This window comes from Muntiacus reevesi, chromosome 6 (genome assembly GCF_963930625.1).
Source record: "Muntiacus reevesi chromosome 6, mMunRee1.1, whole genome shotgun sequence".
Classification (NCBI taxonomy): Eukaryota; Metazoa; Chordata; class Mammalia; order Artiodactyla; family Cervidae; genus Muntiacus; species Muntiacus reevesi.
This window is the reverse complement of record NC_089254.1, coordinates 105,954,109-106,238,309: the sequence shown is the minus strand read 5'-3', so window position 1 is coordinate 106,238,309 and position 284,201 is coordinate 105,954,109. Positions and strand designations below refer to the sequence as shown.

Sequence of the window (284,201 nt, the reverse complement as noted above, 5' to 3'; positions counted from 1 at the left end):
GCGTCTCACAAAAAAAAGCACCCAACCCCCTGGCTCCCCGGGAACCCCGGCTGCACAGAGCCCGGTCACATGAACTCCGGGCTTTTTTTTTTCTTTGGTGTGACGGGCTTCTAAGATCCCTTTGTGAAGCGCAGGTTTTTGAAAAGGGAACGACCCGGGTTCTGGGTTTGAGAGGAGCCGGGGGGGACCCGGCGGGAGGAAGGCTGTCGGAGCCAATCAAGCCGCCTCCAGACCCCAGCACGTCGCCTCTCGGCCGCGCGCGGTTATTTCTCCTCCGCTCTCCCGCCTCCGGGTCTCGCCCTAGGGTGGCCGGCGAGGCGAGGACCCCAGGTGAGAGGCCGGGGGGCGGGGGGGCGGCCCACGGGGGTCGGGGAGGCGGGAGGCCCGAGCGGTTCGGCCCGGGCGGCACGACGGGCTGGCCCCGGGGCTCAGGGCGTGTCCGTCGCCGCCCCGGCTGCTCGCTCGACACTGTTCGCTCCTACCGGCTGTAGATGGAGCTGTCTGGGTTCCTGCAGCCTCCGACGAGCCTCGGAGTGTTTCTCTTTAAACGGCCTGAGAGGGACATGCCTCCCAGGATGCAGTTTGTATCAACATGGCAGCTGCTGTGCAGCTCCCCTGCTGAAGAGGCGCCGGGACGGCAGCGCAGCTCGCAGCCCGGGGCCGGGGCCGGAGCCGGGGGGTCGCAGCCGCGGCCGCTGAGGGGCCGCGCGCGCGCGGGCCGGTGCTGAGGGCCGGGGCCCAGCTCGCGGCCGGGGCGCAGCCCGCCGGGGCCACCCGCACCGCCGCGCGCCCCGCTCCGACGCCGCCGCCGGGCTCGGCCGCTCCGTCCCCGCCCGCCCCGAGCAGGCCGGGCCCGACGGCCGCGAGAGCCCAGGCGGGGAAGGCCAGGCCGGGCGGGCGCCGCCTGCGGAGAGACCGGGGGGTGGGGTGGGGGGGCCGGCCTGCGTGGGGCCGCGCGGCGGCGGCGGCGGCGGCGGCGGCGACTCCGGCTCCGGGCCGGACAGCGCAGGGCCATGGCCGAGGCGGCCCCGGCTCCGGCGAGGGCAGCCCGCGCTCGCACGGACGCGCGGACTCGGGGCCCTGGGGACGGCCTGCGCGTCCCGGGCTCGGCGGCCCGGCCTGGGGTCTCGGTAAGGGACGGAAGCGCCGCGACGTGGGGGCGGGGGGCCTGGAGGGCTCGCGCGCCCCTGCTCGGGAAGGCGGGGGGCTGGGGGGGCGGCTGCGGGCGGGGAGCCGGGCCCGGGAGCCGGCGGCCGTCCGGGCGCGCCTGCGGGGACGCCCGGGGCCTGGCACGCACGCGGGCCCGGAGGCGGGCGCCGGGGCGGCGCGCCTCGTTCCCTGCGGAGCCGGCGCCGCGTCCGTCGGGGTTGCCGCCGCACGTTTTCCGCAGAGCTCGGCCCCGCCGAGCCTTCCGCGGCCGGAGCGCGGCGCTGACGCGGCTCTCCCCATTTCGCAGAGCGGAGACACTGAGGCACGGACATCTGGCAGCGACCGGCCCTGCCTGCCCCCAAGGTCACGTAGCGAGTCATCCGTGGCTCGGCGCCCGCGTCCGCAGAAATACCTGCCTCCGGGCCGCCGCGGGCCTGGACGGGGAGGGGGGCGGCCCTGGCGGCGGCCTCCTCTGGGGCGGGGGCCTGGGCCGCCGCGCTGGAGCCGCGGCCCGTCGGGGTCGGGGGAAGGTGATGGCCGGGTGGGAGGCCGGGCAGCGCCCAGCCGAGCGTCTCGGGCGTGGGGAGCAGGTGACCCTCGGGCTCGGGCGCCTCGGCCTCCAGCCTCTCTGCGTCCGGAGGCCGGGTCGAACTCTGGGTATCCGGACGGTTGGGGTCTGGGCAAGCGAGCTACGAAGGGTTTGGGGGTTGGTGTGCCCCTATCAGGGGGCCGTTCTTAAAAATCAGTCTCAGAGCTCCCCGCCGACCTGCTCTTTAAAATGCAGTAGTCGTGCTGGGAGGAGGATTGCTGCATGGGAGGCAGAGCCCTGAGCCTCAGTTTCCTGTTGGGTACAGGAAGGGGTCGGGATATAGGGCTTTCTGAAGAGCCTCAGGACTTAAAATAATAATGATAACAATAAAAGCAACGCTATGAAAAAACAAAATGGTTGTTAAGCGCCTAGGTCTCCAGGACCCTTGAATAGTATATAATTCTGAGTGAACCACATTGGGTCATAGGAGACAATGGCATGGCTTTATAAGTCAAGAGAGGTATGATGAATTTTTCTGCTAATGAATGAATCCTGGAGACCCCATCCGCTTAGGACACATGGGGTAGGGAGGGTGGGTTAACTCCTAAGAACCAGAGGAATTCTCTCCCTGTCCCCAGCAGTTTGAGAATGTAAGCTTATTAATCTTACATATCGTATTTACAGCTCCATTCCTCCGTTTGGCCATTTCTTTCTGCTTAGTGTAATATCAAGCCACAAGTTTACTGGGATTGATGAAAATAGAGCCAGGGGCTTTTATTTGGGGGCGGTGGAGGGGATGCTCTCCTGTGGCCCCTCATGGCTCTACAAGTGCTCAGAATCCGGAAATGGATAGAGACACTGTAATAATAGAGAGCAAAGAACTGGTATTTTCCTTTGAGCTCTGATTAGACTGCTTAGTAAAGATGCCTTGCTCTAATGGCTTTATATACTGTCCTGGAGCTTTTCTTCATTGTTTCCAGTTAAACCCCTGGATCACGCCTGGGAGACTCACTTGGCCCCTGGGGATTTTCCCTTCTTCCTACTAGTTGTAGGCAAATACCCTAATCCCTTTGTGAGGATAGGGCCATACCTGTACCTATTGTGTTGCATTAGGCTCATCACTTTCCCTGTGTCTGAGATTCCTATCCCAGATGGTTGTCTGGTCGCGCCCTCGCCTGTGAAGAGTTGAGAGGTGGCTTAGTTGTTGATGAGCCTTCAGATTCAGGGGTCTGTGATGCCCTTGAGAGTGCTTGCTGAGTTTTGGGTATGTGCTCATGTGTGTTTTTGAGAGGGAGAATCCATAGTTTTCATGAGCTTTTTGAAGGGGTCTCTGACCCCACCATTAAATCAGAATGTCCATGGGCAGGGCCTTCCCACAGGTCTTTGTTTAATCTCCAAGCCTTCGAATTTTAGAGTTAAAAAGGATTCAAAACACACACTGACCAGCTGTCTCAGTTGGTACGTGAGGCCCAGAGGCGACCTACAGCGTAGGCTGAAACGCAGACTTTGGAGCCAGACGGCTGTGTGACCTTGGGCTGGTTCCTTAGCCTCTCCAAACCTCCACGCCTTCCTGTGCTAAGTGTGGATAAGAATTCTAAGGGTCCCTGTTTATAGGGTTTTGTGAAGAGTAAATTAGATAAACCCTGTAAAACACAGTTCATGGCACATAATAAAGGCCAAATAACTGTCAGCTTTTACCTGACGAATTAGCCCTCACATCTGGTTCCCTGCAAAGCTGCTGGATTGTACTACCTCAGAAACCTTTGGCCTGAACAAGGTCTTGAATCTTCAGAACTTGTCTTAAAAGCCTGATGCTGTCTCAGTTAAGCTACACATAAATGAATGAATGAACAAATGAAAGAAAGCATTAGAAGGTATAAATAGGTTTAGATGAATCATCTTTGATAGATGATTCAAAGAACTTCATTATTAACTCTATATTTTTTCCTGCTTTATACCGTACAGTCCATGGAATTCTCCAGGCCAGAATACTGGAGTCAGTAGCCTTTCCATTCTCCAGGGGATCTTCCCAACCCAGGGATCAAATCCAGGTCTCCCACGTTGTGGGCAGATTCTTTACCAGCTAAGCTGCACGGGAAGCTCAAGAATACTGGAGTGGGTAGCCTATCCCTTCTCCAGGGGATCTTCCCAACCCAGGGATCGAACCGGGGTCTCCTGCATTGCAGGCGGATTCTTTACCAACTGAGCTATTAGGGAACCCCCCCTCATTACTAACTCTAGTAACATTTTGTAACCCTGTCATTTATACTTTTCATTCAGCAGACATGTGTTGAGCACATACTGTATTTCAGATTGGACACCAGGGATATGCTAATTTTCAAATGAAGAAAAAAGGAATTTCAGTTACTTTAAAGATAACTTCTATCTGGCACATAATAACTGGCCATTCAGCAGATTCATTGAAAGAAGAGTATGCTTGACAAACATAGATAAAGAAGAAATTCTTTTCAGTTCCAATAAACATATTGATTGTCTGGATAGATAGAAACAGCGCTGGTCACTCAGAAGACCTTGGTTTCACCTCTATGATGATACAGGCTTTCCTTGAACATGGACATAGCAAGGCAGGGAATGGGGAAAGTGTGAATAATTGAAACCCCCTTCAAGTAATTGAAGGAGTCGGTCTTTATTTTGGCTCCAGTCCCCACCAACCATGACACAGGTCATGGAACTGGCTGACTTCAGCTCTGTTTCCCATCCTGCCAGGCCTCCATTTTTCCTCCATCCCACCTCATGAACCATGGGGAGGACCCCAACAACCAGGATCCACCTACCGCTGGGGACCCTCTGCCCGGGAACCTTGGCTCTGAATTGCCATGCCCACCACACCTGTGTCAGTGTCTCTCTTCTCTGCATGTCACAGGAGCCAGCCCGTGTGCCCAGTAGCCCATTCAGCCTCTCCAGCAGGGGCTGGGTCTGCAGAACGTGTCTCAAAGGCAAACTTGTACTGTATCAACTCTCTGAGAAATGTTATTAAGTCAACAATTCAGCTTTTATCAAAAAGTCTGGGAAGCTTTAGGTAATTGTGTGTCCTTACTGTTGGTCAAAACAAGGAAAAGAACATGGGTACCACTACTGCCTGATGATACAAATAGAAGTGGTGGGGCTGGATGTTCACCTTCGAGGTAAGTTCCTCTGTAGAACCAGCCCCACCTTGCTGGCAGTCTTCGGCTAGCCCGGCATTGATAAGATTCTGCTCTATTGCTTTTCAGAGCTTTACTCTATATTTAGTGCTCATTGCTTGAAAAACTCAGTGAGGTAGCAGGTGGGTGAGATATTATGACCCTGTCTAATGACTGAGGACTCTGAGAACAGAAGACGAATAGCCAGGCCAGGGCGACCCAGGCAGCGTTGGTATAGACGGGGCTGAAAACCGAGTGTTCCAGCTCAAGGCCAGTAAACTTTCTCCTCTCCCACACCTCTACTCATGAGATGACTCCTGCACAGTGTATGTTGTGAAAAGGGAGATGGCTCTATGGAAGCAGAGGTGGTGTTACCATCTTTTATTTGTTGTTAATAGTTGTATCATTCACACGTAGATCAGCGTGAGGGTCTCAAGAAGAGACTCATGTCCATGGAGCGTATCATATTGTTACAAAGCCCGAAGCCCCTTTAATGTGGGTGTTTATCTTTGGACTTTATTTGCCTGCTGGAGAGTCTTGGCCTTCAATGCTGTCCTTTCTCTCCTTGAACACAGGTCCAGCAGTTGGACATGGAGACCCAGCACTCCTCCCCTCTGTCATTCGCCAACGTCCTGCAGGAAGAAACTTCACGTCAGGCCCCAGCCGGACTCCCTCGAGAAACTCTCTTCCAATCCCACGTGCTTCCCCCCAAAGAACTCCCTTCTTTGTCTCCCGCTGTCTCCCGGCAAGGCTGCCTACCCCAGACTCCCGGCGCCCCCAGGCAAGAGACTTCTGGCCGAATGCCGCCGGTGCTCCAGAAGGGACCCTCACTCCTGTACCCTGGCGCTTCCGAGCAAGACACTCGGATCCAGGGCCCCCTGACTTCCCCAGAAGAGCCCCCGTATCCGCCCCCCGCCACTGCGGAACAAGAGATGTCCCTTCTCTCCCACTCCGCCCACCATCAAGAAGCCCCGCTCCACTCCCCCGAAGTTCCTGAGAGAGACCCCCTGACCCTGTCCCCCACCGTGCCCGAGACTGACATGGACCCACTGCTCCAGAGCCCGGTTTCCCAAAAGGACACCCCCTTCCAGATCTCTGCTGCGGCCCAGAAGGACACCCCACTCCCAACGGCGGAGATCACCCGCTTGGCCGTGTGGGCTGCCGTCCAAGCGGTGGAGAGGAAACTGGAGGCCCAAGCCATGCGGCTCCTGACCCTGGAGGGCCGGACCGGCACGAACGAGAAGAAGATCGCTGACTGTGAGAAGACGGCCGTGGAGTTCGCCAACCACCTGGAGAGCAAGTGGGTCGTGCTGGGGACCCTGCTCCAGGAGTACGGGCTGCTGCAGAGACGGCTGGAGAACATGGAGAACCTACTGAAGAACAGAAACTTCTGGATCCTGCGGCTGCCCCCCGGCAGCAATGGAGAAGTTCCCAAGGTAACTTTATCCCAGCCTGGGCTCTCCAAGGAGTGACCGGGACTGGCATGGATTTTAGGAATTTAGTATCAAAGAAAAGGAAAGCTGTGGGTAAGAAGGAAAAGAATCTGATGATGTCTGGTCCCCAACTCCACTAAGAACAGGACACACCCAGACCAAATGAATTCCTCCTGTTGCTGAAAAGCATAGGTTATAGATCAGAGAGACGTCCTAGTGATGGGAGTGTCAGGGTAAGAGGAAGTTCAGTCGTGACATCTGGGGATGAAAGGCACATTGAAGGCCAAGTGGTTGAGCCGTGGACAAGTGTGGACCTGTGTGGTTTCTTGGCGGGGTGGAAGGAGGACTCAGTGAAATGTTACAGGGCCCTGTCTTGTGCAACATTTGTATCAGTTAACTTATAAGTCATGTTAATGCCAGTAAAAATGTGCTTTTCAGAGATGTCCTAAAACACCAGAGGACAGTTAGGTTTTAATATTGTTTCCCAGAGGAGAGCACTTGAACATGGACTGGTTTTCTTTCTGTTTTTTTTGTTTGTTTGTTTGTTTGCTTGTTTTATGCTACTGTCTCTTTGCACAACCTCAGGGCAGGGCCGGGGTGGGGACCGGGAAAGATGCATGAACCCTGTTGTCTAGGCCAGCGCTTTGCAGGTCATGTTATGTACATGAATCACCTGGAACTGTGTGTCTTAGTCGCTCAGTTGTGTCCAGCTCTTTACGACCCCATGGACTGTGGCCTCCTCTGTCCATGGGATTCTCCAGGCAAGAATACTGGAGTGGGTTGCCATTCCCTTCTCCAGGGGATCTTCCCCAGCCAGGGATCGAACCCAGGTCTCCTGCATTGCAGGCAGATTCTTTGCCATCTGAGCCACCAGGGTAAGTGGCTGAATCACCTAGGGATCTTACTAAATGCTGAATCTGAATCAGTGGGCCTGGAGTGGGGCCCGAGAGTCTGCATTTCCAGCATGTTCCCCGGCGGTGCCATTGCTGCTGGCCTGCAGACCACGCTTTACAGCAGCAGGGATTGTCCTCTTAGAGGAGAAGGGGACCAGACAGCCCCAGGCCCTGACTCTCTCGGGCCAGGACAGTGGCTGAAGCCTCTTGATTTCTAGAGAGGTCCCTGGTGAAAACCCACAGCTGGACCTTTTCTGCTCCAGGCCTGAGAGTTTTGACCCAGGCCCAGGGGGCGGGAGCCGTTCTCAGCTTTGGGATCCGGCAGCCCAGGCCCTGTGTTGCCTTCCAGTGGGTCCACGCTGAGCCTGTTGTGTGATTTCAGGTCCCTGTGACGTTCGACGATGTGGCCGTCCATTTCTCGGAGCAGGAGTGGGGGAACCTGTCCGAGTGGCAGAAGGAGCTGTACAAGAATGTGATGCGCGGCAACTACGAGTCTCTGGTTTCCATGGGTAAGAAGACGGCTGTCTGCCCGCGGCTTCCTGCCGGCCTGCTAGGGGCTCGTTAGGAAGCTCTGGGGCCTCTGAGCGCCCAGAAATCATTTTCAAGAGCACAACAAACAGGAACAGGCACCCGTATACCCACATGCACCGATGCAGCACAGATGAGCACAGTTTGTAAACAGAGACAACGGTCTATGGAGAAGCCACAGGGGTCGGGGGACAACCTTGAACGTCAGTGGTGTGTGTATATACATATATATAAAACTTAAACTTAGTTTGCCCAGCAGACCCTTACTGAACAGAGTGTGAGGTGCCTTGTGAGAAGTGCACCTAAGCAGCACCCCTTTCCCACGCGAGAGTTAGGACAGGTGTCAGCCTGAACACTGCCACTGACAGAGCTCTCGTCCCCGTTGTGCAGAGAAGAGCTGTGACCCCGGGGGTTAAAGGAACATCCTAGGTCCCCACCGGGCGGTCACAGTGTCACCGAGATCTCTCCTCCCCCCAAATCTGTATATTCTTGTTATCTTTGTTAATGAGAGTATTTGAGGATGAATACTTAGGAAGATAAGCTTTAGTATTATGTGTATCCTTTTCTCTGGTGTGGGGAACTCTTTGGACACACACCCACACACGCACACACACAAAATTAGAAAAACATTAAATGTGCTGTTGCATAGAAAATTTGATCCTTGCTGGAACTGTTACTTTTATCCATCTATCTCTCTCCATGGGATACCTTTTTTTTTTCCCCTTTTCTTTTTAAAGTATATGCATAATTGTGCGAATGCAACACTTTAGGTTTGTATGATAATGAGCAGCCCCACCCTCGAGTCAGTGCTGCTCCCCTGAGGGAGCCACTGTGGACCCTGGGGCCTATACTGTTTCCCATCGTTTTGTGCACTCGTGCACGTGTGGTTTGTGGTTTGCACAAATGGGATCCCTCACTTACTTTACCAGCAGTAGCCAGAGGCAGCTCCTGTGTCAGTCCACAGGCCTGCGTGAAGGGCAGTGCGGTGTTCCTGGTGGACCGTTGTGCTGGTGATATTGAACTATTGACGAGCGCAGCCCGAGCCTGCGCTCGCTGCTGCAGACGGCTGCAGTCAGGATCTCTCTGGGTTTGTGCACTTCCGCGAGTATTTCTACAGGGTGGATTCCAGGAGGTGGGTTTGCCGAGGAAAGACGGTGCTCATGTACAGTGTCACGGGCATTTCTGTGGGCCATCCCCAGGGCTGTGTGTGTTCACATAGCAGTGTGACAGCGCCATCTCCACACCCTTAGCCCAACAGAGCTTCTCCTATTGTAAAGGTTTGTCTTTTCTGACAGACAAAAAATGCTACTGACTTGTATCGGTATGGGAACTTGTGCATCTTTTTATGTGTTTATGAATTACCTGTTTCTACCTGTGATATTTTTATTTCCGTAACCATAGAGACTATATATATATAAAATTGTGGATGTTAACCCTTGGCCTTATATTTTACAAATGTATGTGAGATACTATTTTCTTCGAGTTCCGTCATCTTTTGACTTTATTTTCGAAGAATTTGAAACTTTTTGTAATGTGAAAAAACCCATCAGTGTTTTGTTTCATGACCTCTAGATTGTGTTAAGATTAGTTTTTTCATTTATAAAATTTTAAGTATCTTCTGCCTTTGTCATGAAAATCTGAGCAGGCATTGGCCACCTGTGAGCCACAGATGACTGAGGGCCAGTTCCCATCAGTCATCAAGTGGCGCCCCATTGCTGGTCCCACTGGGAGGACCTGAGATGGGTTCAACACACACACACACACACACACACACACACGTACATACATGCACATGTGCACACTCAGCATGCCCTGAGGAGAAGGGCTGGAAACTTGGCCCTTCCCTTTGCAGCATTGCCAGCCTCAAGTAGGGCAGCTGCGCCTGGTGTCACATGCACACAGGTGACAGTTTGTAGCATCCAGTGCGACCTCACCCCATAGAATATCTTCTTTTCTTCCTCCTGCCCAGACTATGCAATTTCCAAACCAGACCTCATGTCACAGATGGAACGAGGGGAGAGGCCGGCCATGCAGGAGCAGGAGGACTCTGAGGAGGGCGAGGCGCCTGCCGATCCCAGTGCTGGTGAGTAGCTGCAGGCGACCGAGGCCTTGGCGCCCGGGAGGCCTGGCATGGGGTGTGTGGCCCACAGGAGACCCCGGCGGGCTGTATCAGCAGGCCAGTGCAGGAGGGCGGCCCAGAGGCCCTGGGGCCTCCGGGTCACCAGCGGCCCCGGTGGCGGAACTAGAAACACCGTGGTCTCGGGGGGCTTTTGACCTGACCGAGCGTCACCTCGCTCTCTGCGGGAAACAAAACCAGAACTGACAGAAAGGCGTTCCCTTGTCAGGATGCTGACGCTGGTGCAGCCTCGAGCTCCCCAGAGAAGGGCCACGTCCCTGGGCCTGCGGCCGGTGAGTGGAGGGACTTGACCTGAAGGTCCTCCAGTGTGCGGGCGGGTCCAGACGAAGCGGCAAGGCGGCGGCAGCAGGGAGGTGCAGGCAGGACCGCCATGGGCTTGGGAGCAGAGCCGGCGTCAGGCTGCCCACCCCGGAGCCCCGGCCTTGCTGCATCCTCGCTGTGTGGTTTTAGTTGCTTAGTCTTCTGGAGGTCTACTTTCTCATCTGTGAAACGGGACGGGTGCTGAGAGCCAGGGCCCAGCGTGCTGACCCGCAGGGGCCAGCGGCCTGGGACGCCAGGCACTGTCTGTGTGCATGGGGAGCGGTTCCTTACACAGAGGTCACTCAGAAGCCCCCACACTGGCACCGCGGTGTTCTCAGGGTACAGGTGGTTTCGGAGCCCCTTCTTCAGCATTGCTTTTGGACTTGCGTCACTCACCCAAAGGTCTTCTGTGGGGGCAGTCCTTGTCCTTTGTAGCCAAGCGTCATTGGTGATCCTGTCTTTTGCAAAAGGAGGATAATCTGGCTGAAGAGCCAACTGGGGTCAAAAGCTGGGTCTCGTATGAAGGAATGTCATTGGCGCTGGGAACAGGAGGAGGTGGCCACGTGGAGTAAGAGTGGAAGTAATTTCAGGAAGAGGCAGGACCCCAAGGGAAAATAAATGCTGGCATGTTTCAGAGAAACCCTAAAGCATCAATACTTTAGAGATTTGCCTAGAGTTTTAAATGGAGGGAAGGGGCTGGTCCTGAGTTCATTCTGGCAAGCAGAAAGATGGATTTAAAAGTAGATGAGGTGAGAGAGGGGGTTGGGGACAGGGTGTGACACTTGTTTGGAGGAAAATAAGTCTGGATGTCAAAGGTTTGAGTGGCTGCATCCAAAAGCAGTGTCACTGCGAATGGAGAGATGCAAAAGAAGAGAAATCAGAAAGAGGGCTTGGGAGGCAGGAAACCAGAGGGGAGAGGCGGTCTGTGGTAAAGATCCTAGAACCCGCTGATGTCTCCGTGGGGCTTTGTAGTTCGGGTGCTGCCTCTGCCATCTTCTTAGACGTGCTAGGACAGAAACATGGATCCTGTCCGCTGGCGGCCTGTTCACACTCTCATCACAGGTGGGCCTCCCACCAAGTAGGGCTGGAATCAAGAGCAAATAACCTCAACCAGCTCGGCCCCAGGCGGGGTTGGTTCTGGCACAAGTGTGTCCGAGCCGGAGCGTCTGTGGGCAGCGGTGGCCTCACAGAGGCTGCCTTGTGCAGCTGGAATGTGCCATTTGTTCCACTAACCGTGGAGCCCGACGGGAGCAGAGGACAGGAATGGAGCAGGAAGCACTGCCCACAGGGCACCCCTGTGTGTGGGGCTCTGACCCCGGGGCCGCAGGCTTGGCCTCTGAGTTCAGTTATCAGAACCCCAAACATGCCAGCAGTCACCTCTTATTCGCGTGTCCTCTCCCTGGGAAGGGCGGCCACAGGCCAGCCCTGGGCCAGACCTGCAAGTGTGATACCAAGGGGAAACAGCTAGAAGATTGAGAACTTTCATGGTTCTAAGTACACCGAACATCACCATCCTATGAATTGGTTGAGTAAATGCAGTCCATAAACTGTCATTTATGGTTCAGATTCCTAAGGGCAAGGAGGCCTGAAGGCGACTCAGATATTGGCCCTCCTCAAACTCCCCTGAGCCGGGGCTCCTGTTCACAGCCCTGTAGGGGTGAATGGGGGCTGGGGGAGCCGGAGACCCCTGTCATCTGACAGATTAGCGGAGTGAAGCAAACACACCGGAAGCCATGGCTGAAATCTGGGTTCTCATAGATTTGTCCATATCTTCAGCCTTTTTACAAAGCAGTTTGATATTTTTTGGACTAAAATATGTTTTAAATATTTAAAATATTCATTTACTTAACCTGATAATTTCTTTTCTGAGAGTCTAGAGCCTAGAAAAAATCCAAAAATATGGATTAAGATATACAAATATCGGGACTTCCATGGCGGACCAGTGCTTAAGACTTTGCCTTCTGATTTCAGGGAGTGTGGGTTTGACCCCAGTTGGGGAGCTAAGATTCCCACATGCCTCGCAGCCAAAAACCAAGACCTAAAAGAGAAGCAGTATTGTAACAAATTCAATGAAGACTTTTAAAATAGTCCACGTGAAAAAAATCTTTTAAAAATAAGGCTGAACAAATATATTACACCACGATAGAGTGTCACAGAGCCCCTGAAATCATATGTGAAGCGTTTTTGCACCATATTTTCACTTGTCTGTTTATTGTTTAGTTCATCCAATACTTTTTGTACCACGTACTATGTCAAGAAAATGGTTTTAACAACCTAAACACCCCATGTATATAAAAATACATATTGGCTACTATGGCAGCGCCGTGCAGACAGACTCCAGGGCTCTGGGAACCACGGTGGCGAAAACCTTACTGAGCCTGGCTGGTTGGCAGAAGCCTCAGAGGAGGTGGGATTTTTAGTGGAAACACAAGTGGGAGTTCCTGGAGGAGAACTCCTCATGGGGAAGGAGGACTGGAAGGCAGGAGGCGCTCTCCGTGGGCTGGGTAGATCTGGTCTAAGCCAGGGACAGACATGGATGTCTGTGAAGGGTGGCTGGTAGATGTTGAATACGAGAACAGGGGGTCCTGAGGATGACTCCCAGGTCCTGACAAGAGTGAGGGGGTAGGACAGTGGGAGGCTCTGACCCAGAGAAAAGACAGGAACACGTTAGGTGTGAGATCTCAGGACGTGTCCAGGAGCTGGTGCTGAGTGTGGAGACCGGAGCTCCCAGCAGAGACCTGAGCTAGAGATGGACCTGGGGGCCTCAGTAGCATGGATGAGATCATCTTCCCAGCCTGGACAGGGGAAGAGGAGGAGCACAGGCTGTGCCCCCAGAGCCCTGACTTTCAGAGCGATTTGGAATATCCGGGTGGGGCCCAGGTGTTAGTATTTTTTAAAACAATGCCAAGGTGATTCTCATGTGCAGCCCAAGGTGGAAAACCATTGTTGTAGGGTTTGGGAAAAGAAGAAGAAACCAAAGGAATCACAGGAAATAGGAGGAGTGGCCTGAAAGGTAGTAAGAAATTAGGATAGTGCGTTGATGTTCAAGAAGAGTGTTTCCCCAGGGAGGGAGCAGGGTGAACAGTATTGATGCTGCACTGTGGTTTAGTAAGGCAAAGACTTTCTTCCTTACTTACTTATGGGCTTCCCTGATAGCTCAGTAAAGAATCTGCTACCCGCTCCAGTATTCCTGGGCTTTCCTGGTGGCTCAGCTGGTGAAGAATCTGCCTGCAATTCGGGAGACCTGGGTTCAATACCTGGGTTGGGAAGATCCCCTGGGGGAGGGAGAGGCTACCCACTCCAGTGTTCTGGCCTGGAGAATTCCATGGACTGTATAGGCCATGGGGCCGCAAAGAGTCATACATGACTGAGCGACTTTCACTTTCAAGGCACAGACTGCCAAGTGTCCGCTGGATTTGCACATTAGCAACATCAGTGGTCTTAGCAAGAGAAGCACTGGTGGTGTGGCCAGGGTGGACGCCTGTAGAGTGGACTGAAGAGTGGACAGATGATGAGGAAGTGGAGGTCATCCCAGTGTAGCTGTGAGTGCAGAGCAGAAACGCTGATGGGGTGGGTGGGGTAAGGAGCCTTGTTTGCTTAAGATGAGGATTGCCGAAGCCTGTTTGAAGCCAGTTGATATGAGACGTGGATATAGAAATGGATAATGTAGTGAGTTCCCTGGAGGTCCAGTGGTTAGGACTCTGCTTTCACTGCTGAGGGTCCAGATTTGATCCCTGCTGGGGGAATCAAGATCCCAGCAGCCGGGTGGCAAGGCCAAAAAAAAAAGGAGCGGATAATGTAAATGCAGTAGGAAGTCAGTGACGTCCACAAAAGATAGGGGAAAAACTGGGTGGAAATATAAACCAAATCATATTTTACTATGCTTTCTAGAATTTTCTAAAATGAGCGTATATTACTTCTTATTCACTAAGAATAATTAAAAAAAAAAAATCACATGAAGAAAGACTCCAAGTTAAAGGTGGCAGATTGAACATGTGCTTACTCCCACCTCCCCCCCTCCCCAAAACAAGAGTGAAGGGACTTTCAAAAGGAATTGGCGAGGAGACGGCAGCAGCTGAGTTTTGGAAGGCTGAGAGCAGATGGCTGAGCGGTCACTGATTTAGAAAGCTGAATCCAAAACTGGTGTCAAGGAAGCTGGGAGGAAACCCAATCTGCAGTCCACCCAACCCTGCTCAAGACCCGGCAACTAGCAGCACCAGAGATACCAGCTAGCTTTGGAAATGGGGGTGAAGGTAAGGCTACAAGCAGAGCACCAGTCAAACATCTTACGAGGCCAGTAAACACTGCCACTTCCCTCGATGGCCTCACCCCACCCTGACGGGTGACCAAAGCTTATTCTCTGAAGACAAAAGCATTTCTGGACGTGGACATCAGGTACAATTGAGAGGATGAGTACCGTGTTGAAAACAAGGGAATGAGTGAAGCTTACAGACAGATCTTGACATCTCCAGCTTTCTTCCCTAACCTGACTCCCAAAATTATGCTTGCATCCACGTTTAACCCTCAGGGCAGGGTAATAGGAAACTCTTATCTGGAGACTCTCAGGGCCAGCCCAAAAGATTTCCCAGTGAAATGACCTAGCCAAACCATCCTGCTGGGAAACCATGCCCTACCTGGATACACCAGACTTGCAATTCACTTTTGAGTACTCGACTTTTAATATAAATGGATAACTGAGAACCAAGCTTATTTTCTTGGGCTTCAAAATCACTGCAGATGGTGACTGCAGCCATGAAATTAAAAGACACTTGCTCCTTGGAAGAAAAGTTGTGACCAACCTAGACAGCATATTAAAAAGCAGAGACATTACTTTGCCACCAAAGGTCCGTCTAATCAAAGCTGTGGTTTTTCCAGTAGTCATGTATGGATGTTAGAGTTGGTCTATAAAGAAAGCTGAGTGCCGAAGAACTGATGCTTTTGAACTAGGGATGTTGGAGAAGACTCTTGAGAGTCCCTTGAACTGCAAGGAGATCCAACCAGTCCATCCTAAAGGAAATCAGTCCTGAATATTCATTGGAAGGACTGAAGCTGAAGCTGAAACTTAATATTTTGGCCACCTGATGGAAAGAGCTAGCTCATTGGAAAAGACCCTGATGCTGGGAAAGATTGAAGGCAGGAAGAAAAGGGGATGACAGAGGATGAGATGGTTGGATGGTATCACCAACTCTAGGGACATGAGTTTGAGCAAGCTCTGGGAGTTGGTGATGGACAGGGGAGCCTGGCTTGCTGAGGTTCATGGTGTCACAAAGAGTTGAACACAACTGAGTGATTGAACTGAATGAACGAGCAGTGTTTAATAAAATTGAGTATATGACCCAGAAAAATAGAACAAGACAACAGAAAAGAAAATAGAGAATAAGAAAATCAAAAGATGGAAGTTCACCATCCCGATAATAGAAAAATCAGAAAAAAAGTGTTCTTGCTTGGGAAATCCCATGGACAGAGGAGCCTGGCGGGCTCCATGGGGTTGCCAGAGTCGGACACAACTGAGCGACTAAACACCAATAAGCAAAAGAAAAGAAAACTACCTCCGGGGAAATCGAGAAGTGTTTACAGGCATAGAAAAGTACTTATAAGTGTGCTACATGATTCAATTTTAAATAGCATTTACATAATCCAATAATAAAAACACCCATTATTAATCCAACCAGAATCACAAACTGGGAAGAATCAGGGATTTGGACAAGATGTGGATGGATGAGGAAGAGATGGTCCTCACCTCCAGCTTTAGGAAGTCAGTAGATGATACTTAAAACTGAAAACGCAAAGAGTAGCAGTGTCATTATGTTACAGAGAGGTATGAAGGTAAATGACAAAAGAATCAGCTAGAAGGATGGGAAGTGACTGCCTCTGGGAGCAAGTTGAAGGATGGTGGGGAGATGTTTAAAAGTGAATTTTTAAGAACTCTTCAACCCTCTGACCTATGTGCATATATAAACTTTTTAAAGATGATTTTAAAAATTAATATACCAAAGTTTAAAAAGTCTAACAGAAAGTGTACCCATGAGAAGGTTGGAAAGCCCGTGTCAGCCATCATTTCTGTGCTTTGAGCTCGTAGAGAAAGTTAATGTGGCAATGCTGGTTTTCACTTTCCAATGAAATTCTGAAGTTGCATCAACATAATTCAAAAAGAGAAAAAGCTGAAAGAGTGAAAGTTTCCATAATTCTCTCAAGAGTCAACAGCTCAGGACTTCCCTGGAGGTCCAGTGGTTAGGACTCCGCACTTTCGCTGCAGAGGGCCCAGGTTCGATCCCTGATTGGGGAACTAAGATCCTATAAGCTGCACAGCACAGCCAAAGGAAAAAAAAGAGCGGCTTATTCCTTTCAACTTATGTGCATGTATTCAAACACATATACACAGAGCCTTAATAATGTAATAAATGCTTTCTCGTTAAAAAAAGTTTTTTTCAGACAGCATAGAAGTACATTGTTTAGCAACTTGCTTTTTCCAAAAATATATCTTTGATGTCTTTATTTGAAAATTACAAAATGTAAATAATTAAATGTTTAACTGTCTCCCAGAATAACATTATACCCACTTCATTAATAATTAAATGTGTTCACGACATTTAATACCTTTGAAAACAATTTGTAACAGAGATTTTTCCCATCTCAGAAGAGTTCTTATGAAGAAATGTAGTTACAAGATTAAAAACCAATGACAAATTAAATATTTCTTATCACCAAACAATATCAAGGCAAATCTACAAATTTTTTTTCCAAAAAATTTACACCTAAAGGTTATAGTTGATTACACATTATACTAAAGATTATAGTATTGTGCATATCCAATATGTTTGGTGTAACTGACCAGGTAGCTTCTGGAAGGAATCTTGGAAGTCCCAGAGGGTCTCGGAGTAGCCTGTTCCTCAGCTCAACGTTGTTTATAGAAAGGAAGAAAGAGGGGGCAAGGGAGGGGAAAAAACTGTTTTTTTTCCCCTAATCCTAGTATGATTTCATTATTTATGTCTAAAGTTTTATTCATGCATAATTTATTTGAGGTGAGATATGTGAAGATTTTTCTAGTCAGGAAGCCAGTTGTCTCCACTCCAGTTACCTAATCCCTTTCCCGTGGTTTGAAATGCTACCTTTGGTCATAAACTATGTTCCCACAATGTATTTGTCTTTGATTAATTTTTTTTAAATGGGAGAACAGATTACCGCTTATGAATGCAGTCTGGTTGTTGGTTGTCAGTACTGTTTCAAAAGTTGTTCGGTGCGGAGAGGACTTTTCAGTGGGAAACACTGGCTTCTCTGCTGCCCAGAAAGTAGGGGAGAGGCACAAAAATGTGTACCTGCTGCCCATTTCAAGGGGAAAAGAATTAGATGCCATAGAGGAGCAGACAACAGCTTGGGTTCAGAGAGGATCGCAGTCATGATGGGCTGAGAGCAGCCTAGGATGTGTGATGGAATGGGGGTCTTAAAGGAGGACATGAAAGAGGAGAGTGATTAAAGGAGGACATGAAAGAGGAGAGTGAAAAAGCTGGCTTAAAACTCACCATTCAAAAAACGAAGATCATGGCATCTGGTCCCATCACTTCATGGCTAACAGAAGGGGAAAAACTGGAAGTAGTGATAGACTTTGTTTTTGGGGGCTCCAAAATCACTGTGGTTGGTGACTGCAGCCATGAAATTAAGAGACGCTTGCTCCTTGGAAGAAAAGCTATGACCAACCTAGACAGCATAAAAAGCAGAGACATCACTTTGCCGACAAAAGTTCACATACTCAAAGCTATGGTTTCTCCAGCAGTCACGTACAGATGTGAGAATTGGACCATAAAGAAAGCTGAGCACCAAACAATTGATGCTTTCAAATTGTGGTGCTGTAGAAGACTCAAGAGAGTCCCTTAGACTGCAAGGAGATCAAACCAGTCAATCTTAAAGGAAATCAACTCTGAATATTCATTGAAAGGACTGATGCTGAAGCTGAAGCTCCAGGACTTTGGCCACCTGATGTGAAGAACTGACTCACTGGAAGAGACCTGATGCTGTGATAGATTGAGGGCAGGAGGAGAAGGGGACAACAGAGGATGAGACGGTTGGATGGCATTACTCAATGGACATGAGTCTGAGTAAACTCCGGGAGATAGTGGTGGACAGAGGAGTCTGGCATGCTGCAGTTCATGGTGTCGCAAAGAGTCAGACATGACTTAGTGACTGAACAACAAAGGGATGGGAAGACTTTGTGGTCTTTAGGCTGGAACACCCATGCTCAGGGGGTACAAGTGGCTTTCTCAGAAGGGACAACACAGAGGGCTTTTCAGGTCCCGTTTCCAAGTCTTCATTCATCTGTTCTCATTCATAAAACGCATCAGCGAGGGCGCTGGAGCTTGTGGACCCAGTAGTGCTGTTCCTTAGCTCCCGGCTCTCCCACTATTGAAAATAAAGAACAGGCCCCTCCTGCCTATCTTGCCTTACTATGGAGTGTTTCTCTGAGGTATAAAACGCCCTTGGGGTCATGAAACAAAGACACAGGCCAGACTCTTGTGGGTACGGGGACCAGAAGTGCATGGCTCAGGGGCCTGGATGGTGAATTCATTTGGAAGTCAGATATTTGGAATACCTGGCTTTCAACAAAATAGAAAGAGAACCTAATTAAGTTGTCAGCTAATAGGTCATTAAAAACAGTTTTTGATGATATGTTAACCGTGTGCTTTTACAGCATTGTAATTCAGAAGTTCACAGAATAGAGGGATGATTCCATAACAAAGCTCCCGCCAGCCCATCTCCAGATCTATGCAAATGAGCTCTCCCAATGGTTATATTTATAAAAATGAAAAGTAGGAATAGAATTTATTCTGAACTCTGTCTCCTTCAAGAGATAAGAATATTCACTCTCAGATAACTGAACTAATTGGGGAAAAAGTCCCTATCCATCTTTGTAAGAGATTCACTTCCTCCAGGTTTTTGGTTTCCCATCTTGAATAATTATTTTTCATTCCACAATAGTAATAACTAAGGATGACTTAAGCCAGGCAGAAAAGTAACTCTTAGAGCCCTGTGGTTATTAGAAATGAAAGCAAAATTAATCTTTCCATTTGCATGCACATTTCTGTGGCAGAGTGGTAGATGAGGTGATCAGTAAAAGGCATCTGAGCACAAAAATATGTTCTATTAGGATAAAATTCTGTGGGTAAAGTGGGAATGGAAATAGAAGTCCAAGGTGAAAAGGAATGATATTAAAATTTCAAGTATCAAAGAAGAACTTGTTCATGTATTTTTTAAGTGAATAATGGTGGGTTTTAAATTGCCAGGGTTCTAAGATTCCATTGGCAACGTTAAATGGCAATGGAAGAGTTTATTTTAAAATATCAATATTTACAATACTCCAGAAATTACATCTTTTGCAGCGATTGAAGCATTCTATGTATTTATTCAGGAAGGTGCAAACGAGTACCTGGTTTTAAAAAATTATCTTAGGGAGGAGGCAAGCAAAATATTTCCAGGAGTTTCTGAAGTCAGGGAAGATACTTTTCTGATGCTGGAGCCGGTGTGATGTAGTAGAGAGCCCAGAGGAGGGGAGGCCAGAGAGGGGACACAGGAGGCCAGGCTATGACGTCAAGCTGGAGCAGGAGGAAGCCAGGGTGTGAGTGTGGATGACTTACCTTTTTTGTAAGACAGAGAGTACGATGAAGATACCTCTGGTGGCTCAGCTCAGAGGGAAAGTAGGCACGGGCTGCGTGGAAGGCTGTCGGACTGGCTCCTACGCAGTGCACTCCCACCGTTTGGGACTTAATTAGTCCACTGATCAGATAGGATTTAAAGGATTGCCAGGCATCAGAAAGAACCCAGCCTTAGGCCATGTGGCATCAGTTGCTAGTATGATTAGCGGTCTGCTTTCTTGGTGATGTGGTCCACTTTGTTCGGGCGGGACAAGTGAACGTGTCAAAGAAAGGACAATGAGGAGCTTCATCCACTGGGGTCCTGGTCCCATTTCTTTTTTCCGCAGCACTTACACCTTGTAACATACCATCTAGTTTTTAATTATGTTTATTGCCTTATGTGAGATGTAGGCAGGCAGGGAGCTCCGTTTTCTTCCCTCATATGTTCCACCATTGGAACGCACATGGCACGTAGTTGGTGCTCAGTAAATAGCTATGGGATAAATGTTCAAAAAATAAATATGTTCATGCATTGCATGTTTACAGTTTCCCTAATTAACAAAGTGATTTGAGGGGATTTATGCTGGCATAGCTCTATCCATAAGCAAGAAAATAAAGTTGAGCCCCTACCTCACACTGTACACAGATGAGGTAAATTTCAGGTGGAATAAAGAGCTAAAGGTAAAACATAAAATGATAAGGACCTGGGAATAAAATCCGGGAGACCAGGTGAACCACCTAGGGCCAGAGGAGACCTGCTCAACTCTCATAAAATAGAAAACCCACAAGCCATAAAAAGGACAAGGGACATAACTGACAAAATGAAAACTTTAGGAAAGTTTTATGATAAAAGGTAACACAAAGGCAAAGACAAATGATGAATCTGGGGGAAATATTTGAAATGCCAGTAAGAGAAATGGGTTCTCTTTAATACAGGAATCAAAGGTCTCTGACCGAGTGACAGAACACAGTTCACACAGAATCCACTCTCAAAGACCAAGAAATGACACTCACATTACCCTCATTAGGGAAGTAAAGTATTAGTAAGTTATCACTTTATACCCGTCCAACCGAGGAAAATTGAAAAGAGCAGTGATGTCTTTTGCCGGCAGGGACGTGGGGAATGTGCTGGTAGAGATGTGAATTGTCACAGCCCTGTGGATAAGCAGGCTGATGACATCTGTCAGAATCGAAAATATTTTTAATTTTTGACCCTGCAGTCCCACTCCCGCCACTCTCCTAAAAATAAAAGCACTCCTTTCGGTTAGAGATATAAATAAACACATGTTTATGGCAGTGCTGTTCACCAGGGCAAAAGCCTAGGAGCAAAAAGTGAATGTTGTCAATAAGGAAATGATTGAACACATTGGCATATGATCCTCACTGTGGAATATTCTCGGCTTTTAAAAGGATGCATTAGCCTACAGAAATTGCTGTGAAGGGATTTCTACAGGATGTTTGAGTGAGAAAAGGAACCTAGAGGATTATGTGTAAGGCAGTTTTATTTTTTGCAACCAATGGCTAGAAAAGAAACATGAATGTAAACATGCTATGATAAATCATTCAATAAGCATAGAGAAAAGTGTGAAGTCCGTTATGGGAGTTACCTGAGACGCTCATACTTGTCAAGTGGGGAGCAAGGGGAAGGGGAGGCAAATTAAAAGGGGAAAAATACTGCACTGAAAACCAGAAATGTGTGCTATAATCCCATTTATGTAAAGTGATGCCTGTGTGTAACAATATTTGAAATTAGCCTACAACAGACATACAAGCAGATTAAAAAAAAAAATGTCAGGGCCATGTGTGTAATCAGATGCTATTTAACTAAAAACAACTCTGCGGCCCTCTCTTGTGCCTATAAATGGAGGCTGGGAGAGGGGACTGGGGGTGGGGGGGGCTCTGGTCTGTTGATGTAGGACACCTGGCGAGGACTTGAAAGGGTGTGCAAATGACCAGATGACTATTGTCATTGTTTAGTCATTAAGTCATGTCCAACTCTCTGAGATTTCATGGACTGTAGCCCGCCAGGCTCCTCTGTCCATGGGATTTCCCAGGCAAGAATACTGGAGGTGGGTAGCCATTTCCTCCTCCAGGGGATCTTCCCCACCCAGGGATCAAACCCGGATCTCCAGCATCGCAGCCGAATTCTTTATCACTAAGCCACCTGGGAAGCCCAACCACATGATTAGCCTTGTCTTTATTAACTTGGTTGAGGTGGAAAGAGAGAGATGCTGTTGGCTTTGTTCTGGCCTAACCTGGGAAAAGGAATTGGGGTCTCTTTTTAAAAGAAAGCATGACTATTTTATTATAAAATTACAAGGGGTCGTGGAAACAAATTGCCTCTATTTTAACTTGACTCCAGTTTATATTCAAGGCTACACGGTGTCCAGAAAATTCTATGCCTACTCACCGCCAACTCGGGATATTTCTTCAGGGTCTCTAAAATAAGACTTTTTGAAAATATAAATTCTAGGGCTGCAAAAACCTGAGCAGGTGGAATGAACATGTTCTGGATTCTTTTGTCCTCTCCCGCCCCCACCCGCCCGCCTTCTCAGCTCATGATGGGATCGTGATTAAGATTGAGGTGCAGACCAACGACGAAGGCTCAGAGAGCCTGGAGACTCCGGAGCCCCTAATGGGCCAGGTGGAGGAGCACGGCTTCCAGGACTCGGAGCTGGGGGACCCGTGCGGTGAGCAGCCAGACCTGGACATGCAGGAGCCGGAAAACCCGCTGGAAGCATCCACAGAGGGCTCGGGCGAGTTCAGCGAGCTCAAGCAGATGCTGGTGCAGCAGAGGAACTGTGCGGGTGAGTGGGGGGAGCTGGTGTCATCAGGCCCACGGAGGGGCAGGGTGGGGGTTCTTGCATGGGGGAAGCCGAGGTCTCCTTCAGAGAGGTCGTGTGACCCCGAGAGCTCAACAGTTGTGACCGAACCAAGCAGGGCCTTAGGTCCAGGCCCCCTGCCCCGGGATTTAAAAGCATCCATCCCTGGGCAAGGAAAGAGGGTGTTGCAGCCAAAGACCAGGTCAGACGAGGACCTCCGGGGATGGCAGAGATCATCTCTCCGGCCCCTCCCTCGGCAGGCCGAGAAGGTCACACACTGGTGGCAAGGCGAGAACTTCCGTCTCCTGATATGTCTGTCCTTGGTCATCCCTGTCACACTAGAAGCCTCAACTGGTTTGAAGATTTCCATCTTGGATCGCACATCTTTGCAAACGGCTGAGACCGTGCTGTCTTTTTCTGGCGGAATCTAGGCCTCGTTTCTGTTTAATCTCAAAGCCTCCAGGTCACCAGTCTGCACACCCTTGCTCCCTGTGAGGACGTGTGCTCTCAGGAGCGCTGCCAGGATGGCTTCTGTGATGCTGACCCGTCCATGCAGGCCTGAGAAAAGCCCCTGTGATCCTCATGGTGTATTTTTTAAATACGCTATTAGACTTAGCTATTGTTTTACTCGGGAATTGTACAGCTATTTGCATCAATGAAATGAACCTGAACTTTTCTTGAATCATCATTAAGATACTAGACTTATCAAAGTCTAGTATACTAGGAGTCATTAGCCATCATATCAGTTAATGTTTATATGGAGAAATGATGATTTAAATATTTTTCACTTTATTTTATTGCCTTGCAGTTTGTCTTTTTGCACACAATAATAAAACATCATGGACATTGTTCTTGGTCAAACGATGTGGATCTAACTCTTTATTTTTAAATAATTGCATGATAGTCAAGAAACCTTTTTAACATACCACGTTGTCCTTCATTAGAGAATAGTGAGAGACACAAGGCAAATTGTGAGGCTCCCTTGCACTGACTGCCCTGTGAACATTTCTGTTAATTTTATTAGTACCACTTAGTAATATTCTAAGATTCTTTGTGGGATTTCAAGTCCTGAATTTTAGGCCCAACCGTTTCATTCTTATTTTGTTGAGAAAATACAACTTTGAAACCCAAGGAGAGTTCCGATATTCCAAGGCCCATATTTCCCTTCTGCCTTTCATAAACAACCCTATTTTCAGGATCAACACCAGAGCAATGAGTTGCCAACCTCCGAAGCTGCTTCCTCCTTCCTGATCTTTTAAGCATCGTGTTCCAGGGATGTTCTGGGTCACTTCCTGCTGAGCGTCCTGACTGGACTGAGGCAGCATTGTCTTATGCCGGGGAGGCCTGAGCTGGAACTCGGCACACCTGTGTTCTAATTTTAACACTGCCACTTACAGGGTGCAGAGGAGTAGCCAGAAGTGCTGTGGCCTAGTGGTCACTGACAGACTTACAAGACTTTGGCCAGCTCACGAGCACTGCCAGCTTCAGTTTCCCTGTCAGTTGAGGGGACAGACTAGCTGGTCCTTCAGTTTCAAGTGCTGAAGAGGTCTCAGTTTATTTACTTTATTTGGAAATGTGACTTGACAGCCACAAGCTTGGAAGCCCCATGTTTGTGAGACAGGGATAATTCTTGCTTGATTTCTCCTGTAATAGGATATTGGGAACATGAGAGAGCGTAGGTGCAAAGTGGTGTGAAAAAGTTCAGTTGTTTGCTCCTAAGAATTCCACAAGTGTCAGACTGTCTCATCTTCCACCTCACAGGTAGACTCGAAAGTGAATGCCTTTCTCATGGCACACAAAGTTGGCCACTAAGAATAGAGCTCCCCAATTCAGTGTTTAGAGAGGGCCAGGTAAGAGCAAGGCGCTTGAGAAAATTCACACAGATGCTGGCAGGCTCTCGGACTTCTGTTCTCCAGGAACCCTGTAAAACAGACAACCTCTTAGGCTAGCGGGCAGAGGCCCAAGAGGAGGACAGCAACCATTTGGGGTGTTCACGGAACACTTGGCCCAGACCCCAGCCAGCTCCAGGGTCAGGACTGGTGGAGTCCGCCGGCAGTGAGCCATCCACCCATGTAGGTGAGGTGCTACCTCAGGAGGCACCCCCACGCCTGCTGTGGGCTCACGAGGGCTTGAGGGATACAGGTTCGGAAGGTCAAGGAAGGTTTTCAGGGGGAGACAGGATTGGGGCTGGGTGTTAAGCAATGGGCAGGATTTGGAGACCTCCCAGGAGAGGGGATTTCTTGGGGGGGGGGGGGGCAGTGAAGGCACCTGAGGAGCAATCTCCAGGTGGGTTCCGGAAAGGCGGCCAGCGAGGCAGAGCCGAATTCAGGTAGAGGGGAAGAGGTTGCGAACTTGATGAGTCAGGACCCTTTGGACACGCGTGGTGGAAACCCGACCCTCAAGTGGCTTAAATAAGACAGGGGTGTTGATGGGCTTGGAGAGTCATAGGTCCCGAGGGTGCCAACCTCTGGCTCCCTGGACCCGGGCGCCTCCAGGACGGCTCCGCGTGCGGGTTCCTTCTTACCTGCGAGTCCCTACCCGCTAGAGGTGCCAGGCGATGGGCACACGCAGCGCCGGCATCCCACCATGAGGACCCCGTCGTCCCCGCTTCCTCCGCAGAAAATTCCAAGACAGGGCTCCGACCCGCCTGTTTGGGGCCTGGTCAGACGAGCCCGAACGGGCCCTTTGCTGAGCTAAGCCCCGCGGCTAGCCCGGGTTCCCTGGGCCGCTGGGAGCAGGCAGGCAGGTGCGAAGGCCTCGGGGCCGACGGTGCGCACGCGGTGTGTGTGTGGGCGAAGGGGCTGCCTCAGCCGGGTCAGGGGCGCCAGGCGACACCTAACGGCGTCTTGTCTCTCTCCCCCCATCCCCCGGAGCAGAGGGGATCGTGATCAAGACCGAGGAGCAGGAGGAGGAGGAGGAAGACGAGGAGGACGACGAGCTGCCGCAGCACCTGCAGTCCCTCGGGCAGCTGTCCGGGAGGTACGAGGCCGGCCTGTACCCGACGCCGCTGCCGGGGGAGCTGTCCCCCGAGGGCGAGGAGAGCCCCCCGCCGCTGCAGCTGGGGAACCCGGCGGTGAAGCGGCTGGCGCCCCCATCGCACGGAGAGCGGCACCCGGGCGAGAACCGGGGCTCGGGCAGCCAGCAGCAGCGGAACCGGCGCGGCGAGCGGCCCTTCACGTGCATGGAGTGCGGGAAGAGCTTCCGGCTGAAGATCAACCTCATCATCCACCAGCGCAACCACATCAAGGAGGGCCCGTACGAGTGCGCCGAGTGCGAAGTCAGCTTCCGCCACAAGCAGCAGCTAACGCTGCACCAGCGCATCCACCGCGTCCGCGGCGGCTACGCTTCGCCCGAGCGCGGCCCCGGCTTCGCCCCCAAGCACGCGCTCAAGCCGCGCCCCAAGTCGCCCAGCTCCGGCGGTGGCGGCGGCGGCCCCAAACCCTATAAGTGCCCCGAGTGCGACAGCAGCTTCAGCCACAAGTCCAGCCTCACCAAGCACCAGATCACGCACACGGGCGAGCGGCCCTACACGTGCCCCGAGTGCAAGAAGAGCTTCCGCCTGCACATCAGCCTGGTCATCCACCAGCGCGTGCACGCGGGCAAGCACGAGGTCTCCTTCATCTGCAGCCTGTGCGGCAAGAGCTTCAGCCGCCCCTCGCACCTGCTGCGCCACCAGCGGACTCACACGGGCGAGCGGCCCTTCAAGTGCCCCGAGTGCGAGAAGAGCTTCAGCGAGAAGTCTAAGCTCACCAACCACTGCCGCGTGCACTCGCGCGAGCGGCCGCACGCCTGCCCCGAGTGCGGCAAGAGCTTCATCCGCAAGCACCACCTGCTGGAGCACCGGCGCATCCACACGGGCGAGCGGCCCTACCACTGCGCCGAGTGCGGCAAGCGCTTCACGCAGAAGCACCACCTGCTGGAGCACCAGCGCGCGCACACGGGCGAGCGGCCCTACCCCTGCACGCACTGCGCCAAGTGCTTCCGCTACAAGCAGTCGCTCAAGTACCACCTGCGGACCCATACGGGCGAGTGAGCGCGGCCCGGCCCCCCGCCCGGCCCGAGACCAGCAGGCGGGCACGGGGCGCCCCCAGCCCTTTTGCCGTGAGCCCTCCCCCACCCCCTCTCCCTTCGTCCCTCCTCCCCACCCCCGGACGCGGGGCGGCTGCGTCTCCCCCGGGGGGCCCCAGTGGCGGGGGGAGAGCGCGGACCTGGGGAACCCCCTTCGGGCTGTTCATTTCCTTGACAATAAAATGGATGAAACCAATCAGCACGGGGGGCGTGATTTGGCCGCCGGCCACTCGGAGGGGCGGGGCAGGGCCACTTAGTTGGGGATAGAACTTTATAATGACATTTTGGATACTGTGGTTCTATTTGATAATAATAATTTTTAAAAGACGAGCGTTTCCTGTTTGCCGTTTTTGTTTGGTCGTAAAAGGGGAGGGGTTGAGGAGGTGGCCGAGGGGCCAGTGTCAGAGGACAGGTTCGGTTGAGTCCTTTTCTGTGCCGCTTCCTCCTATTGGGTGGCCCAGGGGGCGCGGAGAGGCAGGCCTGACACGTGAATGAGCCGACTGGAGGCTGGAGCCCCCAGCGCACACCATCCGCGTCAGAGGACAGTGGGGCGCAGGTGGGAGGCAGGGAGAGGGGACAGGTTTAGAAGAGACTAGAAGACCGACAGCAAAGCTGGACGCCACCCTCGGGACCAGGCAGCCCTCCTGCCTGGCTGGAAACGCAGCTGGTGGAGGTGTGGCTGTGGCCCGGGGCTGAGGGGGGGTGTGGGTAAGGGAAGGGGTGCAGAGGTTCCTGTTGCCAATTTGGGAAAACCACAAAAGGCACCAATCAGAGCACTTCTCATGCGTCTGTTGCATCACAGTTACTCTCCTTGGACTTGTTAAAGGCGCCAGTGCACCCTCATTGAGCTAGGTATTGATTCCAATCGTCCTCCAGTGGGGCTCAGAAAGATCGCCCTGGCCCACAGGGCGATCTACTCTCACTCTGCTCCTGAGTTTGGCAGGGTTCAGGCCATTTGAAGGGACAGTTCACAGAGGCAGGCAGAGTGCCCGGCTCAGCGATGGAACCTGGGGAGGCCAGACTTCTGAAGGCAGAGAGCCTGAGAGCCAAGAGTTGCTGAAGGTAGAGGACTGAGTCTTGAGTCTGGAAGCGGAGAGCAGAGGATGAGATGCTCTTACAGGGCGTTCAGAAAGGGGAAGGCAAAGGTGCTACATGGTTGACTTTGAAGGGGCCGTGTGTGTGCGCGCTGTTGTGTCCGACTCCGACTCCATGGACTGTCGCCTACCAGGCTCCTCTGTCTGTGGAATTCTCTAGGCCAGAACACTGGAGTGGGTTGCCATTTCCTACTCCAGGGGATCTTCCCGACCCAGAGATCAAACCCACGTCTCTTGTGTCTCCTGCCTTGGCAGGTGGGTTCTTTACCACTGGGGGTCATCAACACCCTCCTTTATAAAGATGCATGAAGTAAGGCACGAGAGAGGGGACGTGACGGCCCAAGAGCGCAGACTCGAAAGGATATGATATGTTTGTTTCCACTGAAATTTTCTAAAAGGATGAGAGGACATCAGGGCCAGCAGTCAGAGGCAGGGCAGAGGCCCCGGGCTGGCGTGAAGGGCTGGAGAGGCGGCCAGTCGGGCCCTGACCTGCAGAACCAGCTGGAGAGTAGAGTAGATTCAGTCCGGGATCAAGCCGTTAGGTTTGTGTGCAGGAAACACGTGTCAAGCCCGTCATAAATGCACGGCCGTCTCGGGAGGGGGCAGCTTAGACACAGCGCAGCTCCTCTGTGTGCAGAGGTGGGATCCAGACTGGAGGATTTCACAGATTTGAGTCAGGAGAAAGGCCTTCCAGCCGTGGGTATTCTCGGTGGCTGAAGCGTGGAAAGTGGGCCCAGCAGAATCAGGGATCAGCTGATGAAATCTGTGAACTGGAGAAAGAGCTTGTGGAGAGAAAACGGGGCCAAACGGGCTGGCTGGGGCTAGACAGGACTGCGGAGGGAGTCTTGGATCTGAGACTGGAGAGTGTGGAGTTTGAACTTGATCTTGTAGGAGATGCCATTGCCGACTGCTGAGCAGGAGAGAGACAGGGGCAAGTGGGTATCAGGGGGCTGCTGCGATGGGGATGGGGATGATCCGGAGTCAGACCTGAGGGGGAGCCAGCGGGTGGTCAGAGGATGGGTCCGCGGACGATCTGCTGCCGGGGGTGAGCGGCATGACAGAGGAAACAGGGATGTTTGACACCTTGAAGAGCTGTGAGCAGAGGTGTTCTGGAGAGGTTTGGTAGAAGGCCCCTGCTGCTCAAAATCTTTACTAGTCTTGGAATTTGAGACCTGGAGGGTGCCTGGGCTGTTCAGACCTGATCGGGAGACCCCCTCCCCTTCCTTGGCTCTAACCCCCTCCTCATGCCCATTCCTCCTCGCAGCCCAGCACCCTGTGACCAGTCCAATGACCTGGACTCCAGTCCAGTGCAGTCCAGTGACCTGGACTCCAGGTCCCCCCCTTTTCCCAACTCCTGGACACCCCTGTGATCCCCGCTCTCCATCTGCCCAACAGCAGCCACAGACCAGCATCAGAGGGGTCACTATAAGTAGAGATGGACCCTGGAGTTGAATAGATGTGGATTTAAACATGATAGCTGTGTCACCTTGAACAAGCTAATTAACTGACCATGTCCTCACCTGTGAACGGGACAATAAAGCATTGTTCCGAGGCTTAATAACAATAAATATGTAGCAATGATGCTGGCACATCCCAAGGTCTGAATGAAAGTCTGCTAATTTCAGATTCGTTTATGGCTGTGAAAGTCAGTCCTGTCAGATTCTTTGTGACCCAAAGACTATGTAGCCCTCCAGGCTCCTCTGTTCATGGAATTCTCCAGTCAAGAATACTGGAGTGGGTTAGCCTTTCCCTTCTCCAGGGGAGATCTTGAGATCTTCCCAACCCAGGGATCGAACCCAGGTCTCCCGCATTGCACGCATTGCAGGCCGAGTCTTTACCATCTGAGCCACCAGGGAAACTAATGATAGCTTAATTTTAGTAAAAGCAGAAGTCTGGGCAGGTAGTGAGGTGATGTTGTGTCCTAAAAGAATGAATCTCTGAGAAAGGCAATTTCCCCACCAGCCAGAAAAAGAAAATTACTTTGATGGAAGGACTTTCAAGTTAAATCACACAGACAACTGCACATAGTCTTGAAGTGGGAGTAGACAGGGGTTTAAACTCACATCTCAGCCACACGCCAGCATCTGCAGTGGGTAGTACCCACCTTCCTGGGTAGTGGCACCCTCATGGCCCTTCCCCAGGGCCCTTAACTTATTAGAAAGCCAGACTCAAACTCCTGAACTGTCAGTTGCCATTGGCCCCGCAGGGTTGTGTGCCCAAGAGAATAACTGCCATTTATCAAAGTCCTTTCACTGTTGAAGGTTACACGTACCTTCGAAGGCCTTATAGCTCAGATGTGTGCACCACATGCTCATTTTATAAGTGAAGCCCATTTTATAAGTTTGAGGCCCAGAGAGGTTCAGTTGGCCCAGAATCACACAGCAATCACGGTGGCAGAGCCAAGACTTGAACTCAAGCCGTCTTGGCACCAAAGCCCAAGTGTTCGGCCAAATAACCTGAATGGTTATTGACAAAAGAGAAGTCGGAGCCTCTCTTTTCAAAATTACCCCCATTTTACCCTCAGATTTAAAAATTTAAGGTACAATCAGGGGAATACGTATACCGAGCAGAATTTTAGTCCGTGCCGAACGTTTGCCAAAATCACGAACATAGCAAGAGAGTAAGAAAAGAAAAGAATCTTAGGGGCCAGAAAGGCCTTGGGGTCAGGGAGCCACTGTCTGCGGCTGCGGAACGGTGGTCGCTGCCTGCTCACCCGGGAGGGGCGGCGAGCCGGCGGCAGCGGCGCTGGCATCACGCGGACCCGCAGTTGGTAGACACCCCTTGTGTGCGGAGCATTGTGCGCGCGCCATGGAGAAACACAAAAGGATTAGGAAAGCCTGCGCTGCCTTGACAGCACTCGGAACCCACCGGAGACTGCGGCCTGATTCTCCTCTGGGGCCTGTGAAGGCTGACGGAGACCTTTAGGCCGCTGTCGGGGGCAGGAAGGGCCACGCCGCCATCTCTCCCCTGACCCTCCTTCCAGGCAGGGCAGCTGGAACGAGCCAGGTGTCTGTGGGGACCTCTCTGGGGGCGGTGTTGTGGCGGCTCCTCAGATTAAGGGATCAAGGACGGAGGCCTCCAGGCCCTCCTGTTGCCACGGCAACAGTGAGTCAGGCCGAGGCCTCTCCTCGGGCTTTCTGGAAAGCGTTTTCAGCTGCTGAAGCCTCTTACTGTTTTCGCCGGGCGTCGTGGGGACTGCTAGATGTAGATTTGCAATCAGTTCTGCACTCACTACTTCTCGTTGGGTTCCTTGAAATGGGTGTTTTTAGTCAAAACACCAACTAGCCTTCTATTTCTGCTTTCTACCAAAGGTAACTCCAGGCTAAAATAATTTTTAAAGCAAGAAAAGACAGGAAGGAAGAAGGAAGGGAGACAAGGAAGGAAGGAAGGAGAGGGAAGGCGGGAGGGCAGGAGAAAAAATAAAAGCAAAACAGTGAGTTAAATCAAGGGCGAAGCTAGTAAGGGGCGTGCCGTGAAAACTTCCAGTCAGAAACCAGACCTAGCCTTGAGTTTACTAGGCATTAATAGTAGTTATCAGTATGATTCACTGGGTCCTACCACGTTCCTGGCACTGTGCTAAGTAAATGCTTTCATTTTCTCTTTTGACATCGTGTGAAATCAAGATGCATAGTCCCTCTTACAGTTGACGTTCACGGAGGTGAAGCGATCATCGCAGGGTCACATGGTCAGAATTTAAACGTAGGGTGGGTGCTGCGAACTGCTGTTGTAGCCTGCCTCCCAGTTTCGTCTTCCTGGATCCTTAATACAGAAGGCGAAACGGTCCTTTTTCTCGAACTGCAGCTCTGAGTCTCCCGTGGACACAGCATGTAGGTTCTGAACCCGGCAGACAGGCCAGGCCACCGCCCAGCAACCTGGGGACAGCTCGGGGCTCACCAAACATAACATGAAGGCAGAGATGCTGAGCACCAAACCAGCCCGCCTCGTTCTGGACCAAGCTCCCCTCTTCTGTGGGGACTTCGGGAAGAGGCTTAACTGCTCAGGCGAGAGGCTCCCTTTCTGTGTGTGTTTCTATGTTGGGACCTACAAAGCCATTCAACAGTCAGAGAAGGGGCTAGGTGACGGAGATGAGCACCAGGACCACGCATCTGCTCCACAATAAAACCGAATTCCTGCCCTAACTCACTCGGTTCGGGCTTGGGCTACCTCTTGGGTCCGCACCATTCCTTCTGCTACAACCAGTGAATGAAACTCACTGCTTCACTTTGTGAAATTATCAAACCAGTTCTCAAAATAACTTGAAGATGATAAGATAGTAGCATTACTATTGTCCGTTATCTAGGACAAGGAAAAGCTAATTTTTTTTTTTGGAGGTGCTACAGCCGGATCTTAGTTCCCCGGCCAGGGATTGAACCTGGGCCCCCTGCAGTGGAATCCTAACCACTGGACCGCCAGGAAATTCCTGAAAAGTTGAATTTTAGTGACAAAATGTGCCAATGAAAATTTCTATTCTCACTAGCAATTTTATTTAAATAATGAATAGTGGGACAACAAATTGTTTCCTTCCAGAATCAGTATAGTCTAATAAGCATAAAAGCTTTTTAAGAACTACATTCAATCAATTCTTTGTTTACAGAATACACAAATACGAAAGTTACGCCCTCAAAGGATTGAAATTCACTGGATTTGAGCTAAATTCAATTAAGAAAATTAAACAGGTTATGAAGCATGACATTTGCTTTTCTTCTACTGAAGGTATGATCCAAGAACCACGGTTCCATGGCCAAATTTTCTGCACATCAACTAAACAAATTCTAAAACCTAAGATAAAAAATTGGAGTATGTATTATCTTACATGGATTGATTATCATCACTGAAAATCGCCTCATTGATTTTGTCCAAAAACAAAGGCAGCAAGTTGGTTTGCAAAGGGACACCCTAAACAATTTAATGATAACAAATGTCCTTTAATTGGTTGTTATTACTCATTTCCCACTTTATCTTGAATTTATCAATGCCTTACCAAGCCAAAGGTTTGTGACACATTTTGAAATAAGTTTGGAAAAAAATTAAACCTCATGTCTCATAGTACTACTAAAAAAGCAAGTCAATATCCAAGTAACATCAACCTCTAGTATATTCAATTCAAAGGGTAGACATATTGAGAAGAAATAGACACATTTTTCTTGCCCAGATCTGTGCCAGCTCTTCAGAGTCTAGCAATAAGCATAAACTAAACTGCATACAAACATGCTTGGGTGTTCATTTTACCAAAAGGATTAACTTGCCTTAGTATGTTATTGTCATATAACTGACTTTCAGAATTTAATTTACAACCCTTTCCCCGAAAATGAAAATAGCATTGTTTTTTTTTCCTTACTGTAAAGGAAACGTCTGAGTCCCAAAGAATAAAAACTTATCTCAGAATTGAATGAGCCCATTATTTCTCCAAGAGAAAGTATGAAGTCTCATCCTTAAACGTACCAGAAGAGGTTCATTTTATTTACCACCCAGTAGGAAGACTTGAAGCCATCTCCGCACCTGTGCAATTAAATGGCTTGCTTGGAAGTGTTCCCTCTCTCTCTGTAGAAACTAAATCTATATTTTAGAAACTCTTTCAGAGTCAGGACACAAAATCTTCATCAAATTTATAACGATCAGCCAAGTTTTCTGCACGTCATCTGTCTGTTTTCAAGCTTTTGGTTTTAGCCCCAGAATTCCCTGTTTAAATAAAGTCATTTTCAGAAGCTAAATATGTAACATAGTTGGAGGCAGAGGGGCTGGGGTTGGGGGGGGGGCTGCTACACCCACCTGTTCAGCCCTCCCGGCCTTGGAGGCTTCACTGAGGGGGTCTCTGAGGAGGAAGTTGCTTTAAACCCCACCCCATTCCCCCCAGCAAGTTCAGCCAACCCTCTCCCTTGCTTCAGTATTTCCCAGCCTCAATCCAAACTCTGTTTAATGTATCCAGTGACACATTCCATGCTTACTCCTTTAATGGGGCACAGCGTTTAAGGTGATTTCTTCCTTTTAGGGTACACCTACACCTCTAATGGAGAAGGAAATGGCAAGCCACTCCAGTACTCTTGCCGGGGAAATCCCATGGGCAGAAGAGCCTGGTGGGCTACAGTCCACGGCGTCACAAGAGTTTTGGACGCGTCTGAGCAACTCAACGGCAACAGCACCTCTCTAGTCTCTATAACCGCTACATTACCATGCAGATGTCTGTATCAGGCTCTGCAGCGAGTCCCTATAAATCTCACCAGAGAAGTCTGGCGGGCTAACACCCACCACGAATTCCTGGAAGGCTGAAGGAAATAGCAGCACAGATGTCCAGAAAAGCCCTGTCAGAAGCTGTAAGGATCCCAGAAGTTATTTTTACAGCTATCACTTACTTCCACTGCAGAGGCAAGGGGGGATCAGGCCAAGTTGTAGCCCAAGGACCTCGGACACACAACCGGACTGCAGGGGGGCTTTGAGGGTCTCCCTCCTCCCGACTGTCCTGGGCGCCAGGGCGTCCCTGGCGTGGGCCCTGGGCAGCCCACATGTACTCAACCTTCTCAAGGGCAGGCTTCAGGTCATCCCTGTGCTGGCTCCAGCATCTGGTCCTCACGTCTGGCCCAAGCGAGGCTCTCTACTGTTAAATTAACCAGGGAATAAAACACAGGTGAAAATGTGCAGGAAAGAAAACGTAAAAATGCTCAAGTAAAACCCAGAACTTCTGTCCAGTTGGGATGCAGATGATTTCCTCATTCAAGCTAATCCAAGCCTGTAAAAGATGCCACAGAACATTTATCCTTCCCTCTGATATCTCAGCCCAAATATCAGGTAGAGTCCCCAGGTCACGGCCCGATCCTCTTAACCACAGTCGCAGGGTGGTTTAGGGTGATGACAGAAATCCCTCTGGGCTGCCCTGCCTCTCCAAGGAAGGCCACCCAGAGATCCGATAAGGAGTCCAAGGGCAGGCAGGCAGCAAAGCCAGACTGCAGGGGCATTCAGGGAGGCCTCCCCCTTTCCGGGGCTGGCTGAGCTGTTAAATTGGCACTCCTGTGTTTGCACAGGACAGCAGCAATTCCAGAGGCAACAGGTAACACACACACAGATATCGGGACCCCTATCTAGAGTCCTCTCCCAATCCCAGGCCCCCAGCCCCTTGAAGGCTTCCCTGGGGACCCTCAGAGCCCGCCCGGGCTCCCGGAGGGACAGCCGCGCCTATCCTCAGCCTTCCTCTCCGGCCTCCCAGTTCCATCGATTCCCTCAAAAATCTGGGTCCCAAGTCAGCCCCTGTGAAATGGGAACAGACGGCGTCTGTCTCCCCAGGGCTCTGTGAGCGTCGCCGCAGGATGATGGAGCCAGGCCTTAATTTTGTAAAAAAAAAAAAAAAAAAAAAAAAAAAACTATATATGTTTAAGTTAAAGATTGGATTTTTATAGCTTTATATAGTTATGTTCTAAATAAATGTGTATTATTTTGTAAATTTAATTTATAGGGACCTGCATTTTTCAGATTCCTCGGTCGACCCGACCCCTCCCCGCTCACCAGCCAGCCCGAACCGCCCTGAGCGCGCGCGGGCCACCGCCAGGCCCTGGGCCTCGCTGGGGCGCGGGCGCCACGTGGGACGGCGGCCGGCGCGTGCTGCCCCCTGCCGGCCGGAGCCCGGAGCCCGGAGGCCGCCGCGCCGCACCTGGCCGCCCGCGGCCGCTCTAGGAACGCGGGGGCCTCTCGGTGGTGGCGCGGGGCCGCCGTCGCGCGCCCAGGAAGGGGCTGTGCCCGGAGCCCGGGGTCCGCTGCGCGGGAGCTTCTCGTAGGCGCGCCCGGCCTCCCCTACCGAGCTGGCGGTCCGGCGCCGTCTTGGCGCGCCCGGGGACCAGCCCTCTGGGGCCGAAGCCCCTCTGGTTTTCTTGTGTTCCTGCCCCCACACGCTCCGGCCGGCCCCCGAGCGTCGCGGGGCGCGTTCTTTATGCAGATCCGGGTGCTGGGAGCCCGCGGGTGCGGAGGGGAGGCCTCGGCTCTGGGAGCGGAGCGCCGAGACGTGCCGCACCCCGAGGGCTCCAAGCCTCTCCGAGCAGAAGAGCGGAAAGGAAATCCCCGCCAGCCCGGGGGAACGAAGGAGGAAGGGGTGGCCCCCTCAATGGACCCGGGAATTATAGAGACCGGACCCTGTCCCGCGCTGCGCTCCGTTTCGCCCACTTTTCTCCGACTCGAGTCGGTTAAGCTAGTGGCAGATGTATTTACACCACGCGGAGGCGGACCTTGAGAAGCTGACGATGGGCCCCGACTGGTTATTTGTTTGCCTCTTGATATATTTTCCAATATGTGTAGTTATTTCCAAGAGTTAGATTGCCCTGTCAAAGGGTATTGGCCTTTTTGTTTTTTTTAAGGCTTTTGATGTTTGTTACCAAACAGTTCTCCAGGAGGGACACCGGCTCAGCTTCTTATGCGATGGAGGGAAGGTTAGGTAGGGTAGCGGCTAGCCGAGCTGGGAAACTGGGAAGGTGGTCCCTTGTGGGGCAGGATGGGGGTTGAGAATCACCCCGCATTTAAGGACCACATGTGGTTCCCTGTGAGCGATGATCAGCTCAGGCAGTGTCTTGGCGACCGAGCCCTGGGTCATACTGAGGGGCTGACATCTCAGTGGATGTCAGTGCTTCTGGAACACTGGGCAGCCAGAGGGGGCCTTTAAAAGTGCAGGTACTCTTTTGCTCTGCGAGTGAAATCCAAAATTCCATCAGGACCCTGCCTGCCTCTCCAGCCCTAGGTTGGGAATCGTATTAGTTCCCTAGGGCTGTGTAACAAAGTACCAGAAACTGAGTGGCTTCACACGACAGGAATTTTTTGGGTAAAAAAGTCCCAAATCAAGGTCAGCTGACAGGAGGGTTGGTTCTTCCTGGAGGCTCTGAGGGAGGCTGTTCCATGCCTCAGTCCTTCTTTCACTGCGGGCAACCCACCGGGTCCCTGGCCTGTGGACACATCACTCCTGCGTCTGTCCTCACCTGGCGTTCTCCTTGTGTGTCTCTAGTTCTGTGTCTCTTCATATAAGGACAGTCGTCATGTTAGATAAAGGACTCACCCTGATCCTGTAGGACTTCATCCTACTTAACTATCTGCAAGGACCCTACTTCCAAGGAGTGCCACATCCCAGGTTCCTGAAAGGACAAGGGTTTGAGGGGACGCTGCCCGACCCACAAGAGGCCGTCCCCACTCTAGCACCCTGCCTTCTCTCCTTTCTCCTGGCTCAGCCGCCACCGCCCCCCCCCCCCCCGCCGCCCCCCGTCACCCGTCCTCCTGGACCACCGATGTCCACCTCACGTCCCCTCCTGCAGGGTGTTCTGGAGATGTCACTGACTCGGAGAAGCTCTCTCGAGCCGCACAGACGAGGGTCGCCCTGTTGTGTTTTTCAGGCTCCCGGCACTCATCACACGGACATCTGAGGAAGTGCGTGAGTCACAGCGTGTCGCTCTCCCATGGGCCTGCTCCTCCTGAAAGTCGCTCCGGTGACAGCAGGAACCAGGCCGCCTGGATGAACACTAACAAACCAAAATGCATGGCCATAGGCGCTTATTGACTGAGCTGGGGAGCCTGTCTCAATCGGACAGGCTGGAGGGGACAGGCCCTGTGTCAGGCCCACTGAAGAGCCCGTCAGGAAGGTCTCCGAGGCAGTGGCCCCTGGACCCGAGGGAGACAGACCTGCGTTCAGTGCAGGCTCCACTCCTACCCTGTCATGACGTATAAGACCATAAGAGGCTGCCCCTACCCCACCTCAGTGTCCTCTGCTCGTATCTCTGTCTTGTCCCGTTATACTGTTCACATTCCTCCATCCATCCTGCCAAGCCATCTCCCTCCTTAGGGCCTTGGTGGTCTCTACCCACAGCCTGGAGTGCTCTGCATCCAAATTTCTACACCCTGCCTCCTTACCATTCAGACTTCAGCTCCAGTTCCTGATGACTCCGGCTTACCACCGCCCCACTCCGTCATCTTCCATCACATCCACCTGCTTTATTTTCCTACAATATTTTCAGTATCTGAAATGATTTTGTTCATTTGTTTGTTTTCCTATTTGTCATTCTAACCTCTCGGGATACAAGCTCCATGAAGTCAAGGACCTTGTTTGCCTGTTCACTGCTCTACCTTCAGTGCCAGACTAGAACCTGGAACACCATGGGTGCTTCCCAAGGGTTTGTTGAATGACTAAATGACAGTTAACCCCTCCAGTATCTGTTTTTCCATCTACAAAATGGGTATAATCTGAGCTACTTCATAGGAAATAATAATTGTACCTACCTCAAAGAGTGGATTAGAAGAGGTATGTGCAGTACTTCCAAGGTAGTAAACACTCAACATATCGGAGCCTTTATCAATATTTTAGATTGACATCCAGCCTAACATGGAGGGGGACCAGAGGGCAGATGTGGTGGTAACTGTTTCAGATCCCCAGAGGTGATTACAGAGGATGATTCAACCCTCCTGTTCTTTCAGTTACCCAACCTTTACTACAAAAGGATGGAAGAAGTATGGTATTGTAACAGCCCGGAACTTGGACCAAGAGGTCTTGAAATTGAGTGTCTTGGAAATTTTCTGAGACTGTGTCCTCATCTGCAAAATGGAAATAATTATTCCTTATCAAAGCTTAAATGGGTTATATGTAAATTATAATGCATATTTCCCAAATTAGTATCCAGATTTTTGTCTTAAAGCAATTATTGATTAATTATATCATAGCAAATGGTATTGCTTGCAATTACTAGAAGGAAATATGCTTAAATTTTTTTTTTTCTGATTTTGAAAGTAATACATTATATTGCAGAAAATTTGGAGGATATAGAAAGTATGAAGACGAAAGTTTTAAAATCAGCCATAACCCCCCCTGCCTTTTAGTCCTCACCTTTATGCCATGGAATGAACAATGCAAATTTAAATGCATCAGCAAGAGGAACAGTGATGCCAGCAGGTCCATGGACTTGGGCATCCCAGCACGTAGGTTTGCTTCCAGAAAAGCCATGGAAAGTAGCTGCCTGATGGAGGCTCGGGAATGACTAGGCGGAGGAGAAGGCCAGGAGGAGGGACTGGTCTTTTGAGGCTGTAGTCTGAGGAGGGCATTTGAGTATAAAGAGGCCCTGATTTGGATTCAGAAATATTATATCCATGTCCTTAAAAGAAAAAAAATTTTTTTTTACATTTCTAGGTAGTTTATGAAAATAAAACATTACTGAAAATATTTTTACATTTGAGATAATGCTGTCATTTAACACAGAATACCCTGGCTTTAAAAAATATCACTGACCTTGTCATTCACTCAACTGAGCTGTTCCCTTCTTCCCTGCACTGGGGTTTTTTTAAACCTCCCTTGGAAATTCTAATGATGCTTCCCAGGTGGCCAGTGGTCAAGAATCCGACTGCCAATGCAGGAGATGCAAGAGTTGCAGGTTCAACACCTGGGTCAGGAAGATCCCCTTGCATAGGAAATGGCAACTTACTCCAGTGTTCTTGCCTGGAAAATTCCATGAACATAAGAGCCTGACAGACTACAGTCCATGGCACAGAAACGAGTTGTACATGACCGAGTGCCTGAACACACACACACACACACACACACACACACACACACACACATACACACACACACAGATTCTAATATGGTCAGGACTGAGAAACATGACAACGTGTAATTTGTGTGTTATTGTGAGCTGTATGAAATTTAAATAGCTTGTGGGATCTTAGTTCCTCAACTAGGGAGTGAACCGGTGCCCCCTGCAGTGTGAAGTCCTGACCACTGGGCTGCCAGGGAAGTCCCACTAGTTTTTGATCATGGAGATATAGCATATCTCACTTAACTACCTCTTTAGTATTGGGCATGTCAGTTTCTATTATATTTGCTTAAAAATTTTAAATAACACTTAAGGAGTCTTATATATCCTTGAGCCAACGTTTATTCATATTTCAGGTTTTTCTAAGGATGGATTCCAACAAAGGAAATTACTACCAAGTCAAAGGGAATTAATCGTTTTAACTAATTTTTGGTTTGACACTGCCCTTCCCAAGAAAGGTTGTATACCAATTTACAGTCCCAATTTACACTACTAATATGATAATGTTGTTTTAATTTTTTCCTCATTTGATAGGTGGAAAATGTTATATTTTAATTTGCATTTCTTTGGTCTGAGCTCTACCCTGATTCACTGAGCTTGAGCACAACCTCAGTTCCCTAAAGGAAGTCCAGGTGGCACAGTGGTAAAGAGCCTGCAGGAAACTTGCAGGACATTTCCAGGAGTCACAGGTTCAATCCCTTGGTCAGGAAGATCCCTTGGAGTAGGAGTTGGCAATCTGCTCTAGTATTATTGCCTGGAAAACTTCCATGGACAGAGGAGCCTGGCAGGCAGCAGTCCATGGGGTCACAAAGAGTCACACACAACTGAGCATGCACACATCAATGCATTGATGGCCTAAGTGGGCCTTTACATATTAAGGATTTTTTAAAGGATATTTATTTGCAATAGTTTGCCTGTGATAAGTTACAGAAATATTTTTCCAATTTGCCATTAATCTCCCAGTTTTGTTCATATTCCTAAATTCTTCATGTTTATGTAGCCACAGCTACTGATATTTTCTGTCATAATTTCTTCCACACCTTCCCTGCTGTTCAGACATTAGTTAGGTATTCATTTATATTCTCTTCTCCTGTATGTTTGGTTTTGTTATACACAATGCTTTAATCCTCTTGGGCTGTGTTTTGATGTACAGAAAGAAGGTGCCACCTTTAATTATTTTTCCCAAATAGCTAATTAAACTCTCCCAGTTTGATTTATGTAAATAACCTTTCCTTTCCCGTCTGAATTCATGACTGCTCTAACTCTGGGCTGTGAAGCACGGGGTTAAGTGTGTGGGCTCCAGCGCCAGGCGGCCTGAGTTTGCATCTAGCTTACTAATCACGTCTCCTTGGACAGCTTACTGCACATCCCGGCATGTCGGGTTCCTCCGCTCTGCCGGGGGTGTACCGATCACAGCCCTGCGTCAAAGGGTTGTTTTGACCGTCATCACTGCTCAGGCACATGTGACGATCTTTCATCATGTTTGTAATGTTTTCCCGGGTCCGGGTGTCAGGTGTTCTGTCATTCCGCTCTTTTAGATGTTCTAATAATTACAATAGAAAAGTCCTCCAGTGTCTCTCCTGTTATGTTCACAATTTTTAGCTCCTGTCGCCTATTTCATTTTTGGAAATAAATGATCTGCCTTGTATTTATTAGGCCTGGTCTTCCGATTACATCTCAAGGGAATTTGGGGAAAAGGCACTGCTTGATTGGGTTGGAGGAAGGTGGACTAGCCGAGGTCTGGCGGTTAGGAGAGCCCCTGAGGGGCTTGGAGGGCGATGGGAAGAGGAAAGATAGGCAGCAAAGAAGAGGAGACGGAGGATGAGGCCGAAGGGCAAAGGGCAGATAGAGCAGGACTAACGAGGCGGGCCGGGCTCGGACCCGAGCTTTGAGGTTTGAGAAGGTTCCGGGCATCCTGCGGTTTCTCCTGGTAAGCCTAAAGCTCCTCAACCTCTGCACTTCCGGGTGAGAGGGCCTCAAACTCTGCACTTCCGGGTGAGAGGGCCTCAACCGCTGCACTTCCGGGTGTGGGCTGAAGACTGTGACCAAATCAATCGTCACACCTACCTGAAGAGGAAGACTGGTTGGATTTCAGAGCACAAGGACCAGTCTGGAATGACCATGGGTGTTGGAGCCCATGGTGGGGGCTGCAGAGGTTGGCAGGGTCCAGATGTAGCTAGAGCAGCATAAAGGTGTGAGTTGAGGCTACTATATAGCAGCAGGGGGTATAGCTCAGGGGTAGAGCATTTGACTGCAGATCAAGAGGTCCCCGGTTCAAATCCGGGTGCCCCCTTCTGGTGTTCCATTTTGGAATTTTCAGGCTCTAGCAAGCCTGATGTCACCGTCGACCTTCCTTGGGTCCTTGTAACTCTCCCTGTAGTTCAAGCAACTCCTCCACCCTGAAAACAACACCCCCGACTCTTTCCCATCAGAAGAGAGATTCCTTCCTGTCTTTGCATTGTCCTTTCATCCCTACAGGAGACCTGAAAGATCAGGATTTGGGGATGACAGGCAAACCAATCCGTTCAGCCCACCAGCCAAGCCGGTTTTGCCAAGGCCAAGGTCTATACCAGCGCTCCCTCCAGAAACAGAATGTAAGCTACATATCTGAATTTACATTTACTAGAAGCCACCTTAAATATTTAAAGTAAAAAAGATGGGTGAAGGGGATCAAAAGGTACAGATTTAGATAAATAAGTCCTGGGGTGTGATGTACAGCCTGGTGACTGTAGTCACTATATTAACAATATTTTATTGTATATTTGAAAGTTGCTAAGAGAGTAGATCTTGAAAGTTCTCATCACAAGGAGGGAAATTAACTATGTGAGGTGATTGATGTTAACTAGCCTTATTGTGGTGATCATTTGTCAGTATATACATGTATCAAATGTTGTACACCTTTGACATGACATTGTCAATTACATCTCATTAAAACTGGGGGAAATGTTTTCATAAAAATAAAGTAAAACAACACCAGCAAAACTAATTTCCTTTTGTGGAGGGGACATGCTCTGCAACTTGTGAGATCTTCATTCCCCAACCAGGGAGCAAACCTTTGCACTCTGAGAGTGCGGAGTCCTAATCACTGGGCCACCAAGGAATGCCCCAGACCTCCACATTTTAAAATGCAGTATATCCAAAACATTATCATTTCAGCATATGACCAACATAAAAATTTATAAATGAGCTAAATCTTTGAAATCTGGCTGCAATGTCCTCTTATGGCACCTGCTCATCTGGACCAGCCACCTGTGGACTGGGGACAGCTCTGCAGCACAGGAAACCTCACTGGCTTCTTGCAGTTTTCAAGGAAATGGGGAGCCGGGTGCTGATCAGGGACCCAGGAGGCTCCTCTTGCTCCCCAGGGTGTGATGGATGGAAAGAGCCCCAGGGAGGAGCCATTGCCCCACCTTCCTCATCATCACGAGGGATGTTAGCCAGGAGCAGGGAGGGCTGCTCCCCGCAGGACAGATGTAAGACTGGGGTCCAAGGCAGCTCTGGGGAGACAGAGGAGACCCACAGATTTCCAAGTCCCTGGACAGCCTCTTTCAAATGTCTTTTTTCTGCAGACCAAGTATGTTTAATGAAAATACTTCTGATTCAGGTGCTGGAGTAACTGGTAAGTTCAGAGCAAAGTAGGCTAATTGAAAAGAATTCTCAGAGACTTCCCTGGTAGTCCTATGGTTAAGATGCTGTGCTCCCAGTGTGTGAGTCACAGGTTCAGTCCTTGGTTGGGGAGGTATAACCAGGCATGCTACATAGTGTATAGTCAAAACACAAAAGAAGAAATTTTTAAATACTAAGAAGCACTTTTAAAAGTACCCAGTTGCAGTTTTCTTATATTGCAATATATACATATTTTAGCCACAAAATTTTCACAGTTCTTGTCTTTTTGCTTCCCTTCAAAGTACATTTCTTTAATTTTTTAAATTAATGGCCACATCATGTGGCATGTGGGATCTTATTTCCCAAACCAGGGATTGAAACTTTGTCCCCTGCATTGGAAGCACAGAGAGTCTTAACCACTGAATAGCCAGACAAGTCCCTCAAAGTACATTTCTTCCACAAAAATATTTGTAATACAAAGCTCTTGAAATGAGTATGATTCTCCAGAATATTTCACCAAATTTAGATGTTGTAAAGTTCCAAGCTTTGAAAATTTCATTCTCTTCAGGTACAGAATGTAAATTTATTCAATTGAAATGAAGAACTTCAGCCAAAGATTCTTTTGAGACTTTGCAAGCACAATTTTAGAAATTGAGAATTAAATCTTGTACACCATGTGAACGTTCGTTGTTTAATGTGTTCAGTTTCTCTCTTGCTTTTGCAAGAATACATTTCAATGTCTTTCTGTTTGCAAATTTTATTTTCATTTATTGCAACTCTCTAAAGGCTTCAAAAGCTGAAGTTTTGGGGCACACCGTTTGTTGAAAACTTTGATTAAAGACTTCCAACAGGTTTGTGTAACTGTAATGTGTTAGTTGCCTAGTCGTGTCTGACTCTTTGGGACCCCATGGACTGTAGCCCACCAGGTTCCTCTGTCCATGGGATTCTCCAGATATGAATACTAGAATGGGTAGCCATTCCCTTCTCCAGGGGATCTTCCTGACCCAGGGATCAAACCTGGATCTCCTGCATCACAGGCAGATTCTTTACCATCTGAGCCACCAGTGAAGGTTTGTGCAAAACACAACAATTCTGGGTGCATATATTTGCAAAAAAAAAAAAAAGTTTAATACCAATACCATTGCGGGACACTGGGTTAATTCAGAAAGTAGTTCTTCAAAGGCTCAGGGATTTCTAAATTCTTAGTGCTATTGGGGACAGATGTGTCTAAGATACTGATTGTATAGGATACCTACAATACAAGTCTGTTCAGTAGCTGTTTGTACTTTCTCACACACACTGCTGGGTTTCTCAGGTGGCCGTAATGGTAAAGAACCCACTTGCTGTGCAGGAGACATAAGAGATTCAGGTTTAAGTTTGATCCCTGGGTTGGGCAGATCCCTTGGAGAAGGAAATGGCAACCTACTCCAGTATCTTTGCCTGGAGAATCCCATGGACAGAGGAGCCTATTGGGCTACAGTTCATGGGGTCGCTAAGAGTCAGACACCACTGAAGTGACTCAGCACACACACCCACATGCAGCCATCATGAAATCTTTTCTTGTATTAAATCAGCCGTGTCACAAAGACAATTTAGTTTTTTTTAAAAACTTAAAAAAACAGTTCAGCTTTTATATGAATTGGTAGACTATCACAGCCCATTTAGATCCACCTGTGAATTATGTGTGCACCACCATGCCCACAACATTTCTGCTTCATTTGCTTAGAACTTACTGACAGCATCCCTGCTAAGAACATTGTTTACATTAAAATCTTGGGCTTCAAAACTTGCATTTTTGTATTATTATAGCAAAAACAAAGTTCTATCTTCTATTGAATTCACTCCCCCCGTTTTTTTTGTTTTTTCCCGACGGGCCAGGGATTGAACCTGGGCCCCCAGCATTGGTGGGGAGCAGAGTCTTAACCACTGGACCACCAAGGAAGTCCTCCTAAACTCTTAAGTGGAGTTTGTAACAGCCTTCACAATGTCAGGTGTTTCACCGTGGACAAAATGAACTTCCGAAGCTTCACTGTGATTCCATGAACTGGATGCTGGGACAACAGACCCAAAAGCAGGACTGTCCCCAGGGACAGACTTAAGCAGCCCCATCTAACAAGACTGATGTAGTTCTTCAGCTTACCAGCTCCTGCTCCCTGGGATGCGGGTGCTCCTCAGAAGGGCTCCTCTTGCTGGCTGATGGAGAGGTTGGAAGCGGGGTGGGATTCATGAAAGAGAGGGAGGCTTGACAAGATTCTGGAGCAGAAGTCAAAACCTCTGGGGCCTGGTCCTGACACTGTGGGCAGCCTGAACATACCCGGGCGTGAAAGGGACAACAGGCTAGTGCTTCTCGGTGGTTCGAGTTTCCCTACGATTCTTTCAAAGTTTCTATTCATGTTTTAATAACAGTCTTAACTCTCTCGATATAGGCACACGGTGGCTGGTTTGCAGGGCCATTTTATAATCAGAGCCCAGTGTGATGCACACACTCAAGTTTCTGATCATGTCGTCAGTATGCGCTAAGTCGCTCAGTCGTGTCCGACTCTTTGTGGCCCCATGGACTGTAGCCCCCAGGCCCCTCTGGCCATGGGATTCTCCAGCCAAGAACACCAGAGAGGGCTGCCGCGCCCAGTACCGTGCTGTGCTGTGTCACTGATGGATGACCGAAGATCAGAGGCCGACTTTGAAAGCAGCTGTGTGCCCCTTCCCTCTTTGCCCATTTCTGTCCCCTTCTAACTTTTTTTTTTTTTTAAGAATTATTTATTTTTTTGCCCACAGCATGCAGAATCTTGGTTCATGACCAGGAATTGAACCTGTGTCCCCTGAAATGGGCGCATGATTCTTAGCCACTGGACCACCAGGGAAGTCCCTGACTGCTTAACCTTGAAAGAACCTCCTCGTCGGAATGAGATCACTAGGCAGTTGAACCTCGTTCTTGACTTGTGTTCTCCATGCCTTGCCTAACCTGTCGATTCTTTTCCTAGATTAAAAGAAGAATTAAAAGACGACTAGTCCTCCACCCCCATGACTCCCTTAGCAATCCTGCAGGCAGATCAGACGGGCAGGATAACACCTGGAGAGAAAGTTAAACACGACGGAGAAGGACACGCAACCCAACCTCCTGCCTCCATGATTCACTGAGCTTCTTCCCGCTTTTTTCCCCTTTACAAACTGTCAGGGCTGAGCAGACAGTTCGGAGCTGGTCTCCAGACATGAGTCCACCTTCTCATGAATCCACCAGACTGCCAGCTTTTCTGATTAAAACATACTTCCTTTCTACTTGCCTCTCTATAATTGACTTTTGAGCAGTGAGCAGCCAACCCTGAGTTTGGTAACAGCTTTTAGCCTATGAGAAATGAGCCTCGAGAGTCAGAGGGCGTGTTAATAGAGGCAGTTAGCAGAGGAGCTGGGGGACCCCTGGGTCTCTAGTCATGAGCAGCTTCACAAGCACATTGCAAAGAGCCTCTTCTAGCAAAATGATTTCATCTGCTATTCAAATTGCTGTTAACTGGAGTGTTAACTGGGTTTGTGGTTTTGTTTGTATTGATCTTCTAAAATTGTTTTGTCTTAAAAGTGTATAAAACTGTGAGTGTGAAGCATTTATATCTAGTTGTGTGTACACATGTATGTACAGATATAAGCAGTACAATAAACGAAAATTAAGCTAACCCTGGGGTACTAAGAGAAAATGTTCCCTTTCAAAGGTGTACATGCAACAAGAAACCAGTAAAATGGTTATGTGGTGGCTGGAAGACTGGAATGGAATGGAGTCTTGATTCTTCTCTGGATGCTATTTTGTACATTTTATTTTTTATTCATTATTATTATTATTTGGCTGTGTGGCATGCGGGATCTTAGTTCCCCATCCAGGGATCAAACCCATGCCCTCTGTAGTGGAAACATGGAGTCTTACCCACTGGGCTGCCAGGGAATCTCCTATTTCATACATTTTCAATTCTGTGCCATGTGAAAGTGTTACTTGTAAAGAAGGTAATTCATTCAGAAATTTAGGAAACTTCAGTTCAAGCAGTCTGACTTCCAGAAGCCCCTGGTGGGTTGTTTCAAGGCACTGGTTAGGTCTGTTCCCTAAAACTCTGTTATAAAACGGGGAGTGTTTGCTGGGTTCACAGGGCAGGGAGGAGGCTCAGCCCCGAAGCACCAAGGCCCTGAAATTCACCCTCCAGGGCAGCTGAGCTGAGGCAGGATACAGTGGTGGTCCTTAAACTCTTAACTCTGTTACTTAGAAAAAGTGAAAGACATGCTCAGTTGTGTCCAACTGTTTGCAATCCCGTGGACTATACAGTCCCTCGGATTCTCCAGGCCAGAATACGGGAGTGGGTAGCCTTTCCCTTCTCCAGGGGATCTTCCCCACCCAGGGATCGAACCCAGGGCTCCCACACTGCAGGCAGATTCTTTACCAGCTGAGCTTAAGCTTTGTGACTTGGGGCGTGTGTACGTAGTTGCTGCTTTCATGTCCCAGTCTGTGACCCTGTGGACTGTAGCCCGCCGGGCTTCTCTGTCCATGGGATTCTCCAGACAAGCTGCTTCAGTTCTTTGTGTCATTGTTACCTATAAAGAAGGTGGTGGTGGAGACAGCACTCACTACCACAATAATTTTTAAAATTATGTACGGTAAAAAAATAAAAAATTATATACAATGTATGAAAATTTAGAAGAGTTTATCTAGCACATTATAAATACTCGGTAAACATCAGGTCTTAAAATTATTATAGCTGTCACAGGTGTTTCACCAAAGTGAGAAGTTCTGGGGAGAGAGGTTTAGTTTTCCAGGAGGGGGTATAGCTCAGGGGCAGAGCATTTGACTGCAGATCAAGAGGTCCCTGGTTCAAATCCGGGTGCCCCCTATAATTATCCCAAATTTCCCTTTGCTGGGCCTTGTTGTAGCAGCAAGGCTGAGGAAGCTTTCCTTCATTATTCCCTGGAATTATTCACCCCGGAACCCCCACCCTTCATCCTTACTTGGTACTATATTCCCCATAGCACTGGGGGCTGGTTTGAGTCCTAGAAAGAGAAATGTTCCCAGGTAAGCAATGCCTTGATTTACACAAAATTAAATTAGATGAGAAAAGCAAGATGCAACAGCACAGGATTGTTATGCTATCATTTGTGTTTATAAACGCAGCCAAGGAGAGAGTGCACTCCTTACTGACATGTGCAGACTATCTGGAAGAGAACATAAAAAACTTAACACAGGTTCCCCAAGGATGCTTGTAGAGAGTCTTGTTAGATGAGAGGGAATATTTTCACTGCCTACTTTTTTTCTTCATTTTAATCTTTAAATGTATTCTTAAGATTTTTTTTTTTCAGTTTCACATTCTCAGCAAAATTGAGAAGAATGTACAGAGATTTCCCACATATCCCCTGCCCCTACATATGGATAACCTCTCGCATTATCAACATCCCCCACCAGAACAGGACATTTGTTACAGTGGATGAACACAGTGACACATAGTCCCCAAGCCCACCATTTACATCAGGGTTCACTCTTGGTGGTGTACTTTCTGTGGGTTTGGAAAGACGTATCCATCATTATGGGCTTCCCAGGTGGCACAGTGGTAAAGAATCCGCCTGCCAATGCAGGAGTTTCAAGAGATTCGGGTTTGATCCCTGGGTTGGGAAGAGCTCCTGGAGAAGGAAATGGCAACCTACTCCAGTGTTCTTGCCTGGAGAATTCCATGGACAGACGAGCCTGGGGGCTACAGTCCATGGGGTCGCAGAGTCAGACAGGACTGAGCCCTCTGAGAACACACACACATGCATCATTACACTATAACACAGTGTTCTGCTCATCTTTTTACTGTCTCCATAGTTTTGCCTTTTCCTGAATGTTGTACAGTATTACTGTGCCTTTCAGATGGGCTTCCTTTACTTAGTAATATGCATGAAAGTTCCCTCCAGGTCTTTCCTTGGCTTGAGAACTCATTTCTTATTTAGTGTTGAAGGCTATTCCATTGTCCTATGTACCACAATTCATATATCCATTCAATAAGGACTTTTTAACTACTGAAGGACTTTTGGTTGCTTCCAGTTGCATGCGTTTTCCTATCTTTTGAACATAGTAGCATATGAATTCTGTGAGTTCATATCTTTTTAAGATGCAATTTAATATTTTAAAATAATCAAATTATATGAGATCTCACCCAGTAAGATTGGTGAGGAATCCAGCATGGGTAGTTTGAACATCCTCCCCCTTCCTGATGCTTTTTGCCAGAATCCAGAGTCTGTGCAGAGGTCCACTCAGAGCCCAGGTGTGCTCGTTTTGAGTCAAGCAGTACCTCCAGGGCCACACTCCTTCAGGGCCGAGCCCAGGACCTTTGCCAGGGCCCTTCCTGGTTCTGCAGGAATTCTTCCTAAAGACTCTGTGTGCTGTTAGAAGTCAGCCTCCTCCAATGGTCCCTTCCCGTCTTGGGAGGCTCCAACCAGCGGTTCTCCAGTGAGTCCCACCTCCCTGCACTGTGCATCAAGCTTTTGAACCTTTCTACCTTGCACACAAATCACTCTCCACAACTGGCCTTGATTTCTATTTAAAGTCTTCTCTTTGGGATTTCCCCAGTGGTCTAGTGGTTAAGATTCTACCCTTTCAATGCAGGGGCAGGGGGTTCAACCCCTGGTGGGGAGAGTAAGATCCCATATGTGGCATGGCTTAAAAATATTTAAGAAAAAAAATTTTTTTGGTAAAAGGATTTAAAGGCTTTCCCAGGGCAGCCCACCCAGTCTGGCAATTTCATTTGGTCTGCTCACACACGAAGACACATACACATAGGTCCACACTCACAACAATACAAGGAAATGTTCAAAGACTACTGGAGCCCTCTCTGTCAGATCTGGACATGGCTAAGGAGTCAATTCAGTATTCTGAAAACTCATAAATTAAAGGGAAAAATCAAGCATTTGTTCTACCTCTTCTATATGAACTATATTTCAACAGAACTAATGAGTTAATTTTTTAAAAAAGCCTTCTTTACAAAAGAATTTAAGCTAACAAAGGTAGAGGGTTTGAATAGAACCATTCACAACTCCCAGGGAGGTGATGGTCATAAGCCAGTATCCCCAAAGCCTGCCAAAATGATGAGATGAATGTTTGATGGGGGAATTTAAAATGAGGTTAACAACACCTCAACACACCAGGTAATCTCTTTCTTTTTTTAAAGAGTTTTTGGGGTTGTGGGGCATGGGCGGGTTATTCCCCTAAGATTCCCCTCGGGATCTTAGTTCCCCTTGAACAAGTCACTGTGGTTTCTGGCTCCTGAGCAGCCTCAGTGGTATCACCAGCAGCACAGGTGAGGTGACAGATGGGTGACACTGGGGGAACTTCAGCGCCGCTGCTGTAGGCCAGGTGGGCCCTGTCCTCAAGGGTTCCCCCCAAGGCTCATCTCACCCAGAGATTGGGGGGAAATGCTTACCTCCAACTTCTAGAATGCCCCACTTTTCTTTATATTCAGGATGATGATACCCCTAAAACTTGAAGATAATATCACCCCTGGAAAGGCAAAGTAGAGTCAGCAGGCAGTGGTGGGACTGGCCGTCAGCAGGGCTGCCCCCAGAGGTCTGTCTATGAGAAAGGGGCCCAGAGTAACTTTTACAGGCTGGGTTTGTCACGAACAGTGACCTTTGTCTTGATCAGCGGGTATCACAACCTGACGGCCCAACGCAGTGGGTGATGAGCTGTTATCGCCCAAATATCCTAGAAGAAAATCAAGCAGTAAGGAGTCGGCTGATATTTTACCTAGCACTGCCAGGCAGATGCCCAATTCAGTCTGTGTTTTAGAGAGAATCCTTTCAATATGGTCACCAGCTTTAGTTCTGGAGTTAGACTATCTGGGTTACTGAATTCCTCTAAACTTTTATTTCTTTACCTGTAAATCAGGGATAATAATTACAGGAAGTCCCCTGCATATGAACGAGTGAGTTCTGTTCTGAGAGCACGTTTGCAAGTCCAATTTGTTCATAAGTCCAATAAATCTAGCCTAGGTACCCAACTAACACAATTGGCTATGTAGTACTGTACTCTAATAGGTTTATAATACTTTTCACATAAGTAATACATAACAAACAAACCCACAAAAACACCATTTTTAATCTTATAGTACAATTCTTTGAAAAGTACAGAAGTCCAGGACAATAGCTGGCATATGGGGGCTGGCATTGAGTGAACAGGCAAGAAGAGTGACTGGAGCAGGGAGAAGAGGCGGGAGATGGTGGAGCTGAAGGATCGTCTGCAGCAGGAGACGGAGGGCGAGCTGCAGCGTCACCCACAGCTGATGTGATTGGACAGGACAGTGCAGGTTCACATCTTTGAAAGCTTGCAACGTGAAGGTCCTCAAGTAGAGGACTTACTGTATACCTATGTCATGCGGTTGGCTTGAAGGCAAAAGGTGATGACTCATGGAAAACGTTTACTATCATGTCCTCCTAGGAAGACCCAGGGCCATCTGGGTCTTATAAGAATCATCTTGGAAGAATGGAGAGTAACGGGGTCATGGAGGGGAGATGGAGAGCTCAGTTAGGAAGCTGGGTCTTAACAGAGCTCCTAAGCCAGGTTTCTTGTCTTTGAAGGCTGCTCTCTCCACCCCACCCCCACCCGCACCCCGTCCCGCCCCGACCCAACTGGGTAAATCTTATGTCTTTAACAACACAGGGAAGGGATGACCGTGTGGAAGGCAAGTTGTCAGTGCTCAGTTTTCAAATGCCAACAGTGTGGGTGCTGGGGGATTAGGGGAAAAAAGATCGGCACCCACTCTGTGCCTGCGGAAGCTGGGGGAGGTTGCCTGGGTGTGGCCGGGAGAGCCAGGGAACCCGGGAGGAGACGCGGCGAGGACCATGGTGGGATCAGAAGGTCACAGCGTGGTCCAGACGACGTGCAGGACCAGATCCCACCCACCCCCAGCACTGTGGTACTGGGAAAGCCCTTTCATAACTTAGGTGTGATGCGGGATGGGGCGGGTGATGCTTGGAGGAGTCCTGAGATTGACTCATTAAATTTCTGCCGCTGGGTAGAATGGGGCACAAAATCGAGATCGAGTTGTTTTTGCAGAAAAACAGTTTCTCCACCCCTCAATCCGTGGATTATGATATATCAACAATGAGCAGATCACAGAGCTGAGACACTAGGTGGGGGAGAGGGAGGCCCGTGGTCGAGGCGGATGGCAGGATGCAGGGATCCAGGAAAGATGCCTGCGCACACATTGACGTTCGCAGTTTAGTGACGGAGCATTCTGGCCTCTAAAGAAGGAACGGTACTTTGGAACAGGAATAATGCATAATCATTTTCCGTGGCCCGAGAAACCCTCAAGAGCATTCAATTCCCTTTTGCTCTGATTGCAGCCTCAGGAAGCAACCCTCAGATAGCTAATTTGGTTTCCGGGGTAACCTCCAGGGCATTCTGGCTTATTGTGCATCGAGCCTTTAAAGCCTGATTAGGGAGGTCGTGTGAGCCGGTCCAAGGGGTCTGACGCTGCAGGTCTGGGAGCCGAGCTCCAGACCTGATGATGGCATGGAGATGCTGCCAGGTTCAGACTCCAGCCCGGGGCAGAGTGCACGTCGGAACCGGCAGGACCTGGGGGTTGGGAGGTGAAGGGCAGGGCGCAGGGGAACCCCTGGGATTGGTGCCTGCTGATGGGCTGTAAGCCATAGCACCAGCCAGCTCCTCCAGGCCCTGCGTAGGCCTCTTAGGAATTCACCCTGGGGAAATCATTTGAGAAGTGGGCCAAGATGTATGTGCGTGTTCATCCAGTGTTTTATAAATCTGGAAAAAAATCACCCACCACTGATTTTTTTTAATCCCCCCAAGAAGGGCAGACTGCCTTGCAGTGCCTCATTGGATGTGTGTGGAGTCTTGGAGCCTTGACAAGTCTACGTTCTCCTACAAATGGATCTGGAGTGTGTTTGGAGGATCAACAGGGGCGCAGCTACTCCCATACCCTTGGCCAAAGAACCACCCACCTCTGTGTGTGTGCTAAGTCACTTCAGTCATGTCCAGCTCTTTACAACCCCATGAACTGTAGCCCGCCAGGCTTCTCTGTCCATGGGGATTCTCCAGGCAAGAATACTGGAGTGGGTTGCCATGTCCTCCTCCAGGGGATCTTCCTGACCCAGGGATCGAACCCACGTCTCATGTCTCCTGAATTAGCAGACAGTTTCTTTACCAGTGAGCTACCTGGGAAGCCCTTGAAGGCTAATTTCACTTCAGAATAATCTCAAAGAAAGAGTAGAAAATCTTATCCAATTGGATAGCACAACATAACCAAGAAAGACGCAAACAGAAATGCAATGATGTCTTAATCCTAGAGCCTGCGTGACGGTACATCAGGGGCTATCCGAGTTCTAGAAGAAGCAGGCCGGAGCCGCGTCCCAGGCCCTGGACCTGTGCTGACCTCTGGGTTCATCCCTGCCCACTCTTCTCTGCCCCCTGGAAAGTTGGGGCTGCAGCTTTCTTGGCCAGGCACCTCTCCTGAATTAAACCAAGACCGTGACAGCCTCCTATAGGTCCCAGGCCTTGATCCGCGGGAAAGGAAACAGAACCAGAGAGTGGGAGATGGAGAAAAAGAAAAAGAAACGAAGCATCTTAGACATTAAGGGGCTGGGTGGAGTTCCTCTTGCACTCAGTATTTTGATAATAGTGAGGGAGCGGATGAGAAGGGCTCTGGGAGGAGGGATGTTTGGTGGGCATAGATGTGGAGACTCTGAGGAAGGGAGGCAGTTCTGACAGGTGTGGAGGTGGGCACCCAGAGAAGCAGCTCAGGTAACTCCCTAGGGAGACACACAATGGTGAGAATGTAGCTTGAGAAAGACTGCAATTATGGGATTGTTTTATGACAACCATGTGGGTGACTGGGGGTATAGCTCAGGGGTAGAGCATTTGACTGCAGATCAAGAGGTCCCTGGTTCAAATCCAGGTGCCCCCTGTCCCTTGGGTTTGTTTTTCCTTTTTTTTTTTTTTTTTTTTAACTCCAGTAGAAGTTGTACCTCCTACTTATATGGGGGCCCACCTTCTTATGCATTTAGCCTCATGGAATCTAAATTTCCAACAAGTCGTAAAGTCTTCAGTGTTCCTCCTGTGACATTTCTCATGTGCTGTGTTTTCGCCTCCTCAGCCACATTGATTTCCTGGAGGCGTAGAGGAAGTCTGCCCGAAGCTTTCTCAGTATTTCCCTTGTGTCTAATTATTACCATCCTGATTTTATTTGTTTATACCAAGCTAGCTTCAAAAAATAGGATCTGAGGCAGCTTGCAGTAAAAGATACAATAAAAGTCCACCAATGGAACAAGTGTAAAAAGGCAAGCGCTGACTTATATGAGGTCATCAAAATCATAGAGACAGAAAGGAGACGGGTGGGTACCAGGGGCCAGCGAAGGTGGGGATGGCCAGCTATCAATTTGTGGGGACAGAGGTACAGTTTGGCAAGTGAAAAAGTTCTGGACAGTGGTGATGGTTGTACAACATAAATGTACTTAATACCACTGACTCATAATACTGAGTCACTCAGTTGTGTCCAACTGTTTGCGAACCCATGGACTGTAGGTTCCTCTGTCCATGAGATTCTCCTGGCAAGAATACTGGAGTGGGGTGCCATTCCCTTCTCCAGGGGATCTCCCCAACCCAGGGATCAAACCTGGGTCTCCTACATTACAGGCAGATTCTTTACCACTATGCCACCTGGGAAGTCCTTACTTAAACATTTGGTTAAGATGATAAGTTTTATGCTACATGTATTTTGCCACAATTTTTAAAAATTGAAGGGAATAAATAAGGCAGTATCTCTGAGTTTTTGGGAATTAAACAAAAGTGAGAACATTCCAACATTATTCCCTCTTAGTAAAATAACTGATTTTATACTGAGTGGTTATGTTTCCAGCTAAAAGATCACATTTTCTGGCCGCTCTTTGGCTAGGACAGGGAAATGAAGAATAAGAAGCAGTCAGCAGACAAGGTTTCTGAAAAAGCTTTAAAGAAGAACAAGCATGTCCTCTTTGGGGCCTTAACTCATGCTTCCTACTTGGAGCATAGATGTGATGACTAGAATGCCAGCTGCCAACTTTGACCATGAGTCAAGCCTGAGAACGGGACCCACATTTAAAAGAAGGCTGATCAAAAAGATGAAAAGAACTGGTGTCCCTAAAGACACCTGGAGTGGCCAGGTCACCAGACAGCCCTGGTCTGCTCTCCTCCACACACTCCTTTTCAAAAGAAAGACAGATATTTCTAACTTGTTTATCCCTCAGAGAACACATAAATCGTGCTCGCTTCGGCAGCACATATACTAAAATTGGAGAAGACACAAATCCAGATGATTCTGAGGCTCATGTCCTTTCCCTATCAATGACTTTTCAAGCTCATCATCAGTGACCTAGCTCAGTAGGTCTGAGATAGCTGATAAAAAAGGTTTTTCTAACAAGGCCATTCCTTACACCAGGAACATCCCATTGTTACAGTCAACCAGGTGCACCAGGGCCTCTTAGCTCCCCTGTAACAAGCTGAAGCAGTGCAGGGGAAAGGTCCTTCCACAGATGCACTTTCCGTGGCACGCCCAGTTCTTCCTCGTGCACATCCACCTCTCTGCGGGATAAAGAGAGCCCAGGGGACCGTATGCGTTTGGCGGCTTCCTTGCCTCCCTGTGTGCTAGGTCCCTTCAGTCGTGTCCAACTCTTGTGACCCCATGGACTGTAGCCCACCAGGTTCCTCTGTCCATGGGCGTCTCCAGGCAAGAATACTGGAGTGGGTTGCCGTTCCCTTCTCCAGGGGATCTTCCCAACCCAGGGATTGAACACGAGTTTCATACTCTCCTGCACTGGCAGGCAGGTTGTTTACCAGTGGTGCCACCTGGGAAGCCCTCCTTGCCTGTAAGTCCCCCCTCTGCAAGAAATTCCTTTCTTGCACAATAGAAATGTATGGGGCAGGACAACCATGCATTTGGGCTGGGAGAAAATATTTGTAAGTGGTGCAACCAACAGGGGCTTAATTCCCAAAATATACAAAAAGCTCGTAGAATTCAATTAAAAAAAAACTACCCAATCAAAAAATGGGCAAAAGACCTAAATAGACATTTCTCCAAAGAAAACATAGAGATGTCCAAAAGGCACATGAGAAGATGCTCAGCATCACTAATTATTCAGTTCAGTTCAGTCGCTCAGTTGTGTCCGACTCTTTGCGACCCCATGAATTGCAGCACGCCAGGCCTCCCTGTCCATCACCAACTCCCAGAGTTACTCAAACTCATGTCCATCAAGTTGGTGATGCCATCCAGCCATCTCATTCTCTGTTGTCCCCTTCTCCTCCTGCCCCCAATCCCTCCCAGCATCAGGGTCTTTTCCAGTGAGTCAACTCTTTGCATGAGGTGGCCAAAGTATTGCAGTTTCAGCTTCAGCATCAGTCCTTCCAGTGAACACCCAGGACTGATCTCCTTTAGGATGGACAGGTTGGATCTCCTTTCAGTCCAAGGGACTCTCAAGAGTCTTCTCCAACACCACAGTTCAAAATCATCAATTTTTCGGCACTCAGCTTTCTTCACAATCCAATTCTCACATCCACACATGACCACTGGAAAAACCATAGCCTTGACTAGACGGACCTTTGTTGGCAAAGTAATGTCTCTGCTTTTTAATATGCTGTCTAGGTTGGTCATAACTTTCCTTCCAAGGAATAAGTGTCTTTTAATTTCATGACTCCGATTACCATCTGCAGTGATTTTGGAGCCCAAAAAAATAAAGTCTGCCACTGTTTCCACTGTTTCCCCATCTATTTCCCATGAGATGATGGGATCAGATGCCATGATCTTAGTTTTCTGAATGTTGAGCTTTAAGTCAACATTTTCACTCTCCTCTTTCACTTTCATCAAGAGGCTTTTCAGTTCCTCTTCACTTTCTGCCATAAGGGTGATGTCATCTGCATATCTGAGGTTATTGATGTTTCTCCCGGCAATCTTGATTTCAGCTTGTGCTTCTTCCAGCCCAGCGTTTCTCATGACGTACTCTGTGTATAAGTTAAATAAGCAGGGTGACAATATACAGCCTTGACGTACTCCTTTTCCTATTTGGAACCAGTCTGTTGTTCCATGCCCAGTTCTAACTGTTGCTTCCTGACCTGCATACACGTTTCTCAAGAGGCAGGTCAGGTGGTCTGGTATTCCCATCTCTTTCAGAATTTTCCACAGTTTATTGTGATCCACACAGTCAAAGACTTTGGCAAAGTCAATGAAGCAGAAATAGATGTTTTTCTGGAACTCTCTTGCTTTTTCGATGATCCAGTGGATGTTGGCAATTTGACCTCTGGTTCCTCTGCCTTTTCTAAAACCAGCTTGAACATATGGAAGTTCACGGTTCATATATTGCTAAAGCCTGGCTTGGAGAATTTTGAGCATTACCTAACTAGCGTGTGAGATGAGTGCAATTGTGTGGTAGTTTGAGCATTCTTTGGGATTGCCTTTCTTTGGGATTGGAATGAAAACTGACCTTTTCCAGTCCTGTGGCCACTGCTGAGTTTTCCACATTTGCTGGCATATTGAGTGCAGCACTTTCACAGCATCATCTTTCAGGATTTGAAATAGCTCAACTGGAATTCCATCACCTCCACTAGTTTTGTTCATAGTGATGCTTTCTAAGGCCCACTTGACTTCACATTCCAGGATGTGAGTGATTACACCATCTAGGTGAGTGATTACACCATCATGGTTATCTGGGTCATGAAAATCTTTTTTGTATAGTTCTTCTGTGTATTCTTGCCACCTCTTCTTAATATCTTATGCTTCTGTTAGGTCCATACCATTTCTGTCCTTTATCAAACCCATCTTTGCATGAAATGTTCCCTTGGTATCTCTAATTTTCTTGAAGAGATCTCTAGTCTTTCCCATTCTGCTGTTTAAATGTAAATCAAAACTACAGAGAGGTACCACCTCACATCATTAAAAATTCTACAAATACTAAATGCTAGAGAGGGTGTGAAGAAAAGGGACCCCTCTCACACTGTTGGTAGGAATGTAAATTGGTGAAGCCACTGTGAAAAACAGTATGGAGGTTTCTCAAAAAACTAAAGACAGAGTTGCCACATGAGCCAGCAATCCCATTCCTAGGCATATACCCATATATGTGGTATAATGTGGTATAATGTAGAGTATATTACTCAGCCATTAAAATGAATGGATAAGGCAGCAGCATCAGTGGCTCTAGAGATTATCACACTAAGCAAAGTAAGTCAGAAAGAGAAAGACAAGTGCTATATGATATCACTTATATGTGGAATCTAAACTATGACACAGGGCTTCCCTGGTGGTTCAGTGGTAAAGAATCTGCCTGCCAATTCCGGAGACAGGGGTTCAATCTCGGATCCGGGAAGATCCCACATGCCTTAGTGCAACCAAGCCCCTCCAATGCAACTACTGAGTGTGTGCTCTAGAGCCCTGGAGCTGCAAAGACTGCACCCACGTGCCACAACTACTAAAACTGCGCACTCTCACAGAGTCTGTGCTCCACACCAGGAGAAAGTGAGAGTGTTAGTCGCTCAGTCATGTCCAACTCTTTGGGACCCCATGGACTGTAGCCCGCCAGGCTCCTCTGTCCATGGGATTCTCCAGGCAAGAATACTGGAGTGGGTTGCCATTCCCTTCTCCAGGGGATCATCCCAATCCAGGGATCGAATCCAGCGCTCCCACATTGCAGGCAGATTCTTAACCGTCTGAGCTGCAGGGAAGCCCCATACCAAGAGAAATCCCCACAATGAGAAGCCTGCACACCACAAGTAGAGCAAAGCCCATGCAGTAATGAAGATCCAACACAGCCAAAAATAAATAAAATGAGTAAATAAAATTAAAACATGACACAAATGAACATATCTATGAAACAGACGCACAGACACAGGGAACAGATTTGTGGTGGCTGGGGTTGGGGAGGGGAGGAAAGATTGAGAGTTTGGGATTAGCAGATACAAACTACACAGGATGGATAAGCAAGGTCCTACTGTATAGTATGGGGAACTATATTCAGTATCCTCTGATAAACCATAATGGAAAAGAATATGAAAAAGAATACATATGTACAACTGAGTCACTTCTCTGTACAGCAGAAATTAACATAACATTGTAAATCAATTACATTTCAATAAAACTAAAAACATAAATTAAAAAGAAAAAGAAATGTGTGGTCTTATGCTGAGAGAGCGCAGGAGGAGCGCAATAGCCGCTCTCGTTTCTAATCGGTTATCAGCAGCTGAATGTAGTTCTTCCAGCAGTTGGAAAAGAGAGTTCTACAAAGGTCAGGCACAAATAACTGGGCAGTTGTTGTTTTTGTTCAGTTGCTAAATCGTGTCTGATTCTGCAACCCCAGGGACTGCAGTACACCAGGCTCCTCTATCCTTCACCGTCTCCTGGAGTTTACTCACATTCACGTCCACTGAGTCGGTGATGCCATCCAGCCATCTCATCCTCTGCCACCCCTTCTCCTTTTGCCTTCAATCTTTCTCCTTCGTGCGTCAGCCTTGTTGTGTTGGAGGGTCTTGTGTAACTCAATGAAGCTATGAGCCATGCCCTGCAGAACCACCCAGGATGGAAGGGTCATAGTGGAGAGTTCTGACAAAACGTGGTCTACTGGAGGAGGAAATGGCAAACGACTTCACTATGCTTGCTGCGAGAACCCCACGAACAGTGTGAAAAGGCAACTTAGCAGAGTGATCATCCTCCCCAGAGTCCAGAGGAATGCGTGGTCAGCACGGCCCTCTGACCAGTGCTGCTCAAAGTTGGGTCCAAGAATCAGCCCACGACCCCTTCATTTATGTTCAGAAATTCTACCATCTGACATTGGCCAGCTCTGGTTACGGTGGGTCTCTAAGTCCACAGGTCTGATGTACTCGTATTGAGCTGTGATAGCTTTTTAAGAAAATAAAAATAAAGCTTGTCCTTTACCAAAGGTAGTGGGAATCTCCATGGAGAAGGCAATGGCACCCCACTCCAGTACTCTTGCCTGGAAAATCCCATGGATGGAGGAGCCTGGTAGGCTGCAGTCCATGGAGTTGCGAAGAGTCGGACACAACTGAGCGACTTCACTTTCATTTTTCACTTTCATGCATTGGAGAAGGAAGTGGCAACCTGCTCCAGTGTTCTTGCCTGGAGAATCCCAGGGATGGCAGAGCCTGGTGGGCTGCCGTCTATGGGGTCGCACAGAGTCGGACACGACTGAAGTGGGAAACTCACTGCTTTCATTAATGTCGTTCAAGGTCCTTCTCTCAGCATCCTAGGGCTGCAGCAGTATAGCACGACAGGCTTTTGCTTGCTGTGGCCCTTGGGGCACTTGGGTACCAGCCACAGAAGGTCGATTAAGCTGTAAACATTTATGAAACATATATATCTCACTAGGTAGGAGTGGTGGAAAATGAGTCTCCAGACTAAACTTCCAGGAACAGTGCCCTGAGCTAAGCTGCAGAACTGGCCTGATGGGGACCCACCAGCATGGGGCTGGCATCGCCCAGCTGGAGATACCAGTTTCCATACTCACCAGAAACCAGCCTGTGCACCACACCTGCACCAAACACTCAAGCCCTGAATGCTGGACAATGACACCATCCAGGCAAGCAAACTGGACTCTACACCTCCCTCTCCCCTCTTCAACCCTTACACAAGCACATCTTATTATTGGTTGTTGCTATTCAGTCACTAAGTCATGTCCGGCTCTTTGTTGAACCCCATGGACTGCAGCATGCCAGGCTCCCTTACCCTCCATTATCTCCCAGAGTTTGCTCAAACTCATATCCACTGAGTCAGTCATGCTATCTAGCCATCTCATTCTCTGCTGCCCCCTTCTCCTTTGGCCTTCAGTCTTCCTGAGCATCACGGTCTTTTCCGATGAATTGACTCTTAACATCAGGTGGCCAAAGTGTTGGAGCTTCAGCTTCAGCATCAGTCCTTCCAATGAATATTCAGAGTTGATTTCCTTTAGGATTGACTGGTGTGATCTCCTTGCTGCCCAAGGAAACGTCAAGCATCTCTAACATCAGAGTTTGAAAACATCAATTCTTCAGCACTCAGCCTTCTTTATGGTCCAGCTCTTGCATCTGTACATAACTACTGGAAAAACCATAGCTTTGACAGTACAGACTTTATTGGCAAAGTGATGTCTCTACTTTTGATACACTGTCTAGGTTTGTCATAGCTTTCCTTCCAAGGAGCAAGCATCTTTTAATTTGGTCCTACAGTCACAGTGACTTTGGAACCCAAGAAAATAAAGTACGTCACTGCTTCCATTTTTTTCCCCTTATATTTGCCATGAAGTGATGGAAGCCTGGACTTATTCCAGAAACTCAAAGGAGCCTGAGAACAGAGTTTTGTAACTTCTTTTTTGAGAGTACAGGTCTTGCAAGGAAAGAAATTCTCCATACACAACAAGGGGATTTGAAAGGTTCTGCACAATCAGAAAACATGGAAATGTCCTTTGCAATTACATCAGATTTTTGAGTACTTAGTACCAAGAATAAGAATGCAAATGATTTCATTATTGATTTTGCATATTAATTACATGTAGCAGTGATAATATTTTAGATATCTTTTGTTAAATAAATAGATTATTCAAATTAATTTCAACAATTATTTTTGTTTTTTAATGTAGCTACTAGAAAATACATAATGTACTTGGGGCTTGCATTATATTTCTGCTGGACAGTGTTGCTCCAGATGAAGCATGACCTCAGAATATAACACCTAGATAGTGTCACCAATGTGGAAAGGATGGACTATATCATTAGGGGTGGTGGGATAACTGGATTCTAAAAAAGTCTCATAAAATCCCTACTTCACTCCTTTACAAAAAAAAAAAAAAAAAATCAGATGGATGAAAGAGCTAAATAGGGCTTTCCTGGTGGCTCAGAGGGTAAGGGATCTGCCTGTACCGCCGGAAACCCAAGTTTGATCCTTGGGTCGGGAAGATCCCCTGGAGAAGGGGATGGCAATGTACTCCAGTATTCTTGCCTGGAGAACTCCGCGGACAGAGGAGCCTGGCAGGCTATATAGTGCACTGGGTTGAAAAGAGTTGGACGTGACTGAGCGACTAAATTTCAAAGACCTAAGTATAGACTCAGACTTTTAGAACATACAAAATGCAATGTCTTAGTTTGTTGGGGTGCTATGTCCAAATACCAGAGACTGGGTGGCTTATAAACAATAGAAATTTGTTTCTCACAGGTCTGAAGGTTGGGAAGTCCAAGATCAAGGCGCTGGCACGTCTGGTGTCTGATGATAACCCTCCTTCTGGTTCGTGGGTGGCTGTGTTCTCACTGTGTCCTCAAGTGGCAGAGGGAACAAGAGAGCTCTCCTGGGTCTCTTTCATAAGGGCACTAATCCCTTTCAGGAGGGCTCCACCATCATGACTTAATCACCTCCCTGAGGCCCCACCTCCAAATATCATCACATTAGGGATTAGGCGTCAATGTACGAATTTTGAAAGGGAGGCCCACAAACATTGCTTATAAAATATGTATAACTCAGGGAAGGCTTTCTTAAACACAACTTCAAAATCACAAACTTTAAAAGATAAATTTGGCTGTATCAAAATTTACATTTTTATATGACAAAACATTCCTTAAACAAGACACTCTGAATTTTGTAACACACATGATTGGAGAATAGATTTGCACCAGAATATAAGCAAGATGAAGAGTTTGTGGAGATCTTTTGCAAAATATTATAAATACACTTAACACTATTGAACTGTCCACTTTAAAATGGCTACGATGGTAACTTTCATGTGCTTTTTACCACTATTTAAATTTTTTAAATTATTTAAAAAGATAAGAACTCCTATAGAGCAACCAGGGGGGAAAAAGTTAGCCCAATAGAAAAATGGACAAAGACAGATAAGCAATTCACAGAAGAGGGATTTTTTAAAATATTTTAGTTGTTTATTTATTCATTTTGGCTGGGATAGGTCTCAGTTGCAGCATGCATAATTAGGGATAGAATCTGGGTCTCCTGCACTGGAAATTAGGAGTCTTACCTACTGGACCACCAAGGAAGTCCCCACAGAAGAGGTATCTGTATGACAAATAAACACATGAAAAGATGCTCAACATTGTTAGACATCAGAGAAATGGAAAGTGGTTAAAATGATAAAGAGGCACCATTTTTATCCTCTTTCAGAATTTAGGATAAGTTGAAGTCTAACTAGATCAAAAACTGGTGAGGAGGGCAATAGCATTTTCATTCGCTAACAATGTGAGTATAATTGCTACACTCATGGAGAAAATCTTGGCAATAAAAATAGTAAAATAAATATTAAAAATTACAGAAAACTGTAGTCATAAAATTATAAGTGTGCATAAAATCCAGATATTTCATTTCTGGGTATTTTCCCTTGAGAAGTTCTACATAAATGCATCAGGAGATAAGTACAAAGATGTTCATTGCAGCTCTACCGTTAATGTGCCAAAAAACAGGGAACATTCTTAGTGTGTCCTTTAATAGTAGGATAGGTAGATAAATAAAACTTCCTGAATTCTTATAATGTATAAAATAAAACAGTTAAAAGGAAGTTTAAACTGAGTGACCAAGAGACAATAGGTATTAGGTCCCCAGGACAGGAGTCACCACCTCGTCTGTGTGAGAGGGTCAGGTTGCAGGAACTCAGAGCATTGGTGAGGAACACTCTTCTGAAGAGATGAGTCCTGAGGATCACCCTTAAGTCTAGCGAAGGGGCTTCGCGGGGTCCACTCAAGGTCTTGGTTCACACACCCCAGGGTCAGGGTTTGCAGTGAGGTGTGTCCAGAACAAAGCTCTGCGGGTGTAGAGGAGCCGACCGCTCTTGGGAATCCCCTTGTTTAACCGGAATGGGTGGAAACAGAAGGCACCCGAGTATTTTTCCCCAGGCCACGCAGGAGAGAACCATTTTGCAGCAAATCAAATTCTATGCAAGGACGGGTCACAGGCCTCAGCAGAGAGTCTGAGCAACACAGATCCTGGAACGCCGGAGAATGTTTGCCAGGTCACGGGAGCAGTGGAATGGTCCTGATGGAGGCCTGGGGGGAATTTCATGGAAATGCCCAAGAAGTTATTTCAAATACTTGCCAGGCCCAGGGAAAGCAAATGTTATCTGACTACAGTTCTGATCAAGGGAGAAGCTTCTCATTCTCCTCACCTCTCCTCTTTCCCTTCCCTCCTCCCCACTTCTTGGGCTAGGAAAGAATACTGGAGGAGGAGAAAGAGGAAGGTCTATGTCTCAGCTCCTCCCACTTCTAGGGGTGGAGAGAAGTTGAGGGCAGTTCTGCTGGAATCCCTAGGTGGTCTAGTGGTAGTGGTGCTGCACCGTCACGGTAGTAGGTCCAGGTTCAATCCCTGGGTGAGGAGTTAATGGCCTAGAAAGAAAAGGAAGGAAGAGGGCTTCAGGTTATTGATATTTACAGGAGGCAGGACTTTTCTCTTTTTTCAGCTGCACCGTGCGGCTTGTGGGATCTCATTGAACTGGCCACGCACTGAAAAGACCCCAACCCACTAGGCCACCAGGAAACTCTCGAGATTGGATGTTTTAATTTATGAATACAGGAGGCAACTGCAGGACTTTCTGCTACCTATGCATGATCTTTAAATCACTTGGGCAGGGGAATTGCCTGGCAGTCCAGTGGTGAGGACCACACGCTTCCACTGCAGGGGGCAGGGGTTCCACTGCTGGTCGGGGAAGTTTCTGCATGCCACGTGGCACAACAAAATTTTAAAAAGAAGTCACTTGGGCCATAGAAACAGCTCACTGAGAAAGTTTAAAGGGATAGTGAAAGCAAAACTGAAGTTGCTTTTACTATTACCTCTTTCGTCCTACAAGTTCAATGCACCAGAAACAGGAACAACAAAGATAGCTCTCAAAAATATGATGTCGTATGCAAAAGAATTCAAGCTACTGGAATTCCCTGGTGGTCTAGGGGTTAGACTCTGCACTTCCACTGCAGGGGGCCTGGATTTGATCCATGTTGGGGAACTAACAGCTCCACAGAACTATACATTCTGTGTTACCCCTTTTGGTTTTAGTAAAGATACACAGAACAAGGCTAAATACTGTTACCGAATATAGAAATATTAAAAATGGGACTTGTATCTCAAATACATGAAGTGGTCAAAATTCAACCAAAAATCCAATTAGAAAATGGGCAAAAAAAAATACGGGCAGACATTTCAGAGAAAAGGATATACAGATGGCAAACAGGCACTTGAAAAAACGTCACCATCATTACCTGTTAGGGAAATGCAGATTAAAACCACAGTGGAGCGTCACTACACACCTTGAGCATGACTAAAATTAAAAAGGTGATAACACCAAATGCTGGTGAGGATACAGACAAACTGGGTCCCTTGTGTATGGCAGCTAGGAATGTAAAGTGCCACAACCACTCTGGGAAACCATTTGGTAAGTTCTTACAAAACTAAATGTATGCTTATCTATGTGATGGTTAATTTCGTGTGTCAACTTGACTGGGCCATGGGGTGCCCAGATACCTGGTCAAATTTGGTGGGTTTGTGAGGGTGTTTTTGGATGAGATCGAAGTCAGCTGCTGTGTCATGAGGATGCCCTGTTGTGTCAGAATTAGGCCTCCTGCCAACAGCCTATGAGGAATAGTCCTTTTTCCAACAGCCGTGAGAGTAAGCAGCTTAGAGCAGCTCCTCCCACCCCAATCGAACCATCAGATGGTTGCAGCCCCAGCTGACATCTTATCCACAGCCTCATGAGAGACCCTGAACCAGAATAGCCCAGCTCAGCCGCACCCAGATTCCAGAGTCTCTGAAACTTGCACGATATGATGAAGACTTACTGCTCTAAGCTGCTGAGTTTGAGGGTGTGTTGTTATGCACCAATATCGAGTTAATATCGAGTCCTTCTACCTTCAACCCGACACTGCCCTGGCATCAACCAAGCCCCTGGACCACTTTGGGAAACGACACAAAAGACGGTGACTGGGCAATGAGAGAGAAACCCAAAGACACAAAAAGTTCTGAAAATTGACATCAGCGTGGATGGCAGGGGATGGCTAAAGGAAAGACAGGGAGGAGAAGTGAGCAGTGGTGGGAAGGATACATGAGACTGAAGGCTGAAATAACAGTTAAAAAATTCAAGGGCCTTATACAGACAGGGAATCTGGAGGTGAGCTAGGAGAGAGGGTCAGCTCTGTCCTACATTACAGGTTATTTGAAAGTGGTCACAACTGAAAAGCTGCCAATGAACATCTGGGCTTCATCTTCAGGTACAGACTTTAGGGACCTTCCAAGCTGGAGCCAAGAAATGATGGTCCTTTTTGGAAAAGGAGGATGGTTATGGCGTAAAGAGGGATGTGTACAATTGAGCGGGACTGACGACTCTGCTGAATCAGAATGGCAGCCTGTCTGAGTGAAATTGTAAAGAACTTTGGTAATTACACATTATCATTGCCACCTGGGGGTATAGCTCAGTGGTAGAGCATTTGACTGCAGATCAAGAGGTCCCTGGTTCAAGTCCAGGTGCCCCCTTTGAGAGTTCTCTTTTCCTCCTTGGGTTGAATTGACACTATGGAGTCTTAGAGACCACTCTCAAAGGAGAGCCTGGCTGGACCACCCAGATGGCCACCCTTATGATTCAGGCTCCAGTCAGACACTCAGCACTACCTTGAACATCAAGGATAAGACCAAACCCATCCCCTGTTTCCTGGGGCACTAGTGGTTCCAGATTCTGTATTATTCAGGGTCTAGTCCAGAGACAAAAACCACACTGGTCATTTAAATAGAATTTAACATAAATAATTGTTCATCTGTGTGTCAGTTTCCTAGGGCTGCTGTAACAAAGTGCCACAAAATAGATAGCTTAAAACAACAAGCATTTACTGTCTCACAGTTCTGGAGGCTACAAGACTGAAATCCAGGACCGGGCTTCCTCTGCAGACTCTCAGGGAGGCACCTACCTGGCCTCCTCCTAGCTTCTGGTGGTGGCTGGCAATCCTCAGCATTCCTTGGCTTGTAGACACATCACACCAGTCTCAGCCTCTGTGTTCACATGGCTGCATTCTCCCCATGTGTCTCTCCTCTTCTTATAAGGACTCCATCCGACTGGATTAAGGGCCCATTCGAATCCACCGTGATCTCGTCTTAATTAATCATATCTTTGACGCCCTTCTGTGAGTAAGGACACATTCTGAGGTTTGAGGGACTAGGATTCAATACATCTTTTTAGGGAGGGGGGAAAAATTGAATCAGAAATCAGAGAACTAAAAGGGTGAAGGGGAAGTATCAGGGAGGGAGGACCTGCAAGAAGCCTCTCCCACTCCTGGGCCGTGGACATGGTAAGAGGAGGATGAAGTCTGGTCTTACAAGTTTGGGGAGGATCTCTGTAGGTCTGGGACCCCCACTGCTAGGGAGGTGCTAGTGTCCCTGAGGAGACCTGACAAAGCTGGACTGTGAACACCAATCTGCAGGCGGCAACCCCCTGGGATGGACTGTCACCACCAGGTGAGATGGACAGGAACCCAGCAGGCAGAAAGGACAGCTACTCTTGCCCCGCAGTGTCCCCCAGAGCCCTGGGGGCAGGACCAACCAGGAAGCCAGCTGGCAAAGGACAGGAGAGGTTTACAGAGACCAGATCACAGAGCCGGACATGGAAAGGTGGGCTGGGAGCTTAGAGACAGTCGCCGCTTCCGACAGTTCATCTCACCCAACAGTGACAGGGTTGACTCTATGGAGATTCGGAGGAACGAGAGAGAAGCCAGCCTGCGTCCTAGGGTGTGGCATTGTGCAGAGACCTCTGACCCATATCCGGTCCACATGTGTCCTGTCTTCAAGGTGTTGTATGCTTGGCCAAGCCAGTGGGGACTTTGGGTTTCAGGTGCTCAGCACGAAAACCTCTATCGATCCTTCCAGCCTCAGGGCAATGCTCCCCAGGTTGTGCCCTCCTCCAGGACTGACAGTGCAGAAGTTGTGAGCTATGGGAGAAAGGAACCTGTTGCTTCTACCCAGGCAGGGAGGTGAATTAGCTGTAGAGCAGGTCAGGCCACTCAGCAACCCATCCTGAAGGGACGCCTGGGGCAGCTCGGGGTGTGGCAGCACAGGCAAAGGTGCTAATTGGATCTGGCTAGTGTGGCAGGGGGTGTAGCTCAGGGGTAGAGCATTTGATCTATGCAGATCAAGAGGTCCCCAGTTCAAATCTGGGTGCCCCCTACTCTTTTAGTCACTTATAGTGAGAGAGTTCCAATTTCCTCTCCTCTTGCTGAACCTGGCTTCTGTAGCAGGTGAAGAGTCAGAGGAGACCCTTCTGATCCTAGCAAGGCAGCTTTGCTCAAATGATGCATTTGTCCTCCTCCTCTGATCCTCCCCAGGTCTACCATGAGATCCAGGGTGTACACTGATCTCCTGGCTGAAGATGAGGACTTTATCCTTTGAAGGTAGCCAGAGAGAAATCTGAGATCACCAACAGAGGAAGAATAGCTGAACTGCTGGCTGATTTCTCAACAATTGCAAAAGAAGCCAGAAGTTAGTGCAGTAACGCAAGCAATATGTTGAGGGGAGACAACAGCCAGCCTAGAATTCTATTCCCAGCCAAACCATTCTTCGCGAACAGACGCAAGCTGTTGGAGAGCGCACGGCCAACAGACGCTCACTAAAGAAAATTCTAAAATACATGCTTTGGAGAAAAGTAAAATGATTCCATATGGGAGCTCTGAGATGCAAAAGGGACGTTGAACAATTAAACTGGTAGATATACTAAAAGTCTAGATCTAGATATACTAGATCTAAAAGTCATTGTCCAAAGAATGTTAGTGTCTAATTTATAAAGTTTTTTTAAAGATAGAATGAAAAATACTAGCTAACAATAATGTTTTAGGAAAGCACTGATAAGAATTAAGATGTCTTTATGTCGTCTGGGAAGAAGATGAAGATATTAACTTTAGAGTTTTAAAGTTTACATGCAGAAATTTCTAGTATATCATTCTAAAAGCTATAATTTTGCCAAGCAAAAGAGGGTATGGGAATGAAGGGTATATATTGGTAGTCTTGCTAAGCACTCATTAATTCTAATATTTTGTTGATTCTTTTAGATTTCCTATGCAGATGATCATGTCATCTAAGAAATTTGAAATTTCTATTTCTTCTTTCCAATCTTTATTTCACCTCTTTTTCTTTCCTTCTTATAATGACTGCTGCTGCTGCTAAGTCACATCAGTCGTGTCCGACTCTGTGCGACCCCACAGATGGCAGCCCACCAGGCTCCCGTCCCTGGGATTCTCCAGGCAAGAACAATGGAATGGGTTGCCATTTCCTTCTCCAGTGCATGAAAGTGAAAAGTGAAAGTGAAGTCGCTCAGTCGTGTCCCGACTCTTCGCGACCCCATGGACGGCAGCCTACCAGGCTCCTCTGTCCATGGGATTTTCCAGGCAAGAGTACTGGAGTGGGGTGCCATTGCCTTCTCCTAGGACCACAAATATCATGTTGAATTAATGTGTTGATGGTGGATATTTTATTCTGATTTCAAATGAAAAGTTTTCAATATTTAACCATTAAGTACATGTTGTGGACTATACTTTTTGTAAATGGTCTTTATCACATTAAGGAATTTTACTTCTATTTCAAGTTTGCAGAAAAAATTCTTTTATCATGATCAATGTAGAATTTTCTCAAAACCACTCCTTTTTCGTATCTATTGAGATACTTGTATAATTTTTCTCCTATAGTCTAGTAACATGGTGAATTACACTTACTGTATTTTATAAAATTAAACACAAATTTTCATTCCAGATACTAACCTACCTTGGTCATGAAGTGCTATCGTTTTGATATATTTGTGGATTCAGATAGACAATAATTAAATTTTTTGCACAGAACCTATGTTTATGTGTGATATTGACATACTTTTTTATACTATCCTTGTTGGGTTTTGATATCAAGTTTGTGCTAGTCTCACAAAAGAAATTTTAGAATATATACATCTTTTCTATTCTTAGAAAGATTTTTATGTAAAAATAAAGTTATTTCTCATTAAGTATGTGATAAAACTCACCAGTAAAACCCTTATCTGAATTTGGGGGAGAGGGAGCTTCAAATAATTGTTTTAAGAAAATAACTTTTTAAAACTTAGAGGACAAAAAAAAAGAAAAAAAACTTAGAGGACTAGTCATCTTTTCTATTTCTTCCTGTGTCAGCTTTGGTAAGTTGCAGTGTTTTTAAAGTACTCGCTAAATTTCCACATAACAAAATCGTAAAGTCCTTGGACTCTTAAAACATGATGGATGGATTCAGATTCTAGATCGTAACTGAGTGACCTTGGCAAACATGTTTAAATCTCTCAGTTTTGTCATATATAAACTGGGCATGATAATAGAAATGAGCAAAATAATAGAGCCTAGTTTGTGGAGTTTTGTGAGGATAAATAAATTTAGCATTTTTTTAAATGTATAGAAGAGTGCCTTCCACGTGGTAAGTTCTTTGTACAGGTTTGTTAGATTTAAAATTTTGTACGTTAGTTTTCATAATGCTCTATGATTATTATTTTGAAGTCTAAAGATTGTGCAGCTTTTCTTTCTAATTCCTGCTTTTGGTTAATTTTGTCTGTTGTCTTGTTTTTCTTATCAGTTTCATCAAAAGTTAATTTTGCTCTTCAAAGGCTAACTTTTGGTTTTGGCAGTCATCTCTGCTGTGTGTTTGTTTTCCATTTTATTGATTTCTTTTCCTGTATCTCCTTTGTTTCTAATAGTATTCTTTCATCCAGTTTTTCCCCTAACTTTCTATTTTTTCCCCCTAACTTTTTAGATGGATTCTTTATTTATGTTTATTCTTTTTTAGTATATTGTTCAAAGCTGTAAGTATTTCTCTAAATGCTGATTTAGTATCTCTCAGTGGATAAACAGATAAAGAAAATATGATGTATATATGTACACAGTGGATTATCATTCAGCCATTAGAAAGAAGGAAATTCTGCTGTCCTCAATAACATGGATGGAAATGGAGGGCATTGTGCTAAGTGAAATAAGCCAGACAGGAAAAGGCAAATACTGTATAGTATCATATGTGGAATCTAAAATAAAACCTTGAGGACTTTTTTTCTTGAAGAAACAAAACAATTCAACCTCATTTTTAAAAAACTTTTTGGTGGTGTCACACAGCATAAGGGATCTTGCTTCCCTGACCAGGGATCAAACCTGTACCCCCTGCATTGGAGTCAGAGTTTTAACCACTAGACCACCAGGGAAGTTCTCAGCCACAAGTTCTTGCAGTGACTGTTTTCTTTCAGTTCACCAGACTCAGGATCCCAGCCCAAAGCCAGAGATGCTTCTACCGGTGTCTCTATTCCAGGTGGGGGCAGAATCCTGACGTTCATCCCCCGGTCCTGAGAGGCTTCCACAAGCTCCATGAGCATCCCAGTTGCCTCTTTTGGACTGAAAAACTCACACTCAGGGCCAAAGCAGACTGTAGTTTGGAGCTTTAACTTCCTGTTTTCCCATCATTTCCAAATCTCCACCTTGCATTGTCTAGAGTTAGCTCTTTGATTCTTTTAATGAGCTGTTTTTAATAGTTTTCCAGGCTTTTAATTTGTCTTCATAGGAAAGAGTGTTTCAAATTACCTTGTGCATTAAGGAATGCTGTGCTTTGCTTAGTTGCTCAGTCATGTCTGACTCTCTGCGATTCCATGGACTGTAGCCCACCAGGCTCCTCTCTCCATGGGATTTCCCAGGCAAGAATCCTGGAGTGGGTTGCCAGTCCCTTCTCCAGGGGATCTTCCTGACCCAGGAACTGAACCCAGGTCTCCTGCTTTACAGACTGATTCTTTACCGACTGAGCTACGAGGGAATCTTTTATACCATTTATTCTTTTGTTTTACTAAGATTTTTTTCATTACTAACATTTTTCTCATTTATTCATTGCCTCAACATATAAGTATTCATTGAGCATCTACTTTGTCTAGATACAATGAAAAACATAATGGAAAACAAAGACTACACCATCCCTGCCTTCTTGGAGCTTATGGTCAATCTATTAAAGGAGAAATGACATCACTTAGTCATACCAAGTAACATGAAGAGACAGTGCTGAGAAATATAATGCATTTAACAATAAGCATGTCTAGTCTTCCGAAATTGAGTTAAGGGAGTAATAGGAGAGGCACAGCATAAGAGAACTAGAGTTCCTAGTCAGTTCAACAAAGGAGTAAAAAGTTCAACTGGAAATTTTGTAATACTATCATTATTTGCCAAAGACATGATTGTGAATATAGAAATAGAATCTGATATGCTATTAGAACTAATAAATTAATACCAAGTTTGCCAGAAGCACGATGAGTAAACAAAAATCCATTCTATTTCTCTATGCTAGTAGTAAAAAAGAAAATATAATTTTAACATGGGTCCTTATACCATTTATATGTCTTAAATATTTTATCTGGACTTTTAGATACATTGTTTTGGCCACCTGATGCAAACAGCCAACTCTCTGGAAAAGATTGATGATGAGGGCAAGAGAAGAAGGGAGCAACAGAGAATGAGATGGTTGGATGGCATCACTGACTCAGTGGACATGAGTTTGAGCAAGTTCCAGGAGATAGTGAAGGACAGGAAAGCCTGGCATGCTGTAATCCATGGGGTTGCAAAGTGTTGGACACGACTTAGCAACTGAACAGCTACTTCTAGGCCTTTTCACTAAGGAAATATCGATTGAGAGTTAAAAAATAGAAAGTGTGGGGTACTTCCCTGGCAGTCCAGTGGTTAAGATGTCACCTTCCAATGCAGGGGACATGGGTTCCATCTTGGTGGGGGAACTAAGATCCCATATACCTCATGGCCAAAAAAACAAAACATGAAACAAAAACAGTATTGTGACAAATTCAATAAAGACTTTAAAATTGGTCCTCATCCAAGGGGAAAAAAAAAGAAAGAAAGAAAATGTGGTAGGAGAAAAAGGAGGGAGAAGTGGTCAAATCTGTTGTGGGAGCAACACCTCAAGAAATTCCCAGGGAGAGGAAAAAGGTTTTGCTTTTACCATGGTTTTCCAATCTTTACAGTCACCTCTGGAAACTAGGGATGAGCTCCCTCCATACTTCTCAAGTGGTAGCAGCAACAGCAAAGCAGCCTTCTGCCTGGAGGCTACATCGAGGTTGAGGAGATGAGAAAGGGCAGTCTGCACACCGGCCACGAAGGACAAGAGTGCCCTGGGGGAGGTGGGGATGGGCTGGGACCACTTCTTCAGCCTCTTCAGAGAAATATGACCCCCTAATCTACTGTCTGTATGATGGTCAGGGGAGAATACTTGGAGCTGGTCCTAGTGTGAACCCTGAGTTTTTGTAACAAGACATAGCACGTCAATTTAATGTTCAAACGTGGGAGGGAGGGAAAGAGGCTGAAATTACAGCCCCCGCTTCAGTAACTGAAAAATGTCAGTGAAGCAGGGGGCACCTGGATTTGAACCAGGGACCTCTTGATCTGCAGTCAAATGCTCTACCCCTGAGCTATACCCCCTCTTATGACCAACCTTGCATTACCACCTTTTCACCCTTGGCACTGCAGCCAGACTCCGTGCCTAGCCTTCACTCTGCTGTTTCCACATATCCCAGGAGGTGGCAGGTCTTTGCTGCAGTCTACTTTCCCATTTTCCCCCTCCAGCCCTCCCCTTCCTCAGGCCATGGTCATGGCACCACCCTTTACATTTGGAAAGGTCATTTGAGTCTATACTAGTGTTTCTACCTCAGCCAGCACAATGTGCATCAAGACAAGACTGGTTGGTTCTGGGTCTTTAGTGAACCTCAGACTCAGTGCATGGAGAGCCTCTGCTGTACTCCGAGGACTCAAGAAGGGTGCTCATGGCTTCACTCATTCATTCATTCATTCACTCAACAGACACTCATGAAGCGTGTTAGGTGCCAGGCTCTATCATCCATGTTGAGGACACAGAGATGAATACATTGTTCCTGTTCTTCAGAATCTTAGTCCAAATAGAAGACGAGCCTATGAACTGAAGTATTCGCAGAGTGGCGGAAGTCCAAGCAGAGAGCTGTGGGAGCCGGAAGTGAGAGCTGGGAAGTCAGGAGGGGCTTCCGGAGACGATGGGCGAGGAATTTGCTGGAAGAAGCAGCTGGAGAGGCTTTCCAGACAAAGGAGGAATGAAAACACAGACGCATAACTGGGTCAGGTGTGTCTGGAGCTCAGACAGGCTTGAGGCTGACGTCACGCGGAGACTATACTCATCAGCCCAGCAGACACTTCGGAAGTCAAGATTGCTGCTAAAGAGAGGGACTCAGCCATCACGACTGTCATTGGAGGAAGGCCTGTGTGACAAACAGCACAACCAGTCATAACCTCAGTTAATTAAAACCCTAGATGTCTAATTCTAGACACGAGGAGGTACACAGGCTTGCCCAGGTAATGCAAAGAACCCCTCTTGTGTGTACTAGAACACCATTATGGTGTACCCCAGGAAACCAGGTGGCATAGTGGTAAAGAACCCACCTGCCAGTGCAGGAGACACAAGAGACGTGGGTTCAATTCCTGCATCAGGAAGATCCCCTGGAGAAGGAAATGGCAACCCACTCCAGTATCCTTGCATGGGAAGTCCCATGGACAGAAGAGCCTGGTGGGCTATAGTCCATGGAGTGACAACAAGTCCACACAACTGAACCTGTGCGTTATGGAGTGCCCCAGGGCTTCCTAATTGATTTTGTATTTATTTACTCCTTTTCACAGCTAAAAGTGTTAGCAAGGGGGCACCTGGATTTGAACCAGGGACCTCTTGATCTGCAGTCAAATGCTCTACCACTGAGCTATACCCCCAGGCCTGCATCTAGTGTTAATTGCACCTCTTGATCTGGGCACCTGACTTTCTTACAGCCCTGCTCTGGGAGCAGGCAGCTTGCCCCATGACAGCCTGGCTCTCCCTGCCATAGTTCACTCACTCATCCACCCCTAAACACCTACTCACCAGCTTCTGTGTGCCAGACACACCCCTCTCCTTCCATTTCTCTGGCTCTGCCTACCTTGGCCCCCCCAGTGCCATCTGCCCTGTGATGGGCGGTCAGTGGTTTTCCCCACCTAACAGAACCGTGGTCCCCTCGTCCTCTCCTGCACTCAGGTGTTGAGGAGCAGAGGGGGCCCCGCCCAGGCCGGGGAGCAGGGACAAGAACCTGGCCAGGACTCCACCCCCGAGGACAGCTGACCCCCACCCTTCCCTCTTTACCATGCACTTCATTCACTTAGCCCCCTTCATCCACTTAACCTGCAAATATCATGGAGAAATAAGGTGAGCCAGTTCCGGATTCCTTCTCCAGGAGAAAATTGATTTGCATAGGGGGTGGAACACCATGAGAACTTGCTGGTAAATTCCCAGGTCATGGAAGACGGTGGGCAACAAGCTTCATAGCAGAGGGCAGGTGTCTCTGCATGAGCAGTGGAAATGGGGAGGCAGCTGGGGAGGAGGGTCCTCTCATCCAAAAGGCTGGGTGTTGGTGTGTCAGAGAGCTGGACTCACCATCCCCGCCACTGATGGAGCAGCTCAAGCAGGCTTCAAGTCCCCCATCAACTCTTCCCAGGGCCCCATCCTCTCCCCATGGAAGCATCTCCAGGAGAGTCTACAAGGCTCATGGGCTTTGGTGGTGGTAGTGGTTTACTCTCTAAGTCGTGTCCGACTCTTGCGACCCCGTGGACTGTAGCCTACCAGGCTCCTCTGTCCATGGAATTCTCTAGCCAAGAACACTGGAGTGGGTTGCCATGCCCTGCTCCAAGTGATCTTCCTGACCCAGGGATCAAACCCGGGTCCCCTGCATTGCAGGCAGTTGGGGAAGTAGCTATTTTGTCCAGAAATACTGAAGAGGGGCCTAGTCCCCCTGGACTGGTTTATGGCAATTTTTCCTGGCACCTGAAGTGACTGCACACCTACTGTGCCCTCCGCATCTCTCAGGTCCATTGGGACCCACTTCCCTCCATTGATATTTTCAGATTAGGCTTCCATGTGGGAAGGGGGAGGGGGTGGGAATAGTGGGGTGAGTGGAGGGAGGCGTGGGAGGTGGCACCAGCCCCAGCACAGCTGATGGAGCTGGAACTGGTCCCTGACAGGTGTCCTGGGGCCCAACCCCTGTATGGACCCTCTCCCTGGCCCGGTAAGCCCAGGTCAGCCCTTCCCTGGCAGAGACCTGGCAGGAGGTCACTGGCTGGTTCCTGCTCCACATCAGACCCCCAGCCTACAGTCTCCACCCATGATGCTGCCTGCCACTCCAGGCCCCCCCAGGAAGGGGGCGTGTTTGACCAGCTCTGCTAGGAAACAGTCCTGAGGGACTGAAGTAGCAAAGGGCATGCATCCCGGGCTCGGAGGGACAGGCCCAGGGGAGACACCGCTCCGTGGGCTCAGCCCTTGGGAGGTGGGGCCACGAAGAGGAGACAGTCTGAGGACAGTCGGTGGGGGAGACCAAGCCACGGAGACACTGCAGTGCGAAGGGGCAGCTCTCCCAAACTGTTCTAGTTGGTAAAGCAGAGTCACAATGTTCAGTGTGTTCAGTTACTCAGGAAAGCGGGAGATATGGGTTCTAAGCTCTGCATGGGTGAAGAGAGTTCTTAGGACTTCCCTGGTGGTCCAGCGGCCAAGATTCCACACTCCAATGCAGGGGCCCAGGTTTGATCAGGAATTGTTTGTCAGGTTTGTCAGGGAATTAGATCCCACATGCGACAACTAAGACCCAGTGCAGCCAAATAAATAAATAAATGTTTAAAAAGAGAGAGAGAGGGTTCTCGCTGAGTGGCAGTCACAAGAACCACTCCTGTGATGGGAGAGAGGACAGAGGACTAGCCGGAGGGTCCTCCACCCGTTTGTTGCACAAAATGTTCAAAGGATGCTTTATGTTGGAAAAAACCTGGCGGTTTTTAAATCACCACACCGTAAAACAGAAATATTTTGACTTTTACTTAACAAATTTCATGAAATGTTTCATTATTATATCTTATTTTCAACAGCTAAAGAAAATTGGCTTCTTTAGGTTGGTGGTGTGGCTTTTAGTTAGACATGAATTTCTTAGATATGATGCTGGAAGCTCGATTGATTTCTCTTCGAAATTAAGAACATCTGCTCTTTGTAAGACACTGCTAGGAGAATGAGGAGGCAAGCCACAGTCCAGGAGGTATTTGCAAGCCATGGCTGATACAAGCCGTGCACCATGACATAGTCACAACTCATCATGAGAAGACAAACCACCCAAACGGAAAAATGGATGAAAGATGTGAGCAGACACTTCACTACAGAAGATAGATCATGGTAATAAGCACCCAACAATGCCATCAGCATCATTAGTAATTAGAGAAATGCACCTTAAAACCACAATGAGTTACTATTGAGTTAGCTGAAAAGCTCATTCTGGTTTTTCCATAATATCGCATGGAAATACCCAAACGAACTTTTTGGCCAACCCAATACTACATTACATTAGAGCGTAAATGAGAAAGACTGACCATAACAAGTGTTGGCGAGGATGTGGGGCGACCGGAAGATTCACACATTGCTGTGCAAACAGAAAATTGTATAACCACTTTGCCAAACAGTTTGGCAGTTTCTTAAAAAATCAAACATGCGAAAATAATAAAAAAATAAAAAAAATAAAATAAAATAATGAAACATGCTCCTAGCATAGGATCCAGCTGTTCCACTCCTAAGTACTTAGCTGAGAGAATTAAAAGCATTTATCCATGTGCTTGTGCATAAATGTCACAGTAGTGTTTTCAGTAAAGCCAAAAATTGAAACAACTCAAATGTTTATCCACAGGTGAGGGAGTAAACAAATTGTGGTGTATGCATGAAATGGAACATTTCTCCTCAATAACAATGAATGAACTATCAATACATACTACAATAGGCTTGCATCTCAAATAATTACCTTGAGTAAAAGAAACCAGACCAGAAGAGAGAAAAAAAACACAGAGAAAGAGAGAGAGAGAGAGAACAGATGGCTTGATTTCATTTATATGAAATTCTAGAAAATTAATTCTCAAAAATCAAATGAATCTGTGGTCACATCAGTGGTTGCCTGGGGTGTTGACAATAGTCTGAGGGACTATTAATAGTATTTTAATAGCATCCATCTAGTCAAAGCTATGGTTTTTCCAGTAGTCATGTATAGATGTGAGAGTTGGACCATAAAGAAAGCTGAGCACCGAAGAACTGATGCTTTTGAACTCTGGTGTTAGAGAAGACTCTTGAGAGTCCCTTGGACTGAAAGGAGATCCAACCAGTCCATCCTAAAGGAAATCAGTCCTGAATATTCATTGGAAGGACTGACATTGAAGCTAAAACTCCAATACTTTGGCCACCTGATGCAAAGAACTGTCTCATTGGAAAAGACCCTGAGGTTGGGAAAGATTGAAGGCGGGAGGAGAAGGGGATGACAGAGGATGAGATGGCTGGATGGCATCACCGACTCAATGGACATGAGTTTGAGTGAACTCCAGGAGTTGGTGATGGACGGGGAGGCCTGGCATGCTGCAGTCCATGGGGTCGCAAAGAGTCAGACATGACTGAGCAACTGAACTGACTGAGCTGAACTGAACTGAAAACTGAATAGTATGGAGAGAAAAAGCAGAGGAGCGGCAGGTGGTTCTGGGCCCCACTTTGGACACGCGTGCCAGTTCATCGCCCCCCACTGCCCCCCTTCCCTAAGCTCTGCGGCCTCCCCCTCCCTTGCCCCCTTCAGCACTGTCAGCACCAGGCAGAGCATCTGCTTTCACACCTGGAAGGGGCACTGGCTGCTCCTGTCCACCCATCTTGTGGGGAAAACAGAAGAAAGCAGAAGGGATTTAGGTCAACCCTTGGAGGCATCTGCGCTTATGGGGTCCACAGCCTCTGGGTGCCTCCCCGCTTCCCATCTCCCTGAGCCTCTCATTATGGTTTTAATGTACATTCCTCTAATGACTAATGATGCTGATAGCATTTTTGGGTGTTTGTGAGCCTCTCAGGGAGGTCATCCCAGCTCCCCAAGGCCGGCTGAGCCGTGGATATCAGCCTCCCTCTCTTCTGACCATCTCTCAAGCTGTTTGCCAGTCTTCGCTACCCCTCACTCCCAGGACACAGTCCCCACCTGCTCATCTCCTTTTGGGTGCCACACTGTCTTTCAAGAACTTCTTTTCAAAAGTTCCCACTTGCCACCGGCACAGCCCACTTCGGGGGCCCCTTCGCTGTGGCTGGGCGGCCCCCACAGGCTCCCTCACCAGCCTGGATGCAAGGGGCCTCTGCTCCCTCCTCTCTGGTGGTGCTGGGTGGCCGCTGCATGCGGGCTGGTGGGCCTCCCCCATCCCTGGTTCCCCAGTGCCTTGACCTCAGCTCCTGATTGGCCAGAGGACATAGCCAGGACCGGTCATTCCTAGAAACTGCCCTCCCCTCCCAAATTGTGACCTGCGCTGGTCCCCACCTCAGTACAGCCTCCTCTCCTCCCCCCACCATCCCCTCGCTCCACCCTCTGACTGCCTTCTGTTCTCCCAGGTGCTCACCTCTTCCTGGCTTCCTTCCACCTTCCCACCCAATACTGACACCAAGGTGGGTCACCCACCTCCACCCAGTCTGTGCCCCCAGTCTCATCACCTGCTCGTGATGTCAGCCAAACCCAGGACTCCTGTCTTCCCTGTGTGTTTCTGAATCTCTGCAATAAGTCCTCTTGGTGTAAAATTGAACCCTCTCCTGATGGAGCCCAATACACACCTGTTGGGTTACCCCCTCACCCCTGGTGGGACCTCAGCCCACAACTCATCAGGCTCCCTGCCTTCCTCTTAGGGGTGAGGCACCCCAGGGCAGTCATTAGTAACCCCCTTCTAGGGCCCAGCTTCACATGAGCCTGCTCTCGAGCTGGGGATCTCTCCCTGTGCTGAGGTCTGCACCCCACAGTCCAGATCCCATGAGGTGCCTTCACTCTCGGGAGGCACCCTACAGGGACTTCACCCCCTGGCCAAGGCCCTTCCCCAAACCTCCCTCTGCTGACCTCGGGTCAGCTCTCTGTCCTCTCAAGCTACCTCGATCATCCCATTTGGGGAAGGACATCCAGGACAGTAGGGAGAATGGAGGGGAAGAAGCCGTTGTGAGTTCTGGCCTCAGGGGACCTCAGTTATTGTGTGAAAAGAAAAGGGGCTCCTAGCAAGGGAACAGGGGCTTCCCAGGTGGCGCCAGTGGTAAAGAATCTGCCTGCCAGTGCAGGAGACCCAAGATACATGGGTTCAATCCCTGGGTTGGGAAGATCCCCTGGAGTAGGAACTGGCAACCCACTCCAGTATTACTTCTTGGAAAGTTCATGGATAGAAGAACCTGGCGGGCTACCTTCCATGGGTTCACAAAGAGTTGGAGCAAGAGAACCAAGTGAGCATATGAGCATACTGTAATAATAATAACAACAACAACAGAACAGGAGCAGGAATCCTAGGGCCCTGGAATCAGAGAAAACTGGGGTTGACTCCAGTCCTGAGTTTCAGTCCTGGTTTTAGCCACTTACTAGCAGTGGGATCATGTATAAGTCATTTCACGTCTATGAATTTCTAATTCCATATCTTTAAAAGTGGGCAGCAGAGGATGAGGTGGCTGGATGGCATCACGGATTCAATGGACATGAACTTGGGCAAACTCTGGGAGATGGTGAGGGACAGGGAGGCCTGGTGTGCTGGAAAGACAGGGTGGGGGGGGGGTTCCATGTCATCCTCTGATACACCTGACTCGCGCGGTTACCTGAAGCTTGGATATTTAGGTCGTTTCAAATTCCTTTCCATCTTAAGGAGCCTTGTGATGAACAGGGAGTTTGTTAAGGAATCTTCCCTTGTGGCTCAGCTGATAAAGAATCTGCCTGCAGTGCGGGAGACCTGGGCTTGATCCCTGGGTTGGGAAGATCCCCTGGAGAAGGGAAAGGCTACCCCCTCCAGTATTCTGGTCTGGAGAATTCCATGGACTGTATAGTTCGTGGGGTCACAAAGAGTCTGACACGACTAAGCAACTTGCACTTTCACTTGGCCATAGATGCTGTGTTTGTTTTTTAAATTTTGTAACATTTTAGCAATAGTCCTGAGAGCTAACATTAACTGAATGTTTACTCTGTTGCAGGGACTTCTAAGTGACCTGTTTCATTTAACATCCACACAAGCACCAGAACAGGTACTACTGGATTTTCCATTTTGATGTTGTTCAGTCACTCAGTTGTGTCTGACTCCTTGCGATCCCCTGCCGCTTCAATGGACCGCGTATTAATAAAATGAAAGCTGGACTGGAGTGGGATATAAGAAAGTGGAGTTGGCGGGTACAGACAATTCTTCTGAGTCATTTTCTGGGAAATGGGAGCAGAGAAACTGAGCAGGAACTAGAGGGGTCATGGATCAAGAGAGACTTTTTCAAAAGTGAGTGCTAGGGCTTCCCGGTGGCTCAGTGGTAGGGAGTCCGTCTGCCAATACAAGAGACACGGGTTCGATCCTTGGCCCGGGAAGAACCCACATGCCATGAACAACTAGGTACATGCGACACAACTACTGAGCCTGAACTCTAGAGCCTGGGGGGCCGAAAATGCTGAGCCCCAAACGCGGCAACTACTGAAGCCCGTGCACCTTAGAGACTGCTCTGCAACAAGAGAAGACACCGCAGTGAGAAGCCTGAGCACCACAACTAGAGAGTAGCCCCTGCTCGCCACAACTAGAGAAAGCCCGCATGGCAGCAATGACCCAGCACTGCCAAAAATAAATATTAAAAAAAAAAAAAAAAACCCAAAGCCTCAATCAGGGACTTCCCTGGTGGTTCAGTGGTTAAAAGGTGGGTGATGTTAATGTGGTGCGCCTAAGACAACAATCCTGTAGAGAGGAATTAAACGTTGATGCAGGAGAGAGAAAATGCAGTGGGGTCCTTGAGGAGGCAAGAAGCGAATTTAATTCACAAGTGATAGATTGACCTTGACAGATGAGAGTGAAAACATTTCTTCTTAACAGAGGGGAAGGCAGCTGCTATGAATGCAGACAGACTGGTTGCTTGGAATTAATGGGAGAAAGGTGGAAATGGTTTTCATCTAATTGCATCCATTGTCGGAATAGTTAAGATATTCAGCTACAGTAGGGGAGAGGGAGGGAGTGTTGAGAATTTGAAAAGAGCATAGAAGAGGTGAAGAAGCCGTCTCAGAAAGTGAGAAAACAAGCATATACAAGACTCCTCCGTGTGTGTGTGTGTGTGTGTGTGTGTATGCTGTATGCTCACTCATATCTGACGCTGTGACCCCATGGACCGTAGCCCGCCAGGCTCTGTCTGTGGTGTTTCCCAGGCAAGAATGGGTTGCCATTTCCTCTTCCAGAGGATCTTCCCGACCCAGGGATTGAACCTGCCTCTCTTGCATCTCCTGCGTTGGCAGGCAGATTCTTTAGCACTACTGACACCCTAGCTACATCCGATGCTGACTTGAGATTTTGGTCACAGGTGAAGTTTGTCAGGACGGCTGTGTGATTTTCCCCAGCAATGTCCGGCTGTTTGGATGTGGGCATGGAATAAGCGAATACCTGCACTGTGATTTTGCCAGGTAGATTCCATACAGGGAGAGAGGGCCAGATATGTAAGAGATTTGAAAGAGAGTTGTTGATTCGCTGGGCCACGGGATCCAAGCTGTGTGGGCAAGAGGAGAGAACGCCCTGTGTGGGCGGGGAGGCAGGTGATGAAAAGCCATATGGTGCCTTGAAAGAAGACCTGAGAAGGTCAGCAGACAGCGGTGATGGTCCGATACTGTGTTTGAAATCAAGACCTCGAAGGCAGCAGCCTCGCTGAGGAGCACAAGATCTGCATCTCAGGTGCCTACTTTCTGCACCACAGCGCCGCCTCCCACCCACTGGTCCATGAGCCCCTTGAGAACAGGGATCCCGCCTCACTTTTCTTAAGGATGCTCAACCCTGAGCCTGAATCTAGTACATCGTGCATGTGTGCTAAGTCACTTCAGTCGTGTCCGACTCTTTGTGGCCCCATGGACTGTAGCCCTCCAGGCTCCTCTGTCCATAGGATTCTCTAGGCAAGAATACTGGAGTGGGTTGCCTTGCCCTCTTCCAGGATCTTCCTGACACAGGGATCAAACCTACATCTCTTATGTCTCCTACATTGGCAGGCAGGTTCTTTACCACCAGCACCATCTAGGAAGCCCCAAATCTAGTACACAGTATTTAATAGATATTTGTTGAAGGAAAGACAGGGAACTAAATCCTACATGAGCAGCTGTGCGAAGTGCCCCTACCTCCTCAAGGTGGGAAATGAACTCCTCTGAGTTTAGGGTCAAACGAAGGACAGGACTTGGGCCAGGTGACTGAACTGCACGTGAAAAATTCCAGGTATCTCTGTACAAGCTCAATGTTTTTCTACCAGCTTGGATTCCCCAGAGCCTGGTGCTGACCTGCAGGACCTTCTCCAGGTGCCCACCCTCTCTCTGAGACTTTTCAGCAAGGACTTCCTTTGCAGAGATTTGCACCGGGGAAGGCTGGGGGCAAGGCTGTAGTGAGAAGGGAGAGGATGCTGAAGGGACTCTGGAGGTCAGACATGGAGAAGGGGAGAGTGGGGAGGCGCCCGTAGCCAGTTGATGTCTTCAACAGGTATTTCTTTTTATCTTGGGCTGTGCCATGTGGGATCTTCACTCCCCCACCAGGGATCAAACCTGTGCCCCCTGCACGGGGAGCGTGGGGTCTTCACCACTGGATCAAGTCTCTCAACAGACATCCTCTGAGCCCCTACATTGTTCCCCTCTGTGCCAGGTGCAGACGACCCCTGGCTGATCAAGGAGGCACGTGGTCCAGAGAACTGTGCCCACTGCAGACATAACCGCCAAGGGACAGCGTGATCATTGTGGTTTCAGGCCATCAGGGTGAGTCTCTGCCCCCAAAGCCAAGAGTCCTTTGTGAACCGAGCCGAGATGTGCAGACCGATGAGAAGTGATTTTCTTGCAAACACCCTTGTGCACAGCAAGAGGGAGGGGAAAGGGAAGGCGGGGGGGCCGGGGCCCAGGAGAGGGAGCAGGGCTCAGGTCAGCTCATCTTCCCACATCAGGCTGCAGTCTAGCTAGCGTCTCCTTCCTGTCTTGTCTCCTCCAGCCCAGACCTTGCAGGGCCAGACACGGTTTTGTTGTCTCAGGTCTCAATCTGTTCACTCCCTCTAGTGGGCATCTGTTGAGTCTGTTTACCCAGCATCCATCTCTCCAGCTCTGTATTAATCTCCCGTTTCTCACCTTTCCCCCTCAAATACTCTCTCCTGAAAGATGAGCCCTAAGGTGGGTTCTGTGAGTGAAGAAAACAAGGGGGCACCCGGACTTGAACCAGGGACCTCTTGATCTGCAGTCAAATGCTCTACCACTGAGCTATACCCCCAGTTACAACTGTCTAGATAATATTTCATGTCCAGAATCGTATCATGCTAACACTGATAATCAGTGGCAGAGATTAAATATCAACTGATTAAACAAACTCAGTGGGTAAAGAGTCAGCCTGCAATGCAGGAGATCACAGGAGACTGGGGTTCAATCCCTGGGTCAGGAAGATCCCCTGGAGGAGGAAATGGCAACCCACCCCAGGACTCTTGTCTGGAGAATCCCTTGGACAGAGGGATTGGAAAATCCCATGGACTGGTGGGCTACAGTCCATGGAGTTGCAAAGAATTGGACAGGACTGAGAATGAACACAAAAACAAATCTTTAAGAAATTTAGATCAGAGAAGAAACTGACTTCCAGAAATTCAAAAGTTACCAAGACTCTCCTTTCAGCTTTTTTCTTTGCTTCCTTCTCAAATCAGCTTTAATCTCTCAAAAAACCTCTCCAGGCAGCTGAGACTCCCACATCAAACACCTCTAGGTGTACATCTCTACACCTGGGATGCCAGAGAGAAAAGTGTTTAATTCTGAAAAATCCTAGAGCCAGACCCTTGTTGGCCTGGCTGGGGTTCTAGCGCAACCAAGGGGAGTTGAGTGATACAACCATTTCAGGAGTGATGTCATGTAAGAATGTGTGTGCTCCCATTCAGAATCCCTGTCTACAGTATGGAGAGGGAGGGTGACTCCCCTGAAAGAAGTCAAGCGGAGCCAGGACACAGCCCAGGGGGCCAACTCTGCAGCTCTGGGCTCACCCGTCAAGTCTACTGTGTGAAGGAGGAGAGCAGTCTATTGTTTCTGCTGCCGGAGTCAGCGGATGCCCTACACGGCCCAGATTAGTTGTTCTGCGGGCCTGTGGGATCATCCTGGGATGAACCCGTGTCTCCTGCGTTGGCAGGCAGGTTCTTAACCACTGGACCGCCAGGGAAGCCCCGTGTCAACTTCTAAGGCCCATCTTAAGAGCAGGGATTAATGACTGCTCCTTTTTCCTGCCCAGGGTAGGCACATTTTTGTTGTTGTTGTTAAATAAATGAATGAATGGAGATCATTACAGACCACCAATACCTAATGGCCACCCAGATCTTGAAACACTATGCCAGATCGTGTCCCCAGGACTACAGGGTACTGCTCTTCCCTTTCTGTAGCTCATGGAGGAAACTTTGACACAGCCAGCCCAGCCACTTGCTCCTGGCTGCCACACTTTTTAAAAGAATTGTAGTTGACTTACATTGTGGAGTTAGTTTCAGGTGTATAACAATCTGATTCACTTATACATATATATACATATATATTTTCTTTCACAGATTCTTTCCCTTATGGGCTTCCCAGATGGCATTACTGGTAAGGAACCTGCCTGCCAATGCAGGAGACATCACGAGACCCGGGTTTGATCCCTGGGTCGGGAAGATCCCCTGGAGGAGGGCATGGCAACCCATTCCAGTATTTTTGCCTGGAGAATCCCTTGGACAGAGGAGTCTGGCAGGCTACAGTCCATAGGGTGGCAGAGTCGGACATGACTGATAGGCTATTACAAAATAATGCGTATAGTTCCCTGTGCTGTACAGTAGGTCCTTGTTGGTTATCTATTTTATATATAGGAATGTGTATATGTTAATTCCAAACTCCTGATTTACCCCTCCCCCACCCCTTTCCAGTTTGGTAACAGTAAGCTTCTTTCCTGTGTCTGTGGGTCTATGTCTATCTTGTCAATAAGTTCATTTGCATCTTTTTAGATTCCATATGTAAGCAATATCATATGATATTATGGTATTTGTCTGGGTTACTTCACTTAGTATGATCATTGTTAGGTCCATCTGTGTTGCTACAAATGGCATTGTTTCATTCTTTTTAAATATATATATGTATATATACACAGCACTCATCTGTCAATGGACATTTAGGTTGCTTCCATGTCTCGCCTATTGTAAACAGTGCTGCAATGAACATTGGTGTGTATTTTTTTAATTAGAATTTTCTCAGGATATGTGCTCAGGAGTGAGATTACAGGATCATATGGCAATTTAATTTTAACTTGTTAAGGAACCGCCATACCATTTTTCCATAGTGACTGTACCAATTTACATCCCCACCAACGATATAGGAGGGTTCCGTTTTCCCCAGGCCCTCTCCAGCATTTATTGTTTGCAGACTTTTTTGACGGTCATTCTGGTCTCTGTGTGGTGATACCTCATTTTTGTTTTGATCTGCATTTCTCTAATAATTAGTGATGTTGAGCATTTGGAGAAAGTGCTATTTAGGTTATCTGCCCATTTTTTGATTGAATTCTTTTTTTTTTTTTTTTTTTTTTTGATGCTGAGTTGTATGAGCTGTTTGTATATTTTGGAAATTAATCCTTCATTGGTCACATCATTTGTAACTATTTTCTCCTTTTCTGTAGGTTGTGCTTTTGTTTTGTTTATCATTTCTTTGCTGTGAAAAAGCTTTTAAGTTTAATTAGGTCCCACTTGTTTATTTTTTGTTTTTATTTCTATTACTCTGGGAGACAGATCCAGAAGGTACACTGCAATTTATGTCAAAGAGTGTTCTGCCTATGTTTTCCTCTGGGAGTTTTATAGTGTCTGGTCTTATATTTAGGTGGTTAACCCATTTTGAGTTTATTTTTTTATATGGTGTTAGAGAATGTTCTAGTTTCATTCTTTTAGATATAGCTGTCCAGTTTTCCCAGCACCACTTATTAAAGAGCCTGTCTTTTCTCCATTGTATTTTCTTTCCTCTTTTGTCAAAAATTAACTGACCATAGGTGCATGGGTTTATTTCTGGGCCTTCTATCCTGCTCCATTGATCTAGATGTCTGTTTCTGTGCTAGTACTATACTGTTTTAATTACTGTAGCTTTGTAGGATAGTCTGAAGTCAGGGGGGTCTGACTCTTCCAGGTTCTTTTTCTTTCTCAAGATACCTTTGGCTATTCAGGGACTTTTGCATTTCCATATAAATTTTAAATTATTTTGTTCTAGTTCTGTGAAAAATGCCATTGGCAATTTGATAGGGATTGCATTGAATCTGTAGATTGCCATTGGTAATACAGGCATTTTAAGAATTTAAAACTCTTTGATTGTTCCAATCTAAGAACATACTATATCTTTGCATCTGTTTGTATTGTTTTCAATTTCCTTTATCAGTGTCCTGAAGTTTCAGAATATAGGCCCTTTGTCATCTTAGGTTGGCATATTCCTAGGTATTTTATTCTTTTTGATGTGAAGGTAAATGGGATTGTTTCCTTAATTTCTCTTTCTGGTCTTTGCTAGTGTATAGATATCATCAGATTTCTGTGTATTAATTTTATATCCTGCAACTTTACTGAATTCATCGAGTTCTAGTTGTTTATTGTTACTGGTGACCACACCTAAGCAGGACTCTAACAACCAAGTTCCTACCACGCAGCCACGTCCAGGCGCTCCGAGGGTGCAGCTGATCAAAAGGTGCCAACAGGAAAAGATCTCTAGGACATATTCCTCAGTGAAGACAGCAAGCTGCAGAATGATACACAGAGTATGGTCTGTGTGTGGTTTTTAAACCCTGTGTTTTTCTGCACTACCTACGTGTATGAAAATGCATGAGGAAGAAGCCTGAAAGGCTACACACCAGAAGGAAAATAGTGGGGGCCTGGGGGAGAGGGTGGGGGATGGAGGGTGGCAGGCACAGAGAGCCCTTCAGCTTCATCTGCACACATTTTCTTGGTGAGAATGTGTTCTTGTAAAAACACATTTGCAGAATAAAAAAAAAAAAAAAAACACTTTCAAAGGTTAGAGGCTGGTTAGTGTCAGCTCAGAGGGTTCCCTAGCCTTGGTTCTCCAGTGTGGACCTGCCTCTGAATCCCTCGAGGAACATGCTGGAACTTTGCGACCCAGATCTCCTGAAGGAGAATGCAGTCTGCAGTCTGCACCTTGCCTTGAGTCCTAGTAGGAGAAGCTGGGCCCTGGAAACATGAGTAAATAAAGCAATCTGCACATGCACTGTCAGTCCAAGGTTTGAGCCAGAGGGTGTGGAAGCAGCTCCCAAGAGCAGGGCCTGTTCTGGGGGTCCGGGGGTGGAGGGGCAGGCAGTAAGCAGAGCTATCTCCTGATGAATCTGGAAAAGCTTCCAGAGAGGGTGGAATGCAATAATGTAATTGCTGAAACCTCAGGGACCTCCCAGATCCCAGGGTGGACCCCGGGTCCCCCTTGGACCTCATTTCTTCACCGCCCAGTGCTCACTTGAGCCTCCACTCAGGAGCAAACCCCTGGGCTCCACAGCTCAGCAGAGCTGAGCCAGGGCTGGGGGCTTCTGCTCCCAGGGCACCTCAACCAGGCCTTGCCTGCTTGGCATCTCCATGGGAACCACCAAAGAGCCCAGTCCTTCCACATCTGCTGTAGGAACCCAGCCCTAGTGGCTACAGGCTGACCGCAGTGGTGGGCCCAGCTCACTCCGTGCCCTGCTGTGGAGGAAGTGACAGCCAGGTTCCTGCAGTAACAGCACTCACAGACAGGTCAGAAACCACAGGCGCCACCCTGCCCAAGCAGGGGTCTGAAAATGCTACTTTTACCATCAGACTTACATGTGACCTACCCAATACCCTGGTTGAGTACACCACCTTCTTCCCAGTTCTGAGCTCATGGTGACTTAATTTACCTATTCAAAGGACCAGGTTAAAGGCAAGCTCTTCTCCCCAAAGAAAATATCAGAGTCTAGAAAGCAAGGAACAGGTGTCTTGGCATGATCCTTTATGTCCTGAGAGAACAGGGCTCCAGGAGTCCTGTCCCCTGCTTCAACCAAGGTGGTCCCACTTTGCCCTGTGTCATTTGAATAAAAGATTCCTCTTTTTTAAAAAAGTCTTGAAAACGGCATTGGGTCTTGCATCCAATGCTATTATTTGAAAGATGGAGAAAACTGAGCTCCTATTTGGTTCGTCCTTCATTTAATAAGCACTCGTTATTTGTTAGTCACATGTGTCAGGCACTGTGTTAAGTGCTGGGGACATTCCAGGAAGACTCAGCGCCTTCTCACGAGGAGACTGAAGCCGAGGAGAAGACGGAAGAAAGCAGAAGCTGGAGCGCAGAGTGAGGACTTGAGAGCAGGTGTGGAGAGACGTGGGGGCAGACACAGGTCGGAGAAGGTCGCAGAGGCAGGCCACCCTCCAGCCCACGGCCGCCTTGCCATCGGGACTCTGCTGTATGACACCCTCCTCGACCTCAGGACGGGGGGTCTGGTCTGCCCTCCCCCACGCCCCCAGGACCATCTCAGGCCACGGCGACGTTTGTGTGGTAAGTGGCACGCCGCTCCCTGGACCTGCCCTAACAGCTGGCCGTGTGACCGTGAGCAGCTCATCCTACCCTCCTCTGTCTCCGTTCATGGACCCCTGACACGAGGCTGCCTTCCACAGGCAAAGGTGGGAGCCAGGCCTGCCCTCATCCTGAGGACCCAGGCTCCAGGGCCTGCCCACACCATCTCCGCAAGGGTGGGCAGCAAGGGTTGGTGGTGGCACCCTCTATGAGGGAGGAAAGGGAGGAGATGGGGTCAGCTCTGCAGGCCCGTGTGGCTGACCGGCCACCACACCCGTGTCCCTTCCCGCATTCTCCCACAGCACAACTGCTCCATCTCGGAATCTGGACTCTGCCCAGTCTAAGGTGTAGCCTGGAGGAGGCAGGTTCTGCCTTCACAGTTAGGGAACAACAGCTGATCTCCTCACAAGTCTGGCCTCCAGGCATGGATCTAAACCACTTTGAAGTTATGTCTACCAGGAGGTGACTCCTCTACCTTCAGAAACAGAAAAACTGTTACCGAAACACAAGTTCATGTGTCTGACGCAGTGAAGCCGAACAATACCAAGATGTCAGAGTTTGGAATAGAGAAAGGTTTATTGACGATCCCACAAGGAGACAGGTAGCTCATGCCTTAAAAAGCCCAGACTCCCTGAAAGCCCTCAGCAAAGCCCTTTTCTAGGAAAGGTGAGGGAGGGGCCTGGTGAGTTGCTACAAATGTCTTGGTGTCAGATCCTCTGTCCTCCGAGGTCAGGTCACACTCAGGTAAACACGTTTCTGTAAATCTCTAACAAATGTTATCTGTTCTGACAAGGAAGGGCCCGGTCCCCAGACACAGCTTTTACTCTCTCGGGTCCGGGGTCTTGGCTGAACAGGCCGATCTCAGTTGGCCCCCTCAGGGCCGGGTCCCCAGACCATGCCCAGCCATCGTCGCTGAGGGAGACTGTTCCCATGGCCCAGCTGGCCCTCGGCCACCCTGATGGCGGGGGCATCCCATAAAGACGGCCACTGCCTTTAGATCACAGAGGCAGGGAAGGGGTGAGGTTCACCGCTGCCTCAAGGCGTCAGTGGCCTTGGTGAAGACTCCGGGGCCCTGCTGGACACAGCCCCCAGCCTGTTCGCGGGGTGCCCCTCCGCCCACCGGCTTACCTCACTCTTTGCCGGGCCACCACCACTCTACCAACAGTCGGCTGAATGGCCCACTAACAGTCGGCGGTTCCTTTGCTGTTGGAGGCTTGTGGGCGGGGCCCGCTGCCACAATGGATGAGCAGGACTCCCCACCAATGGCTGAGCAGGACCACTAATGGGCCTGCCCCCCATAACCGTTGCCTGGCAACGGGGCACAGGTTAAGCGCACACACCGTAAGGGCTGCGCTCTGTTACAAAAAGTCTCATCTTGATAGCCCTTGTCACACTGGCCAGGGACGGGCTCAGTCAAACTCTAACAGAGCAGGATGAGCACGGCCCTTGGCTGGCAGCCGTTGCTGGGCCTCATTACTCTGCACCTGTTACTAGGCAACAGGTCCTGCTCAGCCATTGCTGCTGCCTCAGTGGGCCCCGCCCACAAGCCTCCAACTGTCATGAGCCACCATTATTTGTCCTGCTCAGCTATCGGTTACCTGCCACTGGTAACTGTCGGCGAGGGACCACAGGGGAAGTGATTCAGTCAAGGGTCAGTGGTGTGGTGGGCATCACATGGAGTGAGCTAAGAGGGAGATTCAGGTTTTCTCCGGGAGACCCTTCAGCTTACCCATCCTTGTTGGGCCAGCGGGTGAGCTGGAGGGCCCAGGGAACAGACTGGGGACTGAGTCCTGAGGGGCTCCAGAGCCCTTACTAAGGCCCTCCATCAGCCTCATCCCAGGCCTTGAGGCAGTGGTGAACCTCTCCCCAACCCGTCTCTGTGACCTAATAGCAGTGACCATCTGTCTGGTCATAGTCTATGAGACCTGGTCTCCCCCTTTGGGCCGCCTGAGGAGACTGGGGGCCAGTTGGGTTGAATGCCTGGCTCCCTCAGGGATGACACCTGGGCAGGGTGTGGAACCTGGCCCTGAAGGAGTTGCCAACTAGGATCTGCCTTCTCTTAGTCAGGACTGGGACCTGGGAGGGTGAAAATTGTACCTTGGGGCTTTACCCTTTCTTGTCAGGACAGAGAATAGCATTCATCTGGTAGAGGTTTATAGGAACATCATTACCTGACCATGACCAGACCTCAAGAACAAAGGATCTGACACAGAGAAGTCTGCAGCTAACCATACCCTTCCCTCACCTTTTGCTTTTAAGGGGACTTACTGAAAGCTTTCAGTAATTTTGGGGTTCTTAGGGCAAGGAGCCACCTATCTCCTTGTACAAATCTGTAATAAATCTCTGTTCCAAACTCTAATGTTTAGTAATGACGGGCTTCACTGTGTGTCTGGCACATGGGCTTGCGAATTTGGTAACAAAACCAGAGGCTGAGACATTAGCCCCAAGTCCTCTATGACACAGACCCCCTCCTGCAGCAATAGGAGGGACACCCTGGTGACTTGCATAAAAGAGTGAGCAGACACCCAAATACAACCTGATAGGAATCAGAGTTGAGACCTAGAAGAGTCTTACTGAGGGACCCTCACACAGCTAGAGGCAAAATTGCTGACAGAAGGAAGCCAAGGGCCTGGACTGGAGTGGAAATCACCTCCCCAGACAACATCACTGACCTTAGCTTAGGAAGGGGATGTGAATGGGGTCATGATCTCCCTGACATGGTCGGTTAGAGGAAAAGTTAAAGTGTCACTGAGTCATGTCGGACTCTTCACAACCCCATGGACTGTAGCCCCCTAGGGCCCTCTGTCCATGGGATTCTCTAGGCGAGAATACTGGAGTGGGTTGCCGTTTCCTTCTCCAAGGGGCTCTCCCAGACCCGGGGGTCAAACCTGGGTTTCCCCACATAGCAGGCAGATTCTTTACTGCCTAAGCCACAGGGAAGCCCTCAGAGGGGTGACAGATAAAAGAGAGATCCAGGAAGGGGACTGGAGCATCTCTAGAGTGAGGACAGTCAGGTCATCTGCCCCGCACTCCGATCCTGAGCAGGATCCCAGAATGTCAGGGCTGGCGGGAACCTCGAAAATGTGGTCGTCTACAGGTAAGCAAACCGGGGCCGAGAAAGAAGGGATTTTTATCCTGTGAGTTCAGACACCCTGCACGCCCTTCAGCCTCAAGTGCTGTTTACCTCCCCTTCCTCTACCCAGGCTACGGCTCAGATGGTAAACAATCCACCTGCAATGCGAGAGACCCAGGTTCGATCCATGCATCGAGAAGATCCCCTGCAGAAGAAAATGGCAACCCACTCCAGTATTCTTGCCTAGGGCATCCCATGGACGGAGGGCCCCAGTGGGCTACAGTCCATGGGGGTCGTTAAGAGTTAGACACGACTGAGCGACTGACACTGACCAGTCTGAACCTCTCCAACTCCAGGAGGGTCGGGTGCGGGCAGGATATGGTCTGCAAGGGCCGCCCTCACGGAAGCTGGGCCACGTTGGCTATGGCCCAACACTGTGGGGCCAGGCCAGGGAGTTGCCGCCTCCACTGCGGACGCCCCACGCAGGCCGGCCCTTGGGCTCGCCGGTTGGCAGGCTGCAGGAGGCACGCGGGAATACAAGAACCTCCTGGAAGGGCAGCAAGTGAATCCACTGAGCGCGTCGAATGCCGCCCCAAGGCCTGCGAGCAGGGCCCCACCCCTTCGCCAGTGGCAGCTCCCCATTGGCCGAAGCAGGAAACCCCGCCCCCCCAACCCACGAGCAATCCCAGCACCCACCCCCATTGGCCGGCCCGGAGGCCCCACCCTTTGGCGTGAGCCCTAAAACTGCACCGGGGTTCTCCGAAACAGCCCACTCTAGTGAGGGGCAGAGACTTCCCACACCACCGTTGACTCCCGGAGAACAGGAACCAGATCACGTGCACTCGAGTCCAGCGTATTTACTGAGCAATGATGCGGCCAAGGTTTCGCCACCGTCATAGTCCTTAAGGGCCTTTAACACCAGAACCCCAACTTCTGCTTTATGAACAAGGCACCCGAGACCCCGAGCTGGAGTCTGGGTCAAACCAGGTTCCATCCTTCCAGGTCACGCAGCCTCCACTGATTCATTTTAGCGTAAAGAAAGGTCCTTTGAACACCTATTGAGTGCTATGCAAACTCGTAGGGCCTAGCCTGGAGCCTGGAACACTGAGTGCTTTGGAAGAAGGGGGAGCACCAGTGCATAGTGATCGCTCCTTCCGTCTGAGTCTCTGTATTTACATAGGGCATTAAGCATTAAAAAGGCCTAGAAGCTCTGAGCCCTGAGGCATCCTCAAGGAAACACCTGAGACTAGCTCTGCAGCTGAGGGTTAAGCTCTCATCAGCTCCACTAGCACCACATCCTGTCTGTGCACTTGCTGACAGCCCAGTCCTGACTGTGGGGCCTCTGACAAGGGCTGGAGGATGCAAGAACAGACAAACAGAATCTACGGCAGGCCTGGCTGAGCTGTCATTGACGTGTATACTCTGCCCCAGAAATGACAGCAGTGTTTCCATCTGCCCCTTCTCTGCTCAGGACTTTAAGAGAGGTAGGGAGGGTCAGAGGAGGGCAACAGAAGTGGCACAGCTAGGGACCCAGGCACCTGAAGGCAGGCTTGAACACTGGATGATCCACACAGTGCCAGACAGATAAGACAACAATCAGAACAGCTGAGGACCCGACTGCAGCTTTGAAATCAGCCAAACCAAGGGCTGGTCTCTAGGTAGCACCCAAAGTGGTATGATTTAAGAGGCACAAGAAGCTAGCTGCCATCACGACATCTCCTTGAGGCCCGATGCTATTGTCCAAACTGCCCACCTGAACCTCTTTGCTTTGGTAAGAGTTTTGTTCCACTGAGATACTGAGGGCTCCTGCAGGATATGGCCAAAAGGGAGTCTCATCTCACTCTGCACCTGAAGGATCTTCCACTCGCTCCAGAAAATAAAGGTCCTTCTTGAGTGATTCTGAGTGGAAAAAGACCTGGAGATGAAGGGGGCCCTGAAGGTGAAAGGAAGGTCAAAAATAGGCTTCCTGTGGTTCCGTTGCCTCCTATTATGCCTCCATCTATTATTACCGTGACTACTCTAAGGTGGAGGAGGATGCACTTGGGTCATAACCACCTTTGACAGATAAGGAACATGAGGCTGGTGGTGGCTAAAAGATTCACCTAGATGTCCTGGCCTAACTCTGCCACGAGCCCCAAGTTCTAGAAGATACTCCGTCCTTTAATGTGACAAGTCAGGCCTGGCAATCCCACAGTCCACTCTGGCTCACCAGCCTCACTCTGAGTAGGACCTTCCCCTAGGAGAAGGACTTCCTGGGCCCATGGTGCATCTGACCCCCACCCCCCACCCCCAGGTGGGGTCCATGGAGCATGCATGCATGCACACCCATGAATACTGAGACCCTGGGGGAAATGTCATCTACTCCAGGCTTCAGTTTCCCCCCAATCTCAGCTGATTACCAGAGTTAATCATGGATGCGAACACCCACTGAGCAAAGAACAGGAAATACTGGGAATCACTCTGGGCCAAGCACACACTTCTAGGAAGACAACTGGTTTCCAGGGCAGCAGCTGAGGCACCACCATCAGCCGGCATCCCCAGGCTGGTCTGGACAGTGCCTCTGCCATTCACACACAAGGAGAAGGCAGGGTAATTCCTGTCCCTCAGGAGATCTTGGTCCCCTTTACAACCACACATAATACTTACAAAAGCACTTAGAAAAACTATAAAAAAAAAGAAGTTTCAAAATAATAGTAACAAACTCAAAATTCTAGCACCTATTCTTCAGGCTTTCTGTCCACTCTGCTGTTTCTCTTGTTGACGGAGAAACCCCAGGCCCTCAATGTGCCTATCACCCTGGCTCTCTTGTCCATTCATGCTACTGGTCAAAGGCCCCCACCGAAGCGCGGACTCCCCTAAGCCTTAATGGAGCCGTTATAAGTCAGGAATGTAGAAAAGGCAGCAAAAAGTGACAAACTTAGGGAACTGAAGCATCTGGTCACCCCATACAGTCTGTCACCATACAGGCCACGGCTTCTCATTTGAATAAAAGGGGGATAAAAGTCTCCCCAGAGCCATCCCGGAAGAAGGAACCAGCGTCAGGCACGAGTGGAAAAGCTCCGCAGGGGCGGGGGAAGAGAAGGTCCTGCCCAGGATGTCCGCCTGCCTGGTCAGCCCTCCTCCGAGTGGCTGGGCCGGGGCCGGGGCCGCGGCGGGCACCCCAGGAGCGCGGGGGGCCCGGGACAGGGCGGGCCCACCTGGCCCCGGGCGTGCGTCTGCATGTGCACCGCCAGGTGGTGGTTGCGGTTGAAGGCCCGGCCGCACTGGGAACACCGGTAGGGCCGCTCGCCGGTGTGGATGCGCTGGTGCCGGAAGAGGTCGGAGGGCCGGCGGAAGGCCTTGCCGCAGTAGGGGCAGGCGGGCCAGCCCTGGCTGTTGCCCGTGTGCAGGCGCTGGTGCAGCAGCAGGCTCTTCCGCTGCTGGAAGAAGCGCAGGCACTCGCTGCAGTGGTACACCTTGGCGGCCGCCGGCCTCCGCCCCACGAAAGGCCGCCGGCTCTCGCGCTCCTCGGGGAGCCAGCGGATGACTGGGCCGGGCACCACCACCTCCCCCGGCTCCAATGTCGAGTGCGCGTCCCCCCACCCGGTGGGCGAGCCGCCCTGGGCCTCCCGGTGCTCCTCTTCCACATGGCTCCGCTGATGAATGGTCAGGTTGATCTTCAGGCGGAAGCTCTGGCCGCAATCAGGGCAGGGGAAGGCCCGCTCTCGCCGACGCGGGAGGACGCGGGGCGGCTGGGCCCCGGCCCCCGTGGGCCGGGGGTCCCCTGCCCGCGCCCGGGGGACGCCCCCCGCGTGAAGCCGGCCAGAACCCCCGGTCCTGCTCCTGGGTCCTTTGGGGATTCCACACGCGGCCCGGCTCGCGGACGCCCCGGGGAAGGGCGGTTCCAGCGTCATCTCGTCCTCGGATGGTGCTTCCGTCTTGATGACCACAGCGCCGCCCCCTAGCAAACGGAGTCTGCATTGATTTCGGGGCAGGCCACACCCAGACCCCACAGGGCCCCCTGACACCCAAACCCGGCTCCAGACACACCAGCCCGGCCCACACCGCCTTCCCTGAGCACCTGCTCCAGAGTGCTCACGCCTGGGGCAGGGAAACCACGCTGCAAAACCGGGGCCGGGGCCAGGGGTCAGACCAGAGGACGCAGATGGGTGGAAAATGAAGAGGAGACAAAGGCCCTTCTCCTCAACCCTGAGACACTCTGACCTCGCGGGACCCTCCAAAGTTCTGAGGACGTTAGCTCTGATCTATGACAACGAGCCCTGCAGGCCCTAACGGCCCCCAGACTGTAAGAGCCTTCATGCCTGGAGTGAGCGGGTGACTCGGCCGGCCCAGAGCTACTGGGCCACATGACAAATCCACACCAAGTGTCCACCACCTGCCCCGCCCCACACTCTCAGGTGATAGAAAGCAGGCACGAGGCCTGGGCTTCCCAGCTGGGCCTCAGTGTGGGTCCCACCTGACTCTGAGGTGGGACTGAGGCAGCGATGGGTGGTCTCAGCACCAGCTCACAGGGGTCCCCATGGCCAGGGAGGCAGGCCCTGGCCTCAGTCCTGCCTGGAGCCCTGCTTTCACCCACATCCTCCAACTGCTGCTCCTCTGGCTTCCTCTGGAGCCAGCCCCCAACCATGCTCTTCTCTGACTGCCCCCCGCCCCCCAGACCAGCATCTGCCAGCCTTAGCTGCCAGACCACACAGTCGGCTCCATGGTGACAGCGAACCTGGACCCCTGCTTATGAGAACGAAACCTCCACCCTCAACGGGCAACTTCCAAGGTTCAGGACAGGGGTGATCTCCATTGTCACTGAAGCCTGAGTTTAAACCACAAGCTGGGAGGCCACTGAGGATGAGAGCTGTTAACTGGTGAGCCCCCAGAGTAACACCCAACAGCAAGACTGTGGGTTCTCTGCTCAGGGGTCACCTAGGAGTCCTCACAGATAACTCATGGCAGAACCTCATTTCTACATTAGAAATGACCCTCTGTTTTTAACTTACTCCTCCAGCTACAGAATCATGAAGAGCCTAAGAATCATCTAAACTTTGAGGTAAAAAACCTTGTTGCACTGAATAGGCTGCCACAGTACCCTCGGGCTTAGGGTTTCAGGCCCTCTTCTTTGAAGAGGCAAGACTCCCAGGTCTCTTCATCTGAAGCCACCCACAACCCCAAGGGATACCCAGATCACGCATGTGCATCCCCCAAAGCTGGAACCAGGGTGGAATGGGGGCAGGCTGGATCCCTTTCTATTGGGCCAGAATAGGCAATAATCGCTTTACTTTTTCCTGCTTATCAGGGTGTAAGGCCGGTTTACTGAATACGCACAGACTCTCAGCAGGAAGAACTAACTTCAGTCATGGGCCACCACACTCAGACTGTAAGACGTGCGAGGCGGTGCAGCTGGGCTGTGTCACAGGGCGGCCGTGAGGCGGCCTCTGCCACCAGACCGGCCCCTGGCAGCTCACGGCTTGTCTGCAAGCAGCACCTTCCCAGCCAGAGCAGATAGCAATGGGGAAGAACTGGACCACAGGTGACCGGGGTCTTCAACGCCCCAGGAAGTAATGCTTGGGGGTGAGGGGGGCGCCCTTGGGAGGAAAGCCCTCCCAAGTCGATCATGCAAGCCCCTCCCCACTCCCAGAGGGCCCCCAAGGTCTCCTGAGGCTCCGCTGAGGCCATGGGGCCTCCTCCCTTCACTCACCCGGCCCCAAGCTGGGCAGGATGTCCCTGGGAGGGCAGGTTGGTGACTCCCCATCTGAAGAGTCTTCCTCTCGTTTAACTGGAGACAAAATGCTGACGCCAGCTGGGGGCCCTGTGAGAGAGAGTCCCATGAAGGCCTTTCCCAGCAGCTGGCGCCGGAAGGAGACACGGCCATCCCCCAGCAGGCCCAGGACATGCTCCGGGTCCCGGGCCCAGGAAGAGGAAGCGCCACGTTCTGTCCCAAGGGTAGCGGGTCCCCACCTCTAGCCCCCCAACCTCAGCCTCAGAGGTGAAACACAGCAAAGGCCATGCCCCCAACTCCCATGCAGGTGGTGCTAACAACTGGCCCTAAGCTTCGGGAGGTCACCCTGACAGGCCTCAAAAGTACAGAAGGTTTGGGGAGGCCCCAGGGCCCAGCGCCAGAGCAGGGATAATAAGAAGGTCTAGTCCTCTGACACTCTGGCTGGGAAGGACGGACACAGGAAATTGGGGGGAGCGTGTCACCCATATTCAGGGGGACCCATAGCCAGTGGGGAAGATGCACAGAAGTAAACGGACAGAAAGCACCCCCGGGACTGAATGGGCAGGCTGGCAGGAGTGGGGACGCCAAGTTAGCAAAAGAGCAGTCTGCAGGCATAAAACAAGGCTCCAGGTTATCTGCTAAATGCTCTCTGGATTATAACCCATTTTTGTGACAGGACGGGCAAGAATGTTCCCTTAAACAAAAGCACAGAACACTGGGAGAGGTGACTGGAGCCAGAGCCCTCAGAGGCCTTCTGAAAGAGGACACTCAGAGGGACACGCAGGCTGGCACCGTGCCAGGCACGCAGTCGTGCCACTCTGCTGACGTGGCGGTCCTCGCACCCTGAAGGGGCCCACGGCCCACTCCTATGCCCATCTTCACTCTAGCCAAATTGGTGTATCTGGCCCCCAGCATACCTGAGGAGCCCACACCTTTGCTCAGACTGTTCTCCTGCTGAAAATATCCTATGTTCCCAGCAAAATGCACCTCTAAGGCCTGTCTCAGGGCCGTTTCCTGGGAAGCGTGTCCATGCAGAGCGGCCAGCCCGCCCCCAGCCGTCTCTCCCGCCCTGGAGCTGCAGCGCTTCTCAGGCCGCCTATCGGGTCCTGTTGGCACGGCTGCCCAGCGGCCCTCACTCACCAGTGCCCGTTTCTGGCGGGGTCACCCTTGTTTCCCAGTCTTGCTGGTGCTCCAGGGCCTGATCTTCTTTTGGCTCCTCCTGGGCAGGGCTAACCGGGCCGGGGATCTGCTCTGGGTATGGAGGAAGGCCTGGGGAATGCAAACCAGTGACTCTAAGGGCGACACAGAGGTCACCCAGGACGCTGGGGAGTGGCTAACTGCAGTCACCTGGTGCATCAGGTCAGCCATAGGGTATGACAATGAAGTGAACCTCACTGATGGTCTAGTAACTAGATTCCAGGCTAAAGAGAAAAAGAAATGGTACATATAGCATGTGAAGTTATCCGACAGGACCATGACACACAGGACCAAAGATCTGGCTTTTTTTAGGGAGTCCTGGCTCGAGACAGTTTGACAGCAGTTCCCAATCCCAAGTACTCCAGAGGGCTGTATACAGATGCCCTGGGGAGCACCCCCAAGATTCCCATCAGTTAGTTCTGGGTGAGCCTAGGAAGCATGCATTTTTTAAAAAAGCTTCCGAGGGGAAGAGACATGAATATTTCACAGAATGAAAAATTAAAATGGCCCATAAACAAATAAAACTACACCGGTACCACAGCCAGACAGACACTACAAGAAAATTACAGACCGATATTCTTTATGAACATTGATGCAAAAACCCTTAACAAAATGCTAGCAACCTGAATTGGACAGCACAGTAAAAAGATTAATTTAAATAGCATAACCAAGTGGGAATTTATTCCTGGAATGCAAGGATGGTTCAACATGTGAAACTAGACCAGTGGAATACACCACACTGAGAATGATGGGGAGAAAAATAAAAAACACATGATTATCTCAGTTAAAGCAGGAAAAGCATCTGAAAAAATTCAATACCCTTTTATGAAAAAATATTAAGAATAGAAGGAAACTACCTCCACATAATAAAAGCCTTAATAAGGTAGAAATTCAGACAATATGCTATGACATAGGTGAATCTTGATGATGTTATGCTAAGTGAAATAAGCCAGTCACACAAGGACAAATACTCTATGATTCCACTTACATGAAGTACTTACTTAGAGACTCAAATTTATAGGGACAGAAAGGAGAATTGTGGTTGCCAGGGGCTGAGAAAGGGAGAGAGTTATTGTTTGATGGAACAGAATTCCAGTTTGACGAGATGAAAGGAGTAAGAGATGAATGTTGGTGACGGCTGCACAACATGTGAATGTATTTAGTACCACTGAACTGTACACTTAGAGTTAATATGGTCAATCTTATGTTATACATATTTGATTAAAGTAAGAAAAAAAACAAAGTGCTGATTCACAGTACAATATAGATGAACCTTGAAAACATTATGCTAAATGAAAGAAGACAGACGTGGAAGATCATGTATTATATGATTCTATTTATATGAAATGTCCAGAATCAGCAAATCTAGAGAGTCAGAAAGCAGGTTTGTTGTTGCTAGCACTAGGGGGCTTGGAAGGGGTTCAGGTGATAGCTGAAAGATACAGGGTTTCTGAGGTGACAAAAAATGTTATAAAATTGACTGTGGCTGCACTTATCTATGAATATTCTAGAAACCACCAAAAGTGAAAGTGAAAGGGGCTTTCCTCATAGCTCAGTTGGTAAAGAATCCACCTGCAATGCAGGAGACCCCAGTTTGATTCCTGGGTCAGGAAGATCCACTGGAGAAGGGATGGGCTATCCACGTTAGTATTCTTGGGTTTCCCGAGTGGCTCAGATGGTAAAGAATCCACCTGCAATGCTGGAGACCTGGGTTTAATCCCTGGGTTGGGGAGATCCCCTGGAGAAGGGAAAGGCTACCCACTCCAATATTCTGGCCTGGAGAATTCGAGTCAGATGCGACTTTCACTTTCACTGAATTGTATGCTTTAAAATGGGTGAACTGTATAGTCTGTGAATTATTTCTAAAAAATCTATTTTTTTAAACTACACTGAAATATTCCTTACCTATCATGCAGACTAAAATCCTACAAGTCTGACCACATTCCCTAGTGGCAAGGCTGTGGGGAAAGAGGCCCTCTTTCACAATACTGATGGGAATGTAAATGATACAACATCTTATGTGTCTGAATGCCACTGAAGTTACATCAAAATGACCTAAAGGTCAACTTGAAGGGGTTCCCAAGAGCCAAGAATGGGACAACGTAAGCATGAAAATAATGGTTGCAAAGGACTGCATGTATAAAATATTCACCTACAAAGTTATAATAATAAAAAAAGGAAGAAAGAAAAGCCCAAGTATTGGTCACCTTTGGAGGCTTCTAAGGAAGCAACTCTTCTTTCCAAAAATTGATGAAAAGAAATACTTAAGCAACTAATCTGCCTTTTCTGTACAGACTATATTTCAAGGTAATTAAAAGAGCTGGTTAGGGAAATTATTCTTTATAAAAGAATTTCAGCTACTAGGTGCCAATGCCCACATGCTTAGTCGTGTCTGACTCTCTGTGACCCCCTGGAATGCAGTCTACTCGGCTCCTCTGTCCATGGAATTTTCCAGGCAAGGATGCCGAAGTGGGTTGCCATTTCCTCCTTCAGGGTATCTTCCTGATGCAGGGATTGAACTTGCATCTCTTGTACCTTTTGCATTGGCAGGTGGATTCTTTACCACTGCACCACCTAGGAAGCCCTCAGTTCAGTTCAGTCGCTCAATCGTGTACGATTCTTTGCGACCCCATGGACGGCAGCATGCCAGGGCACCTAACAGGGAATTAGGTGCCAAAGTAATGGCCAAATTTCACCATTTTACAACCCCTAATTCAGTAATGAATCCAGGCAAGTCTTCAATGGCCAATGAACTCATTAGGTGAAAAGTTGATGAGGAATTTTATAATAGGAGGATAAAGCTGATAATCACAAAAAGAAAGGCAACCAGGTAAGACCTGAAACTATAAGACTCCTAGTAGAAAACATAGGCGGTAAGCTCCTTGACATCAATTTTGGCAAAGATTTTTTTTGGATTCAATACAAAGGGACATCAAACTAAATATAAACAAATATAAACAAGGGGAAATACATCAAACTAAAAAGCTTCTACACAGAAAGGGAACCATCAACAAAATGAAAATGCAACCTACTGAATGAAACTATTTGCAAATCATTCACCTGATAAGGGGTTAAGATCCAAAATACATAAAGAACTCACACAACTCAATAGCCAAAAAAAATTCAATTAACACTTGAAGATCTGAGTATCTGAATAGACATTTTTCCAAAGAAGATGTACAGATGGGCAGCAGGCACATGAAAAGATGCTACACATCACTAACCATCAGGGAAATGCAAATCAAAACCACAATGAGACACCTTACATGTCAGAATAGCTATTTTCAAAAAGACAAGAAATGACAAGGATGTGGAGAAAAGGAAAACTTTGCACTCTGTTGGTGGGAATGTAAAATGTTTCAGCCACAAGGGAAAACAGTATAGGGGTTCCTCGAAAAATTAAAAATAGAACTACCATAAGATCCAGCAATGTACGTTTTTTTCCAAAGAAAACAAAAACATTAACTTAAAAAGATCACTGCACACTGCGGCATTATTTACAATAGCTAAAATATGAAAATAACTTGAGGGTACCAATAGATGAATGGATAAAGAAAATGTGGTGTGTATATGTATGTGTGTGTCTATGTATATATATACACACATATAAATATAATGGAATATTATTCAGTCATAAAAAAGAATGAAATCTTGTCATCTGCAACAAACTTTAGGGCATTTTGCTAAGTGAAATAAGTCAGACAGAGAAAGTGATCTCACTCATACATGGAGTCTATTAAAAACAAACAAAGATGGAATAGGAAATGGTAGCCTACTCCAGTATCCTTGCCTGGAAAATCCCATGGACAGAGGAGCTTGGCAAGCTACAGTCCATGGGGTCACAAAGAGTCAGCCACAACTAAACACGTCACCACATACCATGATCTAAAACGGTTGTTTCCTTTTGTATTCCTACCAGAAGAGTTTGGGACTTCCAATTCTTGCATATCCTTGCTGATATGTTTAGTCTTTTAAAATTTTTGACTTTTTTAATAAATGTATAGCAGTAGGGGAAAAAACAAAAAAACCAACAAAGAGGGGCTTCCCTGGTGGTCCAGTGGTCAAGAATCTGCCTGCCAATGCAGGAGACATGGAGACACACGGGATGGATCCCTGATCCAAGATCCCACATGCCACACAGCAACTAAGCCCCTGCATCACGACTACTGAGGCAGCACTCTAGAGTCTGTGAGCTACAACTGCCAAGCCCACCTGCCCCAACTACTGCACCCAAGCACCCTAGAGCCTGTGCTCTGTGATAAAAGAAACTACCGCATTGAGAAGCCCACGCACTGAAACTAGCGAGCAGCCCCTTCTTGCTGCAACTAGAGAAAGCATGCATGCAGGAACAAAGACCCAGCGAAGCCAAAAATAAATAACTAAATCTTTAAACAACAAATAAAAACAAGATCACAGATACAGAGAACAGATTGGGGGTTGCCAGAGGTGAGGGGTACAGGGTAGGTAGAACGGGTGAAAGCAGCCAGAGCGTGGCCTACCCTGAGATAAGGGGCCTGCGCTCCTTCCTGGCCTCGAAGTGTGGGAAGGGCAGGAGGGCAGGGACACACGTGGACTGTTCCCAGCCCCGGTCACACCCCCACTCACCAGCACCTGGCCTCTGAGGGGACGCTTCCTCTCTCTCATTCCCTTCTTCTTGGCCCCAAGGGCCTTCAGGACAAGGCTCCTCTCCCCTCTCCATCCGGGTGAGGATGTCCGGCTTGGAGATGGCATAATCTGCGTGCAGAGTAGAGAGAGAGCTGGGTCAAGACTGGACACCCGCCACTCAGGTGCCCAGAGACACCTGGAGGAACAGAAGCCAAAGCTGCGACAGAGCCTGCAGGAGGCCCACCTGTGGACAGGGGCCCGGAGCATCATCTAGACAGCCTTACCCAGGGAGACCAGCATCTCGTAGTTGCCCCTCATCACGTGCTTGTATAGCTCCTTCTGCCACTCGTCCAGCTTGCCCCACTCAAGCTCAGAGAAATACACGGCCACGTCATCAAAGGTCACGGGCACCTGGAACCACAGGGTCACGCAGGCTCACCCCACGCCGATGGGCAGGGGCCGCAGGCTGACCCACCCCTGGTGCCCAGGGCTTACCTTGGGGGCCTCACCCTTGCTGCCCAGGGGCAGTCGCAGGATCCAGAAGTTCCTATTCCTCAGCAGGTTCTCCACGTTCTCCAGCCGCCTCTGCAGCAGCCCGTACTCCTGGAGCAGGGTCCCCAGCACGGCCCACTTGCCCTCCAGCTGGTTCCCGAACTCCACGGCCGTCTTCTCACAGTCGGCCAGCTTCTTCTCGGCCGTGCCCGTCCGCCCCTCCAGAGTCAGCAGGCGGGTCAGGCAGGAATCTACCTTCTTTTCCAAGGCCTGGATGGCGGCCACCACAGTCCACAGTGTGATCTCCGTGGAGTAGAGGTAGGAGTTCTTCTCAGCGGCCGGCTGGGGTGATGGAGAAGGAGTCGAAGGCCTTTCATCCCCTGTTGGCCTGTCCCTCTCTGGAGCCTGTCCAGCAAAAGCAAGGGGAGATATGATCACAATTATCCAGTGAGATGTCCATCTCAAAGAGAAACCTCAGGATGGCACCTGCCCAGGTGAAGCCCCACCTGGGATCCTAAGGACCCAGCAGGAAGCGGAGGGGGCGGGGGAGATATCCATCCTCAAGGACAGGCTGGACCAGGGTGTTAGCAAGTGGGAATCAAGAGGAAAAGCATCTGTCACCTCGCATAGGTGACTTCCCTTCCTGGTCTTGATCTCCTCCTCTGACACTCAGAAGCTCGGTGGCACTGGTACTACTCACGAGCTGGCTGAGCTCTGCAAAGTTTATTATGCATTTCAACTCCAACCCCATATCTGTAAAATGGGGGTAATAATAATACCTATATGATGGGATTGTGAGAATTAATGATACTGTCTTAGTAAAAAGCAATTAACATGATGCCCAGTGTGGCAAACACTCAATAAATGTGAGCCCTGTGTTGTTGAAAACAAGGAGGATGTTGAGCTGACGGTGGGTCCAACTCAGGGGTGCAGTAAGTCGTTCATGTGGCCTTTCCGCTCCACCCTGTTCATTACATTGTCCTTCAGTGTCTTGGGGGCTTACCTAATAGTTCAGTTGGTAAAGAATCTGCCTACAATGCAGGAGACCCCGGTTCGATTCCTGGGTTGGGAAGATCCGCTGGAGGAGGGCATAGCAACCCACTCCAGTCTTCTTGGGCTTCCCTTGTGGCTCTGCTGGTAAAGAATCGGCCCACAGTGCAGGAGACTTGAGTTTGGTCCCTGGGTTGGGAAGATCCCCTGAAGAAGGGAACGGCTCCCCACCAACTCAATGAACATGAGTTTGAGTAAGCTCTGGGAGTTGGTGATGGACAGGGAAGCCTGGCGTGCTGCAGTCCATGGGGTCGCAAAGAGTCAGACATGACTGAGGGACTGAACTGAACTCATTGTCTTAGAAACGAGCTTCTGAAGTGCCTCAGCTGACCTCGGGGCCTGATGACCAGGCCTCAGCCCCAGTTCGTCTCACTAAAAGCCTTGCTGGGCAGAGGGACCACTTCATTCCTTCACTGTACTCATCCCCATGGTCAGATCACCATCAAGTCCTATCTATGCAACTTCTGAAACTATCTCAAGTCCATCCTTTTCTCTCCTCCTCTGCCACAACTAGTCCAAGCCCCCGTCACCTTTCCCCGGGACCATTGTTACTCAGCCCGGTTGGCTTCCCCAGTTCACCCTTTTTTCCCCTCAATCCATTTCTCACAGGGTGACCAGTAATCTTTTAAATACACACACTAGAGCATTTTAGTCCCCTGACTGATAGCTTCCCGGTGTACCCAGAATAAAATCTAAACGTCTTATCATATCCCAGCCTACCTCCTTGACCTTATATCCTCCTGGGTATTAACTACAGGCCAGCTCCCCTAACCTCCTGGGATCCTTAGGATGTACCTGGCTCTCTCCTCCCCCTTTGCCTGAGAGCTTCCCTCACGCCTCTTTACGCCTGGCTCACCCTTCTGTAAGACTCCAGCTTAAACACTGCCTCACAGAGACCTTCACCAACTGACACATCTCAACTAGACCCCCTGCTAGCCCTTCCTTCACAGCACTGATAATCTATGATCGCGCCGTGTTATGGCTTGTGTTGCTCCCCATGAGGACATAAGATCCATGGGACATCAGCTCCATGAAGGTGTGTATTATTCACCGTTGTATTCCCAGCTTTGAAAACAGTGCCTCATTCATAGCAGATGCTCAGTAAATGCCCACTGAGTGAGTGAATGACTACACAATTAAACACATTCATTCAATAACAATGACTAAACACCTGTCAACAGCAAAGGTACAATGGGGATGCAGAAAAAAATTATGTGGTTCTTCCTTGTGCTGGAGAAAAGTTATGCACATAGAGAGTCAAATTAACAGTGTGATACCAGGGGCTAATGACAGTTAAGGGCAAGTCTATCCTGTTGGGCAAATGTTTTGGGGATCTCAGGTGCTGCAAGAGAGCAGAAGACAGGCAGATGAGAAGGGCCAGGAGAAGTGCTGAGAAAGTGGTCCTGGGCTAAGTGGGAGCTGAAGATGACACCTGTAGCCCCAGGGAAAGGACTTGCTGGGGGCTTCCCCCAGGGAGCAGGGCTGTAAGTCCCAGGAACCTCCATCCTCTTTTTTGCCCTTGCACTCAGAGAGCCCTTCACACACACACACCAAACTCACCAAAGAGGAAAGAAAAAGAAAGTGAAAGTGAAGTCACTCAGTTTTCACTCTCTGAGTCTTTGTAACCCCATGGACTGTAGCCTACCACACTTCTCAGTTCATGGGATTTCCCAGGCCAGAGTACTGGAGTGGGTTGCCATTTCCTTCTCCAGAAGATCTTCCTGACCCAGAGAGGATTGAACCCAAGTCTCCCACATTGCAGGCAGACGCTTTACCGTCTGAGCCACCAGGGAAGTCCTCCTTAAGGAAGGGAAAGTTCCTCCTTAAAAAGTATCCAAAATAATCAGTATCTAGAAAAACCAAGGCTTCAAAAACCTTGTTAAGATGTATTAATAATGACAGATATGCACTGATGGCGCTGTGGTAAAGAACCTGCCTGCCAACACAGGAGACTGAAGAGAGGCTGGTGGGATCCCTGCATCAGGAAGACCCCCTGGAGAAGGAAATGTCAACCCACTCCAGTATTCTTGCCTGGAGAACCCCATGGACAGAGGAGCCTGGTGGGCTATAGTCCACCGGGTCACTAAGAGTCTGACACAACTGAGACACTCAGCACGCGTGCACGGTGGATTGAGCTCTTCACAAACGTTTTTCTACTATGTCCAAAAAAAAACCAAATAAAACAAAAAAAACGCCAAAAGGTTATTTTCTCCAAACTGGACACACTGTATATTATCAGCCAACATTCCAGTATCTGCTAATCTTTTATAAACCACAACAAAAAACAAAAACACCCGCCTACAAGCCCTGCAGCAAAGAGCACTCAACACCTTCTCTTTGCTGTCAGCGCACGTGTGCACCCGAAAGGGGACCCAACTCCGGGTGGGCGTCAGGCTCTGGCCTCGACTCGGTGGGCAACTCTGGGCGCGTCCCGCCCCCCAGCCTCAGACAGAACCGATGGGACCGGGGTGCCTGTCCAACCCCCCCGCCCCACCCCCCGGCCTGTCTCCGGGCCGCGGGGCTTCCAGTGAGACAATGGACGAGAGGAGACCGCCACTCGGTTCCAAGACGAGGGCTTGTCATCTTAAGTGTGACCGCAAAGTCCGGTCGCTCCCCCGACGTCGGGGCCACCCACCCGCCGCGCACGGCCTGGCGTTTGGGCCGCCCAAGGCGCGGCCGGGACGAGGGCAGCCGGGCGGCCCGAGCGGGCCGGACGCGCGGGCGCGGGGCGGAGGCGGCGGAGAGGAGGCCGAGCCACGAGCCGCTCGGGGCGCCGCCCGGCCGAGACCCTCGCGGGCCCACGCGGCGGCCCGGGGCGGCTGCGCGTCCGCGCGTGGGGCGCTTACCGGGGCGGGCGCCGCTTCGGCCATGGCTGCCCGCGTCCCTCGCTCCGCGGCTCTCCTCCCGGGGGCCGGCGCGGCGCGGCGGCGGCGGCGGAGGCGGAGCGGAGCCGCCCAGCCTCGGAGCTCCTGCCGGGGCGGCCGCGAGCTGCGTCCGAGCCACGTGCCCCGCCGGCCCTTTAAACAAGAGCTGCGCTCGCGGCCGGGCCGGAGGCCACGCGCAGCGCCCCCTGCAGCCCGAAGGACCGCACGCCCGCGGCCTTCGGTGCCCACCCGTCCCGGGCGGCCGCGGGGTCCCGCCGGGCTGCCCGGCCTCTCCTGGGCCGCGGGAGTCGACGCCGGGGCCGCACGCGCCGCGGGGCCCACCGGCCAGGCTTCAGTCGGGCGGAGCCGATCCTCGGGCCCGGGCCGGGCGGGGTGCTTGGGGGTGGGGGATGGATTCCAGCCAGTAAGCTAACAAAGGAAACGCGCTGGAAACTTCGAGGCTTTGGGGTAAGACGCTCAGTCATCGCCGGGTGACCTCAATTGTGTATGCACTTGATCTGCCGTTTTAACACCTCTAATGGACCCCAAATAACTGTTAGTTTGAGTATACATTTTGCGCGGGGACAGCCAAGGTGGAGTGTGAGGGATCGATAAGTATTTTTAAACTTTTATTAGTTTTCCGGAATAAAGAGAAGGATCTCAAGAAAACTGCATTTCGTTGAACAAACCAATTCTGCCTCCTTCGTTCCCTTTGGGGATCCAGGGTTTCCTCCGCCTTCCCCGGGGCCCGCCTTCCCAGCAGGTACCGGATCGAAGGCCCTCTCTGCCACACCCAGTTGCCACTCGCCTGTCAGCTACCAGCTGGGGCTCCTCTGGATCCGAGGACTAAATCCACCACTAACTCAGGCCCTGAGGCATTTGGAATAAACGACTCAATCTGGGACCTGATTTCCTCTCATCTGCAACCCACAGAGCCTTACTCTGGAAAACCACTTAATCACCTGATGTAAACTTAAACGGGCTTCCCAGGTGGCTCAGTGGGAAAGAATCCGCCTGCAAGGCAGGAGAACCGGGTTCCATCCCTGGGTCGGGAAGATCCCCTGGAGGAGGGAATGGCAACGACAACCCGCTCCGGTATTCTTGCCCGGAAAAGCCCATGGACAGAGGAACCTGGTGGGTTACAGTCCGTGAGGTTGCAAAGAGTGGAACACGACTGAGCCTGCGTTCATGTGCATACACCTAGAGTAAAATATGCTTTACTTCCCTGGTGGTTCCAGTGGCTAAGACTCCACCCTTCCAATGCAGAGGGTGTGGGTTTGATTTCTGCTTGGGGACCTAAGGTGCAGGGCAGTCAGAAAATAAAATAAAATATGCAGTATACAGTTTAAGCTTTACTTTCTATCTTTTCTGCAATTCGCAATAATCTCATTCTGTCCAACAAGCCTGGAAACTCTTCCAGGTTTGGAACAGTTAGAAATTAGTCTGCAGTTTTGTTTCTTTATGTTTTCTTTCTTTTTTTTCTCTTGGGAGGGAGGGAGAAAATGATTAGCCCGTATATCTTGATCCAAGCAAAAGTTAACATAGTTAACATATTTAACATAGAGGTCAGTTAACATGGTGTGTGTGTTAGTTGCTTAGTCGTGTCCAACTCTTTGCAACCCCAGAGACCGCAGCCCACCAGGTCCCTCTGTCCATGGGATTCTCCAGGCAAGAACACTGGAGTGGGTAAGAACGCAAAAAAAATTGATACCTTCCTCAGGCCAGGTGCACCCCTAGAATCTGGGACAAGGTTAGGAAGTATTACTTTAAGTAACAAAGTATATATGGTATTGTTCATCCTGGGAATCCTTGTTGAAGTAACCTGATCTAAGACAGTTTGCAAACAAAAGTGTACCCCTCAGTTCTCAGCAGGGGACAGGGAGACCAATGTACTAAGGACTACAAATTTCTTATAATTTTATAAGTTGTGATCTCATAAAATAAGAGTTAATGTCCAAGGCAAACAGAAAGAGTCTGGAAAATGGATGGGAAAGGAAGAAGATGTTAGAATTTCACAGGCTTTGCTCCGGGAAGAATGCTCTCATTTTTGACAGGTGGTTGGAGGAAGAGAGTTTCCGTAAGTCAGTATTCAAGTTTTAGTGTCCTGATCTCTTGGAATGCTTATTAAAATACAGATTGCTGGACACGGGTCTCAGAATTTCCAGGTCTGAGGCTGGAGTCGGTGGGGCGGAGGGGGGGTGGCATACAAAATTTTGTTTCTGTTTGCCATGAGGTGTTGATTCTGCTGGTTGAGTGATCACACTGCCCTGCCCATTAGCTCCCAAAGCTGCCTCCCATTCCCAGGCTTTGATTTTATAAATATATTAAACAAAAAATACAAAACCTTGACACCATCACATGGTTTCCTGAGCAGACCAGCCGGGATGTCAGGCCAAGTGTCGCTCTAATATAAATTAAGATGACATGCATCCTTAGTTATTAATCTTTCTCTTGTGGCTTTTCTCTTTTCTGGAGCAGGTCTCCAGGGCCTGAGTACCTCTGGGAGAGCTGACAACGCTGGATTTCCACAGTAGAGACACAGACCCTGGAGGGACGGGGTGACCCCACCCGGGTGCAGGCCACTCTAGCACAGTTGACCATCAGCCTCTGCGGCAGAAGGTGGGCTTGTCAGAGGTTGAGGGCCACTCAAACACCACCTAGGGTCATGTAGGGTGAGAGAAGGGTCAAGGTACTCTAATGCCAGTGACCCCACCACTGCATCCTCGGCCAGGAGATGGGGCAGAGAATTCCCACGCCTCCCTACCTTTAGATTAGGAAGTGGACACCCCCTCTAAAGTAGCAAGATGGGAGGTATTAGCAGAGGGAGACCAGAAGGATAACCAAATCCCCTTGCTCCACAAAGCCGTCCCTTGAGACAGCACTGGGCTCCCTGTTCGGTGAACTCCTGTTAGACCTATTCACTCGCCGACGTTCGGTGACCACCTCCGTGCCAAGCCTCCAAGCTCAGAGCTGTGGAATCCGGATACGATTGACACCCGGTCCCTGCCTTCAAACAGCATCACCTCCTGTTGACTCTACCTCCGTGATCTTGTCCACCGCTCTCTTCCAACTGCAGCTACACCCAATCAGACCTTCATCGGCTCTTGCTGGTCTCACTCAAAAACCTCTCACATATCCCCCGTGCGCCCCCACCCTCAACAAAAACAAAAGCTCTTATTAGGGTAATCGTCCCAATTCACAACTGGATACAGATCACCCTTTTGCTCAAAACTCTCAGCTCCCCATTACTAACTCAGTAAAATCCAAACTCCCTAGTCTGACCCCAATCTCTTTTTCCAACTACATCCCCCACTACTCCTCTCCTCCCACCCCCAACCTCAGCCAAGTCAAATGAATCGGTGTTTATTGGTACACACCCCATAATGTCGTTTGGTCATGTCGCTCCTTTTTAGAATGTACTTCAACTCATCCTTAAAGGTCCAGCTCAAAAGGCATCTCTCATAATGCCATTCCCAGTGTCCCACAGCTGAATGTAATTGTTCTCTGAATTCTTACAGACTTTAGCTTCACTTAGGACATATAGTTTTCGATCTTCTATTAGATATCCCTGGCAACCTGTAAACCCAAGAACAAAGTCCCAGATTTATTAACCTTTTACCCTTCCTCTGCAGACTCTGCACATGGAGGAGACTTGGATATTCACGAGTGAACAAAATCTAAGGCTGTGCAAAGTGCAGTACACGAGGGGAGCAGATTTCCACCCCAGTGTTCACAGCAGCAGTTTACAACAGCCAAGACACAGAAGCAACCTAAGTGCCCATCAACAGGTGAATGGAAAAAGATGTGGTCCACATACACAGCAGAATACTAGTCAGTCATTAAAAAAGTGGCATTTTGCCAGTTGTGACAATGTGGATGGGCTTGGTGGGTATTATGCTAAGTGAAGTAAGTTGGCTAGAGAAAGACGAATACTCTATGGTATCACCTATATGTGGATCACTTATATGTGGAATCTTAAAAATACAACAAACTAGTGAATGTAACAGAAACAGACTCACAAAGAACAAACTAATGGTTACCAACAGGGAGAAGGAAGCAGGGAGGAGCAACATAGGAGCAGGGGATTGAGAGCTACAAACTATTATGCACAAAATAAGCTACAATATATGTACAGGGCAGGGAATATAGCCAATATTTTTAATAACTATAAATAGAGTATCACCTTTAAAAATTGTGAATCACTATAGTGTACACCTGTAACTTACATATTGTATATCAGCTATACTTCACTATTTTAGTGTTCTTTTTTAAAAATAACTTTCTCATCTTTTTTATTTGACTGCTACAGTACATGGTATTTTTTTTTTTTTTAGTGTTTTATTCATCTGGCTGCACCAGCTCTGTTGCAGTATTCAGGATCTTTAATCTTCGTTGTGGCATGTGAACTTAGTTGCAGCATGTGGGATTTAGTTCCCTGACCAGGAATCAAACCCAGGCCCCTTGTTTTGGGAGCATGGAGTCTTAGCCACTGGATCGCCAGGGATATTATATACTTCAATTAAAAAAAAAATTTAAGGAAACAGATTTTGATAGAATATAAATTCAACCAGGGCAAAGATTGTTGTTTTCTATACTGCCTTAACCCAAGTATTTAAAACAGTGCCTCAACAACAGGTGCTCGACATGTATTTGCTGAACAAAAGAAATGAACGAGGGAAGCTTTCACAAAAGTGGGTCTACAAACTGAGTGAAAGTGTCAAGTCGCTCAGTCATGTCCAACTCATTGCGACTCCGTGAGCTATACAGTCCATGGAATTCTCCAGGCCCGAATACCGGAGTGGTAACCTTTCCCTTACTCCAGGGGATCTTCCCAGCCCAGGGATCGAACCCAGGTCTCCTGCATTGCAGGCAGGTTCTTTAGCAGCTGAGCCACAAGGGAATGGTATCGAATACTTGACTCACAGAGGGCATTTCCAGGAGAGGCAACACATGAGCTGAATGTGGTCGTGGGGAAGTATGACTTACTGATTAAATGAAGGACTCCCACTGCGGCAGCAGCATAGAGAATTTAGTATGAAAGGTGAAGAAACCCGGAGCAGGATAGGTGGTCTAAGTTTTGAGTTCTACACTTAAAAGCTTGCCCTAAGGCTCTGAGGAAAGGCCATGTCCAATTTATGTTCCAGGACAATAACTCTGGGTAGCAAAAAGGATGTGATTAGGGATAGGAAATCAATTAGGTTACTGAATGAAAAGCTAGGTGGATGACAATGAGGATCTTACCTGCAGGAACAGCAAGAAGATACCACCGATTAGTCGCTGGTGTTTGGCATTTCACTCCTCACTGTGTTGATTTCAAGCTAACTTGATCATCCTTCTCCTTCAGGCAGCTGCACTGCCTGTTACCTTCTCATCACCCAACAGAGCAGGCTTTCAATGAAGGACAGCTAAAGCAGGCAAGATTCTTTTTGTATTAATGGCAAATAGAACATTCTGTGAGCCGAGCATGTCCCGGAGAACTTGTGAAAAGGCAGATTCTGACGCAGTGAGGCTCAGAGTCTGCATTTCTACCGGGCTCCCCAGGGGAGGCCGATGCTGCCGGTGTGGAGGCCATGCTTTGGGTAACAAGGACTTAGAATCCAACTCAGACACAAGGTCCTTAATCATGGTCCACCAGAAGCAACAGAGCTGTGGTCAAGTGTGTGGGCTCTGAGGCAAGACGGCCTGGTTCACAGCCAGCTCTGCTTCTACATCACCTCTCGGGTCTCTCCTCACATCTCACGTGGAAAATGGGGTAATAACCATACCCACCACGTAGGGTCTTGTGAGGAAGTTCATTTTGACGTGAAGAACTTAAAACAGTTGTTGTTCAGTCACTTGGTCCTGTCCAACTCTTTGCAACCCCATTGACTGCAGCACACCAGGCTCCTCTGTCCTCCACTACCTCCTGGAGTTTGCTCAAACTCATGTCCACTGAGTCAATGATGCCATCCGACCATCTCATCCTGTTGACCCCTTCTCTTCCTGTCCTCAATCTTTCCCAGCATCAGGGTCTTTTCCAGTGAAAACACTGGGCTTCCCCTACGGCTCAATGGGTAAAGAATCTGCTTGCAATTTAAGAAATACAGGAGACACAGGTTTGATCCCTGGATTGGGAAGATGCCCTGGAGGAGGAAATGGCAACCCACTCCAGCATTCTTGCCACTATTACACTAGTCCGATAGATTGATACAATCACTTCCCTTCCTCACCTCAAGAAGAACCTGACTTTGCTGGAGAAACAGGACCCTATCTCGTATTTTGCTTTTCTCCCTACGATCCAAGGCAAAGGCCCGTCACGTTAAAGCACTCCTGGGATGGGATAACGGGGTGTCTCTAATGCAAAAGGTCGCAGGGAGGAGGCTGGAGAAGGGATTCAGGAGATGCTCCAGAGGTTTCCTGCACAAGGTGAAGCTGAGCACCTCTCAGGGCCTTGCCCTATGACCACGTCCCTCCCCATTCTGTTTCCACACCAAGATTACCCCTTACTTACAGAGACCAAGCTCGCTTCTATTTAATCTGTTCCTTTAGAACCCGACATTCCTCTCACTATCCTCACAGGCAACCATAAAGCCTGTATAGAACTTTTCACTTGTGTGTTCTTACAAAATGATTTGATCCCGTGGACAGAGGAGCCTGGTGGGCTACAGCCCATGGGGTTGCCAAGAGTCGGACCCGACAGAGCAACTCACACACACATACACATGCATTTTTAATTTACAGAAATGGTATTGTTATAGATCACATTCAATTTCTTAAACATTCCCCACCAGCACCAAGTATTTAAGATGGCCCCACACGGCTCCGTGTACACCTATGCCAACACTCCTGCCTCCCCATGACTCCTCATGTACCACCGCGTTTCACCTGCCCTCCCTATCGCCCACCTCCCAACCTCAGACACTCAGCTTGTCTGCAGTCCTCGACCACCACAGGTACTGGCGAGTATCCCTTGTGTGCCCTCCTCTCTGCTGCCTGGGTTTAAGGAAGGTGCAGGCCAGGCTGTGCCACGAGGCCTTTACCCTGGCCCCAGGAGGGAATTCTCAACAAATGGAGAAAGCCATCAAACAGGAGCACTTTTTTTTTTTTGCCAGTAGCAAGTTTTATTCTCGGCAACTGCACATCATCAAACGGGATGCACACAGGACCCAGGAGCCCGCTCCCAGCTCCCCCCGCCAACAGGGGACAGGCACCCAACACTCCTGAGAGACATGGTGCTTCTTCTCCATCCTCTCAGGAAATCAGGCCCAAAACAAGTGTGCAGTGTGTGTGATCTGAACAACCTCAAGAAACAACTGGTGTAACAGGGACCAACTCAAGGGACCGCCGCACGAATACAAGCTGACCAACCCAAAGTGAAGACGGGGCTCTCCACTCTGGGAGGCTGAGGAAGCATAGCGGGGACGGGCTGGACGGGCAGGGAGGAGCCCCCTCGAAGAAGCAGCCGTAGACCAGCTCCTCTCCTGGACCCTCCCCACCCAGCAGGGGCTCTGCAGGCTGCCTCACTACGCTGTCCCTCGTGGTCGGTTAGCCCCCCCAGAGCGCCCAGGACCCCCACGACAGGGGGCTCAGCACTGCGTCCCGGCCTCTGGCCTGACTGAATGTGGGTGGGCTGAGCGAGCCCGTGAGTGACTCCCTCCTGGAGGGCAAGCCAGGTTCACCTGTTAGGAACAACTTCTATGACTCTGGAAATTTAAACAGCGCCGGGCTTTCTTCATCAACTAAAATCTAATCACCCCCCCCCCCCAAAAAAAAAGGTTCTTCAGAGCAAGGTAAGCAGTTCCCTTTAATTATCTCCTCTACTTGTCCGGAACCAGGAGACCACGGAAGAGGAGGACCCACGAGGCTGTGCATCCACACGCCCGCTCACTCCTCTGACTCGGACTCAACCCCTGGGAAGACCCAGAGGCTAGGAAAGGTCCCCGGCCGGCAGGGTCAGACAGCCCCACCCAGCCTGTGACTTTCCGCTCGGACGAGAAACCAGAGATGGCAGGAGAGGCCTGGCCCAGGCTCCCCGCCTCCCCTGGATTTCAGGACAGCCTCTGGGCTCGGCCCAGCGCCTGGCCACGGAAAGCAAACCAGAGAGAGCCCCCTCAGGGAGAAGTCAGTCTCTGACCCTGCAGTGTCTGTTGGGGGACAGTGCCAGCTCCCCCCACCCCCCCCTCCGCTGGGTGAGGGGCTGGCACCCCTAGAGCAGGCCGCTGGGCCTGGCGGGCTGCAGGGCCAGCCCGGCCCGCTCCCGCTGGTGGATCTTCTGGTGCTGCAGGAGGTGCTGCTTCTGCACGAAGCTCTTCTCGCACTCCGGGCAGCTGTAGGGCCGCTCGCCCGTGTGGATGCGCTGGTGCCGCACCAGGTCCGACGGGTGACTGAAGCTCTTGCCACAGTAGCCGCAGAGGAGGGAGCCCCGGCTCCTTCTCCAGGGGATGTGGCCGGGCAGGGCGACCAGACTGTTGGGTGAGAACCGCTCCTGGGCCGGGCGGCCGGCCCGGGCAGCCTCCTGCAGGTGGCAGCGCTGGTGAGTCAGCAGGCTCACCCGGCAGCGGAAGCTCCTTGCGCACGCGTCGCACTGGAGCGGCTGCGCCTTCCGGGCTGGTGGCTTCAGCTGGGGCCGGGGCCTCGCCTCTGGCTCTGAGGGGGTCTGCGGGTGTGAGGCCTCACACTCGGAACATCCGCAGGGGCCAGCGCTGTCCCTTCTCAGCTGCAGGCCTTGCCCACACTCCCGACCGGGCTGCAGCTGCTTGTGACACTTGCGCTTCGGGGGGCAGCCCAGAGTTCTGCCACTGCCAGGGTCTCTCCCGCCCTCGGTGGGCTCCTCCAGACGAGTGTCCCCGGGACCTGATTCCAAGAGGATGGACCTGCCCTGCCCATCCCAGAGCTCAGCCTGTTCCGGACTCTGGAGAGCCTGCTCGTCGGCAAAGCCCGAGCACTCTCCGGGAAGGTCCGCGGAGCTGTCCTGTGTGTACTGTGTCTCCTGCTTGACCACGACCTCCTCCACTGCTGAGAGAAAGGAGAACCACAAAAGAGATCACCATCTAGGTTGTTTCAGAGCTAAACGCACCTCAGCGAGCTTCAGAAGGGCTCAAATTAGAGTACCCCAGGACCAAGGGAACTGGGACAATCTGAAAGAGGAGACTGAGTGGCTTGCAAGACCTGAAAAACTAAACCTATACTCAGGTAGAGACGTGCTGATTGGAATCTAAACACATTATGCCTACAGACACTGTTATAAGTTCTCCAAGCTTGTCCACAAATTTGCTTTCAACCTCTGTAGAAAATGGCTAGATAAACACAGGTAATGCATAAGCTACTTTAAGTGTTAAGAGTGTTAAAATAATAAATGTGAACAATGAAACAAACACACACCTAAACCTGTAGCTTAGAGATCCAGTATTCAGCTCCGTTCTTCCTGCATAGTCTCCCCAGACGACCTGGATCCCAGTGGCTTCTCCTGCCTCTTGCCCAGCGAGCCTCACTCTGTAGATCTGACCCACCCTGCTCTGTCTCCACTGGGTTCTGACTCACGTCTATTAGGTACACGACCCTGTACGAACACGGAAGGGCGAGGCGGCCGCCAGTCTCAAGGACTCCCCGCAGCAGTGAAGGAGCTAAGAGCCACATGTTAAAGATGAACTCAAGACAACCATAAAGGAATTTAGAATAAACGCCGGACAAGACGACTGACAATCAGCGTGGGGCAGTTTGGTGGTGGCAAAGCTCACCACAGGCTGCCGGGGGTGGGACGGGGGTGGAATTCTGGAGCCACTCACCTGGGTGGCCACCACGAGACTCTTCCTCCTCCAAGTCACCCGGCATCTCTGCACCCAACTCCATGTCTCCTTCGGGCTGGCCGAGCACCTCTGGGGTGGAAAGGGCACAGTGTGAGCCCAGAAGACAGGACTGGTCATTTGCCAGTGAACAAGGCGACCGAGGTCAAGGAGCTGAAGCTAAAACTTCAGAAGATTCACAGTTACTTTCCCCTAGCAGTTTTGGACAATTCAGAAAATTACGGCCAATTCGAAGGATCCATTTGGCTAATGGCCACCTTCAACGCTCCTTCTCAGCCGCTGGGGGCCAGGGCCCAGAGCTCCCTGCTTTCCTCCCAACACCAGCCCCACCTCCCACGGAAGGGGGCTCCTTTCCGGGGGTCTAACTTCACCTGGGCCACAGCCCTGCAAGGCAAGGTGAGCACTGCTGTCCCCACTGGGACAGACAAGGCAATAGCCACCAGCACCTACGACCCAGCCAGGCTCACCGTCTCCTCTCTGACCATCTTCCCCTTCCGTCTCCCTCCCTCCGCTCCGGTCACACCGGCCTTCTGGACAAGCCTCCACAGACCTCAGTTCTAAAGGAGTTTAGAACCAAACAAAATGCGTCTATTATTTTACCTATAAAGATGAACATCTATCAAGCAGCACTTCTAATTAATCAACACAATATGAACTTGGAAACCACAGGACCGGCTGTAATTCCAGGTAAATGCCAAGAAACATTGTTTGGTGAGTCCCTGCTGCCTGCCCATCCCAGGTAACAAAGGATTTCTTGTCAAGCCGTCCTAAGGATTAAAAACAGCTTGAGGTATCCTAGTTGTGTTACACTCTAACGCACATGACGACATTTTATCTATTAGTATAAATGCTATCAAGAACTGACTACGTGAATAGAGAGAAGAAATACAAAACCTTTCCATGAGTCTTCCTAAACTGAGGGCCCGGAGACTCCCATTACTCAACCCGGCTGAGGCCAAGAGAGGACTCACAGCCACGAGAATCCCAGGTGAAGCCTGGGTCACAAACGCCTCGGTCAGGAATTGCAGGATGTCTGAGGGCGAGGTTCAGGGAGAAAACCGCTACCTACTCAGAGAGACCAGAGTCTCATAGTTGCTCTTCATCACGTTGGCATAGAGCTCCTTCTGCCAGTCTTCCAGGTTCTCCCACTCCTGCTCCGAAAAGCAGACTCCATCATTTTCAAGTGACCTGGACACCTGGAATCATAAATGTCACACAGTGAGGGCCTCCGATCAAGGATACAAAGGAAAAGCCGGCCACTGAGAAATCTTCACTGACAGCCCCTAAGAATCAGGCTTACCTTGGGGGCCTCGCCCTTGCTGCCGGGGGGCAGTCGCAGGATCCAGAAGTTCCTGTTCCTCAGCAGGTTCTCCACGTTCTCCAGCCGCCTCTGCAGCAGCCCGTACTCCTGGAGCAGGGTCCCCAGCACGGCCCACTTGCCCTCCAGCTGGTTCCCGAACTCCACGGCCGTCTTCTCACAGTCGGCCAGCTTCTTCTCGGCCGTGCCCGTCCGCCCCTCCAGAGTCAGCAGGCGGGCGGCCTGGGACTCCACCTTCTTCTCCACGGCCTGGATGGCGGCCACCACAGTCCAGAGTGAGATCTCTGTGGTCTCCAGGTAGGAGCTTTTCTCCGTTGCTTGTGGGGGCGGCGTGGAGGAAGTCAGAGGGCTGGAGCGGTGCTTCCTCCTGTGCTGAAGAACCAGGTGCAGGGTCAGGCAATCTCTTCCAAACAACAGGCTAAAAACACACAAGGAGGCCAGGAACACTATGGCACCCAGTTTCTACTTTTTTCTTTTTTAGTTTAAAAAGCACGTGCTTTCATACTCTGATACTTCAGATTACACATACACGCCGTAAGAAGAAGAAACCGAAAAGGAGAAAGAAAGAAACATGTATGTAAAATATCACCATCCAGAAATAGGCTGTTGGAATTTTGGTGTTTCCGACAGGTTCCCCCCGCCCCCATCTTTTAACTTATTTTATTTTTCAACAAAACTGCCATCATAAGTGTTTTGTTACCTGCGTTTCACAGCCAGCCTTTTCAGTACGACTTTCCAGTGTCAGTATTCATGTTTTTAAGCCAATTTTTTTCTATTTGATATTTTAGAGTATGTATGGTACTCTGCTATGATAAATGATGTGATTTCCATCCACTCTCACCTCCACACTCCTGCCAGACTTCGCAGTGGATCATGTCAGCCCTGCAGGTGGCTCTCCACAATCAAGACAAAATTCCTTAGCAGGACCTACAAGACTCAACACATTCACCTTTGCAACTTACCAACGAGGACAGTGAAAACTGAATCCTTCAGAAACATTTACTTAAATGGCCTGAGTCCTCGGGCACTGTCCCTAGGCTTCACATTTTTAGGGTCTGTCCCTGACAGTGGCTGAAGCTCAGAATTAATAAAACCAACACCCGGGAAGTGTTTCTGAGCTGTCCGCTTGCCCACACTGTGTGTGCATGTCAGTCTTAAACCCCCAAAGCTTCATATTCTCTTATATGGCACATACTTTATTCAAGGCTGCTTCTCTAACTATAATGAGGACATGGAGAACAAGACATTGGAAGGAGATAACTTTGGATGAACTGCCAGGGCCTGAGCTTATGGTCTAGAGAAAGAGGGGATGAGATGAGGCCAACCAATGGCACAGAACTGAACATTTAAGTTTGGCCGTGACCTAGTCCAGGTAACCAACTCAGTTCATTACTGAGCTATTTAAATCAAAGGCTTAAATATCCCCCTTAAAAAACATGTGAAGAAAAGTTTAATGTAAAAGAAAAATACAAATGAAACAAAAGAAATTTGATTACTGGATAAAATCATTTCACCACACATTTTGCCTTTAAGAGTCTCTAGTTTTTTGGAATCTCTTTCCTTTCTGTGGCCCAGCACTGTGTTACTTACTAGCACTGTTTTCCAAACAGGAAGGTGGGTTGGGATCTGAGCAGAGAAATAACATCCCTCCTCTTCCACGTCCTCAAAGGCTAAAAAGAGCAGGCAAGCCCAGCTTCCTCTTTTCTTTTGTTTTAAATTATCTATCATGACAGAAACAATTTGAATGTCCATCAACTGGTGAATGGATAAACAAACCAATGGTGGTCCATTCGTTCGTTATAGGTTGAACTGTGTCTCCCCAAAAGTACCGGAGGAAGTCCTAACCCCCATGTGATCTGACTTGGAGATAGTCTTCACCACGCATCAAGTTAAAATGAGGTCAGGAGGGTTGGCCCTAATCCAGAGTGACTGGTGTCCTAAGAATGTGGGAGAAATACAGACACGAAGACACACACACAGAGGGAAGACACACTGTGGAGACGCACACGTGGATCTGGAGCAGAGGCTGGAGCTGCGCTGCCACAAGCCAAGAACACCTGGCGCCGGCAGAAGCCAGGGGAGAGCGGGGCACAGATGCCGCCTCACGGTTCTCGTAAAGAACCAACCCTGTGGGCCCCTGGAGGTCAGACTTCTAGCCTCCAGAACTGAGAGACAGTCACTTTGCTGGTTAGGCCACCTAGCTGGCGGGCCTTTGTTACAGCAGCCCTAGAAAGATACACCTTATACCAGAATGGTTAGTGTCAGTCACTCAGCGTGTTCGACTCTTTGCGACCCCATGGACTGTAACCTACCAGGCTTCTCTGTCCATAGAATTCTCCAGGCAAGGATACTGGAGTAGGTTGCCATTTCCTTCTCCACCTTATATCAGAATACTCCTCAGCAATAAAAAGGAACGATTTATTGATACCTATAATAACATGGATGAATCTCAAGATCACAAATGTGAAAGAAACCAGACACAAAATGGTACATACTGCGTTCACTTACACAACATTCAGCAAAAGACAACTATGGACACAAGACACATCAGTGGCTGCCAGGGGCTGGGACTGGAGGAAATTAATCACTTAGGGAGTACTTTTGGCGATGATGATGACAATATTCTGTAACTTGGTAATATGATGGCTATACATTTTTCAAAACTCACTGAACTACAGTTATGCTTAAGGAGTGAATTTTATTGTGTGTAAATTATATCTCAGTAAACAGGACGCAGAGTATCAAGGAAGGAGAAAATGTTAGCTATCATAAAAGATACCATAAACAAAGTCGAGAAACAAACAGGAAGAGAATATTTGTAAACAGGATATGAATCAGAAAGAAAAGATAAATAACCCAAACATAAAACTGCAGACTATAAGTAATTTGCAAAAGTGGAAATGTAGGTGGTCAGTAAGCAAATGAAAAGACAACCACATTAGCTGTCAGGAACGCAGATACAACCAAGTGAAGTCACTTTTCATCAACCTGTTTGAGAAATATGAAAGAGAGGGAAAGGGAACAACAACCAGAGCCAACTATGACGTGGTAAGTCTGGTACCCTCGTAACATTCCTGGAAGGAATGAAAAATACTACAGACTTTGAGGGAAGAAAATATCCAAAAGGTCATTAAAAACGCTTTCACCTAGTGATACCACTAAGGGACTCTTCAAAAATAAACAGATTATTATTCAGCGACATACATACGAAGATGACTGAATACTGGCAACATTCTTCGGAAGAGCCAAAACCTTGAAATAATCTTGATGTCTTTTTTTTGTCTGCACCAAGTGGCTTACAGGATAGTTCCCTGATCAGGTGTTGAACCTGGGCCACAGTAGTAACTGGCTCCCCAGGTGGCTCAGAGGGTAAAGAATCCACCTGTCAATGCAGGAGACTCAAGAAATGAAGGTTCACTCCCTGGGTTGGAAAGATCCCCTGAAACAGGAACTGGCAACTCATTCCAGTATTCTAGCCTGGAGAATTCCATGAACAGAGTAGTCTGGCAGGCTACAGTCCATAGAGTCACAAGGAATTCAGACACGACTGAAGTGACTAGGGGCATGGTGACAGTGCCAAGTCCTAACCACTGGACCGCAAGGGAACTCCCTCTAGATGTCTATCAATAAGAAGATGGTTAGATGAATTGTGGCACAAAGATGATGCTACGCAATTGTTAAAAAGAATGAGTTAGATCTATGTGTATGATCTGGAAGAATGTTCGTCATATACTGATAGAATAAAAGGCAACTCTGAGGGAAATACATTTATTATGACTTCATTTTCCTAAAGAAGAGACAAGATGAGAGTATATGTTTGTTTTAGCACACAGGAAGGTGTGGGAAGATATTCACCAAACTATACTAACACAAGTCAGCCTCAGGATGTGAGAGAGAGGGACTTTAATCTTTGATTATAAACTATTACTTGTTTGACTTTTTCACTAAACACATACTCCTCTATAATTTTTCCCTTAGATTTTATACATAAGAATACTCCTGAAGGCAATGAGAAATCTTTAAAAAGTACACTTACACTCACCATATTTCTGGATTTTCTGGGACAGTCCCGCTTGCAAATTGTATCTTGCTGTCAGATCATGTATCATACACCGGGCCTGCAGCTATGGTCTGCTTATGAGACACAGCCACAATCACTGCTTATGAGACACAGCCCCTGCTCTTAGGAAACCTACAAGCTGCTTGAGTAAAACACTAAACAACACTCTAAAGTGAGACTTGACAAAGCTGGAATAGATGATATTTAAGGTTGCTTCTAGCTCTGAGATAGATGACTTTTGTATTGAACAGAAAAAAAAGAATATTTACATAATACATAAAATATATAAAGTAGTGACAACAAATCTCTATGTAACCAGCATTCAGGTAAAAAGCTAATTAATTAAAATTAAACACATATGTGCACACACACACACACAGACTACCTTGGAGATACCATGGGTTCAGTTCCAAACCACCACAATAAAGCAGGTATGACAATAAAGCAAGTCAAATGAATTTTCTGATTTTCTAGTACATATGAAAAGTTATGTTTACACTATTCTGTAATCTAATGCAATAGCGTTATGTCTAAAAAACAGTATATACCTTAATTTAAAAATACTTTATTGCCAAAAAATGCTAACCATCATCTAAGCCTCCAGTGAGTCGGAATCTTTTTTGCAGTATTAACATGAAAGATCATTGATAACCATAACAAATATAATAACAATGAAAAAGTTCAAAATATTCTGAGAATCACCAAAACGTGACACAGAGATACGAGGTGGGCAAATATGTTGGAAAAACAGCAGACTTGCTCAACAGAGAGTTGCCATAAACCTTCAACTGGTCAGAAACTCTGTCAAGGGCAGTAAAACAAAGCGCAACACAGTGAGGCATGCGTGCGTGCGTGTGTGTGTGTGTGTGCGTGCGTGCGTGCGTGCGTGCGTGTGTGTGTGTGTTTTATTTATACATCAACTTTACAGTCCTTCGTACAACTCTCTGAAATAACTACTATCCCAAATTTGGTTTTTCACTATTAACTGCCCTTTTTCATTTTTTTTTTTTTTACCACGTTTGTTTCCAAAAAACATATTCTTCTCATTGTTCATGTTTTAAGATTTTACATAAACAAGTCACTCTTCTACAACTCCAGGGACCAGCTTGGTATTGCAGGTGGCTTTGATTAATTCATTTTCACTGCTGTATAATATTCTACCATGTGACTACACCACAATTTATTTTTCCATTTCACTACTGGTGTTACCTCATCTTTATCATTACGAACAGTAGTATGATGAATAGAACTGTACCTGGCTTTTAGTGGATATGGGCAAGTTTTCCAAGAGCATAGTCCTAGGAAGGGAATTGTTGGCTCATAGGGTATATACACATCCTGAATTTAAACAGATAATGTCAAATGTTTTCCAAAGTAGTTTTATCAATTTCACTCCCATAAGAAGTCCATAAGTATTCTGGTTGTTCAACAATATCATCATCGTTTGTCACTGTCAAAATAAAATTTGTGAGCCTCTAGCAAAGTGAAAATGATAGCTGCTCAGTCATGTCTGACTCTTTGCAAGCCCCTGGACTATAGCCTGCCAGGCTCCTCTGTCTATGGAATTCTCCAGGCAAGAATACTGGAGTGGGTAGCCATTTCTTTCTCCAGGGGCTCTTTAGGACCCAGGGATCAAACCTGGGTCTCTTGCACTGCAGGCAGACTCCTTCCCTTCTGAGACACCAGGGAAGGCCTTGTGCGTGTCCCTCTGTAGATCTGAAATGATATCTCATCATAGTTTTCATCTGCATTTTTTTTTTATTACTAGCAAGGGATAAGCATCTTTCCTTAATTTTACTGGCCATTCAAATTTCCCCTTCAGTGCTGAAGTCTTTAGTCCATTTATCTTTTGGGTTATCTGACTTCTCTAAATATTTATGAGGTTGTCTGATACAATTTGTCTGTAAATTCTGTATACTAATCTATCAGTTATATGTATTACAAATAACTTCCCTTATTTGTGCCTCATTTTAAAATTCTCTTTATTACTGTTCAATATAAAGTTTTAATGTAGGTGAGTTTTTTCATCAGTATTAATTCTCTTCTGGTTTGAACTTTCAAGTCAGGTGTACAAAAAACATCTATATCACACGATACTGTCTTCTAAACACTTGATAGTTTTGACTTTCACATTTAAGTATTTATCTCAACTAGAATTGTGACAGTATTTGTGTACAGTGCAAGCCTCACTTTTCATATGGGAAGTCAACAGATCTAATACTATATACTGTAAAACCCACCTGCTATCTCTGTCATAAATCAATTTTTCATACATGAAATTAGTCTGTTTCTGGCATCTCTCTTCTGTTCTATGGGTCAATTTTCTACTGCTTTACCAAAATTACCGTCTTAATGACACAGCTTTTTGATAATTATTGACACCTGGTACAAGTCCCTCCTACTTATTTTACAGAAGTATCTTGATTATTTTTGGCCTGGTGATAGTCTCCAAGTTTGAAAGGTTTCACAAAAATATCTTTAGAGATTTTGTCTGGCACTGCATCAAATTCATAGATAAATCTGAGAAATGACATCTTTAGAATAAAAATGCTTCAATCCACTCACAGTATATACTCCTTTTCTAATGTGTTTTTAATATATTTTGATATTTAAACATATTCCATAGGTATCTGTTCCAATTATCAGTTGCTATATCATAAATAATTTCCAAACGTACTGGCTTGAGACAACAACATGTATTTTGCTCACAAATCTGCAACTAGAGGCGGCTTTGTCATGGACAGTTTGGTCAAGTGAAGCACATTATGGGCAGGTGCTAGAATCACCTGAAGAATCCCAAGCCCCATGGACAGGGATGATCTTGGTGGCAATGGTCATGCTCTGTTCAATAGCTCTGCCTAAGGTCCCAGTCTGCAGTCAGCATCAACCACTAGAATACGCTTGCATTTCTAATAGGGCATTTTTGCCTTCTCTCTTTTTTCTTCATTAATCTCTCTAAACACTGAAATTATATATCAAAAGCTATGTGGATAAAAAATTATTATCCTCTGTGTCCATGCTGCACACTGCAACTGAAGGAAAGTTACATGGCTCAAAATAGCCTGGAGTTAAAACTCCCCTCGGGATCCTCCCCACCATTCAATGCAAAACAAAGAACTCTCTCACCCAAAGAAAAAAAATGGACATTAAGGTTGATTAAGCCCAGCTCCCAGCTGGTCCCAGCCTCTGGCCGATCTCCAGAATTTCTTGCCCCAGCCACTTACGAGATAACTACTCCGAACAACCTTGGAGAAGAACAGGCCCCCTTAGGACAGCAGATTTCCACACATGTGCCTCTATATACTTGCGCCATTCTTGGGTTAGTGCAGCCGCTCACTAATCTGACTGCTGCCCCTTCTCGCCTCTTTAAAGGTGATCTGTTCCTGGAAAGTGCTGGTCTCATTCGTTTTCCGAACCTCGCCTTCTCTAACTCCTTTACCCTACAGTAACAGCCACCAGAAACATGCAGATGCTAAAATGTAAATTAATTAAAATTAATTAAAAATTGAGTTCTTCAGTTCCCCAGCCATTGAGCTGCATTGCAAGTGCTCGACAGCCACATGCACTTTGTTCCTACTTCACTGAACAGGGCGGAGAATATTTCCACCATCTCAGAAAGCTCTGTTGAAGGCACTACACCCTTACTAGTTTTTTATTCATAAAAAACTATAAGTTGTGCTAAAATTTATACTATGACAGTGAATTTTCCTTGTAGTTCTATCAATTTTTATTTTACATATTTTGAGGCTATATAATTAGATGCACATAGATTAGAAACATTCTATCAGGATAGTAAATTAAGTCTTTTACCATAATAAAAGCAGTAGTAGCCCTTTATCTCTAGTAATATTAATACAGCTAAGCCAATTTTCCTTTTTAAAAAATACTGTTTATTCTTTTATTTTATTTTTGGCTGTGTTGGGTCTTTGTTGCTGTGCATGGGAATTTTCGAGCTGCAGCAAGAGGGGGCTATTCCTCGTTGCAGTGCACAGGCTTCTCACTGTGGGGGCTTCTCTTGTTGCGGAGCACTGGCTCCAGGAGCTGCAGCACAAGGACTCAACAGCTGTGGCACATGAGCTTAGCTGCTCCATGGCATGTGGAACCTTCCTGCACTGGGACTGAACCCGCGTGCCCTACACTGGCAGGTGGATTTTAAACTACAGAACCACTACAGAAGTCCCCAATTTTCCCATGATTAATATCAGCCTGGTACATGTTTTCATATCCTTTTATAGTCAACTGCTTTTATAGCTTTATCTTTTAGTCATATCTCTTAAAAACCATTTGCTAAACCATCCTATCAATCTCTGCCTCTTAACTAAAACATTTAGTCCATTTACACTTATCGGAATTGTTAGTCTATTTTTATTTATTTTTACCTTATTTGTGCTATTTATCCCATCCTGTTTCTTGCCTTCTTTTAGATGGATTTTTTTCTTATTCTATTAATCCCCCTTTTAAATTTTAAGTTATATAGCCAATGTCTAGTCTTTTAGCAACCATCCTAGAAACTGCTTACAAACTTTAAACATCTGAATTTTGATCAGATATCAATGCTAATGTTTATATCAATGCTGCCATGTATTTTACAAGACCAGTGCTGTAACCCCTGAGCTATGGAGCCAACTGCTGCCATGTATTTTAATTCTATCTTTGTTTTTAACACACAAGAGAGTATTACTCTTTTATTCAGACAATAGTTGTTTAGATTCACCCATTTTAATGGATCATCATATTTTCTCACATTATCACTTTCCACTTAGGATAATTTTCCTTGTACCTGAAGTACATTCTTTAGAATTTCCTTTAATGAGTATACTAGTAACAAATTGTCAGTTCTGTCTGAAAATATTTCACCATCTTTTAAAAAGATACTTTTGAGAAGTATAAATATGGGACAACATAGTTATTTTCTTTCAGCCTTTCCACCATGCCAATCTATTGGAGGCTGGATTCCAGCATTGTTGAGATGAACTTCATCAGTCTTAACAGTGGTTCATTTGAAGGTAATCATTTTAAAGAATTATCTATGCATTGTATTCTGTACCTTCACCATTGTGTGTCTAGGTAGAGATTTCTTTATGTTTACCCTGATTGGGATCTACTGGGTTTCTAAGTATTTGTATTTGCATCAGTCCTTTGATATCCTCAGCCATTAACCAGTCATCAAACATGGCCTCCAGTGCAGACTGTGTGTGTTTCCTACTGGAATTCCAATATGTTTTTCTTCTGAAATTGCAACCTCTGAAATCTCTGAATGACTAATTCTTTGCCCATTCATTTTACTGGCTTTTTCTCAGAGTTTTTCATTACTTTTTGCATAACTTTTTATTGGGAATTTGTTTTTTCTTAGATTGTATCTATAAGAATTATTTGCAGTCTGAGTTAAGTGTTGAATACTTCAGAGATTTGGGTTCATTTCTGATAGACAGCTGGAGGCTCTGCTTTAAATTCTAGGCTTAAGGTTTCCCAGACACCAAGGTCATATGCATTCAGGCAACAAGCCCCCTGGAGAGTCAACATGAATCCTCAAGGGGGCACCTGGCTCCCATCTCTCAGCACCAAGGTCACACCCGAGAGGTAAGGGCTTACTTCCAGTTCACCCTGAGGGCTGCCCTTTGAAGTTTCATGTTATGAGACTGGAGTTGAACGCATCTGAGACTTCCCATCTTCGGCTCTGAGTTTTGTCTATTTTCCAATGCCCCTTAAGGTTACAAACACTACCAATGAATGTTCAGCAAATGTCCTCAAAGTTGGCTTCAGAAATCCTTCTTATCTCTTAAGAACTCACCCTTTCACTTAGGCTTTGGGCTCTTTCATATTTTTTACTAACTACATTTCAAATATATTTGTTCCCCTCACCCCTCAGAATTTTTGGTTGTTTTCATCAGGGCACCCTTTGACCATACTGTCAAACTAAGAATTACAGAATCCTTTATCTGAAGACAAGAAATGAAACATGCTCAAGGACAATTTAAATATGTTCTGCATTGATAGATCCATAAATTAAAGCATACTTGGGGGTTTTGGAGGACAAGACTTCCTTTTAACAAGGTCTGTTGAAGACATGTAGGAAACTGCACTGAACAGTTAGGAAGAAGTATTCTGAAGTTAGTAATGTGTCCTCCAGCCCAACTTTAGTATTATAATGTGGTCTTGAGAAAAAGCCAAGTCTTTGACTAGATCACCTTAGCTTAAAGGAATCAAATGAGGTAAATATAGTGATATCATGAACATCTGTGTCTTGTCATAATTCATTGAAAACAAACACGTATTAAGTCTCCCAATCCTTAGTTCTTACTGACTTCCCACAAGAACCAAATACAACGCACCCAGCTCATGGTCAAATTTTCACAACAGGATCTCCTTAGCCCTCTCACATGATTCTGAAAGTGTCTCTAGATCAAGAAATGCTGCCCTAATGACCAACTGAACTCCACCTGCCCTTTCTACAGCAAATCCTTATATCATCAAAGTAACCAACACTTCGTAAAAAGAGAATGTCAGAGCTGCCAAGAACCTTGTGTGATGCAAACTCAGTCGCTTCAGTCATGTCCTAGTCTTTGCGACTCTATAGACTACAGCCCGCCAGTATCCTCTGTCCATGGGATTCTCCAGGCAGGAACAATGGAGTGGGTCGCCAAGGCCTCCTCCAAGGGATCTTCCCGACCCAGAGATCGAACCTGGGTTTCCTGCATTGCAGGCGGATTCTTCACCGCTGAGCCACCAGATCATCTAGTAAATAGTAACAACACTCAATTTACAGCTAAGAAAACAGAGGCTTAAAGTGAACACAGTTGCCTAAACTCACTAGACTAGATAGCTGAGAGCAGAGTTACTGGCTAAAACCCAGTTTCCCGACTCCGTGCCCAAGCTCCACGTCTTGCCATTCCCTGAATGGGGACATGTGGGACAGGAGACAGAAACAGATCGACAGCTTCCCAGACAAAAAGCCAGCAACTTACACCGTGAGGATAACACCTGCCCCCCCAGGGAGAGAAAGCCCAGCCTTAACTTCAACCAGCGCGGCTGCAACTCCGGGCAGAGTCTGCAGCAGGAGACAGTACGGCAGAAGGAACGAGGGCAACCCCATCAGGCCGACAACGGGCTGGTCACAGAGAAGCAGAGTCCTGGGGTCCCGGAACACGGGGTAAGTTCTCTGGCAATGACAGGGACCCAGGGTTTCCCATCCGCGCCTCCTCACCAGCTTGGAAACGGACTCTCAGGGCGCGACGAAAACAGGTCGGGACGATAACAAATCCAAGAACATGAAACAAGCCTCGAAGAAGTTTCTCGGCGAAGACGCCGGGGCAAAGGCCGACGCGGAGGGAACCGTCCGGGAGAGGGCAGGGCGTCGGGGGAAGGTCAGCGTGGACCCGCGCCAGCCGCTGACCACCGACGCCCAGCCCCACCGGGGCCGCACCTCGAAGCCCAGCCCCCACCCGGGGGCTCCGCTACCCCCAGCACGCCCCGGGCCCGCACAAGGAGGTCTCTTACCCGAGCAGGTGCCAGCTCCGCCATGGCTGCCACCCGGGGCCCGTCTGTTACGCCTCGGGCTGCGTGCGGGGTTTCCTGGGGGACCCGCCGGCACCTCCTGGCAGCCGCCCCCAGCGCCGTGTTGATGCAAGGTGCATTGTGGGAGTCCGGCCCTCCCGGGCCAAGACGGGCGCCACCCGCCGGTCCTCGCCGCACGGGGTTTCCCCTAGCGCCCCCGTGCGGCAGGAGGGTGAACGACACCTCGGCATTCCTCCGGAGAGGGACGCAGGACTGGGTCTTTCCAAGTCAAGGGCCGGTTGCGAATTTAAGACGAGACTCGTATAACCACAGCTTCATTAATGAACCCCAAACAATCAATATTGTCTAAGTTTTTATCGTGATACGTTTACCACTCCTTATCAAACACTTAATTCCATTCAAATTCATCTCTCAGTGATTTGAAGGCCTTCCCTGGTCGCTCAGACGGTCAAGAATCTGCCCGCAATGCAGAGACCCAAGTTCGACCCCTGGGTGCCGAAAATCCCCTGGAGAAGGGAACAGCAACCCACTCCAGTATTCCTGCCTGGAGAATTCCATGGACAGAGGAGCCTGTTGGGCTACAGTCCGTGGGGTCGCCAAGAGTCGGACACGACTGAGCGACTAACACACAACACATAGACCTCTGCTTCTCCAGCACTCTGGTAGGTGCTTTGACAGATTAAAAATTGTGTAAAACTCATGGGGGAGAATGAAAGAAGTGAAAGTCGCTCAGTCATGTCAGACTCTTTGTGACTCCATGGACTATACAGTCCCAGGAATTCTCCAGGCCAGAATACTGGAGTGGGTAGCCTTTCCTTTCTCCAGGGGATATTCCCAACCCAGGGATCGAACCCAGGTCTGCCACATTGCAGGTGGATTCTTTACCAGCTGAGCCACAAGAGAAGCCCAGGGCAGAAGAATAGATACATGTATAAGTATGGCCGAGTCCCTTTACTGTCCACCTGAAACTCTCACAGTATTATTATTGGCTATACTCCAATGTAAAACAAAGTTTTTTAAAAATGTAAAACTCAGACATTTCTCTGAGGGAAGAACTTGTAATCCGGTTGGGGGAAAGGGACATGCTCCCAAATGGCAAGCAGTTTTATCCCAAAATAGACTTGTTGCTTTGCTTTTTAGAAAGCAGAAACACATTTCTCATATCAACAGGGGGTTAGGTGCCCAGCCCATCCCACTGAAGCCTATCAGTGATAGGAATCATGCTTTGGAAAATCCAAGAGAGCCCATCCAGCCCACATGCTTCACGTTAAACCACGCATTCTCAGTTTTGGGTTGAAGAGCATGGTTGCTTCACCATTTGAGCACACAATACACAGCACGAATGCAATAATAATTATGTGATTCATGCCACATTGTCTCCATAGAGACAGGTGATGAATTTCCACTCTGAATGATAGGCATGAAGCACTTTCCCTGAGAACTGAAATCTGAAGATCAACAGAAAAGTATGTTCATGTGACTGGCTCCTTCTTAGCATGAGGGCTTAGTTCAGACTTTTCCTCCTCTGAGAGACATCCCCTGACCACACTGTCTACGGTCCAACACCCTCCTCCACCCCAACACTCAGTGTTGTTACCTAATAATTTTCAGGGCATTTGTCACTATCTGGAATAACCTCATTTTCCCATTAGCTTGCATAGTAATTGTGCAAACTAATTACTATGCATAATGTAGTTATGGATAGTGGATAATCCATAACAGTGGATAAGCCCTCCACTGTTATCCTCCATTTCTTGCACACAGAAATGCTCATAAATATTTTTGGATGATTGAATCAAAAAATAAAGATAGGAAAAGTCAGCTCCAAGAGAAGGCATGATGTCAAGGGCAACCAGATCCACAAGCAATTGAATCATTAATATACCTAAAGAAAAAATGGAATGGGCTGAGAAAAATTGGCTGAGATATGTCTCAAACCAACAAAAATGTACTGTCTGACAGAAAAAAAAGTATCATGACTGTAAAGGCAGACATATCAGGACATAGGATACCAAGATCATTAAATGGTTCAGCTACTGAATTCACATGTGCACCAGGCAAACTTCTGATGATGTAGGTTCCCATGTAGCTTTGGGGAAACAACATGTAGTTCAGGCTGATGCAAATATCCAGACCACCCATGGACATTATTAAACTGATACTCTGCCTTATCCATCAGTCTCAGAGTCAGCAAGATTCAGCATCCCAGTCTGAAACTCTAGAAAAATACTTACATCAAATTTCTAGTGTCGAGGGAGGCAGGACCAGGCAGTGGTTTGCAGTCTGATCGGGTTGCAGAGATGGTGCAGCAGTTTAGAAAGTGGACTGAGGGGCTTGCCTGGTGGGCCAGCAGTTAAGAATACTCCTTGCAGTGCAAGGGACACTGGTTCAATTCCTGGTCTGCGAAGATCCCCCAGGCCGCCAAGCAACTAAGCCCAGGCACCACAAAGACTGAGCCTGTGCTCTAGAACCCAAGAGCCACAACTAATGAACCCATGTGCTGCAACTCCTGAAGCCCGTGCACCCTGGAGCCCATGAACCACAACTACGGAGCTTGTGCACCCTAGAGCCTGTGTCTGCAACTAAGAATAACCCCCGATCACCACAATTAAAGAAAGCCCATGTGCGGCAATGAAGACCCACCACAGCCAGAAACAATGAAATTAAATAAATAAATAAATTGTAAAAAAAAAAAAAGAAAAGAAAAGAAAAGAAAGTGGGCCAAGGAGTGAGAGCTCCTGGGTCTATAACCCTGTGCTGCCACTTACTAGATGTGGACCTTGGGCAAGTCTTGAACTTCTCATCACCTCCATGACCTCATTATGAGTGAAGAATAATAGTAGCACATATTTCATAGAGTTATTAAATGAGTTTGCAGATTAAATGAGTTAGTTGAAATCAAGTGCTTAGAACAGTGCCTGTCTCAGGTTAGGAGCTCAAGAAGCATGCCTCCTCCCACTACTCTGTGAAATAACAGATACTTGTAAAGGTGCTTGTGTGGCAGAATGCCTGCCATAGAGCAAGCACTCAGTGATGAATAATTTCTCATTTTGGCTTGTTTTCATTTTGGCAAGGTCTCTATGCCTTACCTTCAATGAATTCACCAAGATAAATGTCATCTTGTTGCAGCCCTTAGAAGCCACCCATTTTCCTTTCCCAACGACACTCAGATCTTGACACAGGCCTTTAAATGAACCTCAATGCATTCACAATTATTCCCGTTGGTGGCAGCCGTATTAGTGGAATCAAGGAAATTTACTGTTAGTACTTGTATCCTGTCATCTCTACATCTGTGGAATATGAATGTAACGTGCAGAGCTGAACGTGACCTTAGATGTTATCTTACTCAAACCTTTCTTTTTAGTGATGGAAAAAAAGTATTCTTCGAATCACAAATAACATAAAGTTTAAAATAATGCTTTAGGGCTTCCTTGGTGACTCAGTGGTGAAGAATTCACCTACGAATGCAGGAGATACAGGTTCGAGCCCAGGTCTGGGAAGATCCCAAACGCTTAGGAAGAACTAAGCCCATACACCACGGCTACTGAGCTTGTGTCCTAGAGCCCAAGAGCCGCAACTCCTGAAGCCTGCGTACCCTAGAGCCCGTGCTCCGCAACAAGAGAAACCACTGCAATGAAGAGCCTTTGCACAGCAACAAAGCGCAGTCCCCGCCGGATGCAACTAGAGAAAAGTCCTCGAAGCAAATGAAGACCCAACACAACCAAAGATAAATATATAAAATCATAAAAATAAAATAATGCTTTTAAATAGTTATCTTGCCCCTTAAATTTTCTATCATATGATTTATAGCATACATATCAACATATATATGTACATATACATATGCCCAAATATCCTTTTCAAATCAAGAACATTTATAGACCACAGCTTTGAGACCTACTTTTGTGGTCTGTTCCCCTTACTATCTTGCAGGTCTCTAGCTGGCAGGGACCATGGCTTTTTTGCTCCTTTCCCATCAATAATCCTTTGGGGAGCATGCTCCACACAGCGTCTGGGTCAGTGAGAACCCCAGAATGAACACTCCTGGGCTCAAGCTGAGCCATCCCAACCCTAAGTGTCTGTATTCGTGTAGTGGACGTGTGTCAATATCGCTGGCCTAGCACGTCTCCCTTCCTCTGAGCAGATGGGCACCCCCTGCCCTTTGGGGACGGCTTTTTCTGGGCTCAAGTCATGTAATTCAAAGGGCTTCCACCATCTTGTTCAGTGACAATTCCAGCCTGATCACAGTGACTGTTTGAGATATATATATATCATTTAAATATAAAAATAAATATATATAAAATTTAAATATAAAATTTTTATTTTTATAAACATTAATTTTTAAAAATAAAATTTAAAATATGTATATAATATAAAGTTTTGCTTATTTTTAATTTATGTCTGGCTGTGCTGGGTCTTCATCACAGCATGGGTTTTTCTCTAGTTGCAGTCATCGGCGGGCTACTCTCTAGTTGCGGTGCCCGGCTTCTCATCGCAGAGGTTTCTCTTGTTCGGGAGCACAGGCTCTAGGGTGCCAGGGCTTCACTAGCTGAGGCGCATGGGCTCAGGAGTTGCGGCTCTCTGGTTTTAAGCGCACAGGCTCAATAGTTGTGCTGCACAGGCTCCATCGCTCCACAGCATGTGGGATCTTCCCAGACCAGGGATCGAACTCATGCCTCCTGCATTGGCAGGTGGATTCTTTACGAGGGAGCCACCAAGGAAGCCCCTCATGACTGTGTGAAAGGCAGGTGTCTGACTCAAAGCAGCCCCGTCACAGCACCCTCGCCTCCTGTCCACAGTATCGGAGCCAGGGGTGGGCCTGTGACTCAAGTTCATCCCTGGAATCCTTTTAAATGGAACTGAAGAAGCAGGTTCATTTCCTTTCTGGTGAAGCTTTAAATGTGAGTCAGGAAGAGTCTTGTCCCCCATTTTTTGGAGTAAGTTAACCCCCAACACAGAGGAAGGAGCAGAGATGACTCATTTGTGTCCCTGACCAGACCTGATGCTTCCGTGGCTCCTCTGAGTCTATGAATAATTCCGGATTCCTCCCAGAAACTTCCCCTTGCTCCTTGGTTGACTGGTCAGGCTCAGATAGGGGAACTGGGTTCCCTATCTGAGGGATAGGGGAACAAGATTTTTTTTTTTTTTTTTTTTTGCATATCCTTTTATCCATTTTGAATTTTGAACGGATCAATGTAAAATCTATTCAAAACTTCATTGATTGATTAAAAACTTGCAGAACTCCTTTTAGAGGGAAAACAGTATTTTGTTCACCAAAAGAGTTTTTCTGGGCATTTTAACTGTGAAAAAATAGGCTCCCAGGCAGGGCTTGGAAGGCAGAATGTGAGCAAAGATAAAACTAAACTGCCCTCCAGAGTAAATTAGGATTTGGGGGTTTCTCTGGGTGTCCTAGGAGTGAGGGACTGCAGAAGGGGTAAGGGAGCTAAGGCAGAGATATGTGAATTTGAGAATCCAGAAAGCATGCATTAACTAAGGAAAATAAACCTTTCCTCACCCCCAAATCATTGAGAGGTGGGGCAGGACTGCTGATTTTTACACTATATGTTACCAATAAAGGATACTGATCCCATTGGGATGCACTCACTAACCAACACTGGCTTATACTTCTGAGACTGGATATAGGACTTTTCTTGACTCTTAAATGGGCATCTTCAGGCTTCCCTGGTAGCTTGGACGGTAAAGCGTCTGCCTACAATGTGGGGGACCCAGGTTCGATCCCTGGGTTGGTAAGATCCCCTGGAGAAGGAAATGGCAACCCAATCCAGTATTCTTGCCTGGAAAATCCCATGGACTGAGGATCCAGTAGGCTGCAGTCCATGGGTTCGCAAAGAATCGGACATGACTAAGAGACTTCACTTTCACTTTCTCTTGTAATAGGAGATAGTCAGCTGAGAGCAATTGTAACGCTTGAGGGATGATACGGGCTTAAAATATGTCTAAAGGGGTGTGAGCAGAGGTTCTCAGCCCTCGGCACATGATGCCAGCATCTCACTAGGAGACTTACAGGAGACCCGTGGGAACCTCAGTGGATGAGGTGAGGGCGATGATTCTGAGGTGAGGATTCTGTCTCATGCCCAGGACTCCCCGAGAATTACCATTCCAGGGATGTTCTTCCATGGTGGCTCCCTAAGGAGCCAGTGTTGGAGTGACAGCCGTGGCCTTGCCCAAACTGTTAGGGTCCCAGGATGATAAAATGGTGCTACAATTTAAAATTTTCTCCCCCTTTTTTTGGGGGGGGGATGCTGCACGGCTTGTGGGATCTTAGTTCCCAGACCATGGACTGAACCCAGGCCCTTGGCAGTGAGAACAGAGTTCTAATTACTGGACCGCCAGAGAATTCCCTACGTGTTTTTCTAACAGTCACAATCGGATGGACCAATACTGGAAAACTCGGACACAGGCTGGTTCATCTTGTGCCTGGTGGGAAGTTGATTCATCTCCCCCTTACCCTCTGCCATCACCTGATATTCCCGGACTAGATCTCGGAGAACCAGGAGTGGTGCCCAGATCCTGGACCATAAGATAACCTTGCTCATCTGTGGTTCTTCATTTTCAGCGGCGTCTAGCTTAACCTTGTCGTCTCCAGACTTCCTCTCTCAGGAAGCCACTTGCTGCTTTTAGCGGCGCTAAGGGGCTACCACCGGGTCTGTGGCACCACGGTCTCAGGTTGACTGGCAGCCTGCTATGGAAAGGTCTTGGCATTGAAAGCCCGCGGAGGTCTGGCCATGACTCACCTTGCATCTTCATCACCTACAACTTCACACATCCTGGCTCTGGCCAGGCCAGCGTCCTGCCTTTCAACGCCGGTTCCTGCCTCCCCTGCATGTCCCATCCGCATCCCACATCACCTCTCCCTCCTTCCCTGCCCCATTCAGGTCATCCCTTTATGCCCGACTCCTCCAGGTCCAGAAGGACATATAAGCTCTTAGCAGCAGATGCTTCTCAATGGGAATCTGGTAGGAAAGAGTTTTACTCTTCATAATTTTTTTTTAAACCAATTTTTACTGCATGCATTCATTTTTTTAATTAAAATACTTTTTAATTAACACATCAGCGGAAGGAAAATAAAAATCCACCCCAAAGCAGGACTACCCTGCTTCCGTAGGTGGACTGCCGGGTCCACACCGAGGATCCTCACTGCCTGGGGGAGGTTCACACTGTCACCCGCTTTGGTCGGCTCAGACGAGGACTCCCCCGGGGCCGGTGCTGGAGGTTGGGTTGACTTGTGGTGTAACCGAGGGGACACTCGGTGCAGTGGGGTCTGCCGAACTAGGACCCAAGAAACTAAACCCAGACTCGGCTCTCTCACTTATCATCCATCACTAAACCTCTTTGGGAATCAGCTCCTTGAAGGTGAAATAAAGGGACACACTCGAGCTGTGGGCGCAGATGTTTCAAATCATGTCTCCCATCCAAATACTAACCAGGCCTGACCCTGCTTAGCTTCCAAGATGGAGACGAGATCAGGCGCGTTCAGGGTGGTATGGCCATGGACCAAACTCAGGTCTCAATAGGGGTTTCTCTCCCCTCCTTCACACACTCAACAGCCAAAAAGCAAAATATGACCCCGTTGGTCTCACTTCCCGTGATTTAGGTTATGAAAATGGCGATTTTCTCCATGTGCTTTTGAAAAACAGAATACTGCTGCCTCCCAACCAGAACCACAGACTAGAGGGTTCCCCTCCTGCTCCAACAAAACTCCACTGAGCTTGTCTATATTTAACTTCTCATTTTCTTAAGATGTGCCTCCTTCCGAAAGCAGAATAGAAGAAGAAGAAAAAAAAAAAATTCCCAGTTAACTGGATTCCAGTTCATTGAGGGTTTACTCTAGGAAGCCACGCTGGAGAACCCTCCAGCCTTGTGAACATGCAGTCTGCGATCTGGACACCTTTTATTTAATTTCGGGAACTCCCTTTGCATGGCAAAAGGGGGTCTGAGGAAAGCAGAGCGGCAGAGATGAGGGCAGGGGCAGAGGCAGAGCACTCACGGACTGTGGCCCCCCCAGGCTGGGACGGAAGTGGGACCCAGGGGAGGAGCAGAAGTCATTCTTGACACAAACAAGGGGCCTGGGGCACGCCACCCCACCCCAGTGCCTGGCCATGCAAGACGCAGAAATGGAGACTGTGGCCCATCAGGACCACAGAGGAGATGCACCGAACTAGTGGGGAGTCCCCTGGGGGCCACCCCCGACCCCCCGCAGGCGCCTGCAGGGTCTGGAGCCCAGGAGGGTCTGTGTCCGAGTCCACGGGGCATGGCCGGATAACAGATAGCACCAGTTGGGAGGCTCAGGGCAGGAGAGCTACAGGGGCTCTCAGAGGCTAGCACCTACCGGCCCGGGCCCTCCTAGGACGAGACTCACCTCCTGCCTGGCCGCTCTGGCAGCAGGAGCCTCGCCCTCACCCCGTGGCCCCAGGAAAGGAGGAAACTGTCAGGACGAGGTCTGAGCCGGCGCACCAGCTGCCTCCGGAGGGCCAGGGGCACCGCACTGAGGGGCTGGAGGTGGGAGGGACAGGCTGGGGGTCCGGGGGGGGGGGGGCCTCCCTCCCCCCATGGGTGCCCCAGCACCGAGAACCTTCCAGAAGCACACTCCCGGGGCATTTTGTAGTCAACCCATTCCCCGCCCCGTGACCCCATGAGTGGGCCCCCTGTTGCTTCTGATTTATGTGTGGTGGGTCAGGGGCAGAGAGAACAGGCCACAGCGGTCTCTCCAGTTCCAGAGGTAGGCAGCGCGTGTGTGGGGGGGTGGACACTCCGCTGGGGGCCCAGCCCTGGTCCCCCGCCCGCCCCTCTAAACCATCTCAGCTGTGTCTCCCCTTCCTCAGCTATCCAGTCGGGAAACTCCGACCCCCACCTACCTCAGAGGGACAGGCTAAGGGTGAAAGTCGATAACAGATAGAAAAACATGTTAAAAAAAAAAAAAGTATAAAGCGCTATTCAAACGCGAGGCAGTGTTGTCATCACGGAGATCCACCCCTTAGCACGTCCCTCCTCTTTCACCTGGACACCTCGGCTTCCTGTTTTAGGGTCGCTTTAACCCTTAGGACCCTATTTCTTGATCTCGGCAGGGGGCCGAGACTCCCGGGTGGCTTTCCCTGACCACGGTCTGAGACCCCAGAGCCCCAGAGGCCGAAAGGGCAGGCTAGGTGCCCGAGGGGTGGTGGGGGTGTGTGCTGGCCTCCTCGCTGTCCTGCCAGGACCTTCCCTGCGGGAGGAAGCCCCACGGTCCACCCCGTGGGAAGAGCTGGGCTGCCCCTTCAGCCGGACAGGTCTAGGGGACCCCTGCCCCGCCCTCCCCACCCTCAGGGGGACCCTCGCCCGCCCCTCCCACCCTCAGGGGGACCCCCGTCTGGAGTGCAATTCCTGTTCCCGATTTCCAGCAGGTGGCGGCTCGAGGGAGGGAAGGCGCCCAGAGAATCGAGGGCGGGATCGTGGTGGTGGGGAGCGGGGGGAGCCTCAGGACGCGCCCCCCAAGCTCGCCCCGCCATCCCCTTCCCCCCAGCCCCGGCCCTGCTCCCGCCGCCGCCGCCGCCGCCGCCACCGCCGGGCCCTAGTCTCGCTCGGGCGGAGGCTGCAGGGGCCGCGGGGCGCCCAGACCAGGGCCGCCGCCGGGGCCGCCGCCGCCGGCGCTGTGCACGCGCAGGTGGTCCTTGAGCGACTCCTTGTAGCGGAAGCTCTTGCCGCACTCGCCGCACGTGTAGGGCCGCTCGCCCGTGTGGATGCGCTGGTGCTTGAGCAGGTTCTGCTTGCGGATGAAGCTCTTGCCGCACAGCGCGCACTGGAAGGGCCGCTCGCCCGTGTGCAGCCGCTGGTGGTTCTGCAGGTGCTCCTTGCGGCTGTAGGTCTTGTCGCACTCCGAGCACTTGTAGGGCCGCTCGCCGCGGTGCGTCATCTGGTGGCGGATGAGGCCCGAGTGGCAGTTGAAGCTCTTCTCGCACTCCGCGCACTCGTACGGCCGCTCCTTGGTGTGGCTGCGGTGGTGGATGATCAGGCTCTTGCGCACGCCGAAGCTCTTGCCGCACTCCGGACACGCGTAGGGCTTGCTGCGCGCCCCGCCGCCGCCGCTGCCGCCGCCGCCGTGCAGGAGGAGGCTCCGCCGGAGGCCGCCGGGCGAGCAGCAGCTGCCGCAGCCCCCGCCCGGACCCCCGCCCGCCGCCCCCGCGCCCCCGCCGCCGCCCGCGCTCCCGCCGCCCTCGCCGCCGGCGCCGCGCTCCCCGGGCAGCGCCGGGAAGCCGTCGTCCAGCAGCGCGCCCCCGCCGCGGCTCGGGGGGCCGCCCGCGTCCTCCGGGGGCGCCGGCAGCGGGGGCAGGCTCGGCGGGGCGGGCTGCGGCGGCGGCGGCGGCGGGGCCGGGTTCTTCACCATCAGCAGGCTGTCACCTGGGGGAGAGACACGAAGTAGCGACATGCTGACCCGGCTCGTCCGGGACGCGGGGGACCCACAACCGTCCCTGCGCAGGGGGGGGGGGGGCGGGGGGCGGGTCCTTGACTAGGTCCTCTGCGGCCTCCTGCGAGCCACAGGCTGGCGGGCCCCCAGCTTCCCCCGAGGATGAGGTGATTAAACACAGCTGCCTGACCCTTGGGCCCACACAGAGCCGAAGCAGGTAGGAGGCGGCAGGGGGCGGGGGTGGGGGGCAGGGGGGAGGCGGGGGGTGGGAAACGCACGCAGCTAGGTCAGGAAACACCCCCAGATGCTGGGAAGAGCGGCGCTTTGCGAAAGCTCCCTTGAAAGGAACAATTGCCCGGAAATAGACTTAACTGTATTGATGTTCGATGCTAATTTATCTAAAGAGAATCTCTTGACAAGAGGGAAAGAATTTGCCAGAACCTATCCCAGGTGATGGAGAAGGAAATGGCAACCCACTCCAGTACTCTTAGCTGGCAAATTCCATGGACGGAGGAGCCTAGTAGGCTACAGCCCATGGGGTCGCAAAGAGTCGGACACGACTGAGCGACTTCCCCTCCCCACCTTTCCCATCCCAGGTGAACCCACCACACAGGTGGCTTAGGCAGTAAAGAATTTGTCTGCAATGCAGGAGACCCAGGTTCGAACCCTTGATTGGGAAGATCCCCTGGAGAAGGAAATGGCAACCCACTCCAGTCTTCTTGCCTGGAGAATCCCATGGACAGAGGAGCCTGAGGGACTGCAGTCCATGGGGTGCATGGGACTGAGCCACTGAACCACCACCACCACCCCAGGTGAAAAGCCTGTCTAAAGGCCTAGGGGAGTGGAATGCAGGGAACTGGGGGCATACCCCCCCAGCCCCATGTGTGGCTGCATCTCCACTAAGCACGCAGCCTTTGGCCTCCTACAGCACCGGGGTCAACTGGGTTGGTGCAATCTTATCTGACCTCAGACCCCATCTGCAGGGAGCAGATGTCATGGCGCTCTGCACCCCTCCTGCGGAAGCAGCTGCTCGGCCAGCCTCCCCAGGAAGCGCCAGTCTTGCTCCTGTAATGATGTCCCTTGCTTGCATCCCTGCCTTTCCCCAGTCCATGCTCCTGCACTGCCATGGGGTCAGAGAGACACAAAGCCCAGAGCATCAATCAGAGCAGCGACCTCAGGCCCAGGACTCCGACCCCCGAGGAACCACTGGGTTTGATGACCGTGTTCAGGAGCCTTCTCCTTCCTTCACCCTCCATCATCACCTCCTGGATCCCTCGTTCACAGTCCCTTCTTCCTGCAGGAGCCCCCAAACCGTGACACGTGTTTCTTACCAGCTGCTCCTAAACAGACTGGGCTGAGATGCACCCCCCCCCCCCCCCCACCATCTCAGCCAACACTGACGGTAGTAGGTCTGGCTGTGGCCTCTGTCACCGCTGACTGTGGACCTTGCTTCTCCCTCTCCACTATCTGCTCCTCTCATTCCTTCGTAGGTGTTATTCCCAAGAGGACCCCCAAGGAAACCTCCATCTCGGGGACTGTTTCCCGGGAAACCCAAGCCCAAACGGTCCCAATCCTCCTCGGATCGTGCGTCACACTTGGTGTGAGCACCAGTTTTTTGGTGCTCTACCTTCCTGACCCAGCTTAGCTCCTGGGTCCCTCTGTCCCCTTCCTCTGTTGGGTTTGCCCTGGGGACCCCAGCACTCAAGCAGCTGAAGACTGCGGGAGAAGATCACTCGTCTCAGACCCTGGCCTCCTACCCTGCAACTCTCTGTCCCATCTTCCCATTTTCCATGGAGATTATGTCACACCTTCTCCTCCAGTGTCTAACATGAGGACTTGCTAACTCTGGAAATCACTGGCCAGTAACTGATTCAGATACAAGCACGTGACCTTGTTCTGGCCGATGAGATGTGTTTGCTGGGAAGGCCTCCTCACTCCCTGGAGAGAGTGTAGAAAAAAAAAAGATGGTCTTTCCTTCCCCTCTGGGTCTGGAGGTGATGCTTGCAACAGCTGTAGCCATCTTGCTCCATCCACACCAAGGGTGGACGAGCAAGGAGTTGGAAAGAACCTGGAGCCTTGATAATACAGCTGAATCTGTGAACTAACCGAGACTGAAACCAGACCACCTCTTCTTTACATACGAGAATAAATGTCTTTATTCTTTGAGTGTGGGTGGGTGGCTTTCTTTCTGTCCTGGGCTACTGCAATTCTCTTTTTTAGTTTTATTTTTTTGTATATATTCTTTAAAGCAATTTGAATGAGGGATCAAAAGCAGTGAGTGTCCCTCTGGACACAGTGGTACAGCTTCACCCAACTTAACCCTCCCTTGACTTCATGGGCTCCCCCTATCCAGCTACCAGCTCATCTCAATTCTCTGTTCTTTTTTTTTTTTTTTAAGAGTTAGCTATACTTGCTTTCACTACTTCTTCATCTCCATTCTCTTTCAGACTTTCATAATCAGGCACGTGTCCCAGCATGCCACCTAAACTTTTGTCAGCGTTCAGCTCAGCTCGCTCCCAGTCCACTCTCCTTTCCCCCACTGTTAAGAAGACTCTTGAGAGTTCCTTGGACAGCAAGAAGATCAAACTAGTCAATCCTAATGGAAATCAACCCTGAATATTCATTGGAAGGACTGATGCTGAAGCTGAGGCTCCAATACTTTGGCTACCTGATGCGAATAGCCAACTCATTGGAAAAGATCCTGATACTGGGAAAGATTGAAGGCAGGAAGAGAAGGGTGTGACAGGATGAGATGGCTGGATGGCATCATCCACTCAATGGACATGAGTTTGAGCAAACTCTGGGAGATAGCAAAGGATGGGGAAGCCTGGTGTGCTGCAGTCCATGGGGTCGCAAAGAGCTGGACGTGACTTAGCAACTGAACAACAGCAATATATCCCCTCTAAGAAGACATGTCAAAATCTGGATCCCCCCAGTGGTTCAGAGTGTGACCTTCTTTGGAAATAGGCTCTTTCCAGGGGGAATTAGTTAAGATGAGGTCATACTGGAGGAGGGCAAGCCCCTAATCCAATGTGACTCCTGCCCTTACAAGACACAGATACACAGACGGTGTGAAGACAGAAGATTAGGGTGATACATCCACACACCAAAAGACAGCAAAGATCACCAACAAATACAGAAGCTAGGAAGAGGCAAGGCAGGGTCTCCCATAGCTTTCAGGGGGAGCAGGGCTGTGCCAACCCTCTGACTTCAGACTTCAGGCCTCCAGAACTATCAGAATAAATGCCTGCTGCTTCAAGCCACACTGTCTGGTATTTTGTTAAGATAAACCTAGGAAACTAACACCCCTGCATCCTCGAAAGGAAAGGGGACAGTGCTTTGATACAGACCTTTGAAAGGCCGCCACGACAGAGCATCACCCTGTAAGGGGGCAGGCTGGGTGAGCAGCCATCCCTCAGGACCAAATACCCAGGGGCCCGGCTGAGTGCCCCACTCACCGGGGCCGGAGTCTAACCCGAGCTCCCCGTCCATGGAGTCGCGTGGGCCCCACGGGTACGGCTGCTCCTCTTGCTTTATCCATGACAAGATGTCGTGGGCGGAGATCAGAGACTCTGTTCCGGGAGAGAGGGCAGACTCAGAGCCTGTTCATTTCGCCGAGCATCCCGTCAAAGCCTCAAACGCCACCACATGCAGAGGCCGCTGCCCTGCCCAGAGGGCGTGTGCCAGTCTGGGTACCCTGTGCCCCCACCCTCCGCGAGGCCTCCCTGAATGGACCTCACTGGTGCTGTTGTACCTGGGCTCGGCCAGGCAGGAGGCCCGTCTTTCAGGAGGCCCGTGTGGGGACAGAGCCAGGATGGGGATCCTGGGAGCCCCAAGGGCCATCTGTGGGGCCAGGCCAGAGGGGAACCCGGCCTCTGACGGCCCCCAGGACAGAGGGAGGAGGGCGAGGCCTCCATGATCAGCGACGGCAGAGGCAGTGGACAAAGGTCATTAATGAGAACTGCAGCAGAACGTCCGCCTCTCTGATCAGGAGGCGCTGCTTTCTCCTTCGTCCTGGAGCCCTTCAGCTCCCCACCCCAAACCGTGTGCAGCTATAGAGCTGACAAACTACACGGAACCCCAGACTCTACATTGGCTTTTCTGCCTGGGGTCCCCGGGGGTCACAACCACCAAATGAGATGACGCTGGCCGCCTCCAGCTCTGCAAGCATACATGAACATACACAGATATGCACACACACGCGCGCGCATGTGTGCACACAGAAGCACATATACACACGTGCACACGTGTGTGCACGCACACACACACATACACGCACATGCGGCCTGGGTGGGCAGAGCTTCCCTTCTGCTCTTTTATGCTTCCCTTTGTGCCTGGACTACCACCAGAAGTTTTCTGGAAGACAGCTAGCTAGTATTCGCTCAAGGAAAATTCCAGAAAATGTAAATTACTTTCTTTCTGTCACAGAAATATGCGCAACCTTTAAAAGGCTTTTCAGGGACTTCCCTGGCCGTCCAGTGGTTAAGACTCCGTGCTTCCACTGGGGTGCAGGTTCGATCCCCGGGCAGGGAACTAAGATCTCATATGCTGTGTGGCATGGCCAAAAAAGTATAAAATAAATAAATAAAAGGCTTTTTAATTATACTTCAGAAATTAGCTAAGTCATTTCAGTATCAGTTCACTGACAGGACAAATTATTGATGTAAGGATTCCTTTAGAGAAATCCTCCCCGCTTTTCTGGTAGTTACACGCCAAAATGCGTACAAAGTCGTCCTCTGGGGGACACACGGTGGTTCATTCCCTGAGGCTCTCACTGGCCTTTGACCAAAGTGATTCAGTCAGGTTGATTTCCCGGCAGATACGAATGTCACCCCCCACGTGCGCCGGCGGCCCGCTCACCTGAGTTGGGGTCCGTTGGGATGTCCCTCTCCGCCAAGTCCTGCTGGTCCCACACGCACGGGGGCTCCTCCTGCTTGATCCGGGACAGGAGATCCTGGGCGGACGCCGGCGAGTCTGCTTGAGGGGACAGAGCGGCAAAGGGTTCAGGGGACACGGGCCCACCCCCAGGTGCTGCTTTACGCCTCTCAATAGGGTCTCTTTCCTAAACATCAGCGGGAATTATTTGAGGTCATTAAAGCCTTAGGTCGACTTGGCCCCCACTGCTGGCACTTTTGCTGAGAGTAAGTGGAAACTACAGGGGAGTGATGACATCACACGGATGTCGCTGGGAGAGCTTGTCTGTCCTTCAGGAATGTAACCCCTTTCCACGGAGCTTCACACCCGAAGCCTGAGCACGGCCGTGAGGGAGGTCTTCCTCCTGCAGGGACCAGCCAGGGAAATGACACTTCCAGGAAGCCTTTGCGAGATGAAGGTCAGGGAGGCCTGGCGTGCATGCAGTCCATGGGGTCGCAAAGAGTCGGACACAACTGAGCGACTCAACAACAAGAAAGTCTTTTATCTTCACCATCTTAGCGGGAATTTTCTAAGATGTAACCTACCTGTTCTTTCCTCTGCAGACTCCATTAAACCGCATTTACCTTTTATTGCCTTCTTATCTCAAGAAGGTCTTATCTCTTAAGACCCCACTGGAGATAGTAACATGCCTTTATTGGCTTTCGAGCAACAAGCTGGCTGAACTGGAAAGCTGTTTTCCTCTGCTGGGGGACTGTTACCACTCACCTATGAATGTGAGGCTTTGACTAAGGGAATGAAGCTTGTAAATTAAGAGCTTATCTTATCACATACTATCATCTTAACTTGTGGTCACAGGGCGTCACTGTATCTTGTGATGGGTAATTTTACGTGTCCGCTTACGTAGGCCACGGTACCCAGAGAGTGGGCCAAACATTACTCTGGATGCTTTTATGTTGTTTTGCGTTGTTTTGAGGAGTTTAACACTTAACCCATAGACTTGGAGTAAGGTAGATTACCTTCCACTTTGTGGGTGGGGCTCTCCCACCAGCTGACGGCCAAATAGGAAAAGACTGACTCCCCGAGGAAAAGTGAATCCTGCTGGCAGACTGCCCCTGGTCTCCAGCTGGCAGAAGCCAACTCCTTCAATTCACTCACTCGCTCTCTACACGTATGTGTGCACGCACACACCCTACTCTTCTTTGGAGAACTCTAAGCCACATCTCGAACAGAGCGCTCACATACACATGTTGGATGGATGCTGTCAAAGACGAAGTACCCAGACTGCCCGTCAGGACAGCGCCTGGGGCAGTGGGGCGGCTGGCACAGAGGCAACAGCTGTGTTTGTTTAAAACAAATCAGTTCTTCCCACTTGGGAGCAGGTCTTAGGGACCCACAGATTCCCCACCCACCGAACCTCTAAAATGCCTCACTCTCGGTACTTCTGCAGATACTGTTTTTCGAGGGGAGAAAGGAATAGTTAAAAACTTGATGTTACAAAGAAAAGAAAAAGAACGGCTAAGGCCAGAGGTGCTGCCCCTCGTCTCCGTCACACACCGAGTCTGTGCCTCGTGGGAAACCCTGTCTTTCCGATCCATCAATCGTGGACCCACATGCCTCTGTCTTCAGCTCAGGCCTCTGGCGAGGCACACCCATCAGAGAATGCTGGGCGCCTGCAGACCACGCAGGCCCTTCCCTCCGCTGCTCTGCCCGGGTGGCCGGGCAGCTCACTCACCTGTTATGGACTCCGTGGGGATGGCTCTCTCCTCCAGGCCCCGCTGAGCCCGGGCGCACAGGGCCTCCTCCCGCTTCACCTGAGAGGATGTATCCGGTGCTGGCCCCAGGGGCTCTGCTCCTGGGGACAGAGGGTCACACGGTCGGTGCCATATTCAGGAATGATCGTCAGCTCGGGGTCAGGGCCACGGCCGACAGCGCTCGCCAGGGAGGAGAGCACAGGGGCCTTGGGTTCCTATGGGCACCGAGGAACCCTGAGGAGCAGAAGGGCCTGGGGGCAGAGAGGTGATCAACCTCCAGGACAAGGGGTGGGCCATGCCACACATTGAGGTAAGAGAAGGAAGCCAGCGAGCGTGCAGACAGCCCATGCTGGGTGGGTGCTATCAGGGCAGGCCACAGGTCTCCTCCGTGTGGGAGACATGCAGCTTCATTCTGCACCCCAGTCAGAAAGAGTGTGTGTCAGCAGACACACACACACACACACACACCTGCACCAACAGACACAGACACACAGACACACACACAGACACATACAGAGGCACACCAACAGACACAGACAAATGGACACAGACACACAGACATACACACACACACCCCCAACATACACAGACACACACACACTCAGACACACACACACCTGCACCAACAGACACAGACACACAGACACACACACAGACACATACACAGGCACACCAACAGACACAGACAAATGGACACAGACACACAGACATATACACACACACCCCCAACATACACAGACACACACACACTCAGACACACACACAGACGCATACAGACACAGACACACAGACTCACCAACAGACACAGAGACATATACACAAACACATACACAGGCACACACCCACACCAACACACACATGTGCAGACACATAGAGACGTACTCACAGACACACACACAGACACACACAGACACATTCAGACAGACACACAGAGACACACATACAGACACACACAGAGACTGGCAGACACACAGACACACACACACACACAATTAGCAGGAAGCTAGACTGGGCAAAGGGAAGCAGCCCAGCCCCATTCCCGGATGGCTAACGCACAGCATCCTATGCATAAGGGACAATAACGCATCTTCCATGTAGACCCCAAGACGTGACCACATCTTCCTCTTACGAGGCTCTCCGGTGTGACATGTAACACCAGCTCTGGCAGGAGACAGCTCAGGCAGGAGGAAAGAGACTAGACGAGGAGATGGAAGGCACCAGCTTTCAGGTCTGCCCTCCGCCCAGCCGATGAGTCACATGGCCTCTCTGGCTCTCAGTCGGCTCTACCCCCCTTAAAAGAACACCGTGGTCTCTGTTCTATGTGGCACAGGCATGGATGACAACTCAGAGAAACAGCTGAGGCTACACTGCTTTCATGGGAAAGCCCATCACAGCTGCTGACCTCACACGTGCGTGGTGCTTAAGCTGGGGAAGGGGCCACTTAGACAAAACCTCCAGAAGAGGCAGGTCCACAGCGACCAGTGACTGGGGGCTATGGAGGACGGCGGTGACCGCTCCCAGGTGTGGGGTTCCCTATGAGAAAGAGTTCTGGAATTAGATAGTGCTGATGGCTGCACCTGCCTGTGAACCACTGAATCCTACACTCCAAACGTGAGTTTATGGCAATGTGAATTACATGTCAATAAGGAGAGCAAACTGGGAGGTAGGGCGCTGCCTTGAGCAACCTTCTGGGGAGGTTTCGGTGAATACGCCCTCCACTTGTGAGACAGGAGGGGCAGAGGGCCCCGACAGGAAGGCTGCTGTGATGAGGCAGAGAAGACGGTTGAAGGACCGGATTTCACCTGGTCCGACACCGTCAGGAGAGCTGCGTCCCCGAGAACCCGCACACTTCCTATCACCAGGTGTGATGTTCTCAGGGAACTGGATCCTCAGAACGTAAGATCCCCCTTGGGTGAGGGGACAGCCTTGGAGGTTAAATCTGCCTGTGAGAACAGGCTGAGAATGCTGGAGATGACAGTCAGGCACGAGGCAACCGGCCACGTGCACCACGCACATCACGCACACCACGCACCCACGCACTTCGCACACCACGCAGGCTACACATACCATGGACACCACGCACCATAGCACACCATGCACCCATGCACATTACGCACCCACGCACATTACGCACACCACGCAGCCACGCACACCACGCACCGACGCACACCACACCCCCCACACAGCTAGGCACACTACGCAGCGACGCAGACTATGCACCCACGCACACCACGCACCCACGCAGAGCCCTCTCCGCCCACCTGCCTGGGCCGGGGCGCTCCCGTGTCAGAGCTCCAGTCAGGCCTGGGAGTCCACCCTTTCCGGTCCTCTCCAGTTTGCCTGGGCATCTCAAGCGACATGCCTCTAACCCAAAAGACGAACCTCCATGGTGGGCTTTCTGGCCCCGAAACTTCTTGTACGTGACCTCCAAATCTCAAAGGCGGCAGAACCAGCCCCACGAACAACTAAGAGAAGCTCCCCGCCCCAGAACTCGGACTGAGATGGGGGCTTCTCTACCGCCCCGCCCCGACCTGGGGCTCTCTGCAGCTGCCATCACCTGTGTCTGGATCCATGAGGATCTCTCTCTCTTCTGGGTCACGCTGCTCCCACACGCAGGGCTCTTCCCGGGGCTCAGCCTGAGATGGGGCTTCCGGCTTGGACACGGGTCCCTCCGAGTCTGGAATGAAGTGCAAGGCAAGGACGGGCTGAGTGAAAGTTGACCAAAGGGCCCCCATGAAGGGCGACGGGAAGCCCGCCCCTCCGCTACCGTGGCGCCCCTCTCGGCGGGTGGCCCGTTACGTCAGGTCATCTCTCAGGACAGTGTAAGTCAATGGATGCTCCAGTTCCTGGTGGAGAACTAGCTGGGTTCCGGAACCCAGAAATAGCAGCACAGATACCGGTGGCTTCTCCAGGGTGGCTGGGAGGTAGCACCTAGGGATGCTGTTGGGCTGTATTCCAGAATGGTAGCAGCCAAGTGTTCAGTTCTGTAGTAACAGGCCCTGTTCTGGGTCTTTACTTTGCACCCTCCTTATCAATTGCTCTAACCCTCTAACAGAGAAGCACATCGTCTCTTGAATTTCCATGAAGTGTAAACATGAAACACCTTGCCTGGGGGTGCAACCTGGGTTGAGAAGCATGTCACCTCCCCTCCCCAACTCCAGAGATGCTCGTCTGGGGGAGGGAAGGCACACTTACCCAGGGACATCAGGGTTTTGTAGTTCTCCTTAACTAGGTTGTTGTAAAGCTCCTTCTGCCATTCGTCCAGGTTCTTCCACTCGTCCTCGGAGAAGTAAACAGCAATGTCCACAAAAGTCACTGGAACCTGGGCCAACAAGAGTGTTAGTCTGGTGCTTCCTGCCTGCTGCTCCTCCCCAGCTCCTGGGAGGGGCACGGGCCGGTCCACCCCAGACTCTGGCCCTGGTCTCCATGGCCCCAACCTCCCCATCCCACTTGGCCCATCTCAGTGGAGTCAGTCCACTCTGATTCTCCTGAGCTTCCAATAATAGGATGATCACCATTGTCTTTTAAAAATCAGGCATTTCATAGAAATCTACTCAAAGTTATATGACAGCCTGAATGGGAGGGGAGTTTGGGAGAGAATGGATGCATGCATATGTATGGCTGAGTCTCTTCGCCGTTCACCTGGAACTATTACATTGTCACTCGGCTATACTCCAATACAAAATAAAAAGTTTAAAGTTTGAAAAAAATATAATAAAAAAATAAAAATAAGGCATTAAACCACATCCTTTGTAAATTCACTTTAAGGTCAACTGGGTACCCAAAGGTCAAGCTTTTGGTGTTCAGGGTGACAGACATAGGGTAGGTTCTTAGTGTCTCAGGGAATCAAGTACAATAAAACCCTATTGAGAAGCTGTATTTCTGTCACCTCTAGGTACACAGCTACATTTTTGTCACTAAAACTTGCTGGTGCTAAGGCTCTGGCATCTTGATCTGTTTTGGGCACCACTATGTCCCAAGTATCTGGAAGCTCATAGTTCGGAGTCAGTAAGCATTTGCTGGATGTGCTGAATGGTCTTCGCCCACACTAGGAAGGTCCCACTGTAGCCTGAGTCATCGGTTGTCTAATGTCAGTCACAAGGTTCAAGGGCATCTCGTCTGCCCCATAAAGCTGTCATCTCGGATGGGCGATGCCTCCTATCTGTGCCCATTTTGGTCACTCACCAGCGTGGCCTCATCTGCACAGAATCATTCAGGATGGTTGCAGTTCCATGACTTTAGGATCTGAGCTTGTCTGCACTGACCACAACCTCACCTCCTACCACTTTCTGTTCCCGCTGGGCCAGCCTTTCCCCCCTCACCCTGAAACCCAAGCCCTCGGTGCTCCCCAAGCCCTAACTCTTGGTATCATCCGTCTTGGTACCTGACATGTGGCACCTTGGTGTGAATTAGAAAATGCTGCCCTCTTGGGGTCAGGCCCGCGGGCGCACTGTTTGGTGCGTGGGCAAGTGCCCATACATGGAGAAGTGCCAGCCCCAGGATCGGGTGCTCATCCCCCAGGGGTGTCTGGGCAGGTGCCATGTGCACACCTGGATGCCGCCTACTGCCTGATGGCTCACTCCCAGCTGTGGAAACAGAACTAGAACTTCTAATCCCCCGTTCCTTCCACAGACTTGTGCGAACCCCCAACCTAGGAAAACCGAGGCAGACCGCCATCTTCACTTAAATTCCCTGCCCAAGATAAAGGTCATGAAATTCTGCAGGTGACAATCACGATACACTCTGACCTCTTGGCTGAGGCTCCAGGCTGCTTCGGAAGCCCCTTGACCATCTTGTTCCCATCTCACTGTGTTCCCCGGGAGGCTTCTTTCAAACTCTTTGCTCTCCCCAGCCATCCCCAGTCTCCCCTTGATGGCAGCTTGCTGGCAGCAAGCTCCTGGCTCGGCCCGTCTCCCAGGCGAGCTGACTCTCCACTCCTCCTCCTGCTTGTGACACTCAGTCCACGCCAGTTTCTCCCTCTGGCATCTTCCTTCTCTCCGCACCCTGCTCTCACTTCAGGGCCTCCAGCCCTCCACTCTGCCACCTTTAGTGAGGCTACGCGCCTTCTTCTCCTGAAACATTCCAGGGACCTCCCTGTCCAGGGGTGAAGACTCCCCCACTTCTACTGCAGGGAGAACGGGTTCCATCCCCAGTCAGGGAACTACGAACAAGATCCCACGTGCTGCTTGGCATGGCTTAAAAAAAAAAAAAAATCCCAAGATGCACGCTGTGTTTTCTTCACAATCCACACATCCCTAACCCCCTGAAATCTGCCCATGAGCCCCCACTGTCTGAAACCACCTCCTGGGAGGTCATCACGTCCCGCCGTTAATCCTGGACCCCTCAGTCCTCACAGAGAGATCGGAGTGCCTTCCTGAAATCTCCTCCTGCTTGGTCTTCAAAACCATGGAGCCCGGCTCTCGTCTTCCTTACAGCTCCTCCTTCTTCCCCCCGAGACCAAGGTCTGGCCCTCACTCTTCCCTGTTTCCTCGCTTTCCCCTTGGCAACTTCTTTTTTTTTCCTCTTGTTTTTTTACAAGTTCTGTGGGTACCTCTTTGTAGATGACACTCTTCAACTTTCCCTTCAAAGTTCACATTTCAATGGCCTTCTGACCGGCTTCATTTACTCATCTTTTAAGTACCTCGCACTAAATGTGTTCAAAACCAAGTCAGTGGAATTCTCTGGAGATAGAGTGGATAAGCATCCATCCACCAACGCGGGAGACGTGGGTGCGATCCGGGGTCCGAGAAGAGTCCACGTGCCTCGGAGCAACTAAGCTTGTGCGCCACAACTACTGGGGCCCTCGTGCCTAGAGACCAGACTCCACAGCAAGAGGAGCCTGCGCACCGCAGTGAAGAGTAGCCCCCACTCGCCGCAACTAGGCAAAGTCTGTGTGCAACAGCAAAGACCCAGTGCAGTCAAAAAAAAAAAACTTACCACCTTTTCCAACACACCAACTCCTCTGCCTCCCTTCACCAGTCAAAACTCTAGGACCATAGTCTCCCAGGTGGAAACAGACATCACTTTGCAAAAACTTCACTGTGCTAGGAGGTGGCAGAAGTCTGAAACATGGTCCAAGACTACAGGCAGCCTACAGTTCAGCCAGACAGAAAAGACTATCCATGAATTATCCAAGAATAATCATCCATTTAATAGAACCCACGAGGCACAGAGGAGCTGAGAGACAACAGCCTTCCTTGGATCTGACAAAGAGAATGCATATAACAAGGCCAAGAGTCTACAAGGAATTAAAACTATGGCCTGCAATATTAGTTAACCATCTCAAGGTGCCTTATGTTTGGGAATGTTCTAAAATATATCCACAAATTCTTTGACAGTCCCTTCAAAAAATAGAGCTTAATTCTCCTCCCATTGAGTATGGGCAAGATTGAATGACTTGCTTCTAATGAATAAAAAAAGAAGTGATGGTGTACAACTTCTGCTGTTTTGTTGTTCACTCACTAAGTCAAGTCCAACTTTTTGCAGCCCCATGGACTGCAGCACACCAGACTCCTCTGTCCTTCACTATCTCTTGGAGTTTGCTCAAATTCATGTCCATTGAGTTGGTGATGATATCTAACCATCTCATCCTTTGCCGCCCTCTTCTCCTCCTGCCCTCAATCTTTCCCAGCTTCAGCATCTATTCCAATGAGTCAGCTCTTCAGATCAGGTGGCCAAAGTATTAGAGCTTCAGCATCAGTTCTTTCAGTGAATATTCAGAATTGATTTCCTTTAGGATTGAGTGGTTTGATTTTCTTGGAGTCCAAGAGACTCTCAAGAGTCTTCTCCAACACCAGAATTCAAAAGCATCAATTGTTCAGTGCTCAGCCTTCTTTATGGTCCAGTTCTCACATCCGTACATGACTACTGGAAAACTCATAGCTTTAACTCTATGGACCTTTGTTGGCAAAGTGATGTCTCTGCTTTTTAACACACTATCGAGGTTTGTCACAGCTTTCCTTCCAAGTAGTAAGCGTTTTAGTGGAGGTGATGGAATTCCAGTTGAGCTATTTAAAATCCTAAAAGATGATGCTGTTAGTGAGCTGCACTCAGTATGTCAACAAATTTGTAAAACAACTTCTGAAGTTGGGTCATAAAAGTTGCTACAGCTTCCATTCTGGTCTTTCTTTCTGGACCATTCACTCTGGGGGAAGACAGCTGCCATGTCGTGAGGACACTCAAGCAGCCTTACGGGGCAGGTTCAAGCAGTGAGGAGCTAACTGAGGCTTCCTGCCAGGAAGGAAGGAGCAACTGGAAGCCAATCCTCCAGCCTCAGTTGAGCCTTCCGTTGACTATAGCCCCGGTCAACAGCTTGACTATAACCTCATGAGACTCTGAGACAGAACCACTCAGCTAAGTTGCTCCTGAATTCCTCACCCATGGAAACTGTAAGATGATTTAAAAATATTTTTTTTAGGCTGCTAACTGTTGGGGTGTTTGTTACACAGCAATGGATAATTAATACAATGAGCTACAGTGTTGTCACAGCAGTCCTCGCAGCTCCACGAATCAAGCGCATTATCATCTTTGTGTTATAGGTGAGAACACTGAAGCTCAGTGGGACATGCTGGGAACTCACTTACTGAATGACTTATTTAAAGGTCACTTCTTTCCTAAGAGGAACTGAGAAGGCCTGGAGACAACAGAAAACATACTTGACCTGTGGTAGGAAAACTGATACATGGCGAAGCCAAGATTCAAACCCAAGCTTTCTGCTTCTGGACCCCACAAGTAAGCCGTGTTCTGTGATGCACAAATCAAACCCCGACATGTGGTTCAGCACACAGAATGCACAGCGGGGCCAGGACTCGGCACCGGGTCAAAGTGCAGAGCACAGACTGGAGCAAAGGGCGCGTGCGGGAGATGAACCCAAGCAGCACGGTACAAATGCCAAACTCTACACTGACCAGCCCCACGGGCCGCAGCGGCAGAGGGCGGCGTAGGGAGGAACCACTGTTAGGACTCAGCTCTGCGAGGCCTCGATGGATCCCCGTCCAGCACCTCCTCTGGCAAAGCCACTGGCTTGACTGCCAGAACCAAAGATAAAAAGGGCCAGTCCCTTATGTGAGCCGTCCAGCCGCAGTCACTCGGCACACATGTTTTGCTACAAGCAGGTCCTGTCGCAGGCACCAGGATGCTACAATGAACCACTCAGAGGAAAGCCAACCAAGAGACACAGAGAAAGTAAGTATTTCAGATAACTGAATGCTTAATTGCTTGGAGGAAATGAGAGCAGGGACCAAGGAAAGAGTGAGCTGGGCTGGGTGGCCGTGAAGGGGACTCTGATCCAGTGACAGTTCGCAGACCCCTGATGGGAGCGACCTAGAGCGGGGGCTTCAGTGAAGGAAAGTCCCTGCCAGTGGGACCCTGTGGTGTGCTGGCAGCAAGGAGTGGGCAAGAGGGGGAAAGGAGAGATAAGGTCAGTGGGGTGGGTTAGACGGAGGGGACCACTGACAAAACGGAGGCTTTTCAACTGAGTAACCTGGGGAGCCATTTGGGGGCTTTGAACAGAGGTGCTATGACTGATTTATATTTTTCAAAAGGATCAGTCTGGCTGCTCTGTTGAGAATAGATGGTCTCGGGTAGGGGCCAAGGATGGAGACAAGGGGACCAGCGAGGAGGCCACGGCAGGAATCAGACAGGAGGCACCGGTGGTTACAGTTAGACGAAGGTGGGAACAGTGGAGGCGGGGGGTGGAGGGGGGCTGTGTGTATATTTTGAAGAAAAATCAGATAGTACTTACTAACATAATGGAGATCGGGTATGAGAATGAGAGGAGGCAAGGATGACCCCGAGGCTTGCAGCCTGAGCAACTAGAAGGATGAGGATGACTTTGACGAGAACAGGGTTCAGGCAGAAATCAGAAGTTCAGTTTAAGTAAGTGAAAGTGGCTCAGTCGTGTCCGACTTTGCGACCCCGTGAACTATACAGTCCATAGAATTCTCTAGGCCAGAATCCTGGAGTGAGTAGCCTTTCCCTTCCCCAGGGGATCTTCCTAACTCAGGGATCGAGCCCAGGTCTCCCTCATTGCAGGCGGATTCTTTACCAGCTGAGCTATGAGGGAAGCCCAAGAATACTGGAGTTGGTAGCCTATCCCTTCTCCAGGTAATCTTCCCGACCCAGGAATTGAACCAGGGTCTCCAGCATTGCAGGCGGATTCTTTACCAACTGAGCTATCAGGGAAGCCCCAGTTTGGTTTGAGTTAAATCTAAGATATTTACTGACAGCCGGATGGAGATGCTGAATTAGCAGGTAGGAATGTGAATCTGGCATTCGAGAAGGAAGTCTAGGCAGGATACAGAGAGTGAGAGTGGAAGGGGAAGACTGCACTTGGGAGCTGACAGCACACAGACTGCATCTACAGCGCTGAGCCTGGATGAAATCACAAGGGAGGGAGGAGAGACAGCAGGCAGGTCAGGAGGAGCCCGGGGCCGCTCCGAACATAAGAAAAGGAGAAGCAGCAGCAAAGAAGGCTGAGAAGCAGCAGCTAGTGATGTAGGGGAAGAACCAAGGGTGGGAGGGGGATCCGGAAGCCAACAGGTGTTTCTAGGAAGGGGCAGTCTCCTGTGTGAAATGCTGCTGAGAGGGCAGGAGACACAGACTGGGATTTTAATACTGTGGTTCTAATGACCCTTGGCTCTACGATCATGGACACGTTAGAGCTCTGGCAAGACCAACAGGATGATGAGGTGGTGGCAAGAGCCTCAGCCACATGAGTTCAGGGAGAACAATCCAATCCCCAGTTTACTGGAAGACTGAGAAGAGAGGAACACAATAAAAGACCAGGGAGGATGCAGCAACAGAGTCCAGACAGTGAGGAAGGCCACAGGTCAGATGGCCTAGTACTACAAGGGAATATGAGAGAGACGAAGGAGGCACTTACAGGGGGAAAAGACTTAGAGACATAGCAATCACAGTGTGTAAACTTATTTAAGTTCTCATTTGGGCAGCTCAGTTGGTAAAAAATTGGCCTGCAATGCAGGAGACCCAGGTTCGATCCCTGGATCAGGAAGATCCCCTGGAAAAGGAAATGGCAACCCACTCCAGTATTCTGTCTGGAAAATCCCATGGACAGAGGAGCCTGGCGGGCTACAGTCCATGGGGTTGCAAGAGTTGGACACGACTTAGCCACTTAGACTACAGAAAAAAATATTTTTGGAAGAAAATCAGAACACTGACTAGACATTTGAGTAGGTTGAGGTCTTTGTTGTGGTAACCACAATATTGAGATTATTACTTTAAAAAGACAGTCCTTAACTTTTAGAGCTACACATTGAAATATTTACAGTTAAAGGGACTGCTGGGGACTTCCTTGGCAGCCCAGGGGTTAGGACTCCGCCTTCCAATGCAGGGAGCTCGGGTTCGATCCCTGGTTGAGGAAATAAGGTCCCACATGTCTCACGATGGGCTTCCCTTGGTAAAGAAACCTCCTGCAACGCGGGAGACCTGGGTTTGATCCCTGGTTGGGAAGATCCCCTGGAGAGGGGTAGGCTACCCACTCCAGTATTCTTGGGCTTCCCTTGTGGCTCCACTGGTAAAGAATCCGCCTGCAATATAGGAGACCTGGGTTTGATTCCTGGGTTGGGAAGATCCCCTGGAGAAAGGAACAACTACCTGCTCCAGTATTCTGGCCTGGAGAATTCCATGGACTGTATAGTCCATGAGGTCACACTGAGTTGGATACAACTGACACTTTCACATCAGACACTTTCACACCTCACGATATGACAAAAAAATACACAACTGCTGTCTGAGATGTCTTTCAAGATAAAATGGGAGGGGTACATGTGTAGTGAGTGAGATGAAAGAAGACTGTCCAAGAGCTGGTAACCACTGAAGCTGGACGATGCATTCATGAGGGTTCATTTCACAATTCTATCTACTTTTGTATAGGTTTGAATTCTCCATAATAAAAAGGGAAAGAGAGAGAATGGAGGGAAAGAACTGGAGACAGCAAATGCAGACTGCTCTAAAGCGGAGCAGAGAGATGAAGTCGCACTGGCAGGACATGCCGGTCTAGGGAGCTGTTTTACTCCAGAGATGGGCGACAGTGCAGAATGTCTACAGGCTGGTGGGGACGAGCCAGTGCGGGGGCAGGGGGGGGTGGGGAGGGGATGGTGCAGGGGTCGAAGCGGAGAAAGGCTGCACGGCTCCTGGAGCAGGTGAAGGGGTGGAGCCCACAGCAAGGCAGAGGACACACGGCTGGGCGTGGACTTCTCCGTAGGGGGACCCTGTCTTCTCAGTGGGCTAGAGAGCAGCCTGTTGACCGAGAGTGCTGGGTGGATGGGCCAGGGGAAGGTGGGAGGGAAAACGGAACAGGAAACAGAGCGTGAATTCTGAACGTGAGATGGGCCCGCTGGTGACGGTCATGACTCTAGCGACTCCGCTCGGAGTGGTTTCGGGTCGTCTCCAGCCGCGTGCAGAGGAGCAGGCACAAACGACAGCCAACGACCAATGGTCTTTGAAGGTGTCAAGGCAAAAACCCAGGCGGGAAAAGCTATAGGAATTTGCAGACACCCAGACCCCTCGGGAGGGACTGGGAACAGAGAGGCCAAAAGGTTCACAGACAGAACCCACGGGCTCTATGGGGAACGGGTGGAGGCCAGCCTCCCTGCAGGAGAACATTCCAGACGAGGTTGTTCAAATGGAGGCCGGCTTTGAGACGACACTGACGCTGGGCAACGGGGGCTCAGAGACGTTTATGAGAAGGCCTGACGAGATGGAATCAAGGTGCTGGTCCTCACCGTCCTCCCTGCCCCTTGGGGACCACCACTTACCTTGGGGACCTCGCCCTTGCTGCCGGGGGGCAGCCGCAGGACCCAGAAGTTCCTGTTCCTCAGCAGGTTCTCCATGTTCTCCAGCCGCCTCTGCAGCAGCCCGTACTCCTGGAGCAGGGTCCCCAGCACGGCCCACTTGCCCTCCATGTGGTTCCCGAACTCCACGGCCGTCTTCTCACAGTCGGCCAGCTTCTTCTCGGCCGTCCCCGTCCGCCCCTCCAGGTTGAGCAGCTGGCTGGCTTGGGCGTCCACCTTCCTCTCCACGGCCTGGATGGCGGCCACCACGGTCCAGAGCGAGATCTCCGCCGTGGGCAGCTGGGGCTCTCGCATCATGCGGTCGGGGAAGACGGGGGCCCGATCTGGGAAGGGCGGGAACTGGAAAGGCATCGGTCGCCGGGCATCCATGTCCCATTCCTGAGCCTGTGGGCAGAAGCGGGGAAGTGATGGTCGGCCTGAGACCCCGTGTGAGGAGCGAGGGTGGCCTGAGAGTAGGGGACAACGCGTCAAATGCTGCAGATCCCCGTTCTCCTGCCAAGCCCCTGCCTCTCTGGCTACGGCATTCATTAACGTCCACAGCGGGAGCTCAGCAGTCATCCACGCAACCTTCCCATTTCCGGCCTGCAGGAGTCGGGCTGGTCGCTAGTCTACCACCCACCTTGACCCATGGCAGGTCAAGGTGGTGGACCCTGGCATAAACTGTCACAGGTCACTTCTCTTTGATGAGACTAGCTGCTTTCTTCACAGGCTAGACTTAATGGTGAACTCCGCAGAGCTTGCCCAGGGTTTGCTGCTTCAAAGCAAAAATGTTCACATCAGTCACGCGCCCCTAATCGTCCCAGCAATCTCTAAGCAGGTTAGGGCAAGAATGATTATCTTAAAGCTCTGCTTTAAAGATGATGAAATAGAGGCCCAGAGAAATGGCCAGTCTTTCCAGAGCACCCCTCTGCACCACCTACTGAAGCGGTTCTAGGTGCTGCAGATTGACAAAAACACAGTTCAGAAAATGGGGCTGGGGGCACCAGAGACACCAGGAGCCCGAGCGAGAGAACAGGCAAGCAGCCTTGTCTTCTTACACAACTGTGTCTTCATATTTTCCAAAGTGGGTGTGCCCGAAAATGTCATTCCCTGAGGAGGGGGGAGGGGGAGCATCTCTAAGAGGAAGAGAAGATCCCCCCACCCCTCCTGCTTCCCCAGGGGAGGGGTACCCAATGGCCCTGGCCCTCCAGTACCCCCAGCTCTGGGTCCTCACCCGGAAAGGCGAGGTCCCCAGGATGCAAGTTAAGAGCTGATCCCTATGACCAAGAGAGACTGGCCCCATACCCCACCAGCACCCAGGGCTTGCTGGACAGCAGGGCTGAAATGGTCCTTCCTTGCCATGTAAAAGGGAAGGGTCACTTTCTGTTCTCTCTGTTGCTGCTGAAGGGGCCCTCAGGATGGGCAAAGTGGAGACCTGTTACTTAGAGGTGAGCTGGGCAGGTAGGAACAGACACGCTCACGGCCCTCTCGGACTCACAGCAGCTGTGACAGCCAGGGAGGAAGATCACACAGGTTCCAGGGAGTCACTCCTGACATGGGAGGAAAAGCAGCAGGGCCTGGGTAAGAGGTCCTAGTATTTCCAGCAAAGCCGTGCACTCGGACCCACAGAGGCGTCCTTCCAGCCTGGCCCACTGAAGGGGTCGAGGGCTGACAGATGGAAGTTCAGAATGTCACTGGGCCCAGTTTACTTTTCACAGGTGTTGGGGGAGAAAAATTTTCCTTTCTACCCTTCTAGGTTCTTCCCTGGTCCCACAGTCAAATTGAGATAAGACAGATCAACGTGAGAAAAACAAATTTAGTAACACCCTCTGTATTGGAGAAGGAAATGGCAACCCACCCCAGTATTCTTGTCTGGGAAATCCCACAGAGGAACCTGGCAGGCTACAGTCCACCGGGGGCGCAAAGAGTCAGACACGACTGAGCGACTAAACAAATAAACATAACTCCTGTAAACATGGGCGAGACCCAGAAAACTGAGTGATCTGCCAAAATGACCCAAACCACTATATGAAGTAACATCTTCAGCTAAAGACAAAGGATGATGTTGGGGGGCTGGGGGAGTTAGTTATGGGGGTGACCAGGGAAAGGACAGGATGCAAGGGCACAGGTTAATGCAGATATAAGTCGCTGCCTTCTCCACTGATAAAGAGTTTTTAGCGATTGAGTCATGCCCTCTTCCTGGTACAGCAATGGAGGTTTCTCTTCTACAAAGGGAACTCCTACTTGGTTTTCAGAGCGTCTCCTGTGCCTGCAGCTCCTCTAAAATAACCATCTTAAAATAATCCTGGTGCCAAGGAGGCAGATTTTGGGGCCGCAGATTCTGCTCCCCTAAACAGGTTTGGAGATGTAAAGCTGAAACATGGTGAGACAGGACACAGAAACTCCTGGCGGATGTGTCAGAACCTGGCTGGCTGAGAACCAGGCCAGGGACAGAGCGGGGCTTGGCGGGGTCCAGCCAGGTCAGCTCCCACCCTCTGCCCCTGGCAAAGCCATCGAGGCCTGTCTCTGCCTCACACACAGCACTGGGGCTCTGGCTCCCCAATTCGTCTGCACCCTGAGCTCCTCCTTACCGACTGGTGCCTACTCTCAACCCCAGAGACTGCGATTTCACCGGTGTGGAGGAGGCTTGGGCGTCAGGAGTCTTGAAAGGTGCTCAGGGGCTTCTAACAGTGCGGCCAAGTTTGCCCACAGCTGGCAAGAGGGCAAAAGCACCTCTCACTCGCCCCTTCCTCGGTCACAGCCGGTGCCAGGGGGAAACCGCGAATAGCTGTTACACTTGGGGAGAGATGATGGCCGTACAACATTTAAACACACCTTTCTGTCTGAGTTGGCCGCAGCGGTAAAATCTGACCAGGGACCCCGCGCGCCCACGTCCCCGGCCCGGCGCGAGGCGGCCGGCCAGCCCCTCGGCGAGCCCGGGCCGGGGTGGGGGACACGGTCACGGCGGGGACCCCGCGTTCCGGGCCCTCACCCCGCAAATCCCCGGCCCCGCGGGGGCCTCCCCGGGGCGCCGACTCTGGGCCCGGCCGGCACGCGGCCTCGGGGGCCCGCCGCTCCGGGGCGCGGGCGGGGGCCTGCGAGGGCGCCGGGCCCGGCCTGCCGCGCGAGCCCCCGGCGCCCCGGGCCCCGCCGGCCCCCGTGCCCCCCACGCGACCCCCGCCCGCGGCCCGGGGCCCCCCGCCGCCCCGGCCCCGCGCCCCGCCCCCACGGCAGGCGGGCGGCCATGGCGCCGGCGGGGGTGCACCCACCTGCATGGGCGGCATTCCCTCGGCCATTTCCCCGCGCAGCGCCGGCTCCTGGTGGCAGACCTCCTCCGGGGGCAGGGCCTGCGCCCAGCTCCAGCTCCCGCTGTCCAGCCCCAGGCCCTGGATGCCCAGCTGCTGAGGCTGCGGCCGTGTTGACACAAACTGCATCCTGGGAGCGCTGTTCCCCCGCTCGGGCCGGCCAGGGAGAAGAAGAACGTTTTCCAGGCGCCTTCCCCCTCGCCGGGGCCGGACAGCTCCATCTACAGCCCGTAGGAGCGAACAGTCCCCTTCGGCGGCGCTCCCCGCCCCTCCGCCGCCCGCGCTGCCAGCCAATGGCCTCCGAGCTCCTGCCCGCCTGCGGGGACCGACGGGGGCCGCTCCGGGCCCGGAGCCTCCGCCGCCCCGAGATGGCCCTGCTGCCGGTGGGCCCCTCGGTGCGGGTGGCCTTCCCCCAATTCCCCAACCGCTCAGGGTCCCGAGCCCGGGACAGGATTTCTGTCCGTTTGGCTATCTATTGGGCATCCCAAAGGACCTGACCCTTCTGAAAAATGTTGCAGTTGTCTTCAGCCACCTTTGTTCTGGCCTTGCCTCTTGCCTCACTCCTTTTAAGGCTTCACCTCCCCACTGTCCCTCTTCTCGAGCCAGATTTACCTGGATCAACTCCGGGCCTTTGCCTGGATGACAGAGAAGTGTCCTGGGTTGGGTTAGAAGAGCGCCAGACCCTTCCAGCCAGGAAAGGAGCCCTGGGTTTTAACAACAGCCTCATCCCGCACCTTTAAATGCAGGTCAACGGCAGTTTGGAACACCAGGCCAAGTCAGAGGAGGGTGGGGAAAGAGGACAAGATCGGCTGATGGAGAAGGTGTGGGAAGGGGAAACGCATTCACTCATTCCACAACTATTTACTGAGTACCTGCTACATGCCTGGGCTTCCCTGGTGGCTCAGACAGTAAAGAATCTGCCTGCAACACAGGAGACCTGGGTTCGATCCCTGGATCGGGAAGATCCCCTGGCGAAAGGAACAGTTATCCACTCCAGTGTTGTTGCTTGAAGGATTCCATGGACAGAGGAGCCTGGTGGGCTACAGTCCATGAGGTCGCAGAGTCAGAGACGTGACAGAAGAGACTTAGCATGCACACATACCTGAGTTTAAATTCCAAAATCACCACTCACTAGCTGTAACTGAGCAATTTCACCTCTCTGAGCTTCACTTGGTCTCCTCGTTTATAAATGAAGAAACTAATGAGACATTCCACAATTATAAAATCAAATGAGATGACAACAGTGCTTATAGGCACTCAACAAAGGTATTTACTTCTAAAAGGTAAGTCCTTGTAATTATCCTCAAAATAGTGTCTACACTGTTTTCCTAAATGACTGGTCCCTGTCTTATTAAGACAGAGATCCCCAAGGCTTACTGTTGCCCTGTATAGAGGCAGACCTGCCAGAGAACCACCACAAACTGGTACTCTTTTGTTCCGTTGCACTTAGTAAAGGGCATTATTGGCCCAAGGGAGGCACGTGCTTAGAGCACCATATTAAAGACAGTTATCAAGTACTTTCTCTGTTGCGCATGCTTCCAGGATACAGACTGAGCATTTCACAGACTTACTACTATCTCAAGGAGCTTACAGGTTAGCAAAGGTTATATTCCCAGAAGTCAGTGATTTCCTTCCCTCTGTTCCCTGGCCATGGGCTGCCCCCTGAGTGGAAATATCATGTCACTATTTTTAGGGGAACCAGACAAGTAGAGTCTAAAGAGCTCCAAGTGAATTCATTTTCACCGGTGAGACACATTTCAGAACATATATTCTGATCTATATACATCATCAGCATCTTCCCTCGTTCCTAGAGGTGGAAGAGAGGTTGGGTTAGTCCCAAGGGTTTAAGCTGTCTTTCCAGTATTAAGTAGGTAAAATTACTTCCCTTCCTAAGCATTAAACTAATTATAATAACTGCTTCTCTTTTTACACAATAAGGTACCATATAGTACATCCACTTTACGTTTCTCCTTCACGGAGGGTGAATTTTGCACATTGCAGCCATCACCCTTTCACCCCTGGCAACCAGAGTTCAGTTCACTGTCATGAGATATGAGCAAAGCTACTCAACTCAAACAGAATTTAAATGCACGTGCTTTTTATAGCTGCCAACCCTAGCAACCACGGATCACAAAAGCCAGTAGTGGATACAGCATATGGGTGGTGAATGGTGGGTGTGGGGGGATGGAGGGAAAACAAGAAGGGCAGGAGGAGGGGACTGCTATAGAAACTCAGGTCATGAGCCCATGGATTCCAGTGACCAAAAGTCTGGAGGGGCTGAGATCCCACCCAGTGTGGGTGGGAGAGAGCCTCACTGGGAGAAGTGTCCAGTCCTCAGACTTGTCTCTGTGACTCACTGAGTAACTACTAGGCAGTTATCTAACTTACCAAGGAGCAGAATGAGCAACTGGATGGAGTGGATTATAGATGTCAAGCATCACTGTTAATAAACATTTGTAGGGGGAGGACCGGGGCTAGGACTTCAGTCTCTCAATGGGCTGCTTCTCATCTCCTCACCCAAGAATTAGATAGCTTCTGCTCTGGATGGGGTATTGGAAGTGATAACGTGCTGAGCTAAAGGATATCAGAGAGGACAAAGGAGAGGGAATTAAAAATGCCAGAATATCTGTGTCGTGATGGCTGATTTTATGCATCAGCTTGACTGAACCAAGGGATGACCAGGTAGCTGGTAAAATGTTATTTCTGGGTGGGTCAGACCCACTCAACTTCTTTGATCAATCCAAGACTGATCAAAGAAGTTGTCCTCACCAATGTGAGTGGACACCATCCAATCCGTTGAGGGCCTGAAGAGAACAAAAGGGAAAAAGGAGGGCAAATTTGCTCTTTCTTTGCACTAGGACAGCCACCTTCTTCTGCCCCTGAAAACTGGTGCTCCTGGTTCTTGGGACTTTGAACTCAGAATGAATGGACACCACCACTTTCCTGGTTTTCCAGTTTGCAGATGGCAGATGATGGGACTTCTTAGCCTCCATAATTGTGTAAGTTAATTCCTATGATAAATCTCCTCTTAAATATCTCTCTGTATCCTGTGAGTTCTGTCTCTCTAGAGAACCCTGAAACATGTGTCTACCACTCCAGCTCTTCGTGCTTCCTGTATACTCCATGTCCTTTCAACAACCACAAGCTTTGAGGAGGAAAACCTCCAGCTTCCCTCTTAGCTAAGTGAAGAGGGTAACCAGATTTTTCCTTTTACCTCAGTGTCACTCCTTGCTTAATTTAACAAGCAAGCTTAAGGACTACAGCGTAATCCTCAAGTTCCCCTCTCCCACTGGTATTTCCATGGTTACAACTTCCTGTCTGCACTTTTAGACACGTTAGGCCAACCTCCAAGGAAGGATAACACCTTAGATTTCAAAGCCATTGACATCCTAAGTATAACTAAAAATCAGAGGCAAGACTTTATGAAGGAGAGGGTTGCTGGGGGTAAGATGATGAAGCTCTAGACTACTTAGAAGAGGCAGAAAGTGCTAATGTGGATCCCAGTCAAATATTTTGTATTTTACAGTTTTAAGGTCCATTTGCTCTTGCTAATGAGTTTTCAGTGTCCTTGCCTTTTTCAGATCCACCTTATGCCAACATTTGAATTCAAACTTTAGATGCCCAAACACACACACACACACACACACACACACACACACACACGTCTTTCTCTCTCTCCCTCTCTTTCTCAGTAACCTTCTGTTTTATACCTATGCCAAGTTTGGAGAAAATGACTTTTTCCCTCCTGAGTTCATTTACAGCCTACTGGAAATAGGCATTCCATCACTTTCTTTGTCAGCCTTGATACAGGAGATGAGTGGAGTTCCCTGGCTTCTCTTCAGTTCATACTGACTCTGTGGTACTGTCCTCAATATGTGACTGCTTGGTGACTGAGTCAGCTACTCAACAGTCCTAACACACAGGCACCAGGGCTAGAAACCCTTTATGCAGAAGACGTGCTTCAGGCTGGCAATGACTGCACTATGTTCTCTTGAGTTTCCCAGCGGGCAACCCTTCAACATGTAAGTATGAACTGATTATTTACAATGGCCAGAATTCACTTAAAATGAAGTCTAGTGTTCATCCAGAATAATACCCGTCTTTCTAAATGGACTTCCCTGGTGGCCCAGATGGTAAAGAATCCGCCTACAATGTAGGAGACCCAGGTTTGATCCTTGGGTTGGGAAGATCCCCTGGAGAAGGGAATGGCAATCCACTCCAGTATTCTTGCCTGGAGAATTCCATAGACAGAGGAACCTGGCAGGCTACAGTCCATGGGCTCACAAAGAGTTGGACATGGCTGAGCAACTAATACTTTCTAAAAGCAACAAGTAAGGTATTAAAACGTGTATTATTGTTAAGTCTGAGCTGGTAATATCACCCGCAGTCCCTTTCGGTTCTTTAGCAAAGTGCTCTCACACAGAGGTGCTGGCCTCACCTTGATGGAGGTGGGGGAGGACCACGGGGCAGATGCTGGCACCATCCCCATCTGTTCCTGACCAGCCTCCTGTCCGAGTCTTCGGTACCGGGTCTCTGGACAGAGCCTGCAGTGGGCACAGCTGAAATGAATGCTGCCTCTGGAGGGCCTCACTTGACTATTGAGAGCCGTCAGCACTTTTCCAACCACCTTTCCCATAGCCTTGTTTCCTTCTGAGTCCTGCCTCTAGAATCAAATCATGACTTTCTATTGTGGATTCAAAGATCCTTTATTCATCTTCAGTCCACAGCTTCCTGTTTTAGGAAAGCAGGCTAACTGGTCATTTCCAGTCCCGTAATTCGCTTCTCCTTTTTATGATCTTCCAAACTTGCAGGCACAGTAGAATTACTTAACCTGCAGGCATGCTCAGTTATGTCTGACTCTGCGACCCTGTGGACTTAGTCCATGCACCAGGCTCCTCCATGCATGGGATTTCCCAGACAACAATACTGAAGTGGGTTGCCATTTCCTCCTCCAGGGGATCTTTCTGACCTAGGGATTGAACCATGCCTCCAGAGTCTCCTGCATTGACAGACAGATTCTTTGCCACTGAGTCATCTGGGAAGATGTAGAATCACTTGGGAGAACTTTAAAAACAAAACATCTAGGCTCCCCCACCCCCTGCGATCCCAGATTGATTTAATCATGCCAAGGTGGGCCCCGACATACTTTTTTTTTTTTTAGTTCCCCAGGTTATTCTAATATTCTTCCAAGAACAAAGCAGCATAAAAAGAAAACTCCCTGCTGGTCCTCAGATCCTTGTCTCAGGCCCACGAGATCTCCCTGGGGACATAAGCATCCTAAATTATTACTTATTACTAATAAAATATTATTGACATAACTATTCTTGTTGTTTTTGTCCTGCTGTTTACTCTTTGAGGTTGGTTTGCACATATTATTTTTCTTACATAATTTTTAAAAACTACAGTTGGAAAGCCAAGAATTGTTTTAATGTACATAGCTTCACATACATCCTTAATTTTGAATTGTTTAACCACTTCCAGGTGGCACAAGTAGTAAAGAACCCGCTCACCAATGCAGGAAATGTAAGAGGTGTGGGTTAGATCCCTGGTTCAGGAAGATCCCCTGGAGGAAGGCATGGCAACCCACTCCAGTATTATTGCTTGGAGAACCCCATGGATAGAGGAGCCTGGCGGGCTACAGTCCATGGGGTTGCAAAGAGTTGGACATGGCTGAAGTGACTTAGCGTATGCACGCACACACACACACACACACACACTCTCTCTCTCTCTCTCTCTTTCCAGTAATGTGCATGCCTTTCCAGTTTTATCATTCCACATATACATAAAACTGGTGATCTTGCCTGAGTTGCCAGCAGAAGTCAACACATTACACAGGTCATGTTATATATGTCAACCTGATATTTTCTGCACCAAACTTTGTTTTCAGTCTCTGCCCGCAAGTACTTCTGCTCTCTCACTGCTTCCCAAATTGCGGTCTCAGGCTAGCTTTCCCCCAGCAAAGGCAAGCAAACTGGAAGTGAAGCAACAACCACTGCCCATTCTTGAATGAAGAGAAACATCATTTAAGAACACCCAGGAAACTGTTTAACTGACCAAGTAATACTCTTGTACTTTCTACATCCACACTTTCTTTTTAGCCTTGCAGTATGTTTCAAAGCACTTTTTAAGACCTTCCTTCGTTTGAGCCTCACAGCACCTTGGCTTAACTTGGTAAAGCATGTACTATTCTCATACTACCAATGAGAAAACCAAACCAAGATTAAAACTCTGGCCTCCCTGACTTGCTTCCAGGACCTCGTTCATTAGCCTAATCCTTATTCTTACAAAAGCATTAGAAATGCTATATACAAAATGTTTTTATGACACAAAATTTACAGGAAAAAGTAACCACTGAATGACCCCAGCACCCTAGAACAATCATTATTTTGCTTTCCTGTGCTTAAAAATGCACACATATTCTACATTTAAAACGAATTTTTATAGTTTTGCCAGAATTTTGTCAGTCTGTGTGGCTTTGAAATAATCATACTATGGTGAGAATCAGACGCTTTAATCTGTAATAATGCATACTTCTCCAAAGTGTTCATTCCGTTGTGTGCATCACTCAATAGGGCAAGAATCTGGGGAGAAACCAGACAAGGAAAACAGGCCTAGAAAGTAAAAACCTTAACTTCTATGATGTAGAGTTGGAAGAGACCTTATATTGCCACTTTGTTTAATTTGTCCAATAGAATTAGGATAGTGCAATCTACACAATCTAAGGGGCTTGCACTGTACCAAGTAGGTAAACAATGTTAATCTCAATCATAATCCCTACTCAGGTGATCTTCCGAGCTTCCTGGGTGGCTCAGTGGTAAAGAATCTGTCTGCCAATGCAGGAGACGTGAAGTTCCCCTGGAAAAGGGAATGGCAGCCCACTCCCGTATCCCTGCCTGGAGAATTCCATGGACAGAGAAGCCTGGAGGGCTACAGTTCATGGGGTTGCGTAAAGTCAGACACGACTGAGCGACTAAATAACAGGTGGTCTTCCCATTGCACAGTGATATTAATCCATCAAGGATCCACGTTCCTGACAGCATGTGGCACTAGGAGGGACACACAATAAGACGTGGCCCGTTCTTGGGTAGCTTCATTTTTAGATCAGCTGCAGGATTTCTCAGTAAATGCTGGCTTTGCTAATAGCAGACACAAAGCCACATAGCCCAATGAGGTTTTACCAGATATTTTATTTGAAATGTAACCTGGCAATTTTATGAACATTGCAGGACAGGGCTTTTGAATCCTCTCTGATTTGACTGTATCTCCCTGTATTCTTTAGAGGGGTTTGGTCTTAAGGGGTGGAGTAATATTTGTTTTCAAGAGGCAATGTGACAAAAGTCATTGTGTATGTGTGTAGAGATAGAATTATGGCCTGAGTCACCTATTTGAAAAGGAAGTGGAGCCTGACTGGGAAGTAGGAATAACACCCCAGAAAGTAACAAATTACTTCTTTTGCAAGATAATAGCGACAGCACCTCCAGGTCCTTTCTGTACCGGCCATGAGCTCTGGTCTGCGTGGTGCTGCTGGAACAGAAGTCTTTCAGGGAAAACGGACACAGGGGAAGCAGTCTTCCCTCTCCAGGCAGTGCTGGAAACGCCCCACCGTCAGCCCATTCCCAAGAGGGTCTACCAGCCCCAGATCCCGTGGAGGGACCTAGGACCCTCCCTCCCGACATGGCTGACTGAGCCAAGATGAGAACTGACCCAAGGGCAGCCAGTCCAAGGGCGGGCTGGAGACCTCAGTGGCCTGGTCTAGGAAGAGGAAGGGAAGCCCCCAGGGCAGTGGTAAAGAATCCACCTGCCGATATAGGGGATGTAAGAGATGCGGGTTCGATCTCTGGGGTTCAGAAGAGCACCTGGAGTAGGAAGTGGCAACCCGCTCCAGTATTCTTGCCTGGAAAACCCCATGGACAGAGGGGCCTGGTGGGCTACAGTCTGTGGAGTTGCAAAGAGTAGAACGCAGCTGAGCACACACACATTACAAGAGAAGGGCCAGAGTCCACATCTTAGAATCTGAACCAGCTGGAGTCACGGCACACACAAACTTAAGGGAGCCAGGAGATAGTCTAAATGGAAGCAACAGATGGGAGGCAGGAGCTAAGTCATCAGGTGGTCATGCGCTTCTGCAGTGCGCCATCAGTCCCCCCTCTGGCTGACCTGCACCTTTCCTGACCGCTGCCAATCTGACACCTCTGTGCACCAGGCTCTGTGCCAAGTACTTTCACAGGTTCCCCCCAAACCCTGACACATCTAAGACCTAGCATCATTCTATGTTACAGATACGAAAACTAGACCCATGATGATTAAATAGTTATGTCACTTCTTACGACGTCAGGACTCGCTGGGTCTGGGCCGAACCCATGCCCTACACCACTAAGCTGCACTAACCTACGAGACGTGTCCTTGTGAGGCCTGAGCACTCCCTGCCCCCATCTCCCACCCATGTGCCCCAACTGGAGGATCTTCCGCTTATAAGAGTCTGACACTTCCCAAGTCAAAGAATGTCCTCCGTGTAAAACCCCGTGAGAAGACTGCTTCCTTTGTAGGATGAAGAGAGCAGGGTCAAAGGTTTCCACCAAGAGCAGAGAACATGGCGCTGATGGTAACAGAGTTCCTGGCCTGTGAGAACATTCTGGGAGAGTCTGACTTTTTCTCCCTGCTTCTCAGTGGTCCTCAGGCAGCTGAGCAGGATGCTTTTCATTGTTTAAGAAGCTACAGTGTGGGATGTGGGGAGCGGGGGGGAGGGCGGGGAGACAGTGTGTTCTGCTCCTCCTCCAGAGGACATGTGAGCGGAAATGTGGGTTCTCTATCCCATTTGGAGTGAACAAATAAACGGACTCGGGTTCTCTCTTATCAACCAGACTTTCTAAGACTGAGACAGTAAACATTTATTACACCCAGGTAAGCTCTAGAATCTGGTTCTGGCTGAGATAGCCATGGATACCCAAATATTTAAAAATGCTCCAGAAAGAAGCCCAGCGGAGTCCCCCCAACGGGAAGTGTCTGCAGGCTATTATTAATGGCGAGAGAAGTTCTGTAAAACACTGCTAGGAAGTTATATCAAGCAGCCAGAGCCCGGCTAGGGCGTTCTAGTAACAAACACCCAGCATGAAAGATCAGAGTCATCTTCTTTCACTTTCCAGACAGTAAACTCCATTTAAGTTCACATCAGCAGCAGAACCAGAGGTTCATCTTATGGTGATAACGAAAAATCGAGTAAGGAAGCAAAGCATGAATCTGGTTACAGTCAACAGCTGGATCCACTCCGCAGAGATGGTGCCTGTTGGTGTGACAGTCCACACTTCCCGGCCAGAGGGCAGACTGACAGAGCGCACGTTTCTGTTTTCCTCCTTCCTACTGAGTCCAGTCGGGACGACCAATCCTCAGATTCCGTTAAGGGTATGGTTTGTCTCAGAAGCCCCTGATGAGCTAAGCTTCTCCACACACTGGAACCTCTCTGTTGGACTTATCTTTCCCAGTGGTCTTTTTTTTTTTTTTTTTTACTTATCTACTTTTGCACCTCAAGCAAACAAATTCTAATTTAGACCCGGCCTGGATTTCTACGTGGTGAGAAGACTGGGGGAGGGAAAGGAGACAAGAAGGTACAGTGGCTGCACCCCTGGTCTGTTTGATGGTTGACGATTGGATAACCTCCATTTCTATCTTTCTGGCTTGACCCTGCCATTCTCTTTCACTCAGCTTCATGGCTCTTGCCTCGTGGGTATGTGAACTCTGTTCACTTCTTGCCAAACTGTGGGTCCCGGCTGGCTAGAGTTCCTTGCAACAGGGACCACGGGGCCTCTCTGCAGCATTTCAATCCCCAGGTCTCTTTCATTAATAAGCTCTGTGTCCTCAGGAAACCTTCGAGTAAAAGAGGATTCTCCAGGTCATTTCGTCCAGCGCCGCACCTAGTGCAGGCAGAGGTGTCTTCTCCAGCAACCCCTGGAGAACATGCAAGTCTGCGTCTTCAGAAAGGAGCCTCCCGGGGGGCCAGCACCGTGACTCCTCTTCCTTTTCGTTAGGGAGATGCAAACCAGAGCTGGATCTCAGTATCGGGTTCCTGGCTGGGAGGTGGTTACCCGTGAAGCTGGAACTCGGGCTCTGAGATCCCCAGGACCCCCCAGTTTCCATGGTATTGGATCCAGGTTCTAGCTAGAAAACTCTTCAATCTGGTATGTCAAAGTTCTGTTCATCATCTCCCTCGGTGTGTTCCATACCCTTGCCTTCACACTGTAAGTTACGACAAGGGACTAGGTCTCACACACGTTTCTTAGGCCTTCTGTGATGCCTGGTGTTGTGAATGTCACAGAGCAGATATTTTATACATGTGATTATCCTAGAGAGCAGCATGTTCAGATAGAGCCCTCCCGGGAGCCAAGCTGGCTGGGCTGACACTTTTTCCTAGTGTGGTCACACATAACTAGGCAGGGTGAAGTGTGGGCTGGGTGACAAGGGGGAAAATGGGTCCTTTCCTTATCATTTGTCAAGAGTGTCTTGCCTAAATACTCGCAGACCTTGTTTCAGTCACAATAGGGAGGTTCCAGGGAAACAGGAGAGCACCAGAGTTACAAACAACTTTTCTGCCCAGGACTTGGGGCTTCTGCGCTATTGTCTTCTATCCCAGTCTCCAACCGAGAGTCAACAACAAATCAATGTGATTTCAGTCAAGTTTCAGCAAGAACATCTCTGCCTTGATTTTGCTGTCTTATTTTGCTTTCCCTGGATAACAGCCAGAGATAGAGATAGGATTTTGGCAGAAGGAATGTACCACAATATATGTGTTTTGTAATCCTAAAGGTTCACTTTTTTCCTTTCACCAGCCTCATACTGCAGATGAAACTGTGAGATCTGTAAAGGGAAACTGGCCCAACTGCAGAGTCGCTTAGGAGTGGGACCAGGCTCAGATGCTTCCTGGTGACTGACTGACCCTCACAAAGGTACACACGGTGGCAAAGTTCCCCAGAAGCAAAGCCAGCGGCAAGAAGCTGCCAGGCTGCCCTCACCCCATCTGGTGCTTAGCTCTCAGGGGTCTATGAAGCCCCTCAATCTGTCCATCACCGGGGGCGGGTGGTGAGCAGGCAATGCCAGCTCAAAAAACCTGCACTGTAACTGTCATCTCACTACTGAGGAAGTGAAAGCTGAGAGGCCGTGGGCACTTTCAGGACTCTATAATGATTCTAGAAGGTGCTGTAGCCTTTTCCGTTGATGATTGTCAGAATATCACACACCAGGAATGGAAAAGCCAGCTTACTGGCTTTGAAACGATAAGGAATAATATGACATATAAGTGGCTCTCAGGAATATGGTTCAGGCACAAACTCTAGGTTTTTCTGTCACTTCCCTGGGATCTCTAGCTTTTAAAGCTGGGGCTGCATATCCTGCCTCCAAGTTTTTAACCAGGACCTTGGCAAAGCTTTCTAGTAGCTTAAATGGCAGTAAAAGCCTGGATGCTTCAAATTAAGCTAATGAAAGAATTGTTCTCCTTAGGAAGCTTTTAACGTCAAGATTTTTGCTCACTCAATATTAAACAAAATATATTAGAAGGATCACTCTGGGAGACCTAGGAAGGCAGTCTTGAGTCATCTTTTCGGGCGGGGCAGGACACTGGAGCTCTGCTAGGGGAGCAGGAGAAGGGGGGAGGGCTTGGGCACTGGCTTCCAGCAGCCATCACACCACCAAGAAAGTGAGGAAGGTTCGGGCAAACATTCTCTGCCTCAGGATGGGCTCCAGGGCTTGGAGGCTCTTCCATGCACCTGACTCTACACAGAGCTCAACCACTCTCAACATAACCTGTGATGGATCATCAGAGGCTGAACCTTGCTTTCCAACCTCTCTGCGACATTCTTCTAACTTCTGCTTAGGTCATATTTTTTTTGAAAAGATGGGGAAGCTGGGCTTTCTTCCAGGTCTTCCTGGGTTTCGCAACGTGGTGCTCTTGTGAAGTTCCGAAACTCAAGCTCGGCTCTAGTCAAGCGTTCAGGACCCCACATTCTTCGACGTGCCAAGCAGTCCTCACCACGAGGTGCGGGGTGGCGGGGCTTTCCTCTTGCCCCTACCCTGCCCACACAGATAACCCTGAAAGGAGACAGCTTTACAAAACCCCTCCCCCACTGCCTTCCCCATACCACTGATTGGCCTCCAGACCTTCGGGGTTGACGCCCAGGCCCGAGGCTTCCAGCCCGGGTAGGAGGGGCCCCGGGGGGTCCGGCGGCGGTCCAGAGGGGTCCCGGTCCCCGCCGCAGCCGCCCCCGTGGCCCGCGCGCAGGTGGTCCTTGAGCGTCTGCTTGTAGCGGAAGCTGCGGCCGCACTGGGCGCAGGGGTAGGGCCGCTCGCCCGTGTGGATGCGCTGGTGCTTCATCAGGTGGTGCTTACGGATGAAGCTCTTGCCGCAGTGCGTGCAGCTGAAGGGCCGCTCGCCCGTGTGCAGCCGCCGGTGGTTGAGCAGGTGCTCCTTGCGCATGAAGCTCTTGCTGCAGTCGGGGCAGGGGTAGGGCCGCTCGCCCGTGTGGATCATCTGGTGGCGGATGAGGGCCGAGTGGCCGTTGAAGTCAATGCCGCACTGCGGGCAGGAGAAGGGCCGCTCCTGCGCGTGGCCGCGTTGGTGCAGCAGCAGGCTGATCTTCAGGCTGAAGCTGCGGCCGCACTGCGCGCAGCGGAAGGGCCGCTCGCTGGCGTGCGCTCGCCGGTGGCTGGCCAGGCGCGCCTGGTCAGCGAAGCGCTTGGGGCAGTCGGGGCAGGGGAAGGGGCGCTCGGCGCTGTTGTGGACTCGAAGGTGGTAGGTGAGTCGAGACGGGTGCGTGAAGGTCCTGGCGCAGTGCGGGCAGGTGGGGGGCGTCTCGCGGGCGGGGGCCGGAGGGCCGCCGTCGGCCGGTGGGGGCAAGTGCTTGGGACACTGGGCACAGGGGGCGGCGTGCTCGCCCGGAGGGCCGCACTGGTGGGTCAGCAGGAGGTCCTGGCTGAGGCTCTTGCCGCAGTGGTGGCAGGAGAAGACCGGCTCCCCGGCCGGGGGCGGCAGCGGGTAGGTACCCAGCTGCGTGAAGGTCACTTGTCCCTCCGAGGCCTCGGCCAGATCGGCGGCTGGACGTCCAAACGGCGCCAGGGGCGCGGACTGCGGGCTCTTGAAGGCCACGTCCGGGAACGGCTCCTTAGCTGCGGCTGCTGGTGGAGAAGCGAAGGCGACAGGCACCTCGGGGCACAGGGAGGCTCTGGCGAGGCCTTCGGCCTTGATGACCAGCTCTTCGTCTGCAAGAAAGGGCTCAGGGTCACACCCGGCCACCCCCCGGGCTCCCCGCAGCTCTCCCGGGTCCCTGCCCGGCGCAGAGCAGGAAGTCAGCAGAGGGCTGAAACCGGCCCATCACCGGAGAGTTCGCTACCGAACCTCTGCGGTGCTTCCGTTTGGACAGGAAGGGCCCTGGCATCAGTCTTTCCAGCGACTTTCAGTGTCCTGGCGCACACACTCGGGTGTTCTCTGTTGCCTGTTGTGACCAGGCCTAAAATCATCTTTTTATTTAATCCTGTTCCTCCTTACTCTGTCAGATATAAACCCCTCAATATAGCTCTCTGTCCCTTTATCTTTTGGAAAATACAGTACACATTTCTGCTCCTGTTGTCTTTGCTCACCCTGCCCTCCTTCTGTAGAATGCACCCCTCCCTTCCCAGCTTCCTAGGTTACACCCAAGCACTTGGTACCGGTTTTCTAAAGCCAGTTCCAGCGTCACGTCTTCTCAGGCTTTATTTAAATACTTAAAGGATAACTGATGGAATGTCCTTCAGACTCCTTATTTCTTGTGTATAAGTCATCCATCCCACACACCCTTTACGTTTAATAATAGGCATGCCTAGTACTGAAATGTGTCCCTCCAACAAAACTTCTGGAAGAGCAGAAACTCTTTTTCTCTTTTAATTTTTATTTTCCAGGGTCTGAGCAGAGCACAGAAGATAAATAGGTTGCATTCAGTTGCATGAACCATTGCGTCTCCCCTGACCTTGAGATTCTCTTCTGTTCAGATGGCAAAATACAGACGCCACTAAGTGTCTTACAAGACAGGTGGTTCTCCCGTCCTGGTTTTGTCCTTAGTGAGAGCTCCTCACTGACACCCTCAATTGTGCCTCAGCTTGTCTCCCCTCCCCCCTCCCGCTTTGGTCCTCTCTACCAGATCCTCCAGTGTTCCTCTGCCCTCCTCTACCCTCATACTTTTCATCCGTGTGTACTTCCTTTTCTTCCTGTGACAATTCTAATTTGTCTTCACACTTAAGAGTGTGTTTTCTCACTGAAAATTTATCTTAGTTGGATTTCAGTTTCATTTCTTACTTGAACAGCCTCCCCTCCCGCCCCATTTCTCATTCCTCACCCACTTCCTTGCCCCCACAACCCCACTTCCCCTGCGGTTTCTACTCGGTGGTCTTGCCGTACTCTGGCTCTGGGAGGCTCAGGACTCACCAGCATAGGTGCCTTTGCACAGGTCACTCTCCTTGGGCTCCTGCGGAGCACCAACCTGGGTCTCCTCCTCTTGTTTAATCCAAGACAGAATATCTGAGGTCGAAATGCCAGGCTCTGTTTGTGGGGGGTGGGGGAAGAGAAATGTCTTCAGGGCTTGACTCAGAAAGTGGAAATAATCATGCTGGTGTGCTGAATACTACATTTTCCCCCAATATTTATCTCTAATTAACTATAACAACAAAACAAAATCAGCCTTAAAAAAACAAAAACACATATAACATCCAGAGAACCAATTCAAAATGAAACCAAAGGTATGAATCTTTCCATGATACACTCACCTTGATTCACTTATTTTTGGTGGTGAAAAGTCAAAGTGATAGTCGCTCAGTCGTGTCCGACTCTTTGCGACCCCATGGACTGTGGCCTGCCTGGCTCCTCTGTCCATGGGATTCTCCAGGCAGGAATATTGGAGTGGGTTGCCATGCCCTTCTCCATGGGACCTTCCCAACCCTTCAAAACAAATCAAAATTTTTATTTCGGAGATGACATCCTGAAATCACCTAGAAGCATGAGTACCTTTCATTTCATCAGCACACTTACTTTCAGAGTGTTTTCACGTTTTTCTCTCACAGCATTTTTATGAGATAAGGAAGCAGGGGATCGCCTCTCCATTTAAGTTAGAGGGGGCCCCACAGAGGTTAAGTAAATTTCCAGTAAGGAAACATTTATAGTGAAACACTATATTATCAAAGGTTTACTTTAAAATACAAGGAAAAAAAAAAAAACCAACAACCAAACAAACAAGATTGACCAAAAACTTTTTAAGAATGTTCATTTAAAAACAAATATATTATCAGAATTACAAAATCAGGTTTAAGCACAGATCTGATTGCTCAGAAACATTTTTCAGGTTCTCAATTCCACGTTCTTTTCAAGACAGCATATTACTTTTGCTTATTAATGACACAGGTTTTTGTTTCCTAAACCCTGAGAGTAGGGAGAATAGTATTTGCAAGTTCCTCAGGCCTTGGGGATTCTTTTGGAAAATAAAAAAGAACAGCCTCTAAAGATTTTGCACATAACATGCCTCATTTGATCAGTACAGAAACAGCTGTGCTTGCTATTCCAGCCAAGGTCTATATAGCCTTTTTTGGCCTAAAAGAACAAGCTGGCACACTGACAGGGTCCAGAGAGTTAATTCAAGCTCTCTATATTATTTATCAAAAAGGCCTTGTATGCAGGTTATGGTTTTATTCCTAGCAAATGAACAGAACTCACTGTTATTGCTCAATGCCTTTTAAATCAGTTAGAGACTGCTGGGATCTAAAGGTATACACCAAGCGGAAATAAGAGGTTGGACACGGCCCAGCAGACCGCCAGGTTATGCAGACAGGAGAAGACAGGGTTCTGTGCACACGGTGGGCTGCCTTTCCAACTTCCTCCTTTGAGCTACGAGGCTGAAGTGTACTAACCACAGTCCAACCTTACCTTTCTTTCCTCCAAGATTTTATAAACATATATACATATATATATATATATATATATGTTAACTGCTTCATTCAACAATCTTCTAAATAACGAGTTAGTGCTCTAGGACCTCCAAATGTGATTCAAGTGGTTTTGACTATTTTTTCTTTAGTTTATCATAATGAACTCACAGAATGTTATATATTTGGTGAGATTCAAGCTATTGCAGTCATTATTCTTTTCTGTAACCATTTTTAAAACTGAGTATGATTAATTTACAATGTTGTGTTAGTTTCAGATATACAGTAAAGTGATTCAGTTATACACATATATATGTATTTTTTTATCAGATTCTTTTCCATTATTGGTTAATACAAGATACTGAATATAGTTTCCTGCATTATACAGTAGGTCCTTGTTGTTTTTCTATTTTATATATAGTGGTGTGTATATGTTAATCCCAAACTCCTGATTTATCTCCTTCTCCCCACCCCTGACTAATTCCTTTGGTAACATTAAATTTGTTTTCTGTGTCTGTGAATCTGTTTCTGTCCCAGAAGTAAGTTCAAGTCATTATTCTTTTTAATGCTCAAATTGTCCCTTTTGGGCTAGGAGGAGCCCCTTTGGATCAGTTTTATGTCTTTTCACATCATCAAATATCTAGTTTCCTTCATTTCTGGTATAACAAACTAGACCAGATTCATCTTGTATGTTTTCTGCTCCAAGCACACAATCAATAATCTGAGAAATGGAATTTAGAGACCATAATCTGGATGATAGGATACCAATTGTTAATAGGTTGTCACTGCTTCTAGGTCTTTTCAACAGACAGAGCTATAAAATACCATTTAGAAAAACAAAATATAATCAGTTTATATTAATATTTATGACCATATTTAAAACTACAGTGTTTAACTGCTTTGATTTAATACTTGTATCTGTTCTCTTTTATCCTGAGAATCTTGGTTCCTAATAACACTGCATAATGTTTGCTTTATCTGAATGTACATTTCAAAACTATACCAGTATTATTAACAAAAATATGGACTCAATTTAAGATATTTTGTGGTATACAGTTTAGTTTTTTCAGCATGTGTTTGATTTTATATCTTATTTTTTATGTAAAATATTTACAAGGCTCCAAAATCAAAAGTATAGAATACATTCAGACAGATCTAGCTTCCATCTCTAGTCTTTCCTTGTAAAGGTAACCATCCTCCTTGACTTTTGTTTTAATCCTCCATACATCTTCATTTTTTCCCTCTTTAAGAAGCATACTACACCAATTGTCTCAGACCTTCATTTTTTACTTCACAATATATTCCGGGATGCATGTCTGCAGCAGTATACACAGACCCTCCTCATTCCTTTCTGTAGCTGTACCACTGTGCATTCAGCATCTCCCCTGATGGGCATGTGGAGCCCTTCCAATCGTTGGTTACAGTATTAGTCAGCAGCCAACCTAAAAGCTAAGGAGGACTGAAACAACAAGTCAGTTCTCCAGAAATGGGAGTGGCTACTGTTGTTACCGTCACTGGTTCAGTATACCTTCACTGAACCTGGGGAGCCCTGGGAACGTAAGCCGGGGTCTTCCTGAATACTGATGCTAAAGTTCTAACTAGGTTAGTACAATGAAGTAAATGTTTATTTTGTTAAATAACTGGGTCTTAGCACTGCTGTCACTGAGTGCATGTAATATGGTGTGTCTACTACACTCGGTGGGAGTGATGGGAGTGTAGGACTGAGTACCTTTCGGAAGCGAGATGAGAGGAGCAGGAGAAGTGGAGTGGTCGGGGGCCTCGTGCAGTCACCTGCCTGGTGACAGAAGGGCGACTGCTGGCCCAGCCACAAGGGCACCTGGAGTACATCCTCACAGGCCTGGGGGACCGTAACAGTGGACACTTAAAGAGACACAGAAGAAAAGTAAAATCATTGGTTCATGCAAGCAGCAGGCTTTGGGGAAAGCCAGAGAAGAGAGAAACTGAAAACACTCATCAGGTAAGAGGAAACAGAAATGCTGAAGTTTTAGGTTCGAGAGGTAGTTAAAATAGAAAGGTGGATCACAAGAAAATATAAAATTTTAATGTCTATGCTGGTTGAATGTTATCATGTGTGCTTTAAGCAGGTAGGGCCCAAGCTGTCTGAGAAGGAGCTAGAGGCTTGAGGTTCTGGGAAGTGTACAAAGGTATGAACTGAGTGAGTTAGAACTGATGCTGAGATATGAATTCTTAAGCAACAATGAAAATGCCCGGTACATGAAACTACCGTTGGTAAAGATACAAAACTCTTTTTGCAACTTTCGTGAAGCAGATATGGAAGTATAACACAGTAGGTGACTATGTTGTGTATTTGTGTACTAAGCTAAGTTTTATTTCCAGGGTAATTCTTGTCTGCATGTAGGCTAAACAAAAATAAAGAGTTTATCATATTGGGATGTCTTAGTCACTGATTTTGTTTAGGAAAAGATGGTCTTGATGGACAAGAGTGAGCAGTGACAAAGGAGATAAGGGTGATGCACCCTAATCAATGATGAGCAAAGAAGTCTCCTCAGGACTGCAAGTTTGGGAATGAATATTTTTACTTTTCTAGAATCTTGGCTCAGGTCCAAGGTTTCCAAACTAGAAGAAGGGCTAGATAGTGGGCTTTTAGTTATTATTCTGTCTGAACTTCTTAGTTAAGGCTTTTCTCCAAAGAATTCTAAAATACTGGAGTTCAATATTACAACTATCAGTGACCAAATAATGGCCACACACACACACACACACAGCTGGTCTGCATTTTGGCCCTAGTACAAAGAAGAATTTCAGAAAATCTCAGGTTTATAATTTTTTGCATTCTCTCATTCACTACTATTTTCTACTAATTGGAAGCAATTTTATCTAAAATACGAGGCACCGATGACTGCTTCCTGGAAGGAATAATAATTTCTTTTCCTTCATCAGATTCAGACAATGGTGACTACAACAGAATATAAAATGAATTCCAAGATATTTGGACATAAAAAGGAGGGGATGCCACATGGTATCCTTACTATCCCCAAATCTATTCTACCTGTATATATTTTTACTTAATTATAATGCACAGTTCTTCCTAAAGCTCTAAAATGGAGTAAGATAACAAAGTATGGGCTTTATAAGAAATATGGATAAAATCCAAACATATTTTAGAAAATTGTTTCTAAAAATACATCAATATTTTAATATAAACATAGTGGTCTACTAACAAATTACAAAGTGTGTTAAAATTAATTTTGAAGGGCCTCCCTGGTGGATCAGTGGTAAAGAATCCAGCTACCAATGAAGGAGAAATGGGTTTGATCCTTGATCTGGGAGGATCCCACATGCTGAGAAGCAACTAATCCTCTGTGCCACAACTACTGATCCTATGCTCTAGAGCCTGGGAGCCACCATTACTGAAGCCCAAGTGCCCTAGAGCCTGTGCTCTGCAACAAGAGAAGCCATGGCAATAAGAAACCCTCGAACCGCAACTACAGAGCAGTCCTCGTTGGCTGCAACTAGAGAAGAGCCGGCACAGCAACAAAGACCCAGCACAGCCAAAAATACATAGATAAATAAAATTTAAAAAAAAAAATTTAACTTTAAAAAGATGATGATGTTAAAGAAGAGGGCAGCTGCTTGCTCAATAATGAGTTTTTCTTCTTTTCTTTTCCTATTAGAACAAGATGGGGAAAATGATCTAAACAGAGTGAAGAATAATCAATGAAAAAAATATTTGATTAGTCCTGTCTCTAAAGTGGCCCAGCATTAGCATCCACCTGGCATCCATGTGGACAGTCTGTTAGGCACCTTGACGACTAGACAGGTAACACTATTCTCCACTGAAAGGAACCAGGACGTTTTTAATGTGTTGGGAGAAGGAAAATCTAAAGTAGGCCCATGTTAACACAGCAGGCCTGAGACTGCCTGTCCTTGGAAGGCCTGCTCCCAAGGTTGGCACTTGGCTGACAAGCAGTTCCTGTGCTGATCTCAAGCTCTCCTCAATGTTAAGAGTGCCTCGCTGGGTCTCAGCTGTTTGCACAGCGTAGTTTATGCTGAAGATCCACTCCCCTTCTGGGAGTCTGGAATCTCAGAAAATGTCAGACAGAGGAGGCCTACGGGACCAGCCTTGGGTAGAGTCTCCGGAGAGTTTCTCTGGGAGACGACACATGCGTGTTGCCACAGCTTGTTGCTGGCGGAATTAAGCGTGGTCTATGAGGCGCTACTGAAAGGGGGCCCTGAAGCTGGCCCCCGGTTCCCTCCAGACTGCACCCTGAGCACCTTTGGTCTTTGCCGATTTTGCTTTGTGTCCTTTCGCTGTAATAAATCTCAGCCCTGAGCACGACTATACGCTGGGGCCATGTGTTCTCCCAGCAATTACTGAGTGTAGGAGAAGTCTCAGAAACCCCAACAGAGTCTGGAACATTTTTAAAATAAAAACAGGTATTGAGGCAGTACTAAAAGGACACAGGAGATGGTTTAAAAGTCAGTTGTTGACAATTTGAGCAAACAAAAGAAAACAACTGAATTAAATGAATAAAAAGTCATGAAAATATAATTAAACCTAAAAGGGGGAAAATATTAAGGGTTCTAAAGGTTAGACATGTATGATTTTTCTTAAATGCTATATATTGATCAATCTAAATTCTATGAATCCTATCTTTAAGTTCAGGTAAATACTTAGGCTGGTAATTACCAATACAAACTAAAATTCCAAAGAATAAAACCAGAGTATTAAATAAATTAAATGCTTACACTGTTAATTTTAAGTAAAAATGTATTAAAGCATAAAAGCTGATTACCCACAAATGGAGTCTTAAAAGCCAAGGTAAAAATAGACAAAAAGGCAGCTAAATAAAACTTTCAAGTATCATCACAAAACCAATTTACTTACACCTTTTCCATTCATCCCCAAACAATAAAATGATATACTCATTTTCTCTCACTGAGGCCTATGTCAGGTAACTAATAAAGTTGACCAAGAAGCCGCTTCCAATAATGAATTTTTCTGCAATCAAATAACCCATCATTATTTGTGATGTGATTTTAGACTCACTATTTATATCCAAGGTATAGAGATTAATAAAATTCAACTTGTTACACTGCCTAAATATAATCACCTACACATTCTTAAAAACAATGTGTGGCAGACATATACATTCCTCAAAATTCAGAGAAAGTTCACTTGAGATTTGAGTATTTCATTGTATACAAAAAAAGTATATCACAAAATATATAAACAAATATTGAACTCTAGGTTAATGATATCCATGCTGAACTAGTTAGGAGGAAATGTCTTGCTATCTGCACTGATTTTAAAATACACAGAAAAGAGGATGTATTGATGGATGGACAGAGGGATGCAGAGATGGACACACATGTAATAAGGAAGTAGAATAAAATGTCAGTGATAGAATCTAAGTGATTGATATCTCGGTGTTCATTGCAAAATTACCTCAACTTTTCTGACTAAAAATTTTCATAGTAAAATGTTAGAAAAAAATAACAGTGCATGGAATGGGGGTGGGTTGTCAGAGATATTCATCTCACAGAGATGTCTGGAGGATGAAATTTCTATCTAGCAAACAAAATCTATATGAAATTTTTCTGATAACAGGTGGGACTTGAATGAAATAACAACTGGACTTGGGCTAGCAGTCTTTCCCACACAATATCAAGTAGCTGCCAACCAAAAAAAAAAACCACCAAAAAACTAGGCAGAATGAGTTAGTGATAACTGGCTCCCAGACTGGGCAAAATTCACTTTGCCCAGGTGGACATCATCAGGTCTGCCCTTTAAGTGCATCCCTGAGGGACCATGCATGCAGACTCCCATCCCCTCAACACTTCTGAACAGCTGGATACACGCTCCCTCAATAGTCTCAGGCATGTGCTACTGACAGGCGAAGGCTTTGGACAAGGTGATTTCCTTGTCCAATGGGCCTGCTGACCCAATCACAGTCTCCCTGCTTTAGGACTGAGAGGCTCCAGAAGCCCCAAGCCCTGCTTACCTTAGCTCCAAGCCGTCACCTCTGACCAGGAAACGGAGACAAGAGGTGGATACCTCTTCTCCACTCACCTTCGCTGGGGTCCGTGGGAATCCCACTCTCCTCTGGCCCAGCCTGGTCCTCTGTATTACGATCTCCTTCTGGCTGAATCTGAGATAAGACATCGGGTTGATTCATGGCATAATCTAGGAGAGGAAAATGGGAAAGAGGGTATGACAAGTAATCAGTGAGGCTGACAACTAACGGCCATCGAAGCTGAACTGAAGGCTGTGAGGCCCACAGTCCCAGGGAACCTCTTTGAGTCTAGCACATGGGTCCCCAAGGCCTGGTCCAGGACCAGTGTGTGACCTGCTAAGAACCAGGCCGTACAGCAGGAGGTGAGCAGCGGGTGAGCGAGTGAAGTTTCATCTGCTGCTCCCCGTCACTCACATTACCACCTGAAACATGAGCCCCAACCCCTTCCATGGAAAAACTGTCTTCTTCCAAGAAACCGGTTCCTGTTGTCAAAAAGGTTGGGGACCACTGGTCTAGACAGTTGTCCCCATCCATTCACCTCCAACCATGGCCGGTGTCTATTGGGAAAGCTGTGGGAGGAGAGGTGATGTGTGGGAAAGGCTCGTGTGCTCCTTGAGCACCGACTTCGACCTCCACAGAGTAAGAGTGAGGGTGCCTCAGCGAGGAGAGGCAAGGCCCCCGACTGCCACCTCCATGGAGTGAGAGTGAGGGTGCCTCAGCGAGGAGAGGCGAGGCCCCCGACTACCGCCTCCATGGAGTGAGAGTGAGGGTGCCTCAGCGAGGAGAGGCGAGGCCCCCGACTACCGCCTCCATGGAGTGAGAGTGAGGGTGCCTCAGCGAGGAGAGGCGAGGCCCCCGACTACCGCCTCCATGGAGTGAGAGTGAGGGCACCTCAGCCAGGAGAGGCGAGGCCCCTGACTGCCGCTTCCATGGAATAAGAGTGAGGGCGCCTCAGCGAGGAGAGGCGAGGCCCACTGACTGCCGCCTCCATGGAGTAAGAGTGAGGGCGCCTCAGCCAGGAGGCGAGGCCCACCGACTGCTGCCTCCATGGAGTGAGAGTGAGGGCGCCTCAGCGAGAGGCGAGGCCCCCGACTACCGCCTCCATGGAGTAAGAGTGAGGGCGCCTCAGCCAGGAGAGGCGAGGCCCACCGACTGCTGCCTCCATGGAGTGAGAGTGAGGGTGCCTCAGCGAGGAGAGGCGAGGCCCCTGACTGCCGCCTCCATGGAGTAAGGGCGCGTGCACCTCAGCGAGGAGAGGCTAGGCCCCCGACTGCCGCTTCCATGGAATAAGAGTGAGGGCGCCTCAGTGAGGAGAGGCAAGGCCCCCGACTGCCGCCTCCATGGAGTAAGATGAGGGCGCCTCAGCAAGGAGAGGCGAGGCCCACGGATGGCCAGACTGCCGCCTCCATGGACTAAGAGCGCATGCGCCTCAGTGAGGAGGGGCGAGGCCATAAACAGGAAGGACACCATGGAGACCACTGCAGCTGGCACACCCACAACCTTGAACTTCACCCTCTGCCCCTTGACTTGGCAGAAGGCGAAACTGTGACTTCCTATTTAGCAAGGCTGAACTGAACATCTTGGTGGCTTGGAACCAGAAATGTATGAGGACAGAGGGAAAATGAAGACACTGGAGGAAAAGGGATTGCTCTGAGACTTCTCATTCAAGTCCCCTCGTTCAAACGGTGCCAACTTAGCCTCACCCATGGAGATGAGAGACTCATAGTTGCCCTTCATGATATTCTTGTAAAGTTCCTTTTGCCATTCTTCTAACTTTTCCCATTCTGGAGTGGAAAAATAGATGGAGATATCATCGAATGTCACAGGCACCTGCAATTATAATACATTGGGGTTAGTTTCTTTCACTGCAATTCACTCACTCTACTACAAACACATCTCTACCTGCATGCATGGTAAGTAGCTTCAGTCATGTCCAACTCTGTGCAACCCTAGGGCTGTAGCCAGCCAGGTTCCTCTGTCCATGGGATTCTCCAGGCAAGAATACTGGAGTGGGTTGCCATTTTCTTCTCCAACTATATATATGCCTACTAGTTACAAAAACCTATGTGAGATGCCGAAAGGATACAGGCAAAACTTAAGACACAGATCTAACCTCCAAGAGTTGATGACGTTTTCACTGTGACAAACTTTAAGGCTGTGTGTTTTAGTCACCGATAGAGAGAGGTACAAATGCAAAGCAGTATTTAATTCACAGAACAGAGCCTGTAGTGAATATCCATGAAGTACAAGGCTTATCTTAAGCAGCAAAATTATAAATATACAGTTTCAGTCTAAAAGAAGCATACGACTATATTCAGCTTAATGACCTGGACAACAGATTTTGGAAACAGCTATAAAGAGGCTGGACTAAGTTTAGAAAAGGTGGGATTTTGGTCAGTCCTAATAGACAGGTAGGTTATAAACAGGCCTAACAGGAATGGGAAAAACACTTAAGCATGGAAAATTAGAGAATGCATTCAGAGAAAATTATGGATTCTGCCTAGCTGGAGTCAAGGTTGTATGAAGGGAATGGTCATAAGGAACCCCACCTTCCAGCATAATGTTGTTCAAAGCTAGGAGCTTATCCGTAGGCAAATGGATATGTCTCTCTGTAGAGAAATCCAAGAGGGGCCTGGGGCGCTAAGGTGCCAGGTGTGGGCACTGTCACCTAGTGCAAAGTCCCTCTACTTCTGCCATCATCACAACAGCTCATTCTTCCTGCACCCACCTGAGAGCTTTCCACAGTTTTATTCTTAAATATGAGTTAACTTATAAATACCAGTGACCACTGAGAGAAATCCTACAGCATGATCAAGAAAGACTAAAATGAAAAGAGGGGGAAAATGACTGTGGAAAAAATAGAAATACCTAGGCAACAGAATCTTATATATAAAAACCTTACTAGTAATACCATAAGGATTTGAGAGAGAGTAAAGCCATAAAAAATAGGATGAAAGACTCCTGGTGACTTCATATATATATACACATATATATATATGTGTGTGTGTGTGTGTGTGTATTTTTTTCTCCCCAAATTAAAAAATTCAATAAAAAGATACTCATCATCATAAACTTCACATATCCTTTAAAATACAAAGGTCTATACAATTCTGTGAGGCAATTACATTTTCTAATTGCTTCATCTGTGTCATCAACCATAAATTTTGTTCCTTAGGAGCTACTAGCATCATAAACTATTCATTTCACATCCTGCTCAGCATCTAAAATCAAGCTGAGGGCAAATGTAGATGAACTCAATAGTCAAGTTTTATCTAACCTCACTACACAAAAGATTTGTGAAGGTTTACAACAGAAACACATATGATAAAACGATGACAAAAATGAAGGATCAGGATGGGTTTCTGGTTCAAGATGGTGAACTAAACACACAGGTACTTCCTTTCCCACCCAAGTTCCATTGAAATGACAGTAAGTCAGACCAGGAGGGACTAAATATTAATAACAGTACCAAGAACAAGAAGGAGAGGGTGTCCCCCGATCAGAATTTCTGACGAGTATCTCACTGAGACTTAGAGGATGCGCCAGGGCTGGGGCCTGGGGTTCGAGGAAGAGGCGTCTCTGACAACGCACAGGGAAGGACTGCAGTGAGGAACGTAGAGAACTGCAAGCCCAAAGCTGGCAGAGACACTGAGTAGGAGTAAGAGCGGTTAGAAACTGCAGTCTGAAGGTCTATCTTTGGAACAGCAGGGCCCCCTCTCTTGTCCTCAGCAGCCCTGGTAAAGCAGCATTTACCCCAAAGCTAAAACCCAGACCTCATCTCTGAAGAAATTAAAAAATCTGTCTGGAGACAGTATGGGGTCCCAGTGTGGGGCTGACAACTTAAGAGTCCTGCCTCACTCCTGGCCTTTGGGTGGCCCCCACACTGCCTGTTTGCTCCTTGCATGGCACCCTAAAGCGAAGCCCACCTATATGGGGCATCTAAGGAGAGAGCCTCTCATCCAAAGGAAAGACCCTTGGTTAAAAAGGCTGACACGGTGGTAGAGAAAAATGCAAGCTTCCTCTAATTACCCTATTAACCAAATCCTTCGCTTATACATATGAACAAACAACCAAGGATCACTCAATATTAAAAAAGTAAAACTGGGACTTCCCTGGTGGTCCAGGGGCTGAGACTCCACGCTCCCAAATGCAGGGGGCCCAGGTTTGATCCCTGGTCTGGGAACTAGATCCCACATGCTGCAACTAAGAGTGTGAGCCACAACTGAGACTCACTGCAGCTAAATAAATATTAAAAAAAAAAAAAAAAAAGTAAAACTGGACTTCCCTGGTGGTACAGTGTTAAGAATCCACCTGCCAATGCAAGGGCCATGGGTTCGATCCCTGGTCTGGGAAGACTGCACATGTTGTGGAGAAATGAGCCCATGTGCCACAACCACTGTAGCCTGCATGCACTGGGGCCCACAAGCCACAACTACTGAAGCCCGCGTGTCCCAGAGCCAGCAAGTCACAACTGCTGAGCCTGAGTGCAGCAGCTACTGAAGTCCATGGGCCTAGAGTCTGTGCTCCAGAGTGCAGCCAAAAAATAAAACGAATGAATGAATAAACAAGTAAAATTAACAGCATCAAGATGAACACACACTACAAAAAAATCCTAGATTAAAAAAAAATTTTAAAAAGCTGAAGGAAAGTTATGACCAACCTAGACAGCATATTGAGAAGCAGAGACAGTACTTTGCCAACAAAGGTCCATCTAGTCAAAGCTATGGTTTTTCCAGTAGTCATGTATGGATGTCAGAGTTGGACTATAATGAAAGCTGAGCACCGAAGAATTGATGCTTTTGAACTGTGGTGTTGGAGAAGGCTCTTGAGACTCCCTTGGACTGCAAGGAGATCCAACCAGTCCATCCTAAAGGAGATCAGTCCTGAATATTCATTGGAAGGACTGATGCTGAAGCTGAAACTCCAATACTTTGGCCACCTGATGCAAAGAACCGACACCTTGGAAAAGACCCTGATGCTGGGAAAGATTGAGGGCAGAAGGAGAAGGGGACGACAGAGGATGAGATGGTTGGATGGTATCACCGACTCAATGGACATGGGTTTGGGTGAACTCCAGGAGTTGGTGATGGACAGGGAGGCCTGGCATGCTATGGTTCATGTGGTCGCAAAAAGTCGGACACAACTGAGTGATTGAACTGAACTGAACTGAACACATATTCACAGAGACATTCAAGTAGATATAGCATCCATTAAAAAAGAAAAATTCAGGCTGGTTTAAAAAAGGAGAAAATAAATATTCTTTAAAATTAAATATATAATTGTTAAAATGAGAAAGGTTGGAAGGAAAAGTAACAGAACTCCAGTTTAAAAGGTGAAAAATATGAAGGAAAAGTTAAAGAGATGAAGACAAGAATCCATCATCTGTCAAACAGTAATTCCACAAAGAGAACAGAAAAAAAAAATGTGGACAGGGGAAACAAAAGATTGTAAAAATAGAATCACAGAAGAAAATTTCCCAGAGTGGAAAATCAGTCTTCTGATTGTGAAAGGTGACACCAAGTGCCCAACATAAATTTTAAAAGACCTACACCCAAGACATAACAAGTGCAAATAGAAGATAAAAGTTTCCAGAGAGAGAAAAAAAACTATTCCTTACAAACGAGAATTGATTTGTTATTAAACTTTTCACCAATGGCATTTGATGTAATGAAAAAAAGAACTGGTGCCTTTGACACTGTGGGAGAAGTGGAATATTACCCAGCCTTAAAAAGGCAGTTCTGACACCTGCCCTGACATGGATTAATCTTGACGGTGTCATGCCCAGGGAAATACTCCCTCACCAGGAAACAGATACAGCACGAGCACGCCTAGACGAGGACCTGGAGCGGACAGAGTCACAGAGATGGGAAGCAGGACGGGGGTCGCCAGGGGCTAGGGGAGAGGGTCCTGGGAGGATCTATAGGTACATCACTCAAGTTTTCCAAAATGAAGACGCTCTGAAGACGGATGCTGGTGATAGATGCCTAAGAGGGAAATGTACTTAATGCCACTGAACCGTCCATTTAAAATGGCTAAAATGGTAAATATTTTTTCTTTTACCCCCTCTCCCCTAAAATGGTCAATTTTATGTCACATATATTTTACCACAATTCGAAAAATTAAAATGCAGAAATGATTTTTGAGGGAGAATTATTTTGAACGTGGCATTCAAAACTAAGGTCAGAGTAGGAGCGTTTTCAACAAATCAGGGACACGAAAGTGTCCCTGTGGCCCATATTTCAAACTGGTAAACCTTCTGTATATTTTAATTTCATGAAGTAATCTTTGAGAGGAATCACATTATTTTATATACAAATCTGAAGTTTAAGCAGGACAGTTTAGATGTTATCCATTTAACCAGGTAAGACAGTAAGTAGCTTTAACTTACCTTCTCTGCTATTCTTATGGCCCAACACCAAGTTTAAATTACTCGAAAGGACTCTGGGAGGCGCCCAGGTACACACACCACACACACAGCGGGGAAGGCTCTCTCTCAGAGGCTGAGTCTGACCTTCCCGGCCACCTGCTCACCCCTGTACCTTGAGGAAGTCTCCATCTTCTCTGTTTGCCCCCTGACCCCACGCTCAGTCCTCTGTCCCCCACTCCCTGCCCTGCAACAGCTCTTGCAAGGTCCCCAGCAAAGTTGTGTTGTCAAACTGCATTCACCATCCTCATCTTTCTAGACCTCTCAGCAACATATCCACCCACACGACCACTGTCCCTTGACCCTGTGACCCACACACTCACTGGCCGCCACTCCCTCCCCTGATGCTCGGTCCTTGGATTCTTTTCTCTTGCCTCTCCACCTTCTCTCCCGAGGTCATCGCTTCTGGCTTCATGACTTACGATACAATCTGCACGTCAATGATTTCCAAATATTTCTCACCTTTGAGCTTCAGAGACAGCTTAGCACCACTCCTGAACATACCCCAGGCATCTCAAACTTAATGCTGCCAAAGGGCACTAATTCCTTCCCTCTGTAAACACCAAGACCATCCCCCCAGACCTCCAAGTCAAAAACCTAAGAGTCCGTGGTTGAGACCACCTGCTCTGGAGCCAACTGGGTCACAATCTAACACCGCTATTTACATTTACTGACTGCATGAGCTTGGGCTCAAGTTAGGCTTCTTATGAAAGGAACCAAAGTACTTACAACAGTAAGTGCTCAGAAATTATCACGCAGTAAATTTACAATTACTATTGTTCTTAATTCCTCATTCCCTAATTCCCATCAGTAAATCTTACTGTCAATTGTACCATCAAAGCGTCCTCAATCTGCACGCTTGTCTCCCTCTGCACTGCTGTTACCCTCAGCCAAGTCACCCTTGGCCCTCCTGCCCTGACGGCTGCCTTACGGTTCTCTCCCTGCTTCTGTTCTTACCCCTATGAGCCATTCTCCACAGAGCGGTCAAAGAGATTCTTTCAGAATATAAACCAGATATAACTCCTCCACTTAAAACCTTCCAACCTTCTCATTCTAATTCAGATAAAGACCACATTCCTCACCTTGGTCTCCAAGGCCCTACATTGGTGGTTTACAACCAGAGTTGCATGTTAGAATCGTTAAATCTAGAGTTTTAAGATCAATGGTTAGGCCCCATCCTCAACCTGCTAAGTTAGAACATCCAGACATGATGCCCATCAGAATTTTCAAAGTCTCCCAGATGACTCCTGTAGAACCAGGGCTGAAAAACCCTGCCCTAAACGAGTCACCGCCTTTGTCTCTGGCCATGCTCTACTTGTTCACGGCAAACCAGCCGGTTGGCCTTTTCCCTTCCTCTCTGTGTTCCAAGTTTATTTGTGCCTTTGGGACTTGGCACCAGGTATTCTTTCTGCCTGGAAGGTTCTCGCTCAGACCTTCTCCCAGTAGGGTCCTTCCTGTCATTTACTCTCAGCCTAAATTCTAGCTCCTTTACTAGACCTTCTCTGACATCCAATCTAAAAAAGAAATCACCAGATAACACTTTTATTTTTTACTGAGGCACTTAAATGGATTTATTTGGTTTGTTTGTACTGTCTTTCCCCCTAAAATTTAAGCTCCAGGGGAGCTTGCATGAATTGTTCACTGCTGTGCCTTCAAGAACTAGATACCAAGCCAACAGTACATGTTCAAGAAATACTTGTTGAATGAATGAATAAATAAACGGGCATGTTTGGAAACTAGCTGCCTCTGTCTTCCAGAACTCAAGAATGGCGTTTATTTCCTGTTGCTTTATGGACTATTCCCTCCAGAGAGGCCAGGCCGAGCAGGACAGCGCACTGTGTAAAGGGTGAAGGACAGGCCCCCCATGGATCCTAGCCCCACAGACAGCCCCCAATCCTTACACCAACCATTTGATTCTACATCTCACTCCTCTGTCCTCTTTTTTTTTTTAATCCGGAATTGCCAACAAATTCAAACTGACTGATTTCAATGATATTTAATTTTGTTTCCAATCAAGGCTACAGCAGACAGATTAATACAGAAAAAAAGTGACTTGGGGATAATGGGTAGGAGAAAGAAAAAAAAATCCATCTGCCAGATAGCCAACTTTGGGCTAAGAATCTTCCAGTCTGAAGTCTGACATTTCCCATGATCAGAACATGTAAATTGAACAAGGAATGCTTCCCAAATAGACAGACACAGAGAGCCACTTCCTGGTGACTTCGGCCTCACTGATTGACCAAGACCGCCCGTTACTAACAGTCTAAGGATGAGGGGACAACAGAGGATGAGATGGTCAGATGGCATCACTGACTCAATGGACAAGAGTTGGAGCAAGCTCCAGGAGATGGTAAAGGACAGGGAAGCCTGGCGTGGTGCAGTCCATGGGGTCGCAGAGTCAGACACGACCGAGCAACTGAACAGCAGTAAGGACGAGGGCTTGCACCCCCCACGCGCAGTGCAAGGCCTACCTTTGGAATGTCTCCTTTGATACCCGGGGGCAGCCGCAGGATCCAGAAGTTCCTGTTCCTCAGCAGGTTCTCCAAGTTCTCCAGCCGCCTCTGCAGCAGCCCGTATTCCTGCAGCAGGGTCCCCAGCACAGCCCACTTGCCCTCTAGCTGGTTCCCGAGATCCGCCACTGTCTTCTCACAGCTGGCCAGCTTCTTCTCGGCCGTGCCGGTCCGGCCTTCCAGGTGCAGCAGTCGCCGGCTGTGGACTTCCACCTTTCTCTCAATGGCCTGCACGGCCGCCACCACCGTCCACAGGGAGATGGCCGCGGTCTGCAAGTGAGCTTCGTTTGCCGCTGGGGCTGCGGGGAGAGGGAGCGCCTGCAGGGAGGTAAGGCATTCGGAATCCCACTCGGAAGTCTGTGCGCGGTGGGGAGACGGGAGGAGACACCGAGGGTTAGAAGGGGCCCTAATCCAAAGCAAAATCACATAAGCGCTGCTTCCGTGGCCAGTTGCGATTACTCTAAGTACAGGTTTAGTACTGCCTGCTCAAGCCTCATCTTTGTGGAGCTCAGCGGCACCAAAAGCCAAGAGAACTCAGGGGTGGATGAGCTAAGACAGTGACCAGGTGAAACTGGACGAAGCAGCAGCCTGGGGCATTCCCTGGGGTGGAAGGCCCTGAGCCAGCCGCCCAGGGGCCAGGCTGCGGTGGCATCCTCTGCTTCTGCAAAAGCTCGAAGCGCACCAGGATCTCTCCAGGTCTCACTGAGCTCCGTGCCCTCTGATAAACTTCTTCTTTACTGACTTACGCTCTGGCCTTGTCCACCACCTGGCTGACAGCCACAGCCATATCATGCAGTAGTAGTTGAATAAGTTATGAATGCTGCACGTGGAGAAGACATGGTGGTTCTTTTCTAATACTTGCAAGTTATAAAACCGAAGGCTGAACAGACTTGTTTAATCTGATCCACCCTGTGTTACTCCAGAGGGCAGACAGAACTAGAACCAACATTGAATTTTGGGGAAGGGAAAATTTGATCTGTATAAATGAGTATGGAACTAGGTCTTTCCAAGAAAATAACAGGCTCCCCCGCTCCCCCAATCACTGTGAGCATACTTTGAGCATACTTTGAAACCTGAGTGTATTTTTTTAAAAAATGAAATTCCTACAACATAGAGGAGGTTGGACAAGGATGATCTCTGCCAAGCCTTCTGACTATGAATCTGATAACCTGCTCTCTGGCCACAACCTCTGATCTCTCCCACGACCTTATTCTCCTCTCACCTGCTCTGTGATCCCATTGAACCCTTGACCCTTCCATCTGCTTCTGGTTTACCGGCCTGCTCCAGGCTTTGCTTTCTTCCTCAGCTGATCATTTCAGCTAACTTCAACCCTTCACTTCTCTTTCTGCCTCAGCAGCTCGGCTAACTTCCAGGTTTGAATCAATTGTTCTTATTCTCTGTTCCTGGAAGGAGGCTGGGAAGCCCAAAGAAATGAAGTCGCACAACAGGGTAAACTGGTGTCACCACGCACTCCTGGTCTCTAAGCTCAGCAGGAACACCACACTGTCTGGTTTCTGCCCGCCCCCCCCACCACGTTTCTTTTCCTATCCACAGACTGGCCACTACAAGCCCCTGGCCTTCTTCAACTTGCCGTAAAGTGCTTCTCAAACTAATGAGCACATCTGGAGATCCCCTTAAAATGCAGACTCTGACTCAGTAGGTCTGGGAGGAAAACTGAGAGTCTGCATTTTAAACGAGCTCCCAGGTGATGCCAACACTGCTGGTTCAGGGATCGCAGGTTGGGCAGTAAGCCTCCTGTTTGCTGCAGGCCCCCTGCCTCTCAGGAGATGACATGGCCTCCTACTTTGAGAATTAAGAGTAATTAGACCCTGGAGAGTGGGAATGGGGGGAGTCTCTCTCAACTTTCTCTTCTTTTTCTTCACACTTCTTCTCACTTCAAACTCAGTAGCTTAGTCTATATGCTTTCTTCTTTCCTTCCCTCAGGAAAAAGGTTCATCCTACTCAAAACCTTGTGCTCTGAATGCCACCTCCTTCCACATGTTAAAATACACTGATCTTATCTCTTTTTTCTCAGGCAATATTTCAATCCCTCCTGAGTGTTCTCCATGGGATATACCGGCACTGTTCAATGCGGTAGCCATGTGTGGCTACTGAAAATCTGAAATGCCCTTATTTCAATTGAGATGTGCCGTGAGTATAAAATACACACCAGGTTTCGAAGACGCAGCATGAGGAGGAAAATGTAAAACTTCATCGATAATTTCTTAATACTAACTACGCACTGAAATATTTTGCATGCACGGGGCTAAATAAAACTTATCCTGAAAGTTCATTTCATCTGTGTCTTTTTACTTCTAAAAAAATGTGACGACTGGGAATTCCCAGCCGGCCTAGTGGTTTGACCTCTGCAGCTTTCACTGCAGAGGGTCTGGCAAAAAAAAGAAAGAAAGAAAGAAAGAAATTTAAAGTGTGACTACTAGAAAATGTAAGGTCATCTACATGGCTTCTATTATATTCCTATTGGACAGGGCTAGCATAGACACACGATCGTCTCTACCACATTGGAAAAACAAGATCCAAAAGGGAAAAAATAGGTCCCCTCCGCTCTGGCCCCCGCCCCATTGCTGCTGCTCCCCTTTTCCTCCTCTCACTTTGCGACTCAGTACGCCAGTCTGGCTCCTGAGCCACTACAATGGCTGAACTTGGGGTGCGCAGAGGCTTCTTAGCCGGCAAATCCTGGGCCCCCCTGTCCGGTCCCGGTATTGACGCGTCCCTGGCTGGTTCTCACGAGGCTCTTGGGTGCAGGGACGGTCACGGCCGGCTCCGCTGGCTTAGCCACGGATAGAGCCGGCTTGGCCTCGCGGCCGGCCTGCAGTAAACATCCGCTGAACGAATAAACGCGCAGAAGGTAATCCCGCGCTCGGAAATCTGCACTCGGCAATCCCGACAGAGGGCCTCCTGTGTGTCCGGCATCCCCCGACACGCGCTGGGCACTGGGATTCCCTGCGCTCCCGCGGTCCTTCAACACACCTAACTGTTGCCGTCACCCCGCATTTTGGGCTGCACGAGGCTCGGGGTGTGGGTGGGGGTGCTGCACCAAGGGTGACTCTTGTGGGGTCCGCTCCCAGGGCTAGAAAACGGCTGATGAAAACATCAAATCAAGCCACCATCCTCCCCTGCCCCGCGTCCTGCAGCGGGGCTGACACCAGGCGGGGCGGGTGGGGCGGATGTCTCTGAACTCATCCCTCCCATTGGGGTAAGAGGCTGTCTCTGCTGCAAACCTCCAAACAGGATGGGGACCTCCAAACGGCCGGGGACTCGCACGGAGGTGCGGAGACCGCACGAAGAGGAGAGCGAGCGGTCCCAGACCCGCACTCGGCGTCGGGGTTCCCCCCGCTCCTGGGCCCTCCCCTGCTGGCGGGACCCCAAGAGAGCTGTCTTCTCCTCAGTCGTCCGGGCTGCGCCCAACTCCGGGGCCCCGCGCCTGACAGGAGGCCGGCTCCCCGCCCTCCCCCCGCCTCCCCTCGGGTCCGGGTCTCAGAGCCCTAGGCGCCCCGACCCTCCCGGGCTCGTTGCGCTCAACGCGGCGCGAGCCACCCTTACCGGAGCAGGGGCCGCCTCGGCCATGGCCCCCTGCGCTGTCCGGCCCGGAGCCGGAGTAGCCGCCGCCGCCGCCGCCGCCCCACACAGGCCGGCCCCCCGGCCTCTCCGCAGGCGGCGCGCTCCCGGCCCTGCCTTCCCCCGCCCGGGCTCTCGCTCGCCCGTCGGGCCCGGCCTGCTCGGGGCGCGGGGACACGGTGGAGACGCGGGCAGCCGTGCGGCGGAGCTCGGGTGGCGGGCGGGTTCGGCCCCACTCGCTCGGCCCGCGGCGACCCCTCAGCTGGCGCTTTGTGGGCACCGAGCGCACCCCGGGGACCGCTCGGGCCTAGACGCGCCGCCCGCCAGCCGCGGCAGCGCGCCCCCTGCCGGCCCCGGCGGCCACTTGCGCCCCACCGGGCTTCTGCTCGGCTCCGCTCGGCTCAGCTGCGGAACCCAGAGGGTCCCGTTTTCTCACGAGCCCCCGAGAGTGCTCCACAGATGGGTACTAGGAGCCCAGCCACAAACCGGGACTCGTTCTGGGAAGAGGTTTTCTTCCTGGACCCCAATCAGCCGGCCCCGCCTGAGGGGAGGCGCCAGGGGGAGGGCGGCCGCTTGCAGGAAGGTGTAAATGGGCGGAGTGCCAGGGCTAGGTGCCGGACCGGGGCGGCCGGAGCCCCTGGGTTAGACTGAGGGACAAGACACAAAGATCTGTGATGAAAACGACGTTCATCGCTGGCAGAAACTGCAGATGTGGCTCCCAAGGAGAAGCGGTTCCCATCCCACGTGGACGGTGTCAAGACCAAAACTTCCTCCGCAGTGGTCCTTGTATCTCGGATGACGGGAGTTGTGGTTTGCTGGGTCTGTGCTACCCGACAGCCAAGAACTAAGTGTTATCTGCGAAGGCTGTGGATTTCAGGCTGACAGAGCGTGTGTTACAGTTAAAAAAAAAAAAAAAAAAAGCAACCACCAAAAAACACATAACTCTGAGCTTCCAGCCCAGCCCTCCTTTCAAACAGGCTGAACCTGACTCGAGTCCTCGGGAATCTGTATTTCAGTAAACGATTCAAGTCGATGCCCTTAACAGGCAGAGTAGATGCAAATCACAAAAGTATGAGAAGCGTCCTGTTGGGGCACCTACTCTTGAGCCTACAAAGCTAATTTTAGACTAGCTATACCTGCAGTGTGTCCTTTGAGGTCTACCGCAAAGGGAAACATATTTTGGTCAGATGACTAATGACAGTTAAAATTTGCTGTTCTCTGAATCAGAATATCACCATGACAGAATGAACTTCTAGAGAGAAAAAAAAAAAGGGAGGGAAATCTGAATTTTCTTGATAAGGAAATTCATTTCTATAATTTTATTATTTAAAATATAGTAGTTAAAGTTTTGATGCTGGGAAAGATTGAAGGCAAAAGGAGAAGGGGGCAGCAGAAGATAGGATGGATAGATAGCGTCACTGACTGGATGGACATGAATTCGAGCAAACTCTGGGAGATAGTGGAGAACAGAGGAGCCTGACCTGCTGCAGTCCGTGGAGTTGCAAGGAATCAGACATGACTCAGTAACTGAACAACAGCAAAGCTAAAGTTTTCAAGTTTAACTTATAAGGCAAGAATGGCAATTACCAGCCTGTCAAGGGCTGGGCACAGAAACCATTGTATTACTAAACACGACATTTTCAACTGAGCTTCTTAGGACATAAGGCTAGTTCTGACAGTATAATGTGGTAACATTACCATTAAACGTTCTTCCTCTTGTGTTGTTGTTCAGCTGTGATCCCATGGACTGCAGCATGCCAGGCTTCTCTGTCTTTCATTATTGCCCTGTTGCTGCTGCTGCTGACTCCCTTCAGTTGTGTCTGACTCTGTGCGACCCCATAGACGGCAGCCCACCAGGCTCCTCTGTCCCTGGGATTCTCCAGGCAAGAACAATGGAGTGGGTTGCCATTTCCTTCTCCAATGCATGAAAAGAAAAGTGAAAGTGAAGTCGCTCAGTCATGTCCGACTTTAAGCGACCCCATGGACTGCAGCCTACCAGGCTCCTCTGTCCCTGGGATTTTCCAGGCAAGAGTACTGGAGTGGGGTGCCATTGCCTTCTCCCCATTATTGCCCTGAGTTTGCTTAAATTCATGTCCATTGAGTCTGCGATGCTATCTAACCATTTTATCCTCTGTCTCCCCTCTTCCTCTTGCCCTCAATCTTTCCCAGCATCAGGATCTTTTTCAATGAGTCAACACTTCTCATCAGGTGGCCAAAGTATTGGAGCTTCAGCTTCATCCTCAGTCCTTCCAATGAATATTCAGAGTTGATTTCCTTTAGGATTGACTGGCTTGATCTCCTTGCTGTCCAAAGGACTCTCAAGAGTCTTCTCCAGCACCACAGTTTGAAAGCATCGATTTATAGGATATGATCCAACTCTTTTTCTTTATGGTCCAACTCTCACATATGGATAACTATGTATGTAGCCATCCATACATAACATAACTACTGGAAAAACAGTAAGTTTACCTAGATGGATGTTTGATAGCAAAGTGATATCTCTGCTTTTTAATACACTAAGTTTGTCATGGCTGTCCTTCCAAGGAGCAAGTGTCATTTAATTTCATGGCTGTAGTCACCATCTGCATTGGTTTTGGAGCCCAAGAAAATGAAATCTAACACTGTTTCCACATTTTCCCCATCTATTTGCCTTGAAGTGATAGGACTAGATGCCATGTTCTTAGTTTTTTGACTGTTGAGTTTTAAGCCAGCTTTTTCACTCTCCTCTTTCACCTTCATCAAGGGGCTCTTTAGTTCTTCACTTTCTGCCCTTAGAGTACTATCATCTGCATATCTGAGGTTATTGATATTTCTCCTGGAAATCTTGATTCCAGCTTGTGCTTCTTCCAGCCCAGCGTTTCCCATGATGTACTCTGCATATGAGTTAAAGAAGCAGGGTGACAATAACAGCCTTGATGTACCCCTTTCCCAATTTGGAACCAGTCTGTTGTTCCATGTAAGGTTCTAACTGTTGCTTCTTGACCTGCATACAGGTTTCTTGGGAGGCAGGTAATGTGATCTGGTATTCCCATCTTATTAAGAATGTTCCACAGTGTGTTGTGATCCACACAGTCAAAGGCTTTAGTATAGTCAATGAAGCAGAAGTAGATGTTTTTTAGACTTCCTTTGCTTTTTCTGTGATCCAGCATATGTTGGCAATTTGACCTCTGGTTCCTCTGCCTTTTCTAAATCCAGCTTGTACATCTGGAAATTCTCGGTTCACACACTGCTGAAGCCGAGTGTGGATTTTGAGCATAATCTTGCTGGCATGTGAAATGAGTGTGACTGTACAGTAATGTGAACATTCTTTGGCATTACCTTTCTTTGGGATTGGAATGAAAACTGGTCTTTTCCAGTCCTGTGGCCACTGCTGAGTTTTCCAAATTTGCTGGCATAATGAGTGCAGCACTTTAACAGCACCATCTTTTAAGATTTGAAATAGCTCAGCTGGAATTTCATCACCTCCACTAGCTTTGTAGTAATGCTTCCTAAGGTCCACTTGACTTCACACTCCAGGATGTCTGACTCTAGGTGAGTGACCACAAATAATAGCTTATTAAGGTAATGACTTTTCTTTTTTTTAAATTCTTTGCCTTCAAAATTTGGGGGGATGGTGATGAAGCAATTTTAATGACTGAGGTTTACAAACTGTTCAAGAAAATGCATATTTTCAGAAGCATTTCAGATGGTCATATTCATGTTTTTTATTTCTAAATCCTAATGTTTTGGGGCTTCCCTTGTGCCTGAGCTGATAAAAGAATCCAGCTGCAATGTGGGAGACCTGGGTTCAATCCCTGGGTTGGGAAGATCCCCTGGAGAAAGGAAAGGATACCCACTTCAGTATTCTGGCCTGGAGAATTCCTTGGACTATACAGTCCATGGGGTTGCAAAGAGTCGGACACAACTGAACAACTTTCACTTCACTAATATTTTTGTCTGTTCTTGCTGCTATACATAATCACTGGAGAAAAATTCTTCTTAAAGTTGGGATCTAGAAATGGGACAGTGGAACAATTTAACTGGTTTTCAAGTTAAGAAAACAATCAAAGTGTCCATGTGCATCTTGGCTTTTTTTGTATGCACATCAATTTTAGCATCTTCCCCGGAATAGAATCAAAGGGGGATTTTTTTCAGGAGCAGCAGTGTAGGGCATGCTTGCACTCTCAAGGCACGTCAGTTTATTCAGCAAATACCAACAAACAAAGTGCTTTGCAAGCAATCCACCACTGGTTATTAGTAAGTGTTGCTGCATCAGTAATATTCTCTGGAAGATACAAAGTTAAGGCCTTCTATATTCTATAAGCCTTTGAAGGATGTAATAGCTGTTCTATTTTGTTTAAGTATCTTGCATATGGACATGACAATTTCAAAAGTTCTTGTGTGACATATCATTTGTCACTGGCTGAATGGAAATTGTCAAAGTGGCCTACTGTCTTTCTACAATATGTCTACAAAATCACTGAAGCCAGTTAGTTTCTATTACATCTTCTTAAGGTATAACCATTTTCGGATATAGAACTGAAGAGGGTAAAGAAGTTATAGTACGCTTGTCCTCATTGCTTTCACTGTATTTGTTCCTCAGTCTATAATTTTATGCATTTCTCTTTACAAGTTTTACATTCCATGAATATTTTTCAAAGTCCAGGTCACTATGTGTGTGAGACCTGGGAATCTTTCATCAAATAAGGAAAGAGGTGACATAGTTGAATTAATCCTTAATCCTCTATGTTGGATTAAAAAAAAAATTAAGGTTGATTCTTCATGTCCAGATGTATATACTGTGGTAGCATATTTCGTAATTTCAACAACCTTTTTGGGCACAACAAAATATAAATCAGGAAAAAGATTTTGAGAATGCTTCTAAGATAAATCAATATTTAGAATTCATAGGTTGGGCTAATCTCAAAAATCCTTTCTCTTCAATTGCTGAAAACTGGTAATCAATCTACAGTAATTATTTCTACAAGTTTTAAAAAATATTACCCTTCACAGATCCTAGGTTATGAGCCACTGTCTTATTAAAAGGATTCTTGTAAAGTTCATTATTTAGAGAGAAGAATGAATACTGGGTGTCTCGTTTTATCTAAACTCTCCCCTTTTCCCCCCTGCTCTCTGTATTTTTAATCACATCTCAGTTGAAGATGATTTAGCATGTCTTGTACATGACTTTTTTGTACTTGTGAAATTTTGATGTAGCCATGTTCACATTCTGGATTTAATTTTACCCTCCTAATATGTGAAAAATTACCAAATAGGACTTTTTCTTTTTAAAGAGCCACAGACTAAATGGAATTAAATAATTAAACATTAGTTTCTAAAGATTACTTTGTGTTATGAATGCAATTTCACCAAATAATTCTACAGTAATTAGAACTGTGATATGATCTAATCTTTATTATTTCTATTTTTCTGAACACCTATAGGCTCAAAAAGGATATAATAAGTTATCTGGGTAACAGTCTCTCAATATTCACATTAACTGGTATATGTTATTAACTGGTATATTCATATTAACTGGTATAACATAGACTCAACACACACCTTTCATAACTGTTGGTAATTATTATAGCATTTTACTTTGGCAGTATTAAACATACATTCATTGTATACTTCAACTGACTGTTAGAATTTCAACATCTAAAGCAGATCAACAGATCTGGCACCTCAAGTTAAAACTAGAATTTATAATACTTAAATTTGAAAGTAGATATTCCTATACCAACAATGAATGACATACTGTGTTGATGTTACTGAAGATTGGTGCACTGATGGGATGTGATGGAAATCTATCCAACAGTACAGTCTTACTCATGTACACGTTTAAGGATGCCAGAAATGGTATTTCGTAAGCATTCAGCTATTCCACTTTGCAGTAGCCAAGGTTGATTGTAGATGGAAATCTCCAAGCGGCTATTATTCATCTCAGTTGAAAGAATGGGTATTATTTTTTAATTATTTAAATATTTTATATTTATATGATGTAAAGAGGTTGAAATTATTTTCTGTTTTTGCCACCAGTGACCACTAGAATTCTGAAATGGGCACCTCTCCATTTTCTTTTTTTTTTTAAATTGGCCATGCCATGCACAACATGTGGAGTCTTACTTCCCCCATCAGGGATTGAACCTGCACCCCCTGCATTGGGAACATGGAGTCTTAACCACTGGACTGCCAGGGAAGTCCCTACTTTTGCTTTTTGTCTTTCTCTAGTAACATTTATTATTCTTTTTCTGTGCTTTGCAGAATGTTTGAAATATACAGCAATGGATAAAGAAGACAGGGGCTTCCCTGGTGGCTCAGATGATAAAGAATCTTCCTGCAGTGGCAGAGACCCAAGTTCAATCCCTGGGTCAGGAAGATCTCCTGCAGAAGGAAATGGCTACCCACTCTAGTATTCTTGCTTGGAGAACCCCATGATCAGAGAAGCCTGGCGGGCAACAGTCCACAGGGTTGCAGAGTCAGACACGACAGGGTGACCAACACTTTCACTTTTTCATAAAGAAGACAAAAGCCACCTATGACTGCACTATTCAGAGATAATCACTCAGCCTTTTGGTGTCTATCCTTCCAGGCCTCTTTTTTTCCTCTATATTTTTGTTTGTCTGTTTGTTTAACATAGTTGGAACCATAAGTACTATTTTGCAAGCTGCCTTTGTTACTAAATATATTTTAATATCTTCCCTGGTATTAAATATTCTTTTAAGACATGGATGAATTGCTTACACATTATTTCATTGTACAGGTTTTAATCATTTATTTATACATTTAGGTTTTAATTTTACCAATACATACATTTAAGATGAATCTCCTTTTCCTCATCTTGGGTGGCCTTGGCCTGCAGCTGCTTGAAGCAGAGTTTTGGTTCTGGTCAGGGATTAAAGTCGGGTCGCTGCAGTGAGAGCACCTTATCCTAGCCCCTAGGCCAATGGTCAGTGACAAGACCCTGGCCCTTAGGCTCTGTAGAAAAGGATTCCCACAAAGATGGAAAGTACTAAAACAAGTAAAGCATTTATTAGGAGGAAAAAGAGTCAAATACACATGGATAGACACATAGGAGGACTCAGAGAGAGTCACGCCCTCATGGTAGTTTAAATCTCGTACAGGGCGCATTCTTCCAGCTTTCCTTTGGCCAGTCGTCTTGTTTCATCTGGTTCTGAGTCCATATTTGGTTTATCTCAGGATCCTCACATGTGTGCACACGCATCCCTCACCCAAGATGGATTCCAGCAAAGAGGCCTATGGGTAGACTTGACATCACTCCCCTTTTAACCTCCAAGGAGTATTCTAGTCAGGAAGGTCTCCTAGACTTCGAGAATAGGAAATATGTGTTCTCTTATCTTTATCCGGGCAGGGCTCAGCTTGCTCGCTCGATTGCCCTGCTCTTTTCACCTTGGAGTATTGGTCCACAGGAGACGAACTCCAGCTGTTCATCCTGGGGGGTGTGGGGTGGCCATCTATCTCCTGTCTCAGTTCACAATTTTTATAAGCTTTTTTGATCATCTCCTTAGATGCAGTTGCCAGGAGTGAGAGATTACTGGGCAAGGGTATGATTATTTTAGACTCTTGAGATATATGACTAGATTTCTATCCGGAGAAGTTAGGCCAGTTTACATGCCAACTAGCAATATATAAATCTCACCTTTGCTTTATTTTTGTTGTTGTTGGGTCTTTTAATGTTCCAAGGTTTCATTTTGTTTTTGGCCACACCATGTGGCATGGAGGGGGATCTTAGTTCCCCAACCTGGGATAGAACTCCTGCCCCTTGCGGCGGGAGTGGGAGTCCTAACCACTGGACTACCAGGGAAGTTCCCCCAAATTTACTTTTATCTATTGAAATCTGTCAGTGTTTCCTTTTATGCCATCTAAATTTGTGTTTTGTCATGTTAATCTAAAAGTATAAAAAATGTTCTTAAATTTTCCTCTAGTTATGGGGAAAAAAAAACTTCAAGTCTTTCCCTTGCATGATTTGTTCATAGCAATAACCACTAACATTTATTGAGTACCAAATGTCAGGGACCATTCTTTGCTCTTTAATTATATTATATGATCCAATCTTCTCAGTTCAGTTCAGTCGCTCAGTCGTGTCCGACTCTTTGCAACCCCACGGACTGCAGCACACCAGGCTTCCCCGTCCATCACCAACTCCCAGAGTTTGCTCAAACTCATGTCCATCAAGTTGCTGATGCCATGCAACCATCTCATCCTCTGTCGTCTCCTTCTCCTCCTACCTTCTCAACTAGTCTATAATAGAGATAACATGCCTTAAAGGTGAAATAATTCGCCCAAGGTCATAGGACTAAGACGTGCACAGGTCAGGATTCAAATACAAGTTCCTTTAACCTCCCAGCCCAAGTTTTTTATTTTTCTTTTAGTTTTATTGAAATAGAATTGATTTACAATGTAGTGTTTAATTTCTGCTGTACACAAAGTGACTCAGCTATACATGGATGTATATCTTCTTCTTCATATTCTTTTTTTCTTATGGTTTATCACAGGATATTGAATACAGTTCCCTGTGCTATACAGTACGACCTTGTTGTTTATCCACAGTCCAAGGCCTTTAAAAAAAAAAAAAAATTTACTTATTTACTTGGTTGTGCCAGTAAAGCATCGGTTGCAGCACGCAGCATCTTCAATCTTCAGCGGCCTAAGGAATCTTTACTTGTGGCACACGGGATCTAGTTCCCTGGCCAAGGATTGAACCCAGGTCCCCTGCATTGAGAGCATGGAATCTTAAATACTGGACCACCAGGGAAGCTCCCGCAGCCCACACTGCTGCACTACTTCCTTTATGACCTTTAATCCAGCATTAATGTGAAATTGTTAACTGAAGGTAAGAAGAGAGAGCCTACTAGAGACAGCTGAAGATGGCTACAGATTTTTCATTGTGAAGATATTATTATTTAAAACATTCAGTAGCATGCAGCATTATCTTTTTGCTCCACATATAAATGGATGAGGACTTTCCAGGTGGTTCAGTGGGTTAAGAATCTGCCTGTGATATGGGAGATGCAGGAGATTCGGGTTTGATTCTTGGGTCAGGAAGATCCCCTGGAGGAGGACATGGCAACCCACTCCAGTATTCTTGCCTGGAGAATCCCATGGACAGAGGACTCCGATTCCCTGCTATTCTTGCCCTGTGTTGGGGTTCTGTGAATGTCCTGATTTCTCTTGGGCTCAAGTTCTGAGCACTGCTGAAGAATGTAGCCTCAGAGAAGACCATCTTCATCAGTAAATGAGGAAAAGCTAAGAGGAAGACTGGAGACTGCTTCCTCTAGGAAAGGATGGAAAACTTAACCAGTTTGAGTGATTATTCTAGCTCAAAGTTACCATGGATACAATAGTGTTTCAATGAAAAATTTGAATACTGGTTTTAGAGTTTGAAAGACATATCCCAAACCTAATGCAGGAAACTCTACGTTCAATTAAGTATAACCTGTCAAGTTTGGACTCATATCTAGAATATGTAAAGATCTCTCAAAATGCAATAACAAAACAAACAAAAAATCAAATTAGAAAATAGGTAAAAAAAACCATAAAGAGACAGTTCACCAAAGAGGATATGTGAATGAGAAATAAGCACATGAAAACATGTTTATCATCATTATTCATTAGCTCAGTTCAATTCAGTTCAGTCGCTCAGTTGTGTCCGACTGTTTGTGACCCCATGAATCGCAGCACGCCAGGCCTCCCTGTCCATCACCAATCCCGGGAGTTTACTCAAACTCATGCCCATCGAGTCGGTGATGCCAACCAGCCATCTCATCCTCTGTCGTCCCCTTCTCCTCCTGCCCCCAATCCCTCCCAGCATCAGGGTCTTTTCCAATGAGTCGACTCTTTGCATGAGGTGGCCAAAGTATTGCAGTTTCAGCTTCAGCATCAGTCCTTCCAATGAACACTCAGGACTGATCTCCTTTAGGATGGACTGGTTGGATCTCCTTTCAGTCCAAGGGACTCTCAAGAGTCTTCTCCAACACCACAGTTCAAAAGCATCAATTTTTCGGCGCTCAGCTTTCTTCACAGTCCAACTCTCACATCCATACACTGGAAAAACCATAGTCTTGACTAGACAGACCTTTGTTGGCAAAGTAATGTCTCTGCTTTTTAATATGCTATCTAGGTTGGTCATAACTTTTCTTCCAAGGAGTAAGCGTCTTTTAATTTCATGGCTGCAGTCACCATCTGCAGTGATTTTGGAGCCCCCAAAAATAAAGTCTGACACTGTTTCCACTGTCTCCCCATCTATTTCCCATGAGGTGATGGGACCAGATGCCATGATCTTAGTTTTCTGAATGTTGAGCTTTAAGCCAACTTTTTCACTCTCCTCTTTCACTTTCATCAAGAGGTTTTTCAGTTCCTCTTCACTCTGCCATAAGGGTGGTGTCATCGGCTTATCTGAGGTTATTGATATTTCTCCCGGCAATCTTGATTCCAGCTTGTGCTTCATCCAGGCCAGCATTTCTCATGATATACTCTGCATATAAGTTAAATAAGCAGGGTGACAATATACAGCCTTGGTGTACTCCTTTTCCTATTTGGAACCAGTCTGTTGTTCCATTATTCATTAGAGAAGTGCAAACTCAAACCACAATGAGATCATTGCACAACTATTAGAATAGTGAAAATAAAAAATAGTAATCTTACCAAATGCTGGTGAGGATGCTGAGAAATGATCTTTCATATGTTGCTGGTAGGAATGTAGAAGGGTTCAACCACTTTGGAAAATAGTTTCTTAAAAAACTAAACAATTCCAATACCAGAAAAAAAAAAACAAAAAACCAACCCTAAACAAATAACATTCCATATGACCCAGCAATTATAGTCCTGGGCATCTGTCCCAGAAAAATGAAAACATACCCTCACTCAAAAACTTGTATGGGATTGTTTATAGCAACTTTTTTGGTAATAGTAAAAAACTAGAAACAGTTACATCATCCTTCAAAAGATAAATGGTTAACCAAAGTATGGTACATCCATACCATTGACTACTACCCAGCAATAGAAAGAAATGAAATACTGATAATGAATAAAAACAACTTGGATGGATGTCAAGAGCATTATGATGACTGAAAAAAGTCAATTTCAAAAGGTTGTATGCTATGACTTCATTTTTTATAACGACAAAGTTATAGATAGTGAGTATGATTATGAAGGAGTAGCCCAAAGGAGACCTCTGGTGAGGGCATAGTTTTCTTCCTCCATTGCAGGGTGGTCACATGAGCCAACCCATGTGATGAAACCACTAGAATTTTACACACAGTACCAATGTCAGTTTCATGGTTTTGACAGTGTACTATAATACTGCATTTTTCTATACTACCATTGCAACTTTCTGTGAATCTAATCATTTCAAAGTAAAATGTTTCTTTAAAAATTAACACATCTGAAGCAGCCTAGATGTCTATCAACAGATGAATTTATGGATAAAGAAGTTGTGATACATATATACAACAGAACATGACTCGGTCATAAACAAAAATGAATCTGAGTCATTTCTAGTGAGGTGGATGAAAGTAGATCCTGAAATAAGCAGAAAGAGGAAGACATCGTGTATTAACACATATATATGGGATCTAGAAAAATTGTACTGATGAACCTATTTGCAGAGTACCAAATAGTGATGCACATAGAGACTTGTGGCAGGAGAGGGTGGACAAAGTGAGAAAATAACACTGAAACATGCACATTCCCATATGTAAACAGATGTGTGCTCAGTTGCTCAGTCGTGTCAGACTCTGCAACCCCATGGACTGCAGCCCGCCAGGTTTCTCTGTCCATGGGATTTCCCAGGCAAGAATACTGGAGTGGGTTGCCATTTCCTTCTCCAGTAGACCTTTCCCAAACCAGGAGTCGAACCCGAGTCTCCTGCATCAGCAGGTGGATTCTTTACCACTGCACCACCTGGGAAACCCCAAATAACTTGATCAGTTTATGTAAATGGACCTTGAAACATTCAACCTATTTAAAGGGTGTAAAGGATGTTTGCCTCTGTGCCCCTGGCTCAACTTAAGATGTAAGGCATTAGTCATACTGACGGAGCACCTGTGTGACCAGCTCCGGTTTCTGCCATCACCTCTTCAGCACTCCTCCTCCACCCCAGTCCCCTTCAGTCACCACTATCCCAAATTGGGTGCTTACTCCTGAACAGATCTTTATCATTTTCTTATATATATATTACTGATAAATAATATATAGTGTTTTATATGTCCTAAATTCTTTGTAAATGGTACCATACTGTGTGTAATCTCTAACATGCTTTTTCACTCAGCACTGCTGCTGCTGCTGCTGCCAAGTCGATTCAGTCGTGTCTGACTCCTAGCGACCCCATAGATGGCAGCCCACCAGGCTCCCCCATCCCTGGGATTCTCCAGGCAAGAATACTGGAGTGGGTTGCCATTTCCTTCTCCAATGTATTAAAGTGAAAAGGGAAAGTGAAGTCGCTCAGTCGTGTCCGACTCCTAGCGACCCCATGGACTGCAGCCCACCAGGTTCCTCCGTCCATGGGGTTTTCCAGGCAAGAGGACTGGAGTGGGGGTGCCATTGCCTTCTCCTCATTCAGCATTATGTTAATACTATCTGTTTGTGCTGCCTTTAGCTATAGGTCATTAATTTCTACTGCTCATTTTCAGTGTGTAGGGGAAAAAAACAACCCACAAGATATGTATCCTTTAGGTGCTGGACATTTAAATTATTTTCCTGTCTTTACTTTTAAAGTAATGCTCCTTTAGAGATCCTAGGATATGGCTCTTGTGTATATATTCAAAAATAGCCCCGGGATAAGAATTGCCAGATGACAGGATACGCACATCTTCATAAACACATTGCATTTGCCTGACTAATGATGAGATGGAGCATTGTGGTGCATTTATCGCCTACTCACTTTTTTTCTTTTCTGTGAATTTTGCACATTTTCCTCTAGGGTAGTTTATGACTTTAAGCAGTTATTTATATGTATTTATATGCTATTCCGTGTCGCAAATATTTTTTTCTCAATCTGTAACATAGTTTTGTCTATTATGTCTTTCGATGGAAAAAGTTTTAAATCTTTTTTTCCAATTAACTACAACTGATTTATGGTGAGAGTTGGACCATAAAGAAGAACTGATGCTTTTGAACTGTGGTGTTGGAGAAGACTCTTGAGAGTCCCTTGGACTGCAAGGAGATCAAACCAGTCAATTCTAAAGGAAATCAATCCTGAATTATTCATTGGAAGGACTGATACTGAAGCTGAAACTCCAATACTTTGGCCACCTGATGGGAACTGACATAAAAAAGACCCTGATGCTGGGAAAGATTGAAGGCAGGAGGAGAAGAGAAGGACATTCTCATCTCTTTTTACTGAAGACGAGATGGTTGATGGCATCACTGACTTGATGGACCTTGGTTTTAGCAAGCTCCAGGAATTGGTGATAGACAGGGAAGCCTGGCTTGCTTCAATCTATGGGATCACAGAGTCGGGCACAACTGAAGGACTGAACTGAACTGATAGGTACAATTGATTTGGGCTTCCCAGGCGGTTCAGTAGTATAGAATCTGCCTGCCAACGCCCGAGATGCAGGAGATGTGGGCCTAATCCCTGGGTTAGGAAGATCCCCTGGAGAAGGAAATAGCAACCCACTCCAGTATTCTTGTCTAGAAAGTTCAATGGACAGAGGAACCTAGTGGACTAGAGTCCATGGGGTCGCAAAGAGTCAGACACATCTTAGTTACTGAGCGCGTGCGCGCGTGCGCGAGCGCGCGCGCACACACACACACACACACACACACACACACACACACACACACCTGCACAGTTGATTTACAATATTATATTAGCTTTAGGTGCACAGCACTGTGATTTAATATTTTTATAGATTATACTCCAGTTAAAAGTGAAAGGCAGAGTAAATTTAAGATCCACTTCATATTTAGGTTATAGACCTTTTCTTGGATTTTACAGACTATGAGTAATGTTCCTACTTTAAGTCCATGGGGTCAACGATGCCTTGCCCCGGCCTGACATCCTGAGGATGAATACCGAGTCTCCTAGCCCTTGGCAGAACTGTTCTCAGGGGTGGCCTGCACCCTGAATCCCCAGCAAGATGGACTCCCAGTTGCCCACAGGAGAGACCTGCTCGTTAATCCCCCTTGATTTCTCACTTCCTTCACTTGATTCCTGGGACCACTTCACAGATAACCCCTAATCTTGAACCTAATCCTTGACTAGGGAAGGCTTTGGCGAGGAATCAAACCCCGGCACTAACTCTCATTGTCTCCATCTCATTAAAGAGCAAGTCTCCTCTCCTTCCATTTGCAGTTGACGCTGCATTCCCCCCCCCCTCCCCGCCCCACACCCCCTTTCCGTCTCGGCGTCCCTCCCCTGGCTCTCCCAACACACTGCCAGGACTGGTCATCCAGCTTGCACCAGATGCCAGGTCCGCGCAGAATGGGCGGCTCCCGCTCCTCCCGGCCGCAGGGGGCGCTGTGGGGCGGAGGTGCCTGCGAGTTCCAGCGTGCACCGCGCCCGGGCCGGGCCTGCGGGTCGGCGCGGAGCGTGAGGCCGCCGGGGGCTTGGCTAGGCGGTAGCCCGGTCGGGTGCCTAGTGGGACCGCGAGGGCCCATGGCCGAGCCGGCTCCGGTAAGACGGGCTCCCCCCGCGCGGACGCCCAGACCCGGCCTCGGGGAGGGTCCTCGGGTTCCGGCTCGGTGGGTCGGCATCTTGGGGTCCTCGCGAGGCGGACGCGGAGCGGATAGGTGGGCGGGGTCTGAGGATCGCGCTAGACGCCCGGCGTGGGGACTGGACCCTGGACGGAGCCGGTGACCTCCGCTCCTCCGTGGCCAAACCCTGAACAAAGCCGAGCGTGAAACTGGAGAGTCGGGGCCGTGGGCGCCCGTGAGTCATGGGGCCAGACGAGGGAAGGCATCAAAATTCGTGTGGGGCCAGCGCTGGGTGTTAAAAGTTCAATCAGTTTTACATTATAGTTACCGAATTTAGAATAAATGTTTTTTTTAAATTTTAGATTCTGAATGGTTGAAATGATAGCTGGCAGGGTCAGAATTAAACCCTAATGTGTTGAAGTGTGTATTGAGTGTAAGAAGGAAGGAGCACACATTGGAAAGAATAGAGGTCGAATATAAAGACCTAAGTAGTATATACATTATTTAGTGTTTTATTAAAATCGAGGTTTTATGTCTTTCTGTATTTTATAAGCTTACGTATTGAGCGTTTTTACACCGAGTTCCACAAGCAAGTTTCAGATGGAGGAGTAATTTCGGCTTTCGAAATTTCGGCTTAAGAAATACATTTCATAAGGTTATAGCTGATTACTAAATGAATTCATGAGATCATTACTTTTCGGGTATTGTTAAAGACCTTAGCAAAGCAAAACATAACAACAAGAACAACAAAACTGAAAAATATAATAATCTCAGCAAAAATATGCAAAAGATATGCAACACATTTATAGTGAAAATTGTAAGTGCAGACATACCTCAGGGATATTTTGTGTTTGGTTTAGAACTACTGCAATAAAGCAAATATCACAATAAAGGAAGTCTTTTTCTTTTTTTGGTTTCCAAGGGCGTATAAAAGTTATGTTTACACTATAGTCTGTTGAGTGTGCAGCAGCATTATGTCTTAAAAAGCAACCTACAGCCCTTAATTAAAAATACTCTATGGCTAAAAATCTTAACCATCATCTGAACCTCTAGGAAGTTGTAATCTTACTGCTGTTGGGAGGGTCTTGCTCCATGTTGATGGATGCTGACTGATCAGGGTGGTAGTTACTAAAGGTTGGCATGACTGACAGTTCTTAAGATAGCAGTGCAGTTTGTGGGATGAATTGACTCTTCCTTTTCAGGAATGAGTTCTCTGTGGCATGTAATGCTGTTTAATAGCATTTTACCCGAGGTAGCACTTTCAAAATTCGAGTCTGTCCTCTTGAACCTTGCCACTGCTTTATCAGCTAAGTTTATGATATTCTAAATGCTTTCTTGTCATTTTAACAATCTAAATGGCATCTTCAGCAGGAGTAGATTCCAAATGGAGAAACTGCTGTCTTTGCTCATCCATAAGAAGCCTCTACTCATTTGTTAAACTTTTATCACAAGTTTGCAGCAGTTCAGTCACACCTTCAGCCTCCACTCTGAATTCTAGTTCTCTTTCTGTGTCCACCACATCTGCAGTTATTGCCTCTGCTGAAATCTTGAACCCCTCAAAGTCATGCATGATGGTTGGAATCAACTTCTTCCAAACTCCTGTTAATGTCAATATTTTGACTTCTTTTCGTGAATCATGAATGTTCTTTGTGGCACCTAGAAGGATAAATTTTTTCCAGATTTTCTATTGACTTTGCCCAGACCCATCAGAGGAAGTATTTTAGCTTGATGAAATGTATTTCTTAAATACTAAGACTTGAAAGTCGAAATTACTCCTTGATCTGAAGTTTGCCTGTGAAAGTGGGTATAAGAAGGGGTGGAGCTTTAGAGTCACTGTGCAGTAGTGAAGGAGCATTATCTGAACTCAAAGGGAAGGTTGTCACACCACTTGGGAATAGGTGGGGCTCACCACAGGGTAATCTAAATCTCAGGCAGCTAGAAGGTGTTAAGGGGATGCATGTGTGCACTTTGTTCCTACTCGGTTCAGTTCTCATAGTAGCAACCAAAACTCTCAAATCCCTAGGAGTGAATCTGGCAAGACTTACATAAGATCTATATAAAGAAAACATTAATTAAGTTTTACTAACACAAAATATCTAGGTAAATAAAAGAGATGTTTCTGGATGGGAAGATCTCAAAATTTAGAGATCCAGTTTGATAAAGTTAATTCATATATTTAGTATATTCCCATCAGAATCCCAATAGTATTTGTATAACTTTGACAAAATATTTTCTCTGTTAATTTAGAAGAGAAAATAGACAAAAGTCAAGACAGTTTCCTTTAAAAAAGGGGGGGGGGAATGGGAGTGAGGCTCAAGAGGGAGGCTATACACACACACACACACACACACACACACACACATATGACTGACTTGTGATGTTGTACACACACACACACACACACACACACACACACACACACACACATATATATGACTGACTTGTGATGTTGTACACCAGAAATCACAACATTGTAAAGCAAGTATCCTCCAATTAAAAATAAAAGATCAGGATCTAGGTGGTGGTGATGGCCATATCCCTTTAAATGGCAAATCATTCAATAAAGATGTAAGAATTAAACAGTGCAGTATTCAAGTAAGAATAGACAGAATCACCAGTGGAACAAAAATATAACCAAGTATAAATGGAAAACTAGTTTATGAAAAATTGATCCCAAATCCGTGGTAAACAAATAGACTAGTCAGTATGTTTTGTGACAGCTGAATATCTCTTTGGAAAAAGAATCCTGTCCCTTCTTATTATGATACATATAAAAATAAGTCCCAAATGGAAAAGGATTTCATTCTAATAAAGTCATAAAAAACATTATGAAGATTTCAGAATATCTTTTATAATTTTAGGATAGGGACAGTCTTCCAAGTCATCTATTAACACTAATGTATGAAAGTTAATTCAGATGATAAAAGCCCACTAAAATGTTGAGCCAAGGATGAGCGCAGACATGCACAAAGATATGTGGGGAACCCCCCCAAAATATGAAATAAGGTTGCAAAGTCTCACAAATGAATGCAAATTAAAACAATGAAATACAATTTTTTACCTGTCACATAGGCCAATAAATAAACAAGCAAAGTTTAAAAACGTCCTGTGCTGGCAAAGGTGTAAAGAAATGTCTCTTCTTGGATTTGCCTGGTGGCTCAGTGGTAAAGAATCCACTTGCCAATGCAGGAGACACAGGCTCAATCCCTGGTCCCGGAAGAGCCCACATTCCATGGAGCAACTAAGCCAGTGCGCTACAACGATTGAGCCTTGGCTGTAGATCTCAGGAACCACAACTACTGCAGCCTGAGCACCCTAGAGCCTGTGCGCCTCGAGAGGAACCACCACGAGAGAGCCAAGCACCACTAGAGAGCAGCTCCCGTTCACCGCAACTCGAGAAAAAGCAGCGACCAAGACCCAGCACAGCCAAAAACAATAACTACATTTCTTTCTTAAGTGGGCCCTACAAGGCATTCCAAAGGGGCTCTTTACAAAAATGTCTCTTTATATTAGCAAGGGTTAAATGCTGGATTCTTTTTGGAAGTGCTGGATTCTAGTGATATCTTGTAAATAGAAGGCATTTCTATCCTTTGATTTAGTAGTTCTCATTTTTAGCCTTTTCCCACAGAAGTAAAACCACTCATATATAAAGAAGCATATCAGAGCATTGTTGGTAATTTATAAAGGAAATGGAAAATAGATGTCATCAGTGGTGTATGTGTATCCATGAATAATGCAATTATTTATTAATAAAGCTATAATAATATATATAATATATAATAATATAGTAATGCAATTTATTATAAAAACCTGATTTTGCCTATATAAATTGACCTAGGAAGATGACATTGAAAGAAGTTACACAGTGATTTGTTCCCATTTTTGTTTAAAGGAAAAATGAAGGAATTCCATTCTATACATAAGCATTCGTAGCTGGACCAAGCATAGAGAAACAAGTGGAAGGGGTGGTTGTGATCACCAAACAGAACCCCATGATGGGAGTAGGGGGAGGAGCTCTTCCCAAGGGAGAAGCTGCCTAACAGACAAAAACACTGTTCACTACGAAACTCTTAAATTGATGACAAGGAAGTAGGGTTTTGAAGCAATTACAACTATAAGCCTGGTGTGCTGCAGTCCATGGGGTCACAAAGACTCCGACATGACTGAGTGACTGAACTAATGACTGTGTATGTATTATGTCTATAATTTCAGTTACCTCTGACTTTTGAGGATGTGGCTGTTTATTTCTCAGAGCAAGAATGGCAGAATCTAGAGGCATGGCAGAAGGAGCTTTACAAGCAAGTAATGAGAGCCAATTATGAGATTCTCCTTTCTCTAGGTAAGAAGTCTTTAACTGTGGCTAAGGTATGGAATTAGCTCCTGTTAGGGGTCTCAGTCACTCGATAACTACTGTTTCTCAGTTTGCCAGGTTTCTCAGAAATTAACTCAGGCACTTTTACCCAGAGACTTTCGTTAATATCTGTTATTCCTAACCCTTACTTAAGGGTGTATGTTGCTACATGAGAATACTTATGACAGCGTGTAATATAAAGTGGTCAGAGATGACTAAACATATGTCAGGACTTTTAATCACTGTATACTCAGAGGTTGCCATGATCTTCCACATGGACACATGCCTTACCCATATCTATAAACTACCCTGTGTATCTTTAACCTATGATGTTCCTCTGTGTGTGTGTGCGCGCTGTGGTCAGTTGTGTCCTACTGCGACCCCATGGACTGTAGCTGGACTGCTCTGTTCATGGGATTTTCCAGGCAAGAATACTGGAGTGGGCTGCCAGTTCCTCCTCCAGGACAATGTTCCTACCTGTCAGCTTTTACAGTGATGTCCATATGCCTCAGGAAAGCTAATGTTATCTTTCTCTACAATGTGATTTCAGAAGGCTATACACACTAAGATGTTTAACTGCAGTTGTTTCTGTGTAGTTATTCTAATGATGTTCCTTTTAGTCTTTTTGTTTAGTCTTTATAATTTTATTATTAAATATGACTTTTAAAAAAAATCAGAATGAATGATAAAAGCCTCTTGCTTCACTCTCATCCCACTCCTGCCCCCCACTCAGTTCATTCCTCAAAGGCAATCACTTTTAATCATTTCTGTATTAGTTCTTACTTTGGTTTCCTCTAGTCTTACCATGCTTACACCTGTATTTCTTAGTTTATCTAGTTTAGACAGCATTAACTCCTTACTGTGTATCTTTCTTCTGTCTCCTTCCCAAATTTTGATAGTTTTTTAGTGCCTCTATTTGCTATCTTTATAATTTAAATGATAGATTTCTAGATCATGTTTCATCAACTTTATATCTCTTGATCCCTTCAGTCTATAAGATAATTAGTTATCTTATATTCCCTCTGCTTCTCCTGCCAACATCTGCCAACCAGACCACTTCTTTTATATTGCAGCATTTCTCATACTTATATTCTGTCTCATTACCATAATCAAGCTTTCTAGTTTCTATGGAGTGTTTCTAAAACATTAATCCAAGTTATTACATTGTTTTCATTGTTACTGAGGAACCAGTTACTTGAATCTATAGAGAAAGAAAAATAATCGGGTCACGAATACTGTGCCACCCAAAAAGAAATGTTCCAAGCATCAAGATCAAATGATGTGAAGTGGTGTATCATTGTGTGTTTGGTTTGCATTTCCTAAATGGTCAATCATGTTGAGCATCTTTACGTTGTATATCTTCTTTGGAGAAATGTTTATTCAAATATTAATACTTGGCCGGTTTTTAAAGTGTTTTTTTTTTGTTTGTTTGTTTGTTTGTTTTTACTGTTGGGATATGAGAGTTCTCTATTTCTTCTGAATACTGGACCCACAACACATAGGCGATTTGCAGATATTTCCTCTAGTTCTTGGGTTGTCTGTTTTTTGATGGTGTCCTTGAAGCACAGAAGTTTTAAGTTTTCATGAAGTCCAGTTTATTTTTTTCTTTTGTTGCTTGAGCTTTTAGTGTCATACCTAAGAAACCATTGCTAAATCCAAAGTCACAAAGATTCGCTCCTATGTTTTCTTCTAAGAATTTTATAGTTTTAGTGCTTATATTTAGGCTTTTGATCCTTTTTATTCCCCTTCTTTGATTAGTTTTGAGTTAAATTGTTTTACATGGTGTGAGGTAGGGATCCAACTTCTTTCGAGTATAAATATCCAGTTGTCCCAACACCGTTTTTTGGAATATATTTTTCAAACATCTCTTCTCATATATTTTACCAGGAGTAGATTTAGGAAATTTAAAAACAACTTACTGTGCTTCTAAATTTAGTGCTGAAGGAAACCAAACTACTCTGTTTGACTTTTCTGTACAGATAATGGACTTCCCAAACCAGAACTAATATCCTGGATTGAGCAGGGGAAAGAGCTCTTTAAGAAATGGGGAGAATCACAGCAATCAAGAAGCATAATTTGCTCCTCTGCTGATTTGCATTTTGATCCAGTTATTGAGGGACAGCCATTTTCAGGTGAGTTTTAAAGTGATTTCTTAAGGCTCTGTCCTTAAGACATCATATTCACATTTCTTAGTTCCAGTTCTTTGACGTTGCCTTCCGGTTTGACTGAACTGAGGCTTAACATCTGGTATAGTCCAGAGAAAGGCAGTAAAGCACAGTAGCTAGGATTATGGGTTCTGGATCCTGAGTCTGGGTCTTGCCTTTTCCAGGTAACCTGGGCAAGTTATTCATCCTCTCCTGGTGGCTCAGATGGTAAAGAATCCACCTGCAATTCGAGAGACCAGGGTTTGATCCCTGGATTGGGAAGATCGCCTGGAGAAGGGAATGGCTACCCATTTCAGTATTCTGGCCTGGAGAATTCCATGGACTGTGTAGTCCATGGGGTCACAAAGAGTTGGACACGACTGAGCAACTTTCACTTGACCTATAAAGATTTAAGTACCTACATTATAGGATTAAATGAATTGATATATGTAGATTGTTAAAATGATACCTGGCAACACAATAAGAGCTCAGCAAATATGCGCTATTCTTCAGGCAGTGGGAATCAGCAACTCCTTTGTTTCCTATCATGGTAAGAGAGTCTAACATTTTTGGATTCTTAACAGTCAGTATTAGAGAAAGGAAAAAGTGAGTTACTCAGGTGTGTCCAACTTTTTACGACCCCATGGACTATATAGTCCATGGAATTCTCCAGGCCAGAATACTGGAGTGGGTAGCCTTTCCCTTCTGCAGGGGATCTTCCCAACCCAGGGATTGAACCCAGGTCTCCTGCATTGCAAGCAGATTCTTTACCAGCTGAGTCATGAAGGAAGCCCAAGAATACTGGAGTGGATAGCCTATCCCTTCGCCAGTGGATCTTCCTGACTAGGGAATTGAACTGGGGTCTTCTGCATTGCACGCAGATTCTTTAACAGAGTAAGGAAAGAGAAAGTCAAATGGGAACATCATTCCAAGAAATCTTGTCAGTAATTTACTTTTTAGCTGCTTCTTTCAGGAGAATAAAGAGTTTTGCTCACAAATTATTTCACTTTTTACCATCTGTTATCAGCCCTTCTAAGAAACCTTTTTACAAGATTGATAGGAATAGAGGTGAGGAGGGAGGAACAGCTGGTCTTAGGACAGCTCATGGATTACACATAACCATAGTGGTGGTGTTTAGTCTCTAAGCTGTGTACGACTTTTTTGTGACCCCGAGGACTGTAGCCCACCAGGCTCCTCTGTCCATGAGATTTTCCAAGCAAGAACCCTGGAGTGGGTTGTTATTTCTTTCTCCAGGGGATCTTCCCTACCCAGGGATCAAACCTACATCTCCTGTATTGGTGAGCGGGTTCTTTACCACTGAGCCACTTTGGAAGCCCAGCCATAGTGTTAGCCAGGGCTTAATGCTGCCAGGAACATTACCGTCATTATTTTTTGAACCAGGAATGTCTGCACATCCAAATGGGACAAGACTGGTGGTCCCCAGGTCATAATAATGGTGAACATGTAGAGTACCTGCAGCATCCCAAGCCCACACTAAGCACTTTACACACATTAATTCATACAGTCCTCATAACAGTTATGTATTGCTGTTTCCATTTCTACAGGATAAGGAACTGAAGCCAGAGATTAGCTTGACAAAAGCAGCACAGTGAACAGACCGGATTTGAACCCAGTCTGATGCCAGAGCCTAGGCCCTACACTTGTGACCTAAGTGTCCTCTTTTCAGTAGTATTCTAAGATAGGTCTGTTCAGTTTAGTCCTAAGCTAAGACTCATGACTCTCCTGGTCATGAACTTGCCCCCCACTGAAAGGAGCTGCTGGTTTAGTTCAGTGGAAGTTGGGCTCCTGGGCCACCTCAGGTTTCCACCACTAATCACAAAAGCCTTAGCCATGACACAGGCTGGGATACTGACTGAATCTTGTTTTCAGTTTCAGGAAACCAACAAGCTGTGAGTTCAGAAGAAGCTCATTACCATTTCCAAGTAGATCCTCTTCAGAGCCACCGTTCCTCTGAACCCTTATCAGGAAAAAGTGAAGATGTTTCCTTCAGGCCTGACCAAGCCGTCGCCCTCGTGAACCCACAGAGACATAACACTCGGCCTTTACTCCCAGCGGTCCACAGCTCCAGTGAACCCGCCCAAAGAGACAGAATCGCAAGCCCCAGAGCCCTGGGTCTCCCAGGCTTCCAGGAAACCGCCTCAGGGGAGGGCCTCCAGCAGTCTTGTGCCTTGTGTGGGGAAAGCTTTTGGAATGAGAACCTCTTAGAGCGGCACCAGGGAAGCCACTCAAAGGCCTGGAAGCAACTCGGCAAACAACCCGAGGCAAAGCAGCCTCGGAGACAGACTCACTTCCGCTGCCTCGGATGTGGGCGGGGCTTCCGTCGGAAGCCGCCCTTGCTTAGCCCCCTGGCGGTCGGGGCTGAGGAGAGCCACCCGCTAGGCCTCGAAAGTGAAGAGACGTGCGGCTGCAGCCTGACGCCACCACGGCCTTCCCCGTGCCCCGGTTGCGAGGACAGTGCCTCGCGGGGGCCCCCGGGCGTGGAGAGGCCCGTCTCCCCGAGAGAGGGCGCCGGGGCAGCCTCCGAGCAGGCCGAGCTCCCTCCGAGCTCGAACCTGGCTGGTCAGGCGTGTGGCAGCTGGGCTGGAGACCCGGAGGCCATCGAGCCTGGCCCTGGTGGGGAGAGGCCGTCCTCCTGTGGCGCGTGCCGCCGGCGTCCCTCCCGGCGGTGCGGGGTCTCCGACCACACCCACGTGCACCTCGCGGAGCGGCCCTGCCGGTGCGCTGAGTGCGGTCTGGCCTTTCGCCAGCGCGGGCGGCTGCGGCTCCACTGGCAGCCGCCCTCTCACGAGCCGCCCTGCCCAGGTCCGGAGTGCGGCCTGGGCTTTCGCCTGAGGAGCCCGCTGCGGGCCCACGGGCTGCGGCACGGCGCTGAGAGGCCGCTGGCGTGTGGCGAGTGCGGCCGCGGCTTCGCCCATCCGTGCAAGCTGCGTGAGCACCTGCGGGTGCACAGCGGCGAGCGGCCCTTCGGCTGTGCGGAATGCGGCAAGAGCTTCCGCCTCAAGGGCATCCTGAAGGCGCACGAGCGCACGCACAGCCGCGAGCGGCCCTTCCAATGCGCCGAGTGCGGCCGGGGCTTCACGCGGCCGTCCAAGCTGGCTGAGCACTTCCGCGTGCACAGCGGCGAGCGGCCCTTCGGCTGCCCGGACTGCGGCCGCCGCTTCCGCCTCCACGGGCAGCTGCGGAGCCACCGGCGCCTGCACACGGGCGAGAGGCCCTTCCTGTGCCCCGACTGCGGCAAGAGCTACCGCGTGAAGGCCGACTTGAAGGCGCACCAGCTGCTGCACGGCGGCCCGATGCCCTTCTCCTGCGAGTGCGGCAAGGGCTTCGCCAAGCAGTCCAAGCTCGTGGAGCACGTCCGGACGCACACGGGCGAGAAGCCCTTTCAGTGTCCCCAGTGCGACAAGCGCTTCCGCTTGAAGGCGCAGCTGCTCAGCCACCAGGGCCTGCACACCGGGGAGAGGCCTTTCCGCTGCCCCGAGTGCGACAAAAACTTCCGGGAAAGGGGCCACATGCTCCGGCACCAGCGCATCCACCGGCCCGACCGGCCGTTCGCCTGTGCAGACTGCGGCAAGGGCTTCATTTACAAGTCGAAACTGGCCGAACACGTCCGAGTGCACGCGAAATCCTGCCGTGTCCGCAGAGAGCCTGACGTTAAGAAAAGGCTCAGCCAGCTGTTTGCGATGATCGAGGCCGACTGGAGTTGAGGCCGAGGAGGGCACCCAAAGCGGTCAGCCGAGTCGGTGTTGCCTGGGAATCCACAGCCGAACCCCACATCTGGTAAGACAGAGCAAGAATGGAATGCAGGTTAGGAATAGGAGAAACCACAAAGATTCTCTCATTTAAAACATCACCAGCTATTAATATATATTTTTTTATCCATTGATAAAAAGAGGTATTTGTTCTTCCCACCATCTTATAGGGTCATTTTCCCACCACATGCTAATAAGCTAACTCTGAAGTCCCTACTTGAATTTAGACAGGAGGAAAGCCCTCCAGTACTGTTCTCAAAAGCATGGGATGGCTGTTAAATGTCAGCTCTTCTCTTCATAGTATGAACATAAGCAGGGGGTTCAATCCAGTGAATTTTGTTGCAGGTCTGAAATGATACTGGATTTGGTTTTGATTCATTTATTTGAAGCTAATAGCAATAAAATGAGTTCTCCGAATCGGGGTGTGTCGCTGTGAATGCTGAGTGTCATAGCAGGTTCCACAGTGATTATGCATAGTTACCCTTAAGGGAAAGATGATAATCGTAAGAAAAATTTGGTTAAGCTGGGTTGAAGAAAAAACTGAAGGTGCTAAGTCGTATGGGACTGGAGTTTGGTGGTGGTTGTTTTTTTTCCCCAGTTGGAGTGTAGTTGGTTTACAATGTGTTAGTTTCAGGTGTACAGCAAAGTGATTCAGTTATACATACATAGATATATGTGTGTGTGTGTCTATTTTTTTGAGATTCTTTTCCCTTATTAGTTACTACAGAATATTGCGTATAGTTCCCTGTGTTATACATTAGGTTCTTTTTGCTGTATATATGAATCTCAAACTCCTAATTTATCCCCCCCCTCCTCCGGACTAGAATTTATTTGAGAGAGAGAGACAGGAGGTAGGTTTGGGAGTTCCAGAACACAGGTGCTGTTTGCAACTGAAAGTGCATGAGATTTCCAGGAGTGACTTTCTAGGCAGATGACTAAAGCCTTGAGTTAAGACAAAGTAATAAAGCTAAGCAGGAAGCATGACAGGCAAGAACAGTTCTGTGTAGAGTTTTCAAACAAACGTTCAAAGTAACAATGCAAATAGAAATATAGGAAAACACCCCATTTGTCACAATCGGTGCAGGTTGCATGAGAACAGAATGTGTATACCTCAGGGAGAGAGTTGTACTCCATCCAAAGAATTCCTGACTTTAGAGGGTTCATGTTTCATGTAAAAGAATGGCTGACCTGCAGTTCTGCAGGATGACAGAAAATAAGACATCAGTAGACTGTAATGGACATTATCATAAAGCAATGATTGGGAGGTTGGGAATCTTTTGGTGGTTCAGTGGTTAGGATTCCATATGCTCTCGTTGCCGTGGCCCAAAATCAATCCCTGGTGGGGGAGCTAGGATCCCACAAGCTTTGAGGCACTGCCAAGAAAAAGATGGGGAAAAAAAGCAATGGTTCATAGATGATTTTTCTCTGGAGCACTGCATCCAAAGATATTCTGGGAAAAAAAGAATAACATGGCCGATTACTTTAAGTTAAACAGTTTCCTCCTACATACACATAATCTATGATTCTCAAGAGGAAGACATTATGTATTATAATATTCTGAATTTGTTTGATCTTGGGATTCCTTTCTCCCCCGTCTCCCCCCTACCCCAACACTATGATCTGTGGACATAGAGTTCTGCAGGACTCAACTATGGAAAATGTTACTGAAGGATAACCCCGGCTTCAGCCAAGTAGCCCTTAGTCCATTAATAATGAGAGTATCCGAGGATGAAGGCCTTCAGTTTTAAGTGACAAAATAGAACTTCAAGTCAGAGTAAATCTTTAATTGATTTTAGCACACTCTCCTATGTGACAGACACTAACAAATTTGTGTTAGATATTATATAATAATATTAGATAACATTAAGATGTGATATGATTTAGGCAGGTTTATGGGATTCTCAGATGGATCAGTGGTAAGGAATCTGCCTGCCAATGCAAGAGACGCTGGTTCGATACCTGAGTCAGGAAGATCCTCCCTGGAGGAGTAAATGGCAACCCACTCCTGTCTTCTTGCCTGGAAAATCCCATGGACAGAGGAGCCTGGCAGGCTACAACCCATGAGGTTGGATAAGAGTCAGACTTAGTCTCAACTGAGCACACACGTAATCACTAGAGATACATGGTTATGTCAGCGGTGACCACGGGGCAGCCAGCCTCACAAGCATGAGGAAAGAAGGGTTAGGGGCCCTGATATAGATGATGGAGCAGGAGGAAGAGGAGGAGGAGGGGTCTCTGTGGGAAAAGGGAAGGTGAAGGGTGTGATAAGGTAGAAGCTTTGAGGGAGACTGAAGGCCAAGGCCTCTGGTTTGGTGTTCTCACATAGTGCCTGTTAGAACTGGTTTGACTTGGGACTTCCCTGGTGGTCCCGTGGCCAAGACTCTGCAATTCCAATGCAGGGGGCTTCAGTTCGACCCCTGGTCAGGGAACTAGATCCCATGTGCTGCAACTAAGAGGTTGCATGCCACAGCTAAAGATCCTGCATGCCACAGTGAAGATCAAAGATCCTGTGTGCCACAACTAAGACCTGGCACAACTAAGTAGATGTTAAATTTGTACGGAATTGGAGGATCTCAGAGACAGGAAAAGATCCAGAGTGTTTGAATCTTATTAGAAACTGGAAGTGTTGTGGAGGAAGTTGAGGAAAAGGGCGCCACCCAGCTAAACCCAAGTACTCCAGGTTGCCCACATCACAAATGAAAAAGATACCAGAGTGCTGTCCTGAAGAATTGAGGGATTTCTGGGAAAGAAGGTATTATTTTAAGCACAAGTTTCTAAAACTTCTCTTCCTTTCCTACCCAAAATTTCTAAAAAAATCAATGCTATTACAATCTGGTGGAATCTGTGACTTCCAAAAAAAGAAAAGTTCTGTCTTCTACAAAGGAATGGGCTTCTTGGGTAGCTCAGCTGGTAAAGAATCTGCTTGCAATGCAGGAGACCCTGGTTCAATTCCTGGGTGGGGAAGTTCTCTTCGAGAAGGGATAGGCTGCTCACTCCAGTATTCTTGAGCTTCCCTGGTGATTCAGACAAATGAAAATGATACCAGAGTGCAAGAATCCACCTACAATGCAGGAGACCTGGGTTTGATCCCTGGGTTGGTAAGATCAGCTGGAGGAGGGCATGACAACCGACTCCAGTGTTCTTGCCTGGAGACTCCCCACGGACAGAGGAGCCTGGCGGCCTACAGTCCATGGGGTCCCAAAGAGCTGGACACGACTGAGCGACTAAGCACACAAGCACACACAGCACACAGAAGAAGAATAAATATGACTGGCCCAACAATGATCATATTAGTGACAGAATGATTTAAACAGTTTTTTTCCATTAAAATCAAGAAGATCACTGCTGAGCTATTAACATTATGGAATGCATCGTATGATTTTATACCTGAAACATCTGAGAGAATCAGCTAGATAACCAGTTGGTGGTGGTGGTAGTGTTTAATCACTAAGTCATGTCTGACTCTTTGAGACCCCATGGACTGTAGCCCACCAGGCTCCTCTGTCCTTGGAATTTTCCAGGCAAGAATACTGGAGATGGTTACTGTTTCCTGCTCCAGGGGATTGATCCTGCATCTCCTGTATTGACAGGCAAACTCTTTTATCACAGCCACCTGGGAAGCCCTGAAGAGGGTAATGAGATAGTTATTTTTAAGACAGGGCAAGAATGTTTTTAAACCAAACTGTCTCTCTGCCCTGGGGACTTCCTAGCCATCCATTGGTTAGAACTCTGAGCTTCCACTGCTCAGGGTGACCTGGTCAGGGAACTAGGATCCCACATGCCATGCCACGTAGCCAGAAAAAAGTCTCCCCCTGCCGTTTCTCCACCCGCCTAGAGTGCATTGTGCACCTGCATTACATACTAACTAGATCCCCTTGGAGGACACGGAGTGCCTAACTCGCCAAAAATCCCCACCTAAATCCGCACCCAGTTTCCTCCTGGCACCGGCAGTGTAACTCCTCAGGAGTTAATATTCTTTTCTCTGTCCTCTAAGGGGTCACAATAACCCACTAGTTGCCTTGTTGGACTATATATAAATTGTCATTACAGTACTTTAATGTATAACCCTTTGTCTCAAAAACCTGTATAACTGTGTTTTGACTTCTGACAGGTGAAAGTCTTCAGAGCTGTCTGAAGGACTGTCTCCATTGTAATAATCCACATAAAAATGTCTGTGTCTTTTATGAGGTCAACTACTGATTAGTTTTTTTAATGGACAAGGAGTAGTTTGGAGTACCAAAAAATTGAGGCAGAAAAGGGACAACCTTACACATGATACACATCCCTGATTTATATGCTTATCAATTTTAGGTCCAGCCTTGTGTAATTATCAAAGGAGAAAGAGGCCAGAGTTTAAATTTTAGCACTCCCAGTCAAGACATTCTGGGAGTCATGGACACCTGCTGGATGAACATCAGGATTAAAAAAGCTAAGATCATGACCTCTATTCACATTACTTCATGGCAAACAGAGTCCCTTGAACTACAAGGAGATCAAACCAGTTAATCCTAAAGGAAATCAACCCTGGATATTCACTGGAAGGACTGATGCTAAAGCTGAAACTCCAGTTCTTTGGCCACCTGATTCAAAGAGCCACTCAATGGAAAAGACTCAGATACTGGGAAAGACTGAAGGCCAAAGGAGAAGGGGCGGCAGAGGATGGGGTGGTTAGATAGCATCACCGACTCAATGGACATGATTTTGAGCAAACTCCGGAAGATAGTGAAGGACAGGGAAGCTTGGCTTGCGGCAGTCTTTGGGGTCGCAAAGAGCTGGACAGCATTTAGCGACTGAACAGCTAGCTGAAGGCACCTCGCTCCCAGGATGCCTCTGGAGATTCTTGACTCCTCCTGCCTGCAGGCGGCGCTGTGGGATCCCAGTCCCTAAACCGGACCAGAAAGACAAAGTTCCCAGGATGGCCTGCATGTCGTCAGGGCAACGGGCGGGGAGGGCTGCAGGCCCCTCCTCCCCGCCCCTCCCACCCACTGGCGGCAGCTAGAGCCTGGTTCCCAGCGGCAGTAGCAGCGGCCGGGCCTTGGAAAAGGGGACCTTGCGTCCGGCAGAGGTCTGGAATCCCGCCCGGCACCACGCCGGTGGTTGGCTCAGCGGCCACGTTCCGGATCTCGGGCTACCCAGACTGCAGGTATCATCAGTTGGGAGCAGCGACCTCTCAGCCTGGCAGAGGGAGCAGTGCGCGGTCGCAGGAGGGGAAAAAAAGCCTGCTCCGGCGGGAGCCGGCCAGGAGGAGGCAACGGTCCTGGATGCTCGAACTGACTGAAATCTGCAGCCTCAGCCGAGTTCGTGTGTTGCCCAGAGGGGGCCGTGCAGGGAAATCTGTGTTCTCAGCCGTGGACACTTAAGTTCCTTGAAGCAGAGAAGTGATTTTTTAAAAAAAATCTTTGTTACCCATGTGGTGTGTGACCCCAGTTGGGAAAACTTGTTGAATCAATGAATGGAAGAGGCCTATGCACAGCCACTGACTTTACGGTCAGTCCAGGGCTTTCTGAATGTTTCTGTTTCTCTGAAGCTCAGTTTGTGTGCTGGGAGTACTGTTGGTAAAGATACAGCATGGGAGAAAGAGCTAAAGGAATTACGGCTGAGAAAGAGAAAGAGATCCCATAGGGGGCATATAGTATAATACTATTAATAAATTGCAATTGTAGGGAGTGTAGTTCTTTAGAAAACGATAATGACGGTTGCAACTCTTATTTTAGTTTCAAATCTTTCAAAGATCCCTAGGGGTGACAGTAACTCAGGTTCCAGATACTTAAAGTCGAAACTAATATTTCTCAAGGAACAGGACAATTTCTTACTGTATTCTACACTAACAAAAAAAATGGAATTTAGAATAGAATCTTTAGAGATCATCATCCAATTCCTTCATTGTAGAGGTGAGGAAGGGGAGTTACAGAGAGGTTGAAGTGACTTGCCCCAGGTCACATAGCTCACGATTGAGAATACAGCCTGTTTCTTGAGTTCCAGTTCTGTGCTCTCCTCCCTTCCCTTCCATGCAAATTTAATGTTTATTGGGGCTTTTTTCCTTTAGTAAATATTAATACTGACAGTATTGTTTCTCTTGGGCTGGGGCTGCTTAATTAAGCTTCTGTGTCACATATTTCAAGTTGTCAGGAAGCTAGAGGACTTTTTCCTTAGTCCCCTTTGTCATCTTTTGGGGAAAGGGGTGTTTTGATTCTGTCGTGCAAATGGCCTTGAAAAGATCATGGATGATTTATCATTTCTTTCTGACATTCCTAATATGCTCTTGGGGCAAATAGTTTTCAGTTTAAGTTTGATTTTAGTGGAGACAAACTAGCAGTTGTAGAAGTCTCTGTAAATGTAACTTTCTTAAAAACATAAATGTGTTTCAGATTTCTCACAGGAAATGTTGAAGACAGTTCTGTGTGTCCTTTATCACATGGTTTTTTAACACATTTACACAACTACGCCATACAATATATAATTACTTGGCTGTGTCTTAGGCGACGTACTCAAATGTTTTTATTGAATCAGGCTCTTTGTTTCAAGTTGTGTTTCTCCAGTTAGAAATGAGTGTCTCTGGCAGTTCCAGTGACTGACTTCTTTATGAATCCCCTGCCCCCTCAATGTTCCTGTAAAACAAGGGCCTATATGTTGAATGTTCCACCTCTGTCAGGTTATAAATCTGCTTTGTTTGCAACAAACATTAAATTTTGGAAAGATGACCAGAAAAACCATCACAAGCTCTTTCTGGTCATCCAAGCCTTGCCCATTTTGCATGTTGGAAAGTCTGGCTTCTCAAGATCTATGTCATAACTTCTTGCCTGATACAAACAAAAGTAGAAGGCTTTTAAACATTACTGAGACAGAGAGGAGATCCAACCAGTCCATCCTAAAGGAGATCAGTCCTGGGTGTTCATTGGAAGGACTGGTGCTGAAGCTGAAACTCCAGTACTTTGGCTACCTCATGCGAAGAGTTGACTCATTGGAAAAGACCCTGATGCTGAGAGGGGTTGGGGGCAGGAGGAGAAGGGGACAACAGAGGATGAGATGGCTGGATGGCATCATCGACTCGATGGACATGGGTTTGATTAAACTCCGGGAGTTGGTGACGGACAGGGAGGCCCGGCGTGCTGCAATTCATGGGGTCGCAAAGAGTCGGACACGACTGAGCAACTGAACTGAGACAGAAAGAAATGTGTTTGGGGTCCAGGCGGTAGTGCCCTTTGATGACATGGCAGTCTGTTTCTGAGCACAGGAGTAGGAGGATCTGGATAAGCAGCAAAGTGAATTTTACGTGTGTGTGATGAGAGGTATGGAGGAGACTGACCTCTGTAGGCAGGAGGTGTTTTGTTGAAAATTTGAGAGTAATTCATGAAATCAAAGGATAAGCAAGTCTCAGCAAGTCTTCCATACTTTTCTGTTTGCTACTTGGTCAGCCTTTAACAAGAAACTTGACCTACCCATCCAGTGTCTTTTAAAGTCACATGTATTTTTATTCAAGTCACTTTTGCAGTTGAAGATTCAACAGTGATTGAGTCATCCACATAGTGGTGAAAGAGTGTAACTGGACTGAAAATCATCCACTTAAAGTTTTCATGCGGATGGTGCTGATGTTAAAGGTAGAATATGCCATCTATGAGAGGAGAAAACTGCCCATACTTTTGCTGTTTGAGAATTGTGTTATAACTTCCTCATCCTTTGAGAATGATTTACATGGGGGAAAACACTCTTCTTCGTGATGGATATGAACGAGGAAGGATGCAGCCCTAAGAAATGCTGAACCAATACACAAGAAGCAGAACTGAGAGATCAGGAAACTTCATCCTGGTAACATTGTTTGAGCTCTGTATTAGGCAGTTCCTAAGTTTATTCTGTCCCTGTTTCTTCACATGTGTGAACCAGTAACATCTCCTTATCGTTTAAAACATCTTGGAATTGCATTTTCTCTTACAAAATGGAGAGTCCTAAAAGACATAGAAATTGTTAACAGGATGGGGGTTTGTGTGTAACTGATCCTAAAATTTGGATTTGGCTGCATAGAAAAAGTAGTGTGAAAGTAGTAATGACTGTCCTGGGCTGAGAAGGTGACAGTCTTTGTTAGGTAGTAGCTGTCACTTCTAGTGCCTTGGGACTTAGACCATGTGCATACTAATATGGAGCATTAGGGAGCTGGCAAGGAGAAAAAAAATTCAGATGTTGCAACTTGCTTGTATTCAGCCCTCAATAAGTTTCTAGAAAAAAGCGACAGCATTAGGCTGTCAAGACCTTGATACTTCTAAAGGTTACAGGGCAGTTATTTTGTAGACTGTACCTCAATCTGGGTGTACTTGATGTATCTTCATGATTAGGTTCAGTTTATTTGCCTTCTGAGAGTTAGCCAAGATGTGATGCTGTGTTTATCTCGTTGCATCTTATCAGGTGGCATATGTTACATGCCTGCTGAGTTGTTGCAGTCATGTCCAACTCTTTGCGACCCTTTGGACTGTAGCCCACCAGGCTCCTCTGTCTATGGGATTCTCCAGGAAAGAATACTGGAGTGGGTTGCCATCTCCTTCTCCGGGAGATCTTCCTGACCCAGGGATCGAACCCACATCTCATACGTCTTCTGTGTTGGCAGGCAGGTTTTTTACCACTAGCGCCACCTGGAAAGTCCCCAGTAAGTATTATACTTATTTCATTTATTGCACACATCCAGTCAGGATGCAAATCTAGCTTTGCCTCAGTCCAAAGCCCTCCCCTCGTTAAAAAGGATCATCTCCTCATTTGGGTTTTCTGGGACTTCTCTGGTGGTCCAGTGGCTAAGACTGTGTTCCCAAAGCAGGGTGCCCAGGTCAGGAAATTATATCCCACATGCCTCAACAAGTTCGCTTGCCTTGAAGATTCTAAGTGCCACAGCTAAAAGGTCCCACGTCCTGCAACTAAGACCCGGTGCAGCCAAATTTTTTAAAAAGTAAGAAAGAACTACTCACCTGGGTTTTCTGTCCTGTCAGTGATATTCAGCATAATATCAAGGGCAAGGTGGTATAACTTAAGTCTGAGTAAGCTTTACCTTTAAAAGGAAGATTTTTTTCCTCCTACTTTTCTCCAAAATGGTTTTCCTTTCCAAAAAAAGAAAATCATACCTATTTTTGTATTCTATCCAATTATTTTAAAGTACCAATGAAAGTGGGGAAATGCTTCAAATATAATGTTAATGGAAAAAGAAAACAGCATCCAAGACTGGATTCATAGTATCTCAGTTTGTAAAAGAAAACATGGGTATGTTTATTGTATATGCACACTGACAGAAAAAAAGATTAGTGATAAACCACAGCATTCACAGAAGTAATCTTTGGAATTTTTTTCCTTCTTATATTTCTTTATTCCTTCCTGTACTTTCCAAATATTCCACAAATAACATGTATTACTATTTTTAAATACCTCATGAGGAGTGAGGTACTTAAAAGGTATTTTTCTCTTGTTGAAAAACTAATATACATTGTTGTTCCTTGTCTTTTTGTTTTCTCATGAAACTTTTCCTTCATAGCAAAATGACTACTCTTACCTCTCTGGTGTCCTCTGACAATCCCTGGAATGTTGTTTCCCAAACTTTCATGTTCCACTTTCTTCTCCCTCAACACCCTTTCTTTCCATGAAGTGTCCACTCACACTTCACTTGCTCATCATATACTGGCTTTTCTCCTAAGCTCCAAGCCCACACTCACCTACTGTATATCTCTTCTTGGATGCCTCACAGTATTAAACTCAACACACCCCAAAGTGAAGTCATTCCTGGCTTCACTCCTCCCCTTGTCCATGCCTGCCAGTCACACGTTCCTCCTGTCTGTTCCTTATCTCATTGAAAGGTACCACCAGCTGCCTTACTGTCTCTTCATTCCCCTCCCCTTTACATCTTGGTCAATCACCAATTTTTACACAAAGATTTCAGTTCTTCATTATCACTTTAATATTCCTTAATATTTAATATTTATATTTAATATTAATGTTTAATAATAAATTTAATATTAACTTATATTTATACATTTATATTTAATTATAAACAATTAATTTAAATTAATGTTTAATATGTTTAATATTAGTGTTTAATTTAATATTAAATATATAATATTTAATATTCCTTTAATATTTTTCTTCATCCCAGCTACCACCACCATCTCTTACCTGGATTAGCAGGAGACTGTCTCCTACCTGGTGTTCCTGACTCCAGTCAGTTTCCACTGCCAGGTGCCCACCAGAGTGATCTTTATAAAATGAAAACAAAACTTTGTGGCACTCTCCCTCTTAAAATTCTTCACTGAATTCTTTTTTAAGTTAAAAATGTTTACTTATTTGGCTGCACAGGATCTTCCTTGCAGCACTGTGAGATCTTTAGTGGCAGCAGGTAAGCTCTTAGTTGCGGCAAACCTGGGCCCCCTGCATTGGGAGTGGGAGTCTTTGCCACTGGACCACCAGGAAAGTCCCAAATTCATCACTGAATTCTTTTTGTCTGTTTTGTGTTTTTGTAATTTCATGGACTTTAGGATGGACAGGCTTCAGCAGTTGTGGTGTGAAGGCTCAGTAGTTGCAGTTCCTGGGCTCTAAAACACAGGTTTAGTGATTGTGGCGCATGGACTTACTTGCTCCCCGGCATGTGGGATCTCAAAGCCATGCCAAAGAATGTTCCAGCTGCCTCACAGTTGCACTCATCTCACACGCTAGTAAAGCAATGCTCAAAATTCTCCAAGCTAGGCTTCAACAGTATGTGAATTGAGAACTTCCAGACGTTCAAGCTGGATTTAGAAAAGACAGAGGAACAAGAGATCAAATTGCCAACACCTGCTAGATCATAGAAAAAACAAGAGAAATCCAAAAAAACATCTGCTTCATTGACTACACCAAAGCCTTTGACTGTGTGAATCACAACAAACTGTGGAAAATTCTTAACTACCTGAACTGCCTCCTGAGAAATCTGTATGCAGGTTAAGAAGTTAACAGAACCAGACATGGAACAACAGACTGGTTCCAAATTGGGAAAGGAGTACGTCAAATCTATATATTGTCACCCTGCTTATATAACTTCTATGCAGAGTACATCATGCGAAATGCAAGGCTGGATGAAGCACAACCTGGAATCAAGATTGCTGGGAGAAATATCAATAACCTCAGATACGCATATGATACCACCCACATGGCAGAACTCGAAGAACTAAAGAGCCTCTTGATGAAAGTGAAAGAGGAGAGTGAAAAAGTTGGTTTAAAGCTCAACATTCAGAAAATTAAGATCATGGCATCTGGTCCCATCACTTCATGGCAAATAGATGGGGAAACAGTGGAAACAGTGAGAGACTTTATTTGGGGGGGGGGGCTCCAAAATCACTGCAGTGGTGACTGCAGCCATGAAATTAAAAGAGGCTCCTTGGAAGAAAAGCTATGACCAACCTAGACAGCATATTGAAAAGCAGAGACAATACTTTACCAATAAAGGTCCATCTAGTCAAAGCTATGGTTTTTCCAGTAGTTATGTATGGATGTGAGAGTTGGACTATAATGAAAGCTGAGCACCGAAGAATTGATGCTTTTGAACTGTGGTGTTGGAGAAGACTCTTGAGAGTCCCTTGGACTGCAAGGATATCAAACCAGTCAATCCTAAAGGATATCAGTCCTGAACATTCATTGGAAGGACTGATGCTAAAGCTGAAACTCCAATACTTTGGCCACCTGATGCGAAGAACCAACACCTTGGAAAAGACCCTGATGCTGGGAAAGATTGAAGGCAGAAGAAGGGGACAACAGAGGATGAGGATGAGACGTTTGGCTGGCATCACCAATGCAATGGACATGAGTTTGAGTAGGCTCCAGCAGTTGGTGATGGACAGGGAAACCTGGCATGCTGCAGTCAATGGTGTCACAAAGAATCAGACACAACTGAGCGACTGAACTGAACTGATGATAATATATGTGCGAGTCTGCACACTGAAAACCAGTTGTCACTCAATACATATGGAATGAGTAAATAAAGTTGGTAGGGTCTAAACTCAAGACCATGCAGTCTGACCCCAGAACCTCTACTCCTTACCTTTCACAGCAAACTGAATATTTTTTGCTTCTAATATAAAAGTATTCTGTCTTTAAGTTTTACTATTTAATTTCCACAAAGGGCATAGGTCTTTTTAGTAATAGCTCCCAAATGTCTCGAACTTCTAACATTTAGTGACAATAAAACTTGAATACTAAAATAATCTGTTTGGGATTTCCCTGGTGGTTCAGTGGTTATGACTTCAAGGGGGACCCTTCTAGAAAGAGCTCAGCTCCTTTAAAAAAAAAAAAGGTAGGAACGTGGGAGAAATGAGTATGATGTGATGTTAAGTTAAAAATGTAGAAAAGTCCATGCTAATTGTATCTTTGGCTACAGTGGTGTTTACCTGAAGAGGCAGAGTTTTCTGAAAATGAATCCCTTTATTTCCGAAAACGTCAGCTTTTCCCCTCTCCTGAAAGTGAACTGTATTAGAACCACCGGAGGGTAGTCAGGACCATTCCTGAGTTCTCCAGCACAGAGAAGAAATGGATTCACCCCACAGGGGTTAAGTCCCCCAAGAGACGGACCGTCCACCTCGTGCATTCAGGGCATGCAGATGTGCAGTGCCCGGTTTCAGTTTACAGCTTGCTGACTATATTCTTGGCTTGTGAAAACTGACACAAGTGCCAAGCTTGGTAATGACACTGTCACAGATCCACCTGGAGACTATCTAGATGGAGGGGATTATTTCCCCAGAGGCCACTTCTCTAGAGAGTGCATTTGAAGCACATGTTCAAGCTGAACTGTAAACATAATCTTAACTGTTAAATGGCAGCCCTAGGGACAAACCAGGAGCCAGCTGTTTGTGGAAGCCTTACTCTATTCACAACTAGCTATGAAGATCTTGGAGATAATCAGGAAAATCTCTCTCCCTGAACACAGATTCTCCCAGTTTACTTGTTCTATAGCCAAATTGGGTGAGATTTGGGGATAAAGAAAAAACCAAGGAGTTTTTCAAGTTGATAAACTAATATTTTGCTGTTGAGTAAGCTGCCGTCATACACTAAATTTTTTTTAAGTAAATATTACTTTAATTTCATAAGTAATATGATACTGATTTCATGTATGTGTGTGTACACATAGATATATATACACACACACACATATATATATGGCATTTTAAGAGGTTTCTTCTCATACCTTGCATCAACAAAGCGTCTTAGTGAAATTGGAAGTATTTGTGCCACATCTGGACAAACGGGATTCCAAATCCTCAGTTTCATAAGGATTCAGAGAAAACTACCAAGAAAAAAATTCTGGGTTGGGTTGGGACACTATCTTTTTGAAGAGCTTCTTAAAATGATATTGAACTGTTTGATACTCTACATGCATAGCATTCTGACAAATCAGTGCATACTCACCCTGTCCTTTAAGTTAATTAAATAATGTCTTCCTGCCTTACAAAAAAATGAGAGGGGTACTATCAGATTCAGTAGGTGGATAGAAATTAATTAAATTTAATAAAACTTTCTAACTGCTAAAGCCTGTTGAGTAGTTAGTTTTCTTTCTTCCTGACAATCTGTATACACAGAAAAATACTTCCAGACTCTCCAGTTTTGGTTTTTGACCTGTCTTCTGTAACTCTTTAGGTATATGAATTTCCAGGTGTTAAAGAAACCTCAAACCCCGAGACACATCACGGCTCTACATACAAAAGTCATTATCTTAACCAGTGTTTTTCCTCTTAAATTGTCAGGAGGGAAAACCTGAAGTCTATAGTTAGAATTCTAGAAACCGCTAAACTGTCTATCCGATATGTCACTTTTGCAGAAAATCAGGAGAGAAATTGATAACATGAAGCAGAATTTAGACACGCACCTGATGGCCTTTTCCTAGATAAAACCCTAGAAAGAAGAAGGTTTCTCCCAAATCCTAGTTCTGGATTCACTTTTACTGCAAGCAACCCCCCACCCCCAAAGCCAATCTGTGTTTTAAGCCAGGAAAGAAACGCAAACTTTCAGTCGCTCAAGCAGAAATCAAAAAGATCACTAACAGGGAGCCGACTGGGGAGTCCCGTTCTGTCTTCCACCAACATACTAGTTCAGGCCCCTCCTCCGCTTAGCCCTTGAGCCTCGCGGGGTTCCCTAGGTAAGCTCAGATGTCCCCTCTGCCCCAGCTCCGCTAAGGACACGTGTTCTTCCAGCCCAGTTCAGCCGCCTGGAGCCCCGCCCAGCTCGCGCTTCCCAGGCCCCGCCCGCCGCGTCGCCTGCCAATCGCTGCCCGAGGCGTAACCCGGCCCCGCCCCTCGGGTCCCGGCCCGCCGCCTTTGTTCTCCCCAGCTCCCTCTCTCAGCCTGTGCGCTCCCGGCAAACCGAGTGGCAGCCGCTGATTGGAGGCCGCGGCACAGCCAATCAGAAGGGGGCACCTCACGTTAGCGCTCCGAGCTTTAAACGCGAGAGCCGCGGGGCGCGCGGAGGAGGTCCGGGAGGAGGTCCACGCGGAGGGTGGTGCCGAGGGGCTAGGACGCGCACCGCGGCGCTCGCGGCCCGCGCCCCAGATCGGACTGGGATTGGCCGGCCCGCGTCTTTCCCCGCCTCCTCAGTTAATTGCCTGGGAGGTCTTGCGGAGGGGGGGTTTATTCCCTCTCGCTTGGCTCCTCGAGACCCGAGCCCGAGGTACGGGAGCGCCCAGCGGCCGCCGGTGCAAGGAGGCCGCGCTCAGCACCGCCGCGATGAGGCCCCGGAAAGCCTGGATGCTTGTCCTGCTTCTGGCCCTGGCGCAGCTGCTGGCCGTGGCGAGCGCCGGGGGCCCGGACGAAGGTAAGCGGCGGCGGTGTCAGGCTGGGCCTGCGGGCCGCGCGCTCCGGGGTGGGGGCGCCGCGCGGACCAGGGACTTGCTGGAGTTGGAAGGCTGTAGCGGGAGGACAAGATCGCTTGGGCGACCCGGGAGAGGAGGGCAGCGAGGAGGCTGGGGCTGCCACCGAGGCTTGGACGCGGAGAGAGTATGAAGTGCCTTCTTTGCACGCTGGCTCCTTCGCCCTGATTCTGTTCCGATTTCCCTCGGGTCCAGGCAGACTGCCCACTCCTGGGAAGGGGAGCTTGGGAATTGTTTAAGCATTTGAGGCTCACATGCCCAAGGAGTGGGAAGGGAGAGGGGCCGCTGGTTTCAAAACAGGGCGAGGGCGTGACGTCCCGAATGGGAGCCTTGGGGACAGCCGCGGACAGCAGTCGTTTTATGCCTGAAAAATGTGGTCTGTAGGTTTGGATAGAAGTAACTCGAGGGTTCTGGTTTGAGGGGGAAAGGGATGGCTTGGTTTGCGTCTTTTGGAAACCGGAGGTAGCATTCCTTCGGCAAGCATGTATTCGACACCGACTGTATGTGCCAGTCACTGCGCCGGGTCCGGGAGTTAGGGCTCAGTCTGGCCTCTTCTCATAAAGCGCCGGCTCTGGGAGGAACATCCGCTGCTACCAGCCATCGATCCTGCATTTTTCTTTGGAATCGGGTAGCTAAAAATAAGTGGTGTGTGAGAACTTTGAGAATTAGAAAACTTAAGTGAAGAAAAGACTGCTATTGCTAAAGAACAGGAATGCACATTACTGGCCTTAACTCCTTCCTCTGGTCTTTCTCTGGATAACTAGAGTTTTTTTCCTCTTGAGTTTGTTCCAGTATAAATAACCCCCCTTTTCTGATAGTGTGTAAGGGAAGTGCGAACTTTATACTCTTTCACATTGAGTAACTTTTATGCAAGTCAGTGATTCAAGAGTCTTTGCCGACACAGAAAAGGAAGTTGAAAACCAACGCTTGGTGAAAAGAACACCTGCCTACAGGAACCAGAGAGCAGTGTCACCTGCAAGTGTGTCTTGGGACCTTTATCCAAATCCCCCGGTGCTTATTTAAATACAGAGTCCCAAAATATACCCAACCGGAAGAACACAAGTCTGGGCCCTCAGGTCAGCATTTTAAACACATTTCATTGATTAGTGGGCAAAGTAACCTTTGGGGAGGCGTGTTATGTTTGAGGACCAGTGGAGGTGGATGGTAGTTTTTGGAACATAGAGAGCACAGTAGCTTTGTCTTGGCTCGGATCAGATGATTCTGTCTTGTGGGGAGCCTCAAGGGGCCTGGAAGAGTGGCAGACGTGGATGGACACCACTGGTATTAGGATGAGTGAGTCTGTCATTTGTCACAGGCCACTAATGCACTGGAGACCCTGGGAGGCAGTTGCCTCTAGGGTGAGCCTGGGGATCATTGTGGTCAATTGGTTGGAGTGGGGCTTCTAGTGGTTACCTTGACTCTTTACCATCCTTCACCCTTCACATTTACTTTCTGTCACAGGTAACTCCTCCTGTGGATTTTATTTTGGGACCACACTTCCCTTTACCCCAGATGGTCCCAGTCTTGAGGGGTTCCCCCCCCTCTTTTTTGCTTCCTGTGCATTTTATCTATTTTTGCTGCTCTGCACCCCTTGCAGGATCTTAGTTCTCCAGCCAGGGATCCAGCCAGTGCCCCCTGCAGTGAAGGCTCCGAATCTTGACCCCTGGACCACCAGGGAATTCCCCGCCTCTTGTGCATGTTAGACTCATACAGCCCAGTGGTTTCTGGGCCCACCAGTGCCCCCCAAGGACGGTTACTAAAGACAACTTAAGCTCTGATGGGTGAGCCTCCGGTTGTCAGGCCTCTCACTTGTTCTCACATCTTGCCAACCAAAAGAGTATAAAGGAGATATTTTGATGCAGGTCATTGCCTCTTTTTCACTTCTGGGAAGTAATTATCAAATGAAGTTAAAAAAAACTTAGGGCATCTTGGGAAGAAAGTCTGATGGGCCAAGAGGGTGTATGTAGCAGCTGAGTGGTCAGGACCCTCCCCTCAGTAGCCTTGTGCTCCTGGGCAGGTGACTGAAACTCTGTTTCTTGGTTGGTGAGGGGCATGTAGTATGTTTCCCCCTGGTGGCTGAGACAGTTGTATGAGTGCTCAGCACAGTGCCTGGCCCATGAAACACGATCAGCTAGATGATGTTATTCCTGCGTCTGTTGTTACGCCGGCTGAGGATGCAGGTGAGGAGATGCTGGAAGGAGCGGTGTGTGTCTAGGCTGGGCGGGATCCGGCGTTGTCAGGTGCACTGCTGGCAGTGGGCTGGGGGTGCAGTGACCTAGTTAGGAGGGGCCCGCATTTCAGGAGTGGCCTTGGTGGATGGGCCCAGCAGCGTGCAGAGATGATGCCAGAAACCCACTGAGGAGGGGGTGCTCAGAGGAGGATGGCGCCCTTCCAGAAGGGGCCGGAAGGCTTTGGATATATATTTCTGTCCTAGAGTGTCCAGCTTTAAAAGTGGAGCCCAGTAAGAGGTGGTTTCCCCATTAAATTGTGAGATATCTTCCTTGTCAGGATGCGGGGGATGGGGGATTTAGTCCGGGGGAATACGGAGCCAGCACCCTCTCCAGATGCAGAGGAGTCAACACTGGGAGTTGTCGGCAACTTAGGGAGCAGTGGAAGGTGGGGGCCGTGCTCCTTCATTACGTAGGGAACGTTCTGTCGTTTTGTTTGTCCTTAAAAATGCAAAATGAAAATCCATTCTTAAAAAAGTTTTGATAAAGGATTTCCCTATTAGGAGCTCTGTCGCAGGATAACTCACGGTCCCCAATTAATCGTGAGCGCTCCATCGCTGTAGTGCTGCAGACCACTGCGGCCTGGAGCTGGGTCGGAAACCTCTTTGCTTTTCCTTTTTGTAAAATTCGCCTTATCTCTGTGCACTGAACTGGCAGCCGAGTCCCTCTTCCTCCCCAAGCTGTTACCTTACTTGAAGAGAGGATTAAGTTCTTCTGAGCTTTCTTTCCAGCCTTCCTCCAGTCTTTCCATCTGCCTGCAAATAAGCTTGATTCTCAGGCCGAGCTGAGCCCCCCTTCAGCTGCCCCGCCCTGGGGCCTGCCTCACTGCCCGCAGCAGCTCCCAGATCTGGGGCAAGGCATGTATTGCCTCCTGGGCCCCCAGCCGGAGCAGAGAACCTAGCACAGCACCCCCGCATCGAGCCCCTAGGTTTGTGGTCCCCATGCGGATCGTTTCAGGTGGGACTTTCAAGTGAGGGGCCAGCAGACCAGCCTTTTGGAGAGGCTCTGTTAGGGTTCCACAGGCCAGCAGAGGTCAGCTGGTGCTTGCCTTGCCTGGTTGCTGCGGGCAGTGTTCCTAGAAGTACCAGGAGCCCAGAGCCAGCCGGTGTAAACCCGGAGGTTCTCAAGGGCATCAGGTCCTTAGATTTCCCTGCGACTTCACTGGCGGTCCAGTCGTTAACACTCCGAGCTTCTGACGCAGAGGCTGCAGGTTCTAGCCCTGGCTAAGGAACTGAGATCCCAAATGCTCACCACGTGGCCAAAAATATATATATAAATAAATTTAAAGGACAAGAAAGAAAAAAGAGCTTAGGCCACCAGCCTGGGAGGTGGGGATGGGGCTGAGCCCGGTTGTCTTCCTCTGGGTCCTTCCCCTTCCGCATCCAGGGAGCCTGGTTCTCATCGCTCACCCCAAGGCTCCTGCTGACAGTGCTGGGGGCCTGGGGCTTCTGCAGGCCTGTCCAGCACGCAGGGTCCCCGCTGTGGAGGAGGGAGGTGGCGAGGTGACTGGAGACGTGGGCATGCTGATGGGCTTGGGGAGGGCGGGAAGAAAACTGGGGACCGGGGAAGGAGCCTGGCCCAGGATACACAGGCGCCTTCTCAAGTTGGTGTCATTTCTGTTTGGATTTTGGAGCTGCAAAAAGAGCCCCCCACAGTGGAGGACAGGGGCTTGTGAAAGGAAAAAGCGGTGGGTGTTCAAAAGGACAAGTGTGGAGGGAAGTGGGGCTCGGAGGGTGGGGTGGGTTATCAGCTCGCTTTTGGTAATTAGTGTACAGGTCGGTAGATCTTGATGATAACAAGCAAAGCTGCCGCCCTGGCTTGCCTGAGCAGCAGCAGAGGCGGCAGTGGGCCTGGTTTGGGGGGATAAGGGGTGGGTGCCGAGATAGGGCAAGTCCCAAGGGGCTCCCGGGTCCCCAGGCAGGTTCTCAAGCCCTAACGTCAGCCCCGCTATCACTGTTGGTTTGTCTCCCGGGAAGCATCTCCAAAAAGAAATAATGGGCCTCTTGAAACGTTCTGCCTTTGGAGTTGATGAAGTCGTGCTGCTGGCATTTCTGTTTGCTGACGTGGAAGCTGCTGGGAACCTGGGTAACGAGAGCTGCCGTTCAGGGTTTCTGTACCTGTCGTTCAGCAGCAAATTCTGCTGAACCTTGTTGATGATAAGGTGTGCATATATTCTTGTGTTCTGGGAAAGAGAACTTTGCTTCCAGGCGTCCCACAAAAGTATGAACAGGAAGCAAGTGCGGTTCTCAGCTTTTCATTATGGACGATGGACTCCTAATCCATCTTGGATTAGGAGATACACATAAAAAATACCCCACAGGTGTTCTAATCCTTCAGGGAAAGGTTGATGTGTGGAGGAGGGAGGTGGGGAATCATGTTTTACTTACAAAGTCAGCCCGAGTAACCTCCAGGGTGAAAGAGTTGAGAACCAGGACTCGTTTCCTGTTTGTACTGATTTGGGGGGCCAGGCAGTCATCCATGGGGGGGGAGTGGGAGGTTGGAGGCAGTCCTTCCTACCGTGGAAAGCAGAGAGGGTGAGGAAGGGGAACATGTCTGTGGAAGTTAGCCTGGCCCTTGAGCACGGACATGGGGGACCCACAAAGGGAGGAGCCTGAACACACAGCTTGGATGAGAGTGAGGAGCCTTGTGGGGTGGATCAGACCTGTGTACCGGGAAGGAGGGTTCTCTGTTCTGGGCTTGTGGAGCCAGGCCAGTCCAGTCCAGTTCGTTTCCGACTCTTTGCGACCCCATAGACTGCAACACGCCGGGCCTCCCTGTCCATCACCACTTCCCAGAGTTTACTCAAACTCATGTCCATTCAGTCGGTGATGCCATCCAACCATCTCATCCTCTGTCGTCCCCTTCACCTCCCACCTTCAATCTTTCCCAGCATCAGGGTCTTTTCAAGTGAGTCAGCTCTTTGCATCAGGTGGCCAAAGTATTGGAGTTTCAGCTTCAATATCAAGGCCAGTCTCACCCCCCACCCCCAAGTCCTGCTGCAGTGTTTAGACTAAATTCTAGACCTGTAGTTAGTTTTCAGCCATCTTTTAGCCATCACCTCCCTTTAAGTGAAATCTGAAGTGCCCATTCCACATGCAGATGTATGGGCTCTGGGAGGCCCACAGTCACCGCCTCTTCTCATGGTGGTGACCCTCAGGGACTACTCAGGACTTGGGACCACTTTGAGGGTGTGGGGTCCTAGGAACGCTTTTAAGGAGGAAGGTCATCAGTTTTCTAACCTGCCTGGGCGTTTTCTGCACAGATTCTTCTGACAAAGAGGATGCCGTCGAGGAGGATGATGAGGAGGACGAGGACGACGATGATGACGACGACGACGATGACTTGGAAGTTAAGGAGGAAAACGGCGTCTTGATCCTAAACGATGCAAACTTCGATAACTTTGTGGCTGACAAAGACACAGTACTGCTGGAGTTCTACGCTCCGTGGTGAGGACCCGCGCCTCGCCTCTGGCAGCTCGTCCCGCCTCGGTTCAGATCCCGTTGGTTAAAAATGTGAACACGTCCTCTGCTAGTTACAGCTGCGGGGAGCTGTGATGACACAGACCTGCAGGGGTGACAGACACGTCCCCTGGTGCAGGTTCGACCCCACCCCTTCCTCCTGCCCGGAGCCAGGTGGCTGCCCAGCTGCACACTGGACCCTATGGGGACCGGCCCCCCTTTTCCCATCTTTCACCCTCACGGTACAGCTCGTCATGACTCTTGGGCTCCTTCTCCCATATCTCTTCTGCTGTTTTTCCGTCTCATAATCCTGTCTTCGCTTTCTCCTGCCCTTCTCAGCCCATTTTGAAATAGTCAAGATGAACATAATGTTGTTTGCTCAGCATAGTATGAGATGCTCCGTATAAAGTTAACAGTCCTTAGGGCAAACCTATGAGGTCATGTCATTCCTGGTGTATAGATCAGTTGTTCTCAAGCATTTTGGTCTCAGGACCCCTTAACCCCTTAAATATTGAGGACCTCAGCTAGCTTATTACGTGGGTCATGTTTATTAGTAGTTACCATGTTGGAAATTAAAACAGAGAAATGAAAAAAAATCATTTCTAAGTGGCAATAACCCCTTTACTCGTTCGACATCACTGTCGGTCTTGTAGCCTCTGGAAAACCCCGCAAGAATGGAGGAGACAGCATCTTCCAGGGAGAGTTTTCTCTTCACCCTGGGGTGTGGAGATTTTGAAAGTACCTACCCTCGGCAGAGCTGGGGTTCACCCTGGGTCTGTTTGACTTCCTGCCATCTCAGCCTTCCCCGTTTCGCGTTTCTCGCTAACCGCAAATATCGCTGGTTCCAGTGCCCCAGTTTCTGTGTACAGCTGGGTTTACGCCTCCTTGGGCACAGCTAACCTGCTCCATCCCGTACCCTCATTCTCAGGTGCGGGCACTGTAAACAGTTTGCTCCAGAATATGAAAAAATCGCCACCACCTTGAAGGAGAACGACCCTCCCATCCCTGTCGCCAAGATCGACGCGACCTCAGAGTCGGCGCTGGCCAGCAGGTTTGATGTGAGTGGCTACCCCACCATCAAGATCCTGAAGAAGGGGCAGGCGGTCGACTACGAGGGCTCCAGGACCCAGGAAGGTGAGGGCCCTGAGCCGCCAGAGGAAGTCGGGGGCCGGGGCTCCCTTCCGCAGGAAGGGAGAGGGGAGGGCAATTTGGATATCAGAGAGGAAGCCCAGCCTACTGGGCTGGCAGCAGTATCTGCTGGAATGTCCGCGGTGACGCTGATCATCATAAACTTGTCCTGGACGAGAAGGGGGTACACTTAACAGCCGTGAAATTCAAGATCTGGAGCCGCTGTGTTAAAGGCCATAGGTCTCACTAGTGTCCTGGACCAATGTCTAGCTGGGCCTGACTCCCAGGGTGCGGGGTGGGGGACTCACTGAGACAGACTGCCGAGCCCTCGCCCAGAGTTTCTGATGCAGTGAGCGGTGGGTCCATTTCTTGTGAGCGCCCAGGGCTGGCCAAGCCCACGGGTCCAGAGCTCACAGAACCACTGGCATTTCCAAAACCAGGTGCACGGAGCCAGATGGTGTTTCTAAAACTCGACCTGTTGGAGCTCTACCTGGCTCGCATCAGGCACTACATTGGTTTCATTAAATGAATGGAAAGATAACACTGTGGTAGCCTTCAGCATTTTGAAGGCTTAAAAAAAAAAAAAGATTGCTTTCTGCTGCATTTTCCGCTCCCAGTGTGGCACAGTGGGCATGCTGCCGCGTAGGTTTGGGGTCTTTCTTGCCATTGCACAGCCCTGTGTCCCCCACAGGGGCCCCCCTGGCTGGGCCTTGGGCTCCTCATCCGAGCATGAGTCACGTGGACTTGATCTCAAGGTTCCCTTCGAGCCATTCAAGAGTCTGACCTGTGCAGGCGTGTGTGTGTTTGGAGGGGTCTGCCCTCAACACCTCACAGCTAGAAACGTGACCCGGTTTGGCATCTTGAGGGCAGTGTATGCCTCAGCGGGCTCCCTGGGCGCCAGACCTCCCGTGTGTCTTCAGAAAGGGGGCTCCCCTGAGTTGAGCCCCCCCCTCCCCCGCCTCGGGCCTCGGTCTGCCTGCACCGGGAGGCACTGCTGTTCGCGCTCCAGTCTGAAAGCTCGTGCTTTGCAGGAGTGGTTCTCGGACCTGGCTCCTTGGCAGATTCTAGGGCCACAAAAGGAGAGAAACAGTGAGCAGCCGCCGCTTCTGAGAACCACTTGGGAAGGGCTTTGTGAGCGTATACCTCGTGTCCCCTGCCCGGCGTCTCCGGGCATCTAGGCCACAAGCGGGCCTTTTTACAACCACTTCGCAGGCGATGCTGGTGCAGCCTGGGCGGCGTAGGAGCTGCTGCTCCTCCCATTTTTCTCGACTTTGGTTACATTTTATGCCGTGTGTAACGTGCCGGTGCTCCATGTGCGTGTCTAAACACAGATGTATTTATACGCCTTAAGAGGAATGCCCCCAAAACTATTACTAGGCATATGCAGTTGAACACTGGGAGGTGACTTCTCGGGGTTCGCTTAACAGTCTTGTTCATCAGGCTGGGCTAGACTGCCTCAAGCAGTGTGCATGGCAGTGGATGTGTGGTTGTTGGAAACCATGGACCTTCGGACTCTTCACTGTGGCCCCCAAACTGTGGAGGGGCCCTGGCTATAGATGGGCTTTGTTGTTCAGTCACTCAGTCATGTCCGCCTCTTTGCGACCCCATGGACTGCAGCACACCAGGCCTCCGTGTCCATCACCAACTCCCGGAGTTTACTGAAACTCATGTCCATTCAGTTGGTGATGCCATCCAACCATCTCATCCTCTGTCGTCTCCTTCTCCTGCCTTCAACCTTTTCCAGCATCATGGTCTTTTCCAGTGAGTCGGCTCTTCACATCAGGTGGCCAAAGTATTGGAGCTTCAGCATCATTCCTTCCAATGACTATTCAGGACTGATTTCCTTTAGGATTCACTGGTTTGATTTCCTTGCAGTAGATGGGCTTGGATTTCAGGAAATCAAATGTGTCCTGTGACCCCATGTTCTCTCTTCCCCCCCGCCTCCCCACCTGCCCCTGGAGCCAGGGGGCTTCACGTGCTCAGTCTTGTGTGGTTTCTTCCAGAAATTGTGGCCAAGGTCAAAGAGGTCTCCCAGCCCAACTGGACGCCTCCACCAGAAGTCACGCTCGTGCTGACCAAGGACAACTTCGATGAGGTGGTGAATGACGCTGACATCATGCTGGTGGAGTTTTATGCTCCCTGGTAAGGTGGTGTCCGTCTCCTGTGACCAGATACTGGTTAGGCCCATCCTGTACCCGCTGCCACGCGGGCCAGGGGCAACAGAAGACAGACCCCTGCACATGAGGCAGAGCCAGCCATGGAGCAGGCTGGTGCCAAGTGCCCACCGTGCAGCAGGTGAAGTGGGCTCGGCTGGGAGGGGTGGTTTTACAGAGTCTTTGCTGGGGAATAGGATGAGGTTGAAACTCCCCCCGAGCTGCCCAGCCAAGAGAAATGTCATGGCCTTTCCCATCGCATACCCCACGTCAGGCTTCCATGCCGTCTTCCTGGGGGCATCTCTGGCTTGGTGGATCTCTCGAGGTCACCAGGGAATGCAGACTAGATGTGTGCACTTCCCGTAGCTGGGGGGCTGCATCCACCCTGGAACAGGCTCCTGACAGCTGCTCGCTCTCACAGGTGTGGACACTGCAAGAAACTGGCCCCTGAGTATGAAAAGGCTGCCAAGGAGCTGAGTAAGCGCTCTCCCCCGATCCCGCTGGCGAAGGTCGACGCCATAGCGGAGACAGACCTTGCCAAGAGGTTCGACGTCTCCGGCTACCCGACCCTGAAGATCTTCCGCAAGGGGAAGGCTTTCGATTACAACGGCCCACGGGAAAAATACGGTAGGGCCGCCGCTGCCTCTGGGCCCAGTGGGGGGAGCTCCCAGTGCCTCCGAAGCCCCAAGCCCCGCTCAGGCGTGTGCTCTGCTCCCAGGGATCGTCGACTACATGATCGAGCAGTCCGGGCCGCCCTCCAAGCAGATCCTGGCCCTCAAGCAGGTCCAGGAGTTCCTGAAGGATGGAGACGACGTCATCATCATTGGGGTCTTTAAGTCGGAGAGCGACCCGGCCTACCAGCTGTACCAGGACGCAGGTGAGAAGGGGTCTCAGGCCAGCACGTACCCGCCCAGGCCTTCTGGGGTTGCTGCTGTTGCATAAGACCCCTGGGTGTCGATTTAGGGCTAAGGGAAGAATCGAGATTGCATGTGTGGAAACGGGCTTTCCTTTTTGGGGTCGGGGATTGGTTCTCTGTTGCCTTAACTGCACATGAGTGATAGGATCTCTCTGGAAACAGATGAGAAGGCTCTGTGGTGTCCCTCCGGGGTCTGAGAGGAGGAGAGGGGCCCAGTCAAGTTCATCCAAGGTTATTACCTCCCTCCGTCCTCTGCCAGGGTCCCTTCCCAGAGCCAGCCCCGCTGCCGGGGGAGGGTCTTGACCAGAAAGCGAGGGTTTCTGCGTCAGACCTGTGTGGAGTCCCGGTTCTGTCGGTGTTTAGCTACCCCAAGTGGCAGTGGCTCGGTCAACCTGGAGATCTCACAGCCAACAGGAAGACCTGCTCTATGTGGAAGATTGTTACATTAGTGGAGATAAAGTGGTGGAAGTGCTGAACCAAGGGCCTGGTGATCCCAGGTGCCCAGTGAGGCTGGTCTGGGAGGCGAAGTTACCACCAACACCGCTCAGCAGTGTCCCATGGAGGTCCTTGCCGCCCTGGATGGCCCCTGGGTGATGAACCAAAGCTGGTCTTTGGGGGACAGTCAGGCTCCTGGTCTTCCCCAGCTCCTCCTGAGTGCCCTGGACCCCTCCCCCATCACACACACCACAGAAGTTTGGTTTTCTTGGAAGTCGTGATTACGATCTGTTAATGCCCTGCTTGCCACTTGGTGCTGACGTCTGTGCAGCACGGTCCCAGCTGTTCATGCCAGTTGCAGAGGGATGTTGTAACGGTTACGGTGGAGCTGAAGTCCACTTGTGCTTCTTCAGTCGTCACTGATTCAGGAACTGTGTCATCCAACTGTGCTAAAAACTCGCAGAGGGGGTCCCCTAGTCCACTCAGGGCCACAGGCAGCCACGGACCCCCCAGCCCTCACCATCTGGGTGCCTAAAGATTCCCAGGGATCTTGTCAAAATGCAGGTTCTGGCACTCAGGGCTGGGGGGCCTGGTGCTGCCCGTCCAGCTGCCGCACGTCCAGTCTGACACCTGTGACCACTCGTGGCCAGGCGGGTCACGCTCAGGCAGGGGTGACAGTCACGGGGCCTGGCGCGTGGACTTTGGGGAAGGAACTGAGACAGCCCTGGGCGCGCAGGGCTGACGGGGGCGGGAGCAGCGGGGTTCCTGGCAGGAAGACAGGGTCTGTGAGCGAGGGGGCTGGGCGGGAAGCTCTTGAGGTGACGCTGTCTCCTGCATGGCCACTTGATCACAGATACCCACAGGTCTGGCGGCTTCGAACAGGTGCGAGACTGACCTGCAACACCCCTCTGGGTGGCTGTTTGATTTTTACGATGGTCTCAGAGCGCCCTGACCTGTTTCTACAGGAGGGACTGGGGCTCAGGGTGGTGAGTAGCTAGCTGGCAGGCCTGAAGTCACACAGCTGGCGGCTCGAAAATTGTGATTGGAGCCCAAGTCTGTCTGTGAGCTTGTCCAGGCTGCCCCCTGCCTCCCCGGAGTCGTACTGTGCCCTCAGCCCTGTCCTGTAACCCAGTCACAGGCCTGTCCTCCTGGGACCGCAGACTCACTCAGCGTGGGTCCAGATACCTCGTCAAGGACAAAACGGGGCCCGAGGTGGTGCCCTGTGGGGTCCAGGGCAGGGGTTGACAGGCTGGCCCTCGGGCTGAACCTGGTCCTCACCTGGTTCTGCAGGTTCCCCGGGGACAGAGCACGCTGGCTGGTTGGCACATGAATCAGCACAGAGCTGAGTTGTCAAGACGTGGTGCCCACGGAGCTGAGAGTTCTCCGGTCCTTTCTATAGGAAAGTTTGCCAGCCCCCATTCTAGAATATCAGCAGGCTTGCATTTGGGAGTTTCCCGAGATTTAAATAAAAGTATGTAGGGCCTCCTAGGTGGCGCAGTGGTAAAGAATGTGCCTTCCAATACTGGGGACTCGAGACACAGGTTTGATCCTTGAGTCAACAAGATCCCCTGGAGGAGGAAGTGGCCACCCACGGCAGTATTCTTGCCTGAAAAGTTCCATGGACAGAGGAGCCTGACAGGCTACAGTCCGTGGGGTCACAGATAACCAGACACAACTGAGTACAGCGCAGCACATACGTAGAACAGAAGAACCGCAGCCCCAACAGGCCACTCGGGAAGTGAGCCCCTGGCAGACGGAGGGTTCTCCTGCCAGACACAGGAGGGTCTGGCTGGCAGTCTGGGTTAATGTGCTTCTCGGCATCAGACCACAGTCAGTCTGAGAGGTGAAGTTTTTCTGTGAAGGTTCCAATTGTTTATTTTTATTTATTTTTTCCTTTTTTTTTCAGATTTTATTTTTAAAATAAATTCAGAGATACATAGATTTTAAGGTATTACATCTATACCAGGTTTTTAAATCCAGACTTCTTCCAAGTGTCTGAGCTCTGGATATTGTCCACACAGCGTTTGTGGTACACCATTTTCTGGGCATTTGCTTTGGCTGACGTGGGTAGAGTAGAATCTAAATCATTGAAGCGATTTCTTACATTGTGTATTATTTATTGTTCTGTCAATTCTTCAGCTAACAGCCTGAGAGAGGATTACAAATTCCACCACACTTTCAGCACCGAAATAGCAAAGTTCTTGAAAGTCTCCCTGGGGAAGTTGGTCGTCATGCAGCCTGAGAAATTCCAGTCCAAATACGAGCCCAAGAGCTACGTGATGGACATCAAGGTGGGTGAGGGGTGCCAGCCCCGGGGCGTCCGATTGTCCTGAAGGTCGCTCAGTCAGATCAGAGTTCACGGGAGGGGCATCCTCACATGCCCGGTGGGTCGTGGGGCCAAGGCCCTGGCACAGCTCCACCTGCCTCTGGAGGAGGGTGGCCCACTCCCCATACCTCGTGATGGGCCAGCTCCCTCAGACTGAAGCCCCACTCCCTGGCACGCAGCTTGGGTGCTGAGGGCTACGGAGCGCTGGCAGGCCTCTCTGTTCACTGGGAGGAGCTGTGGGCCGTGACTGTGGACCTGGCCTTTCCTTCCTCCTTGGGGCCCCCCGCTCTCAGTCTCCCTAAAGAGGTGACACATTCATCTCGAGAAGGATGGAGGGTGAGCCCGGGCCCCGCTTCATGTTCCAAGTGCTTCCCAGGGTCCCCGAGCTCCACAGAACAGATACTCATGTTTGGAGGAAACTTTGACCTGATAGCTCAGTTGGTAAAGAATTCACCTGCAGTACAGGAGACCCCAGTTCGATTCCTGGGTTGGGAAGATCCCCTGGAGAAGGGATAGGCTACCCACTCCAGTATTTTTGGGCTTCCCTCTTGGCTCCGCTGGTAAAGAATCCGTTTGCAATGCGGGAGACCTGGGTTCAGTTTCTGGGTTGGGAAGATCCCCTGGAGAAGGGAAAGGCTACCCACTCCAGTATTCTGGCCTGGAGAATTCCCGAAGTCCATGGGGTCGCAAGGAGTCGGACATGACTGAGCGACTTTGACTTTACATCTTGAATCCAGATGTTTGATTTGACAGAAAGAGACTGGGGTGCAGAGAAGGGACCTAACACCTCGAGCGTCCCACAGCGGGTTAGGGGCAGACTAAAGGCACGTGTGCTCTGTCCCCAGCCAGGACCTACGGGAGTGGGCTCATCACCCCCGCCCCTCCCCCTCACCCCTCCGGCTTCTTTTCTGTTATCCAGAGACACTGACCCTGGCTCCATAGAGGGGCCCTGGTGAACTTGGGATCTGGGGGCCACGGGGACCAGACACAGTTCTGTGTGGCGTGTGTGTCTGCTCCCAGGAAAGGGGTCTATCTGAGGCTTTCAGGAGATTCTCGAAGGGGCCCTTGACCCTGGACGGCTGAGACCCACAGTCTGTTAAACACATCACTGCTGCTTTGCTCTTTTTGCTTCTGCCCGATCTTACATTCAACATTTTTTTTTCAATGGATTGGTATCATTTATATACCAATTTTGTCCCCAGAACTATTTAAGGGCTGCTTTGTAAGAAATTTACATAACGGATAACATGCAGTTTAAAAAAAATGGATCTAGGAGTTAGGACAAAGGGAAGATAAGGGCAAGACGGATAAGATGAAGCCAGGTGTAAAGTCAGCACACGCAGGCTGGTGGTGAAAAGACAGTCTGTTTGCTGCAGACGTGAGTGAGGAGGGCTCAGGCATTGAGTTCTGATTTGGGCCCCTGGGTGCTGAGTGCTCCGCTCTGGAGCACATACATCCTGGGTACCCTTGGAGTTCGCCTTCTCCGCGACGGGCGGTCCAGGGCCGTCCTGATGCAAGAGGCCCCCACTGCCCACTGTGTCTTGTCCCTGCTGCCTCCCCGAGCTGGCCAGTCCTGCCACTTTTCAGTGCCAGCTGGGGCCACCTCCCTGACCGTCCATCCAGATGGGACTCAGGCTCTAGGGGAGAGAGGTGTTCATCCACCACTTCTCCTGCCGGGCAGATGGCCTCACCCCGCTGGGCCTCAGCTTCCTCATCTGTGGTGCAGCTGTCTGCCCCACGCTCCTCCCCAGGCCCCCCGGGCTTTTTGTCACCAGTGGCCCGGGGTGGGCGTTCTGCAGGCATAGCCCAGAGCCACAGCAGCCGCTTCGATCATCTCATCCTGTAGTGTCCCGGCAGGCTACTGTGGGGATCAGCCAGAGCAACACGAGACCTTGTACCCAGTTCAGTTCACCTTTGCGCCTCTGTCACCAGGAGCCAGGCCTCCCCCAGCAGATCGGACTGACCTGGTCAGCCAGCCCTGCCCCAGAGGGAAGCGCGCCCTGGCTGCCTGAGAGGCTCGCTTGAGGTTCACTGGGGGAGTAGGGCCCCTGCGACATCCCTAGTGAAGTCGCTCAGTCCTGTCCGCGTCTTTGCAACCCCATGGACTGTAGCCCGCCAGGCTCCTCTGTCCATGGAATTCTCCAGGCAAGAACACTGGAGTGGGTTGCCATGCCCTCCTGCAGGGGATCTTCCCAGCCCAGGGATCGAACCCAGATCTCCAGCAGTGCAGGTAGACGCTGTACCCTCTGAGCCACCAGGGAAGCCCCGTGACGTCCCTAGGGGCAGACTTCCCCCCCCGGCCGGCAGCAGAGAGCTGCACCTCACCTGCCCCCCTCTCGCAGGACTCCACGGAGGCTGCAGCCATCACGGAGCACGTCGTGAAGCACACGCTGCCCCTGGTCGGCCACCGCAAGGCTGCCAACGACGCCAAGCGCTATGCGCGGCGCCCCCTGGTGGTCGTCTACTACGGCGTGGACTTCAGCTTCGACTACCGCGCGGGTGAGCCCCGGGCTGGGGGGTCCTCCTCCTCCTCCTCCGGGGGCAGTCGCCACCCAGTACCCTCCCCGCTTGGGGGCGGCTGGGAGTCCCGGCGGCCCTCCTCGAGCTGCGGGGACAATCGGGCGGGACCAGCCCCCTGAGCCCAAGCCCTCGTCCCCCCTCAGCCACTCAGTTCTGGCGGAACAAGGTCCTGGAGGTGGCCAAGGACTTCCCCGAGTACACCTTCGCCGTGGCCGACGAGGAGGACTTCGCCACGGAGGTGAAGGACCTGGGGCTGAGCGAGAGCGGGGAGGAGGTGAACGCGGCCATCCTGGACGAGGGCGGCCGCAGGTTCGCCATGGAGCCCGACGACTTCGACGCCGACGCCCTGCGCGACTTCGTCACCGCCTTCAAGAAAGGTGGGCCCGCACCCCGGCCGCCACCCCACCCACCCACACCCGCACCCCGGCTTCTGCAGCCCCTGCCGGCTCGTCTCTGGGACCCCGGCCTGGGCTTCCTCCTGGACCCGAGGGTGCGGAGCATGGGAACGGAGAATCCCTGATGGTTTGCTTGCTCTCCTCTCTTCTTTGTCATAGAAAGAGGCAGGTGTCTTAGAAATCGCAAAAAACCTTACTTTAAGAATTAAAGTGCAACAGACAAGTTTCGTGTATGTGGGAAACTTGCTTTGGCATCCAGTGCAGTGTTTTTCTGATCTGATTAAGCACGTGGCTCAGGGTCCCTGTTGCCTCGTTCGGTGGGCAGACCTCCCTCCCATCCTGTCTGCTCCGTCTGCTGCCCACCGTGGCTTCCGGCCTGCCACCTTCTTAATGACCACTCTGTACTGGCAGCCTCTTGGGACAGCCTCTCTGAAGAGGATCGTGTCTGCTAGGCCTCTGGTGAGACTGGTCATCTGCACCCGCTCTGGCCTTTGCAGGGGCTGGAAAGTACAGGATTTGAGGAAATCAGAGAACCGGGGGCTGGGCTCTGGAGACAAGGTCCAGCCTGGCTGTGGCGACGTCTGTCTGCCCCAGCCTCCTGCATGTTGGGCCAGCCTCCCTGCCTGGTCCAGTCGCGGCCACCAGGGGCCGGGCCTTTCGGCTCTCACACCCCCCTCTGCTTGCTTTCCCGGGCAGGAAAACTGAAGCCGGTCATCAAATCCCAGCCAGTGCCCAAGAACAACAAGGGGCCGGTCAAGGTCGTGGTGGGGAAGACCTTCGACTCCATCGTGATGGACCCTAAGAAGGACGTCCTCATCGAGTTCTACGCGCCCTGGTGCGGGCACTGTAAGCAGCTGGAGCCGGTGTACACCTCCCTGGGCAAGAAGTACAAGGGCCACAAGAACCTGGTCATCGCCAAGATGGACGCCACGGCCAACGACGTCACCAGCGACCGCTACAAAGTCGAGGGCTTCCCCACCATCTACTTCGCCCCCAGTGGGGACAAAAAGAACCCAATTAAATTCGAGGACGGAAACAGAGACCTGGAGCATTTGAGCAAGTTTATAGAAGAACATGCCACAAAACTGAGCAGAACCAGGGAAGAACTTTGAAGGCCCTGGGGGTCTGCAGAGGACGTGCGCGGGAGGGACCAGACCCAGCAAAGCTTCCAGTGGTCACTGGCGGGGTCCACGCCAGCCACGAACCTGGCGGGCTTGCTCACAGGCAGTATCTCAAGGTGTTTTGGTTAGTTTTGTTTTAATTTTTTTATACTCTGGTATTTTGCCTTCATGCTCTGAATACTGAATAGATATGAATGACTCAGTAGATTAGTCCAGAATTTTACAGAGGAGACATCTATTTTTATCATTATTTGGGGTTTGATTTTTTTTTTTAACTTTTCACCTTCTTTAATATATTTCTTCAAAGCAGTTAAGTTGAATCTCTTCTGTGTGCATTTTTTTTCCTTTTTTAATTTAAAATTTAAGAAACCTTTGCCAAATTGTGTTGCCTTTTGCCTTTTATTTGATCATCGTCTGAGAAATCGTTAGCTGAAGATGGGACTGTTGGTTTTTTTTTTCCCATTGGGGAACGAAGTAGAATGGTCACCAGGCGCCCTGCCAAGGATGTGATTCCGGCCCAACTCGGCCGCCGCCCGACCCAGGAGAAGCAGCATCTCTACAGGCCTGGACATCACCGTGCCTTCTGCTTCCAGGCCGAGGACCACAGGCAGGAGCCTGTTGCAGATGCCCCCAGGCCTTTGGAGCCAGGTTCCAAGGCTCAGCCTCCAAGAGGTCGCCCCCCACCCCCCCACCAAGGCCGGCAGCCACTTCTTCAGAACCGCCTTGGCTGAGGCGAGATGAGCCAGGGCCTAGGTGGAGACTTTGGGGTGGCAGGAAAGATAGACGTGGTGGAATAAAAAAACGATTGAAAATGAGCCTCCGTTGCTGTCTTAGAGAACACGATCCTGTCCCAGAGTCTCGGTGCCCTGGGCCTGGAGGGGAGGCTCCCCGCCCTGCAGCGTGCGGGTGGCTTCACCCCAATCCTGAACATCTGGGGGTGGGGGGGTCCTGACCCGGGTGAGGCCATCAGTGGGCCCTGCTCCTCTGTGCAGGTGGGCAGTGGTGGAGGACAAGACTCTGGGTGTGCCTGGGAGCCGGGCGGAGGGGACTCAACGGGATGGAGAGCTGGACCGGCTCTCAGAACTCTGCATGATTTGTGTGGTGAGAGCTTCACTCGGGAGTTCATTCCCCGGGTGTGCTGTCTGCACTCACCTGCTCCTAATTTTGCTGAGACAAGAACAAGTGAGCTGGGGGCTGTTCTGAGCAGAGACCGGTGTGTTCGCTGCAGGAGCTGGGTGCGGCAGGGCGCAGGGCGGGTGGCAGCCCCGATGAGCCTTCCCAGATGATCCACTTGCTAGTTGAGTCTGGCCAGGGTGGACTGGGCACTGGGCGGGTCGGGGTATCTGGTGAGTCCCCCAGTGTGACAGGTGGATGAGTAGGGCTCCTCCCACCCACCCCACACCACCCCCGACTTTGGGCCACAAGCTCACATAAGGCAGTGTGGATGTGGGGCTTGAACCTTGTCCTTCAGCCCAGAGCACTCATGCAGCCCACCTGGGCTTCCGTGCTGGTCAGGGAGACCTCACACAGCGCATGTGGGACTGCAGAGGAGGTCTGGGTGCTGGGAGGGGCGAGATGGCCTCTAAAGTGGAGTTTGAGCTGAGACCGGAGGATGAGTTGGCTGGAGCCCAGCAGAGGATGGGAAGGAGTCGATTCAGCGTGTCCTGGGACTGGCAGCATTTCCTGGACATTTGTCAGAAGCACATGGTCTAGGGCTGAGCCCCAGACCTACTGAGTCAGAATCTGCACTTTTAAGAGGAGCCCAGGAGACTTACACAACAGTGAATGCAAAGGCCCTGAGGCAAAAGTCAAGTATCCTCTTCTGAAATTCAGTCTGGAAGCCGAGTGGCCTGATGAAGGATTGGGTGAGGTCATCTTGTACTGATTGTAGAGTGCAGGCCCTTGGGAGAGAGCTTACCCCAGACTGGTGAAGGAGACCAGTGAGGCAGTTGATGACAGTCCAATGTGATCAGAGCCAGGGTGAAGATGAGCTGGCCTGGGGAGCCGAACCTGGGAACCTGTGCCAGCCCTTCAGAGAAGCTCACCCAGGAGCCCAGGGAAGGGTGAGACCTTTGCAGGTTGATAACAGAGCAGGTACAAAGGCACAGAGGCACTGAGCCGCATGGTAAACGAGGGAGGGAAGCAGGGATGCGAGAGGAGGTGGAGCTGAGGCTGGAGGAGGCGGGGCCCTGTGGTGGGATCCTCTTGCAGTAAGTCATGACTCTGACCTTGTCAGAAATTTGTAGGGAACCAAAGGTCCATATAGTCAGAGCTATGATTTTTCCAGTAGTCATGTATGGATGTGAGAGTTGGACTGTAAAGAAAGCTGAGCGTTGAAGAATTGATGCTTTTGAACTACGGCGTTGGAGAAGACTCTTGAGAGTCCCTTGGACTGCAAGGAGACCCAACCAGTCCATCCTGAAGGAAATCGGTCCTGGGTGTTCATTGGCAGGACTGTTGTTGAAGCTGAAACTCCAATACTTCGACCACCTAATGCAAACAACTGACTCATTTGAAAAGACCCTGATGCTGGGAAAGATTGAAGGCGGGAGGAGATGGGGATGACAGAGGATGAGATGGTTGGATGGCATCACCAACTCAATGAACATGAGTTTGAGTAAACTCAGAGTTGGTGATGGACAGGGAGGCCTGGCAGGCTGCAGTCCATAGGGTCGCAAAGAGCGACTGAACAACTGAACTGAACTGAAGTCACAGTTTGGGGTTTTCCAGGTGACTCAGTGGTAAAGAATCTGCCTGCCAATGCAGGAGACGAAGGAGAAACTCAGGTTCCATCCCAGGGTCGGGAAGATTCCCCTGGAGAAGGGAATGGCAACCTACTCCAGTATTCTTGCCTGGGAAATCCCATGGACAGAGGAGCCTGGTGGGCTACAGTCCATGGGGCCCCAAAGAGTCAGACACAACCGAGCATGCACACACTGATGATTTTAAGTAGGTAAGTGGTGTGATCGGATCGAGGTAATCACAGGGGTAAAAGGTAATATTTATTGGACATTTAGCAAAAGCCAGGCCCTGTGTCTAGCAGTTTGCCGATTATCCCACTTCAGTGATCTGTGAGGGAGACACTCTTGTGCTCACTTTACAGCTGAAGAAGGGAAGTGGGTGCATGTCTGCAAAGGTAGACCTGGGGTTTGTGGCCCCCCCCCCCCGCAAGTTGTGCATGTCCTCTATAGAAAAGCCAGAGCGGTAGCGGGGAGCCAGGGCCGGCTGCAAGGAGCGAGGCTGCTCTAGGGCTGCGTGGCTTTAGCAGTCGAGGGCCAGCAGGAGCCGGGGCTGTTGGGGAGGTGAGGGTGGGTGAGTGGATCTGAGAAGACTGGTATCACATCCAGGGTCTGAATCAACTCTTTTGTTATTTACTTGTGAAACTTCTCAAGCGTACACAAAAAAAGGAAGAGAATTATTTAATCGATGCCCTTTACTCATCATCCACCTAAAACAATTACCAAAATCTCGCTGCATTTTCATTGTTCAGTCGCTAAGTTGTGTCCAACTCTGCAACTCCACAGACTAATTTTCATACCCCTTCTTTTAATGACACAGCCAAGACGTGTCATTTCATCCCGACACACTTGAAAACGCATTTTCCTACAGAACCTCATTGCGCTGTCACAGCCACGAAAAAAAACAATGATTCATCCAGTACCTGTCCCGATTTCCCCAATTTTCTCAATATCTTCTTACAGTCAGTCTGTTTGATTCATCAGCCATCTCATCTCAGCTAGAGCAGCTCTGTCACCTCTTCTTTTTTCCCACAGCTGCTCCAGTTTCAGAGGAAAATGACGCGATGACTTGGGTCACTTGTGTTTTGCACAAGTTTGAGGAACGTTCAATGGTCACTGTCTCGGTCGTATACCTAGGAGGTTTGAAAATTGGAGAGATCCAGACTGGGGGAATAAATAGTACCAGATCGTACCAGGCTGATGACAGGTGCCCGGGACTGGCATTCCTTCCGAGTTATTAGAGCAGCAATCCAGGCTGACTCTGCCCTTGGAGTATCTGCGACTTGGTGCAAATGACTTATCTCTTCTCAGAGTTTGTTTTCCCATCTGTAAGGTAAAGACACAGCCTCCTTCACAGGGGATTCATAAGGTTCCAATGCGATGACGTGTGCCTGGAGTTTAGCTTTGTTCCTGGAGTGTGGGAATTCCAGGGAGGGCGGGTGTTCTGGTTAAAGAAGTCACAGCCCTTCTCATAAGTGTTTGTTGTCTGACCTGCTTGCTATGTGATTCCCTGGGTTGGAAAGAAGAAATTGGTACACAAAAAGAACGTCAGCCCCTGAAATGCTGAATCCATGGCCTCTCCTTTCCCCTTTTTTTGGGAACCATTTCTCTTTTTGTCTCTCCTGCCTTTTCTTTTTGTGTGTGTGCGTGGCAAGCTGGATCTTAGTTCCCCTACCAGGGATTGAACCTGTGCCCGCTGCCTTGCAAGCTCAGAGTCTTAACCACTGGACTGCCAGAGAAGTCCCTCTCCCACCTGCTCCAATGGGCCAGGATGGAGCCATTGACCTGGCAGTTGTTCAGACACTGGTAGACCCTAAATGGAGGGTGTGTGTCTGTGTGTGTATAAAACACAGATTTCTGGACCCCAATTCTGGTCTGGGGAATCAGATCAGCAAGGTTACTGCATACTACCTGATTTCAGAAGCTTCCAAATATGCACATTTCATGTGAAATGTAGGCAGGACAGGTCTTATGACCTCTGTCACAAAATAAAGGAAGTAGAGAGAGATCAGAGGACTAAATAATTTGCCCAAAGCCACACAGTAAACTGAGAATCCAGAACAAGAGCTCAGACCCAGTGTTTTTTCCAACAGCGTCTCCCAAGATGTGTTGGCAGAACGCTCATGAAGGAGACTGACACAGGCTCCGTTAAGTTCGATCATGTTGGTAGTTTGGCTTTGGAAATACTGGAATGAAAATAAATGCTTCTGTGGGGTTCTTAACCTCAGATATGCATATGACACCACCCTTATGGCAGAAAGCAAAGAAGAAGTAAAGAGCCTCTTGATGAAAGTGAAACAGGAGGGTGAAAAAGTTGGCTTAAAGTTAAACATTCAGAAAACTAAGATCATGGCATCCAGTCCCATCACTGGGCAAATAGATGGGGAAATAGTGGAAACACTGACAGACTTTATTTTGGGGGCTCCAAAATCACTGCAGATGGTGACTGCAGCCATGAAATTAAAAGACGCTTACTCCTTGGAAGAAAAGTTATGACCAACCTAGACAGCATATTAAAAAGACATTACTTTGCCAACAAAGGTCCATCTAGTCAAGGCTATGGTTTTTCCAGTGGTCGTGTATGGGTGTGAGTGTTAGACCATAAAGAAAGCTGAGCACCAAAGAATTGATGCTTTTGAACTGTGGTGTTGGAGAAGACTCTTGAGAGTCCCTTGGACTGCAAGGAGATCCAACCAGTCCATCCTAAAGGAGATCAGTCCTGGGTGTTCATTGGAAGGACTGATGCTGAAGCTGAAACTCCAGTACTTTGGCCACCTGATGCAAGAACTGACTCCTTGGAAAAGACCCTGATGCTGGGAAAGATTGAAGGCGGGAGGAGAAGGGGATGACAGAGGATGAGATGGTTGGATGGCATCACCGACTCAATGGACATGAGTAAACTCCAGGAGTTGGTGATGGACAGGGAGGCCTGGTGTGCTGCAGTCCATGGGGTTGCGAAGGGTCCGACACGACTGAACTGAACTGTGGGGTTCTTGCTGAAGCTGTCGGAGCCTGGAAGGCACCCGCGTGCTGGAGTCCCCGGGGCAGGTGGGGCCCGCCTTGGCTGTCCCCTGCACGAATCCTCGGGGATCCACAGTGACGTGTGCTCCTGGTGCAGAGCCTTGTGATCACAGATGCATTTTGTGACAACACATGAGCCCTTGGCTCCTTCCCCAGGCCACGAGCAACTACTGGAGCCTTCCCTCTCTTCCGTCTCCACCCCCTTCACCGATGTGGGCCAGCAAGGGCTCCAGGAACCAGAGGACAAGCCTGACCCCGGAGCCCATCTCTATGCACTTGAGCGGCAATGTCACAGATGTATTTACCCCATCTTTTCAAGATCCCATCAGCTGGAGCAAAGGTATTAAACCCCGAGAAGGTGTGTTACTGTGCCTTCTTGCTTCCTGTTAAGATGAATCAGAGATGTTGAAAGTACATTCTCTGGTGCCTTTCCCAAGGCAAAGCGTCCTTCCTACTGTATGTCTGTCCGGCTACCCACGTGGCACGTGGCCAGCTGCACAAAGTGCAGGGCTCGGGGAAGCTGAAGTGAGATCCAGGAGGCCCCCAGGACCAGGCGCAGACCAGAATCCCATTTGAATGAACCAATGGAGAATCTCAGATCCTTGGGTCCACAGGCCTGAGGATCAGGCAGGAAGGGGCCCGCTGCCTCCCCTCCCCCAACACGGTCCCCCCTCGGCTGCTGTCTCTCCTTGCTCTTCACTCGGCTCAGCCCCACCGCACAAAGAGCACAGTTCTCTAATTCATGGTGTTCCCACCTTAGATTACAGCGATACCGGGGCAGAGGGAAGAGGACAAAGGACCACTTGTTGGTAAAGACTGCGATTGGGGGCCTTTTAGCAAGAGAAGGAGCTCTTGTCTATTCTTTCTGGCTTTTCTCGTCTAAAGAAGTGTGAGCTTAGCTCAGGCTGGATTGAAAACTGATGCCTTTGGAGACTTAAAAGGCCTTCAAGGTCAGAGGTCGAAAACTCCAGTGTTCAAAGAAGCTTAGGCTGGAGGCGGGTGTGTGATGGGGAGTGGTGGTGACCAGGGCACACGTGCGATTCTGTGTCCCACCTGCAGGGGGCGCTTGCCGCCTGTAGACCTCTGGTCCCACTGTTGCTATTCTGATTTTTCCAGAAAAGTCCGACCTTGCAATGTGAAATCCCTTAAAGTTTTAAAACATGCATTAGTTGGTATTTACATATAGGCGATGAACAATGTTGTGATAGTTTCAGGTGAAGAGTGAAGGGACTCAGCCATACAGATACATGTATCCATCCTCGCCTAAACCCCCCTCCCATCCAGGCTGCCACTACATTGAACAGAGTTCCATATGCTATGCAGTAGATCCTTGTTGGTTACCCATTGTAAATGCAGCAGTGTACACATGCCCATCCCAAACTCCCTAACTATCCCTTCTCAAAGTCTATGAGTCTGTTTCTGTTTTGTCAGTAAGTTCATTTGTATCATTTCTTTTTAGAGTCCACATATAAGGGGAAATACCCTAATTTTTAAGTGTTAGATCTAATCCACATTATTTTATCAATACTGTGTGGGCCAAAAAAAAAAAAAAAAAAAGGCATCTGAGAGCTGGGTTTGGTTAGAAACTGGCCCTGAGTTTTGGGCTTCCCTGGTGGCTCAGATGGTAAAGAATCTGCCTGCAATGAAGGAAAGCGGGGTTTGATCCCCTGAGTTGGGAGAAGGGAATGGCAACCCACTCCAGTATTCTTGCCTGGAGAATCCCATGAACAGAGGAGACTGGTGGGCCACAGTCCATGGGGTCCCAAAGAACTGGACACAACTGAGCAATCAACACTTTTTTTTTTTTTCCTGATTGTTTTATAATCATAAGAAAGAAACTAGTACCGAGGATGCCCTGAGTGTAACGAAAGCTTAAAAATGGAGTTCTTTTAGAAAAGCTGAAGAGTTGAGTCTGGTGCTGGAATCTGGGCTGAGTTCTCAGCGTTGCTCAGATGGATTGCTGGGTGCACAACATGGTCTGTGCTTCGACCACATTTGAACATGAGAACATGTCCATTTGAACATGGCCACTTGGCCGGGCAGAAGCACTGCCTTTCATGGGTCACTTCAACATGTGCCCAGAGCAGCTAGCTCTGCTTGTCAGAGTCCTTCCCGTTATTTCTCCGATCGCCCCACCCCAGGAGCACACCCCCTCTGCCTTTCGGTCATCCCAAGGCTAACTGGGGTCAGGGAAGGTCCCTGGGGGTGGGGCTAGCTGGAGGCAACCCCCTTCCCCCATCAACATCCGCTGTTCCTGCCAGAGCTTTAGCACTTCTAGCTCCTGCCTTTTTAGGAAACCGAGGCCCAGAGAAGAGGCGGACCTGGCCCAGGGCACTTCCAACCGTTCAGACCTGCGAGGAGTCCGGAGCTCCCATCCGTGGTTCTGTTTCAATGCCTTGGGCCGACACTTCCGGGTTATCACAGGCGAAGACCGACTGCTACCACCAGCCCAGGCTGCTGGTGCTCTGACCTCGGTGCTGCCAGGCCCCGCCCCCATGCCCAGGCCCCTCCCCTCGTGTCCAGGCTCCGCCCCTCACGTCCCGCCCCCCCCTCCCCCCAACTGAAGCGTCTGATCAGACTGAAGGGTCTCTGCCTCCCTCTCAGCCTCTCCCTTCGGGTTCCCCTCTTCCGGGTCTGGAGACCAAGGGCACGGAGAAGGAGCTTTTGCTCTCAGAAAGGGGCTTTGACAATCCCGCTCCTCCCATAGGCGCTCAGAGAAACGTGGGCCTGACTCTTCAGAAGGGCTTTGAGGAAACTCTCCTGAGGGAGGCGAGATGGCAGAGGCAGGGCCAGGCTGAACGGAGGCTAGTGTGTTCCCAAGACCTCTCCACGGGCCGCCGTTCATTCAGGCTGGCACCCGTGGCCCTTCCCTCCGGCCCTAGGAGGTCTGTTTATAAGGAGGATGTGGGGACCAGACCCTCCCTGGGGAAAGGATGAGATCTGGGAGGGAGAGATCACTGAGATGCTGAGGTTGTGAGAAGACCAGATCGCAGCCACCCAAAGTCCAGAGATACCTAAGGAGGGCTACTTGGGGTCTTCACCCTCCTGGGTGAGTGTGGAAGTGGTGCCTGGGGTGGCGCTGGGGTGCAGGACGGCAGGGACCCCCAGGGAGTCACCTGGAGTCACTGCTTCCTATCCCCGTGCCCACCGGTGTCACCACGTTGGCACAGGAGTGTGGGGAAAGACAGGCTCTTCGTGTTTTGAGAGATTAAGAGGAAAGCAGCCAGTAGTCAAGTTACAGATGTGAGAGTTGGACCATAAAGAAGGCTGAGCACTGAAGAATTGATTCTAATTGTAATTCAATTCTAATTGAAACGAGATCAAACCAGGCAATCCTAAAGGAAATTGGTCCTGAATGTTTATTGGAAGGACTGATGCTGAAGTTGAAGCTGCAGTACTTTGGCCACCTGATGTGAAGAGCTGACTCACTGGAAAAAACCCTGATGCTGGGAAGGATTGAGGGCAGGAGGAGAAGGGGACGACAGAGGATGAGATGATTGGATGGCATCACCGACTCCATGGATATGAGTTTGAGCAAGCTCTGGGAGATGGGGAAGGACAGGGAAGCCTGGCGTGCTGCAGTCCATGGGATCCCAAAGAATCTGACATGACTGAGTGACTGAACAAGTCAAGCCAGGGACACAGATTCTTGGGGAACAAGCTCTCCGGTTGGGACCCTGTGCTCCAGGTGCCCGAGCCTCGGATTTACATGCACCCACGGGACTGACAGCTGTGATCTCAAGGGCGGGGTGAAAGGGAGGGGGCTGAGCAGGGAGCACCCAAGCGGGTCTGTCCTCACTCCTGGGACCACTCCAGCTCTGCAACTATCTGGACAGAAAAAGCATCCAAGTGGACTCCAGTGTTATGGATCGAATGTTTGTGTCCTCCTGCCACAACATCCGTATGTCAAAACCCTAACCCCCGTGTATGGCATTTAGGGGTGGGGCCTTCGGGGGTCATTAGGTTCAGACGTGGTTCTGAGGGTGGGGCCTCCATGGTGGTATTAGTGTCCTCGTAAGAAGAGAAAGATGACCAGCACCTCCTCTCTCTCCATGGGCACTTCAACAAGGAAAGGCCACATAAGGACATAGCAAGAAGTTGGGTGTCTACTAGCCAGGAAGGGGGTCCTCACCAAGATCCAAATCAGCTGGGACTTGGACCTCCAGCCTCCAGTCTATTGTTTCATTATAGCTCCCGAGTCAGCTATGACAACTGGTATTATTGGTCTGAATACACACAATCCCTGTGCAGTGGTCCACTCAGACCCCAAGACTCACGTCAACTGGGTGCCAAGGTCAGACCCCCTCCCATGCACCCTGCACCCTGCATACAAGATCTTAGCTCCCTAATCAGGGATCAAACCTGAGCCCACTGCAGTGTCCAGTCTCAAACACTGGACCAGCAGTTAAGGAATGGCATTTCTTAATCATTCTTAACCATGAATAAGAATGTCCCTATTCCATTTTAAAAATATTGTTAGCTGTATTTTCACAATTCAAAGGCACGAGGGCTAAAGAAGGCAAACGTTTGATTTTCAGCCAATTCCCCAGGTGGGTATCAGTGAGTTATAAGAAAAAGACATGACTTCTCTCCGCCCAAATCTTTGGTATTCATACAGTTTTAAGTGTCATTTCCCCAGGTTTTGATTGTTCTGGTTCCCTGTCTATTTCCCTGTGACCCAGGGCTGTAACACATGAAGAGCTAAGGATGCTCAGACAGGAGGTTGGATGATATGCTCCCCTGAATTCTGAGACCCATTGAGGGTGGCTGCCTGACCTCAGCACCTAAGGGGCCTTGCTCACCCACTTGTTCGGCCCCAGGCTGCTTAAGTTGGAGCTTTGAATAAATAGGAACCTGGGGAAGTGTGTGGTGCTGATCACGGGCTCCTGACTCTTTGCCCATGGGGACAAATAATCTTGCTGGCTGTTGGGCCCCATCTTGGAAAGGCGCAGGGAGGAGATGTGGCCAAAGGGGACCTTTCCCAGATAGATTCGGAATGAAGCGAAGGAGGGAAGGTTGAGAGAATTCACCTGGCCTGGGAGGGCACAGAGATGGAAAGAGGGAAAATCCTGCCCTCATAAAGCACTTTGGGAGCATTTGGAGAGGAATCTTTAATAAAATCAGGGCGATCTCTCTTCTCTTTGCCATAACGTAATTGATTAGAACTTCAAGGCAGACATAGTCAAAAGGTTTTCAATGAAGTACTTTCACTGTCTCCTTAAGATAACATTCAGAGTAACCCTGCATCACCCATGCAGACCTGCCCCAACCGGTGGGTCCTCCTTGGTCCAGTCCACAGACACGGCCTCCTGGGGAAAGGACTACAGGCTGTGCTGCGCCCACACTGGGGGGCTGACCAGGCCCACAAATCCAAGGGTCAAGGGAGCACGAACCTTGGCAGACAGCCCCCTCCGCCTTCTGCAGAGCTGTCCACCCGGGCGACCCGAGACCCAGGGGAGGGTTCTGAGCCAGCAGGGCCAGCGAAGCCTGGCTCACCTTGACCCTTGGGTGACGGGAAGAAGGGAGGACATCGGGGTGGACATTGGGGACTGAGCTGTCCCTGGAATCGGGTACTTCCCCCCCCCCCAAAACACATCTGCCACCATTGATCTTACTAACAGGGCAAACCCTGGAACCACTTCCAGCCCATTTTTCTAGGCCATAAAACCAGCAAAAATATTGTCAGTCCTACTCCATTCTCAGGATTGTCACAGCGACCAAGTCTAATGGAATACTTAGTTGAAAGCATGTTTGCAAAGACAAGAAAGTGTGAGGAAGCGTAAGTTACCACCTTGGTCAGTTTCCCCTGGGTACTCTAGTTTGCCAATGTCCTTTTAAAAACTTGAGCCCTGGGATGAAGAGGTACAAATGATTAGCTACAAGGATATATTGTACAGTAGAGTATAGCCTTTGAAAATTCTGCATTACTATACTGTACACCTGTAACATAATAACCTGTAATATAATATTGTATATATTATTGCATAATATAACCTGTAATATAATTTGTACATCAAACATACTTCAATGTGAAAATAAAAATTGAATTGAAAAAAAAAAAAAAAAAAAGAGCTCCGGGCTCATCCTGAGCAGAGCATGCTTCCTGGGGACAGCCTCTGTGTAACTCCACTTGGTTCTGCATTTTTGCTAGATTCTCTTATCTGGTACCTGCTCAGATTTCCTTTCCTTTATAACTGAAAAGAGGCACTTAATTTGTGTCTGTTATCTTGTTAGTTTGTATCTCTTAGTTTCTCATTAGATTGTATCTGTTCAGCCAGGGGAAATGTTTCTGAACCTTGAGACCTAACATCCTTATGGAACTTTTTTATGTGCAAAAGTAAACTCTCTCCAAAACTTCTCGCTCAATCCTCCACACCTCCTATAAAATAGATATTCTGATTATGCCCATTTTAAAGGTGGAGAGACTGAGACACAAGCAAGGTAAGCAACTTGTCCAAAGACATGGAACTAGGACTCAAGCCCAGATACTGTGAAATAAGCCCCTGCTATTAATCTCTCATTGCCTTCCTGATTCTCACAGCATCTTAGCTACTGTGTCCTCAATAAATCTGAGTGAAGTATCTCATTTACGTGAATGATGAAAACAGGTTAGACAGGTCTGGCGGAGGGACAGCCCATAGCACATCACTAGAGACCTCCCCCCCTACCCTGCCCGCCTACCCCCAGGATGGCCTCAGTCCCCATCAGCAGCCTCTGAGTCTGGCTGCTGCATGGACTTCTGGCCCACAAAACAGCATTAGAGATGGGAACAATTTAGTCAAGTCAAGCAGTGCCTTTATAAACAAAAAGAAATTCAGTTATTTTGATGGGTGACTTTTTCTTGTTACTTTCAAATTGGCTCCCAATGTACATCCACCTCCTAAATAATCCATTCCCGAGTTTTGCCCCAGACCAATATCAATTTAGAGATTGTGATTCATGAAAGTCTTACTCTTCTTTTTCCCATCTTGAAAATTGGGACATTTGCCTGCATCTGGTTTTCTGGGACTGTCCATTCTCCTTAATCTCATTCACTCCCTCACTCACCACATTTATTGAGCACCTGGCGTATACAAGGGAGCAAGGGGAGTCAGGCGGGCAGCCAGCAATTCTGATTTCACAAAGCGGGTAAGGGGTGTGTTTGGTCTGGGTCTGGAGATTTGAACTCCCAAAGGGGCAGCTGCTTGCCCTCCGGCTCCTGCCTTCCTCCTCCCCCCTGCTCCAGAATATTCCTGACCTTGCTGTCCCAGACGTATATCTGCAGTCCTTGTGCTATTCTTTGCTTTGGGGGTGAACTTTCAGGTCCTTCCGAGTTCTGCCTCTCTGAGGCTTTTACGGAAATCTGTCCCTCTCGCCTTCACTTCGTCTTCACTTCTGACCTTCGACTTCTGACCTTTTCAAATTCTGAAATCCTCAGAAGCACCCAAGGTGTTTGGGTATTTCAGATGCTTGTCTTCCCATCCCTGTGATGGTGTCTGGTTTTTTGTTTTGTTTTTTTTTTTAATCACTTGGGATTTAAGGAGGAGGAGCAGATCTTGAGTCATCCGGAGACACCTCTGCCCTTCTGGAGGGAGCCGACTCCAAGATGCGAGAGCGCTGCTTCCAGGGTGTGGGGGCTCCGCCTGGGTTTACAGACGTGGGGAGGCACAGGACTTTATCTGCTCCAGCTCACAGTTTTCTCCAGACCTCGCTGAGCCGTCTCCAGGGTCACGTGTGGTAAACAGACAAAGGAGGTCAGCGCTGATTGGACAGCTGAGCCTCCCCCGACCAACGGGACTGAGACACGCCCCAGTGACGAGTTGCTAATTTTGCATGTCTTCTTCCCAGGATGCTCAGCAGTGCTTTTGATTCTTGTCATTAAACACATTTCTGTTATTTTTTGATAAATAGGTCCCCAGGGGCGCGTTAAGGGATGCATATTATTCATATTGCAAATGTTGTACTTTATAAATGCCAACTGAAATATCACTGTAAGGTAAAAATGAATGAATACTGGAGCTTTAAGTACTTCAGGCGGCCCCAGTGTTTCTCGGCTGGTCCGAAGGTAGTGAGTTATCTCAATTGATTGTTCACAGTCAGTTACAGATCGAACTCCTCGTTCTACTCTTCCCCCCTTCTCACTACTGCACTTGACTAGTCTTTTGCGGACTTCCCCCCTTTCTAGGTATTAAATATCTTATTTTTGATTTTAATTTAAAAAGATTGGAGGTCAACACTATCTTATAATTGAGACAATAGCTGGTAATGCAATTCTTTTTTTAAAAAACAGTTCTTTCCCTCCAGAAGCCAAAAAATGAATTTGAGGAAAATCATCACAGAAGCTCCCCCACCCCTCAGGGGAGCTCCCCACCCCCACTCAAATAGTTATGGGAAAGATATTATATATTCTAAGAGGTCACAGAAAGAAAATGGGGCAATGGGTGCGGATGAACGAGGATTTTATTTTTCCCACTTTTTCATGGTGTGGGGTTTTTATTTAATTTCTACATTCTTTAAATCATTTGCAAAAAAGGGAAAAGGTCTTTAAAGATATGTAAGGATTTAAAAATGCTTTGAATATCAATAGGATGAATGATTAATATTTGATAATACAATACTTAATCGACAAAATTAGGAGACATTTCCAAAGTTGACAATCATGTTAAGTTTTGAAGACAGAGATGTGAACATTCTCAAAGAGAAAATGTTTTGGAAAAAGAAAACCCAAGTCCAAGGGTCTGGGAATAGAGAAGAAAGTGGGAGAAGGGCAGAGTACATTGTAGGACTCCGCGTGGGACTTTGGAGCCACTTTCTCATCCTGGTTCTGTCCTTACTTTCTCGCATAACCTTAAGAAAATCATTAAGCCGCGTCTTCCATCTGACATGGGGTGGGGGGTGCAAAAGAGTACCTTCCTACTTCTTAGTTAGATGGAAATGTAAATTCCTAACAGCATCAGAAGTGAGACACAGTACTGCGTAGCTGTCACAAATGTGTATACAATAAAGGAAACTGCTTGGTTTGTCCTTACAAGTGCAAGCAATCCAAGGTACCTTGAGGATTTCCTTGGTGTTTCCACAAATACCATCTTGTTTAGTCGACCGGGTAGAGAGGTAAGGCAGTGTTAGGAGTACCACTGTCAGGAAGCCTGAGGGTGTTCTAGGTCCTGTGCCCTTTCTTGTTCACCTGACTGCTTGCTTGAAAGGGACATACACTTAGGAGTGAACCACCTTAATTACAGTGAAACTAGGCAGCATATTAAAAAGCAGAGACATCACTTTGCCTACCAAGGTCCATATAGTCAAAGCTATGGTTTTTCCAGTACTCATGTATGAATGTGAGAGTTGGACTATAAAGAAAGCTGAGCACTGAAGAATTGATGATTTTGAACTGTAGTGTTGGAGAAGACTCTTGCGAGTCCCTTGGACTGCAATGAGATTCAACTAGTCCATCCTAAAGGAAATCAGTCCTAAATATTCATTGGAAGGACTGATGCTGAAGCTGAAACTCCAATACTTTGGCCACTTGATGTGAAGAACTGACTCATTAGCAGAGATCTGCAATGGAGGATGCTGAAAAGGGAGGTCCTCTGGTCTCTGGATTGTTCCGGCATGAAGGATGGAGGACAGGAGGTTTATTGTATTGGCTTAAACCCAGGGTCCATTAAGTTTTGCTTTTCCAACTAAACGTAAAGATTTGAGTATGGGGCTGGGGGGGCAAACCGAAAAAAACCCCACAACCCTTCTCTTCTCAAATACAAGCTTCTGCAAATTAAGACTATTTTGGCTTCAACGGTGGTGTCTGCAATGATAGCAGGATTGGGGATACATTGTTACTAAGACTTGTAATCTGAGATTCAAACTTGAGAGGCGGCTTGTATGTATCTAGCAACCCTGTCTTCACACAAGTCTTACAAAAGAACTAACCTCAAACCCCTTTCTTTCTGGACTTGTTACATCACTGTAGGCTGGCCTCATTGTTTAGTTGGCCATTCATTATTGGTTTGAAGTTCTTATCGCCTGCTTAGGAATCTTCCGGAGGAGAAGGGGACGACAGAGGATGAGATGGCTGGATGGCATCACCGACTCAGTGGACATGAGTGTGAGCAAGCTCCGGGAGGTGGTGAAGAAGGGAAGCCTCATGTGCTTCAGGCTCCTGAAGGCTGCACCTGCTGCGGTCCACTGGTCATCCTCGCTGGCAGGCAGTCATGCCTGTGCATTTTCCCCTGTGTTTCAAAAAAAGTCAGGCAGGAGTTAGTACCTGACTGTCCTGGGGAGGGGGAGGGGGCGGGGAGAAAAAAAAATTTTTTTTTTAACACGAATTTCCCTTTAACCACTCAGTAAAAGGCTAGTCTAGTGAAGCAGTGGGAGTGGAGAAGGAACAAAGAAATCTGTAACTGGCTGTGATCAATTAATTGTAAACACCACTGCCCTCGGACCAGCCGAAGGATTCCTGCGTACGGCTACTTATATAAGCCTCCAGCACGCCATCCCCTCTAGACTTACGGTGATTATCTACAGAGGGGCGAGGTCGCTCCTGACTGCCTGTAACGTCCGCCTCGTATATCGACCCTGACTTTTAGAAAAGAAAACCATTAAGCAGATGAACTTTGTCAAGAAAAGAGCCTTTTCCTTTTCGGTGGAATTGCAGGAGCTGCGGGCGGCCCTGCTAGAGCATCGTGGGTGATCTGCATGCAAAATGAGGCGCGGGCCGGGGGCTCCCGGAATCCCCGAAGGTGGGTCCTGGCGGGCCTGTGAAGTGCGCGGAGCCCCCGGGTTTGTCTGAAGTCTCCGGGGGCCGGGGCGTGTGCGTGGGGGCGGCCGGGCGCCGGCGGGTTCGGTTTCCCGGGGCCCCACGCCCCGCATGTCGGGCTGGGACGCGGGGAGCTCGCCCGGGACGCGCGGGGGCGTCACCGTCCGAGGCTGGGCGTCCCGGGACGCGGAGCCCAGCCGCCCGGGGCGCCCGAGCGCCTGCACGTGGCGGGGAGTTCCCAGCGAACTGCGGCCCCGCCATCTCCGCGGCCATCCCCTCCTGTCCTCCGCGAGCGCTTTTGTTTTTAGGAGAACCTGGGACAGTCAGCTCTCCTGGAGGGAGATCCCCGCCCCCTTGTTTACGCAGAAAGGGAAATAGCGACTTTGGTCCCTAACGGCTAAAATTAAAAATCTGTATGATTCAGTTCAGTTCAGTCGCTCAGTCGTGTCAGACTTTGCGACCCCCATGGGGCGCAGCTCGTCAGGCTCCCCTGTCCATCACAAACTCCCGGAGTTTACCCAAACTCATGTCCATTGAGTTGGTGATGCCATCCAGCCATCTCATCCTCTGCCGTCCCCTTCTCCTCCTGCCCTCAATCTTTCCCAGCATCAGGGTCTTTTCAAATGAGTCAGCTCTTTGCATCAGGTGGCCAAAGTATTGGAGTTTCAGCTTAGCATCAGTCCTTCCGATGAACACCCAGGACTGATCTCCTTTAGGATGGACTGGCTGGATCTCCTTGCAGTCCAAAGGACCCTCAAGAGTCTTCTCCAACACCACAGCTCAAAAGCATCAATTCTTCGGTGCTCAGCTTTCTTTACAGTCCAACTCTCATATCCATACATGACTACTGGAAAAACCATAGCCTTGACTAGACGGACCGTTGTTGGCAAAGTAATGTCTGATTAATCTCTATGATTAGCAGTGAGGGTTTTTTGTTTGTTTGTTTTTGTTTTTAAATGACTCCTGGAAGAAATGGGGCGGGTGATAACCAGAGCTGGGAAGTCACCTGGCTTTTCTCTGGCAGAGCGGGTCCCGGGGTCGCGGACCTCCAGCCCCGCACCGCCGGCCGCGCGGTCTTCTCCAAGCGCAAGGCCATTTCCGCCGTGGCTTTGCGAGGACCGGGGTCCCCACGGCTAGAAGCAAACAGCGAGAGCTGGGCGCGCAGTGCGCCTTTGGGACAGATGGCTTTCAAGTTCCCTAGGGAGAACTGCAAGGAGCTCAAACCAGTCCATCCTAAAGGAAATCAACCCTGAATATTCATTGGAAGAACTGATGCTGAAGCTGAAACTCCAATACTTTGGCCGCGTGATGCCAAGAGCCGACTCATTGGAAAAGACCCTGATGCTGGGAAAGACTGAAGGCAGGAGAAGGGGAAGACAGAGGATGAGGCGGTTGGATGGCATCACTGACTCAATGGACATGAGTTTGAGCAAACTCCAGGAGATGGTGAAATACAGGGAAGCCTGGTGTGCTGCAGTCCTTGGAGTCACAAAGAGTTGGGCATGACTGAGCTACTGAACAACAACAACAAATTTACCTTTTATTATCACCCAAAGTCCATAGTTTGCATTAGGGTTCACTCTTGGTGTAGTATATTTTATGGGCTGGGGTAAATGTTTAATGATATGTGTCCAGAGTAGGTTCACTGCCCTAAAAATCCTCTGTGCTCCAGTATTCATCCCTCTCCTCTGCCTATTTCCTGGCAACCAGTGATCCTTTTGCTGTCTCCATCGTTTTGCCTCTCCAGAATGACATATAGTTGGAATTACACAGCATACAGCCTTTCACATTGGCCTTTTCCACCTAGTAAAATGCCTTTAAATGGCTTTCCATGGCTTTTCATGGCTTGATAGCTCATTTCTATTTGTTGTTGTTGTTCAGTTGCTCAGTCATGTCCGACTCTTGGCGACCCCATGGACTGCAGCACACGAGGCCTCCCTGTCCATCACCAACTCCTGGAGTTTACTCAAACTCGTGTCCATTGAGTCGGTGGTACCATCCAGTCGTCTCATCCACTGTCGTCCCCTTCTCCTCCTGCCTTCAATCTTTCCCAGCATCAGGGTCTTTTCCAGTGGATTGGCTCTTCTTTTAGTGCTGACTAATATTTCGCTGGTTGAATATGCAACAGTTTATTTATCCACTTATCTAGAGAGGAACATTTCCCAAATTTTGGCCATTGTGAATAAAGCTGCTATAAACATCTGTATGCAGGTTTTGGGGTGTACGTGTTTTCAGCTTCTTTGGGTAAATACCAAGGAACATGGTGTTGGATCATATAGTTAGAGTATGTTTATTTTTGTAAGAAGTTACTAAACTCTTTCAAAGTTGATGTACCATTTTGCCTTCCCACCAGCAACAAAGGAGAATTCCTGTTGCTCACATCCTTACCAGCACTTGATGGTGTCAGTGTTTTGGCTTTGGGCCATTCTCACAGGTGTGTAGTAGTGTCTTATTGCTTTAATGTGAATTCTCTAACGATGTGTGATGGATGTTGAATATCTTTTAATATACTCCTTTGCCATGTGGAAATCTCCTTTGGTGACATTTTTTTTTTTTTTTGGTGACATATTTAATCAAGACTTTTCCCCATTTAAAAATTGAATTGTTTTCTTTCTCATTGTTGGACTTTAAGAGTTCTTTGTAAACTCTGAATAGCAGTCCTTTATCAGATAAATGTCTTTTGCAAAGCATTTTCATAAATGCTTTTTCTGCATTTATTGATATGAGCATGTGTGACTTTTCTTCTTTGGCCCAAGGATATGTTATTTGATCTCCAAATATTGAATCATCCTCACATACCTAGTATAAATCCCACTTGGATAGGGTATATAATTATTATTATTTTTTCATTTATTTTTATTATTTGGAGGCCAATTACTTTACAATATTGTAGTGGTTTTTGCCATACATTGACATGAATCAGCCATGGATTTACATGTGGTCCCCATTGTATAATTATTTTTAAACATTGTTGGATTCAGTTTGCTGGTATTTTGTTGAGGAATCTTGTATCTGTGTTCATAAGAGATGTTGGTTTGTAGTTTTCTTGTGATGTCTTTGTCTGGTTTTGGTATTAGGGCAATGCTGGTCTCTTCTCCTATATTCTGGAAGAGATTATAGAGAATTGGCATAATATCTTCCTTAAATGTTTAGTAGAGCTCACCAGTGAACCCACTTCTGCCTGGTGCTTTCTGTTTTGAAAGGTTACTAATTATTGATTCAATTTCTTTAACAAGATATAGGCTTATTCAGATCATCTACTTCTTATATAAGTTTTGGCAGATTGTATCTTTGAAGGAATTGGTCCATTTCATCTAGGTTATCAGATGGTAGACATAGAGTTGTTTACAATATTACTTTAAAAATATTTATTAATTTGGCTGCACAGGCTGTTTGTTGTGGCGTGTCCCAACTCAGTGGTCAAACCCAGGCCCCCTGAACTGGGACAGTCTTAACCACTGAACCACCAGGAAAGTTCCGACAATAGTCCTTTTAATGTCCATGGGCTCTGTAGTGATGTCCATTGTTACATTTTGATAAAGTACTTTATATATTCTCTCTTTTTTCCCCTTAATCAGCCTGGCTAAGGCTTATTGATTTTATTGATGTTTTCAAAGGACTAGCTTTTGGTTTTGTTGACATTCTCTATTGCGTTCCTGTCTTCAGTTTCAGTGATTTCTGCTTTAATATTTATTGTCTCTTTCTTTTTGCTTACTTTGGATTTGACTTACTGTTCTTTTTTTAGTTTACTAAAGTGGATGTTTAGTTGATTGATTTTAGGTCTTTCTTCTTTTCTAATATATTCATTCAGTGCTATAAATTTCCCTCTAATCACTGCTTCTCTGCATATCATCTTTTTAAGTTTTTTTTTTTTTTTTGCTTCACCACATTGCATGTGGGATCTTAGTTCCCTCACCAGGTGTGTTGCAGAAAGCTTTCACTTTCATCTCAGGTTCAAAGGATTTATTAACAAAATAAGTCACTTGTTATATATACAAATAAATAATAACAATATTTTTTAGGGAATTATTTAGCTTACTTTCAATATACTAACATTAAAAGAAAAAAGAAGTAGAAACAGCAGAGGATACATAATCTAACTGGAATTTGACCAACATCCAGGCTTAAACAGCACTGGGAAGTCCTCTGTCACAGCACATTTGGAGTCCCAGTTGGAAAAAGGTGCCAGGCAGCACATCTGCTCTGTGAGTGAGACTTCAAAAATTGCAGTTTGGGGTTCCTGCTCATAATCCCAGGATGCAAACTGGTATCGTCATCAGTCTGGGAGCAAATGGCAGCTCTGGTTTCATATTAATGCAGTTTGTTGTGTCTTGTAAAACATGGAATGTTGTTAAGCCTGGGGCATTAAAAGATGCTTGTTCCTTGGAAGAAAAGCTATTACTATTAGAGAGCATATTAAAAAGTAGAGACATCACTTTGCCAACAAAGGTCCATATAGTCAAAATTATGGCTTTTCCAGTAGTCATGTAGAGATGTGAGAGTTGGACCATAAACACGGCTGAGCATTGCCAAAGAATTGATGCTTTTGAACTGTGGAGTTGGAGAAGACTCTAGAGAGTCCCTTGGACAGAAAGGGAATCAAACCAGTCAATCCTAAAGGAAATCAACCCTGAATACTCATTGGAAGGACTGATGCTGAAGCTGAAGCTCCAATACTTTGGCCACTTGATGAGAAGAGCCGACTCATTAGGAAAGACCCTAATGCTGGGAAGGACTGAAGTCAGGAGGAGAAGGGGATGACAGAGGATGAGATGGTTGGATGGCATCACTGACTCGATGGACATGAGTTTGAGCAAGCTCTGGGAGTTGGTGATGGACAGGAAGGCCTGGTGTGCTGCAGTTCATGTGGTCTCAGAGTCGGACAAGACTGAGCGACTGAACAAACAAAATGGTGGGCCAGACCCCCTCCATGGGCTCAAGAATCTCAAGATTTCGCCTCCGTCTTATTTAAGGAGCTGTGAGTCTTGCACTCACGGCAGGCAGTCACTCCCAGTCAGGGCGGTGTCCAGGCAGGTTAGAAGCAAGGTCGGAGGCCTGCTCTGCTCTGTCTTTGCAGCCTAAACAAGACTACCTGTTTAATTTCCCTCACGCCAGGGATTGAACCTGAGTCCCCTGCATTGGAAGCACCAAATCCCTAACACTGGAACACGACGGAAGTCCCGGCATCTCACATATTTTAATATTGTGTTTTCATTTAGTTAAATATATAAATTTTCTCTTGAGAGTTCTTCTTTGACCCATGCTTTATTTATAAGCGTGCTGTTTAATCTCTAAGTAGTCTGGGATTTTCCAGCCAGCATTCTGTTTCTGATTCCTAGCTTAATTCTGTTGTGGTCTGAGAGCAGCCCTTCTATGATTTCTATTCTTTGAAATTCATTAAGGTGTACTTTATAACCCAGGATGTGGTCAATCTTGGTGAATGTCTCCTGTGAGCTTGTGAAGAATATTAATTCACTCTCTGAATGAAGTAGCCAATGGATGTCAGTCAGTGATTTATTTGTAATAAAGTGAGTCCTGGGGAATCAGAAGAATTAGGTCTGACAGATGCTTGGGCTGAGTCTGCATGTATTGGTTGATTGTATGCCTGAGAGTTCTCCAAATGAACTCCCAAGTAGCACATAATATGTGTTAAAGAAAATATTTAAAATGTGCTAATTCCAGGGACTTTTCTGGTGGCTCAGGGGTCAAGAATCTGCCTGCTAATGAAGAAGACATGGGTTCCATCCCTGGTCTGGGAAGATTCCACATACTGCAGAGCAACTAAGCCCCTTCGCCACAACTGTTGCGCCTGTGCTCTGGAGCCCGGGAACCACAACTGCTGAGCCCACGTGCAGCAAGGACTGAAACCCTCGTACCTGAAGCCCGGGCCCCGAAACAAGAGCAGCCGCCCCAGTGGGAAGCCTGCGAACTGCAACCGGAGAGTAGTCCCCGCTCGCAGCAGTTAGAGAAAAGCCTGTGCCAGCAATGAAGACCCATCACAATCAAAACAAACAAATAAAAATAACATTTAAAAATGTGCTCATTCCACACCTGTAGGTTATCTTATTAAAGTCAAGAGTAACTGCCAGCAGTGTTTTAGAAGTTGAGTCAACAACAGATTTTGGGAGAGAAGCATTTTGTGGCTGGCATTGTTTACAATTGCCAGTGCATGGTGCTCAGAAGAAGCAGGCCGCCTTCTAGCTGGTTCTCTGATTGTTTCTAGGTCCCCCCAGACAGCGCCCTGAAGCCTGAGCCTGGTGGCTGGTGGGCCCACCACCCCAGCACACTGCCCTCCCGGGGCTTCTCTGCTGGGAGCCCCAGGTCCTGGGCAGTTGTTTCTTGGGTCTTTTTCAGTTTGCATGTTGGGTCTCAATGATTCTGCTCACAGCCACCTGGTCCCTGACGAGATGATGAGACCCCTTCCTTCCTCTGGTGTCTGCTCCTGCGGCCCTCTATCTTGTTCCCTTTCTGATGTCCAATCCAAGCATTTCCCTAGAAACTGCGAAGTCCTGCATTTGTCTACATCTCAGGTTGATCAACTATTTTTAGTCATGTCTCCCTGCTTCCTCTTAGCCACATCCCTTTTCTTACTGGCTCTTTAGTCTTCTCACCACTTTTGCATAAATCAGACAGGGTGAGGTTAAAGGTCTTCCTAAAACTCCTTAGGACAGGGCAAGGGCAGCAGTTGGTGGACTAGGAGATGGGATGACCGCTTGAGCTCTAGCGCCATCTGTTGGAAATAAGAAGCTTTGGCTCTCAGGTGGAAAGGCTACCTTTCCAGGAGTCAATTCAGCCAAGACAAGCTCTGGGCCCGCCTTGGTTGTGCCAACACCTGTCTCTCTCGCAGACTCTGGGAGAGTCATAGGAGACGGGCCCAGATCCCAGGAAGCTTCAGATGGAGAGTGGAAGACAGCTCCACGTGCACGGGGTCCACAAACAGTGTGAGGGTGAGGACATAGTGCCTGGGTAAGGTCAGGGGAGGTGGACAGAGGCAGGGAGACGTTTATCGGGGCATTTCCGAAGAAATTGCTCACGCTCAGTCATGTCTGACTCTTCGACCCTTTGGACTGTACCTGCTAGGCTCCTCTGTTCTGGGATTTTCCAGGCAAGAGTACTAGAGTGGGTTGCCATTTCCTACTCCAGGGGATCTTCCCCACCCAGGAATCGAACCCTCATCTCCTCTGTCTCCTGCGTTAGCAGGTGGATTCTTTACCCCTGCACTACCTGAGAAGCCCTATAATGTGTTCTACTTACTTAAATATATAAATATATTTATGACTATATTGTACATAATATATAATAATTAGAATCAAATATATTCTAGTAAGAAGAAAGATGTAATTACTTTAATCATACACATAAGCCCACCTTAGTGCCTCAAGGAGAGAATAATCATTTATTCCAAGAGTGCATTGTACATATTCCTGTCCAATAGGAGGAAATCACTAATTACAGCGTGAAACTCATCTTTCTATGAGTTCATTTAAAAAATTCAAATATCGTAATTAGAACATTGCCCAGGGATCCAATTTAAGCTTAATGATACTTGCTAGCAGGCTCTGATGTTTTAACCGAGGTGATAATTACGCGATAGACGATTGATGTGGTGATTAGCTGCTGCATGTGTCACAGCTGATAGCATTAAAACAACCAAACAAACCCTCGGCAGCAACTCACAGCCTCATCACCCAGGTCACAGAAACTTGCCGAGATCTTGCTTCCTGAGGGTATTTCTTCAAAGGGCAATGCAGACTGGCTGCAAGATGCAAGAGCCAGCTGCGCAGCGGAAGGGAGAAGCAGCACCGCAGAGGTGTCTGCGGCGGCAAACGGAGGGGACTGTGCGTGGTGGGGGTGCTGTGTGTGCAGACGTGGGTTGCTGTCACCAAGGGAAGGCAGGCCGCCACAGGGATACAGGGATTAAAATGTAAACGGCACTTAAAACCCTTTGGGGACCAGGGGGAAGGGAGCAGATGGGATGAACTGAGGGACTGGGATTGGCACACAGACGCTGCTGACATGCCACGCCATGTGTGCGTGCTGAGTCGTGTTCGACTGCTTGCAGCCCCGTGGACTGTGGCCCACCAGGCTCCTCTGTCCATGGGGTTCTCCAGGCAAGGATACTGGAGTGGGTTGCCACTTCCTCCTTCAGGGAGTCTTCCTGACCCAGGATCAAACCTGAGTCTCTTGCATCTGCTGCATTGGCAGGCAGATTCTTTACCACTGGGAAGCCCACACACTATTGATACTCTGCATGAAATAGATAACTAACGAGATCCTACTGTCCAGGACAGCGAAGTCTACTCCACGCCCTGTGGCGACCTGAATGGGAAGGAAACCCAAAAGAAGAGGAGATCTATGTGTATATGAATAGCCGATTCACTTTCCCGTGCAGCAGAAACTAATATAACATGGTAAAGCAACTATAAACTCCAATAAAAAATTAAAAGAATTAAAAACCCCACAAAAACGTGCCCACTCGACATTCCATCAAAGGGAACTGTGAATGTGTGCTCAGTCATTTCTGACTCTCTGCGACCCCATGGACTGTAGCCCACCACGCTCCTGTATCCATGGGATGTTCCAGGCAAGAAGGCTGGAGTGGATAGCTATTTCTTCCTCCAGGGGATCTTCCTGACCCAGGCATTGAGCCTCTGTCCCCTGCACGGGCAGGCGGATTCTTGACCAGTAAGCCACCTGGTCGGGAGTGTGGAAAGGGAAAGAATAAAAGAAAGAGAAACTCAACAAAGCCAAGCTCCGCTAAGTGTTCAGGGTTGAATCAACAGTGAGAAGTCACAGGGACAGTAAGTGACATGTGATGACCGCACATCACTTCTGAGGTCTTTCCCATGAAACTCGTAGCCCTGATCTAATCATGAGTAAAACATCAGAGAAACCCCAATGAAGGGATGTTCTGCGAAACATTTACTCAGCAGTCCTCAAATCTGCCGAGGTCATCAAAAACAGGGACACGCTGAGAAACTGTTAGAGTCAGGGGAGCCTCAGGGGACGTGATGACTACACGCAATGGGGCGTCCTGGGGGGGATTCTGGGCTAGAAAAATGACATTGGGGGAACTGGATAATGCAGGAGCTTTGATGTTGCTGTTGTTCGGTCGCTAAGTCGTGTCTGACTCTTTGTGACCCCATGGACTGCAACACGCCGGGCTTCCCTGTCCTTCACCATCTCCTGGAGGTTGCTCAAACTCACATTCATTGAGTCGGTGATGCCATCCAACCATCTCATCTTCTGTTGTCCCCTTCTCCTCCTGCCCTCATTTTTTCCCAGCATCAGGGTATTTTCTAATGAATCGGCTCTTGGCATCAGGTGGCCAAAGTACTGGAGCTTCAGCTTCAGGATCAGTTTTTCCAGCAAATATTCAGGGTTGATTTCCTTTAGGACTGACTGGTTTGATCTCCTTGTTGTTCAAGGGACTCTCAAGAGTCTTCTCCAACACCACAGTTTGAAAGCATCAGTTCTCCACCACTCAGCCTTCTTTATGGTCCAAATCTCACATCCATACATGACCACTGGAAAAGCCATAGCTTTGACTAGACGGACCTTTGTTGGGAAAGTGATATCTCTGCTTTTTAATAGGCTGTCAGGTTTGTTATAGTTTTCCTTCCAAGGAGCAAGTGTCTTTTAATTTCATGACTGCAGTCACTGTCTGCAGTGGTTTTGAAGCCCAAGAAAAATCTGTCACTGCTTCCACTTTTCCCCCTTCTACTTGTCGTGAAGTAGATGGTGTGATGAACCAGATGGCATTTTAGTTTTTTGAATGTTGAGCTTCAGGCCAGATTTTTCACTCTCCTCTTTCACCCTCATTAAGTAGCTCTTTAGTTCCTCTTCACCCTCTGCCATTAGAGTGGTATCACCTGCATATCTAAGATTGTTGATATTTCTCTCAGCAATCGTGATTCCAGTTTGTGATTCATCCAGCCTAGCATTTCACATGATGTACTCTGGATATAAGCTAAATAAATAGGATGACAATATATAGCCTTGTCATACTTCTTTTCCAATTTTGAACCAGTCAGTTGTTCTATGTCTAGTGCTAGCGGTTGCTTCTTGACCCACATACAGGTTTCTCAGGAGACTGGTTTCTCAGGTGGTCTGGTATTCCCATCTCTTTAAGAATATTCCACAGTTTGTTGTGATCTATGCAGTCAAAGACTTTAGCATAGTCAATGAAGCGGATTGACAGTATAGAGCTTCTCCATCTTTGGCTGCAAAGAACATAATCAATTTGACTTTGTTATTGACCATCTTGCAATGTCCATGTGTAGAGTTGTCTCATGGGTTGTTGGAAAAGAGTGTTTGCTATGACCAGTACTTTCCCTTGGCAAAATGCTGTTAGCCTTTGCCCTGCTTCATATTGTACTTCAAGGTCAAATTTGCCTGTTACTCCAGGTATTGCTTGACTTCCTACTTTTGCACTGTGATTCCCTATGATGAAAAGGACGTCTTTTTTGGTGTTAGTTCTAGAAGCTCTTGTAGGTCTTCATAGAATTCGTCAGCTTCAGCTGCTTTGGTATTACTGGTTGGGGCATAGACTTGGGTTACTGTGATGTTGAATGGTTTGCCTCCGAAATGAATCAAGGTCATTCTGTCATTTTTGAGATTGTACCGAAGTATTGTATTTTGGACTCTTTCGTTGACTTTGAGGGCTACATCACTTCTTTTAAGGGATTCTTGCCAACAGTAATAGATATAATGGTTATCTGAATTAAACTCATTATCTTGAGCTATGCAAGCCCCTATGCCATGACAATGATGTGATCCATGAAGGGGTAGGAACTTTAGCCAGTAAGAATGTAGGAGCGTTAGTTAACAAGAACATATCAATATTGGTTCACTAATTGTGACACGTGTAGCCTACCAATGTCATATGTTAATAATGGGGGCCCTAGGTGTGGGGTTTATGGAAATTCTCTGTACTGTCTTCACAATGGTCTGTAAGTCTCAAACTGTTCTATAAAGTTTGTCTTTATATTAATATTTTAAAAAAAACGGGCCCACTCAAGGTTGACCACTGTTTACTTTGGTGTAAAATGATTTGTGAGTGGATATCACAGAATTCATCCTCTTGCAGTTAAGAAACCAAGGCAGGGGACATATGTATACCTATGGCTGATTCACGTTGATGTTTGGCAGAAACCAACAAATTATGTAAAGCAATTATCCTTCAATTAAAAAAATTAATTTAAAATAAAAAAAAGAAAGAAACCAAAGCACTTAGGGTAAGAGATTCACTGAGTTTCAACCAGAGCCAAGACTATAAAGCTTGCTGTCTGCGGAGTTCTGGCCATGAAGCTAGTTTTTCTCTAAAAGCCAGCTGTTCGCCCTGCTGGGGACATTGACATTAATTTCCCATCTCTCAATTGTACTCGTGAGTTATGGATATCGGTGGTACCTTGGGGTAACAGTGAGGTGTCTTCTAAACTCTTAGAAGGAGCAAAATTAGAAAAAAAATTCCCCTGTTAGAAATTAACCTATCAATGAGCATAAACTAAGGAACTATCTTGTAACATTGCTATATTTAAAATGGATAACCAACAAGGACCTACTATGTAGCACAGGGAACTTTGCTCAATGTTGTATAGCTGCCTGGATGGGTGGGGAGTTTGAGGGAGAATGGATACATGGATATGCATGGCTGAGTCGCTTTGCTATTCACCTGAAACTATCACAACATTGTCAATTGGCTATACTCCAATATATTTTTTAAAAAAGGAACTTTCTTATGTTGTAGTTTAGTCGCTCAGTCATATCTCTTTGCAACCCCATAGACTGTAGCCCACTCTGTCCATGGGATTCTCCAGGCAAGAATACTGGAGTGGGTTGCCACTTCCTTCTCCAGGGGATCTTCCTGACCCAGGGATTGAACCCGAGTCTCCTGCACTGGCAGGCGGATTCTTTACCACTGAGCCACCAGGGAAGCCCAACTGTCTTATAATACGATGGAAAAGTTGGAGTGTCAGCTTGGGGCAGCAGAACCGGGCTGTGGTTATAACGAGCTGAGTGGAATCTTGCGCGTCTATCCTCTTCCTTGTTTGGGGAAAGACTGCGCTGGAGCCAGACGGTGGCCCCAGAGGAACGGCGCATGTCCAAGAGCTGGCCAGCAGAGGGCGCCCGGCCACCAGCCCTCCCTGTTGGTCATTCAGCGACTTCCCCTTGCTTTGCCCCTGGTTCCCCCTTTTGGGTTGAAAGGTGTCTCCCGAAACATGTTAAAGTCCCAAGCCCGGCATCTGTGACTGTGAGCCGATTTGCGAATAGGGTCACTGCAGATGCCATTAGTCTAGTAAAGATGAGGTCGTATAGAAGTCGGGTTGGCCCGTAAGCCCATATGACTGATGTCCTGATAAGAAGGGGGGCAATGCCGTGTGAAGACCAGACTCACGTGGTGACAGGCGGAGACAGGAGAGGTGCAGCTGCAGGCAGAGACGCCAAGGTCAGCTGGGCATCCGGGCACCTGATGCCGGGCAGCAGCGAGCCAGGACCCTCCTCTCGGGAGTCAATGGGGACCCAGCCCTGCTGACCTCTTCCGGACCTCCGGCCTCCAGAGCTTTGAGATGGCCACTTTCTGTTGTTTTCGCCACCACCGCCCCCCCAGTGTGGCTCTTTGATGGCATCCTCGGGAGACCGGTGGACTCGGCACTCAGGGTATCCTTTTGGTGTTGCTGTGATACGTGCGGGCATTCTGGTCCAAGAGATGGATGGAGTTCCTGCAGCTGATGGAATTCTGCACCGAGGAGCCTGGCTTTCTCCAACCCCCCATCCCCTGCCCGGGGTCACTACTTCCTCATCTTGATAAATCCAGCGGCCGTCTCAATTCTCGCCCTCCTTAACCCAACCCCACCGTGGTGGCATCTTTAGCTGGGACTCCCTCCTCATCCTAACTTCACTGGGCCGTGTTTCCTTCTCCATTCTTTCCTCCTCCAGCCCTTTGAGCATTTCCATCTGTCTCTCTCTTGACAAATCTCTTCATGTTGGCGGCTTCAGTCCTGTCCACCTATGAGATCTGGTGTTCCCACACAGACATCTCACTCTAACCTCAACCTTTCCGGTTCCAATCTCATCGTCCTGACCATCTCCAGAACCGTCTCCCTCCTCCAACTTCCCTATTTTCAGCCAAGGAATGACACTTTCTGTCTGCCCCTGGCTTGAGCCTTGAGCGTCCGTGTTCCCCACACCCTGTCAATCCCTCGCAGTGTCTGAATTGTTCTTCAAACAATTTCTCATTGCTGATCTTGTTCAGCTGATTCTCTCTCATTCAGTTATGGCAGCAGATCCTTTCTGATCACTGTGACTTGTTCATTCATCTCCTACCCTCACCCTGAGTCTGTCTCGACACTCCTGCCTTTTCAAAATCTTTTATTAAAGTGAAGTAAAATTGGTTTCCAATGTTGTGTTAATTTTTGCTGTAGAGCGAAGTGATTCAGCTGTCCATATATACACATTCTTTTTAAAATATTCTTTTCCATTTTGGTATAGCATTGGAATCTATATTCAGTATCCTATGAATATGGAATTCTGCACCTACGAGCTTGGCTTTCTCCAAATCCCTGTCCTCTCTCCGGAGTCACTACTTCCTCATCTTGATAAATCTGGTGGCGTCTCAATTCTCC

General features: G+C 48.5%; 7 protein-coding genes and 8 non-coding genes across 25 annotated transcripts; 8 read left to right on the top strand and 7 right to left on the bottom strand.

Moving 5' to 3' along the window:
- Positions 1-240: 240 nt before the first annotated feature.
- On the top strand, positions 241-26,916 carry ZNF777 (zinc finger protein 777). Of its 2 annotated transcripts, none has more exons than XM_065939355.1 (6): positions 241-330; positions 5,397-6,257; positions 7,530-7,656; positions 9,645-9,758; positions 22,291-22,542; positions 25,434-26,916. In XM_065939355.1, the coding sequence occupies exons 2-6, from the start codon at positions 5,412-5,414 to the stop codon at positions 26,588-26,590; spliced, it is 2,496 nt and encodes an 831-aa protein (XP_065795427.1). In that variant the 5' UTR covers positions 241-330; positions 5,397-5,411; the 3' UTR covers positions 26,591-26,916. The 2 variants fall into 2 exon arrangements, with proteins under 2 accessions (XP_065795427.1, XP_065795426.1); XM_065939354.1 differs by lacking the exon at positions 241-330 and adding an exon at positions 935-1,130.
- A 14,564-nt stretch (positions 26,917-41,480) lies between these two features.
- TRNAC-GCA (transfer RNA cysteine (anticodon GCA)) lies at positions 41,481-41,552 on the top strand. Its single transcript has one exon. It is a non-coding gene; the product is annotated as a tRNA-Cys (tRNA).
- Positions 41,553-47,655: 6,103 nt separating this feature from the next.
- On the top strand, positions 47,656-47,727 carry TRNAC-GCA (transfer RNA cysteine (anticodon GCA)). The gene has a single exon. It is a non-coding gene; the product is annotated as a tRNA-Cys (tRNA).
- A 5,988-nt stretch (positions 47,728-53,715) lies between these two features.
- On the top strand, positions 53,716-53,787 carry TRNAC-GCA (transfer RNA cysteine (anticodon GCA)). Its single transcript has one exon. It is a non-coding gene; the product is annotated as a tRNA-Cys (tRNA).
- Positions 53,788-66,267: 12,480 nt separating this feature from the next.
- Positions 66,268-66,339, top strand: TRNAC-GCA (transfer RNA cysteine (anticodon GCA)). The gene has a single exon. It is a non-coding gene; the product is annotated as a tRNA-Cys (tRNA).
- A 1,602-nt stretch (positions 66,340-67,941) lies between these two features.
- Positions 67,942-68,016, top strand: TRNAI-UAU (transfer RNA isoleucine (anticodon UAU)). The gene is given in 2 exon segments: positions 67,942-67,977; positions 67,981-68,016. It is a non-coding gene; the product is annotated as a tRNA-Ile (tRNA).
- Positions 68,017-73,229: 5,213 nt separating this feature from the next.
- Positions 73,230-73,301, bottom strand: TRNAC-GCA (transfer RNA cysteine (anticodon GCA)). Its single transcript has one exon. It is a non-coding gene; the product is annotated as a tRNA-Cys (tRNA).
- Positions 73,302-74,537: 1,236 nt separating this feature from the next.
- TRNAC-GCA (transfer RNA cysteine (anticodon GCA)) lies at positions 74,538-74,609 on the bottom strand. Its single transcript has one exon. It is a non-coding gene; the product is annotated as a tRNA-Cys (tRNA).
- Positions 74,610-84,080: 9,471 nt separating this feature from the next.
- On the bottom strand, positions 84,081-84,152 carry TRNAC-GCA (transfer RNA cysteine (anticodon GCA)). The gene has a single exon. It is a non-coding gene; the product is annotated as a tRNA-Cys (tRNA).
- Positions 84,153-93,347: 9,195 nt separating this feature from the next.
- ZNF783 (zinc finger protein 783) lies at positions 93,348-108,683 on the bottom strand. The gene is made up of 7 exons (XM_065939346.1): positions 108,402-108,683; positions 104,509-104,910; positions 104,298-104,424; positions 104,014-104,142; positions 99,352-99,480; positions 98,191-98,301; positions 93,348-96,441 (listed from the first exon to the last, which is right to left on the bottom strand). Exons 1-7 carry the CDS (start codon positions 108,423-108,425, stop codon positions 95,612-95,614), a joined length of 1,752 nt encoding a protein of 583 aa, XP_065795418.1. The 5' UTR covers positions 108,426-108,683; the 3' UTR covers positions 93,348-95,611.
- Positions 108,684-115,492: 6,809 nt separating this feature from the next.
- On the bottom strand, positions 115,493-131,208 carry ZNF212 (zinc finger protein 212). Of its 3 annotated transcripts, XM_065939348.1 has the most exons (6): positions 123,562-123,935; positions 119,502-119,891; positions 119,271-119,397; positions 118,669-118,758; positions 118,184-118,273; positions 115,493-117,413 (listed from the first exon to the last, which is right to left on the bottom strand). In XM_065939348.1, the coding sequence occupies exons 1-6, from the start codon at positions 123,562-123,564 to the stop codon at positions 116,605-116,607; spliced, it is 1,509 nt and encodes a 502-aa protein (XP_065795420.1). In that variant the 5' UTR covers positions 123,565-123,935; the 3' UTR covers positions 115,493-116,604. The 3 variants fall into 3 exon arrangements, with proteins under 3 accessions (XP_065795420.1, XP_065795421.1, XP_065795422.1); XM_065939349.1 differs by lacking the exons at positions 118,669-118,758; positions 123,562-123,935 and adding an exon at positions 131,077-131,208; XM_065939350.1 differs by lacking the exons at positions 118,669-118,758; positions 123,562-123,935 and adding an exon at positions 131,077-131,208 and having other exon boundaries at positions 115,493-117,410.
- A 9,236-nt stretch (positions 131,209-140,444) lies between these two features.
- Positions 140,445-163,371, bottom strand: ZNF282 (zinc finger protein 282). The gene is made up of 8 exons (XM_065939347.1): positions 163,184-163,371; positions 159,900-160,319; positions 151,318-151,444; positions 150,680-150,799; positions 148,104-148,223; positions 146,357-146,470; positions 144,955-145,068; positions 140,445-141,489 (listed from the first exon to the last, which is right to left on the bottom strand). Exons 1-8 carry the CDS (start codon positions 163,346-163,348, stop codon positions 140,663-140,665), a joined length of 2,007 nt encoding a protein of 668 aa, XP_065795419.1. The 5' UTR covers positions 163,349-163,371; the 3' UTR covers positions 140,445-140,662.
- A 7,082-nt stretch (positions 163,372-170,453) lies between these two features.
- Positions 170,454-198,050, bottom strand: ZNF398 (zinc finger protein 398). Of its 2 annotated transcripts, none has more exons than XM_065939344.1 (6): positions 197,644-198,050; positions 194,041-194,436; positions 186,849-186,975; positions 185,202-185,315; positions 177,660-177,773; positions 170,454-176,461 (listed from the first exon to the last, which is right to left on the bottom strand). In XM_065939344.1, exons 1-6 carry the CDS (start codon positions 197,665-197,667, stop codon positions 175,311-175,313), a joined length of 1,926 nt encoding a protein of 641 aa, XP_065795416.1. In that variant the 5' UTR covers positions 197,668-198,050; the 3' UTR covers positions 170,454-175,310. The 2 variants fall into 2 exon arrangements, with proteins under 2 accessions (XP_065795416.1, XP_065795417.1); XM_065939345.1 differs by having other exon boundaries at positions 194,041-194,397.
- A 14,113-nt stretch (positions 198,051-212,163) lies between these two features.
- On the top strand, positions 212,164-236,029 carry ZNF786 (zinc finger protein 786). Of its 7 annotated transcripts, none has more exons than XR_010663696.1 (5): positions 212,164-212,275; positions 216,508-216,634; positions 218,626-218,778; positions 220,681-222,588; positions 233,060-236,029. XR_010663696.1 is itself a non-coding variant. In XM_065939342.1 (4 exons), exons 1-4 carry the CDS (start codon positions 212,258-212,260, stop codon positions 222,513-222,515), a joined length of 2,133 nt encoding a protein of 710 aa, XP_065795414.1. In that variant the 5' UTR covers positions 212,164-212,257; the 3' UTR covers positions 222,516-222,971. The 7 variants fall into 7 exon arrangements, 1 of the variants encoding a protein (XP_065795414.1); XR_010663695.1 differs by lacking the exon at positions 233,060-236,029 and adding an exon at positions 226,872-233,051; XR_010663699.1 differs by lacking the exon at positions 233,060-236,029 and adding an exon at positions 226,872-233,051 and having other exon boundaries at positions 212,181-212,275; positions 216,548-216,634.
- A 971-nt stretch (positions 236,030-237,000) lies between these two features.
- On the top strand, positions 237,001-254,903 carry PDIA4 (protein disulfide isomerase family A member 4). Its single transcript, XM_065939341.1, has 10 exons — positions 237,001-237,353; positions 242,899-243,082; positions 244,023-244,228; positions 246,226-246,364; positions 246,797-247,002; positions 247,094-247,252; positions 249,866-250,017; positions 252,395-252,551; positions 252,716-252,949; positions 253,664-254,903. The coding sequence occupies exons 1-10, from the start codon at positions 237,266-237,268 to the stop codon at positions 254,077-254,079; spliced, it is 1,941 nt and encodes a 646-aa protein (XP_065795413.1). The 5' UTR covers positions 237,001-237,265; the 3' UTR covers positions 254,080-254,903.
- Positions 254,904-284,201: the final 29,298 nt, after the last annotated feature.

Coding starts and splice junctions, on each gene's coding strand:
- ZNF777 (XM_065939354.1), top strand. CDS start 1,014: ATGGCCGAGGCGGCCCCGGCTCCGGCGAGGGCAGCCCGCGCTCGCACG. Junction 1,131..5,396: donor CGGCCCGGCCTGGGGTCTCG/GTAAGGGACGGA, acceptor CCTTGAACACAG/GTCCAGCAGTTGGACATGGA. Junction 9,759..22,290: donor GCCTGCCGATCCCAGTGCTG/GTGAGTAGCTGC, acceptor CCGCCTTCTCAG/CTCATGATGGGATCGTGATT.
- ZNF783 (XM_065939346.1), bottom strand. CDS start 108,425: ATGGCCGAAGCGGCGCCCGCCCCG. Junction 104,425..104,508: donor GCAAGGGTGAGGCCCCCAAG/GTAAGCCCTGGG, acceptor CTGTGGTTCCAG/GTGCCCGTGACCTTTGATGA. Junction 99,481..104,013: donor CCCTCAGAGGCCAGGTGCTG/GTGAGTGGGGGT, acceptor TGCATTCCCCAG/GCCTTCCTCCATACCCAGAG.
- ZNF212 (XM_065939348.1), bottom strand. Junction 119,398..119,501: donor GCAAGGGCGAGGCCCCCAAG/GTAAGCCTGATT, acceptor TTATGATTCCAG/GTGTCCAGGTCACTTGAAAA. Junction 118,759..119,270: donor TGAGACTCTGGTCTCTCTGA/GTAGGTAGCGGT, acceptor AAACTCCTTTAG/AACTGAGGTCTGTGGAGGCT.
- ZNF282 (XM_065939347.1), bottom strand. CDS start 163,348: ATGCAGTTTGTGTCAACACGGCCGCAGCCTCAGCAGCTGGGCATCCAG. Junction 150,800..151,317: donor CAAAACCCTGATGTCCCTGG/GTAAGTGTGCCT, acceptor ACTTCATTCCAG/ACTCGGAGGGACCCGTGTCC. Junction 148,224..150,679: donor CCTCATGGATCCAGACACAG/GTGATGGCAGCT, acceptor CTCTGTCCCCAG/GAGCAGAGCCCCTGGGGCCA.
- ZNF398 (XM_065939344.1), bottom strand. CDS start 197,667: ATGGCCGAGGCGGCCCCTGCTCCG. Junction 194,437..197,643: donor CCGAGGCGGCCCCTGCTCCG/GTAAGGGTGGCT, acceptor CACCGCGCACAG/ACTTCCGAGTGGGATTCCGA. Junction 185,316..186,848: donor TGAGTCTCTCATCTCCATGG/GTGAGGCTAAGT, acceptor TTCCTCTCCTAG/ATTATGCCATGAATCAACCC.
- ZNF786 (XM_065939342.1), top strand. Junction 216,635..218,625: donor TGAGATTCTCCTTTCTCTAG/GTAAGAAGTCTT, acceptor TTTTCTGTACAG/ATAATGGACTTCCCAAACCA. Junction 218,779..220,680: donor TGAGGGACAGCCATTTTCAG/GTGAGTTTTAAA, acceptor TCTTGTTTTCAG/TTTCAGGAAACCAACAAGCT.
- PDIA4 (XM_065939341.1), top strand. CDS start 237,266: ATGAGGCCCCGGAAAGCCTGGATGCTTGTCCTGCTTCTGGCCCTGGCG. Junction 246,365..246,796: donor GTGGAGTTTTATGCTCCCTG/GTAAGGTGGTGT, acceptor TCGCTCTCACAG/GTGTGGACACTGCAAGAAAC. Junction 247,003..247,093: donor CGGCCCACGGGAAAAATACG/GTAGGGCCGCCG, acceptor CTCTGCTCCCAG/GGATCGTCGACTACATGATC.